This window comes from Dromiciops gliroides, chromosome 1, assembly GCF_019393635.1.
Source record: "Dromiciops gliroides isolate mDroGli1 chromosome 1, mDroGli1.pri, whole genome shotgun sequence".
In the NCBI taxonomy this organism is placed as follows: Eukaryota; Metazoa; Chordata; class Mammalia; order Microbiotheria; family Microbiotheriidae; genus Dromiciops; species Dromiciops gliroides.
Genome location: NC_057861.1, coordinates 161,775,473 through 162,063,830, shown reverse-complemented (window position 1 = coordinate 162,063,830; position 288,358 = coordinate 161,775,473). Strand labels below are relative to the sequence as shown.

The window sequence follows — 288,358 nt, the reverse complement described above, 5'->3', positions numbered from 1 at the left end:
AGGTTCCTAAAAAAGCTCACGAATGGGAGGACTACAAGAAGAGAGGAGGCAGCTGAAGCAAGAAGGATGAAGAATAAGAATGGCAACTCGCAAAACTGTCTATAATGCATGATAGGGCTAAGATCGTCTTCCCTGGAGAGCATCAGCCCCCAACCCCCAGCAAAGTCAGGGATTCTTGAGATGATGGAGTATTGTTTTTAACAGTATGAGATTTCTGTGAGTAAAAGGTGGACAAGATATTGAAATTGAAAAAACAGGAAGCAACATTTTATAGTGTTTCAGAAAAGTTTATATCATTAAACATAGAGATGACTCTGATGAATGTTCTCATGACTTTCATATTAAGCTCTACTTTATAATTACTTTGTTTCTATTACCTACCAGATGGTATCATATAATCTAGTCTATAAATGTCGACTTAAATGAAAAGATGATTTGGAAAGGTGGCTTGGGTCCTAAAACTTCATAGCTGCTTTGTTCTTTTTGTTTTTTCCTTAAACCCAGACCTAATTAAAGGGGAGAAGTGATCACTCAGGGACCCAGAGCAAATAAGGTTTGCAGCTGGTTCACTCCATAGTTACAGGAAGCAACTGTTGCTTCTGGTTTTGCTATTAGTCTTACAGACCACTGGGTACTTGTATTAAATAAAAGCCCTTAATCTCAAATTGGCTTATCTCTTTTTTGACATGCATTTGGGTAATAGTCATTTATAATTTTAAGCACTTTGTCATTTACTAAGTTCCTCTTTACTAAGTTAACTGTAGAATGGAAATAATAATAGTATCCACGTCCCAGGGTTGTTGTGAGGATAAAATGAGATAATATATTTTTTTTCTTTTGCAGGGCAGTGGGGGTTAAGTGACTTGCCCAAGGTCACACAGCTAGTAAGTATCAAGTGTCTGAGGCCGGATTTGAACTCAGGAACTCCTAAATCCAGGGCCAGTGCTTTATCCACTGCGCCACCTAGCCGCCCCTTGAGATAATATTTTTAAAGCTCTTAGTACAGTGCCTGGTATGTTGTAGGTGCTTCATAAATGCTTCTTTCCTTCCTCCTTTCCTTCCCTCTCCCTTCTTTCCTCTCTTCCTTTTTCATTCCCTACTTCTTCCCTTCTTTTTCTCCTTCATTCCCTCTCTTTCCCTCCTTCCCTCCTTCCTTTCTTCCTCTTTCCTTCCTCCATTCCCTCTTTTTTCCCTTCTTGCCTCCTTCCCTCCCCCTTTCCTCCTTTCTCCCTCCCTTCCCTATTTTCCTCTCCCTCCTTCCTATACTCTTTCTTTCCCTCTATCTTTCCCTCCTTCCTCTCTATCTTCCTTTCTCCCTTCCTCCCTTCTTTCCTTCCTTTGTTCCCTCCCTCTTTCCCTCCTTCATTCCCTCCTTTTTCTTCTTCCTTTCCTTTCTCCCTTCCTCCCCTTTCCTTCCCTTCCTTCCTTCTTTTGTTCCCTCCCTTTCCTTCCTTTATTCCCTCCTTATTTTTCTTCTTCCTTTCCTCTCTCCCTCCCTCCCCTCCCTCTTTCCTTCTCTCCTTTCTTTTCTCTTTTCTTCCCTCCATCTTCCCTTCCCTTTTTCTTCCTTCCTTCTTCTTTCTTTCTTTCTTTCTTTCTTTCTTTCTTTCTTTCTTTCTTTCTTTCTTTCTTTCTTTCTTTCTTTCTTTCTTCTTCCTTCCTTCCTTCCTTCCTTCCTTCCTTCCTTCCTTCCTTCCTTCCTTCCTTCCTTCCTTCCTTCCTTCCTTCCTTCCTTCCTTCCTTCCTTCCTTCCTCCCTTTTTCCTTTCCTCCCTCCTTTCCTTCCTTCTTTCCTAACCAGGCTTTCACTTATATTCTCTTATTTAATCCTACTCTGGCACTTCATCAACCAATGAAGACAATCTTGGGCTCTCAAAAATGTGCCAACAGAACACACAACCTCTGACAGCTTGGGCCCACCTGGAAAGACTTCAGTATGGTCCTGGTGACAGATTGTGTCTGCTGTCTGAGGTCCAGCCCAGCTACACAAAGAGAAGCACTCTGCAAAGAAGTTGGCATCCAGGCAATGATTTCTTTAGTCAAGGTGACCCATAAAAGGGTTGTTTTTTTTAAAATCCTTACAGCAACCCTGTGTGATAGGTAGCTAGTACGAATGTTATTTATTGCACCTATTTTACAAATTTCACAGGTGACTTCCAGGGAACCATTTCCACAAAAGGCACTCTGCCTCTGGATTCACATGAATTGGGTTCAATCCAAAGAGAGCCAGTCTCCCAAAAGGTAGAAATAGGACAATAGGACTTTTATTACTCTTTTTGCTCCATTGACAGCATCCTAGAATTCTGGTGAAAAGGTTCCCCCACCACCACCAGGCAATGAGGATTAAGTAACTTGCCCATGGTCACATGGCTAGTAAGTGTCAAGTGTCTGAGGCTGAATTTGAACTCAGGTCTTCCTGTATCCAGGGCTGGTGCTTTATCCACTGTGCCACCTAGCTGCCCCAAGGGAAACACATAATTTAGGAAAATCTATATGCTCAAGGTAACTCACAACTCTGAAGTGCAGGCTTTGATGTTGTTGGTCTACTCAGGAACCTGCACTACATGAAGTAATTTCTCTGCTAACTGCTTCTCTTCTCCTTACCACTCTCCAGCTGGGCAAATTCTCCCCTTTTCTTACTCTTGAACCAATCAAACATTTATAAGCGCTTTCAATTTAAAATCACCAGCCATTTTCACTGTGATCTATTATGCACAGTCAAATAGAGGACATTCTGACTCACAATGTGTGAATGCATCTCAGTCTGTGTGGGACAAGCAAGTATCCAGATGGGCAATGCCTGCTGGGAGTTATGTTTCCTGGAATCCAGCATTCAGATTAATGTGTAGATGCCACTGGGGAAGGAGATGGCTCCTTCATGACCTTCTGTGAATAAGACTGGCAAGCATGTGTCCTGGGTTATCTTTGTGGACCTGGTGCTGTGACCAAGGAGTTCCCAAAAATGGCCCTACTGACAACTCTTCTACCCAGAGTATCTCATCACTAGTAAGGAGGATGCCACTAACAACCATGCTCATGGCCACTACATCATTGGAAGGTGATCATATACCCTCTGCTGGGTCAAATAGCAAAGTGTCCAGACAAATGCATAGGACTCCAAGACTTTCTGCTATTCTATAGATTTGGGGGTGGCACTGGTTTTGGCTTTACATTCCTGATGATGGAACAACTTCCAGTTGACCATGTCAAGAAGTTGAAGGTAAGGAGCAGCTAGGTGGCACAGTGGATAGAGCACTGGCCCTGGAGTCAAGAGGACCTGGGTTCAAATCCAGCCTCAGACACTTAACACTTACTAGCTGTGTGACCCTGGGCAAGTCACTTCACCCCAATTGCCTCACCAAAAAAAAAAAAAAAGTTGAGGCTAGAATGAATCTACCTAGTCCTTTAGATGTCTTCAGCTGTGGTAAAGACCTATGACTCCATCCTGACTACCCATACCACCTTAGAGCATCAGATTATGCTTTCTAGTAGACACTGAGACCATTTGTGATATCTGCCAAGAAATATGGGCATCAAATACCCAACTTAAACCACCTCAGCAGCCAAATTGGCTCTTCTATCACAGCTTCCCTTAATCTAGATGGTGCCCCTAATAGAGACCTAACAGAGTTCCATAACAATATGTTCCCCTACCCTCAAATCTAATTTCCCGTGCTACCTATGAGAACCACATCTTTGCTGAGAAGATCTATTTGAGTGGCTTTCAGCACCAGCAAACGCCAATGCCTGCTTCACGTATGCAAACCAGATAGTAAAGCTCAACCAGCACCACAGCAAGTACATGGTCTTCTGCCTCCTGCACCCTAGAGATGTGGGACCCAAAGATATCAACGCCGTCATCATGACCACCTCGAGCAAGTGCAGTATCTGGTTTGTAAGACTGGTGTCCTATTGACTTCAAGATCAGTGTCAACTACCAGTCACCCAATATGTTACCTGGTGGAGATCTGGCCAAGGAGCAGCAAGCACTGTGCATGCTGAGCAACACTGTGATCACTGTGTTTCCTTGGACCATAGGCTTGACCTGATATATGCTAATACTGAAATAGGTGAGCACATGGAGGAGGGAGAGCTTTCTGAGACTCAGGAGGACACAGCAGCTCTGAGAAAAGATTATGAGAAAGTAGGCATTGACTCCTATGAGGATGGTGGGGGGAGGGGGGCAGAATGACACTGGGATCTACTTAATTGTATTTGTTGTAAAATCCCTTTAAAAGAAAAGACTCTATTTAAAAATAACAACAAAAATCTTACAATGGCCCTTACCAGGGAATTGGAAAACACCAAACTATTGATTTCAGCAGTGATCTGGATTTGTTTGTACCTTGGACTGTGTGTAATCCTACACAGCCCTTCCAGATAGCCAGCATTTATTTTTTAAATGAATAATCGTGCACAGACATGTAGCAGACACGTCTATGTTTTAGTTGAATCAAGTAATTTTCACGAACTGGAAAAACTAAGTGAGGAAAGGAACCCACGAGGCTGGCTTTCCATTTCCGAGCTTTAATCTCTAAAATGCATGCCTTCTCACTTCCTGATGTGGGAAGGAGGGGGTGAACAGCATCTTCAAGGGAGAAAGACAGTTAAGCATTCCAACTGTGACAAGAAAATGCAAGTGATAAGTAACTAATTTTTCTTTATCAGTCTACATACAATTAGAACTCACTAGTCCAAAATATCAGGTTGTTTATATGCGTGTCTTAGTCTACCTTTTAAGGGGACATAAATTCCTTGAAGACAAGCACTATGCTGTTTTTCATCTTCAAATCCCCAGTGTTTAGTAGAGTACCTTGCATATAGTAGGTGCTTAATAAATGTTTGTTGAAATCAATGAAGTATGTTAAATTGGTGTACTTTTGTCAGAGAGAGAGGGAGAGAGAGAGAGAGAGAGAGAGAGAGAGAGAGGGAGAGGTGTCTTTTATTTGCTGTGCCTGTGGAGCACCTTCCAACTCACAGGACAAGCCCTCCAGAAAAAATTACTCCTGTCTTGATGTATTCTGTGCATCTGCACTCACTAAAGCCATAGACATAGACTGTCAACATTTACCTTTTGTGTTTTTTGTGGTTTTTTTGTTTTGTGTTTTGTTTTTTGTTTTTTGGTGAGGCAATTGGGGTTAAGTGACTTGCCCAGGGTCACACAGCTATTAAGTGTTAAGTGTCTGAGGTCAGATTTGAACTCTGGTCCTCCTGAATCCAGGGCCAGTGCTCTGTCCACTGTGCCACCTAGCTGCCCCTCAACGTTTACGTTTTACTCATCTGTCAGAGGACATAATTAGTTCAAGAAAGGTATTGAACAAAATATTGTTACAAGGAAAGTAGTAATAAAACATTTCCCCCCATAAACCTGGCATATACGATTCAAAAATGGACACCATCAGTGGGAAGGATGGACACTCTTAGGGAACATTTGTGGAAAATACAAGAAGGGAACTTGTATGACCATAGAACATGCATAGAGAAACCTTACATGTAGGATATATATTGTCAGGGCACACAAGGATTGGTATCTTACAGCTCTTATATGGCTGAGTCATTGATGTCTTCTGGTGGTATTGTTGTGTCGTTTGAAATTATATGGGGGGGTGTCTCTGTTCTGGGTTTTAGAGAACTTAGCTGGGGTTTCTAATATATTGCTACTTACAAATTAGAGGCTATAGCATCAGGCTTTAGCATTACACATTTATTAAATCATATTAAATGTTAAGAGAGAGAGAGAGAGAGAGAGAGCACATGGCTCTGAAAGTTCAGAATCTCTACATACCTAGTTAGAAAGGAGAGAGAGAGACCTCTTGACTGCCTCCTCAAGCAGCGTGAAAGAGCATAAGCTCCCTGCAGTCAGGAGGAGAGGTGGCCCTTACACACTGCTCAAAGCTAATTGGCTAGCATCATTCAAATTTATTGGTTTACTGGACTTGAGGGTGGTCCATATTAAAATGAGCAGTATGTGCTGAGGTCAGAGGACAGAGGACAGACCCTGGGGGGAGGGGGAGCAGAGAATGCTTTCAGGTAGGTGTGGTTTTAATCTCTATTGTCTCTATCTAGAGTCCAAAGTCCAACTTTACTGACTCTGGGCTGGCCTTAAAAGAGGTCAGACAAGATTCTAGAGTTAGGGCCTTGGGTGTGTAACGATTGGAATAACGCCACCTGCTGGATACTAACTGTAGAAGAGTTCTGCCCATGAAGCGAAGGTCTTTGAGGGCAAGACCAGGAGTCTTTTCTTTGGCGTCACTTCCTGACGCGGGATAGTGGGAGGAGGAAGGAAGAGACTGGCGCTCAGTCTCACTCTCTTTCCTTTGGACTCTGGTGGAGAGCGGAGCTAGAAATGTGCTCTCCCTTTAATAGATAGGAATCTAGGCCTTTCTCTCTCTCTTTACCAAATTCTTGTTTTCCTTAATAAACGCTTAAAGGTCTAACTCTTGCTAAAGCTTATAATTTATTGGCGACCACTCATTAGATATTTTAGACAGACTAGCTAGAATTTTAGCCCTTAACAGGTGGGGGGCCTCTGGGACCCCCAAAACCCATTATTTTCTCACATTGTGCTGTTCTCATTGATTGACTCCTCTTTGTTCTCCAAAGGGAGGGCATGTAGTACCAGAATATGCACTACACATTATTTCTTCAGTACACTACAAATGTAATGGTTGCCAGTTGTTCTTTTAATCATTATGCATGCCTCACTGGAATGAAGTTCTGAGCAAACTTAATTCCTAGCTCTAACACTGATTTGGGGGATCTGGACCAAGTTATTTGAAATTTAATGCCTCATTTTACTTATTTACAAAATGGAAATCCTATAATAAGAATAATCATCTCCCTACCTACTTCATTTCCACCTCTCAACCACAGGAATATCATTAAGAGTAATGATTTGTTGGGGGGGGCGGTGCGAGTCATCAGTTTTATTTAATCACACCCAGATTCCTCTCCCCCCACCCCAACTCACCCTGGTTCCATTATCTGCCAGGAGACATCCTCATGGTCCCTCGGGACAGGGCATGAGGATGGGAGAGCAGCAGGAAGTCTCTGACAACTTCATCTGGAAATGGATTATGGAGACTATGTCTAAGCAGCCTTCAGAAAAGCCCTTCAGGACTCTACCTATTTCCACCTTCTAGCTCTTCCTTCCAGGAGGGGGAAGAGTGAAGGCCAAAAAATGGAGGAAGTGCAACCTGTAGTGCTTGGTCCTCAGCACACAGAAGGTTCAGCACATGCCTCTATTGGTTAGCAAAAGTGGCCACCAAGTTTACATAAGAGAAGCTGTTGCCACCATTTCCTGGGGGCTGTGTGTGGGGACACATAGCATCCATGGGTGTGATAAGTGGGGTACTCATTCATCTGATGGGAAGAATCTTGGGATGGGAAGATGTACAACTTTCCACAGAGTTTCCAGCAGAACTGAGGTATCCCCAGGGTGACAAGGTGGAAATTTACCAATTAATGTTACAGCTAGGCAAAGAAGATTCAGTAGATGAGGCATTTGAATTCCACTCACAGACAATTATATCTGATGGTGAAATAGTCAGGTTGCATATGCAACTTTCCTTCATATTCTCAGCAAACAGATTCTGTGCTTTCACTAGCTGTGATGTTGCCCTCTTGGAAGACCAGTGTATAGTCTGCAGTCATAGGACCCTTTATGAATTAGAGCAAGTGAAAGTCACAAATACCTTGTTTTTGTAGGTCTGCTACAACAGGCCATTAACAGAATTCTTCATTTTGAGGTAGTAGGAAGAGCAGGGATTTTCCAGGGAAGAGAAAAATCCTTGTTGCAGATGTGGAATGAGAGGAAGAACATGGAGTTCTCAACAGTGACACCTGGAAGGTGAGAGGTGCTTTGGCTAATAGTAATAGGCTGGGATGTGAAGCTGTGTTATTGTTGGGGGCAGGCACGGCTATTTGGTGAATGGTTGAAGAAATATTCTTGGGGCTAACAGTTGTTGCTATAGTGATTTGGATGCTTTTTTGTAGCTATGGTACTGTTGTGGCTAGTGGGTGTAGCTGAGGTGTGATGCCCAGTGGGTGTGACTATGGTACTGTGGTGACTAGATGGTGCAGCTGAAGTGTGCTTAATGGGAGCAACTGAGGTGGTGTAATGACTATTGGCTATGGCTGAGGTGTGATGCTCAGTGGGTGTAGATGTCCTGCTGTGGTGACTGGTGGGTGTAGCTAAAGTATGCTACTGTAGTGCTATGGTGACTATTGGCGACAATAACCAGGAAAAGCCTTTTGGAGAAAGTGGTGCTTGACCTGAGTCTTGCAGAAAGCCAGAGATGGAATTCCAAAAGGCAGAGATGAGGAGGAAGAAAATTCTAGGCATGGGGGACAGCCAGTCCTCTATGAAAAAACACAGAGGAGGAAGATAGACAGCCTGTGTCACCAATAGCTAGTGTGCCAGCATGGCTGGAGGGCATTGAAGAGATGAATGAATAAGAAGACCGAAAAGGTAGCAAAGAACTTTAAATGTGAAACAGAGGAATTTCTATTTTATCTAAAGGAAATAGAGAGCTACTAGAGTTCATTGAGGCGTGACATAGTCAAACCTGAATTTTTAAAAAATTGTTTTATTGGCTCTGTGGAGAATGAATTGGAAAGAGGAGCATTTTGAAGCAGGGAGAAATAGAAAGCTATTATTTTTGTCTCTGGGCAGCTAGGTGGCTCAGTGCATTAATCCTGGAATTAGGAAGACTCATATTCCTGAGTTCTAATCTGGCCTCAGATACTTACTAGCTTTGTGACCCTGAGCAAGTCATTTAACCATTTGCTTCAGTTCCTCATCTGTCAAATGAGCGGGGGAAGGAAATGGCAAACCACTTGGGAGAAAATAATAGGTTTTGGAACTCCCAAGGGCCTCCCCCATTCGAGGGGATTATATTGAGATTGATTGAATGGACTTTGCTGATTGACTCACTTGGAGTTAACTTGACTGGAACCACACCTACCTGAAGGCCTGAACTCTGAGCTCAGCATGTTCTGCTCATGGACCACCCTCAAGTACAGTGAACCAATGGATTTGGGTGATGCCAGCCAATTAGCCTGGAGTGGTGTGTAGGGGCCACCTCTCATCTGGATCCAGAGATAGCTTCCGCTCTCATAGACACAGGAAGTTTCTCTTTTTGGCCTGAGACTCTGAGGTAGTGGCAGTGCCTTGTGCTAGGTAAGTAGCTAAGTATGTAGGTTTCTGAACTTTCTGAACTCCACGTGTTCTCTCTTTACTAATATTTAATATACTTTAATAAATGCTTAATGCCCCAAACTGGTCTAGTAGTCTCTAATTTCTAAGTAACAAACATATGATGAACCCCAGCTAATTTTCCCTACACTTGGGACAGAAATAGGGTGACCACATTTAGTTTTACTCGTCATACACTCCAGTATCTTTGCCAAGAAAACCCCAAATGGGGTCACAAAAAGTGGGACATGACTGAAACAACACAAGAACAAAATAATAGTCTACACAAAGTGATAAGGGCCAAATTAGGGTGATGGCTATGTGAGTGGAAGAAGGGGACAATGTGTTAGAGGTGTGGAGATAGACATGACAAGATGTGGCAATTGAATGGATATGGAGTGAGTGAGTGATGAGTCAAGGATGACACCAAGGTTTTGAAACTAAGTAACTAAAAAGTCAATAATGCCCTTCACAGTAACAGGGAAATTCAAAAAAGGTATGGATTTGGAGGGAAAGACGAGTTTTCTTTTGGACAGGTTGAATTTGAGATGCTTGACACATTTAATTCAAAATGTCCAATGGGCAGTTCATGAACTTGAACTGGAACTTGGGAAAAAGAATAAGACTGAATACATAGATCTGGGAGTCATCTGTGTAGAGATGATAACTGAACCCTTTGCAGGAGAACCAGCCAAGATCATAGAGTAGGAGAAAACAATACAGGCAACTTTCCCCACAACTACTCCAAATATCTAAGAATGCTGGACTGAACAGTGATTGGGTAACTGAAGGAGAAAATACTATTTATAGATGACAGGGTCATTTTCCAGTCCAAGAGCACAAAAATCACTAGGGCAAATGACTAAGGCAGAAACTATGAAATATGGATGGGCCAAGATCACTACTGAGTCAATGCTCAGAATTCTATACTAGGCTAGCAGCATGGGGATACCCAGAATGGATCCTGGACTCATTCCTTATCCAGATCAAAGTTATCTGGGAGCACAAACCATGTGCTCAGAGCTCCCAAGTAGGCCAGGAACATGTGGACACCTATAGCTCATCATGGACCCAAGCCTAGGTCCAAGACAACAGCAAGGTATCCCCCAAAGGGCCAAGAGCTTGAACTCAGGAGGCAGAGTTCTAAGCTAGGTCAGCAGTACAGGATGTCCAAAACTGACCTCTCTGACTTACTTCCTCTTCACCGTTTCAGGCCAGCAGCTTGTGGTCTGGTGCATGCAGGGGTTACCCAGAGATCTTTCACTTAGTCAACTGCTTAGGACAGCTGTATGGGGGAAGGGGACATCTCCCAGAGAGGTCCAGATCACAAAACTCAGCCCCCACAGCCCCTAGGTAGGCTCAAAGGGTTGTCCACAGTATATCACTGGAAAAAAAATGAGGGAATGAAAAAAAAAAAGATAAAGACCTATTACAATCCCAGGAATTCTCAAGACACAAATCCAGAAGAGGAGAATAACTCAAAAACTATACAACTAAAGCCTCAAACTAAAACCCAACTTGCCTAGAGGATCAATTAGAATTCCTAGAAGAAATGACGCAAAAGTTTAAAATGAGATTTTAATAAAATATTATGAATTAAATGAGTCTAATAAAGGAAAGAATTGGAAAAGAAATGAGAGCTATGGAGGAGAGACTTAGGAAGAAAATTAACTTCTGAGCACAAGAGATTTACTCATGCACAAGATTTCCCAAAATTAAGAATGGACCAAAAACCAGTTAATGATTTCAAAAGACAAAAATCAATAGTAACATTAAGTCAAAAGATTGGGTATCTTATCTCAAAAACAACTGATGTGGAAAACAGGTCAAAGAAATAATAATTCTAAGAATCACTGAACTACTTGAAAGCTGTGAAAAATAAAAGAGCCTGGATATCATATTTTAAGAAATCATGAAAGAAAACTGCTCATGTGAAAATAAAATCTACAAGTAACCTGAGGGAAACCTCAAAATGAAAACTCCTAGGAACACTATAGCCAAAATCCAGAACTTCAGACAAAGAAAAATACTGTAAGAATCAGAGTTCAATTATTAAGGATCATGGTCAAAATCATACTTCTAAGAACTGTTTGGGGCAGCTTGGTGGTGCAGTGGATAGAGTAGCAGGCCTAGAGTCAGGAAACCTGAGTTCAAATCCAGCCTCAGATACTTATTACCTGTGTGACCCTGAGCAAGTCCCTTAACCCTGTTTGCCTCAGTTTCCTCATCTGTAAAATGAACTGGAGGGGGCAGCTAGGTGGTGCAGTGGATAAAGCACTGGTCCTGGATTCAGGAGGATCTGAGTTCAAATCTGGCCTCAGACACATGACACTTACTAGCTGTGTGACCCTGGGCAAGCCACTTAACTCTCATTGCCCCACAAAAAAACAAACAAAATGAACTGGAGAAATAAATGGCAAACCACTCCACTGTCTTTGCCAAGAAAACCCCAAAAAGTATCACAAGTAAACAACAAGGACAGTTTGATCTTCTCATCTCTTTGAATTGGTGATATGACCCCATCATTCTCCACAGAGAAAGGATTAAGATATCTATCAAATGAAAGAGGTCCTTTTATTCCACGAGTAAGGGGAGTGGTTCAGGAGGAAAAGGGATTGTTACTCAACTAATTCTGTAACATTAACCACAAAGCTATATTTTTACATATTGTGATTTTCTTTGTCAAGGTTCCTACAAATATTACATAAAATTGTTTTGGGGCAGAAATCTGCTGGAATATTGGTGGGCATGGGAAGCTCTTTCTCCAAGCTAGAAATGCTGATAGTAGATTAAAGTTAAATTAAATAAAATTGTTTCTGACAGACTTGAGACTAAAAATACAGAGTATAGTATTAATATTACTATCCTTCCTTTCCACACATACTTTATCTCAGTCCCCACAATACTCGGAGATAGATAACAGACTCTTTTATTTATTTTCAATCTCTCCCTGTCTACTGGCTCATTTCCTGTTGCTTACGAACATGCCCATGTCTCCCCTATCTTGAAAAAAACCAAAAAACCCAACCCTTAATAGAGCCTTCCATCCCCACTAAATATCATCCTACATCTCTTCTGCCTTTTGTAGCTAAATGCTTCAAAAAGGTTACCTATAATTGGTGCCTCCATTTTCTCTCCTCTCACTATCTTCTTAACCTCTTACAATCTGGCTTTCAACCTTAACATTATGATGTAGGAGGTAAAGAAGGGGTTAACAGACAAACCTAAGACCTGAGCTCTGATTTAGATCTGAGCTCTAAGAGGGATTCAGACCCCAGTTCTGAAAGGGATTAATGGATAACTTAAGACTTGGGCCTGATGTGGGATGGAATTTGGGGTCAAATTGATCATGAGTCAGACCAAAAGAATTACAAGACCTAGTGACTCAGTTTCCCAAGTTTTATTGCAATACTGTGGGTGACCACAGGGAGAGAACCAGAATAGTGGAAAGGTATCTCTCAAATAGTAAAAGGAAAGACAGTTATATTTATAGTATGGATAAATTGATTATCAGTATCATTATAATAATCTCCACCTTGGGGAGGTACAGGGGAGGGCTTATCCTAATTTGGAGTTCCTGGGGTTCTAAGCCAACCCCCAAGGTGGGTACTTTTCTCAGTGGAGGTGTGTTTTGGGGGTTTACATGTCATAAAGTGAATCTGGGGACAAATTTGGCCTTTTCTGTGCATGTCTCTTTCTGATTCCCATGACTAGTTTCAAAACGTAATCATTTTTCTTTAGAATTTCTATATCCTGGGGGCAGCTAGGTGGTGCAATAGATAAAGCATAGGCCTTGGATTCAGGAGGACCTGAGTTCAAATCATGCCTCAGACACTTGACACTTACTAGCTGTGTAACCTCAGACAAGTCACTTAATCCTCATTGCCTTGCCAAATTAAAAAAAAAAAAAGATATCTAAGAATTTCTATACCCTTTTCATTTCTTTTAAGGTCATCATGGTCTCTCTCCCTCTGTTCCCGTTATGGGCACTGATTTCTGTGGGTACAAGAACCTAGTATGCTAACTTGTAAGTTATCCATTAACTGGGGTCTAACTCCCTTTTAGAGCTAATATCTGAATTAAAACTTGGGTTTTAGGTTTTTCTATTAACCCCTTTTTGCCTCCTACATCAGGCCTTCATCAAAGTCAGGGCCTAGGTTCTTGTTAACTGGTACCTGGAGATCTGGCTTCTATTAATTACCCCCATTAATCACCACTCATAACAAAAACATAAAGAGGCAGGTCATAGAGACCTTAACTACGACAAAAAACATAGAGACAGGCTATATAAATCGTAATTGACAAATGTTAATATCCAGAAGCTAGGGCTGAGAATGAAAAACACAGGGACACTCTGACCTTGGCAAGTTGAGGTAACATGCACAGAAAAGGCCAAATTTGTCCCCAGTTCACCTTATGATGTGTAAACCCCCAAAACACACCTCCTCGGAAAGAGGTAACTACCTCAGAGGTTGGCTTAGGATCCCAGGAACTCCCAATTAGGATAAACCCTCCCATGTACCTCCCTAAGGTGGAGATTATTATAATGAGACTGATAATCAATTTATCCATATTATAAATACAACTGTCTTTTCTTTCCCTATTGGAGAGACACCTCCATGGTGCTCTCCCTGTGGTCACTCACAGTATTGCAATAAAACTTGGGAAACTGAGTCACTGAGTCTTGTAATTCTTTGGGACCCCTCACAATCAGTCTGATTAATTAAACCCACCCCACATCAATTCCACTGGAAAAGCTCTCTCCAAAGTCATTAATGATCGATCTCCTATTTACTAGATCCACTGGCCTTTTCTCAATGCTCATCTCCTTGAACTCTCTTTAGCCTTTGACACTGTTGATCACTCTGCTCCTTGATACTCTCTTCTCTCAATGTTTTCAGGACACCACTCTTTCCTGGTTCTCCTCCTACCTGAGCACTCCAATTTCCTTTGCTGAATACTCTTCCAGATCATGCCCTCTAACCACAGGCGTCCCTCAGGGTTCTGTCCTTGGCCTTCTCTTTTCCCTCTATACTACTCTGGTTGGTGATCTCATCAGCTCCCATGGATTTAATTACCATCTTTTTTCTGATGGTTCTCAAATCTACATTTCCCCCCAATTTCTCTACTGACCTCCAATTTTGCATCTCCAACTGCCTTTTAGACATCTTGAAATGGATGTCCGGGAAATATCTCAATATGTCCAAAACAGAGCTCACTACCTTTCCTCTTACATCCTCCCCCCTGACTCTCTACTTCCCCTATTACTGCTGAGGGCCAGGCATTCTTCCTGACCCTAAGACTCATAACCTAGGAGTCATCCTGGATTCATCAATATCTCTCACCTCCCACGTCCAAGTTGTTGCCAAGACCTGTCAATTTCACCTTTGCCACATCTCTCAAATACATCCCTTCCTCTCTTTGGACATTGAAACCACTCTGGTACAGGCCCTCGTTAACTCATGTCCTGATGATTGCAATAGCCTGCGGTTGGGTCTTTCTGTTTCATTTCTCTCCCCATTCCAACCCATTTTCCATTCAGCCACTAAAGTAATTTTTCTAAAGGCCAGATCTGGTCATGTCACTTACATGCCATACCTATCACCCACCCGCGTCAATAAACTCCAGTAACTTCCTATCATCTCCAGGATCAAATGCAAAAGGCTTTGTTTGGCATTCAAAGTCTTCATAACCTAGTCCCCTCCTACCTTTCCAGTCTTCTTACATCTCACTCCCCACCACTAGCCTTTTGGCTCTGTCAATCAGCTCCAGGGATATCTTCTGACTGTCTCTCATGCCCGGAATTCTTTCCCTCTTCCACTCTGCCTATTGACCTCCCCAGTTTCCTTTCAGTCCCAAATAAAATCCTACCTCCTTTACGAAGCCTTCCTTTACTCCTCTTAATTTCGTTGCCTTTTCTCTATTAATTATTTCTATTTATCTTATATATAACTTGATTTGTATATATTTGTTTGCATTTTGCCTCATTTTGTATCCCCAGCATTTAGTTCAGTATCTGGCATATAGTAGGTGCTTAATAAATGTTTTTTGATTGATATTGTCCCTAATTTTACAAATAAGAAAACTGAGGTTGAATAAGAAATTGTGACTTGGTTAAAGTCCTCAGGTAGTAAATGACCAGGCTGTGTCTATAACCCACATCTACTGTCTCAAAGTTCAGTGTTCGTTCCATTATATTATATGATTGGAACAGGTAATAAGTACAGAGAAGGGAGAGATAATTTTGTCTGGAATGATTAGAAAAGGCTTAATGGGGGCAGCTAGGTGGCACAGTGGATAAAACACAGGCCTTGGATTCAGGAGGAGCTGAATTCAAATCTGACCTCAGACACTTGACACTTGCTAGCTGTGTGACCCTGGGCAAGTCACTTAACCCCATTGCCCCACCAAAAAAAGAAAGAAAGAAAGAAAGAAAGAAAGAAAGAAAGAAAGAAAGAAAGAAAGAGAAAGAAAGAAAGAAAGAAAGAAAAGGCTTAATGTAATAGTCAGGATTTGATATGAGAATTTAAATGTAAGTAGAACTGTGACAGGCAGAGAGGGAGATGACAAATATTTAGAGTAAAAAAAGCATTTCGTACATTGTCATTTTCAACTGAAAGTGGAATTAATGGAATATAATTCAGAATGAAAAATACCAATATTGACAAGTGACATTTTTAAGCTGTACTTGGTATCTAGGAAAAGAAACTGTATCAATAGCTTGTTCAGTCATTTTTTCAGCGTGTCCAATTCTTTGTGGCCCCATTTGGGTTTTTCTTGGCAAAGATATTGGAGTAGCTTTCTATTATCTTCTCCAGATCATTTTATAAATGAGGAAACTGTGGCAGACAGGGTGAAGTGCCTTGCCCAGGGTAAAACAGCTTGTAAATGTTTGAGGCTAAATTTGAACTCAGGAAGATGAGTCTTCCTGACTCCAAGGTCGGTACTACATCCACTGGGCCACCTACCTGCCCACATCTCTCTATGTGTTGAAACCTAATCAATATTATAATCAAAGAGCAAGCTGCTCATGAAAGCAGAATGCATTTTGCTCCAGGGTGGCACACCCATAACTGAATAATTAATTATTACATATTTTAAACAAATGGTTGCCTTAAACTCTTTAATATTTAAAAATTTAATTTTGATTTTTAAAACAGTCTAAGCTTAGCAAACAACAAAAGCATTAGAATTTCCACATATAAAATAGAATTAGAAATGAAAATGTGAATCTTTATTATGTACAGCTTGTTTTTCCTTTTAAGTATAAGGGTAGGGTTGAAACCCCCCCACCACCACCATTAGTTATAATATATTAACAGTATGAATAGGTTTCAATCAAGCAGAAGACTGAAGTTTGAAAGGTCTTCAAAAACCATCAGATGAGGCAAAATAATTCCAGACAGTAAGTCTGTTCTAATAGGCTGGGAAACTTGGCCACATCTCCAAGTGTTGTCAAGTGAATTAAGAAGGTTGAGGAATTCCATAAATCAATGTATTCCTGAGGGACTCCCTGGGGTTAGCCTTGGCCAGGTTTCTTTTTCCTTTCCCAACTTTCCATTTTCTTTCTTTCTTTCTTTTCTTTTTCTTTTTTTTTTTTTGGTGAGGCAACTGGGGTGAAGTGACTTGCCCAGGGTCATACAGCTAGTAAGTGTCAAGTGTCTGAGGCCAGGTTTGAACTCAGATCCTCCTGAATCTGGGGCTCGTGTTCTATCCACTGTGCCACCTAGCTGGCCCCAGGACCTTCCATTTTCTAAGGATCTGGAAGATTCTGGACTTCTCATCTTCCAATCAGTATTGTAAATGCTTCCTCAGATCAACAGTATCTACATCATAAGTCAAAACCAAACTGGGCACAGATTAATCATGCTTAAGGGGAACTTCTGGAGCATTCAAGAAATGGAACAGAATGGCTTCCAACAACCAGAAGCTGTGACTTACCCCACTGCCACATGTGCTCTCTTTACTTTTACTTGGACTCTGTATGTTCTTGAGGTAAAGGGTGTCAAAGACATTTGAGGGAATGTTTTATACCAATTTTTCTTACTGTACCACCTTAGTAAATTTTGTTGTTTATTTAGTCATTTTTCAGTCATGTCTGACTCTTCATGATCCAACTTGGGGTTTTCTTTCTTTCTTTCTTTCTTTTTTTGGTGAAGCAATTGGGGTTAAGTGACTTGCCCAGGGTCACATGGCTAGTAAGTGTCAAGTGTCTGAGGCCGGATTTGAACTCAGGTTCTCCTGAATCCAAGGCTGGTGCTCTATCCACTGCGCCACCTGGCTGCCCCCAACTTGGGGTTTTCTTGGCAAAGATACTGGAATGGTTTGCCATTTCCTTCTCCAGCTCATTTGACAGATAAGGAAACTGAGGAAAACAGGGCTAGGTGACTTGCCCAGGATCACACAGTAGGTAATTATCTGAAGCTGGATTTGAACTCAGGAGATGAATCTTCCTGACTTCAGATCTGGTGCTCTAATCATATCAACACCTAGCTGTCCACCTTAGTAAATACCCCTTTCTAAAAGCTACTTGAGACTGGCTGATTATTCTGATGGAATATTATTGTGCTATAAGAAATGACAAGCAAGATGATTTCAGAAAGGCCTGGAAAGATTTGTATTAACTGATGTATAGTGAAGTGAGCAGAACCAGGAGAACGTTGTACACAGTGACAGCATTATTGTTTGATGAACTGTGAATGCCTTAACTGTTCTTAGCAATATAATGATCCAAGAAGACCCTGTGTAATTTAAATGTCTAAATTTAGGTTCTAATCTGTCCCCCCCAGTTTTTTGGGGAAACTGACTAAAATCACTGATAACCGAGTTCAGGTTTTTAAGGGTTTATTGAAAGATAGTAAAAGAAAAAGATTGAGAACAGAGTTCCTATAACCTGACGATCCCTAGCTTCCACTTCTGAAGTCCTCTGCCATCACCATGAAGTCTCAAAGCCAAAGAGAGCAAGCTCCCTGCGCAGGCTCTGCTTCCTCCTTCCTGTCCCCTCCCAGAATGGGAAGTTCTTCAAGCCGATTGGTTGACTGGGCCGGAAGGTGGTCAAAGTTCAAAGTTCTTAGCTTCTGAGAACCATGCTTTTTAAAGTACTCTTAAGTACCAGCCAGATGTGCTTACAATCTAGTTAACTAGGAGTCAATAATCCAGTCAGCCGCCTTATCCAATTCAATAAATTTAAATCTCCAGGTGGGTCCCTGAGTATCTGCTAAATCCATTATTTTAACACAATCCCAAAGGACTAATGATAAAGCATCCTATCTGCCTTCAAAGAGAGAACTGATATTGATTGAACATAGACTGAAGCATGCTATTTTTCACTTTCATTTTCTTTTATTCAAGTTTTCATATGACTAATATGGTAATGTTTTACATAATTGCACATGTATAACCTATATCTGATTGCTTACTGCCTCAAGGAGGGAGGAGGGGGAGGAAGAGAAGGAGGGATAAAATTTGAAACTCAAAACCTTTAAATAAAAATGTTTATTATTTAAAAAAAAAAGACTGGCTGACTAAATTCATTCTCAACTGATATTCTTAGCAGAGAGTACATAGGAATGAGGGCTTGGTCTGATAGCATTATAGAAGAAACATCCCAAGCCCTAAAACCTTGAAGGGGGGGGGGGCTATAGGAGTGGGCCTAACTCTGGGAAACTGAGCTCAGAGTATTCACTCCTTAAATTTATAATATTCAACTTGTAACTTTCACTAGTGCCTGCTGGTCTGTGATTCCTTCAGGCCTTTCTTTTATTTGCTTCAGTATATTTTAAAATACTTCAGTTGCCCTCTTTTATTTCTTGGGGAGGAGGACCGTATTACTATCTCCCTTCCTCCAAGAGAAAACAAAACCAAACCTTTAGAACAAACATGTTCCCATTTTCCCCAGTGTTGTTAGTTGATCAGGTTAGCTTGATGATGTTACAGATAGGTGAGTCATTGTTTTCAGACTTGTTTCCCTTTCCTTGTAGAAGGTGGCACATTGTTGATGGGATGGAGGTCTGGATACTTGTTTGCTATTTGATTAAGGCTCAGCATCTGGGGTGAGCTGGGATAGAGTGTTTCATTTGATCAGCTTCAGGCTATTGTGGATTGAAGTTAGCCTATTCTACAATGCCTGTAAAAGGAAACAGGGAATCTTTAGTTAGGGAAAATTTTTTTAAAAATCAGAGAACTGTAGAAAGAGAGCTTAGCATAGACAAGAAACCTAAGATGTGACTTGGTTCCTCTGGGAGGTGGGGAACCTGTGTATTTGCATAGCCTCTCCTCCAGAAGCTTTGAAATCTTTGAAAAGGCTCAGACACAGGCATATTACATTTGTGGGTGCTTTCACTGATGCTGTTAAGGGTGGGGAAAGGGGACCAACAAAAAGCAGTGGTAGGACCTATCAATGACTTAGTCTGGGGGAAAAATGTAGCCACTGGACAAGTCCCCTGCACAGAAAAAGGGGAATTTCCTGGACAGTGCCAAGTTCCTAGAGACATACATTTTCCAGCCTTTTGGAGAATAAAAAGAGGTAATTCCTGAACAGGTTCATGAAGAAAAAATAATCAAACTCTTCTCCCAGAGATAAAGGGACTGAACTACAATATAGTGGAGAAAAAACCTGAATATTGCCCTCTGTTTCTACTCTGTATTATTCAGACAGTGCAGTTCCCATGGTAAAATGAAGCATTGCCTTTCTTTTCTTTTTAAAATAGTATTGTAAAGACAATTTTTTAACTTCCTTTTTTTTTTTTTGCAGGGCAATGAGGGTCAAGTCACTTGCCCAGGGTCACACAGCTAGCAAGTGTCAAGTGTCTGAGGCTGGATTTGAACTCAGGTCCTCCTGAATCCAAGGCCACTGCTTTATCCACTGCGACACCTAGCTGACCCCATAAAGACAATTTTTAACATTCTTTTTTTTTTTTTTTTTGGCAGGGCAATGAGGATTAAGTAACTTACCCAGGGTCACATAGCTAGTTAAGTGTCAAGTGTCTGAGGCTGGCTTTGATCTCAGGTCCTCCTGAATCCAAGGCCAGTGCTTTATCCACTGCACACCTAACTGCCCCCCCCCATTCATTTTTTAATAACATTTTTCGAGTTCCAAATTTTCTCCCTTGTTTCCTTCCTTCTCCTTTCCCTAAGACAGTAAGCAATTTGATATAGGTTACATATGTGCAATCATGTAAAACCTATTTCCATATTAGTCATGTTGTGAAAGAAGAAGCAAAAGAAAAGGAAAAAACCACAAAGAAATAAATTGAAAATAGTATGCTTCAATTTGCATTCAGAAAATTGTTAATTTTCCTTCCAGACTGAAAACAAGCCATTAAGATAGCACTATAAGTCTGAAAGCCCTTATGGGTCCTTGCATTGGAAGATGGGACACAATATAAAAAGAGGAAGAGAATTGTCATGTCTGCTTATTGGCTATATGAGCCCTTTGTGTTTTGCATTTTTCTGCAGAGTGAAATAAAAGTTGCCTTCCACTTGATATATATTTGTAAAGGAGAGGATTCCCTCTTCCCACCTTAATTAATGTAATCACAGAAGCCCCAGTAAATAATCAGTGAAAGGAAGGTCTTCCTTTCTCACCCCGGTTTATGTAGTGACAGAATCAAATAATCAACAGGGGAAAAATAGGTAAGCAATTCTCCTAGAACCCCACTAAAATGTATAAATAAGTACCTAATGGATCTGAGAGAATTGTAGGGTATTGGCCATTGGATAAAGACAAATTACACAAATGAGGAAACATCTTATGAATGACTAAATCTCTTATACTCCATGGGGCCTATGTATGGAAATACTAAGTCATTTTGAGAGTCCCACCAATTCACTAGAATCCATGGAAGGAATCTAGGCAGTTCAGGAATTGAAGATCTTAGGTTCAGGAGTTGGAGCCTGAAGTGGAGGGAAAACCATGCCCAGTGTTATGGGCCTGGGGTACCTCAGAAGTTTTCTGAGGGTAAATTAAAGAACTTTCTCCTTGAGAAATTAAACCAAAGGACAGACACACCTAAAGAGATAAGTGGCACCAGATCAGGACTGAGCTAGCTCCAGGACCACCACCCTTCATTCCAGTCTCCCCCACCCCTCAGGGAGATAAGACTAGGTGTGGCTACTCCCTTTCTGGTGTGAGGGGGAGAGAGATGCCTTGAGAGATCCAGAGCTGCCCCTCACCCAACTTCCCCCAGCCACCACCAGTAGGGGATGGTCCTTCCCCAGTAAGGGAACTTTCCACAGTCAGATGATCACCTCATGGGACCACCATTGGTCCTCTATAAAAGTATCTGCCTGTCTCCTGCTCTGGGAGAAACGTATCTCAGAGAGCCACACTTCTGTGCCATGCCTTCTCCCCATGAGAAGTCCAAGGATTTCTCTCTTGGTTTCCTTTCCCTAGCGCCTAAATAAACTATTATTTTACTCTAATTGGATTTGCGTGCAAAAGGGTGTAATTCTTTAAAGAGGAATTCCTAAGGACCCCCACCCCAAACCCCCATCAATTTCCCCCATAACACCCATGAAAGGGGATTGATGGAGGTGGTGGGGTTGGAGATTTCCCCTCTCCCACCCTTAACCATGTCTTTGGAGATACCAGCCAGTAGATGACCTGCAGCACACAGGACAGATACACATGTAGAAAGACAGTCACTTCAGGAAGTAGGCAGATTCAGGAAGTGACCCCTGCACTCCCCCAGAGTAAAGAGAAATGTTGGCTTTGGACTCAAAAAAAAAAAAATGAGTAGATTCCTGGAGCCCAGCTGAGTGGCCCAAACTAGCAGAAAGCTTCACACAAAGGGAGCTTGAGAATGCATGAAAATGCTGTAAAGGGTAGTCTAAGGATTTACGAGTTATCCCTTTGACACACATGTTCCCTACATGTGTGCCTCATTACCATTCTATTCTAAGTCTGAGCCCACTTTCCCCATGGATACAGTGTATATTTGTGGGAGAGTGTATATGAGGTTTGGGGGCAATGTTTTGTACCAAGTTTTCTTACTATAACATCTTAGTAATGCTGTTGCTAAAAGCTAGTTAATCTACCAGTTTATTATCAACAGGAAACACACTGATAGGGACTCAGGAATTACCATGTTCAAAGAAGTCAATCTGAGATAGCAGCCACCCCTTCTGGGGATCCAACCTGTGAGTGGAAGTATAGATTGTGGAGTAACCCAGAGGGGAGTATTAGACATTGTTGCTTTGACTGTATGCATGGGTACTAACTAGAGGGTCTTCTACCCATATGTGTGGAGAGAAAACTGTGAGTGGGGGGCAGAGGGAAACAAGGAAAAGTGATATGACATATGATGGAAAAGACTCTCCAAATCTAGGAAAAAAAAAAAAAGAACTGTGGAATATGGATACAGTTACATACTATTTCTTTTGTTTCTGGTGCTGTTGTTTTTCTTTTTTGAGGTTTTTCCTTTTTGCTCTGACTCTTCTCTTATAATATGACTAATGCAGAAATATGTTTAATGTTATTGTACATATATAACCTATATCAGATTACTTGCTGTCTTGGGGAGGGGGGAAGGGAGGGAGAAAAATTCAAAACTAGAAATCTTATAAAAACAAATGTTGAAAACCATCTCTACATGTAACTGGAAAATAATAAAATACTTTTATAACAATAATTTAAAAAGTGATATGACATAGGGGAGAGCTGCTCCAATAATGAACCTTTTTTTAAAAACTATTGTGTTTTTATTCATTTTGTTAAATGTTTTCCAATTAAATTTTAAAGTTTCTTGTGTTTGACACCTTTGCTCTCAATCATCATATATCATCTTACTGAACACTATGAGCAGTGTTCTCACTTCTTCAGTTTTTTCCCAATAAAGCGTTAAAACTTCTATTCGCTTTCCTCATTAGCCTCACTTCATTCTGAACCTTTCCAATCCTCACTCTATTGTTTTTTATTTATCTCTTTTTCCCAATAATGAACCTTAGTCATGCAAGTCCAAAAGTCAAATTCTGAGCAGGAGTTATGCTATCATACATTCTTCCCTTCCATGACAATGTAGGAAAAGCAAGCCTTCCCTTTATAGGACCCAGCAGCTATCTACAAAAACATTCCCAAGACTAAAGGAGAATAACCAAACAGATCTCCAACAAAATTAATAGTTTGTGAACATACAGACATTCTTATGGTTGGGCTTCATGACCTCCAAAGTCCCTTCCTGCTTTAAAATCCTGTTTTTGTGTTGTCTCCTCTGGGTAGTCACTTTTAACTCTAGGCGCCATCTTTTCTTAAGGCTAATGAAAGGACCTCTGCAGTGCTCCCTGATCGCAGGGGATGTAGCTCATCATGTCTTTGAAGGGCAGAGTTTCATCTTAATAAGGAGCTCCCCCAACACCTGGGAAAGGAACTTAATGCATGGACTGAGACTAAAGGAAAAGGAAGGGTTGATGGTGAATATAAATATAATCGGACTAAGAGTTATGATGGACAAAATCCTAAATGAGCTGTTATTTGGACTCTGCAAGCAGAATAATTTGAGTTGAAGGACAATCCTAATGCTAAGCCTTTGAGGATTCTGTTGCCACTGCAAAGTCAAAGACCTGCAATGTTATTAATTCAGGAAATTAGGAGAAGAGTGAAAATCTGATAGAATCCCTCCCCCCTCCCCTTTCCTCTTCATGCAGACTCTTCTGCAGGCTATATGGTGGTTGCCTAGGAAACAGCTTGTATGTGAAATCCCAGAAAATGTGCTGTCAGATGGTAAGAGATGTGAAAAGAGGCAGCTTTATGCAGTCGCTATCCTTTGGGAAATCTCTGGGAAAGAAAAAGGCGTATACACAAATAAATGTACTTTGTTTCATAAAAAAACAAAAAAATATCAATTACAACACAGCTCTGCATATCTAATGACACAGAATAAAAAGCTGGACAAACAATTGATAGCCCAATTTCCAGTCCTAGCTCTGTCACTAGCAATCTTAGATGTAGCATTTGTATTGTACCATTTACCCTTCCCCCGCCCCACCATTTTCAGACATCCCAGTGTGTCAAGTGGAATTGACAATAGTTACCTTCTTCACCACCCCACAAGGGTGTGTAAGAGGGACTAGCAAATCTTACACATAATAGACAGTGTTTATTGAGTGATTCATGTTTATGTTTGCCTGGCTAAAAATCATGGAATTTCACAATCTCAGAAGAATGAGAATTGATAGCCATCCAAAGAGCAATAGAAAGGTACATGGTGGGTGGAATAAGCATATAAGTAGGATACCATTGGTGACTTACATGCAGGAATTGTTGTAAAAAAGACAGCAGCATCAAGATTTTGTGCCTGGAATAGGAGGCAGCCCAGATATATAGTGTGAGTGATACATGGATAACTGATAAACTTCTCAATAATTGTACTGGAATTCATAAAATATTGAAAGAACCACTGAAAGGTTTGAATGGAAGCTAGGTGGCACTGAGGATAGAGACTAGACAGAGTTAAGATGATCTGAGTTCAAATTTGACCTCAGATATTTAGTAGCTGCATAACCCTCGGCAAGTCACTTAACCACTGTCTGCCTCAGTTTCTTCAACTGTAAAATGGGGATAATAATAATAGTACCTCTCCCCCAGAGTTGTTGTGAGAATAAAATGAGATAATATTTGTAAAGTGTTTAACAAATCCTAAAGCACTACATAAATATAAATGCATTATGATGATGACTATAAATGACAATTATGAGATCATGTGTATGGGGCAAGATTCCAAATATGGATGGATAACAATCCACTGACAAGTGCTAAATTCGATGCTGCCAGCCAGAAATGGGTAGTGGTACTGGCCAATTATGAGTTCAGTATTCATTACTAGTCATGAAAGAACAATGTCAGCACAGATGCCACAGACAACAGAAACCTTGGTGATCCCCATGGAGAGAATGAAGATAATCTGTGATACACAGTGAACAGAGTCACTAATACAAGAAAACTCCGCTGAAAGTCTTGGATTTCACTCTGGAGAGTATCCTGGGAGCTGAAGTAAATTTTGTATCACTAGATAAGTTATGCAGGCCAAGAGAAATGTGAATTCAAGCTTAGCTAACCATTGAGATCCCTTGGAGAGATTTCTTGTGTTTAAGATAAGACTATTCCTACCATGCCACAGTAGCCATCTCCCTTGGTAGTTTGCTCTGCTCCTCCAACATCCTCAGCCAGAAGTCTATTGCAATAATCTAGGTATGAGGTCTTGAGGGCTTGCACTAGGCAGCAGTGTCAGGAGAGACAAAATGTAAGCGATGTTGTTTAAGCAGAATCAACAGGACTTGGGAACAGATTGGATATGGGAGGGGGAGTGAGAAAGAGAACTGAGAATGACACCTGGGTGACTGGGAGGATAATGATGCCCTTGACAGTAGTAATGGGGAAGCTAGCAAGGGGGGAGGACTTTTTTCAGGGAAAGTAAAGAGTACATTTTGGTGATACTGAATTTAAGATGATTCTGGGACTTCCAGTTCAAGATGTCTAATAGACAGGTAGAGATGTGAGACTAGAGGTCAGGAGAGAGGTTAGGGACAGATAAATAGATGAGAATCATCTGCATAAAGATGAAAATTGAGGGGCAGCTAGGTGGCACAGTGGATAAAGCACCAGCTCTGGAGTCAGTAGGACCTGAGTTCAAATCTGACCCCAGACACTTGACACTTAGCTAGCTGTGTGACCCTGGGCAAGTCACTTAACCCTCATTGCCCTGAAAAGAAAAAAAAAAAGAAGGAAAAAAAAATGAACATTGAGTCTATGGGATCTAATGATCACAAAAAGAAATAGCATAAAGGAAGAATAGACTCCAAGACAGAGCCTTGGGGGATGCTCATGGTTAGAAGCACAAGCTGGATGAAGATCTTACAGAGGAAACAGAGTCAGAGTGTTCAGACAGGTTAGAGGAGAATCAGTATAGAGCAGGGCCATGAAAAACTAGAGAGGAAAAGGTTTCGAGGAGAAGAGGATGACTGACAGTGTCAAAGGGTTCAGAGAGGCAAAGAAGGTCCTGCAAAGGTGAGCCGTTGCAGCTACTTGTTACCTTTAGGAGGTAGTCCGCTTCTGGAGAGATAGGAGTTATGGGGAGTTGAGGAAGTAGGATTTACAAGGTAATTGCCTTGCTCTTGCAAATGGGCAGTGAGTGTCAGATAATGGCACACAGGGAAAGGTCTGGGCCAAGATTCAAAATGAAGAAGAAGCTGCATTGTATAGTGATATTCATTTGAAATTGGAAGAAGCTTGATAGGATTGCCTTTGCCCAAGCATCAGGGAAAGGACCAAATCCACAGGAGGCCCATTTTCTATCTAATACTGTCTCTGTGAGAGCCCCAAAAGAATAGAGACCAACTAGGGAGCCTTATTTATGAGGAACTAGAAACAACACTATTCAGCCAGGGCCAACCACAGGCTCAGGGATGGGCTGCGGCCCATTGGGCCAGTGGATTTCAAGCTACTCACAATGGATATGGAGATTAAGAATGTAGAATTGATAATGGATCATTGCAGAAGTACTAGGAATATCCAGCTAGCAACCAGGCTGAAATAGGATACTGCTCAGCTGGTGGGTAAGGAAATTATGTGTGCAGCCAGATGGTGCTGCAAGAGAGTACACAGAAAAGACAATATGTGCCTCTCCTATGGATGGAGTGTAGCATGTGCTTGTAAGTGACCTATGTATTTGGTCACATGACATAGAATTATATACAACTCCAATATGAACGTTGAGAAGTAACATGATATAATGGATGGCAGGTTAGGCTGGTTGTTAGGAAAACCGAGCTTCATGTCCTGTTTCTGTTGCTACGTGGCCATGAACAAATCATTTAACTTCTCAATAACCTTAGACAATTCTAACACTAGAAATGTGAGGCAAGTTGACCGTCTGAATTAGGGAAGGGAGTTTCCACAATGAGAGAACATACATTGATGAAATCACTGTTCTGACTTCCTCCCCCCAAATGGATGTTTCATACTCTGTACCTATGAACAGTGTAATCAGTGTCTAAGCTAATGGAGACCACATGATATAAGTCTACATCTTGAATGTCATTTAACCAGTATAATTTTCAGGGACTGAAAAAAAAAGAATGTTTTTAAGTGGAGGTTGGATGTAACAGATGTAGGTGACTTGGAAAGAACTGTATACGCCAGGACGCAATAGAAAGGGCAAAGGCAGGGAAGGACTACATTTCCCAGAATGGTTGGGAATTAGAAGGCAAATGCTAATTGGGAGAAAAAGAACTCCAATTCCCATGAGCCAATGGTGCAAACTGATTTTTTTTCAGGGGGATTAAGGGAGGAGAGTAAGAAAAAGGGAGAAAATGGAGGTTGCTGCTAAACTCATGATCACACAGAGCAAAGGAAGCTTCCAAGAATAGACATGTTCAGTAGCAATACTAGTTCTTTGTTGTTGGACTCAACACAATACACACACTATGTATGCATATATGTATGTATGAATGTGTATGTGTATATACATATATTGGGTATATTGTGGTGAGTGGAGATCCAAGTGTAGTGGAGGCCCCCTATGTAAGTAAGTTTGAGAGCTCACTCTTTTAAACCCATAGTGGGTGGGGCATATAAAGGTTGCCATAGGTTAAAGCAAGTAGTGTGGTGTGCCCTCCGGTACAAATCCACAACCAAAAGTAAGTTGGAAAATATGTTAGACCAGGTATACACTCAATGAAAGGTTGCCCTTCTCTCGTCCCATCTGGTTCTCAAAGCTATTCTACTATACCTAGATGCTCTTGATTCACTTTGGGTTATTAGTCTTGCCCTAATTACCACCTCTCCTGATTATCAGCTCTAAGTGACACCAAATCATTTATGATTCTGAGGGAGGAATCACTAACTTTGCTACATCTTTTTGGGATCTATCTCTTGCCTGCTACAAAAATTGCCCATTTAACCAAAATCTCTAGTGGTACTGCTATAATTAACCACACAACGAGAATTAACAGCTACTGGTTTTCTTTCTATAAAAAGGAAGAATAAACAGTAGAAATGAAAGAACAGGGAGCAGAGGGGAAGGTGGAATTTGGGGATATACACAATCAATGCCAAATACTTCTAGCTGCAATACAAAGTTAGCTACTTTGGGTTCTTCTCTCTCGTGGGGAGGATTTAAGGGAAAACTCCAGAAAGGCTAGCAAATAATTGCATTTGCTCTTGTGCCCCTAAACTGCAGGGGACTGACAGATTGCACCAATCATCTTTCTGTTTGAGGTAGTCTTTCTTTTCAGATCTTCCTTTGGTCTGATCAGAAGAGGTAATACCCTTATACCCAGATTTAGCAGTAATGGTCATTAAGCATTTATTTATTTATTTATTCACTCATTCATCTATCTACATACATATACATTTTTTTTGGTGAGGCAATTGGGGTTAAGTGACTTGTCCAAGGTCACAGAGCTAAGTGTCAAGTGTCTGAGGTCGGATTTGAACTCAGGTCCTCCTGACTCCAGGGCCAGTGCTCTATCCACTGTGCCACCTAGCTGCCTCTGCATTAAGCATTTATTTATTTATTTGTTTGTTTATTTAATTATTTCAGCAACAAACATTTATTTTATTTTCCAGTTACATGTGAGGGTAGTCTTCCACATTCATTTCCATAAGATTTAGAGTTCCAAATTTTTCTCCCTCCCTCCCTCTCTTTCCTCCCCCCTCCATAAGATCGCAACCAGGTTATATATGTACAACCCACAAGTGTTCTTTTTATCAGTTCTTTCTCTGGGGGTGCATAGTAAGCTTCCTCATTAGTTCCTTGGGATTGTCTTGGATCATTGCATTGCTGAGAGTAGTTAACTCATTCACAATTGCTCTAAGCACAATGTCCTCCCAGCTCTGCATTAAGCATTTATTAAAGCATATTAGATATTAGTAAAGATCGAGCACATTGCACTGAAAGTTTAGGATCTAGGGAAGAAGAGAGAAAAAGGCACCTTCACGTATGAGTCTTAGGCCAAAAAAGGAAGTCTCTCTCCCTGCGTGACTGCAAGTTTCCAGCAGGTCCCAATGAGAGGTGGTCCTTATACACTGCTTCAAGCTAATTGGCTAGCATCACTCAAATCCATTGGTTCACTGGACTTGAGGGAGGTCCATGAGCAGAACATGCCTGAGGTCAGAATTCATGGATTACTACTTTTTTTGTTTGTTTTTGTTTTTTTGTGGGCCAATCAGGGTTAAGTGACTTGCCCAGGGTCACACAGCTAGTAAGTGTCAAGTGTCTGAGATCAGATTTGAACTCAGGTCCTCCTGAATCCAGGGCCAGTGATTTATCCACTGTACTACCTAGCTGCCCTGAGGTCAGAGTTCAGAGAACACACCCCTTGAGGGCTAGGCTTTCAGGTAGGTGTGGTGTCAATCAAGTCAACTTTAAGTGAGTTAATCAGAAAAGTCGATCCAATCAATCCCAATATTATCTTCTCAAGTGGGGCCTCTGGGTGTCCCAAAACTCATTATTTTCTCACAGGAGGAAAGTAAGATCAGTGGTCTAGGTCCTAACTTCTTAAACTGTGTGTTGTAACCTCATATGGGGTTATGCTACAATGTGGGGGTCAGAAAAAATTTAGCAACAGTAAAAGGTTATGTATACCTATTTTATATACCTATATACCCATATATGTGGAAAAGGTTTAAGAAGCTCTGGTCTAGGTAAGATGTACTGCCACTCCCAGAGTTCTTGTGCATGACTGATTTGAACTAGCAAGTTGTCAAGCTGTAGGTTTTATAATCATCATACTTTAATATAATCTTCATACTTAAATAAAAAATTTTAAATGTTCATATTTATTCTGTGACCCCTTCTTAATCCAAATTTCAGTAAAATTAGATGTTCAAATTTACATGCTATGATTTTTTTTCTAAAGCAAAAAGATAAAATGGAAACCTCAACTGGTTTATGATGTAAGGGAATGAACAATTTATAAGCATGTTTGGAATGGTGGTTTGAAGATAATGTTTTCATGGAAAGCCTTGGCCATTTGTTCTGATTACAAAAACAGCTTTGAACATTTTATATTTCAGAGAATGTATTTAAACTACAAGAAGTTATGTTCTTTTCTTAGTTTACAAAGTCAGAAAATTAACCCTTAATTTGGTGATATACAGCCATGTGAAACTAGAGAGAAATTAATGCCTCTGCTTGACTACAGAGAGATAAGGAAGTTGTGATGGGAAGAGAAACATGTTTTCAAAATAAGCCTATAGAACCATACTGAAACCAGGGCTAATAGTCCTTCCTCTTATTGGCAGGCAGATGGTTTTACAAAGTTATCAGAATATCCTTTACTGACCTTCCCTCCCTGGGTCATGTGACACACTTAAAGCTCTAAGAGGAGCTAAATTCAGGGAAGGGAGAGGGAGTTCTTTGCAAAGGGAGCCCTCTAGCATTAGAATTGAAGTACTTTTAGAAAGGAAGATAAAGAGGTTTCTTCACAAGGAAAAGAGCCTCCTTTTTATGTTTTCTTTTATTTTTTTTGTTATTCTAAAGTTGATAGACATAAGCAAAGCATGAACATTTCTACATACAAAGAGCAGAAAGATATATTTATATATTAAATCATGAATTTGTATTATGTATACATTTTTTAAAGCATATAATAAAATCAATACATCCTTTCCAAAGTTGTCCTTTGTGTCTCCCTCTGAATTTCCTTGTTTTCTTCTATGCATTCAAAAAAGTTTCATTGACATTTCTCCTTCCCTTTTCTTTTTGTATCATCATTACTGCCCTACCAACATGCACACATACTCCAGTCTTCCTTGATTCTGTTTACTATACTCTGCAGCAGTTCATCCAAGGCTTCCCAGGTTTCCCTGAATCTGTCATATTTGCCATTTCTTTCTTTTTTCTTGTTTTTTTTTTTCCTGGCAGGGCAATGGGGGTTAAGTGACTTGTCCAGGGTCACACAGCTAGTAAGTGTCAAGTGTCTGAGGCCAGATTTGAACTCAGGTCCTCATGAATCCAGGGCTGTGCTTTATCCACTGCGCCACTTAGCTGCTCCCTGCCATTTCCTTTGATATAGTATTCCATTAATTCATATAACATCTTTATAGCACATTAGTGTGCCTGTCCTCCTACACACTACCTTTTAAATTTTAGCAATTACATTGAAAGTTTAACATCCAATTAGATACTATTATGGACAGCTAAGTGGTGGATTAAGTGGATAGAATGTTGGGCGTGGGTTCAAGAAGACCCAAATTCAAATGTGGCCTCAGCCACTTACTAGCTGTGTGACCTTTGGCAAGTCACTTAACCCCATTTACCTTAGTTTCCTCAATCTGTAAAATGAGCTGGTGAAGGAAATGGCAAACCACTCCATTATCTTTGCAAATAAAACCCGAAATGGGGTCATGAAGAGTTGGAAATGACTGAAATGTATGAACAACAACAGATTCTATTATAAAATGCAACCAATGTTACAGACACAGGAGAGACTACCCCATACAATCTATTTCTTCCTCCTCTGGGCTTGTATGTTGTTAAAAAAAAAAGGAAGCCAACATTTGAAACATTTGGAACTGGAAGTTTGTTTTTAAAACACACTGAACACTTCATCTTGAAACTATCAAATGCAAACTCTTGCTTTTTCCTTCAAGAAGCAAGGATACGGATGAAGTATTTTGGCAGCTTGGCTTAGAAATATAGTCATTCTGCTGGTTTGATGGAGGGTGGAAATAGGACCTGAGTCACCTAGAAAACATCAGACAGGAAGTATTACTCATGGAATAGCTAGAGGCAGGCTTTACATCAGCAACAGAAGTAAAGTTTTTAGACATTCTGCAAAACATATTCTGACCAGGGAATTAAAATAAGCTTTATGTAAATTCCCTAATTACATGCTTTACAAATTTCTCTCAGCTACCTTCATTGAGCCCCCACTTCCAGGTCTAAGCTACTTCCAGGAAGCCTTTATTTAAAAGTTGAGAGGGAAGTGTTTGATTCATTTCATTCTTGTGACATACCTCTGAACAGTATGCAAATACAGCAGAGAATTCAAAGTTATAGCCTCTATAATTTTTTAAAAACAAATTTTATTGTTTTTTATCCTTTTATGTGCACATCTTACCTATTCCTAACTGTAAACTTCTTGAAGGAAGGAACATTATCTTAAGCTCATATTTCATAGCCCATAGCCACAATCCATTTCTATAGGGTCTTGCCACATAAGTAGAGATCAATAATTACTTACTTACTTATTGAATATCAGTTATCCTGTCCCCTAAATTACAAAACCAATATCTCTTGACTTTCACATTATTCTGTGGTTCTCTTATTCCATCTGTAACCCCCCCCATCTTTTTCCTTTGGCATATCCCCTATACCGCTTTTAGTGAAAGTTTCCATCCATTTGGTAACAATCAATTTCCTTTATTTAGTCCAGAGCTGATCATTCTTATGTCCATGTTTTTCTAATTCCCCATTTCCTCAAAAGGACAGTCAGAACAGTACTTTAAAAAACCCTACTCGGGGGCAGCTAGGTGGAGCAGTGGATAAAGCACTGGCCCTGGATTCAGGAGGACCTGAGTTCAAATCTGACCTCAGACACTTGACACTTACTAGCTGTGTGACCTTGGGCAAGTCACTTAACCCTCATTGCCCTAAAAAAAAAACCCAAAAACAAAAAAACCCTACTCTACTAAAACAAATCGTGCTGTTTCTGACTTCCCAGGAATAGAAAAAACTTTTTCTTCTATGTCTATTTCCCCCCTGCCCCACCTTAGATGACAGAATACTGGAGATAGAGTGGACTTCACATGAATAAAAGGAACAACAAAGGAGAAAAGTAGGAACCTCTAGACAATATAACTGGATAAAGTATATAACACTAACCTTGAGAGAAATTCCAGGGCCAGTGTTATACCCAAAGAGATACTTCTCTGTCCCAACTGATTTTTGAGGCCTCAGGAACCATCTTGGAGAACAAAATCATGAATTGTATTTTCAAGGGGGTCTAGAAAATATGGATGAAGCATCCTAGACAATTGCTATTCTGAACATGATTCTGATCAGTAAAGAGAAATTGGTTGCCCAAGTAGATATGATGTCAAACTTGGAAGAAAGCGACCAAGTCATTTTAGAAATCACATGTGTAACGATTGGAATAACGCCACCTGCTGGATACTAACTGTAGAAGAGTTCTGCCCATGAAGCGAAGGTCTTTGAGGGCAAGACCAGGAGTCTTTGGTATCAGGAAGTGACGCGGACTAGTGGGAGGAGGAAGGAGGAGACGGAGGCTCTCTTTTTTTTGGACTCTGGCAGAGAGCGGAGCTAGAAATGTGCTCTCCCTTTAATAGATAGGAATCTAGGCCTTTCTTTTTCTTTACCAAATTCTTATTCTCCTTAATAAATGCTTAAAAGCCTAACTCTTGCTAAAGCTTATAATTTATTGGCGACCACTCATTAAATAGTTTAGACAGTTTAGCTAGAATTTTAGCCCTTAACAGATGGCTGACCACGAAGAGGAAAGCTAAACTTCAGTCTTCTGATCTTCTGGTTGGGTAAGAAATTTCCCCTCCCTCTCCCTTTAACTGCTAAGTACTGGCGCACTGGCTGTGTTTTCCTTTAAATTTTTTCGAATGGACCTTTTAAACTCCCTAATTACCCTATTTTTGATTTTAGTCTGTTTAACCAGACAAATGGGGGATAAGATCATGTTAATGCTTTGTTTTTGTGGATTTTCTATTTTTCTTTTTATTTTTGTTAAAAGAGCCAGCAACTTACTCACACAAGGAAATATCACTCCCTCTCCCAACCATGCTTTTTCAGAGAAACCTGAAGAGATTCCTGCAGCTTTTCCCAATTCTAACACTAATTGTTGCTCTAATTTTGCATGCCTGGAGGCAATGACCCACCCTCTAGAAGTTTTTAATCCCCTAGCACCTGGAGGCAAAGTGGGGGAAGAGGAATCCAGGCCTGAGTTCAAAATCAAGTCTGATTCAAATTGTGCTGGTCCCTCCCCTCCTCTCCAGACCCCACCCTCTACTCCCCCCATGGCCAAGCCCTTTGCTTCCCCTGCCCGGGAAGTCCAAAGATCTAATGCGCATGCTCAACTTTCTCTAACTACATTTGCAGCTTCAGGCTCAGCCCTTCCCCAGCCTGGCTGTGCTTCTGAGACAACCTTAGAAAACCCTTTAAATTCCAGATATGCTCGTTTTGTTCATAATTTTGCTAACCTGCTTTTGTCTTTAATTAGTAATCTTATAAAGCATTTGTATGGTGAAAAGACTGACAGACAATATAGAGGGGTTAAAGAAGAAAAACTTAAGCTGAATAAGAATGACAATCGTCACCATAGTTCAAGACTCCGCTTCTTTTGCCATGGAAGTATATATATTTTACAGAAATGTAGAAGTAAGAAGCAAGGTATTGATATGAGTATTGGGGATTTTAGATATCGGAATCAAAAGTGTTCTAAATTCACTCAGATTATTAATAGTATCAGTTCAGAGGTTACATAGGATTTCTATACTATTACATATACATTTTGAAATTAATGGTATGGGTTTATTTTCATAGAGATTTTAATGCTTTTGAGATTGTGTCTTATACTTAGTTTCTAAAACAAGGAGAATATTTGTAAAAGCTTTTTATAGTCATGTGATCAAGTTTATATTTTATAATACTCTTATTGATATTAAGTTCATATTCATTTAGATTTCCTTAGTTTGAATTTCACTGTATTTTATTGTTCCATGTGTATTTTCTTCTATTCATTCATCTATCTAATTTTGAAACATCGCAAGATGGTTTTGATTTCATAATACAATGTTAATTCTAGGAGTATTGTGCTCCCATATTCTGAGTTGTTTGTTTTTGTTATTTTTTTTTCTCAACTGATTATTTGATCAAACTCTTTAAAGCATTTCCCTGGCAAATTGTTTGCCATGGCAAGTGTAAATTGATTCTAGAAGTATTATTTTTGATAAGCATATTCCAAAAAAAAAAAAAAAGAGGGGAACATTTGTAAAAGTTGTCTTTGAGATTGTGTTGTGCTTTAACTTTTATTTAAATATGTTCAGATTTTTCAAAAAAGTAATTGTATACTAAGTAAAAAAAAGGGGTATTATTTGAAATTGTTGCATAATTATATATTGTGTTCTGAGTCAAGATGTATTCACATTTTTTGCAATCATTTATTATCCTCAATTTTTAAATCCATATGAGACTTGGATTATGGGAACTTATCATTTAAGACATTAATTGCCTTTATTCTGAGTTATCAGATGCCAGTTGGCCAAGATGCCATCCAATCACAAGAGGAATACATGCAAGAGCAGACACTGAATTGTCACATGAGGGGAGACATGCATGAAGTCAAGGTATGGCCGAGGGAACGGCTTTTGACTAATGTTGAGGTTGGATTCTCTTGGTTTAATATTTTATTTTATTTTTCCCCACAATATTGTACAGATGGCTGGAAGTATTCATCCCACCCATCTCGCTCCTACACCTGGCTTCTATGCTCCCTCCTATATGCCTGATGCCATGGACATCTCAATCCCATGCATCTGATTAAGTCTGACTCAGTTTCTTCCAATATGTTCGGTGGCTTGGACATATATTCCATCCACCTATTTTAAGCCTGGCATACTGTATGGGCAGTACATATTGCTCAAGTGTGGGAATGCTCATATCCCATCATTTCTCTGTTCTTTTATGGTAACCCCCATAATTATCTCAGGTGTCATGATAAATACAGTGTTGAATTTGGCCTTGACACCTGTTACCAATTATATTAGATTTTTAAATTTCTCATAATGGCATGAGGATAATTAGGCAGATGATGCAAAAAGTGATGAAACAAAGATAAAAAATTATTTTTAATAATTAATATTGCAGCAATTGTCTTCTCAATTACCCTCCATAAGGGGGGGACTATAGTAATATTATAATTTTAAAGAATGTTTCAATTTTTGTTTTATTATATGTTTCATGTGTAACAACTAAGATTCTGAATTCCCTTAGACATGTTTTTGAGAACTTTCATTGTTTGATTTGATTATTGACAAAGCTATTTTAAAGTTCTGTTAAGCTCAATTTTGTAGGAAATTTCCTGGCTGATTACCAGTATCCACACATCAACCCCTGAAAAGACTTCCATTCCACGACTACACCTAGAGGACATCTGAGAAAAGACTTTCAGAGACTTTAAATGAACAGTTTTGTTTTGTTTTTTTCTCTTTTCTTTTTCGGTTATAATATACACCATCTGTAATATGTACTCTCTGCAGAGGCCCTCCCTTTGCAAGACCAATGTCAAAGCGTCGGTTCATGAGGACAAAAAAAAAAAAATCGCCCCTCTGGACAAAACTTTCCTCTCTTCCTTTTCTATATTGTTGTTCACATATTATTAGTTAGCAATAGTTATTATATTCTTTTTACTGTTCCGTCAAGGAAACATTTTGTTTCTTGAGGAACAACAGGGGGGACTGTAACGATTGGAATAACGCCACCTGCTGGATACTAACTGTAGAAGAGTTCTGCCCATGAAGCGAAGGTCTTTGAGGGCAAGACCAGGAGTCTTTGGTATCAGGAAGTGACGCGGACTAGTGGGAGGAGGAAGGAGGAGACGGAGGCTCTCTTTTTTTTGGACTCTGGCAGAGAGCGGAGCTAGAAATGTGCTCTCCCTTTAATAGATAGGAATCTAGGCCTTTCTTTTTCTTTACCAAATTCTTATTCTCCTTAATAAATGCTTAAAAGCCTAACTCTTGCTAAAGCTTATAATTTATTGGCGACCACTCATTAAATAGTTTAGACAGTTTAGCTAGAATTTTAGCCCTTAACACATGAAATGGGGATCTTGACAATAAAATTCCAGACTTCATAAGCATGTAGTGTGTTCAGCCTGAAGCAACCTTCCTTGTAGACTTTATAGCATATACTGATTTTTTATGTCTGTCCACCTGCATAAGCACATGATCCTGCTCTTGCTTCCTCCTTGTGTCCATTTTTCCCTGCCTTAGATGACAGAGTATTGGAGATAGAATGGACTAGAAAAGCAGCACTATCAGCTTTGACAGATCAGGAGAACACCAAAGATCCAGGAACTGGAGTACATGACAGAGTTTTCCAACAATTGAATCCAGTGAGATATGATATCTGTTTGACTCTGTGTAGCAGATGGCAGCCAAGAGGAAAAGAATCATTGATTGTCTGTACCACATTTGGCAGTGAGCCTGGTGGGTTAATGCTTTGTAATATCAACTTTAGGGGTAGCTAAGTGGTACAGTAGATAAAGCATTGGGCCTGCATTTAGGAGGACCTGAGTTCAAATTTGACCTCACACACTTGACACTTACTAGCTGTGTGACCCTGGGCAAGTAATTTAACAATCATTGCTCTGTTATTTATGTGTGTGTGTGTGATTTAGGGGGGAGTTCAGAGAGATGTATCTCTGTACAATATTGAAGGATATACCTTTGTAAAATCTAATTGAAATTAATTAGTATCTCAGTATCATTTAGCTAATTACTGGATCAATTAATGATTTGAGGGAGACACTAAAAGTAGCTGGTGAATGATGCCGGGTAGAACATATCGGAAGGGTGGGGGTTGAGCTGATAGTATTAAAAATAATAAACCCAATCCTTTAAAGGATGCCCCTGGGTCCTTGCCTGGTCCTAATGCCTTTGCTTTAATACTACCTTTCACTCACACTGTGTATATCTCATATATACAAAGTAACTTACATGTTGTCTCCTTCATTAGAATGTGAGTTCTTTGGGAGTGGGGAAAGTGCTTTTTTTTCTTTTTCTTTTCGAATGCTGGGCACTTTGAAAATTTGGATGCCTAGGAAGATGGTGACCCTTGACAGTAATAGAGAAACTGGGAAGAGATGAGAAAATTGGGAGGAAAGATAATGAGTTCTGTTTTGAACATGTTGAGTTTCTGATGTCTGTGGGACATCCAGTTTGAAATATCTACTATAGCGGTTGGTGATACAAGACTGGATGTCAGAAGAGAAGTTAGGATGTGATAAAGAAATACAAGAATCATCATAGAGATGATAACTGAACTCTTGGGAGTTCAATGGCAGCTGCTGAGAGAGCAAGAAATGATCTAGCATAGAAGGAGTAGAGAAGAGAGCCCAGGACAAACCCTTTTAGGACACTGGAAGTTAGTGTGCATGTGACCTGGAGGAATATGCAGCAAAGGAGACTGAGAAGTGGTCAGACAGAGAGGAAGTGGCAGCACCAGAATTTGAATGGGGGGGGGTGTCTTTCGACTCCAATTTCAATTCTCTAGTCCAAACTTACTGTTTTACAGATTAGGGAACTGAAGCCTTTTCAGCTTAGAGTAACAGTGAAAAATCTGAAAGCCACTGCATATAAAACATCATTGAAGGAATAAGGGATGTTTAATTGTAATCAGAGAAGACTTAGAGATGACCAAACCATCTAAAGTTCTTGAGAAGGCCCAACCCCAAGGGAATGAACTGAACAGTGGTTGTCCAGATCCATCATGCTGATGGCCCTAAAGGGACAATATTATCTCTGTAAGTCTGACTCCTAGATCTTCAAAGATGAAAATTTTCAGGATGTTATACTGACGGAACCTGAACCTCCTGGCCCCTTTAAGGCCAGGGAAGGCTGTCCTCTTTGGAAGTAGGGCTTCCTGGAATCCCTGAGCCAACCGTTTAAAGGCTGCACTTCACCAGGAGATGCAGTCAGCACAATTTACTCTCCTGTGAGAAATCTTGGCTTTTGCTTCAGTGCTTAGGCAACCTTTTGCCTTCTTACCTCCTTCTCCTCTCCTTGTCATTAAATAACTTACAATTGTATAGTGTCTTTTTTTGTTTTGTTTTGGGTTTTTTGGTGAGGCAATTGGGGTTAAGTGACTTGCCCAGGGTCACACAGCTAGTAATTGTTAAGTGTCTGAGGCCAGATTTGAACTCAGGTCCTCCTGAATCCAGGGCCGGTGCTCTATCCACTGTGCCACCTAGCTGTCCCACAGTTGTATAGTGTCTTATGGTTACAAAGAGCTTTCCTTACAAGAACCCTGAAAAGTATGGAGTGTAATACTATCTCCATATAATGGATCATGAAAGGGCAGCTAGATGACAAAGTGGATAGGGCACTGAGCCTGGAGTCAGGAAGTATCATCTTCCTGAGTTCAAATATAGCCTCAGACATTTATAAGCTGTGTGACCCTGGGCAACTCACTTAACCCTATTTTCTTCAGTTCCTCAATCTGTAAAATGAGCTGGAGAAGGAAATGGCAAAGGGATCTAGCATCTTCACCAAGAAAACCCAAGTCAGCTCACAAAGAATCAGACACAACTGAACCAACTAGCCAATGGATGAGGAAACTAAGGTTTTGAAAAATAAAATTCAAACCCAGGTCCCCTGACTCCAAGTCAGTACTCTTTCCACTCCACCATACATTCGTGCTCACTCTCTCTCTCTCTCTCTCCCCTTTTCCAATTTTTCTGAACCCAACCTAGCTTACTGACTATTCCCTCTTGCTAACAGCTTGGCTTGCACACTTATTTTGGTGAGCCCTGTCTCTCATTCCAGCCTGAGCCCTGATTGGTCCTTCACTTTGAAGTTCTGATGTACCATAATATACCAATGGAGATTCAATATGGGGTTTTTTTTTGGGGGGGGTTCCCAAGTTTATTGCAAAGAACATGGAAGTAAACATTAAATAGATCCTCTTGGTATTTTGAAGGTCATCCCAACCTTGGGCTGGGTAACTTGCAGGTTGGACAAACTGCCAAAGTCCTAGAGTTTCAACATATCTTTGGTATCAGGGTCCACTTCAATGATCTCCTGATCCAAAGCAGAGACCTCAGGAACATAGTTATCCCTCCTTTCTCTTTCTTCCTCCTGCAATTTGATAGAGATACCTCTCACAGGGCCTCTCTGGATGCACTTCATCAAATGAGTAACATATCCTGTGATCTTGTTGCGGAGCTTCTTGCTGGGGATGATGGCAACCTCGCACACGCACTTGTTGGTGTGGAAGTCGTTGCCCAGGCGGGTCTAGTACTTTTCGATGATGACCTGTGCCTCCTTCTTCACGGTCTTGGTCCGAACGTGACCCATGTTGGCTGTTGGGGGTAAAGGGAGCCAGTTCAATATGTTTTTATGGGCTTTAGAGTTGGAGAAAAGCATAATGGCCCAGGCTGCAGAAACTTACATAGTGTCTGCATAATTTCATCAGCTCCCATGCTGGTCAATACACATTTATTGAGTGCCTACTTTGTACCAAGCACTGTGCTAAGTGTTGGAGATAAGAAAGACAAAAAAATCCTTGCTTTCAAGAAGTTCATCATCTAATGGTATAGATTAAAAAGCCATGGTCTTAGAATTAAGAAACCAGGTTCCCTAGTACATCTAACTTTGTAATAACCCAGCTAGTCACTTCCTCTGCCTCAGTCTCTTCCTCTGTAAAACGGGGATAATAAAATTTGTAATACCTACTTCATAGGCTTGTTGTGAGGAAAGGATTTATAAATCTCATATAAAAGTCAATAACTTGTTAACTATGGTAGAGACGCTTCTGCATCAAGGAAAAAGAGAGTCATAAGCTTTTTAGTGAAATTAGACACAGGAGCCAATACTTCTCATATCCTTGAGCCCTCTCAAGAGTATGCACAAATTCCAGTGAAAAGTGGACTGGAAAACTTTGAAAGTTCCTTTCCAGGGGCAGCTAGGTGGCGCAGTGGATAGAGCACCAGCCCTGGAGTCAGGAGTACCTGAGTTCAAATCTGGCCTCAGACACTTAACACTTACTAGCTGTGTGACCCTGGGCAAGTCACTTAACCCCAATTGCCTCACTTTAAAAAAAAAAAAGAAAGTTCCTTTCCAACTCCAAAGTTTTGTGATTCTTCATTATATTAACATTAAACATCCTTTTTGAGTGATCAGTATAATTTCTTATTCATCTATACTCTATACACACACACACATATAAACTCATCCAATTTAGTATTTGTTTTGTTTTTTAATTACTATATTAAAACAAAATTATTATACAAACACAATGGTTTAAAAACATTTTTTCATTGCAAACCTATAGCATTTCAGCTACCTTATGGGCTTAGTAGACTGACCCAGGAGTCTTGCCATAATTTGTAACATTTTCCCCATGCATTCCTACTTCCAGACAACTGGCTTAAAAGCACTCTTGGAATATAACCTGCCTATTTGGGGGAATGCCTAATGCCTGTCTGCTTCCCCAGCTTTTGTAGAGTCTTATAAAGCTCTAAGTCATCTGTGTTTTGGCTGGCCACTACAATCCCACTAACTACTACCACCACAAACCATCTACTAGTAGATAAATCTTTACCCTTCCAGAAAGGTAGGGATGGGGGAATGGGCAGAAAAAGACGAGTCAGTGCTGTGCTGTCTATAGCTAGAAAGTATAGAGTTTGCATAGACTGTTCCCTGGGTGTGGAGAGTAGGGAAGAAGATGAATTAAGAATCAATTAGTAGGGGCAGCTAGGTGGCACAGTGGATAGAGCACCGGCCCTGGAGTCAGGAGTACCTGAGTTCAAATCCGGCCTCAGACACTTAACACTTACTAGCTGTGTGACCCTGGGCAAGTCACTTAACCCCAACTGCCCTGAAAAAAAAAAAAAGAATCAATTAGTGTCCCACCTAGGCTTAAGAGAAAGACACCTTATTAGGGTAGCCATAGTACTAACAGCAATTGGCATAATGGAGGTTCAATATGCCTCTAATGCTGACCTGATCATAAACTACCAGCAGCAGTGTCCTGGCATCTTGCCCAAAGGTCTCCAAGATGAAATAGGAACATATTTCAACCACATTTTAGGAAACATTGATCCTAAAATAAAAGAATCACACTATATGATTGAATTTGGCAAAACCCAGTGGAACAAACAGGTTTTCCTATTTGCCCTGAAGGTAAAATGTACTAAAAAATAAGTTAGAGAGAGACTCTAAGGGAAATGTCCCCATCCTGTCCCTCAGACAACATAACCCTTTGATACCTGGAAACAAATCCCTTGTACAGAAGACATTGAGTCGAAATGCAATCAGAGCTGTTCTCCTCAGGCTCCCCACAAGAATCCTGGAGTTGATTCCCCCTGTAGCCTTTCTGCTATCACTGGGAACTCTGTTCAAACCCCTTTGCAGGGTGTGGAGACAGACAAAACGTGAGTGCTCTCCCTTCTCTGCTCCATCTAATGACCTTCCCGGCTTCCTTTAAGTCTCAACTAAAATCCTGTCTTCTATAGGAAGCCTTCCCCAACCCCTCTAAATCTCACTGTTTTTGCACTTTTAACAATTTCCTATCTATCCTGCATGTTGTTATTGTTGAGTTGCTTTAGCTGTGTCCAACTCTCCATGACCCCATTTGGGGTATTCTTGGCAAAGATACTGGAAAGGTTTGTCTTTTCCTTCTCAAGCTCATTTTACAGATGAGGGAACTGAGGCCAACAGAGTAAATGGACTTGCCCGGGGGTCACACAGCTAATAAGTGTCTAAGGCCTAATTTGGACTTAGTTCCTCCTGACTTCAGACCCTGTGCTCTATCCACTGTGCCACTTAGCTGCCCTGCATGTAGTTTGCTTTACAAATATAACTATCCCTTCTACATCTCAACTTTCCCCGTCATGGTTTCAATGTATCACAAAATTAAGTGGGAATTTTGGGGGAGTTTTGTGGAAGCCACAAAGGACACAGGAAGGCCAGCGGATAAAACAGGAAAAGTTGAGAAACCCAGAAATGTATAAAATATATGTATAGTATTGTATAATATCAACATATTTTATCTTAATAACATAATAATTCAGACTTCTTTCTCTGGTACAAAGGGAAGGCTAAAAAATTTTACTGGGTGACCTCACCCCTAACCTTCTCAATGTAGAAGGGATAACTACTACTTATTTCCCCATTGGTTTGTAAGCTCCTTGAGGGCAGGCACTGTCTTTTGCCTCTTTTTGTATACCCAGTGCCTAGTGCCTGGCACCTAGCAAGTGCATAATAAAAGTTGATTGAATTGAATTGAGTTAGCATACAAAACCAGTGTGCTGTAGTGCAGCAGGGAGTACAAAACATGAAAACTAAAAACTGGGGGGGAGAAAAAGGTCAAGATGGTGGTTTAACTGGGTTATGATGAATAACTCTGCTTTTTAATTTTAAATATATGTACTAAACTGTATCTTTTCTTCCCTACCTTGCCCACAACTATGCTAATTAAGGACATTTTTTCCATACCTATGCCCAACTCTCTTTCATTCCCTGTCTTCACCTCTCAAGAGTTGATCTAGAAATTAAGAGGAAAAAAAGAAGCTGAGAACCTGTAATATCCTGTTTAGCTGAAGTCACTTACAACAAACATAAACAAAAAACCTCTCAGTATCTGGCAGAAAAGCATCACTATCTAAAAGCATCAATTAAACGAAACACTTAAGAGACCAGGGATCAGAGCTATGAATATACTAGAAAATAATACATATTGGGATTTGATATATTCCAGGAAAAGCAATTGAAAAGTAATATGGTATCTGTGGTAAATTATCATTACTTTTAATGCAATTAGAACTGGGGGAGGAGAGAATTCTAAAATTTAAATTAGGCCTATCTTCAAACTCCTTGGCATCCTCATGTGTTGTTTTTTTTTTTTTAGTGAGGCAATTGGGGTTAAGTGACTTGCCCAGGGTCACACAGCTAGTAAGTGTTAAGTGTCTGAGGCCGGATTTGAACTCAGGTACTCCTGAATCCAGAGCCAGTGCTCTATCCACTGCGCCATCTAGCTGCCCCATCCTCATGTGTTTTAAAGATGTTTTAAAATGCCGCTTTAGGGGCAGCTAGATGGTGCAGTGGATAGAGCACTGGCTCTGGATTCAGGAGTACCTGAGTTCAAATCCGGCCTCAGACACTTAACACTTACTAGCTGTGTGACCCTGGGCAAGTCACTTAACCCCAATTGCCTCACTAAAATGCAGCTTTAAAAGCAAAGCAATAGTCCTTTATAATCTATATCATTTTGGCAAAATTATTTTTGATGAGTTTCACAGGGATACAAATGAAACTGGGAGTAACTAATTTTCTGGATCCCCTGTGCAATCAATGTTCTGCCTTTTCCAAGGTCAAAATCAAAAGGAATGAAACTGATTGCTCCTTAACAGGACAATTTTCTTGTTGGAAAAGTTAATTTTTTATTATTATACCAAGAAAACTACCTGAAGAAAAATTCAGGCCTCCATTACCTATATACAACACATAAATTTTGCCAGGCCTATCCTCCTATATGTCCTATAATTCCTTAATACTCAGACAAAAACCATTTCACCTAAATTTCATCTATCACATTTAGAGACAAATTGGATCAGAAAGCAAGGTAGTGTTTGTTCCCTGAATCTCCTCTAGAGGAAATGTAGAAGATGAGAGGTGAAATCAGCTTTGGGATTTTTTTTTTAATTTGCTTGCTTTTTGTTTTTGCTTTTCTTTCAAAACCAGGTCACCCTGAATATTGTATTATGAAAAATGGAGACAGAGAGAAAAAGAGAGAGGTGGAGAGTGACAGAGAGAGAAAAGGAGGTGAAAGGGAGACAAAGACAAACAAAGAGGAGAAAGATGGGGAGAGACAGAGAAACAGAAGAGGCAGGGAGGGAGGGAGAGAGAAAGAGAGGGAGAGAGAATGTCTTTGCTAAAGGTGGAGGAGGGAGAGAAAAGGAAGAGGAGTAACTGGCATACTTCTCTTATTTTTCTAAAGGATTGAACCAGGAAATGACATAGCAGGGAGGGTGGGATCAATAGACTTCTATTTCCTTCCTCCCATCATCCAGAAATCTGGATATTCTTGCAAGAGAAGCTGTTCTTTTAAAAAAAAAAAACAAAGGGAAATACTGGGAAACAAAGGGCTAAACTGGGAAATTTAGGTGACATTAAAAAGCAAAAGATATTAATAAAATTTTGAGAAAAAAGAAACAAAGGAAAAAGGATGATAAGGAAAAAGCTTCAGTGTAGTGTTTTGTTGTGAGGATCAAATGATAGGGCATACATAAAAAGCTTTGCAAACTTCACAGTAATATATGTTATCTACTATTTTTATTTGTCATTTTTGGAGATAATTTACCATTTTAATGAGTATAGATATCTTTTTAAAAAGATTTTATTGGTATTTTCTGTTTCTTACATAACTATAGTTATCCAAAGTATTCCTTCCTCTCTTCCACCAACAGAGCCACCCCTTATGACAATTAGTATTTTTTAAAGAGGGGGAACAAAAGGTCAGCTCAATTGATCAATACATTGAAATAGTCTGAAAACATGTGCGATACCTGTGGACCTCCTACTTCCATGAAGGGATAGGTTGGGAGTATCTTCCCACCTCTCTTCATTTGAACCCTGCTAGGTCTTTATAATTTTGTTACATTTACTTTCTTTTGGTTTTTGTTTGTTTGTTTGTTTGTTTTTGCAGGGCAATGGGAGTTAAGTGACTTGTCCAGGGTCACACGGCTAGTAAGTGTCGCGTGTCTGAGGCTGGATTTGAACTCAGGTCCTCCTGAATCCAGGGCCTGTGCTCTATCTACTGCGCCACCTAGCTGCTCCCTGTTACATTTACTTTCTTTTTTTTTCTTTAGTGAGGCAATTGGGGTTAAGTGACTTGCCCAGGGTCACGCAGCTAGTAAGTGTTAAGTGTCTGAGGCCAGATTTGAACTCAGGTACTCCTGACTCCAGTGCCGGTGCTCTATCCACTGTGGCACCTAGCTGCCCCTACATTTACTTTCAATTTTTTGGTGTGTCATTCTTTCCATTTACATTGCTGTAGTCACTTTGTATATCATTTTTCTGTCTCTAAAGATAATATCTTAAGGTTGTCTTGCTTTGAATTTCTCTGCTTATTAAGAAGCTTGAACATTTTTTCATGTACTACTTAGTCTATTTCCTCATTTGTAAATTGTCTATTCATGACCTTTGGGTACATTGAAATAGGTCATTTTAGCCTCATAAATATGCACCATTTCCTTACAGATTAATTATTTCAAAAATCTATTTCTTCTTGCAAGGCTATGAGGTTTTCCTTCCTGAATTCTGTTGCAGAATTATTAGATGCAAATATACTTAAGATGGATACATTCTCATTTTTATAGAGCCTTTTTTGCATATCTTTATCTACTTCTATTTTGAATTCAGTTTTGTCAGATTAATGCCACTTGTTTTCATGATTTAATGGGAATAAAAACAAGCATAGTGGGAATAAAAACAAACATCTGAGCAGAATTTTAAGGGTTACAAACTGCTTTCCATATAACAACTCCGTGAGGAAATCACCATCGTTCCAATTTCTACAGGTGAGGAACCCTGGGAAACAAAAAGCAAAATGACCTGTTCTGTGTCACATAGCCAGTAAATATCCAAAATTGAGTAGTATGACAAACTTTAGCTTAAACTTTCACTTGTCAATTGCTTTTGTACACCTTAAAATTGCAAACTACGTGTCAATGGCTGCTTTACAATTATAGTTAATATTTTAAAACTTTCTTGTTATTTTCCCGGATCAAATGTTGCCTATATGCTGCATATTGCTGGATTCTGATTTGCAATCCATTCTGTGGAGAAAAGGGGATAGTGGAGTTTAGCTTATTTGTATCTGTCGTTATAATTCTTAGATTTGCATTTTCTTCAGTCATTGTAGTTCAAGGGAATCCATGTTGTCTCAATCTTATTATTTCTATTATTAATCCGTAATTAGCTGAACTCTTCTTGGCAACATTACTTTTTCTTCCACTAATAACCATGCAGGCCACTTTAACACTGTTACTCTTTACTGGAGATTGGGGTTTTACTTTGGGGATCACCTTGTCTCTTCCCCTTTTGTATCTAGTTTTTCCCTTCCCAGTTAATAGTCAATAAAATGCCTCTACACCTCTTTAACAATTGGTTTTTAAAATTGTTTTAAAGTGATCTTTTTTTTACTACAGTCTTGTTATTTGAAGACTTCCTGTAAGTGCTATATCTTTTTGTAAACTTTTAAAAGTCTGTTCCTTTCAAATAGGCATCTCCTATCTTCATGAAACATGTTGAGTTTTGCTAAGTAGATTATTCTGGGTTCATGGCCTATTGGCCTTCCGGTTTATGCTACCTTCCCTAACCTTCCTTGAAAAATCCATTTTGATACTAATTATTGTAGTTTGGTAAGTGAGCTCTTCATTCCTGGCACCACGAAGTCGTTTTTCTTATCTTACAGTTAAGGAATTTATCTATGATGGACTATAGTAATAGCCTCCTAACTTATCTCCCTACTTTAATAAGGATCTCCCATCTCCTTTTCTTTACAGAGCTGCCAAAATGATATTCCTAAATCACATGGCTTCCTGCTCAAAAACCTCCAGTGTAGACTCCCTCTGGCCTCAAGATAAAATATAAATGCCTTTATCTGGAATATAAAGTCCCTTACCATGTTGCTCCAGACTACCTTCCTAGGCTTGTTGTGCATTACTCCCTTTTACTCCCACTATATTCTGGCCAAACTGCCCTTCCTGTTGTTTTTCCCTCTGCATTCTATATCCCATTTGTTTTTGTCCAGCACTGGAATATACACTCCTCTCATCTCCATATCCCTGGATCCCTACCTCTCCTAATTCAAGTTCTACTCATCCAGGAGGCCTATCCTAAGTCCCCGGTTTCTAATGGTCCCCCACCCCCACCCCCTTACTCTATACATTAGAGTATGCATTATGCATGTATTTTTCTTTGCATATAGTTCCCTAACCCTCCAACAGAATATATTTTCCTCCAGGGCAGGGAATTTTTGTTGTTGTTATTGTATCTTCTCCCCAACTCCTCCCTCCCACAACAAATAGTAGAGATTTAATAACTGCTTGACTGACTGATGTGTCTAGACCTGTTTGGTGATTTAAAAAAACAACAACACCAAATGTTGGACTTTACATTTATTTATTTTGTGGGGCAATGGGGGTTAAGTGACTTGCCCAGGGTCACACAGCTGCTAAGTGTCAAGTGTCTGAGGCTGGATTTGAACTCAGTTCCTCCTGAATCCAGAGCCGGTGCTTTATCCACTGCACCACCTAGCTGCCCCCTTTTAAATTTATTTCTATTAAATTTCAACAATAGAATTCAACAAATGTTTATTAAATGGCTATTATTTGTAGTATCACAGAGACAAAGTCAAAATAAAATTGTCCCTGCTTTCATTATGTTGGGTGGATACAACACATAAACAGATTTTTTTAAATGGAGAAAGCAAATGGGGAGAATCTTGGAAAGAACTAGAAAAGGTTTCACAGAGTTAACACCTGAACTGAACCCTGAAGCTAGGAATTCTAGCAGCAGAGGAGAGAAGGGCATGCATTATAGATATGGAGGTCACTGGAGATGAACTACTGAGTCCTGGCAATAGTTTAGGTGAAATACAGCATATGTAAAGGGGAATATGAAACGAATTAATCAAGCTGAGCTTGTTAGAATCATTTTTATCTGTCTAGTGATTTGACTGGACTTGAACAGTCCCTGTTCTAAATAACCCCTTTGGTCTTATGTCATCTGTCAATTTGTTAAGTCTGACATCCATATCTTCATCAGTCATTGAAAAAATGTTACCGGGGCAGCTAGGTGGCGCAGTGGATAGAGCACCGGCCCTGGATTCAGGAGGACCTGAGTTCAGATCCAGCCTCAGACACTTTACACACTTACTAGCTGTGTGACCCTGGGCAAGTCACTTAACCCCAATTGCCTCACCAAAAAAAAAAAAAGAAAAAGAAAAAATGTTACCAAGCATAAATCAAAGAACATACATCTGGGCCATCCCACCAGAGACTTCTCTCTAAATTAATTACTTTTGTTCTGGTCATCAATTCATTTCCAAAGACATTTACATGTACCAAGTCCACCCATGTTAATCCAGCCCACATCTCTCCATCTTGTCAACAAAGACAGATGACAGATGTTGAAATCCAGTTTTAATATGTCTGTAGCATTCCCTTGATCTACCAGACTAGTAACTCTGTAAAAAAAAAATGTTTTTAATTTAAAAAGGAAGTAAGGTTCATTTTGCAGGTCCTGTTCTTATTGAAACCAGGCTGGTCCCTTGTGATCATAATTCCCACTTCTAAATATGCACAAACCATTGTTTTAATATGTTTTATAATTTTACAAGGAATCAAAGTCAAGTTCACCAGCTTGTAATTTGTAGACTCCACCCTTTTCCCAGTTTTGAAAACTGGGACATTTGTACTTCAAAACTGGAGGTCTTTACCCATTTTCCATGATTTATCAAAGACCACTCTGCCAATTGTTTTCACTATCCTAGTATCTGTAATTCACCTAAATCAGAGGTTCTTAAAACAATTGGTCAAGATTTCAGGGCATTTATTAAGTTGGATGGGGAAAAGTATATATTTCTATTTTCACTACCCTCTATTGAAATTTACCATTTCCTTCCACAATAAACGTAGGCAACAAACCACATAAGTATTAGGCTTTTTCATCAGATCACCAAAGGGATCGGTGACACAAAACAAAATGAAAAAATTAAGAACTCATGACGTAGGGGCAGCTAGGTGGTGCAGTGGATAGAGTATTGGCCCTGGATTCAGGAGGACTTGAATTCATATCCAGCCTCAGACACTTAACACTTACTAGCTGTGTGACCCTGGGCAAGTCACTTAACCCCAACTGCCTCACCAAAAAAAAAGAACTCATGACCTATTTAACCTATTGCTTATAGGATAAAATGTCAACTTCTTAGCCTGCATTTAATGCCCTTCAGGTTATTCCCCTTCAATTACTCTATGTTTTGGTCAAAGGAGACACATACCAATTCCCCATTTGCACTCTCTTCTTTTCTGTCTCTGGGCATGGATCATCTCCTTGGCATAAGTGGACTCCTGCCTAACCCCTTCCACTTTAAATCTCTGTCTTCCTTCAGAGCTCAGCTCAGGGATGGCCATTTCTTTCCATGAAGATTTTCTGATTTTTATTCTCCCACTCCCCTTGAAATCTCTCTGATGTTCAGAAAGAACTTTGCCTGGTTCTTTCAACTTTCCTACTCTGTGTTATACTCAAGGAGAAGCAGCCTAGTGCTGTGGATTGAGAGCTCAGAAACCGGAAGCTCTAGGTTCAAGTTTTGCTTCTGATACATACTATATGATCCCCGGCACTGAAATTACTAGTGCTCTCAGATTCTCTCTAAGAATGAAATGCTGGGAAGAGACTGCCCTGCACTGGTAGAGGGAGTTCCCAGGATCAGTGAAGTAACAAATCCATTTCCTATTATACTAATATGAGTACATTAAAGGGATAAGGGGATATAATAGAAAATGGCCTGATTTGGAATCAGGAACCTGTGATATAATAAATAGTGTTAAGATTAAAAAGAGGAAGATGAGGGGCAACTAGGTGGCACAGTAGTAGATAAAGCACTGACCCTGGATTCAGGAGGACTTGAGTTCAAATCTGGCCTCAGACACTTGACACTTACTAGCTGTGTAACTCTGGGCAAGTCACTTAACCCCCATTGCCCCCCCACCCCCAAAAAGAGGAAGATGAAGGTTCAAACCATGAGAAAATCACATTCTTTCTGAACCTCAGTTTCCTCATCTGTAAAATGGTATTAATAACATCCATAGCACTGACTCCATACAGTTTGTAATGAGGATCTAATAAGATAATGTATGAACCTTAAAGTGATATATAAATATTAGTTATCATGTCACATCCCTTCCTGTACTTCTTGAGGACAGATTTTTTTAAAAAAATCTCTGTATACCCTGTGTTTGAGACTTTCTTCTTTTTCAGTAAGAGCATTTTCTTAAGGTATGGAGCTTCAGTGTGGAAACACCTGTTGACTGCAGATTGGCAACTCATCAAAAAACTTACAAGGTTTAAAGATCTGCCTGGGGCACAAGAAGGATGTATCAGAAGCACCACTTGAACCCAGCTCTTCCTTACTCGAAAAAAGCTGTTCCCCACACGATTTCCCTTGTATTCTGTAGTAAAAAAAGTTTGTTGAACGAATAATCAAGTCTGTCAAATAAGCAATTATTAATCACTTACTATGTGCTTGGTACACTTTAAATGAGCATATGGAAATATCATAGCTTTTACAATCACTACCATGCAGTTCAATTTAATAAATGTATTAAGGGCCTAATACTGCTGGGGGATACAAGGCAAAAAATGAAATAGTCTCTCCCTCCATGGAAATTGCATTCTATTTGGATGACACATGTATTCAAGTAAACAAGTACAGAGTTAGAGCAATTTCAAGTCTGAGGGAATGCCAATAACTAGGGGTGGGGTAGGGGGAGAATCAGAATGCCCTTTATATGGCATCTTTTGAACTATAAGCTCGACCTTAAAAGCTGAGTTATTATTTCATACATACCCTCTCATTTTCTACTCACAAAACACTGTTAAGGAGGTAGCTGTCACCCACAGTTTATAGTTATAGACGCAAGGAGAAGAGAGACTAGTTCAGAGTGGTCAATGGTGACTCAGATCAATCGTTAGGTCGTCTTGCTCAGCTGCCCGGGCCCTGTTAAAGAACCCAAGCTGCCCGCCCCCCCCCCTCCAATTGTCGCTGTGGAGTCTCACCTCTTCTCTCCACATTTAAAACATGTACCCTTCACCCCCACCCCCACCCCCACTGATCCAATTTTCCAGACTCTGCCCCTCAGGGTTCTAGAGTTCCAGCTAAGTAAGGCTCCCTTCAGCCTACAAGGTGAAAAGAACACCCCAAGAACCGGGTGTCAAACCCTAGCACCTGCAAAGGCCTCCTTTTCCGCCTCTACTGGGGAAAGCGACACAGACACCCTTTCTCCTTCCAACCCGGAGTCTCTCTTCAGCTCCTCCCCGCAGGCCGCCTGACTTAGACTGGAGGCCGGCGAGGTGGCACCTATGTTTCCCCACCCGCTTCACTGCGGTCTTTTCTTCAAACCCATCTCCTCGCCGTCCCCCCCCCCCCGCTCCCCCCCCCCCACGGGGCAATTCGTGGCCTTCTCGCCCCAATGGCACCAAATCGCGGCTGCCTGCAGCATTCCACCCCTTCTGGGTCCTCGGTGGGGCCCAGAGCCCCGTCTAGGGGCAGGCAGGAGGAAGTGGGAGTGGAGGGGGTGTGGAAGAGGAGGCTTTCGGGGAGACGGGAAGGACCACGTTTCCAGCTAGTCAGGCTGGCTCTGCGGTTCCCGGCCCAGGGGACCAGACTAGTCTCTAGGTTCCGAGGGGACACTGAAGGCACTGGGGTTGGGGGCGGGTGGGGAGGGTCCAGGCTATTTGCGGAGGAAACAGGCCAGGATGAGGTGGGGAACCCCAGGGGGAGGGGCAATCAGGGAAGGCCCTTTACTGCAGTCAGCTGCGGCCCACGCCTAGCTCGAGACCCCTCCCATCAATGCAGCCCATGCTGCACGCAGCTCCACACCCCTCTCCCCAATTCGTGCGCCCTAATGGCTAAAGCGACCCCCCCCCAAATTCTTTATTTCTTTCTCTGCGTCCCCGACTCCCCAATCGGCCCCACCCTCGCCTCTCCCCGGGGCCCGGGACAATGCAGCACCCAGACCCGCCCTGCGCCGAGAGGGGCTCGCGACCGCCTCCCCGGCTAGCGCATTACCTCACCAAGGCAGCCGGGGCGGGCTGCGCGCAGAGGCGGAGAGGAAGAACCGAGGCTGGCTGGCGGCTAGCGTGTGAATGAAGGGGGCGGGGCGCAGGCGCGTTTCCTCCGCCCCCCGTATAAAAGGCTCCACTTGGGGCTCGGCCGCTCTCAGCTGCAGCCTCGGGATCTGGAGAGCAAGTGCATCGGCACGAGCTAGGGCTGCCGGGGAAAACGAACAATCGCCTTCGCAAGCAGGCACCATGCGGGAGATCGTGCACATCCAGGCTGGCCAGTGCGGCAACCAGATAGGAGCCAAGGTGAGGCAGGTGGCGGTCAGGGAGGTGGGTGCCGGGCGGCCACTGCGGGCTGTAGCCCAAGAAGCACTGCCAACCACTTGGGGGTTTGTGCATTCCTTCACGCTGATGGTCTGGCCCGGCTCAACCTGCGCCTTAATTCCCCTGAGGCAGAGCTCGAGCTTAAAAAAAGAATAAAAACCCCAAGCCTATTTAAGCCCTTTGTATTTTCTTCCGCGGCCATCCGATGACGTGCGGACATATGCTTGTGCGTATATCTAAGGGCAAGTTGAGTTGGACTATTTACCCAGTGACATGTTAAGCTCATGTAATTCATATGTGCATATTTTGATATCTATGTTTGCCCATATACGCATGTATAAATTCCGTGAAAAAACTCATGCATTCAGACAGTGGTAAATACGGTTTATGGTTTAAGGTTTAAGATTAAGATTGATTAATTAATATTAAGGATTCACATATTAAAAGAGAAATTTTTAGACAAATTCCCTTACTCAGTTTGGGCACGTTGTCGATATATCTAAAGCTTGGATCATCCTTCTAAGGTAGTGTAATTATTATAATCGTGCCTGTGAATTAACGAGGGGAGTGGTGTTATGGCTTGGCATGAGTGTATGTGTCTGCCAAAGATGTGGTCTCTCAAAACCGCCATATTGCTCACCCTCAGCCTCACCCCTTTCCTGCTGTGAATTTACAATAGATTTAACAACCTTCTTGAAGAAATCACTAAATTGTCTCAGAGTTCCCCTCCTCCCCCCCAGCCTCCTGCCTGCCCTTCCCCCATGCATTTGTTCTATGTGGACAGTGTTTAAACCAGTATGTAGGTCACTGGCATAAAAATTATGTTTCTTGGATGGATTGGGTGGGGTTTGGTGCCAAGATCCATTGATCAATGGAACAGTGGGACCTTGAACCTTGGACATCAGGCTGCTGTAGGTCAAACTAAGGCTGTTTTATCAATAGGGAATGCTGTTGATCCTCTCCATTTCTGACTAAAGTAGCATTAGCCTTCACTGCTGCACAGACAACGTCATTCCTTTCTTCAAAATGGAAATGATGAATTTACTGCTGCTTCGTGCCATATACCTGTTTTGTTTTCTTTTTCAGATATTCAATATAACATGGCTGAAGCTCTGCAGCTCTATAGGGACCTCAATAGCTTTGCTTGCTGGTGGTGGAATAAATGCCCTATTTTGTGCTTACTTGTCTAGTGTCTTTAACTATCTGACCAGAGTGGTCACTGTTCAAGGAAGGTGGTAGGAAAAAGAAAAAAGAAGCCATCTTTAGTGACATTGAAATGTCTTTCATACCGTCTTAACTCACCACTCATTAAAAATCTGTTTCAGTTTTGGGAGGTCATCAGTGATGAACATGGTATCGACCCCACTGGCAGTTACCATGGAGACAGTGATTTGCAGCTAGAGAGAATCAACGTATACTACAATGAAGCGGCTGGTAACTATTTTTGTATCTTTTTCTTTTCTAATTTTTCCATACTGTGGCTAATGAACAATATAGAAATGAAATATGAGAGATGAGTTCCTTGTATCATGATGAGTATTGCTGATAAGGAAGCATTTTAAAATCCTGTAAATGTTATATAGCTGACATGATTATGTAGATTTATTGGGATGATTTTTTTTTAAGCAGAAACAATAATCCTACCAATTTTTTTTTTCTGAGTGCTAGAATTTTCTCTAGTCAGTATTGATGAGGAAATTGCATTAAGCACTCTCCTCTGGTGACTGAAAAATTGACTACAGGTCTAACACTGGCTTTTGTTCCTTTTTCAGGTAACAAATACGTACCTCGGGCAATCCTGGTGGATTTGGAACCTGGCACAATGGACTCTGTCAGATCTGGACCATTTGGCCAGATCTTTAGGCCAGATAACTTCGTTTTTGGTATGTAATCATAAATTGGAACCAGTTAAATGATTCACTGTCTTTCTTACAGCCAAGCTGAGGTGTGACACATAACCTCACAGGCCTAACCACTCCTTCACCAGATTTCATCCAGCCTATGGGGTAACATTGCTTTGGTTACTGTCTCTGTTAATCAAAGAAAAATTTCCACCCCTACCCTCATTAAGCTGCAGAAGCTAACATCAGAGAAAATCTTTAAAGGCTTAGAGACAAAAGATTGCTAAAGGCCAGCAAGCACTGATTAATCAGCTGACATTTCAGAGGCAGTAATATTATAAACCATATAAAACTGATTAGAATTAGTCTTTATAACCTCAGCACCTTGAAAGCTGAATTCTAACCATATAAACCATATCAGTTCTAATTTATATTATATAATCTAATATCTATTAGGCATCCAATATCAGCTGTATTATATAGTTAACCTTTTAAACCCTATAAATGCTTTTTTTTTCTTTTTTTTGTGGGGCAATGGGGGTTAAGTGACTTGCCCAGGGTCACACAGCTAGTAAGTGTCAAGTGTCTGAGGCCGTATTTGAACTCAGGTACTCCTGAATCCAGGGCCAGTGCTTTATCCACTGCGCCACCTAGCCGCCCTCAACCCTATAAATTCTAATTAGCTTTATAACCCCAACACCTTGAAAGCTGAATTCTAATAATATAAACCATATGAATTCTAATTTATATTTTATATCTAATATCTACTCTGCATCCAATATCAGCTCTATTATATAAACCCAATAAATTCTAAAGAGCTTTATAACCCCAGAACCTTGAAAATTGAATTATAATCATATAAACCATAGAAACAGTTGATTTACTTACTGTCTGCCTTTCTCCCTTTCTGGGAATCATGCTCCCCTCTCCATAAAGTTAGATTCCCTATTTTATAATTGACTTAAACCTTTTTCTCTAAAAACAAAATAAAAATCCAATAGATACTTTTTGGGGTATCTCAATTCATACCACCACCACATTCACATAAAACAAAGGATACCCAGCTCTGATCTAAAGAAATGTCAATCAGAGAATCTGTATCTATGAAATTAGTACCGTATTTTTCAATATGGTCAAAATTGAAGAACTGGAAATGCCCCTTTCAAGAATATTTCAACATCTGATTTGGCCTCTTTCTCCTTCCCCTTCCAGGCCAGAGTGGTGCAGGAAATAACTGGGCCAAAGGCCACTACACAGAGGGAGCAGAATTAGTAGACTCTGTCCTGGATGTAGTGAGGAAGGAGTCAGAAAGCTGTGACTGTCTCCAGGGCTTCCAGCTGACCCACTCCCTGGGAGGTGGCACTGGGTCTGGAATGGGAACCCTGCTCATCAGCAAGATCAGGGAAGAGTACCCAGACAGAATCATGAATACCTTCAGTGTGATGCCCTCCCCCAAGGTGTCAGACACTGTGGTTGAGCCCTACAACGCCACCCTCTCTGTCCACCAGTTGGTGGAGAACACAGATGAGACCTATTCCATCGACAATGAAGCTCTCTATGACATTTGCTTCAGAACCCTGAAGCTGACCACACCCACTTATGGTGACCTCAACCACTTGGTGTCTGCCACCATGAGTGGAGTCACCACCTGTCTGAGGTTCCCAGGCCAGCTGAATGCTGATCTGCGCAAACTGGCAGTGAACATGGTGCCCTTCCCCCGCTTGCACTTCTTCATGCCAGGTTTTGCCCCTCTGACCAGCCGTGGTAGCCAGCAGTACCGTGCTCTGACGGTGCCTGAACTCACCCAGCAGATGTTCGATTCTAAAAACATGATGGCTGCCTGTGACCCCCGCCATGGCCGCTACCTGACTGTGGCTGCCATCTTCAGGGGCCGCATGTCTATGAAGGAGGTGGATGAGCAGATGCTCAATGTGCAGAACAAGAACAGCAGCTACTTTGTGGAGTGGATCCCCAACAATGTGAAGACGGCCGTGTGTGACATTCCTCCCCGGGGCCTCAAGATGTCTGCCACCTTCATTGGCAATAGCACGGCTATTCAGGAGCTGTTCAAGCGTATTTCTGAGCAGTTCACGGCCATGTTCCGTCGCAAGGCTTTCTTGCACTGGTACACGGGTGAAGGCATGGATGAGATGGAGTTCACTGAGGCAGAGAGCAACATGAATGACCTGGTGTCTGAGTATCAGCAGTACCAAGATGCCACTGCTGATGAACAAGGGGAATTTGAGGAGGAAGAAGGGGAGGATGAGGCTTAGGAACATCTGAATACATGATACATCTTAAATGGACTGTATACTATTGTGCTTACGCATGGTCTTTCTACTTGTATACTATATGGTGCTCAGTTTTGCCACTGTCAGAAGTGAACTGTTGATGTAATAATGTGGAACACTTTAAAATTATGGTAATATCTATGTTAAAATACCTATACTCATAAAAGGCATGTATCTGAAACCTCATCTTGACTATTCTTTATTATCTCGTAACTCCCTTTTCCTCTATTCACACATTTAAATAAATAATCTCTGGCTTCCTCCAAGCCTCAACTCAGGTATCACCTCTTACAGGAAGTCTTTCCTGAAGCCTCCAGTTGTTAATGTCCTCCCCAGCCCCAATTTACCTTGTGTATATTTTGTGTTTATTTACTCTTCTCTACATCCTTCCCTCTTCCATCAACCCCGGGGAGGGGGGGGGGGGTGTCGAGGAATCCACTTTATAAAACCACTACTTAACCATGGGCAGTGCAATACCAATGGTAGGCTCAGCTCTGTCCTCTGTACAGGCCTGGAATGGGACATATAAACTTGCTGCTGGGCCCTGTGGGTCAGGGTGGAAGCAGGAAGTGAATGTCAGGGTCATTAGCACAGCTCCAGAGCCTGCTTCAACAAAGAGAAAAAAAATCACATTTCCAATGGTGCCTGGGTTTCCCAGAAAAAATTAGGGGCTCAGAAGAAAAGGAGTGGGGTGAATTGTCAGAAGGTTCCTCCCTGTAATTGGTGATGAGACCTACTTAGACATAACAGAGTTTGGCTTGGGAGGAGGATCACAGAATCAAAGATTTTGAGCTGAAAGGGATCTCAGGCCAACAATCCAACCCCTACATTTTACAGATAATGAAACTGAGGCCCAGAGAAGTGACATGCCAGTGATCATTCACAGGTAGCTATTATACTCACCTCTGATCATAAAAGGGTATCTACAGCCTTGCCTTTATACGATTTATCATTTTATGACTCATTTCTCCTTTATTCACACTGGAACTTAATAAGGAAATCCTGGCAGCTGTAAGAGTATACTATGTAACAGGCTTCCTGCCCCCTTTGTAACAAAAATCAGGATTCCCTTTTTAAAATCCATGGGCCTATCAAAATTGGCCTGGAGGAGCAGTAAGTGCTGAATTGGGACAGAGGTAAATGCCTTCATCTCTAGTTATAGTTTGCCTTATTAATAAACTGAATGAGTAACTTTAACTAGTTGCTTATTGTTCCAAACTTTTTCCACTGGAAAGTGGGACAATATATTCCTTTTCTCTCTGTGGGCTCTTGTGAGTGTAAATGAAGCAACAGGAGATACTATCTGCTTTTAGAAGGAAGAGCATAATTTCAAGAATTTTGTTTTATTCAGTAATACACCAGACATGAAAAACAAATGACCTAACCTACAACAGTTTATTTAGAACTAAAGGGATTTTATAGGAAGAAATGGAGGCTTTGCAAGGAATTCACAATTGATTGGTAAGATTTACTTTTTTGGGAGGGGGTAGCTATTGCCACAAAATTAGGGTGTTCTCAAAAACAGGATTGATCTTGATAATTCTTATTTTTTCTAAAAGAAGAGTGATTTGCAATATGATTAAAAGATGGATGTATGTAAAACCCAGAAAGATTTTGGACAATTTTTTTTTTTTTTACTGTAGGAAGTCTTCTACTAGTTTGTTGAATTCATCTGCAAAGCGTAAATGCAGGTTGTGCTTGCCTTCTGGCATCAGATGTAACCTAGAAGAAGAAAACAGGAAATATTTTTTAAAAAATAAAATTTACTTAGCAGTAAAAAATCCATAAATCCAAGTTCTCATAATAACATACTCTGAAAGAACCATGATTTCATTGTTTTGATTAACATGGGTACTTTGCCCATCAGAGCAGACTGTACTTTCAAAAGCCCTCCATGGCTTCTCTCTCTCTCTCTCTCTCTCTCTCTCTCTCTCTCTCTCTCTCTCTTTCTTTCTTTCGCAGGGCAATGAGGGTTAAATGACTTGCCCAGGGTCACAGAGCTAGTGTCAAGTGTCTGAGGCCAGATTTGAACTGAGGTCCTCCTGAATCCAGGGCTGATGCTTTACCCACTGCACCATCTAGATGCCCCATGACTTCATTTTTTGAAATTCTTTTGTTTTCTTAGTCTTCATAAGTTTCCCATAAATATTCTACACAATACATTTCCTCTTATTCTGCTCAGAGACAAATTGGACTAGATGGTTTCTGGCAAGACATATGACATATGATCCTGTTTGTAAACAGTATGTGGGAGTACTGATGTTGACCTCAGCAGGTCCACCTATTGTTTCACTCTGCTGACTGGCCAGTCTCTTCTATCATTCACATTCTTAGAGGCAGCATGGTATAACGGATATACAGTAAAAAAAAAAAATGGGTTTGAATCTCAGCTTTGCCTACTAGTATGACATAACAACGTCTCACTTTGGAGCTCAGCATCCTCATCTATAAAAAGAGGTTGTGCTAATGTGTTCTCAAGACCTTTCCTACTCTTGGTTATATAACAGAAGAGAAAGGATACCAAATCACTTCTTACATGGAAGTCTTGGTTGGTAACATGTTGCAACCGGCTCACACCCATCATATATCTTTTTGTTGCCCTTTGGGTGGTTTGTAATTTTAATTCTTTTGCAACTATCATGAAGTAGCTAATGAGCCCATAAAATGCTGCATTCAAACCCACCAAGTAGAGGAGAAACTGTTATTGTACAATAATAATAAATAGCAGGGGTTCTTAACCATACATTTTTTTTAAACCATACTTTTTAATATCATGAACTCCTCTGTCAGAATGGTGAAGCCTATGGACTCCCAAGAATGGGGTTTGTTTTTGTTTTTGTTTTGCAGGGCAATTGGGGTTAAGTGACTTGCCCAGGTCACACAGCTAGTAAGTGTCAAGTGTCTGAGGCTGGATTTGAACTCAGGTGCTCCTGAATCCAGGGCCGGTGCTTTATCCATTGTGCCACCAAGCTGCCCCCCCCCAGAATGTTTTTAAACATCAAATTCATAGAATTACAAAAGAAACCAGTTATATTTCAATATAGTTATACATTTTCTTTTAAGTTAGTTCACAGACCCCAGGTTAAGAAATCTTGATGTATGGTGAAAAAATCTAATACTTATATTTATACCAGCTTTCCAGTGAATATAGAATAACTTGGTTCATAGAAATATAGAGTAGATAAGATTTTGAGAGTATGCTTAGTAAGATGCCTATTAGTGCTTCCCCCAAGTAAACACTGTATTCGTTAGACATCACTAAGCAAAGGAATTTTTTGGCCATAAAACTGATTAGAAGGAAAGAAATGACTAAAACGGGAACTATGGTGACTTGTCTAAGGCTAGATGAGAGTTTGTGCAGTCAGTCCTTCAAATAAATAGATGTTTATTAAGGTGAGCTAATGAATGGCTTCTGCTGTTGAAGGGTGGGATAGCTAGAATCAGAACTTAGAAGCTTCTTGGACTTCAAAGACTGGAAGATCTAAGTCATCTCATCTTCCTTTGGTCAAAAAATATTTAATATAATTTTAGAATCACAATCCCAGAATTAAATGGAAGGAACATGAGAGACCATCCCATCTTCTGTCTCTCAATCTCACCTTGCTCCTTTTAAAAGATGCCTAGCCATTCTTAAACCATTATTTTTATATTCATTGCCCCTACTTGTTCACATCTCAGTCTTTTAACATGTTTTTCTGGAAACTGCTTTCTCCAGTGTTGCCAGCAATCACTTAAATGTGAAATCCTTTTCTAGATCCTCATTCTATTTTACCTCTCAGAAGTTTAGGACTCTGCCAACTCTTCCTCCTGTTATCCCCCCCTCTTATCCTAGTATCACAGATTGAACTAAATGGCCTATGATCTATGATACTACTCTCTAAAATCTCTTCTCTTCTTACTGTCAGACTCTGTGTGTGTGTGTGTGTGTGCGCGTGCGCGCGCGCGTGCACAGGTGCTGCAATTACATTCTTATTACATTTCTAACTAACAATATGAATCTAGCTGATAAGTCAAATACAAGTAATATAATCATCAATACAAGGTGGATTAATTATTCCTAACTCATAACAAACTTAAACTTAATCCTATTCTGCCTAATATACTAATACAATCACTGATACCCATCAAATCACAATAAACTGAATAAATATTGATTAATTTGAGAAGGTATTAAAATGATCACCACAGAATAATTCTTGAAGCTTCCCACTCCCTCACCTCCCCACAAAATCAATCATCAATTCTCCCTCAACATGTCCCTTTCTCTCTGCTGACAAAGACAGTAACCTAGTTCAGGTCATCAGTTCTTACCTGAACTATTAGAATAGCCTACTTGGTTTCCTTGCATTCAGACTCTCCTCTCTCCAACTCACCCTTCACATAGCTGCCAAATAACTTTCTAAGGCACAGGTCTGACCATTTCGCTCTCCTGCTTAAAATGTTTCAGAAGCGCCCTACTGCTATTTGAAGGAAAGAAAGAAAATTAACTTCTCAGTTTGTCATTTCAAGCCCTTCACAGTCTGGTTCCCACCTACTTTCCAGACTGAATTCATATTACTCCCCCTCACACACTCAGACAAACTGGCCTACTAACAGTTTCCAAAATTTGACCTGAGATTTCCTATCCTTGTGCCTTCGTAGAGGCTGCCTCTTCCCTCATCCCAGGATGCTTGGAATTTACTCCCTCAATTCTATTTCTAAAAATCCCCCGTTTCCCACTCCTCCAAAAAAACTCAACTCATTCCATTTCTCTTCTCCTTGGATGTCCCTCTCAAATGCTAGTTTTTTTCATATTTAGATGTTTACCTTGGTTTCTGGTCATTTACCCTCATTTACTTCTACTTTCCCTCCCAATTATTAATGTTCTTTTCCCAGAAATGATTCTGTATTTACTCACTTGAGTACATATATTTGACACACACACTCTAGTCAATCAGCTAACATTTGTTAAGCTCCTACTATGTGTCAAGCACTGTGCTAAACATTGAGGACAGAAAGAAATAAAGATAAAAAAAAAAACCCAGTCCCTGCTCTTAAGTAGCTTATAGTCTAAAGGGAGAGATGACATTAAACAACTATGAACAAACAAGACTCATAGAATAAATTGGGGGCAGCTTTCTTAGAAGGAAGGCACTAAGATTGAGAATTGGCAAAGACTTTTTGAAGAAAGTGGGACTTGGGTTGAGACATGAAGGAAACCTAGAAAGCCAGGAGGCAAAGATGAGATGAAAAAGGGAGAGTCAGTGAAAATGTTCAGTCTTCCTTAGGCCAGTAACAGCAAAGAGGTCAGTATTTATGAAAACAGAGTGTGTGGAGGGAAGTAAGGTGTAAGAAGATTGGAAAGGTAAGAGGGGTTTGGGTTATGAAGAGCTTTCAAATTCAAACAGAGGATTTTATATCTAATTGTAGAAGTAACTGGGAGCCACTGGAGGTGACTGAATGGGGTGGGGAGTGATATGGTCACACCTGCACTTTAGGAAGATGAATTTGACAGGTGAGTGGAGAATGGATTGGAGTGGGGAGGGATATGGGAGGGAGCGTTTAGTCCAGGCAAGGTGAGGTGATGTGAGGTGATGAGGACCTACATTAAGTTGATGGCACTGTCAGAGGAAAGACAGGGACTTATACAAGAGATGTTATTAAGGGGGAAACAACAGAACTTAACTAACTCGATATGGAGGGTGAGTGAGGAGTAGAGGATGACATCTAGATTGCAAGCCTGGGTGAGTGGGAGGATGATGGTGCCCTCAATAATAGGGAATTTAAGAAGAGGAAATGGTTTGGGGAGAAAGATAATTAATTCAGTTTTCGACATGTTGAATTTAAGATATCAACAGGACACCTAGTTCAAGATGTTTAAAAGGCAGAGATTCAAGATTTGAGGTCAAGAGAGCTGTTAGGGCTGGTCAAATGGATCTGAGAGCCATCTACAGAGAAATGATCACTGAATCTATAGGAGCTCATGAGATCACCAAATAAAATAGGATAGAGGGAAAAGAGAAGAGGACCCAAGACAGAACCTAGGAGGTGGTTAGTGAGGGTGACATGGATGAAGATCCACTAAAGGAGAGGATGGAGTGGTCAGTTAGGTAAGAAAATCAAGAGAGAGAACAGCATCATGAAAACATAGACAGAAGAATTTATCAAGGAGCAAAGGGTGATCAACAATGTCAAGGGCTGAAGAGAAGTCAAGAAGGATGAGGACTGAGAAAAGGTCATTAGATTTGGCAGTTGAGAGATCTTTAGTAGCTTTGGAGAGAGCAATTTAAGTCGAATGACGATATCAGAAATCATTCTATAGAGAGTTAAGAAGAGAGTGAGAAAGGAGGAAATGAAGGCACCTATTATAGACAGAATTCTCAAGTTTAGTCACAAAAGGGAATGGAAATAGAGGTCCAGAATGATCTAGGATGGACAGATCAAGTAGAGGTTTCTTGAGAATCAGGGAGATATGAACATGTTTATAAGCAGCAGTGAAGCAGCCAATAGAGAGGGAACAACTGGATATTAATGAGAGAGTAAGAATAACACAGGGGACAATCTGCTAGAGAAGATGAGATGGAATGGGATCACTTGTGCATGTAGAGAGGTTTGCCTTGACATGGAGAAAGGCTACCTCTTCATATGAAGCAAGGGTGAAGGAAGAAATACTGGAAGATGGCATTGGAGTGATTCAAGATGAGGAACAGAGGAGAAGAGGGGGTCTAGATGGAAAGGGAAGAGGGTATAGTCAGTACAGGGGTGATGGCCTGGGAAAGAACTGAAGGATGAGGGAGGTCAGGGTGAAGATGAAGACTGGGGTTTGGAGTTACAAGGCAGGGGAGAGGTGAAATTGCAACAGATTATGATCAGATTAAGAAATTCCTGGGGGCGGCTAGGTGGCGCAGTGGATAAAGCACCAGCCCTGGATTCAGGAGTACCTGAGTTCAAATCCGGACTCAGACATTTGACACTTACTAGCTGTGTGACCCTGGGCAAGTCACTTAACCCCCATTGCCCTGCCAAAAAAAAAAAAAGAAATTCCCAAGTTCATGAACATGGATGCAGAACACTTGAAGGTGCTATTATGATCAAAGGTATGACCATCTCTCTGTGTAACTGTAGTGGAGTGGAGGGACAGGTCATGGAAAATGAGCAAATTGAAGAGTTGGGAAGTAAGGGCATTTGAAGGAGTATCAATATGTATATTGAAGTCCCCTAGTATGAGGGCAGGAATTAAGGAGAAGAATAAGATTGTGAGCCAGGCACTGACCTTATTAAGGAAGGAAGGAGAGATTCTCAGAGGTCTGTAGACAACAGCTACCAGAATTTTGATAATGAACTGTAATTATGTATTGGATAAACCTCAGAGAAGGAAGGATTACTGAGCGAAAGTGGTAAAGGCAGAATCTGGAGTGGCAATGGGGAGCAAGGAGGAATCCAACACCCCCATGATAACCAAAGGAGTCTGGGTGAATGAGTGAAAGGTCAACCTGTGTTAGGAAGAGCAGCCAGGAAGGCTGTGTCATCAGGAGGGAGCCAGGTTTTAGTGAGTTCAAGGAGAGAACAAGAAAGGAAAAGATTATTTTATTTATTTATTTATTTACATATTATTTATTTATTTATTTATTTATTTATTTTTTGCAGGGCAATGAGGGTTAAATGACTTGCGTAGGGTCACACAGCTAGTAAATTGTAAGGGGCTAAAATTCTAGCTATGATGTCTAAAATCTAATGAGTGGTCACCTTAAATTAGAAAACGTATAGCACCAATCTTTGGGCATTAAGTATTTGTTAAAGTATATTAGGGGTTAGTAAAGAGAAACACATGGATAAAGTATCCCTATTCTGCCTGTCCCCTGCTGCCTCTGCCGCCAAGCCCAAGTCAGGACCCCAAAAGCCCACTCCCTCCTCGGCTTCTCCCTGAAGCCTCCTGTGAAACCAGAAACAGGGCTATCCACACACACACACACAGAGCTCCAAGCTAATTGGCTGGTAACTTTGTTTTTTGTGGGGCAGTGAGGGTTAAGTGACTTGCCCAGGGTCACACAGCTAGTAAGTGTCAAGTGTCTGAAGCCGGATTTGAACTCAGGTCCTCCTGAATCCAGGGCCAGTGCTTTATCCACTGCTCCACCTACCTGCCCTGGCTGGTAACTTTGACTGACACAACTAATAGGCAGTAACTTCTGGACGCTAAAGTCACATGGTTTCCAAGTCACATGCTTTCTCCTCATGGCAGAGCTTCCCTGCAATATCTTTCCCAGCAGGGGGTATCATTCCAATTCTCACAAAATGCCAAGTGTCTGAGGCTGGATTTGAACTCAGGTCCTCCTCAATCCAGGGCTGGTGCTTTATCCACTGTGCTACCTAGCACCCCAGGAAAAGATTCTTAGATGAAATCTAGTTTCCAGTAATGGGGCAGCTAGGTTGTGCAATGGATAGAGTGCTGAGCCTGAAATCAGGAAAACTAATCTTCCTGAGTTCAAATTTGGCCTGACACTAGCTATGTGATCCTGGGCAAGTCACTAAACCCTGTTTGCCTCAATTTCTCAATCTGTAAAATGAGCTGGAGAAGAAAATGGCAAACCACTCCAGTATGTTTGCCAAGAAAACCCCAAATGGGATCATGAAGAGTCAGGCATGACTGAAACAACAACAAAGTTTCTAGTAATATAGAAAATACTTGGGTTCAAAGGAGGATTCTAGTGAACTCTGGGTCTGGGTGTGAAATTATCAAGTGAGAATAAAAATATTAAGAAGCAAATTAAGAAAAGAAAAATGAAGTCCATATGCAGCATTCCCTCTCCTCCTCTGTTTTCACATCATTCAAATGTCTGCCTTCTGTCCCTGGTTTCTCCTTCATCCCTGTTTCATGTGAAGAGGTAATCTTTTTCTATGCCAAGGCAAACCCCTCTAAAGACACATCCAAAGCAACCTGATGCAGGGGTAAGAGCACTGGATTTGGAGCCAAAGATATTACCCAGTTCTGCCACTTCATACTTACTAACTGGAGGACATTAGGCAAGTCACTGCACCTCCATGGGGCCAAGTGTGCTTATCTATAAAATGAGTGGGCTGGATTATATGATGACTCAAATCTTCTTTTTTGTATGGCAGTGTCTAGTTTATTGCAACCTCTTGCTTGTTGAACTGATCCGAATCCAATCCCATACATGAACAGAAATTCCCTCTACAATATCTTTCTAGAAAGTGGACATCCATCTGGCCTCTCCTTGAATACCTTTGATGACAGAGAATTCACTGCCACCTCCTGAGCCAGTCAGGCCACTCTGGTGTTGGACAGACATTGGTTGTGTTATGGTGTTTTTGCTAATATTAAGATGTAATTGGTTTCTTTGCAACTTCAACCCACTATTGCTATTTCTGCCCTCTGGGACCAGGCAAAACAGGTCTGGTCTTGGAGAAACTTAAATCTGCATAAATTGCTATGGCGAATTGCAAAGGACTCCTCTGCAGGATTTTATGTATAATCCTACAAAGTGGTGCAGCCTTAAACAACCCTTTGTTGAGCAAGTAGCTTTTGCAGCTGTCATAACACATTTTTTTGTTCACTAGCTTCACTGCTCTGTTAAGATATGTATTTTCAATTGGATTTTGAGTAGGAAGCCAAATTCAAGTGCAGTCTGAATGAATTACATTTTCTTTAATAAAAGCAGAATGTGGTGAGTTCAAGGTTTTATTTACTATGCATTGCTTTGAAAAGGCCAAGGAAATGATTGAAGACTCCTAAACAAGTGGAAGCTTGAGATGTAAGTTATAATAGCTGGAAGTCAGTCTTGTCTGGTCTATTTATATTGGAAATTGGACATTAGTGAGAATGCATTGGGGCCAACAGTCATTTTATCACACCCACTTACCTACCACCCTCTAGTCCTGGAGGCAGATTTGTTCCAGCTGAACCTTGAGGTAGAGATCAAGGAAAACATGTTGTTCAGTATTTCAGTCATGTCCAACTCCTTGTGACCCCATTTGGGGTTTTTCTGGCAAAGATGCTAGAGTAGTTTGCCATTTCCTTCTCCATCTCATTTTGTAGTTGAGGAAACTGAGGCAAACGGGGTGAAGTGACTTGCCCAGTATCTGAACTAGTATCTGAAGCCAGATTTGAACTCAGGAAGATGAGTCTTCCTGACTCCAGGCCCAGCACTCTATCCACTGCAGCACCTAGCTGTCCTCAAGGAAAACTAGGAAAGGACTTTTTAGGGAATGGGAGGTCTACTTTAGTCTCAGTCAGCTCAAAGTTATTCCTTAGTCCACAAGGTCTAAAATGCATGCCTTTCAGGGGAGAGGAATACACTGGGGAGAGGGGAAAGGGGAAAGGTCGAATGGGGTGAAATCTCCCATGAAAGAAGCAGGAAAGGATTTATGGAGTGGGGGGAGAAATGGGGGAGGAGTGAGGAAGTGAATGAGCCTTATACTCATCAGAATTCACTCAAAGACCTTAATCTCATCAGAGTTGGTTCAAGGAGGGAATAACATACACACTCAATTGGGTGGAATAATTTATCTAACCCTGCAGGAAGGGGATAAGGAGGGAAGGGAGGACAGAAGGGGGAGGAGGGTGCCAGAAGCAAAACACTTTTGAGGACGGATAGGATAAAAGAAGTTAGAAAATAGAGTAAATATCATGGGATGGGAATAGGATGGAGGGAAACAGTTAACAAAAGTAATGGTGAAAAAACCTTGAAGCAGAGGCAAGAGTAATGTAAGATGATGGTTGATGATAATGATGATAATGATGATCGATTGATTGATTTATTGATGCAGACTGGAGGGAGATGATGATTGATTGACAATGATGAGGCTTGACTGAGGATGATGATAAAGACTGATGGAGATTGATGATTGATGATGGCAAAATGTATGGTACTTTGCTAGGCTATTGTGAAGAAAATTCTTTGTCAAGTTTAAGGTACTACATAAAAGTTATCTATTACTGGTTTTTGTTTGTTTGAGTGAGGCAATTGGGGTTAAGTGACTTGCCCAGGGTCATATAGCTAGTAAGTGTTAAGTGTCTGAGGCCGGATTTGAACTCAGGTCCTCCTGAATCCAGGGCCGGTGCTTTATCCACTGTGCCATCTAGCTGCCCCTCTATTACTGTTGTTGCAATAATCAACCTCATGGGTTTATTGTAAGGAAATCTCTCTTTAAAGTACTATATAAATTTAGTTTACTATAAAAAAAATGATGAGCAGGATACTATCAGAAAGACCTGGAGGGACCTGCATGAGCTGATGCAAAGTGAAATCTACTGTATACAAAATAACAGTAACATTGTGAGATCATCTGCTGTGAATGACTTGGTTATCTTCAGCAATGCAAGGATCCAAGATCCAAAGGTCTTATGAAAAAATGCAATCCATCTACCGAGAGAGAATTGATGGTATTTGAATATACATCGAAACATAATTTCTTTTGTTAGTTACTTTATCAGAAACAAACAAACAAACAAAAAAATGATGAGCAGGATGCTATCAGAAAAACCTGGAAAGACATACATGAACTGATGCAGAGTGAAATGTACTGTAGTTCTTAAAATTTTACCTGGTAGTTCTCCAAGCCTGTTGCAAATATTACTATCTTGCTCCCCACTCTTTCTACTGTTTTCCAGGATTCCTAGCAAAGAAGGAAGCAAAACCAGGACAGCTTTCCCTCTTTTGTAAACAATAAACATTTTATTGTTTACATTTTCCACAATTTCCCACCTCAAAGATCTCTTTGGGGAGGAAAGAGTAACTCTTCTTAAAAAAAGGATGGAAAGCACTCCTCTAAGGCAAGTGGTCCTCAAAGTATGATCTGGGGACCTCTGGAGGGGTCCCTTTTCCTTTTAGGAAGTCTTTAAGGTTAAATTATTTTTATAATAATTCTAAGATGCCTTCATTTCAAATGCAGTAAATGTCTATAGATATAACCCATATAAATAAAAGCATTGTGGGGGTCCTGAATAAATTTAAGAGTATAAGGGGGGGCAGCTAGGTGGCACAGTGGATAAAACACCAGCCCTGGATTCAGGAGGACCTGAGTTCAAATCCGGTCTCAGACACTTGACACTTACTAGCTGTGTGACCTTGGTCAAGTCACTTAACCCTCATTGCCCTGCCAAAAAGAAAAAAGAAAGAAAAGAAAAGAATGTAAAGGGGTCCTAACATTTTAAAAAATTAAGAATTCCTTTTCTAAGGCATCATTATGAGTACAATTAACTTCTGGAATGAAATGATGAGAAGATGATCAGAAGACGATCAGAGTTATTGTTCTTAACACTTTTTTTCTTTTTCATTATTTGAAGGCCCTTCTTGTGCTACAATCATGCTTAGACACAAGCCTGAATGACTTTAAAATATCCTGTTATTTTGTATTTGTTTGAAGGCATAAAGGAATATATTTGGAATTATATAGTTGTCAAAAGGTTGGCAAAGTCCATCTGGGAACTATGTTCACATTATAATGCTAAAGGCATCTAACTAGATCTCATAGCTTCTCAGAGGTGACGATGATGTCACAATGGAATGAGGGAAGGAGGGACTTGGAACCAAGAGAATCCTAGATTCAAATCTCACCCAACTATGTGATATAGTTGTAAAATACTTGACCTTTCCACACCCCAGTTTCCTCAAATGTAAAGTGGAGATGATAATGTTTGTACACTCTACCTCACAAAGCTGTTGGGAAGGTTAAGTGAGAGAGTATATTTAAAGCAGTTTGCTAAGCTCAGAGTCCTATGTAGATGCCAGTTAATTAATTTGTCCTTTCCTCGAGTTTTGCAAGAAAGTACACTCTCTCTCTCTCTCTCTCTCTCTCTCTCTCTCTCTCTCTCTCTCTCTCTCTCTCTCTCTCTCTCACACACACACACACACACACACACACACACACACACACACACACCCCTAAGAACATATTGCTTAATCCAACACACCTCTGAGGGATTGTCTGAAAATGGCCTGGGTTCTGAGAGGAAATAGAAGAAGGCTTTTGTTTGATAGGACACAAGAAAATAAACTAGGAGATACTGAAGGACAACTCATTCTGCCAAGAAAATACAATGGTTACTTTGCTTCTGCATAAATACCACAATTATTCCAAGACATTCATCTTGAAAGTAGGAGAAACAAGCTGTATAATGCCATCTTTCCTTTCTCATTCTAAAGTTTTCTAAGGCAAATAATTGCAAACTGGGCAAAGGAATAAAAAATTGATGAGGGCAAATAGTCCAAAGGGACCATATCAAACAATCTCTTCACTGCTCATTAAAACAATGACAATAACAAACTTTATATTATTTATTACCTATTGCTGTTGTTTAATACTTTTAGCCACATCTGATGCTTGGTGACCTTATTTTGTTGTGTTTTGGGGGGGCATGGGGCAAATATACTGGAGTCATTTGCCATTTCCTAATCCAGATCATTTTATAGATGAGGAACTTAGACAAGCAATGTTAAGTGACTTGCCCAGGGTCACACAGCTTGTAAGTGTCTGAGGCCTAATATGAATTCATGAAAATAAGTCACCCTGATTCTAAGCCCAATGCTTAGACACCTATTCATTACCTATGTATACATTTAAATGATATCTGCTTTGTAATTTTAACTAATCAATGTGTTTAAAAATATTAATAGCCAAAACAGCATACTAGACAGAGTGTTAGAGTTGGGAGTCAGGAAGACCTGAGTTCAAATACCATGTCAGACTACTAGTTGTGAAATCCTGAGAAAGTCACAACTCTTCTCAGCCTCATTTTCCTCGTGGGCAAAAATGGATATAATAGCACTTATCTCACAGTTATTGTGAAGATCAAATAACAGATGTAAAGCACTTCACAAACCTTAAAGTGCTATATAAACACTAATTAGAATTAACAACCATTAACAAAAAGATAATCGAATAAGCACACAAAGAAGAAATAAAAAACTTATACAAAATATTAAAAATTAACAAGGCAGAACTGAATGAGCTAAGAAACAATGCCTCTGTTCTGTTTCCTTTCCAGGGCTGTCTGAAGCCCCACAGCTTAGGCTTTGTTTTCCTTCTTCTTCCCATAGTTGTAGTCAATGTGTACAGAGAAGCAGTTCTGCAGATCTGCCTTGCAATCACTTAGGGACATCACTTAGGATCAAAAAGTCTGCCTCCCAAAGAATTGGAAATTGAGGGAATGTCCATCAATTGGGGAATGGCTATCCAAGTTGTAGTATATGAATGTAATAGAATACTATTGTGTTGAAACAATGAGCAAGAGGAGTTCAAAGAAACCTGGAAGGACTTACATGAACTGATGCTGACTGAGAGGAGCAGAACCAGGAGGACATTGTACACAGTAACAGCAACATTGTGTGATTAACAATGGGGATAGACTTGGCTGTTCTCAGCAGTGCAGTGGTCCGAAACAATTTCAAAGAACTCATGATAGAAAATGTTCTCAACAGCCAGAAAAAAGAACTGTGGATTATGAATGCAGATTGAACCATACTGTTTCTACTTTTGGACTGTTTTTTCCCCTTCTTTTTTGAGGTTTTTCCTTTGTGGTCTGATTCTTCTTTCACTATATGACTAATGAAAAAATATATTTAATGTGATTGTACATATATAACCTATATTAGATTGCTTTCTGTCTTGGGGAGGAGGGAGGGAACGAAGGGTAGGAGAAAAATTTGGAACTAAAAATACTATGAAAACAAATGTTAAAAACTATCCTTACATGTAACTGGAAAATAATAAAATACTTTTATTTAAAAAAAAAAAGTCTGCCTCCACAGGTGAGAAGACAGAAGCCCAGAGTACTTAAACAACTTATCCAAAGTCATGCAGATAACAGGTGGAAGAAATGGGATTCATACACAGGTCTTCTGGGTTTCCCAAATCTAGCCCTCTTTCCATATTTGATTACATGAACCAGATTTATAAATTTTTATAGTATCATGATGTTCTATAATCTTATCCTATCACTCTGGAAAATAATTTGGAACCATGCTTTTTTGTTTTGTTTTGTTTTGTCTTTTTGGGCGGGACAATGAAGGTTAATTGACTTGCCCAGGGTCACACAGCTAGTAAGTGTCAAATGTCTGTGGCTGGATTTGAACTCAGGTCCTCCTGAATCCGGGGCCAGTGCTTTATCCACTGCGCCACCTAGCTGCCCCAACTATGCTTTAAAAAGGACTAAATTGTTTATACCCTTTGACCCAAATGATAGAGGGAATGGTCTCCTGAATAACAACATGTTTATAGCATGACTTTATGTAGCAGCAAAAAAATGGAAACAAAATGAGTACCCATAATTGTGTAACAATGACTACAACAATGTAAAAGGATCAAGCACTAAAAATATCAGAACTAAGAGTGATACAATCATTAATCTTGTCCCCAGAGAACTGAAGATGAACCATACTGCTCTCTTTGTAAAGAGGTGAGTATGGAATGAGGCATAGGATGTCAGATATTGTAAACATGTTTTTCTTTGCTTAACTGTACCTTGTAACTAGGGAGGGTTCTACTGGAAAAGGATTATTAGGAAATAACAATAATGTTAAGAAGCATCAATGAACCATCAAAAATGTCATTACAATAGCATAAAATAATTTATCCAGCCATTCCCCAATCATAAGATCTATAAGTTGTTTCAGATCTTTTAACAAATACATCTAATGGGTTTGTGTGAATCATTTGGCTACTTGTTTTGCTAAATGTTAAAATAGTCTTATGGTTCTTTCCTAATAGAGCATAAATGCTCATTTATATTCAGCCCTTTCAACTTTTCTTCTCCATCCCGTTCAGTTGTAACTCAAAACTAGAGATGTGATTGGTTGGTATATGGGGCTGAAAACTGCCATTCTATAACTTCTACCCATTGCTTCTCATTCTATGACCTGGGAAGGGCAATTAGGTGGATAGAGCACTGGCCCTAGAGTCAAGAGGACCCTGAGTTCAAATCCCACCTCAGACACTTACTAACTGTGTGACCCTCTGTAAGTCACTTAACCCCAACTTCTTTAAACATCTAGGGCCCTCTCCAGTCATCCTGATCTATATCTTGCCACTTGACCCAGATGGCTCTGGAGGAGAGAGTGAGACTGGTGACTGCACAGCCCTGTCTCACTTAAATCCAATTCACTGCAAGTCATGACATCACCTCCAATGTCCTCTTCAAGAACAAAGGACAAACAACAACAACAATGTCCTGGGACCAAGTTTAATCTTTCTTCTAATCTTTCTTTAATCTTTAATAGCCCTTCAAATACTTGAAGCCAGCTATTATGTTATCCCTAAATCTTAAAATTGATGCTCTCTACCATACCTTCAATAAACCTTGTATCTTTTCATTTCCTGTTTCTAGGGGAGACAATCTAGCACTATCCACCCATGACCCCAGCACTGCCCCCCCATACCACCAGCTCTGACTCTTTCAGCCATGATTGAAGGGAAGAATCCTTGAGGATATGTGCAGCAAATACAGCTTCTGAATGCTCAGAAATGAAAGTTCTTACCACCAAAGTCCTTGGCACTGTCAGAAAAGGATATGGTTTTTGCTGATGGAAAGAAGATGCATTACCATTTGCAGTGTGCCAGTGTACTCTAGGGAATCACTGGGATTCTTTATCTGAATTGCAGATGAAATCTGTTTTATGGGTTGTCTCTTCCTATTAAAGTATGAACTCCTTAAGAGCAGACACTGTCTTGCTTTTCCATTCATATCACCAGAGCTTAGCCCAGTGTTTTATACACAGAAAGCACAAAATTATGCTTTTTCATTCTTCCATCTATTCATTCATTCATTCATTCATTCAATTGATCCTTATGTGACATGTTCTGTAATGCCCTTGATTATCCTGGTCACTTCCCTCCGGACACTCTGGATTATCAATGTACTCTTTAAAATATGGTGCTTAGAACTGGATGCAATTCAATTAAAAAAACATTTATTAAATATTATGTACAAGGCACTATGCTAAGCTGAGGATACAAAAAGAAGTACAATGATGACCCCCCCCCAAAAAAGCTAGCACTTATATAAGGGATTTGAGCATTATATATATATGCATATGTGTATGAATATATGTGTGTGTATATATATATATATATATATAAAACTTCTTTTGATCCTCACAACAACCTTGTACAGTAGATGCTATTATTATTCCCATTTCACAGATGAGGAAACTGAGGTTGAGAGAGGTTAAGAGACTTGCCCAAGGTCACACAGCTAAGGAAATATTTGAGGCAGAATTTGTGCACACTCTGCTACCAGGCTGCCACTCAGTACTATGAATGTAGTTTCCCTTCCGTTCTATTCCCACTGCTGTCTCTAGTTCAGTCAGTCATTACCTCTCACTTGGATGGACTACTGTAATAACCTATTAATGGCTCTCCTTGCCTCTAGTCTTCCTCGCCTCCAATCTTTCCTACACATCATACCTAAACCTAGATGGATTTTCCTAATGTATCCCTACCAGAAACGTTATCTTGCTCAAAAGTCTTAATGGTTCTCTGTCACTTCATATATAGAATAAGTCCTGATATTGAGAGCCTTCAGTCAGTCAGTCAATAAACATTTATTAAGTGCCAATCTTTCCAATGGGACAGACAACAAGCAAACAAGCTGTAGACAGGTTAAGTAGAAAATAACACACAGAGAGAAGGCACTAGAATTAAGAATTAGGAAAAGCTTCCTGTGGGAGGTCAGATTTGAGCTGGAACCTGAAGGAAGCCAGGGAGCAGAGATAAGGAAAGAGAGTATTCCAAGGATGAGGGACAGGCAGAGAAAGTACCCAGACCAAGATGGAGTCTTGTTCATCAAACAGCATGGAGGCCAGTGTCACTACACAGAAGAGTATGTGGGGGCATATAAGGTGAAGAAGACTAGAAAGGCAGGAGGCGTGGCTAGCCTATGAAGGGCTTTGAACTCCACAAGGAGGATTTCCACAGCTGGATTCCAGTCTATCTCATCAAACTTATCTCATACTATTACTCTTCACTTAACAGCAATAATAACAAGGATAGCCAGCAATTACATATAGGACTTTCAGGTTTACAAGGATGGTCTACAATTATTATCTCATTTGATCTTCACAATTACCTTGGGAAGTAGGTGCTATTATTATCCCCATTTTACAGTTGAAGAAACTGGATCAAATAGAAGTTAAGTGACTTGTTCAAGGTCTCACAGCTAATACATGTCTGAGGCTGGATTTGAACTCTGGTCATCCTGACTCCAGACCCAGTGCTCTGTTGTGCCACTTTTTAAGGTTAGATGCCATTATCCCCATTTACAAATGGGGAATGAGAGGTGGCTTGTCCAGGATCACACAGCTAGGTGTCTGAATAAGGATGTGAACAGGTCTTCCTGACTCCAAGCTTAGGGCTCTATCCACTGTACCACCCAGCTGCCTCTCCACCTTGATGCCTGTCTAACCTACAGACACATATCCTATACAATGTATAGTCAAACTGGACCACTTCCTGATCACCCCCTAAGATTTTCAACCTTTGTGTTTTTGCTCCCACATTTCCTCATAAATGAAATTCTTTTCTTATAGGGTGGAGTGGCTGGGTTAGGACATTGCCAGTATAATATAGTAGAAATGGAACAAAACCACTCTGTCTGACCAAAGGTAGTAGCCAGGGGTTCAAAGGAGGAGATTCTTTCTAAAGACTAAGTCAAGGTCATAAGGGAGGTAAACAATCTAGGGTAAAATAGGCCCAAGAGCAGGAGTTATGAATTAAACAAGATTGAAGGTAGGTGTCATCTTTTTTGGTTTTTTTTGCAGGGCAATGGGGGTTAAGTGACTTGCCCAGGGTCACACAGCTAGTAAGTGTCAAGTGTCTGAGGCCAGATTTGAACTTAGGTCCTCCTGAATCCAGGGCCGGTGCTCTATCCACTGCGCCACCTAGCCGCCCCTAGGTGTCATCTTTTATGACTGGGCAGTGTATGGACCATGATACACCTTCTCTCCTTCCCCACCTTGGTTTCATTCAGAGCTAAGAATGGCTTCTCAATTGTTGACTACTGAAAGCCTGCCCTTCAATGTATAATTCAAATGCAGTAGTAGTGGTGGTGGTAATAGTAACTAGCATTTATGTAGTGCCTACTATTTAAACACCCTTCCTGGATCACTGCCTTGTTATGGAGGAGGAAACTTCATACATGAATCAAACTATGAGTTATGCTGTGCAGGGTTACCCAAGATGGACAGATCATAGTGGAGAGCTCTGACAAAAGGAGATCCATTGGAGAAGGAAATGGAAAACCACTCCAGTATCTTTGCCAAGAAAATTCCATGGACAGTATTAAAATGTATGACATCAGAAGATGAACCCCCCACATCAAGGGACTGGTGTGCTATGGTTTATGGGTTCACGAAGAGTCAGACACAACTGAACAATTGATCAACGACTATATAAACAGGAACTACTTTATACCAGGTACAGTGCTTATTTTTTTACAAATATTATCTTATTTGATCCTCACAACAGCCCTGGGATGTAGGTGCTATTATCACCCCCATTTTCAGTTGAGGAAATTAAGGCAAACAGAGGATAAGTGAGTTTCAAGGGTCACACAGTTATTGTCTGAGGCTGAATTTGAAATAAAGTTTTCCTGACTTGAAGCCCAGAGTTCTATCCACTGGGCCACCCTCTCTTAAGTCTTCTTTGATTTCTCTAGCTGAAAATATCTCCCTCCTTTGAACTCTCATATCACTTGTATTCAATTTTTTATTTAATTTGTGTATGTTTGATTTCCCCTACTAAATTGTAAGTTTTTTGAAGGTAGAGACGTTGACTTTTCAATGTTGTATTCCTCTTAGCACTGTAAGGGCCAAATTTAATATGGGGAGAGTTAGTTGGGTGGCTTGCTGTAATATTGGGGTTTAGAAAATAATGAGGGACATCTAGGTCCAAAGTTTCCTTCCTTCCAAACTGCCTTTTTTAGTTATTTCTCCCAGGCCAGTAAGAAAGGAGATTAACAGCCTCTTTTCCACAAACAAATCAGGTTTTATTAATGGGAATAAAATATACAACAAAGGTGAAGTAAATAAAGCCAGGGATAAGGGAATAGGGGAAGAGAAAAAATGGATAAGCTCTCTGGCTCTAGCAAAGACTGACTTAATCCCCAAACTTGCTTCCAGCTCAGCTAATTCAAAGAGCTGGCCTCATTTCTATTAACTCACCACCTGGGGTCCATAGTTTCTATGGGAGTCAGCTGTGCAGTCCCTCTCCAGTCGGCTCTCGGAAGCCGACCAACAGGAAAGAGCAAGCCTAATAATTTCCAAGTAGGTACTTAGTTTCTCATTCTCACCCAATTCAAACAATACTAAATCAATCAGGTGGGACCCCTGGGCGTCTGCCAAATTCCATTATTTTATCACAGCACCTGTTATTTTGTTCAGTCACTTCAGTTGTGCCTGACCCTTCGTGATACCATTTAGGGTTTTCTTGGTAGAGACACTGGAGTGGTTTGCCATTTCCTCCTCCAGTTCATTTCATAAATGAGGAAACTGAGGTGAACAGGGTTAAGTGACTTGTCCTGGGTGACACAGCCAGTAAGTATATGAGGTCAGATTTGAACTCAGGAAGATGAGTCTTCTTGACTCCAGGCCCAGCACTCTATCCACTGTGCCACCTAGCTGCCCATGTCTCTCAGCACCCAGCACAATATTTTATAAAGGAAACATTTATTAAATGAATGAACAGCAAATAATTGTTTTAAATTAACTCACTTGGGAAAAATATCAATATTCCTTATTTTCACCAACTAAATAGTAGCCATTTCTAGAATTTTAGTCTTAGTAGGGAAGGAGGAAGATTTTTACTAAAGTGACAATAAACACTTTAAGTTCAAGACAAATTTTGTCATCTTCATACAAGATGTTCACTAACAATTCAAACTATTCACAATTAAATAATTGCCATTGCAAGTACATGCAATAGTAATAATTATCAGACTTATAAACTATAAATGACTTTTCAGTTTTTTGTCTTACAACTGGGAAAGATTTTTGCTAAATATGAAGCTACTAGATTGGAGAGGAGATCGATTTTTTTTTTAAGCAAAAGGCTCCTGTTCTTAAGGCCTTTGCTTGTTTCTGTTTCATGTCTACCTTGTAACATGACCATAAGTGGAATTTTGAGCTGTTTTACTTCAGCCATAGAAGCAAACAGTTGAATATAGACAGCTAAAAATAGTACAGGGAAGGGAGGGTGTGGTGGTGGTGGGGAGTGGTGGGGTGTATTCAGAGGGGCAGCTGGAGTAGGATCACCCATCACCCACTGTCTTAAAGATGATCTGAAATGGTAGAGGTAAGGGAAACCATACTTTCTTCAGTGTCTCTACCACTACTGGTACACTGGACCCCATTATTCTTCAGAGTCAGGTGGTTTAATATAAAATATGTGCAATTTGGTCCTGGGTTAGTAGGCTACTGGCAGCTCAGCTCAGTACTGTCTGGGGTAGGGTACACAATGGGTTCTCACTGACTTGCCTTTGCTTCTACCCACTAGCTGGAAGCCATTCAGAGAATTCCTAGGATGCCACAGGAAGTGGCTCTTCTCCAGATTCTGAGGTTGTTAGGATAGGATCCAGACCATGTCCACAAGATACCCAGCTCATCTTTACTCTAGCCATGTCAGAACTCCCTGAAGAACCTAGGCTTACATGATCTGTAATCACTTCTCACAAGCACCTGTGGAATTTGTGATGTGCACTGTCTACCATCTGCCAGCTCTCATATATCTGAACTAAGGAGGAGAGAAAGGAACCAGATCCTGTCTGAGGATCAAGAATTGTAACACTGTTAGGTGAATTCCTTCATTTGTACCAGTCTCCCTGTGTGTACTCAGTTCCCTCATACTCAGGTTAATCCTGGGTGCTGACTCCTGCCCTTGATCCCTGGCATTTTTCTCATATCTAGCTATATATTATCTGGAACCATCTAGACTTCTGGACTCTGACTTTGTCTTGCATATTGGATGCCACACCTTGACCTAGTTGGCTTGAGTCTTTGGACCCCAACTCCAGCCCATCTATCAGAACTCACCTTGCTTTTCCTGTTCTCTCCACTATCTCTGGAAGATATACAATGACCTCAGATTAACTGTCTGCATTCAAGTGAACCACAAGTTTCCTGCTTTCTTTACTATCTGGTCTCCCATTTTTCTTTTCTGACAAAATATAGTATCTTCTGTGACAAATTGACTAAGCCTGGTGTGTGTGTGTGTGTGTGTGTGTGTGTGTGTGTGTGTGTGTGTGTGTGTGTGTGAGAGAGAGAGAGAGAGAGGGAGAGAGAGAGAGACAGACAGACAGACAGACAGAGAGACACAGAGATGAAGACAGAAAGAGGAGAGAGAGAGAGAGAGAGAGAAGGAAGCAGGCTATTTAGTTCATTCAGTCAGCGTTCTATCAAGAATGTTTGCTCATTAGAGATCCAAGAGTCCACATATTCCACAAAAGTCTTTTTATATTAATACAGCCATCACTCTAGTTCAGGTCCTCATCACCTATTGACTAAATCAGAGTTGTTAAAAATATGAATCTGGAACTCTCATAGGTGAACTAAACCAGATTAAAATATCAGATTTTAATATGTTGGTATATTAACAATATATGTATATATACATACACACACACATATATAAACATTTGTGGTTTTCTAAGTCAATATGGGGCCTACAGAGACCTTTATGTACAGTTAGTGACTCATACTTCTATTTGAACTTGATACCACTGGAGTAGACTTTTGCCAGAACTATCTAATTGGGCTCCTTTCATCCAGTCTCTTCCCTAGCTAATCCATCCTACACACAGCTGCCAAATTGCTAGTTCCAAAGCACAGGTCCCATCATGGTGCTCACCTACTCAAATTTTAGTGGCTCTCTCATGCCTCTAGGATAAAACCAAGCTCCTCTGTTTGGCATTTGAAGCCCTTCACTGTCTGGCTCCAACCCATCTTTCCAGACCGATAAGGCACTACTACATTCCAGCCAAACTGGCTGGTTTGCTGTTACCCTTATATAACATCCCATCTCTCACCTCTGTTTCTCTATATAGACTGTCCTTTGTGTCTGGAATGTTCTCTCCTTATCTCTGCCTATTTGCCTTTGAAAATAGAGACCATCTCCCACAGGAAGCCTTTACTGATCAGTCAAGTTGTTTGTGCCTCCCCATCCTTTATCACCTACTGAAATTACTTTGCATTTACTCTGTATATGTTTTGTACCTGATTATCTTTATACACTTCCTTTGACGATGGAATGTATGGGGCCTGGCACATAGTATGTACTCAATAAATACCTGTTAAATGGACCTGAAGTAGTGATCCATGGTACTTAATGTTCATTTTAGCTGGATTTCTCAGATTTCCAAAGTGTGTCACAGAGGAGCTGGCTTTAGATGCTGGTTCTGCCACGGATCTTGTCTGTACATGGTTGTTTTCATTTTGTCTCCCCACCTTTTGCCTTTCTTTGTTTTTGTTTTTTTTTTTTAATTTTTTTTTTTTGCGGGGCAATGGGGGTTAAGTGACTTGCCCAGGGTCACACAGCTAGTACGTGTTAAGTGTCTGAGGCAGGATTTGAACTCAGGTATTCCTGAATCCAGGGCCGGTGCTTTAACCACTGTGCCATCTAGCTGCCCCCTTTTGCCTTTCTTTGTATCCCCAGCACTTCGCATAGTGCCTGACACATAAATAGGTGCTTTTAAAAAATGCTTGTTGACTGACTTGAAGAACTCAAATGAGGAGGAACCCTTTACCTACTTGAGTAGCCCATTGTATTTTTGGATAGCTCTAATTATCTTTCCCTACTTTGAGCTGAAATCTGCCTCTCAGCAGCTTTCACCCATTGCTTCTTATTCAAATACTTAGAATCATGGAATCAGCATTTGGGGGTTGAAAGGGATCTCAGTAATCGTCCAGTCCAACCCATACCTGAAAAAGAAATTTCTCTATGAACATATCAAAAAGAGATAGACTAGGTTTGATGTGAACATTTCCATTTAGGGGAAGGGGCAGGAAATCCAATACCTCCCATGGCAGTCCATTCTACTTCTGGATAGAGCTAATTGTTAGGAAGCTTTTCTTTACATCAAGCGGACATAGGGCTCTTTGCAGCTTTCAGCTGTTCCTAATTACATCCTCCGCAGGCACAGTTTAATAATCCCTTTTCCACAAGACAACCCTGCAGATACTTGAAGATAGCTAGCATGCTCTCCCCAAGTCTTCTCTTTTTCCAGACTAAACAAACAGCCTAGACTTTTCTGAATTTCTAATACAAATCCAATTTCTAGAAAAAAAAAGTTTCTTTTTGCAGAGGCCATACCTATTGAATGAAATAATACTTTTTATACCTGAAGTGCCTCCTCTGTAAGGGTAGGGAAGGTATGAGAAATGTCCTAGATCTGCATAGAGGTTTGGAATTATATGACACATCCAAAGCTAGGATGTGTCATAGACCTTTGAGGACAGGATGGAGTTGGAAAAGAGCCCACAAGAAGAGAGGGAAAATATCAACAAGGGAGGAAAGGAGGCCTGGAAATGGTGGTAGTATCAGTACTGGAGCAAATGAAAACAGCTAAGAACAGCAGTTTCCCCTTCTCAAATTCAGAGGGAGAAGTGAAAGCTAAAGGGGCCACTGGCTGGAGCTTGCCTTAAAAAACTGGATGTGTGGGAAGCAAAAGGGAGAGTGGTATGTGGAGGACCTACCAGTCCTGCCTTTTCACTAGGTGAAGGGATCTGCAATAATTTGTTTAATTTGCCAAAGGCTGGATTTACAGATTTAATATTACTTCTCAATTTTTTTGGAGGGAGGGCAGGGCAATGAGGGTTAAGTGACTTGCCCAAGGTCACACAGCTAGTAAGTGTCAAGTGTCTGAGGTCGGATTTGAACTCAGGTCCTCCTGAATCCAGGGCCGGCGCTTTATCCACTGTGCCACCTAGCTGCTCCACATCTCAAAATTCTGTGATAGACTTAGACATGTATTCCTCATATCACTAGTTCCCAGCATGACCATGCACGTGAGTCTAGTAGCAATACAGCAATCCAAAAGATAGTTAATTTTCCTTAGTCCAGGGATTTCCCAGCCTATAGTTAGAAAATATCTGTCTCAATTTCAGCACAATCACAAGCTATTTATATGTTTCACAACCAAAGGCAGCATAGAAACCTAATTGTTGCATTGACACATCTGACTCTTCATAACCCCAAAGTTTTCTTGGCAAAGATACTAGAGTGGCTTGCTATTTCCTTCTCCAGCTCATTTTACAGATGAGGGAACTGAGGCAAATAGGGTTAAGTGACTTGCTTAGCACCACACAGCTAGTAAGTGTCTGGGGCTGGATTTGAACTCAGGAAAATGAGTTTTCCTGACTTTAACCCCTGGCACTGGATCCACTGCGCCACCTAGCTGCCTCATCTGATAGTAGGGTGCACTGAAGACTATTCATCTCCCTTATTCTGGAAACTACTCCTTTCTTAATGCTGCCTAAGATTGCATGAGGTTCCCTCCTCCCCTTTTTGATTCAATATGGTCCTGTTGCTATATATTGAACTTGCAGTCCACTAAAACCCCAGATATTTTTCACAAACTTTTCTTGTCACACCTCCTCCCTCTTGGATTTCTGAAACCATCTTTTGAAGTCACGTGTAAAACTATATTAAATTAATTTTATTAGATTAAACTCAATGTTCTAGACTGTTAGGATTATTCTGGATCCTGACTCCATCATCCAGCATGTGAGCTATTCCTTTCAGGTTTGTACATTCGACATATTTTGTGAGTATACCGTCTATGATTTTATCCAAGTCCCTGATAAAATGTTAAACAAGATTTCTTTTTGTTGTCTATTATAAAGTTTTTGAGAATAAGAGCCATAATATCTCACACCTGTAGAGTAGTTTATAGTTTTTACTATAGGTTTTTTTTTGGTGAGGCAATTGAGGTTAATGACTTGCCCAGGGTCACACAGCTAGCAACTGTCAAATGTCTGAGGTTGGATTTGAACTCAGGTACTCCTGACTCCAGGGCCAGTGCTCTATCCACTGCGCCACCTAGCTGCCCCCTATAGTTTTTTTTTTTTTAAATCATTTGACTCTCATTACAACCCTCTAAAATGACAAGGTAGGTAAGTTTCCTCATTTTATAGATGAAGAAACTGAGGCTCTGTTCACTTAAGATTTGCCTGAGATCAAAAGGCCAGTAAATGGAAGCGATAGGACCAGAATCTATACTTTATGATTCCTAGTCTACTTTATTATACCACATTTCAAATTGTGACTGTGAATAGACTGGTGAATGAAGTTTTATCCATCCATCTATCCATCCATCCATCCATCTATCTAGATATTTATTGATTTATTCATTCATTTATTTATTTTTGGTGGGGAAATGAGGGTTAAGTGACTTGCCCAAGGTCACATAGTTAGTAAGTGTCAAGTGTCTGAGGTCGGATTTGAACTCAGGTCCTCCTGAATCCAGGGTTGGTTCTTTATCCACTGTGCCACCTAGCTGCCCATGAAGTTTTGTTGTTTTTTTTTGTTGTTTTTTTGCGGGGCAATGGGGACTAAGTGATTTGCCCAGGGTCACACAGCTAGTAAGCGTCAAGTGTCTGAGCCCGGATTTGAACTCAGGTACTCTGGAATCCAGGGCCGACCGACGCTTTATCCACTGCGCCACTTAGCTGCCCCCTGCCCATGAAATTTTAATAAATACACTGGAACCTTGCTATGCTTCAGGTACTTGACACCCATGCTTCCATCTTGGTGGGTGAAACTGACTTCTGAATATGCCTTTTATCTGGCCCCATTTTCCTAAAATGCAAGTCTAACCATATCACCTCTTCCCCTCCCCACATTCGATCAATTATAGTGGCTCCCTATTTCCTCCAGGATCAAATGCAAAATCTCATTTAGGTTTTAATGCCCTTCATAACCTGGCCCCTTCCTGCCTTTCCAGTCTTCCTTATACCTTATTCTCCTCCTTCCTATCACAAAGCATGCTTTGTGTACCAGTGACACTGGTTCTTCTCACATGGATGCTCCATCTCCCATCTCTAAACATTTTTAGTGGCTGTCTTCCATGCTTGGAATGCTCTCTCTCCTCATCTCTTTCTTCTAGTTTCCCTCAAGTCTCAGCTAAAGTCTCACCTTCTCCAGAAGCTATTCTCTGTCCTTAGTCTTAGTGCTTGCCCTCTGAGACTATTGTTGTTTAGTTGTTTTTCAATCGTGTCTGAATGTTTGCAGCTCCATATGGGGTTTTCTTGGCAAAGATACTGGGGTGATTCGCCATTTCCTTTTCCAGCTCATTTTATGGATGAGGAAATTGAGGCAAACAGGGTGAAGTGACTTGCCCGGGGTTACACAGCTAGTGTTTATGGCCAGATTTGAACTCTGGAAGATGTCTTCCTGATTCCAGGCCTGGCACTTTATCTACTGTGCCACCTAGCCATGCCAAGACAACCACCAAGTTATCCTGTATATATCCTGTTTAGATGCTGTCTTTCCCATTAGACTGTAAACTCCTTGAGAGGAAGGACTTCCCCCCCCACTTCTTTGTATCCCTATTGCTTAACACAGTGCCTGGCATATAGTAGGCACTTAATAAATGCTTATTGAGTGAATGTTATGTTCTGCGATATGATATAGAAGGCATAATTATGGGAGTGGGTGGCCAACACATTAAAAAATATTTTAAAAAAAGGCAAGACAACTCTTGACTTTTAATGGTATATGTTCATAGGTTATCTTATAGGATATTTCAGTCTGAGTATTATCTTCTAAAAATAACCTCTTATTTAAAAAAATTAACATCTGAATTTTGAGCACAGTATACCACTTTATTCTACTGGTAGGAATTAAACAGTCAAGAACAGAATTGCTACATTAGATTTATTTTGCAAGTTGATTCCTATTGAACCTAGAAATTTAAGAGACTACATTGAATTTATTGTGGGAGTTAAAAGTACCAAGACATGTAATTTTGAAGCTCAAGAACACCTAGTTGTCAGTAAGAAAGGATATTTTAATATGCTATTAAAAAGGGAGAAAATGTTAAAGAGAGGTTTACAGTAGTGGAATTTTACTGTAGAAATAAAATACATGACAAGCATTTTTTTCTTACTTAAAAGTTTTTATTTCTTAGACAAATTAGCTTTCAATGTCCATATGTATTTTTCCCCCAATACCTTTTAAACATGCATTGCTAGTTACTGCAGATAATGGACAATTATTGAAGTCAACATAGAGCTGATACCATGAAGAAGATGACGTTAGTCAGCAAAAGATTGTGGCTGTTGTCCATGCATATCATAGGTTAGGCCTCCAAAGGAATGACATTCTCTTCCAATTAGTTCTCACTTTGAAGGCCAGTTAGATCCTATCTGTTGCTGTTGTTTTTATTTGTTTTGGCTTGGACCTGCATGAGCTCATTGGTGTAGGGACTCCCAACCAGGAAAGTCCCTTAACCAATGTAGGTCAGTTCCTGCTCTGTAACTTGTGGACTTAGAAAGAGTTACTTTGGGCCACTGAAAAGTTAAAAGACTTCCCCAAGGTCACATATTTTTCCCTAAGGTTGACCAATATTTTTTCAGAGGTGGTACTTGAATGCAGTCTTCCAGACTCTGAGACCAAGACTCACAAAGAAGAAGACATTTTTTTTTTTGGTCACCATATTACCAGAGCCCACTAAATAATGCTATTGGCTGATACATGGTAAAAATGTAAAGAGAGCAGAGCTGGCAATACTAATTGTTTTCACTGTGCTTTTTCCTCATCATGGTTTCTTCAACTTTTCTTCTTATACATTTAGCAATGGAGTATTAAAGTCATGAACAATGACTTACCGTGAACCTTTAACATGCTTATGGATAAAATCTGCATGAAAACGTGGAACCAAAGGATCTTTCTCGCCATGTATTATTAAAGTAGGACATTTTATAAGGGGCAACAAATGTCGACAAATGTTACCTGAAAAACAAACGAAATGAAAATTATGCTCTAACTATAACCAATACCAATTATTTAGATGCTAGTTATTTCAGGAGATTGATTTGGGAGCACATTTTTTGGTCTCTGGTTAAGGGAACAGCTGCAATGCTCACAACTTGGCTAAACATTTTATCTCTTCAATCCCTGGGTCTCATGCAGTTAGTGCTTTAAAAATTGCTTAACTGAGTACCAAACCTTTATACCTTAGCTTTAGTACTGTTGTCATAGCTCAATTATTAAGGTCTTCCTTTACAGAAAGATTCAGTTTTGTTTTTCAAATTAAAGACTGAATTTTCTATTTCACAAATAGCAAAACAAACAAACCAAGTAAATAGATAGCCAAAGATGACTCCAAAAATATACCACATAATTATGTAATGATAAAAGTAGATAAATTGAGTGTTGATCTTCCTGAGAACAAGATATTCTCTCTGATTTACTTTTACAGTTCCTGACTGAGCAAAGTATATTCTCCTCATTGTTACTACTGGTGACGGATAGATTAGTTAGGGTTGTAGCGTGTTTTGGTTGCAAGGTGACTGGGGAAAGGAAACTTTTGTATCCTTGGTTGTGTTTCACAGAAAAAGGTTAGTTCCCCATGACTCTATGACCTTCCACGTCAAGATTTTTATTTGGGCACCATCCACTTTTACCACTCAATCCAAATCCTTGTTGTAATCACCTAATGAGCTTTGGGGGTCATTCTCTATCCTTTTCTATGACAATGTTATAAACATAATATAATTCATCTAATTATAGGATGGAGGGGTTGGAAGATGATAGGGAAGCAGAAAAATCAAGAGTAGCAGTGGTCAGAAAGCTGTGAGGTAAACCATGAGTATGGTATGTCACAGATGCCAAATGAAAAGGTGTCATTTGCTGCAGAGAGATCAAGAAGAAAGAAAAAAGTCACTGACTTTTTAGTCAAGATAGCAGAATGAAAGGTCACAAACCCCACAAAAGATAGAGAAATACAAAAGGGAAGGAAAAGAAACTCACACACACACACACACAATTTTACACACGCACACACACACACAAAACCAACAATAACAGAAAATGAGCAGTCAAGAAAAACACAAACAAAACAAAAATGTCAAAATACCACAGAACAACCAAAGTACTAGAAGCAATGTAGGTAAGGAGCTAGAGAAGATATGTTCAAATGGATAATATTAGGCAAGAATATAGATGAGAAAAATCACAGGTCTAAAGAAAGAGCAAGCTTGTAGAGAGAGAAAAAAGTCACAAAAGTCAAGTTAGAATTAAAAGATGCTAAAAAATGGGGGAGGAAATAATGGGGGGAAATGGCTGATATAAAGAGCATAACAGAAAACCTGAATCAATAGAATAAAACAACAGATTTGGCACAGACCGAACTATATATAACACAGAGCAACTTCATGTGCAGACATAGAACATCAATGAATTAGAAACCATGCCAATTCACATGACAGACCTGCAGTGTCCTCCCATTTAGCTCTAAGCTCTTTATGTTGCTTCATTTATATGGTGAGAATGCTAATACGGACATAGTTCAGTTCTTTCAATAGTGTATCAACTCAATTGTTAGATATGTATCTCCTACTAAGGTAAAATTAAAGGCTAAAGTAATGTTTTAGTTGTTCTCAAAATTGTGATCCTTACCACCTTCTGTTCCCCTTTCTATCACTGCCATCAAGGCAGAAGGGGGCCTCACAGAACTGATAGTCATTAAAAATTCATAGAGGGGGCAGCTAGGTGGCACAGTGGATAGAACACCGGCCCTGGATTCAGGAGGACCTGAGTTCAAATCCGGTTTCAGACACTTGGCACTTACTAGCTATGTGACCCTGGGCAAAGTCACTTAACCCCAATTGCCTCACTAAAAAACAAAAAACAAAAAACAAAAAACAAAAAATCAAATCATAGAGATGTAAAGCTTCCTACAACCAAGAGCCACCTTCATGTTTTGATGAGTCATTATAATAGTATTTTTGTGGAGGAATAGTAACAACAATTCATATTTATATAGCACTTTACAATTTTGTTTACACAATACTATGAAGAAGGCAGTGCACATATTATTATCTCAGTTCAGGACAGGTAATAACCAGGTCTTTGACTCCATATCCAGTGTTTTCTCCTACCATAAGTACATGTTGTCTACCAATGAAAACAATGTATACTCAAGAAGAGCACTCACTGATTCGGGAGTCAGAGGTTCTGGGTTTAAATCTAGGCTTTTCCTCTTACTACCTGTGGGATCTTAGGCAAATCACTTAACCTCTCTTGATTTTAATTTCCTTATTTGTAAAATGAGAGGGTTGTACTAGGTGACCTCTAAAGTATCTTCCAGTGATGAATCAATGATCCTACTATTAAACATACATATATATGTATATTTGTGTGTATACACACATACACAACACAAATGTGCATATATATGCATAAACATGTATGTTTTGTTGTTGTTGAGTCATTTCAGTCATGTCCAACTCTTTATGACACCAATTTTAGAGTTTTCTTGCCAAAGAGTGGTTTGCTATTTCCTTCTCCACCTCATTTTGTACATGAAGAACAGAAGCAAATAGGGTTAAGTGACTTGCTCAAGGTCACATAGCTAGTGAGAGAAAGAGAAAGAGAGAGAGAGAGAGAGAGAGAGAGAGAGAGAGAGAGAGAGAGAGAGAGAGAGAGAAAGAGAAAGAGAGAGAAAGTCAGCCCTCTGCAAGCTTTTGTGGAGTAACTGGATCGTTCCCTGGGAGAAAGGAGTTCAAGATTATAGCTATGGGGGGTTTGAGATGAGAAAGTACAAGATCTGAGAGAATGTAGAGGAATATGGTCCAAAGATGATGTGGTTGTTGCTGTGGAGAATGGGAAGCAGAGAGATTATTTAATATGGTAGAAAAACAATCAGGCTCTGCCTGGGGCACCCAGCAGCATCTTCCATGACAGAGAGATAGTTCTGTAGTTAATGTAATTGGAGAAAGGGTCTGAGCAGCAGTAGACTATTTGCTGGTAACACAAGGTCTTCTTTCTCCTCCCCTCTGACTACCTTCCTTCCATATGTTTAAAACTGAAAAAACCCCAACTGTGTTCTATTTTGCCATCTACCACTGCTGCTAGTATTCTCTAAGCCTAATACTTTTTTTCTAAATTATTTCTTTACTGTCATCTGTGGGCACATTATTACTTGAGGTCAGAACATATACTGGGATGGGCCTTAAAGATTTTGTATTTCATAGAATATCCTAGGACTTGGCAATCCCAGCACGAGAGGTTAAATATCCCTCCTGGAGCTATGAAGTTATAGTTAAGGGTTTTTTTTTGTTTGTTTTTTTGTTTTTGTTTTTTTGCGAGGGGCAATGGGGGTTAAGTGACTTGCCCAGGGTCACACAGCTAGTTACAGTTAAGTTTTACAAAAAACCTTTCTCTCTGTGTGTCTCTCAGAACAACTTGAACTCAGGGCTAAATTCAATTTCCCTTAGAAGAATGAGCAACATGGTGCTGCTGACGATGTTAAATCAGGGGCCACACAAGGCAAATTCTCCCCCTGTTCCCTAAACAGTTAGTATGAAATACTTCTTAAAATAATGTGCATTACCCTGAGTACAAGACAGGGAGGTATAATTAGAGAATAGTCAGTATGAAAAAGATCTGAGGTTGTTTTGGACCAAAAGTTTAGTGAATTAATAGTATGATATGACAGACAAACAAATAATCATAAATCTTGGGATTCATTAAGAGAAGCATGATGTTCCAAGATTAGGGAGGTGACCATCCACTCTGCTCAGTCCACTCAGACAATATCTGCACTGTTATGTTTAGTTCTGGGTAACAACCCAAGTGGCAAGAGAACAGTTAGCAAGAAGACAGTATCCAAATCCAGGTTTTAGATTTCTGGACTATAGCTTAAAATATGATAGAGTTCTTGGCCAGAAATGGAGTGTATTGAGCAAGGATTAGTAAAATGTATTTGCCTAGCTTCTTGCAGATATAATAAAAGACTTTAGATGAAAATGAAGGGAGAGAGAGAAAACTGCCTATGTATATCTACCAAGCTAGATATGATACAAAGTAGCTGCAATGTAGAAAGAATAGGAGAAATTCACACCGAAAGAGCTATCAACAAAATCAATGGCTCAGAATTCTACATACAAATGTATAAACTGTAAGTAACGACCAAGGTGAACTAAAACTTCTAATATAAGAGAGCAAATACGACCTCATTAGCAAGGTTGAATAATGAGAACAAAAATTAGAAAATGGTTCTTTAAGGCATATCTTATTAAAAGGAAGATGAGGTACAGAGTAGCATTTAATATTTGGAAGTAATTCTCACTTGAGGAAATCCAGAGGGTGGGGGTGAAACATATAGGATAGCATTTTTTTGTGACAATCAGGGGTAAAAACAGAATTTATAGTGTTACAGGCATATACTATAAAACGCCCAGGCTAGTAGGGGAAAGATGAGAGGTACAGGTAAAAGATCACGATGCTGGCAGAGAGGTATGCCTTAATGATAATTCTATCCTTCAGGAGGTAGAACGCACAAGAGAGAAATTCTCTTCTAGCTCAGATTCTCACCAATAGAGAAGAATTAGTTGGTGAGTTGAAGATGACATGGACCTTTTCTTAAAATGGAGGGGGGGACTACCTTTCCTAGTCACCCAGCTTCATACCTCTTTGACATATCAACTTTATTTCTCCATTTCTTCTATCTGTCCCTTTTTTCCCCACTCATGGCTACTATCCTATTTCAGGATTTCATCCTTTCTCACCTGTCCTACCCCAACAGTCTCCAAATTGTTCTTAATGCCTTTAGTCTCTCTCTTCTCAAAACCACTCTCCAAACAGTTGTGAAAATAATCTTCCTGAAATACAGGTCAGATGATCAAGTCACTTCTCTGCACAAAATCTTTTAATGGATGCTCCCTATTACCTCTAGGATAAAACGCGTACTCTTTAGCCTTGTATTTAATCTTTCTACAATTCACCTCTAATCTTATTTCCAATCCAATCCAATCCAATCAATATTTGTTAAGTGCCTACTATTTGCTAGGTTCTGTGCTGAGCACTAGGCATATAATACATGAGAGAAAGTCCCTGCCCTCAATGAGCTTACAATCTTGGGGGGGGAGTACACATAAAAGAAAAAAGGAGAGGTCAAGGAGAACCTAAGGATATCATGTTGATGACAGATCAGCAGATTCAAAGTGGAATGAGTAGAAAAGTCTAGTTTCTGCCTTCAATGAAGGAAGGCACTGGGAAGAGTTTGGTACCCTACCCTCCCAACTCGCCAAACAGGCTGAAGAAGGTGTTATCAAGGCTTGAGTTAGCAGCATGGTGGTGAGTTTAGAGGTGATGAGCTTATTCCAGGAGGGGCATTTTGTTCCATGTACCCAGGCAGAGCAGCAGATACAGGATTCAGTGGGCTGAAAAGTCCAGCTTCTGCCCTCTATATTATTCCTCTTCTTATATACTAAGTCCAGCCAAACCGGCCAATTACTTGTATTCCAATCTTGACATTTTATCTCCCAAATTTCACGCATCTATAAGCTCTCCGTCAGCCTGGAATGTGCTGCCTTCCTCATTCCTATCTTCAGAAATTTTCTTTTTCTCAAGGCTCAGCTCAGGGGCCACTCCCTCATGAAGCCTTGTCTGTTACTGCTCATTGTTAATACTCTTTCCCTCCTCAAACTACCATGTATTACAATTACCCCATAGTAAATGTTACCTCCAATTAATGTACATTCCTTTAGAACAGAGGCTGTTTCATTTCTGTCTTTGTATGCTCAGTACATGGCATAGAACTCTGCCAGATACATAGCAGGCATTTTGTAATCACTTATGCAATTAAATTGAATTTATACCAAACTCATGTGACTAATTTTTTTTTTTCAACTGTAATTCTGCCAGAGTTTCTGTTAGGCTGAGGTGTTATTTACCTTCATTGGATAACCAGGAACAGTGAAAACAATAAAAGGTCTAATCTCAATTCTACATAAATGGACATTTTATAAAGCAGCAAACAATTCTTGTGTTCATGCCCTATTGTGCTTATTACTTCATACTGTTGATTTGTTTCTAAGATTATGAGTTCTGAAATTGGAACAAAGGCATATTAAAAACTGTCAAGGAAATTATTTTGCCACTAAATGAAAGAAGTGATATCAAAAGAAGGGGAAAAAAATCTAAGTAAAATACATTTTATGGGACATTAAGCTACACACTTTGGGGCCTTGGAAAATGTAAAGTTAGCACATTTGTGACTTGTAACTTATGGGAAAAACCATTTTGGAATAGCACTGAAATTATGTTTTTTTTCCCCATTTTAAAATTTATTATCCTCTTTCCAGTTAAATTTTTTTTCTAAATCAAAACATTCACAAAACTTCATGAAATTTTGTTTTAAAAAGACTCCTACAAATTATTATTAGATAATAATGGCACCTTTTCATCTCCTACTTCCAAGGGTTTAATGGGATATTTAATTCATGGTAATGACACCTTTTCTATTTTGTCATTTTTTTCTACCAGGCATTTCATGTAACTTACCATCTGGTAGGTCTTTAAACTGCAATATTCCATCCACCCATTTCTCACAGGTTTTGGCTAAGTATTCACGTCCATACAGTGCTTCCAGAGGTTTTCTTGTTCTCTCACTCCACTTTGAAACATCTCGGATGCCTGGAAAAAACCCAACAAACAACAAAATTGTAATATATATCTTGCAGTAAGAAGCATTAACCTAAAACCTTTGGGTCTTTGGGATAGATTTATAGTTCGTTTTATATATCTGAATATACCACACAGGAAAATTGTCTTTTAAGTATCCTCAATTGAGTAAAAGGGATATTTTTTTTAAAGACTGGGTATACTACAGGTGATTGCATACTGTCTCAGGGAAGGTAGAATTTGGAATGCAAAACTTAAAAAAAATTTTTTTTTAATTTCTTTTAACAAGTAATTGGGGCGGGGTAGCTAGGTGGCACAGTGGATAAAGCACCAGCCCTGGATTCAGGAGGACCTGAGTTGAAATCTGGCCTCAGACACTTGACACTTACTAGTTGTGTGAACCTGGGCAAGTCAGTTAACCCTCATTGCCCTGCACAAAACAAAACAAAAAACCCCAAAACAAAGCAAAGCAAAACAAAACCCCCAAGTAATTGGGGGAGGGGGGATATAAAATCTTTTTTAAACCCTAAAAAATTTTAAAACAAAGGTGGAGTGAGTGGCCTCAGTAGTGGCAGGTTGCCCATTACTGGATGTCTTCAAATAGAAACTGGAGAAGTACTCGTTGGGGAGATGGGTTGTTGCAGGGATTCTTGTGCTGGCAAGGGTTGTCTGCAATGGCCTAGGAGGCAGGGTTCTTGACTATTTTGGGGTAATGAGCCCCATCAATAGTGTGGTGAAGCCTAGAACCCTTTCTCAGAATAAGGATTTTACAAGAATAAAACAAAATATATAGGAGAAAAAGATGTAATATTTATAGTTTCTGAAATGATAACATTTAATCTCAATTCTGAAATAAAGTTTTAATTCAATTAAAAAAAAGGGTTGGTTTAAAGACCTGGTTATTTTTATATAAAATCTATACAGAAAAAAGGATAAAAACTATACTTTTAAAAATATAATAAACATTTTTATTTATAATTTTAAGTTCCAAATTTGATTTCTCCTTCCCTTCCTTCCCTCCCCACTCCCTGAGGCAGTAAGTAATCAGATGTGGGCTATACATGTACAATTATGTAGAACATTACCACATTAGTCATTTTGTATAAGAAAAATTGAATAAAGGAAAGAAAGGAAAGAAAGTGAAAAATAGCATGCTTCAGACTGTGTTCAAATCGATATCAGTTCTTTCTTGGGGGGTGGATAGTATGCTTCATCATTAGTCCTTTGGGATTGTCTTGTATCATTGTATTGCTGAGAATAGTTAAGTCTTTCACAGTTCTTCATCAAACAATATTGCTGTCTCTGTGCACAACTTTTTCTTGGTTCTACTCACTTCATTATATACCAGAAAAATTATACTTCTTACTGCCAAAGAAATACTATGGGTATAAAGCACTACAACTGTTCACAAGAGAGTGTGTAACATAAGTAGGCTAAATTCATAATTGAGTTACATTTAAAAAAAAAAGAAAGCAAATTTGGTTGCTTCTTTTGGTCTTCACAAAAAGCTATGACACCAAATTTAAGCAAGAATTAAGATACTGAAGAGCCAGAATACACTGAATACTGTTAACACAAAGGTTTGAAAAAGTAATTCATCTCTACCATCTGATAGTGGACAATGTCTATATGGATTCTCCATGTCACTCTGACAAAAATGTGTAAATACACAGCACAGTGTTAATCATATAGTAGGTATTCAATAAATACTTAAATAGAATTTAATGTACATATCTAAACACATCTTAAGTCATTTTGTCCAAAAGTGCAATTTGAAATTTTATTTCAGAAAAAAAGGACTAGAAGATAATTCAAAATTAAATCGTCAATGCCTAGCACAGTGATTTGCACTTAGAATGACTGATTTAGAGCTGAAAGGAACTCTGAACATCATCTTATTCAATTTTTTTTTTTGGATGGAGAAATTGAGTTTCAGAAAGGTTAAGTGACTTTATAAGCTTGCTAGTAGTAAGTGGCAGAGCCAAGATTTGAACCTCTATCTTCTGACTCCTGGGTACTTAATAAATACTGTTAAATGGATGAATAAATTAGGAAATCTTTTAATTAATAATTGAGTCACTGGTTTTTAGAATTTATGCTATCACAAACATCTAGTTAATTTATTTGTATAATGCTGTTGATTTTGATGGTTGCTTTTCATTTAAGGATCTCGAAGCCCTTTCCTTTGGATTTGGAGTGAAATTACCTGAGTTTGAATTCTAGCATCCTGGCTCTGCTTTTAGCCTTTGTATGAATTTAGGAAAATCACTTAACCTTTTTACGTATTGTTTCTTGACTGATAAAACCAGGAGATGATCCTGGGTGACTTCTTAAGGTATCCTCAGTAACTCATTTGTAATTTGTAATTTATAGTTGAAGAGAGCATATAGTTTAATGGAACATCAAGAGGTTAAGTGACCCATACACAACTTCTATGTGTTAGAGGTAGAGCTTGAATCCAGATCTTCCTGCCTTCAAAATAAAAAAGGGAAAAATTTCAAACTCTAACCTAGTTAAACTACCTTTTAGCTATTATTTCTACTTTAAAACTAGAGAACTATATGGATAGGTATTAAATGATTAATTCCTATATGTGAAAATGAAATGGAAAGGGGAGAAGAATAGCTTCAATTGTTATATAATTTTTTTCTTTACAAAACCTACCATGATAAATCATTTCATCCTCATCAGTAACATAGGCATTTGCTCCCCAAATTACCAACTTGTTGATATAAGATGGGTACTTTGCAGCTGCAATGAGTGCAGTTATCCCACCATCACTCCATCCCAGCAAAGAAACTGTTTTAAATTTCAGTGTCTGTGGTTGGTAAAACAAAATGCACAGTACAAGTTATTGGTCTTTCTGTGGTATCAGCGAAGAATAAAAATCTACTAATTTCCAGTTACTTTAGTGTATTTAAGTGCTTGGCTATGTCATAAATAATCCTGTGCTTAGAGCAAAAAGAATTTTTAAAAGGAAAGAGAAGGGCTTAGTTGAAAAATTGTCCACCTTACCTAAAGAAGGAATTTGGAGTTTACTGAAATAGTTCTCAGACAAAAAAGCAATTTAAATCCTTGCTCATACAAACACAAATCTTTGTGAGGTAGAGTAAGATGGTATTTTGGGGTTTTAGTGAATTACAAAGTTTGAAAATTAGGCCCATATGTGTACAATGTAGGAGCTACCAGTTACTTTCTTGAAAGAGGAACATTACATAGAATTAAATCCCAAGAAAAGATTATCTAAGTAGAAGAAGCGGTTTTAAGCATCAATCAAAATAGCGTTTGTTCAACATTAACTTGGACTTGATACAACTGAGTAGATTATAGCTTTCTTTACAATCAGCTACATTCCAGTCATTCCTTTCTGAGGAATTTCTGGGACAAATTCTAGTTTCCTTGAGTTCCAGGATTCTTGAATGACCTTAGTTTGTACTTCTGATTGGTTGTTTTTGAGGGATTATCCTGGGTTAGTCTATTTTCATCAAAATTACATTCCACATATCTAACATAGGCTATTTCTGTAGCTGAAAAATTCATTCTATATAATATCTATATGAACACTGTTTGCTCTTTTTAAAAACTTAAATTCAGAGGACAGCTAGGTGGCACAGTGCATAAAGAACCAGTCCTGGACTGAGGAGGACCTGTGTTCAAATCTGACCTCAGACACTTGACACTTACCCACAGCAAGTCACTTAACCCCTCATTGCCCACCCCCCAAAAAAACCCATTAAATTCAAATAGTCCTAGAACCCCATGTAATAATGTAAGTAATGTATATTTGTATAAGTGAAATTCTAATCTGTTTTAACTCTGATTTAACAGGCAACTTTATATACTGCAAAATCATTCTCTTCAGACTCTTTTTATGATATTACAAAGCAAAAGGCTAAACTCTCCCCTAGATACTAAGGCTATATGTAAAAGTCAAAGGTTAGGGGACATGGTAAGGTCATAAAAAGTAGCTCTACAGGAAACTAATTTCTTTTGATTTATGTAGTAAGGTTATTGGAAATAGCCTTAATATCAAATGTGAGGCGGGAGGGAAAGGAGGGAAAAACAAACAAGAATTTTTATTGAGTCAAATTTTCTTTGGACAAGGAGTTTGATATCTTACAATGTCAGGTTTATGAGTAGCTCCTACTGGTAAAGAGCAAGCTTTGGGAAGTTTCAATTTGCCCCAGTAAAAGGATACATATTAACACTACTTTGGGTCTGGACCTAGATGCCTGTTTACAAAAAAAAACTGCCCGGGGGATATTACCTAATCATTACGAGGTTCAATGTTTTACAAGAAATCTTTCCTTATCTAGGGAGAAGTAGAAAAACGAGCAAGCTGGGTCTCTGGAGGGCAGACTATAATTATAAGGGCAAAAGAAAATGGTTCAATCACCACATACCACTTACTGCCCAAAGAGAAGAGGAATTTAGATCAAAACAGAAGTTACTAAAAATAGGTTAACATCTGTAAACTGAATAGGGAAGTTGCCCTTTAAATGAAATCAGTGGGTACACCTACCTTGTGCTTCAATCAACTGAAATATTGGGGGGGGTGATGGACTTTGGGAGTCAGGAAAGACCTGGACCCAAAACCCACGTCAGATCCTTATTAACTGTTCACTGTGAACAAGTCACTTAGGACTTTTCCAAGTTCACCTGGAGAATCTACCTCTGAGAATTGTGGTAAGGCTCATATGCAATAATGTATAGAAAAGGCTTGTAGAACAAGTGTTATGTAAATGTCATCAGTATTTATTTCTACATTTTTCCTCCTACATAAATAGGAAAGAATGGCAATACTATAGGGAACTTACTTGGGGCACAGAAAAAATAACAAACTGATTCCCTATCAACAGGTAAAGTGACTGCTCAGCAAGTAAAACCATCCACTTGCTTTTACTAAACATCTACTACTTAGTGTCAGGCACTGACACTAAGTAATTGTGATACAAAGAAAGGCAAAATACCCTCCCGACTCTCAAGGAGTTCACAAACTAATGGGGAAGACCCAACTAGACATATACAAGATAAATTGGGCATATTCTTAATCACTAAGATTTAGGAGGACTGAGAAAGGTTTTTGGTAGAAGGTAGAACTTTTCCTGAGAGATTTCAGGAGGGAGAGTGTTAAAGGAATGGGGAACAGCTAGTGAAAAACACTGAGTTAAGAGATGGAATGTCCTAAACCAGTAATAGCAAGGAGACCAAGGTTAACTTGAACAGAGAGTACTGGGAAGGGAATTAGCCTGGAAAGATAGGAAGGGGCCAGGTTATAAAAGGCTTTGAAGGGCAAACAGAGGATTTTATATTTGATCCTGGAGGTAAAAGGGAATCGTTGGAGTTGAATGGAAAAGGGGATGATATGATCATATCTGCATTTTCGGAAGATCAATTTAACAGCTGACTGGAGGATGGCTTGGAGGGGGGAAGGGAGCCCACCCAGCAGGCTATTCCAATAGTCCAGTCATGAGGGGATGAGGGTCTGCACCAGAGTGATGGCAATGTTAGAGGAAAAAAGAGGGCACATATGAGACGTGTTATGAAGGTGAAAACGACAGGACTTGACCACTGACTGGATATGGTGGCTAAGAGTGAGGATTCAAAGATGACAGCTAGGCTTTGAGCCTGGGAGACTAGGAGGACCCTTGACTGTAATAGGGAAGTTAGGAAGAGCAGGGGTCTTGGGGAGGAGGGGAAGATAAGGAGTGGGAGATAAGGAGGGGGCAGCTAGGTGGCGCAGTGGATAAAGCACCGGCCCTGGATTCAGGAGTACCTGAATTCAAATCTGGCCTCAGACACTTGACACTTACTAGCTGTGTGACCCTGGGCAAGTCACTTAACCCCAATTGCCTCACTAAAAAAAAAAAAGTTTACTGGACATCCATTTCAAGATGTCTAAAAGGCAATTATAGATATGAGACTAGATAGGAAAAAGGATAGAGCTGGATAAGTGGATGTGAGTGATCAGCACAGAGATAGTCATTGAAACCGTGGAAGCTGGTGGGATGACCATGTGAAATAGTATAAAGAGAGAAGAGGGGGCAGCTAGGTGGCACAGTGGATAAAGCACCAGCCCGGGATTCAGGAGGACCTGAGTTCAAATCTGGCCTTAGACTAACTGTGTGACCCTGGGCAGGTCACTTAACCCTCACTGCCCCACAGAGAGAGAGAGAGAGAGAGAGAGAGAGAGAGAAGAGGGCACAAGATAGACCCTCAGGGAGTCCCTAAAGTTAGCATGCATGGTGTAGATAAAGATGCAGCAAAGGAGACAAAGAAGGGACTGGTCAGATAGGTAGAAGGAGAAGGAGGAGAGAACAGTCATGAAAAACTAGAGAGAAGGAAGTAACGAGAAGAGTGACCAACAGTTTTGAAGGCTGAAGAGAGTTCAGGGAATAAGGAAGAATAACTAATTTTTATAGTACTTACAAGGCATCAGACACCATGCTCAATGCATTTTACAAATATTATCATACTATTCCCATTTTACAGTTGAAGAAATTGAGACAATCAGTAGTTAAGTGAGTTGTCCAGTATCACACAGTTACAAAGTGTCTGAGGCTGGATCTGAACTCAGGTCTTCCTTCCTGTTTTCAGGCCCCGAGCTCTGTCCAGTGAGGCACCAGTGACTTCCCAAGGTCATAAAGGATCAGTTAAGAGATCATTACTAATTGTGGAATGAGCAGTTTCTGTTGAAACATGAGGTTAGAAACCAGACAGCAAAGAGTTAAGAGGAGAGTACAAGGAAAGAAGTAGGAGCACCTACTGCAGATGGCCTTGTGTAGAAACAAGGAAAATGCTCTAAAATAAGCAGAGTAAGGGATTCAAATAAGAGGAAAACATTAAAAACTAAAAATCTTACACTTGGTCATACTGGGGCTGAGGAAAGCTTCACCGTAATACCAATTATTGGAATGAAGCTTATTTTATTTAAAAGGCGGGTTTCTTTTTTGGGATAGATATCAACCATTCCTGTTTATTATATTCTTTAAATATTTTTAATAATGTTCTGGGACCCAGAAAAATACATAGATATTTTATAGCATCTTTGAATATATGAAGCCAGACGACAATTTTTTTTTTTTTTGGTGAGGCAATTGGGGTTAAGTGACTTGCCCAGGATCACACAGCTAGTAAGTGTTGTGTCTGAGGCTGAACTTGAACTCAGGTCCTCCTGACTCCAGGGCCGGTGCTCTCTATCCACTCACTGCACCACCTAGCTGCCCCGCTACTTTCTATCTTTAAAGGACAGAACTAGAGGAAATGGGTTTACCTTGTGACCAAAGGTTCCTACTGTAAGGTCATTACAATAATTGTGATTAAACCGCCCACCACTAGAGGTTGTGGAATATGTCTTCCTGCTCATATCTTCCAGTGTGACAATTCCCTATCCTGCATGCTTTGAGTATGGGCAGCTGGCTGTTCTTAAGACAGAGTCAAATGAAGAAAAAGTCTTTCACCCCTCCTCCCCCAACCCCATTACCTTCATCAGATCAACAGCATCTTTTGCATCCCTTTCAAAGAAGTCCACGGGGAAATCACGATTTGGGGGGATGGAATGACCATATCCCCGAGGATCCCAGGCTACGACTGTGAACAGCTGCTTATTCAAGTTCTTGAGCTGGGGTCCAAAATCACTTTCTCCACTTCCTAAAAATAGCCATTTTGTTACTCACCATTTAACACTTTAATCACATATAAGGCATCATTTCATTAAGTCTTTAAAAGATAGGATCAGAAACATCTTTAAAATAAGGATCTAGTTGCAATTTAGTGTCATAAACAGCCCTTCCCTGACTTTTCTGTTTCCTCTCCAGTCCCGTCTAGGGCTCCCTCCAATGGCTATTTTGGGCAAGGCAGTTCTTCAGACACAGGGACTTGGTTCCTTAATGGCTTCTTTTGCCTTTTCAAGACCCTTTATACTCACTAATCCCGATTGACTTATGTTTAGAATTATTGAAACAGAATGAAAGCAGACCTGGAGTTATGACACTGACATAATTTTGCCCTGAAAGATTTAAAAAATGGCTACCACATAGAGGCTCTTCAATAATATGATATGCAAAATTATATGATTAAAAATTTGACAAATAAGAGGTTTTCTTCAAAACAAGAAGGGCCTCTTTTCTGAAATTTTGGACAATTTTACTATGCAAATTAGGTTAGCCTTACATCATCTTTTTTTTTCTGGTAGCGATTGGCTAAAATATTAAAAAGGAAAAGCTCTAAGAAACTAAAGCAGATAACATTTTCAGACCTTCTTAAATTAGAAAGCTAAGCAAATTCATATATGCTAATAGGCAGAACTCCACCTAGATATTCTTGAGACTACAGCAGGGTGAACTCAACATTCCCAACCTATTTACTCAGCTTTTGTCACCAATCGTCAATGCTTAATAAATTAATACCTGCGTACTCTTTTCATAGATCTGTGCAAAAGTACAGACTGGAAGAACTCAAACTGATGTCAAATGAGAATTAAAACTCTATTTCATTTCTGTGTGAGCCTTCACAGGCCATTCCATAAACAGGCACCAATCTTCGGATTTGGATATTCTACCGAAATGTCCTATCCAAGATGCTGGCTATCATAGGTATCATGATCTATCTCATTCTACCTTGTTAATCTTATCTATCCTAATTTTAGATAATATATCTTTAGACCATGCCTGATGCCACAATCAAAGACAGATACTATCCGACTCTGCTACCTCAGCAAACCTATGCCAGTGGAACCTATGATCTAATTCTGTCCTATGGGATATTCTATTATTTTTTTTTCATTCTGAGCTTAGGGATATTCCACATCTTTTACTCTGAGAATTATATTTCATTATGTTACATATGTGTTATTGTCCTATGTGAAACCATGCCAAAAATTTCTCAAGGTAATTTTAACTGGCATTTACTGAAAATCAATTCCAAAAAGAAAGGTAAGTTAGTTACTACCTGACACAAATATTTGTGGAGCTTTGTAGTCTTTTTCTTTCACATTGGAAGCTTTGAAAACTGGTGTTAAAGCTGCTCAAAATACTATTTAAAATCAATATGGTCACATGTTGATCTGATGATTACTTTTGTGGAATGTCCTATAAAACTATAACTTCATACTGTACATTGACCAAAAGCAACGAAATCGAATCTTTAAAAATGGTCAGTGCTGGCAATAATCACAGAACTTTAGTTTGGAAGAACCCTTAATTTAATACTTTTACACCATGTAGGAATACCCTATATATCCTATATTCCAGTGACAAGGGACTTACTACCTCAAAAGGTAGTCTATTCCTTTTGTTCACAGGACGTAGAGCTGGAAGGTACCTTAGAAGCCACCTAATCTGGGGTGTAGCTAGTTGGCACAGTGGAAAAGCACCAGCCCTGGATTCAGAAGGACCTGAGTTCAAATCTGACCTCAGACACTTGACATTTACTAGCTGTGTGCCCCTGGGCAAGTCACTTAACCCTCATTGCCCTGCCCCCCCCCAAAGTCACCTAATCCAACATCCCTCCTTTTATAACTGAGGAAACTGAGGCTTAGAAATGAAGTGATTAATTTGCACTAGAATAGTGTTAGAGTGGATATGAATACAGGCTCTCTGGCTACAGAGCCAGAGCTATTTCCCCTGTCCCCTGGAGAGTTAAGATCTGAACCCATCTTCTGATTACAAATCTAAAGCTTTTTCCCACCATACTAAAAAGTCTAATTGTCAGAAGGCTCTGCCTCATATGCACCAAATTCTAGTTTCCCCTCATTTCTCCCCAGTGGTTTGTCTACTTTCTAGAGCTACAGAGGTTCAAGCCTGACCCTCAGTCCAAGTTACAGTCTTTTAAACACTTGAAGATAATGAACATGTCTCTTCTCCAACCTAAATATCCCAGTTCCTTCAGCTAGTCTTCACATGACAAAGTTGAGTCCATCCTGACCTTCTTTTGTCACAGCTCCTCTGAAAACATAGTGCCCAGAATCAAACCACACAATGAGAAGAAACTCAGGGTCATGAAGAACTGGGCCCGAATCTTTCATCATGAGACAAGGTACTTAACCTCCGAGTTCACTTTCTTCATCCATAAAACAGGGATAACATATACTTGTAGGATCTACTTTAAAGGACTTTTATGAGGACAATGCTTAGCAAATCTTAAAGCACTACATAAAAGTGATTTTTTCCAAATGTGTTCTTCCCCTCCCCCTTTGTATGCTAGTTTATTCTAAAAAAATTTGGAAAATGGTATACTGAGATAAAGGATTAAAAAATAATTTGTAATGCAAATTTTAATTTTAATTTGTTGGCAAATTTTGCTGGGATCTAGAAATAAGTTCCAAAATTTAGAAGCCAGAAAACTCCACCTTACCCCTTCCAACTTCAAGGGGAAAAATTCAGCAATGTTGCTATAGAGAGATTGGTTCTTAAACTTAAGGAGTCAAATAAGAGCCTCCAAGGACCATAATGGTCTTAAAGGGATCCTCAAAGAGGGAGTTCCCTTCATTGGTCAGGATACTTTCAAGGTCATTTGGGAAAACAGCCCCACTGGACAGTAATGTCTCACCAATAGCCAAGCTCAAGCTATTATTCTAGAATGGGAGCAGGACAAGCTCAGGGGTGGCTGTTCACCAAGTGGTACTGCCTGGTACTACTGCCAAGTTTGTTCAAGTCATAAAATGTGAACCAACGTGAGGGATGGAGAAGAATGAAGTCTTCTTTTATAGTTTCAGATAACTTTGTGCCCAAAATACTAGGGAGTCTGGTAAAAATGCTAGGCAGCAAGATTTGTTGACCCGTTTTAAGGTCCATCATGGGTTTAGTACATACTTCAATCTATTCTAACTTCTGAATAGAAAACATTCCCATGAAAAACAACGTGTGAAGTTATATTATCCTGAGGTATTATCTTTTTTTAATTTAATTTTATGTTTGGAAAAATTTTATATTTTTTCCAATTACATGTATAAAAACAATTTTTGATATTCTTTACAAAATGTTTTTAGTTTGGACGTATTATCTTTAACAAAAGAAATATGCATTAATCCCATTCCTTTTCTGGAAAGGGTAAAGTCTAATATTTTAGATTTTGTAATGATTAGAATGATGCCACCTACTGGAGACTTGCTGTGGGAAAGCTCCGGCACGAGGAAAATGCCTCAGAGGCATTGTGGCTTTTCCTTGGCGTCACGTTTACTCATGGGTGCTGTCTATCAAGGCTACCGGCCAATCAACTTGAGGAGCCTCCTATTTTCTGGGAGGAGACAGGAAGGAGGAAAGAGAGCCTGTCCAGAGAGCGCTCGCTCTTTTGGTTTCCTAACTTGATGGTGGTGGTGGTGGCAGAGGACTTCACAGGAAATTTGAGGAAAGATAGGAATGCCAGGCTGTTGGAATTCTGTTCTCAATCTTTTTCTTTCTATTTTCCAATAAACCCTTAAAAACCTAAACTCGTTTTATCAGTGATTTTAGTCAGTTTCCCCCCAAACTGGGGGAACAGATTAGAATCCACATTTAGAATCTTAAATTACAGTTTTCAACAAAGGTTGAAACTGAAAGGGTTTGGAGTTTAACCATCATTTAAATATCATATTTAATTAATTCTATTTTTCTATTCCCTTTCCCAGAAAACATTCTAGACAGTTAATGTTTTACTGCATTTCCAAAGGTAGAATCAAGTGTTCAAAAATTTTAAAACGCTGTAGAAAGTCACCTATTTTTTTCTAAAATACCAATTTCATGGCTGAGAGCATTACCAAAAAATTCTGTAACATGCTAAAAGGAATAACCAATTTTTGGCAAACAGCACTGTAACTATATTGTGTTTTAAAACATGCAAGCAGAAGAGTTCTAATGAAAGTCCAAATTCCACACCTAACATTCCAGGAAGTAGCAGAACTCCATGCTTTCCTTCTCCAGTTTGTTGATAATGCAGGTGAACACCATTCACTTCCACTTTAGCAGAGGTTATTGAGGTACTGAAAGAATAATCCCCATCCCGAAAAAGAAAACGATTCATTAATGTAAATTTAATATGGTAAAATTGTCATTTTATAGACTATAGTAATCACCATTCCTTATTTTTCTTAGCAAGGATTAATCCTTACCTTCTGAATCTATTCCCTTCTCTTAATAAAAGAATGACAGGGAGTTGGGGACCAGTGACAGACTTCCACTGGAATAAGAAACTTTCAAACCATTGCTTTATTCACTCAACAAGCATTTCCTAACCATCTACTACTTGTCAGGGCCTATCTTAGGCACTGAGAATACAGGGATAAAATAGTCCCTGCCCTCAGGGTGCTTAAATTCTATTGAGGAGAAACCTGTACATAGAAAATTAAATACAAGGGGCAGCTAGATGGCGCAGTGGATAAAGTACCCGCCCTGGATTCAGGAGTACCTGAGTTCAAATCCGGCCTCAGACACTTAACACTTACTAGCTGTGTGACCCTGAGCAAGTCACTTAACCCCAATTGCCTCACCAAAAAAAATAAAAATAAAAAAAAATTAAATACAACAGAGATAAATTTCTGACAACTAGGGGCAGGGTGGAATAGGGAGGTTAGCTTTGAAGGAAGCTAAGGATCCTAGTCCACCTAAGGAAGAAGGGCATTCCAGTAAATTTGAAAAGCTAGCTTGAAGCCTAATTGAGTTTATTTAACCTAGAGGCAAGAGGGAACTTCTGGAGCTTCTTAATCCAGGAGGTGATAGTCAGCCTTTGCTTTATTACTATTAACCTGGCAGCTGTAAGGAGTATAGATAGAGGGGGGCAGACTGGAGGCTGGGGGACCAATTAGGCTATTGCAGCTTTCTTGGTGACAGGTGATAAGGGACTGAACCAGGGTTAAAATGAAAAGGGTCATCGGTGGTCATCTAATTCAACTCAAAGCACTGGTCCCATTGTACATAAGCTAGATGTGTATCTCCCAGGCAGAAACCTTGAGGTGGTTCTTGGCAGACAAGAATACTTGGGATGAGTTTGAACTTTGATAGGTCCTATGAAAACAGTGCAATAATAATTCTCTGCTGACAAGTCAGTCCAAACAATCTGGAGATTAGGGATCCCTGAAAGGTTACAGAGTATCTGTAAGGTCCCAAAATGAATTGGGGTCCAGCTCCAAAGCAATGATATGCTTATGGTAAATTCCAGAGTGACTACTTAATGAGACTATCAATGATACATTGGGGTCAGTTTCAGTGAAAAGTACATTACTGATGAATTCACCCAAAGGATACAAATGTAGCTGCCTTAAATGGAAAGGATATGATCATTTTATCATTCTAATCTTTATTCCTGTTGCAAATGGAATTGAACAAAAGGGTAAACTGAGATAGATCTCCACATTTATTAGTAGGCACGTGATACCCATCAATAAATGGGTCAATGGCTTGCCTCCATTTATGCCAAAGACCCTGAGCAAAAGGACAATTCCTCTTTTATAGATTTTGGGGAATAGAGAACAAAGAGTAGAGCAGGGTAGATGATATCATGGGATTAAGGGTAACATGACTGGTTGGAAGTTTGGTGATGGGGGCTAGCAATGACACCCCCCCCCCTTTCATGAGATTAAGAAGTGTTCATTGTTTGAATTCAAGTGCAAGATAGTGGCCCAAACTTTTAGACAGCAAACCAGACAATGTAGGATAGCTTGGTGGAGTAGAGATATCATGCCTGATTCCCTTGCTTTCTCAAACATTCCCCAATTAGCAAAATTCATCCATTATAGATCAGCCGAATTCTGAATTAAGTTCAGAGACAAAGAACCATGACTTAAGTGGTTACAGTACAAAATCAAGTAATTAGATCAATCAATTGGATCAATAAGAAAATCAAACAGGATCAGTCTTTTTTTTTTTTTTAACAATTTCTTTTTTTTTTTTTTAGTGAGGCAATTGGGGTTAAGTGACTTGCCCAGGGTCACACAGCTAGTAAGTGTTAAGGGTCTGAGGCTGGATTTGAACTCAGGTACTCCTGACTCCAGGGCTGGTGCTCTATCCACTGCGCCACCTAGCTGCCCCCAAACAGGATCAGTCTTAATCTTTTCATTCCCTATTTCTCCTGTTCATCGTTCCTAGTTCTCTCATGCTTTCCCCCCTCTTATTTGCTCTCAGTTATTGAAATAAAACATATTTTAAAATATGAAATATTTCTCCTAATTTTAACTAATTCATTAATAGAGTAATAACAGGTATATTATTCACAGAAAGTTTTTTTATTAAGTAATAGTTTCAGGAAAATTACAAAAAAAGATGATGAGAATGGAGTTGAATAAATGATTGAGTTAATTTTCTACAAAAAGCCTAAGAAAAAGGTTTTTTAAATGACAGTAATTAAATTAAACTACCAAGTCACTAATTATCTAGTCCACTGATCCATTCATTCTATGTGTTTTGAAACGTGTTCTAAAAGTAATATTAATGTTTGTTGAATGGAATTGTTTTGAGAGCTTCAAAGTCAATATAAATGACATACTTCACAATAAACACATAAGGATTTTAAAGGCATCTACAACTAAGTGCAATGGATTAGATACAGAAAATTATGACAGGAAAAATGACTATGTTAAAATTTTATTACATTTATTTTTAAAGTGACATAAAACTGTAAAATAGAAATATGGCACCTTTCCAATACCTAATTCAAGATATTTTAGAGCAGAGGTTCTTAGCCTGGGGTCTATGAGCTTAACTGTATTTCAACATGATTGGTATCCTTTTTAATTCTACATACTTTATTTTATGCACGAAAAATATTCTGAGAAGGGATCCATTTCTTACCAGATTGTCAAAGGGGTCCATGACACAACATGGTTAAGAATTCCTGGTTTAGAAATGATTTCCTTGCTGAAATGGTTATTGAGACCCTGGGAAATGTTACATGTGGTTAAAATTGTTAAATGAATATATGGATCACCTGGATTTGATGGTGGTACCTTATTATCCAAAAGTATATATATATATATTTTTTTTAGTGAGGCAATTGGGGTTAAATGACTTGCCCAGGGTCACACAGCTAATAGGTCTTAAGTGTCTGAGGCTGGATTTGAACTCAGGTACTCCTGACTCCAGGGCCAGTGCTCTATCCACTGTGCCACCTAGCTGCCCCCAAAAGTATTTTTCATGAAACCCTGGGTTAATAGGAGCAAAATGTCCTTCAACTGAACTCCAAACCTGAACCCAGATAGCTAGCAGATAAGACCCTCCCTAGTGACTTCTTTTCCCTCAGGATAATAAGTCCCAATCTTATGGTAACATCTGGGCATCCTCATCCTTGCCAAACCCTTTTTTGGAATCCTGTAGTCTTATTATGATGCTTCTGTATTCCCTCCATACTTGTTATAACTAAAATTGTTATGAACCTGTAGAAAACTGTGCCAGGCCACTGTAGTAGGGAGGTTAAAATTTTCAAGCACACAAAGGTTGGATGAGATTCCTTTTCTTCACAGAAATTACAATGGTATGTATGGAAACACAAAACATATACTTATAATGCAGATTATAAATAAGTGCATTATAGAGGTGTAAACAAAATGCTATGTGAAGTCTGAGGAGGCCATGACATAATGAAAGAATGGGAGTAGAGAATCGAAGAAGACAAGCTATAAGTGGTAGACAGTATATAAAGGAGGGTGAGAGGGGGGCAGCTAGGTGATACAGTGGATAAGGCACTGCCCTGGATTCAGGAGGACCTGAGTTCAAATCCGGCCTCAGACACTTGACACTTACTAGCTATGTGACCCTGGGCAAGTCACAACCCTCATTGCCCCACCAAAAAACAAAACAAAACAAAACAAAAAAGAGGCTGGGAGAGATCCTCCAAAACTAGGAAACAGATAAAGGCAGGAGGCCACAGGGAGCTTGCTATTACATAGAAGGAATAGTATGCAGTAAGACCACAAAGGTGATGAAGGACAATGAATGCATAGAAAAGAATTTCTATTTTCACTGAAGGTAAAATCAGTGTTTATTACTTTAACACATGATGTAGCACAGAAAGCACTAGTTCATAAGATTTAGGAAATGAGACAGCCCCAGCCTCATTAATTTATTGACTATGGGAGCTTGGGCAAGATGCTTAATCTCTATGCCTCGATTTCTTGGTTTGTAAAACGAGGGGGTTAGACTAGATGGCCTCTAAAGTCCCGTCCGATTCTCTATCTATGAGATCACAAATGAGTCAATGAATTTTCTAAATAGGACAAAAGAAGGGAAGGAACATATAACAAAATGTGATTTACCCCTTTCCCTTTTTCTCCTTCTGTCTCTTCCTTTTTTCCTTCCTATTACTCTATATTCCAGACCCCATCAGTTTCATCCTGCCCTAATTCTCCCAAGCTGGGTCATCCACAACCCCTGCCATCTCATACTAATTATACTTCCCTAACAGAGTTTTGGGAATAAGGGGAATAGCCTACAGATAGATTACAGAAAGGCATATTCAGTCCTGAAAAACTACTTCTTACCTCTCCTCCACTCCCAGTTTCTATAGTAGATAAGGGTAGAAAGGTAAGGTGTTTTGTGACTAAAAGAGGGAAGTGAGCTACAATAGAAGCTGCTGTTTATCAGCTTGTTGGGTAACTGAGTTGAAAAGACAATGTTAACAGAAGTGGAAATGGGGAAGAATACTGATAATCCGAGAAAGATGATTGCAAAACAATTCCCACAGCTGAGATTTACATTGTTTTTCAGAGTTCTAAAAAAAGAATGTTATGTAACATTACAATAAATAGAAGTGAACATCCATGAATTCAACAAATATTTATTAAGGGTCTACTAAGTGGAAGGCAAAGTGAGTTATTTGTATTCCCTCACCATTTAATAGTCATTAAAATGCTTGCCGGTAACAAGATTTCTTTTAGGTTTAGGCTAATTTACTTCAGACTTTTAAACCTATCTTAGAGAAAGTGAAAGAGCACCAGACTTGGAATTTATTTAAATGTTCATTAATTATTTACACACAAGACAGTTAATGAATGCTAGGGGGATAGAGCTGGTCTCTGGAAGACATGTGTTCAAGTGCTGTCTCTAACATATACTGGTTGTGGGACTCTAGGCAAGTTGTGTTAAAATTCTCTCTTGTTCTGGTCACCTTTACCAGCACTCCCCTTTCAGTTAGTAAGGTAAGTTTATAAGTAGCCAGTATAAAATAACAATAGCAAAAAATTAATGTTGCAAAGGGGAACCTAGAATTTACAGACAGTCCCATAGATTAAGGGAACATAACAGTCAAACTGTTTTCATAAATTAACTAAGACTGGGTGCTAAATCAGGGGAAGCTCACTGTAAGGGTCCTTTTGACCCTGCTAACTGCCCTTGGTCTGTAGGCCTCAGATAAGCTCCAGACATCTGAACTAAAACCAGGAGAATACCAGGTGTTGCTAACTCTGAAATGATGTGAAAATGATAATGAACTAACCCTAAAGTGGCACAAGTAAGAGCTAGTCTGTCCTCCACCCCAAATCCTATAAACCCCCTCAAACTCTCCCCCCTCACCCTCAGCATTCCCTCATCTCCTAAGTGCTCCCAACTTTGATCCTGTTACATGACTCTCCATGCCCCTTCTCTTTCCTGTTCTCTTTCCCAGGCTGCCAGTCTACCTCCCTCTATCGCCCCATCTCCTGTCCCCACATTTTACATCCCGTGCTTTATTAAAGTGTAACTGAAGTATTATTTCCACTTTGCTGCCATTGTGGTCTTTTCTGATGAGCATCCAAAGAACAGAGCCTGCCTCTCCCTCTCCGCGCCACCCCCCAACCCACATAAGCCAAAGGGACCCCCTTGTGGTCCTATTCCCTTAGTCACAATTAATAACTCCATCAAGTCACAAGTCACAAGTCACTTAACCTTTGGTACCTCCAGGAAATTCTCTTAAAGACAATAAACTGTATTACAAATGCCAATCCCAAAACATAGCAAGGGTACTCATTTTCCTCACCTGTGAAATGAGGGAGTTGTACTAGATGATTTCAGAGATTCCTTTTTTAGCACTCTGTGATCCTAAAACATCCCCTAATTTACTTCTATCTATGGGCCTAATCTGTAAAATGAGAGGGCTACTAGACAAGATTCACAGTCCTTAAACCTGAGTTCTCCACAGTAAAACTAAATGGATCTATTCATCAGTTAACGAGCCACAAACTGAGAACAAAGATTACTTTGGCTGAGATATAAAATTTTATTTTGAAACCCCAACAATTTATAATTATGAAAAAAAAAACTTTGGGGAATACTTAGGAAGTATTATGGTCAGTTCTTTTTCTTTAGTGTACAGTAAGTCTTGGAAGTTTTTTCTATCTTTCTAATTTCTTTTCTTTTTTTTTTGGTGAGGCAAGTGGGGTTGTGACTTGCCCAGGGTCACACAACTAGTCAGTGTCAAGTGTCTGAGGCCAGATTTGAACTCAGGTCCTCCTGAATCCAGTTCAGGTGCTCTATCCACTGTGCCACCTAGCTGCCCCTCTAATTTCTTTTTTCTATCTTTCTGTTTTGTTTTTTTTTTGAGGGGCAATTGGGGTTAAGTGACTTGCCCAGGGTCACACAGCTAGTAAGTGTTAAGTGTCTGAGGCTGGATTTGAACTCAGGTACTCCTGACTCCAGGGCCAGTGCTCTATCCACTGCGCCACCTAGCTGCCCCTTTTCTATCTTTCTAAATGGTATTAGAGGAAAGGTTTTCTAAGCAGAATATGAGCCAAGATAACTGCAAAAATGTTAATGAAGAGTAAGAACAGTAGCTAATTTTGTTCCCAGGAAAAATTCTCTTCATGCAGGTAAATCCCGACTATTCTTTGGTAAGATTGCAGTGTTAACAAAATTATTTTAGAATTGAAAATGGCCTTAGAAATACTTTGTTCCCCACTTCCCACCCTTCCTGCACAGTTTTATGGATCATGAAAACTGAGGTCCATAAAGCATAATTTACTCAAGGCCACACAGCCAATCAGTTGCATAGCTAACCCTCCAAGGCAAGTCACATTTCAGAGCTTTTTTTTCCCTTCACCTGTAAAATGGGGATAATAATACTTATACAAGTCACTTCTGTGCAATTTGCGAAGAGAGTAGCTGCATAAGCCTTAAAGGGTTATATAAATGAAACTTCAGCCCCCATGAGTTCCTTTGAGCTCATGACAATGGCTGTCACTCAATCATTTGGCAATATAGAATATCTTTTCATATGCTTTGCTATTAACTTCTCAAGTTTCATGTCTTACCTCCCCAACTAAACTGTAAACTTCTCCAGTTTGGGACCAGTTTTTCTATTCCCCATAAGCATCTTACATGAAGCTGGCATTCAATAAGCATTTGATACTTAGTGGAATGAATGATGGATTAATTTAGGAAAGACATCCATTCCTGATACTCGTGTGATTATTCAAAGACTTATTTTCTTTAGTAATAGTCATCTATTATTACAGAAAGCCTATCCTGATCCTCCAAACCAGCTTCTAGTGCCCTTTCCATTAACCTAGAAATTACTTTGTATCTATTTTAACGTATGTGTACATATTGTTTCCCCCAACAGAATGTAAATTCCTAACAGTGGGGATTTTCCACTTTCCAGCCTAGCACTGAGGGGCCCGTAAAAGATGCTTGATAAATCTTTGTAGGGATTTTGGTTGTCTGTTCCAAGGGTTTTGTTAAATCAAGGATTCACTACAAGCCAATGAATCTCAGTAATGTATCTGTGGACAGCGGAAAGTTCAAAACCAACCCAGTTCACTCAGGTCCACAAACACTTCAAAAAACCATCAGCTAATACATTCATTGAACTAAGAGACAGCTAGTGATAGAATTAATAGTCAGGATTGGACTTCTTTAAAATTCTGGGTCAGATACTCCCTGGTAGTTTAATCTCTCCTAATCTCAATTTCCTCATCTGTAAAATGGGGAGCTGCTTTACATACCTTAAAAATAAACTGATGTTGGAAAAGATTGAAAGAAAAAGGAAAAGGGGACAGCAGAGGATGAGATGGATGGATAGTAAGTACCATAGAAGCAATTAAGCTTGGACAAACTTCGGGAGACAGTGGAGGAAAGGCCAGGAAGTAAGGAATGAAAAACAACAAAAGCTATTACTATAGTATCATTACTTGCAAAAAGTTAAAAACCACAACAATTCCTCTAAGAAGAAACTCAAGACCTCTCACTCTCTTTTTTAGGTTTAAATGCCCATCACACTAGACTCTTAAATTCCATCTTTCTCCCCCAGAGTCTGATACATGTGATGCTCTACACATTACAGGTGCTTAATGTAGAAAAACAAAAACAAAAAAATTATCTGCTTCTCTTTCTCCTCGCGTGTCTTGGACGACAACACAAGGCTGAGGCAAATTGCACAAGACGTCGTCTCTTTTCCTAAATCATAGATCTGGAGCTAGCCAGGCCCTCAGAAGCCATCTAGTACAACCCCCTCATTTTACAGGCAAAGAAAGTGAGGTCCAGGTTACGTGTCCTGCCTAAGGTTACAGTCCGTCAACAAGCATTTTATTAAGCCCCTACCTAGGCTAAGGGCTGAGAATACAAAGAGAAAACGGTCCCTGTTCTTAAGGAGTTCAGTTTAACATACAAACAAAATCGAGAGCAGTCAGCATCTGAACTCAGGTCCTCCGGCTTCAATTCCAGCCGCTTCCACCCCGCTCTGCACCAGACCTCAGATGGTGCAAACTAAAATGAACATTAAGTACACACACACAACACAACACACATAGAAACACAGAGAGCTAGATCGCAGACAGGATGCACGCGCACCCGGAAGGGACACCGCCCCCGGATGTCTTCCAAGATTGGCTGGCTCTCCCTTTTCCTTCCCACAGCTGCGCGAATTGGAGCAAGCGGGCTAGTGGGTCAGTTCCATCGCCTCGGCCCACATGCGTAAGGTCCCGCGCCCCGGAGGCTGCGCGTGATTGCGGCCGCGAGGTTGGACTAGGGGGGAGGGGTAGAATGCAGGGAAAGAGGGAACTGAACCCCACTAATCCTGAGTAGAACACGACCCTCCCCCAAACCCAAGACTTCCCCACCCCCACTCTGGAGGAGGCAGGCGTGTTTACCCGTAGGCGGCAGCAGCCACGGCTCTGGGCTTTAACCAGGAGACTAGGAGCTGCAGCCGGAGAGAAGCCCGGGGAGCCAGTGCTGCCATGTCTGCGTTAGGCTTTGCCTAGAACGCATGCGCATTGCACCTCCTCTCACCCGTCCCCGCCCCGCCCCCAGCTGACTGCCATGCCAGCTATCAAGGCCGGAAGCGTCCATTATTCCTCTCCGCTTTCTCTACAAAACGAGTCTGAACTTAACCACCACCACCCCGAATTAGACAAGCTGCTGTCAAGCTGGCCTATCTTCGAAATTTTGGCCTTTACGATCGTGCTTTTTTTGCACCCCCCTTTCCCCCCCTCACTTCCTGCACAGCCACCATCTCCAATCCGGGACCTTTTAAAGGTGTTTTTTTTTTTCTTTTTTCTCGCCCAATAACATCTTTTCTCTTTATTAAGAGCTGCTGAAAGGGAAGGAGTGCTGGAAACGGAGGGTCACGTGACAGGCGCTTCCGCCGACCTCATGCCCTATCCCCCTCCCAAAAGGAGAAGTAGAAGTTTCTCAAAGTATCCCTGCACTGTTAAATAGATTAATCCCGAAAGGAATGTTACAGTCTGCTAAAGGGACTATGATGCTAGTGTGATACAAAGCCATAAATGAGTACGCCATAAATGAGGAGCTGATAAAGAGTTAAAGTGTAGCTGCCTTTTTTTTTTTTTTTGTAAAGGCTTTTCTGGCTAGCAGATGTTTAGTAGGCTGGAGTTGAAGCCAGAGAACCTGAATTCAGATGCTGACTGCTCTAGATCTTGTTTGCATGTTTATCAGAGTTAAGTAATCAAACCCAAGCTTAATTCTGTGCAGTTCAATGGTTAGAGACTTAAAAAATATTTTTCTTTGCAACTTTTGCAAATTCCAAATAATTCCTGATTTTAAACTATTTTACTACAAAAGATTTCTATGCAGTGAACTAAGAGCCCAAAAGCTAGGAATTTCTCACTGAGCTTGCTTTTTCTTGACATCATGCCCCAATAAGGGCCAAGGTGAAGATGGTAAAACCAGGAAGGGATGATGCAATTTGTGATCCTCATGCATACACATTAAAGGCAGTGTCAGCCTACATTTAAGGGGTCTTCCCCCTCTCCCCACAACCTGCTGCTTTGATAGAATAGTGGGACCTGAATGAGGAGTAAGACAGAGGTCACCCCTGTGTCTATTAAGGAATTCATAGATTTACCTCCTACATGCAGTGTGACCCTGGGCTTGGCCATAGAGATGTCAGTAATGGGGCTGGCCAGTCTCTGGTCCCCTGAATTCTGAGTCCACAGGGGTTCTGAGTACTACAGGGAGCTGGGTTTTCACTCAGCCAACTTCTTGGGGGCTGCACTGGGGACAAGGAGTAGGGGAGGTGGCCTCACCTTTGAGGAACATCCCCCTCTTCTGTGTCCCAGTTTACCACAGCTGCCAGCATCTTGGCCACCCAGAGATCTGCTGATGGCAGAATTTATGCCTGCTGCTATTAGTGAGGCTTGTTCTACAGATCCAGCACGATCCTTCTTTTCTCTCTCTGTGGCTACTGCAAGGTCCCTGTTGTAAAAAATCTTAAAAGCAATATCAAGGAGTTGTCAAGGGTGGGGTTTGGGGACCCCAGTCTAATTTCTGGAGTTTTCTCCTAATGTCAGGAGCAGATTGGCTAATAAAATGTATATTGAGGACTGTTATTCCTACATCCCTTTCTGGATCTAGATCAGTATATTTTTTCAGAGAGTCCACGAGGCAACTCATGAAGAAAGCTGGGTTCTCATCAAGGCCCTGGGTGATCTCTTTCACTTTCTCATAATTAACATGTTTCTTAATCCTCTTTCTCAATCCTTCAACAAAGCAAGTGATCATGTGGTTTCTACAGACCCTGTCTACTCTATCTTTTTTTTTTGCAGGGCAGTAGGGGTTAAGTGACTTGCCCAAGGTCACACAGCTAGTAAGTGTCAAGTGTCTGAGACAGGATTTGAACTCAGGAACTCCTGAATCCAGGGCCGGTGCTTTATCCACTGTGCCACCTAGCTGCCCCCTGTCTACTCTGTCTTGATAGTCCCATCTTGGGTCCACAATTGGAACTGCTATAGTTCCAGGGACCCCAGCCCAATTTCCAACCTATGAGTATTCATCACCCACTTGTACAGCCAGGTCCCAAATCTGTTTGTTTTTTTTTCATCGGGGGTACAATAGCTGACAAGAAGAATTTATAAGTCGGCCAAGGAAAGGTCAAACTGCATTGTCACAGACTGAAAGCCATCTATGAACTTTATGGGGTTCTCTGAGTAATGCCCTAATTTCTCTTTAATCTGAAACAAATCACTTAGGGAAAAAGGAGCATGTAGTCAGGTTGTACCCTCCCCAGTGGGAAATTCCTATAATGGAAGCAGGAGAGCAGTAGAAGATGCTGGTAAGGACTGGGGTGAAGCAGGTTGGGGAGGGGACAAGGGGGCTGATAGGATAGGTATAGTCACATGCAGAGGGTCAGGTGGAGGCAGAGCCAGAGGATCTAGTGGAGGAGCCAGGATAATCTGTGGAGTGGGTGGGGGAGGGCTAAAGGGGATTGGGCAAATGGGTGTAGGCAACTGCAGATCAGGTAAAGTAGATGGGAATGGCTGCTGAATATAAAAAATAGAATAGGGAACATATTGGAGTTCCCCTCCCCCCGCCCCCCGCCCCAGATTGTGACAGGAGCACAGTTGTGAGGGGTACAGATGGATGGATTGTGGAGACAGCTGTTGGGTGGGGCAAATAGAAGAGTACTGAAGTCCACTCCAAGTGTGTCAGGAACTTGGCTGTGGAGGGCACAGGATATTGGTTCTGAGATCAGTTGGTGGGCAAAGAGGAGTCCCAGTCATAGAGTGATATGACAGTGGTTGACCCATAGGGATGGAAGCAGTCAGGGAAGAAGGGGTGAAGGGAGGAACAGGCGGGGAATGAGGCTGAGGGGCAAGAGGGGATGGGGCCCTAGAGGAGGAGGGTGTGCCAGAAAGGTTAGCTAATCACATGGACTTGTCATGATTTCCTACCAATAGGAGGAAGTCATCTAAGAAATCACTGAATTCCTGTGAGGAAGGAGGCATTTTAGGGTTATCAAGAGCCTCCTTAGGCTTGGTTAGTTTTGCCTGGTGGCGACTTCTGTCTATTTCCCTTCATGCCTGTAAAATTGGTCCAAGTGCAAAATGGTATTATAGTTAAAAGTTCCATGTAAAGGCCAATTTTCTTGGGATTCCAAGTGATATTTTGGCCAAACAGTGTTATAATAATAGATCGTACATTTCTTTTTCAAATTTGTAAATTCTAATTTAGTCCAATCTCTTAGGATGCACCCCAGAGTTGAACCTTTTAGAACACTCCCTTTCTGCCTCATGGGTGTACCCAGATATCATCCTGTTTAAGGAGATATTAAATCTGATGGTCTGAACTTGGTTCAGGCATTAAGTTGAGCTTTCTCAAGGAAGGGAGAAGCTGACTGCCCATCTCATGGAAAAGCTGAGTGCTGGCAAGGGATAGATACACAAATACAAAAGTTCTTACCCAGACCCAGAAACATGGAGTCCAAGGGTCCAAGAGTGGTTTGGATGTCTGGCCAAGCTTTTGGCGAGGGAGGGAGACCCAGGCTGCCTGTTGCTGTCATGTGCAAAAGCTGACCACCTCTACCTCTCTGTGACTCAGATGAGAAGTCAAATCAGGTGGGAGAGAGAGGAGAAAAAACACCCCAAAAGGGAGGTTCCTATTTCCAGGTTTTGTGTGGGAAGAGGAAAGAGGAATTTCCTGTACCCTGCAACATTGGGTGCCAATTATGTTATGGGGGAAATAGATAGGGGTTTGGGGTAGGGATTCTTAGAAATTCCTATTTAAAGAATCACACCCTCTTGCACACAAATCCAATTAGAATAAAATAATAGTTTGTTTAGGTGCTAGGGAAAGAAAACCAAGAGAGAAATCCTTGGACTTCTCTTGGGGAGAAGGCATGGCACAGAGGCTTGGCTGTCTGAGATCCCTTTCTCCTCGAGCAGGAGACAGGCAGATACCTTTATAGAGGACTGATTGTGGTCTGATGGAGTGATCATCTGACTGTGGAAAAGTTCCCTTATTGGGTGGTGGGTTGGAAGCAGTCTGGTGAGGGGTGGTTGTTCTATCCCCTCCTGCCACTTTGGCAGCAGCCACACCTGATAGGATTATCTCCTCAAGGGGTGGGAGAATCTAGAATGAAGGGTGGTGGTCCTGGAGCTAATTTAGTCCTGATCTCTTTAGGTGTATCTGTCCTTTGGTTTAGTTTCAAGGAGAAGGTTCCTTGATTTTCCCAGAAAACTTCTGAGGTACCCCAGACCCATAACACTTCTATAAGATGTGTATTTCCCTCATAGGGTATATTTATGTCAAACATGGATTTGTCTAAATTTGGAAACTATGGAAGATATCTCAGAATCTCACCCATCATCAAGGATGAATTCAATTCATGGCTGGACAGCACCAGGGGATTGCCGCACATGGGCCGGCCACTCTATATTGTTAGTTTAGGGGGGGATGTTTTTTAGGCTCAAGCTATTTTGCTGGTTGTTACCTCTTAAGGGGATGGAGTACCCCAGGCTTATAGCCAAGATTTTGACCCTTGTCTCTAAATGCTAGTTTTACCATCATAGAACTTATCCAAGCAGATAATAAACAAAAATCAGAAGTTCTATAGATAAGAACATATCAGACAATAAAAAGAGTGAATTAGCTCTCCCCTTGGAAGCAAGGTATCCCAGCTGAGCCTATCTCATCTATGGGGAAATTCCCCAGAGTCTAGGAAAATTGGAAATAGAGAGTTTGTTGTATCATTGGCTCCTTATTGTGTCTATTATTTCCTGAAGTCTTTTCTTTCTCTTTTCACTTTTCTTCCCCATAGAATTTGGAGCCATGTATTCTATAAGCAAGAAAGGTCATTCTTTTCCTGATATCTGAACAAATTGAGCTTCTTATAGAAGTATTCATCATCTGAATAATCATTCTCTTCACCACTTAGAAGATGGAGATGTACTAACCTTGAACCCTTGATTACATTTCTATGGGTCTGTTATCTCATCAATATGGGTATTTTCTCCAGTAATTCAGATTGTACATCCTGTTCAGTTGAACATCCTGTTCAACTCCTGTCCATACTCAATGTAGATCCTAAATACTATATAGCTACTTATGCTTGGCCATGTCCTCCCATATTTACTTTATAGGAGATTCCCTTAACATGTTAGGGCTCCCCTTTAGATCCCTAAATATTGTGTTGTTACCTAATGAACATAGCAATTCTACAAAGTTATCCCTCTTGCTACGTGATTTGCCCATCTTTTTTTCTGATCATATAGTCATGTGACAAAATTTTTTATATCTCTTCTGTAACAGTTTTTCCTTGACAACGTGATGTAAGCTTGATCATGGTTATGTAAACTGACACGGACACTTTCTTTTTTTTTAATCATAAAAGCATTTTATTATTTCTAATTAAATATAAAGATAGTTTTCAACATTTGTTTTTATAAGATTTTTAGTTCCAAATTTTTCTCCCTCCCTCCCTTCCCTCCCCAAGACAGAGAGCAATCAGATATATGTCATATATGTACATTCACATTAAACATATTTCTGCATTAGTAATGTTGTGAAAGAAGAATCAGAACAAAAGGGGGAAACTTCAAAAAAGAAAAAAAAACCAAAAAGTAGAAACATTATGGTTCAATCTGTATTCAGAACCCACAGGTTTTTTTTCTTTTTTTCTGGATGTGCAGAACATTTTCCATCATGAGTCCTTTGGACTTGTCTTGGATCATTGTATTGCTGAAAAGAGCTGAGTCTATCATAGTTGATCATCACAAAAATGTTGCTGTTACTATGTACACTCTTCTCCTGGTTCTGCTCACTTCACTCAGCATCAGTCCACTTAAGTCTTTCCAGGTTTTTCTGAAATCTGCCTTCTCATCATTTCTTATAGCACAATCGTATTCCATTACATTCATATACCACAACTTGTTCAGTCATTCCCCAATTGATGGGCATTCCCCTGATTTCCAATTATTTGCCACTACAAAGAGAGCTGCTATAAATATTTTTGTACATGTGGGTCCTTTTCCCTTTTCTATGATCTCTTTGGGCTATACACCTAGTAGTAGTACTAGGTCAAAGGGCAGACACATTCTTAAGGGAAATTAGATCTCTCCTCTAAAGGGGGAATATACCTGAAGGATGCAAAGGCCAGTTCTTGAGATCTAAATCCACTTTTCCCTAAAGAGAAGAAAACCAGAGGAAGACAATCCCTATGAAATTAAAGAATGTTTTTATATTCTTTAAAAGCAGTAGAACATGTTCATAGGCACTGTCAACCTATGCTGAACAGCCCACTAGGTAGTGAATGGGGAGAGTATATACACTTTTCAAACAAAGGAAGGCAGGGAAATAGGGAGAAAACATGGGAAATCCTAGAAAGGAATGAGTCAGGGTGCCCTATTCCCAAGGGGAGGGGGAGATCCAGAAGGAATTACAGGTTTCTGAGCTGTGGCCCTTTGATCCACAAATTAGAATGTATTCTTGGCAATAAGCAGTCCACAGTTCCAGGCTTGAGCACAGACAGTAAGATAAGAGGATGTAAAACAGGATGTGTCTGAGAGCTGCATAACCAACAATTAGATAAGTCCCTGAAAATAAGGATGTCTCTTGAGGGTCCATAAACTACCAAATGGCTCAGGGTCTGCTTCAGAGCTGGTATGAACTTTCAGCTGGGTTTACTCTCAGTCACCCCAAAGGATTGTTGATATGTCAAGCCACTCTGTATCTCAGCTAATACAGCCAGTCCTCTTATAGTCCTTCTCACTTACCTGGATATTTGGCCAGCTCCTGCACAAATTCACTTGTAGAGTTACCATGGACCTCTCCACTGCCCATTGGGTGACCCTCAACTTTAATTATTTAATGAATATTGTATTTGCTTTCTTTATAGACATATAGCATCACTGGAAATATGTTATTAAGAAGAGAGGCCTTTGCTGTTGTGTCATGACTTGCACTGAATTAGATTTAAGTGAGGGAGGGCTGTGCAAGGTCACCAACCTCACTCTCTCCTCTAGAGCCATCATAGGCCTTTGCTGGAGAGTACTGAAACACTCTGACCTGGACCCTCCTCTCTCTATATTCTGTCTTAGTCATCTCAGTATCATTACTCTGCTATAATACTCCTTAACCTAAGCCTTCCTCCTCCAAAAGAAAAACAAAAGCACTATCTTTAAAAAAAAAAACCAAAAAACCCCCAAACCCCACCAAAAACAAGGTGTGGTAAAATATGAAAGTTTTTAACAGTCGGTTAGGATAACTGAAAGACGCCAGTTTTTCAAGGACCACCCTTTTGGGGAGGAGATGAACAGTCCGCCTGCTGCGCATGTCAGACTGCCTGCCAGGCTCTTGACTTCCGGGGTGGAGAGAACAGGAGTAGGCCTTTTTGCCTGCTTGGCGGGACTCCTGACAGCGCGGCACAGACGGTCTCCCTCTCTCCAAAGGTGGCCTTTTCAGTTTGGTGAGTTTTTATATGGAATATAGACTAAGCCTAGATTTAAGACGATTTGTATTGTATTTCTATTTTCCTATCCTTCTAATCAACATCACCTTGTGACTATCATACAATAAAGGCTTTATCTAGAAAACCAGAAGCTTCTTCCATTTACTAGTCTGGGAGATAAATTAGGGAAAAGTTAAGTAGGGGAGATTTATGATCTAATATCCAATTTTAAATCTCATAAAGGTATAGTCACACAAAACAAATTCATACATTGTGTCTCAAAATGCATCTGTCATTCTCTAGTCCATCACTTTTGTGTCAAGAGATGGGTTCAACACTGGTCTTTTGAAGTCTCCAATGGTGATTGCATTGGTCATAGTTCTTTAGTCTTTTTGTTTTATTCTTTAGTCTTATTTTTCTTTACGATGTTATAGTTATTATATGAATTATTTTCCCTGTTCTCACTTTATTCTGAATTAGTTCATACAAATCTTCCCAGGTTTCTTTAAATTCATCACATTTTTTTTCATTTCTTATATTACAATAATATCCCATTACATTTTTATACTATAGTTTGTTCATATCTCAAACCATATGAACCCACTTTGTTTCCAACAAAAAGTGGTTGTTGTGAATATCTTTATACATAGGAATCTTTTGCCTGTACTCTTTCAATAGCTTAATTGTTTTCTCTGCTTCCAATCTCTCCTACCCTACCACCTAGAATTGATGCCTTTTACAACCTGCAAAATAATCTTCATGAACAAAGGAGTTAAACCAAGAGCAGGATAGCCAAACAGAATGGCTGAGTCTCTCTGGCCTCTAGTTTCTTTCTTTTTTTTTCTTTTGCGGGGCAGTGGGGGTTAAGTGACTTGCCTAGGGTCACACAACTAGTAAGTGTCAAGTGTCTGAGGCTAGATTTGAACTCAGGTACTCCTGAATCCAGAGCTGATGCTTTATTCACTGCGCCACCTAGTTGCCCCCTCTAGTTTCTTTTTAAACCTTCCCTCCCTTTAACTCTCATACTGTAATTCAAGCTACCCAACCAATCCAAATGATTTCTCCTCACAATGTAGCTAGCAATTGGTACTAGTTAAAGAATGTGTACTCATGTTGAAGTTTTCCCAAGAGATTTCCTTTACACATCACCACAACTTTAGTTGAAACAGGCTCTCCCACATGGCAAAATTATATCAGTAGAGCATAGTGGTATATTCTGTGTATGTGCCAGTTTCTCTTAATTTATATATTTTGTAATTGCAGTCATGCGGTTACTGTGTGTATCTTGTTAGGTGTAGTCCCAAAGAGCCCATAGGTTTTATGTTTCTTTGCTTGATTTTTATTTTTGAAATGACTTCTTTTAAACAAAATTAAATATCAATACAAATTGAACTTGCTTTGCAACTATTGATATTTAAGTACATGAATCCCTACTTATAAGATGTGTGGAAATTTATTTTGATTTGGTGACCCTACCTTTAGGCTGAGATTAGAAAGCCTTAGGCCCTCAGGGTCTCTTCTGTGTGGGAGGTTCTGGTGCCCCTCCCCCTCAGTTTCAGCCAAGCCAAAAAGCCCTGTGGGCTGTATGAGACCCCAGGTCAGACAGCTGGGGGGGAAAAGCCCCCAGCTCCCTCCACCCTGAGCGGAGCTATCTGAGAGATCCCGGCCCATCCAGGCTGAGCTCTGGGGTAGCCTGTGCTGAGGCATGTGATGCTCAAGAGGCACCCCCAGCCCCAGCCCCAGCTCTGGCTGGTGGATTAGCTTGGTCTGTGGGGGTGCAGGAAGCCCCAAGATTTGAGTGGAGAGAAGAAAAGGTATATATATACCTGGGAGTTAGACAGAGGGAGGCTGCTGATGAGATTAGAAGGGTTGGAGAAGCGGCAGACTAGAGATGGGGCTACAAGGATGCAGGAGAAGGCTAAAGGACTAGGAGCAGAGAAAAGAGAGGCAGAAGGGCAGACTGACAGAACAGACAGACAGAAGGTCAGTGAGAGAGAAACACAGGGGTTCAGCGGTGGCAGTAAGGAGAGGAAAGTTAGAAGCAGGGGGATTTACAAAGTGAAAGGGGCTCAGAGTTAGAATAAAGGACCTGAGCGGCCTAAGGCAAGAGGCAGCTAAGGGCCTTATTGTATTAAAGAAGTTCCAGGCCCAGCAGGTGGGAAAGAGATGCAGTGGAGCACTCGCAATGCAGTCAGGTTGTACATTTTATTTCCTTGTATTCTTAATTTTAAATAGTATCTCATAAATAAACTCTGCTTTGATTGTTTAGTTAAGAGTCTCCTTAATCCTTTGCTTATCAATTTTGGGAGTGGAGCAGTGTGGTAGATCTTTATAAATGGCCCATATTAAGGTAATAGCAGTCAGATAGCCAAATAGTCAACAGTCCCAGATTAAGTACCCCAATCAAATTAGTACCCCCAAATTAGGCAAGCTAGCTAAAATATTTTTACACATTTGAATGGTGACTGCAGCAGGACTTACGGCCCAATTAGAATTTCTCTAAACTTATAATTTTTCATATAATCATAACTTTTATAAGTCCAAAATTATGAATTTTTCCAGATTAGATTAGCTAGTTAATAATTATTTTTTTTACAGATGTCATAACAAATTTTCATTCCTTCCAAGTTTTACTAATAGATTTATGCCTCTTTTTTGTATTTATTCATTCCATTAGACTAAAAAAACGCTTTCTGTGCATTATCTCATTTGATTTAATTGTACTATTTTACATTTTTATGGTGCCTTAGTTTTAAAAAATTATCTCTCCCTCTTGCTATCCTCTTAACTGAACAATTCAAACAGAAGTCCTTACCTCCTGACTAGGAATAATTTAAAAAATCCAGATACCTACATTTAGCACAAGTGGTTTTCAGTGGGATTTCATTCAGCTGAATTCCCAAGCCTTTGAAAAATATTTATCCCCATCTCTTAAATAAATATCATAATCTTTCATGACATATAGGATGGTGGAAGGCCTTATTACAATATTTAAGCTCTATTTGGGAACTTTTATAATCTTGGAACAATTCTACTCAGCATATTAATGTATTTATCATTCCATCATTTTTTAAAGAGACAAGTTTTCCAGGTCCACTAGAAGTAAAAAAATCCCCCAAACATTTTTTTGGGGGGTGATGTTTTATAATGTGATAAAGATTCCTGTATCTTATAGGTTCATGAGGACTTTTTCCCGACAATGGTTTTCATGTAACCTTCAATGATTTTCTTCAGTAAAAATTTCCCCGGGGGGGGGGGGGGTGGGTGGGTGGGGGGAGGAGTGGGGGTGGGGGGAGGAGAGGATCACCTAGGTTTCCTAGTGGATAAAAGACTGGCCCTGGATTCAGGAGGACCTGAGTTCAAATACAGCCTCAGACACTGGACACTTACTAGCTGTGTCACCCTGAGCAAGTCACTTAACCCTCATTGCCCCGGGGGAAAAACAAACAAACAAAAAACCCTATTGCAGTCTCCAGTACTTTTGTCTTTGTTTTGTCTTGGTCATGACAAGCATACCTTCCCCTCCCCCCCACCCCAAGCCACCCAGCCATGATTGTAATTCTTTTTATTGTTCTTATAGCTAGTCTTCCAGCTTCACTGTGGAGGAAATAATAACAACCCTTCCAACTACCAGGTCCTTCTGGAAGTCTTTAATTGTTTTCTGATGGCTAACTAGACTGTTTTGTAACAAGAGTTTGTCAGTTCCTATTATTGTTTTTCATTTTTGACCACACTTTACTTTGTACTTTAGTACAACTAATCCTGTTTCATTATGGGTTTGAAAACATGGAAATGCTGTAGTTCCCCATACTAGCAGCTGCTGCAACATGTCATAGTATCGAAGTATACTTTTTAAGAACTATAACTTTTCCATGTTTCCTTTAATTGATACCCATTCTTTAAAATTACATTTAAAAATAGCAAAATAGAACAATTTGTTTATGGCACAAAATCTAGCTTTAGGATGACAAAGGACCAGCTAAATGTGGGTAAACCAGCTCAATTTAGTTTCATCTAGTTATGGGCAGCCTTTCTGAATTAGCCTGGTCTGAGCAGAAGCAAATAGGTATAACCATTGCTAGCACAAAATGGAACCATTGGAAAATTATTGCTTGTCCCAAATAATTCACACGTGATTAGTAAGCAACTTGACAACAGGTACTGTTTCATTTATGTCCTAGCACATAGTAAGTGCCCGATACATGTTTATATGTTGACCTTCCTGTACTCTGTATTTACTAATCTGATTATTGTCCTCTTCTTTAACCCACTCTAGTCTTATACAGAGGAAGAGTGCCCCCAAGGCACCAAGCTCATTCTTGTTTTTTACCTTTTTATAAATAAACCTTCAAAAACAATACATCTGTATTGTGGGGACATTAATACTAGTATCAGTTAATTCACACTATTAACTACATCATGATACAATATATATCAAGTGCTTTGCAACCTTAAAGTGCTAATAATTATGACTTATTGTTTTATTATTAGTGTTTCCCTTTTATGAACATTTATTTAACTCTTCTGGGGATGTAACAGTATCAAAGCATGAAAGAAAAAAATATGTAGTTAACTTAATTCATTTTACATTTTGTCTTCTCTTTTTGAGGGGATGAAGCATAGATGCATATTGGAATGTGCTTGTAATTTGGTCAAAATTCTGTCCCAGGGGCCTTTGTGTAAAATCATAAGCAGTGGGGCAGCTAGGTGGCACAGTGGATAGAGCACCAGCCCTGGAGTCAAGAGGACCTGAGTTCAAATTTGGCCTCAGACACTTAACACTTACTAGCTGTGTGACCCTGGGCAAGTCACTTAACCCCCATTGCCTCACTAAAAAAAAAAGAGAAAAAAAAATCATAAGCAGTTCTTACAGCTGCCTTTGCCAGGAAGCTGTACCAAAGGAAACACGTAGCCCTGTGGGCCACTGATGTTGCCTTCCTGATATTTTAATCATTGACACTAATTCTGACTTGCTCTTGTGCTAAAAAAAAAAAAAAAGGAACTTTAAATAACATCTTTTTTTTTTTTTAGGTCAGGGATGCTTAATCTTTAGTGAAAATGAACTACTTTTTCATTTCCCTGAAATCTTGAGATTAATGGCCATGGGGGATGGGGTTGAGGGAGAATGAAGAAGCATTGTTGTCAGGAAAGTTGCTGAGTAGATTGGAGGTCAGTTGCTATTGCCTACCTTATTCCAGAGCATACTGGCAAATCTTGGTTGGGGCAGAGCAGATCGTGGTAGAGCTAGGTGATAGTAACCAGTATGGAGCTCTACCAGGTAAGATTTCTAGATCTAGTGGTAGATCCTGTTAAAGTGATAAGGGTTTTAAGGTCTTCAGTTTGATCAAGTAAAGTTTTCAATTGCTGCAGCTGCCAAGGAAGTACCATGCCACTGTGGTTTCTATTCCTGTCTAAAATTAAAAATATCTAGGAGTGAACTTAGTTCCTACAATAGTTTGGGTATCCAGTGCTAGAGGAAAAATTGCTATCTAAATAGTATCTAAAGCATGGAGGTACTGGGGACTGGGCGGTTAGGTGGTGTGGTAGATAGAGTGTCAGGCTTGGAGTCAGGAGGACTAGTCTGAGTTCAGATCTGGCCTCAGACACTTACTAGCCATGTGATCCTGGGCAACTCACTTAACCCAATTTGCCTCAATTTCCCCATCTATAAAAAATGAGCTGGGGGGCAGCTAGGTGGCGCAGTGGATAGAGCACCGGCCCTGGAGTTAGGAGTACCTGAGTTCAAATCCGGCCTCAGACACTTAGCACTTACTAGCTGTGTGACCCTGGGCAAGTCACTTAACCCCAATTGCCTCACTAAAAATATATATATAAAATGAGCTGGAGGGGGAAGCTAGGTGGTGAAGTGGATAAAGCACTGGCCCTCGATTCAGGAGTACCTGAGTTCAAATCTGGTCTCAGACACTTGACACTTACTAGCTGTGTGACCCTGGGCCACACTTAACCCTCATTGCCTCCCCCCCCCCCAGATGAACTGGAAAAGGAAATGGCAAACCACTCCAGTATCTCTGCCAAGAAAACCCCAAATGGGGTCATGAAGAGTCAGACACTACTGAAAAACAATTGGGGACTAGTTAGATATCTTGTTGTTAGGCTGGCACTTAATTCCTGCCCACCTAGCTATCTAGTATGAATCAAAAGGGTGGGAGAGTATGTGGATTTCTGACACTCACTAAAGGGTCATTCATTCTATCCCCGCTGTCCCTGGTGGTCCTATGAAATAACAAGAGCCCTCAAAGTGTGCAACAGAATGAATACCACATAACAGTCTCATTTATGCAAACACAGACTTCACTAGTTTTAAAGAATGATATTTTAAGGTTTAAAGTTTAAAATTCTATTAAATTGTATTCCCATTTCTGAAGATTTTGTTCATAATCAGGAGCCTTAAGGAGAGCATTCAGTGAAAAACTTAAGTCCTTATAGGGTAGAGTGAAAAGAACACAGGCTCTGGAGTCAGAATGCCTGGATTAAAATTCCATCTCTTATACATGCTTCTCCTGTCACCCTGATTCCTCATCTGTAAAATGGGGGAGTTTGACTAGGTGGCCTCTTTACATTCCTTATAGTTACTTATAGATCTAGATATCTATGATTTTGTGTATTTGTATTGGGTAACTTTTTCAACACTTGAACTCACTCACTCATTTAAATTTTCTTGCTCACTTCTTTGTGATCATTCTCAGAAATGATGCTACACCTTCTTGTAGGTAGTTGGATGAATCTTCAGGTTTCTTCATTTTAACCTGAGATTTCAAAGTGAAGTCTTAAAAGCAGAAGGCGAATGTCAGCAGGTAGCACGGTATAGTAGAAAGAGTACTAGCTTAGGTACCAGGAGACCTAGGCTAAACTCCCAATTCTCCTACTTTACAAATCCTGAAATCTTGAGAAAGTGGATCTTAATTTCCCTATCTGCAAAATGAAACAAGTGGACAAGTTCCTTCTTTTTCTAAAGTTTCTAAACTTTTTCGAAAGTTTTATAAGTTTATGATAGCTGCTAAATGGCAAGAAGAAATTTATAGGGAAAAAACTTTTTTAATCAAAAAGGAAAAAAAATTAAAAGTATTAAAATATGTAAAACAATAGAAAATATTTTTAAATCATTATGACTAATTTTGGCACAATAACAGCATGAAAAGTTGAATTCTTTAATCTCATTTCAATAGTTAACAAACATATGACAACAAGTGTGGTGTAGTGGTTAGAGGACAATCTTAATCAGACTGCTGGATTCAAGTCCTGCCTCAGACATATTTGGGTAGAGTAACGGCACAATTCATTTTCCCTCTCAATGCCCCAGGCAACTCTTTCAGACAATAAATGACTACAGGTCAGTTGCTGATCTGCATTAATAGTAATAAATCCATACACTAATGAAATCCACAAACCTAGATTCCTTGCAATTCCACTCTGTTCCCAATCAAACTGGGTAATAACAAAATGAAGCTTTGAAACTTCTAGTCTGTTACCTTGTCTCCCCTTGTAGAATAGTTGAATCAGGTCAAGCTGTATAGTAGAAAATTTCCTCAGACTTCACCTTTTTTTCCCCTTTAAACTACACTCTCTCTGTGACAAAATATGGAGATGAGGAGAGCACAAAACCAGAGGTTTGATTTATATTCTCCAGACGTCTTCAGTGAGCTTTGCGATTATATTTACTTGAGCAAAACATCAAGCTTTTAGGTAAATGACATATTTGAACATACACGTTTTGTGAAGTTGTAAAGTCATTTCTTCCTCTCCTAATCCTCTTTCCTCCCCTAAATAAACTTTTATTATTCATAACTTCACTTTTTTTTAAACTGTAGCCTTTTTCTTATTGGTTGGTTCTAAGGAATTTATGCATGTTCTTTCTAGAAGACAGACTCTCCTTTTTTCAATTCTACGTATGTCAAATGACTTGAGACAAATGTTAAAAGAAATTTTCCTTCAGGCCATGCCATGACTGATAAAGCAAACTCGGGAAATAAGACAAAAGGAGTTTATTGTAGCACACCAAGGCAGCAATATTGGGTGGGTCCAGGCCCTGATTTCAAAGTGCCCAGTGCATTTAAAGACAGGAGTAAAAAACTTCCATATATAGGAAAGAAAATAGTGGTACACATTTCAAATGAGATGGTGCTAGTGCCATCTCAGCTCCTGTCCTATTAAAGCATCATAGAGAGATCAAATTAGTACTAAGGAGTTGGGATTATTACACATGCAGGCTGTCCTTTCCTGCAGGCTGGCTGGCACTCACCCTAAAGATTAGGCAAAGTGGAAAGATGGGGTCACTCTGACTAACTCTGATCTCAGAAAGATGTCATTCAAGACAGCATACTTTACAATGAAATGCACAATTAAAAAAGGGTATTTACATCCATTTCTTTCAATTTACCCCCATCAGGCTAGTCCTGGCTCACAGATATCAAAATATTGAGAAGGTCTATTCTCTGGCACTCATAGAGGGCTCTGGCTAGCTTTCCAACAGTGGCACCTTTGTTGCCTTCCCTCATCAGCCACTTCTGGAACATCTGGTAAACCTTTTCTCTAAGTCCATCTCGATCATAGTCATGGTCGATTTCATCAATCTGGGATTCAGTGAAGCCCAACCTCCGGGCAAGATTTTTCCAAATCCTTCCAAGATTATCTCTCACTGGGTCCAGATGTTTATCAAGTAGGCTAGTAGTATCTCCTACCAAAGGAAAAGAGAAGCATCTATATATAATATTCCAAAAAACAAATTCCCATGCCTCCTTAAACTGATAATCATTCTCAGGTCCAGGAAGGGGGCTGAACTAGTTGATTTCTGAAGTCCCTTACACCTTACATTTACTATGATGCTAAGCATACTAAGGGTATAGAGTTTTATGTTGGGAGAAAAGAAATGCATTTTATTTCCAAATTCTCCTTCTTTGAACCCAGAAAGATTCTTGAAATGTACCCTTTCCTGGAAGGGAAAGAAAAATGCTTTTACTCATCTCTGAGTTATGCTGTACATATCTTGTTTGTATCTTTTTTTTTTTTCTTTTTGGTGAGGCAATTGGGGTTAAGTGACTTGCCCAGGGTCACACAGCTAGTAAGTGTTAAATGTCTGAGGCCGGATTTGAACTCAGGTCCTCCTGACTCCACAGCCGGTGCTCTATCCACTGCGCCACCTAGCTGCCCCTCTTTGTATCTTGACTTCTCCATTAGACTGGGGGTTCCTTGAGAGGAGGGACTGTTTTTTGCCTTTCTTTGTCTCCCCAGTGCTTAGCACAACGCTTAGCACAGAGTAGGTGCTTCATAAATTCTAGCTGACTTGACTTCCTGATTTTTTCTTTTTTTTACCTAACTGAATCAGAGAACCCTTGATCATTATTGTCATCTGTATTCTTTCCCTCTTTATTCCTATCTTGGCTACTCTCGTATTCAAAAGATGCATAATGTAATCAAGCAAAGTTAGGAAAAAGCATCTGTGTGCCCTAGGGAAGTTAAAAATCATATTTCCTATGCAGGTATACCCTGTTTTATTGCATTTTGTCAAATTCATCTAATCCATGATGAGCCAAGAAATAGCATTTTGAATGTCAAAGCATTGAATGCTATAAATCAACCAGCACCCTATTTCTGTACTCCTAGAAGCTGGTCTGAATCTGAACAGATGTCTGAAGGTGTCCTCTGCAAGCCAACTTGAATTAAAAAAAACAACCTAGAAAATCAGGTTAGTTTGGGGATTATCTTACGGTTTGGGCACTACTTGGTGAAGGTCAAGTTTTTGGAAATTTTGGGGTTAATAACTCAGTAAGCTGTTGTGTAGGGAGAAGAAAGGAGACAGGAAAATAAGGTGATTATAAGAATTCTATCCCTCTTGAAAGAGAAAATCATAACGAATTGAGAAAAGGTTTCTTCAAAGAGATATTACCAAATATATGTAGATACTTGGATTCTGGCTCTTGAATGTTTGTAAATGTGTTTTCAGAAGGCAGACTGTTGTTGTCAACCATCATGTAATTGTTTCTTCCAACCTGAATGCCAGTACTGTTGACAAACTTGCATTTTATTGAGTCTTCTAAAGAGATACCAAAATAGGGAGAAGAGGGAGGGGAAAATAAACATAGTCGAATGAGTATAATTTCAAAGAAATTGGAAAAGCACAGCACGTTTAGGGTTAAGTCTAATCAAGTTAATTTCTCATTCTGTATAACTCTCTCAAAATACAAATACCTATAGGTTAGTATTATGGAGCCAAGTTTCTCAGCCTAGGTTTACATCATCACCTTACTAAACATATCATTTTAAAAACAGGTGAAGTAGAGATGGGAAGGCAAAAGTTTGAAAAGGTCACTGAAAACTTAGCTTTAGATATTTTTGGTATGCTTACCCTGTGAATTTGAGTGAGCATCTAGTGAATTATCAACATTTATCCTTGGTGTCCCAACTGAAAATAATGACAGTCAACACAATAGGATTATTATTCAAAGTATATTATGTTGTACTGTCTTTTTAGAACATAAACTATGAAAAGTTATGTGATAGTGACTAGGCATTTTGAAAAAGGTGAAACATAAGAAGTCTTCCACTCCTGTTATTTACAAATTTTAAAAAATATGAAGGAGGCCATCTTCTTAAATTTCTAAAGTCCTCTTAGAAAGCAAAATATCTGATTTTCAAATTGTTATATCATAAGTCACTTTTAAGGATGGCATAGTATTAAAGACAAAGAAAAAGAGATGTTTGAGTTCTGAAGCAGGATGGAAAATTGTTTCCAATAGGCCAAGTTCAAAATTGATGCAACTTGGTAGGATTCAGAAAATTGTATAGCAAATGAAATCTAAGGCAATGTCTTACAGGAAAAAGTACTCAACATATGCATTTAGCACATGAACAAATTAGAACTTGGAGCCAATTGTGATAGATCTTTGATTGAAACTTTTTATCTTATAGAGTTATTTGCAATCGTCAATGTCTTTTCTATATGGCTTTCTTTTAAACCCCCTTATTGCTACCATTTAAAAATAAAAAATACTTAATTGTGGCTCTGAGAAAATCTGCAATGGTTCTGAGATGGACAAATGAATGTTAATAGTGCTCTATTTATTTGCTTTGTCTATCTATCTACATATCTATCAATCTATCATCCATCCATCTCTCTCTATCTTGCAGGGCAACGAGGGTTAAGTGACTTGCCCAGAGTCACACAGCTAGTAAGTGTCAAGTCTCTGAGGCCAGATTTGAACTCAGGACCTCCTGAATCCAGGGCGGGTGCTTTATCCACTGGGCCACCTAGCTGCCCCCATATTGTTCTTTCAAAGATTACAGGAAGCAGAATATAAGAGAGGTACAATTGGGTGCCACTTAATGGAAGCCATCAAAATTTCTAAGGAAAAACTGGCAAATACTTGATGACAAATGAATATTAAATTAGAATTAAATCACTTCCCCTTAAGACAGTCAGGATCTGTTGTCAACTCCATAACTGTTACCTAGGCTTGCTGGATGTACAGGAAACTGAGGAGCAAAGGAGAAATTCTTCATCATACTTGACATGTCTGTAATGTGACCTGTATAATGACAAAAAAAGAGAAAATCTAAGTCTTGCTACCTTACCCTCAATAAACAAAAATAAAACAGAAAAGCATAGAAAATCCTTTCCTATTTGTTATAGTTATATTTTAAAAATAACACTAATGCATACTTCAAACTATAGAAAAAGAGAAAAATATAAAGCTAGCTAGCAAGAATTAGATGGCTGCCAAGGTTCCTTCCAGAGCTAACTATACAGTCCCATAAGAATATGGGATCAAGCATTTATAAGCCAAAGCCTCTTACAGGCCAAAGAAAAGTCTAGTCTGGAGAAAAAATAAAAACAATATTTAGGAAGTATCTGCAGCTATCCTCTATACGGGGGACAATTTTCAACAACCTGAATTATTATTTATTTTTTTTTTGTGGGGCAATGAGGGTTAGGTGACTTGCCTAGGGTCACACAGCTAGTAAGTGTCAAGTGTCCGAGGCCAGCTTTGAACTCAGGTCCTCCTGTATCCAGGGCCAGTGTTCCATCCACTGCACCACCTAGCTGCCCCTGAATTACTTTTAAATTTTGTTAAAGTCTCATAGAGTATCAATAGGAAAAATGCTCATACCTCTTATGCTAATGAACCCAACTAGAACATGAAGTACTCCAAGGGAAGATCAAATGAGGGAAAATGGACACATTTAGGCTTTCCTGTGTTTATATATGACTCAAAGAACTGGTTTTGGAAGAATAATCTTTTGAAATATATCACACTTATTTATAATATTGTGGATTGTATTATCTCTAGGACAGTGATTCTTGGTTCTTGCAACATGGAAGTACAAAGTGCACCACATACAAAGATGTGCTTTTCTTTTTTTTTTTTAAAGCATTTTTCCATTGTCGAATTGAAGTTACCAAATAAAAGAGATCTTTTTTTAAAAAAAAAAAACCCTTAAATTTAATAGTTGTTTTTATCCTAGTAAAAGTTCTACAAGCTATTTTGAAAGAGAGATTACATGTGGGAGCTGGTGGAGGAGGTAATAATTGCTAGTCTTTTATTGTAGGAATATGACCCAGTGCTTTAGTGTATCCTTTTTGATAATTGCCATTTGTAAATTCTCTCCACTTAAAAAAATGTGCTTAGAACCATTGGAAATTGTTACTCATCTTTGTCTACAAACTATGAAGTAACAAAATGTTAAATTTTCTAAAGAAGAGATTCTTAACCTTTTTTTGTATGTGATTATGGACCCCTCTGACAGTCCAGTGGAGCCTATGGACCTTTTAACAGAATAATTCTATTAAACGCATAAAATAAAATACATAGAATTGGGGCGGCTAGGTGGCGCAGTGGATAAAGCACCGGCCCTGGATTCAGGAGTTCCTGAGTTCAAATCCGGCCTCAGATACTTGATACTTACTAGCTGTGTGACCTTGGGCAAGTCACTTAACCCCTACTGCCCCGCAAAAAAAAAAAATACATAGAATTACAAAGGAAACCAATTATATTGAAATTGTTCTTGTTATTGTTCAGTCATTTTTTGTCCTGACTCTTCGTGACCCCATCTGAAGTTTTCTTGACAAACATAGTGAAGTGGTTTGCCATTTCCTTCTTCAGCTCATTTTACAGATGAGGAATGAAGGAAAACAGGGTGAAGTGACTTGCCTAGGGTCACACAGCTATTATGTGTCTGAGGCCAGATTTGAACTCCTGATTTCAGGTTTGTCACTCTATCCACTGTGCCATCTAACTGTCCTGTACTGAAATACAGTTATCAAAATATATTTTAAAAACTAAACAAATTGGGGCAGCTAGATGGCGCAGTGGTTAAAGCACCGGCCCTGAATTCAGGAGTACCTGAGTTCAAATCTGGCCTCAGACACTTGACACTTACTAGCTGTGTGACCCTGGGCAAGTCACTTAACCCCCATTGCCTGCAAAAAAACAAAAAACAAAAAAACCAAAACAGTAAAAACTAAACAAATTAATGGACCAGAGGTTAAGAACACCTACTTAACAAATGTTTCTTGGACCAAAATCCAACTTTCCTCACCCTAAGTAGCCTGTTCATGGTTCCATGAACTTGCCATTTGCCAAATGTTAAAATGACAACTGCTCACCCATATGTACAAACTACAATAGAGTTAGTTTCAACTTTCCTTTCAGGAAGCTACTAGATATAGGAAAGAAGCAGATAAAAAAATCAGAGTCAAAAAGCTGGATTGATTACCTAGCGTATTGAATGGGAGAGTCGGCATGTTTGCTCCTGTGGTAGACTCAGGCACAGGTATTTTAAAGGGGCTAGGTACATTGCTTAGGGTTAGTCCATAGATATTGTTTGTTCTTGGCTCTATTGAACTTGATCCAAAAATTTGGTTATTCAACAGTGGTCCTGGTAGTGGGGTAGATGGTTCTGCTGGTTGCTGTATTAGATTTCTGTGACTGTTTGCATTAGGAGAACAGGAGCCCCTCCCAGGAATGAAAGTATTCTGATAAAACCCAGGCTTCTGAGGTTGAGCAGGTCCTACTGTGAAAGGGTCATGGGAGACTCTTCGTCTCCTTTCTTCTTCTCTTTGTCTCCTTTCTTCTTCTCTTTGTCTCTTTTCTTCTTCTCTTTTAGCTGCAATAGATTTAGCCTGACTGTTTGTCAGCTTATCCATTCGGCTGCCAAAGAGATGGTAGTTTGCTTCTTCCTGTAACTTGCTTTGTAGGCTCTGGTCCTCAGGAAAGGCCTCATTCTCCACCGGCTGGTTTTCAGGGTAGGGAGCAAACATGGACTCATCAATATAACCAGTCCTGAGTTCCTGGGAGCTATGGAGTGAATTGGGTTGTTCTGTAGCATGGAAAGAAGAAGTAAAAGTATTAAATGAAAGCATCTCTCAACACATGAAAAAAAAGTATGGCATATCTTAACGCTGGTATGTATAATAACTGATATTTACATAAAACTTTAAAGTTTGTTTGCAAATTGCTTTGTAGACATTATCTCAGACAAATCTCACCATCATTATGTCAGTGAACCTTACCAGAGCACCATGGAAAAATTTGAAAACAATTAAAAGAAATCTGTAAGCCTCTTCTTTCCCTTGGGTGGTTAGAGAGATAATAAATGATAATTCATATGTAGGAAGAATGGTACAATATAAAGAGAGATCCAGAAATAAAGGCACCCTAGTTAAAGGAGGAATGTCTAGGAATTACTTTGGCCAATTGTGACAAAAGAAAGGAGGAAGCTTACCTCAATTATTGAAAAAGGAAATGTTGAAAGGAGAGAGAGGAAAAAGTTGTGCTAAACTTCAAATTGTCATGGTAAAGCTAGAACTTCTTATGATAAAATTCAATTATTTATATTAAAAGTCCCTTTTTATCACCATCAGGTAATTTATAATGAAAAAGCATCTTTTTATCTGTTGTTCTAAATAAATATTATAGGGGGCCGCTAGGTGGCGCAGTAGATAAAGCACCAGCCCTGGATTCAGGAGGACCTGAGTTCAAACCCAGCCTCAGACACTTGACACTTACTAGCTGTGTGACCTTGGGTAAGTCACTTAACCTTCATTGCCCTGTGCAAAAAAATAAAGATAAAAAATAATAAAAAAATATTATAATGTCGTACCTAGATCACTTATCCTCCTTCACAACCACTTCACAAGCATTTCTATGACCAGAAATAGCCCACATTCTGCATATAATATGTATCTTTTCAATTGTGTTAGCATTTAGTTATAGAGTGGTTTAAAAATAAGAAAATATGGTGCAGTGGATAAAGCACTGGCCCTGGATTCAGGAGGACCTGAGTTCAAATCCAGCCTCAGATACTTGACGTTTACTAGTTGTGTGACCCTGGGCAAGTCACTTAACTCTTATTGCCCTGCAAAAAAAATAAATAAAAATAAGAAAATAAACATGAAAATATCCACAATCTCAGTATTTTGTGCAGGCAAAGTAAGGATCAACCAGGGCCTGTCCACCTTCCACAGGAAGCACAGCAAGAAAGAAGTATGGCATGGCATAGTGGTTGAGAGAGCAGGTGGGGGACATGCAGCCCCATAAGATGGATTTGGGAGGATTCTATAAGGCCAGCAGCTTTGACATAGCTCTTTTGGCTGAGGTTCTTATGATCAACATTTTTAGGAAAGTAGACAAGGGTAGAACTGCTACCATATTCTTGGTGAAGTGGCAACAATTTTTGTGAATTGCAGAGTTCAGGTATAAGAATAGGAAGAGAGAAGCATATCATTCCCAATGGTCATTTCTGTGCCTTCCCTTTGGGAACAGGGTCAGGGGAATTATCCTGTCTGCATTCCTGAGGAGTAGGGAGTCCATGTTTCCTGTCACCTAGCAGTCAAGCATGTTGGAAAAAGGGCTGTGATGAAACATGTGGCCAAGATCTGTGGAGACTATGCTATGGGGACACTCTCTTGCAGTCAGTCCCCCACTATGAGAGTGTTTATTCCGCTGGTTCCATTACCCTGATTGTCAGAAGTCGGGGGGCCTCTGACAAGTAGGAAGATGACCAGCCAGTTCCACTACCTAATACCACAGTCCTGAGAAGCAGCAGGGATGATAGGAAGGAGATAGGAAGTTTAAATACTTATTGTCTGTGCCATATATTTGGCATTCAATCACATTCTGCATCTGATAAATCATGTTTTTACTTAAAGTTTTGTGTATATATTTAGAATCCCCAAGAAGATTACAAAGTTTTTGAGGGCAAGAGAACTATTACATTTCTTTGGTTTTTTGTTTGTTTGTGGGGTTTTTTTTTTGGCAGGGCAATGAGGGTTAAGTGACTTGCCCAGGGTCACACAGCTAGTGTCAAGTGTCTGAAGCCGGATTTGAACTCAGGTACTCCTGAATCTAGGGCTGGTGCTTTACCACTGCGCCATCTAGCTGTCCCCTATTACATTTCTTTGTATCCAGCTTTGTGTCTGGAGGTATTTTAAAAAGGGTAAACCCACAGTAGAAGTATATTAAATAAATGAAAGTACAAGTGAAGTCACTTGCAGGTATCCTGGAAGTTACCTGAATTTGTTCTGCTTGGGGGCACGGGGGTTGAATCAATCTGGAGAGACTGCATCCTTTTCACTACTTCATTTGGAGCAGGATATGCTTCCTATAGAAAAAGTCAAAAACAAGAAGCAAAGCTTTTGCAAGCAGCAAACACAATACAGTTATGGAAAACACAAAATCATATGAATAATCACATTCAAAGTCTGAGATGGGAGAGACCTTTGCCACCATCTAGTCCAACCCATTTCTGAGTAAGAATGCCTTTTACAACATCTCCAACAAATTTATTATGCAGCCTTTGCTTAAAGGCTTCTAGTGACAGACAGGCCATGACCTCCTAAGGCAGCCTGTTATACCCCTGGACATTACTAATTATCAGGAGGCTTTTCTTTACATTATGACTAAATTTGCCTTTCAGAAACTTCCACCTATTGCTCTTGGCTCAACTGTTTGTGACCAAGCAGAACAAATCTAATCATCTCTTCACTGCAACAGCTCTTCAAATACAGAGGATCATAAAATGATAGATTTAGAGATAGAAAGTACACGAAAGGTCATCTCGTCCAACTCCCTAATTTTACAAATGAGGAAATTGAGACCCAGAGATGTTAGGGTTTGACACAAAGTCTCACACAGGTTGTAAGTGGCAGAGTCAGCTCTTTGGACTCCAAATTAAGAAATCTTAAAGATATCTAACGTGTCACTCCTAAGTCTTCCCTTCCCTAGGCTAAGCATCCTCATTTCTTTTTTTTTTTTTTAGTGAGGCAATTGGGGTTAAGTGACTTGCCCAGGGTCACACAGCTAGTAAGTGTTAAGTGTCTGAGGCCGGATTTGAACGCAGGTACTCCTGACTCCAGGGCCGGTGCTTTATCCACTGTGCCACCTAGCTGCCCCCATCCTCATTTCTTTTGACCATTTATTTCTCACATAATATGATCTCTAAGACCTTGACCATCCTCTGGATATCCTTCCACTTATCAGTCTCTTTCTTAAAATGTGGCACCCAGAAATGAGCACAATACTCCAGGGTGTGGTTAGACCAGGACAGAATACAGCAGGGCTATTTCCTGCCTCATTCTGGACTATTTATTTTTTCACATAGCCTAAGACCTGATTTGTTGGTTTTTTTCCCCTGCTACTACCATTGCAATACTGATTTATGATACAGATTAATTTTTTTTGTTTTGGTGAGGCAATTGGGATTAAGTGACTTACCCAAGGTCACACAGCTAGTAAGTGTCAAGTGTCTGAGGTCAGATTTGAACTCAGGTCCTCCTGACTCCAGGGTCGGTGCTCTATCCACTGCGCCACCTAGCTGCCCCAATACTGATTTATATTAAGCACACAGTCCATTACCCACACCCATGCCCCTAATCTTTTTTAGTCACATGATGCCTAACTACTACTTATAAAATTGATTTTTTAAAAAAATCTCAGGGTAAGACTTTACATTCATCACTATTAAATTTCACCATAATCAATTTAGTTTATTGTTTTAAACTGTCAAGATGCTTTTTCATCTTGATTTGGTTATTCAGTGTGTTAGCTATGCCTTCCATTTCGGTGTTATCTACAGACATTGTAAGTGTGTCATCTATGCCTTCCTCAAAGTCACTGATAAAAATGTTAAATAGTATGGGGGCCAAGGACCCATCCCTTGAATATTCTAGTAAAGATTTCCAAGTTGACACTGAACCTTGAATAATAATAATGACAACAGCTCACATTTACATGTCATTTTAGGGTTTGCAAAATGTTTTCCTGACAACAACTTTGTGAGATAAGTAAGGAAATATTATCTCCATTTTACAGTGAGAAAACTGGCACAGAGAGGGCTAAGTGACTTACCCAGGTTCACCTGGCTAGTAAATGTCAAAGTAGTAAGTTTCACCCAAGTACCCTAACTCTGAGTTCAGTCCTCTCTCCACTACATCATATAACCTCTTCTTACAGTACTTTTTGGCAATTCAGCATGTTCTGAATCCAGTTAACTATGCTATCATATTCTCCATAAAGACAGAATGAGAAATTTTGTAAATACTTTGCTGACATCTAGAGAAATGTATCCATAGCATGCTTCTGACCTTAGAAATCTTGTCAAAAAGATAAAGGTTTGTCTGGCATGACTCTCGCCTTTTTGTTTGTTTGTTTTGCGGGGCAATGGGGGCTAAGTGACTTGCCCAGGGTCACACAGCTAGTAAGTGTCAAGTGTCTGAGGCTGGATTTGAACTCAGGAACTCCTGAATCCAGGGCCGGTGCTTTATCCACTGTGCCACCTAGCTGTCCCATGACTCTAGTCTTGATGAAGCCATACTCATAATTATCTGTGAACATCACTGCTTCCTTTTCTAGATGTTCACTCATTGTAACTTCAGTAAAATGTTCTAGAATTTTGTCAAGAATTGAAGCCAAGCTCTTTGATTTATAATTTGCAGACTCAACCTCTCTTCCCTATTTTGAAAATTGGGACAACATTTGTCCTTCTTTGGGCCTGAGTATCTCTTCTGTTCTCTACCATATTTCAAAGATCACTAACAATGGCTCAGGCATTACACCTACCAGTTCTTTCAGTACCCAAGGATCTAGTTCACCTTGGTCTAGTGACGAATTCATCAAGGGCAGCTAGACAATCTCTTATCATCTCTATACTTATCTTGAGTTTCAATTCCCTATTAGCCATTTTTTGTTCTATACTTTTCAGTCCAAAGATCATTCTCTGTGATAGAGAGAAAGCAGAGTGAACAGAATAAAACTGTATAATTCTTCCTACTCTTAGCTTCCCCCTTCCATTTTAATTTTTCCATCCACCCTGAGTTAAGGGCACCTCATCCTTCTTTGATCCTCTTTTCCCCAGATAGCAAAAGTCTTTTGCTTTTTAGCATAAAAAGATTAATCTGTCTATAAAAGAAAAACAAATGAAAACTCAGCAGCTAATGTTCATTTTTTGTGGTCACCAAGATGAAGTTCTTGGAAAAACCACAGAAGCAGTAGCTATACCTCCTTGTTATGTTTAAGCATACAAATATGTGAAATAAATGTTAATTTCTAAGCATCCACTACTGTACTTACTTTTAATTTCTTCACATCTTCTTCTACCTTTTCTTCAAATCGTTCAAGGTATAAAGGTCTGAATTCTTGTTCGATTTCTGTGAAAAATTTTTTTTTAAAGTTTTAACGTTTTTTAGCAAAAAAGTAAAAATATTGATTTGTCATATCTTTATAAAGTGAAATGACCCTGGAGTGCTTTTAGAGATTACTGGAAATAGCAAAAGAAAAACCAAAAGTCCCTTGATTAAAAAAAATAAGAAAGTTGATAATAGGTCAGGCAGGAAGTACAGCATGCTAAGAGACTATAGGAAGCAAAGGGCCTTGGGTTGTTATTGTCTTTCCCAGCTTCCCCTTTACAGAGCAGAGCAGACTGATTCAGCACTTCTTATTTTGATCTACCACTTGAATGGTTTCCACGGATCCTTGAGGGCAAAGCACCACCCATGGCATAAATTTGAGTCTGGAATGCACAAGATGATGATATTCAATATACAAGAACAAAGAGTGTGAGAATTCAGAGTCCTATGTGGACAGGTGAAAAGGGAAGTCACTCAGGCTCAGGGTATCTTTGATTCTTCCGTATTCTTCATCAATTAATTGCAAATTCTTATAAATACATCCCTTTCCCTCCATTTTTTTTTGATCCATTCTCTCCTTTTTATTCCCCCTGAAACTACTTTCCCTTCCATAAGGGCTCTTCCTGCTTCAATCTCTCTCTTCTCCAACTCATCTTTCTTTCTTTCTTTTAAAAAATCTTAATAGTATTTTTTTCCAGTTACATGTAAAGATAGTTTTCGACACTCGTTTTTCATAAAATTTTGAGTTCCAAATTTTTCTCCATCTCTCCCTTCCTTCCCCCCCCCAAGATGGCAAACAATCTTTTATATATATATATATATGTATATATATATATATATATGCACAATCACATTAAACACATTTCAACATTAGATGTTGTGAAAGAAGAATCAGAACAAAAGGGGAAAACCTCAAGAAATAAAAAAAAGTAAAAATAGTGTGGTCCAATCTGCATTCAGATTCTACAGTTCTTTTTCTGGATGGGGAGTTCTTTGAAATTGTCTTGTATCATTGTATTACTGAAAAGAGCCGAATCTATCACAGCTGATCGTCACACATGTTGCTGTTATATGTACAACATTCTCCTGGTTTTGCTCACTTCACTCAGCATCAGTCCACTTACGTCTTTCCAGGTTTTTCTGAAATCTTCCTGCTCATCATTTCTTACAGTAAATAGTATTCCATTTTATTCATATCCCACAACTTGTTCAGCCATTCCCCAAATGATGGGCATCCCCTCGATTTCTAATTCTTTGCTACCACAAAAAGAGCAGCTATAAATATTTTTGTACATGTAATTTTGTATCCTTAGGGAAAGAACAATCATTTCAGCTCCTTCCTGGCTCCTCTCTCTTATGCATATACTTGTTCTAAACTAAACACATAAATACACACATACACACACATAATGCAAATATAATGGGATTGGCCAACAAATATGGTCTTATAAAGTCTGCACAGAGTACATCAACTTGTTCAGGACACTTTCGTTTTTTGTTTTTTTTTTTGGTTTTTGTTTTTGTTTTTGTTTTTGGTGGGGCAATGGGGGTTAAGTGACTTGCCCAGGGTCACACAGCTATTAAGTGTCAAGTGTCTGAGACCAGATTTGAACTCAGGTCCTCCTGAATCCAGAGCCAGTACCTTATTCACTGCTCCACCTAGCTGCCCCCTCAGGACACTTTCAAAGAAACTTAATTGGCCTTGGCCTCTTGCTTTCTTTGTAGGACCTATACTCATGAACTGACTTCTTTGTTGATGGTGTTGGGTAAGAGATAGTACGATAAAGGGGAGAGGCCTTGGTCTGGGAGTCCTGCAACCTAGTCTAATGCCAAGCTTTACAGCTAGCCTATCACTGATGCCCTGAGAAGCAGGAAGTTGGAAGGCTACTATCTTTGGTGTTTCAAAAAGTCAGGAAAGGAAGTCTCCTGAACTCCCAGACCTTGGGTATCTCACTCTCTTGACCTTCTGAAACTCACAAAGATCACAACCCCCAACTTTCTTCACCTAATGCCACAGCAGGCAAAGAATTCAAACCTGTATTCCTAGGTCACAGGAGAGAGAGAGGGAGCCTAAAGGCCTCTCCTCTTATAGCATTTGTGCTAAAAATTATTTGTGGTAAAAATTAATATCGGAAGTTTTAGCTGAGTTGTTCGAGAGATTGTGCATGCTACTGAAGCAGCTTTTGAAGGACCTCCCCTTTTGGGAGGAAAACTCAAGAATGTGAGGAACACAAACTTAAAAGTGAAGGCAGGAACAGAAGTTGGCATTCTCTGGCTGTTAAACTTAACCGTGGCACCACAAGAGGAATTTGGAAACATGTGGTTGGTGTTCGGTTTTGGGTGTGCTGGTTCGTGGCCTGGCAGGCAGTTTGGGATTCGGTGAGTTTTATAAAGGAAAATAGACTAAGTTTAGATCTAAGGCCATTCATCTGTATTTCTACTTCCCTATTTCCCTAATTGGTATCACCTTTTGTTGTCTAATTAATTCCCAAGCAATAAAAACTAATCCCTCACAGATTAAAGCTCAGAGGCTCCTTTTTCTTATTGGTCTGGGAGATATATATAAAAGGGAAAAGTTAAAGGAGGAGTTTAATGCTCCGTATATCCAATTTTGAATCTCACACATTGTCTCTCACCCAATGCCATCAGTCAAGGAAGCAAACCAAGATTAGAACTCCAACTGAGAGACAATGAGGCCATCTGAGGCTTTTAAAAAAAAGGGCCCCTAGGGGCAGCTAGGTGGCGCAGTGGATAGAGTCCTGGCCCTGGAGTCAGGAGTACCTGAGTTCAAATCCAGCCTCAGACACTTAACACTTACTAGCTGTGTGACCCTGGGCAAGTCACTTAACCCCAATTGCCTCACTAAAAAAAAAAAAAAAAAAAGGGCCCCTGTTCCACAACTGCAGCCAATTAAATAAGCTACTGCCCCCCATGTAGTTAGCACATCACAATCAGTCACAGAATGTTTATGTATGCTCCACAGTATCTCCAAGTAACTTCCATCATATGTCATTGTGACTTTCTAGGCCCTTCCATGGTCAACTGTATCAGCTGAGGGAGCACACTGATGCATCCATATATGCTGATTTATAAGGACTATACTTGTTGAAGGAATGTTAAACTAGGGGAGTAAAGAGTGACAAAAGATAGAAACAAGATATTGTTTTTGTTTTTGTAATGCTTTAAAAAACCCTATTTGAGAAGATCTGGAAAATCAAAATCAATTGAAACTATCTAGAATTTAGGAATTGATTTTCTAAGATCCTATCAGCAGCATCCTTGAAAATATATAGGGTAGGGGGTAGCTAGGTGGCGCAGTGGATAAAGCACCAGCCCTGGATTCAGGAGGACCTGAGTTCAAATCCGACCTCAGACACTTGACACTTACTAGCTGTGTGACCCTGGGCAAGTCACTTAACCCCCATCGCCCCGCGCAAAAAAAAAAAAAAAAAGATAAAAAAGAAAATATATAGGGTATGGGGAAGCTAGGTGGTACAGTGGATAAAGCACGGGCCCTGGATTCAGGAGGACCTGAGTTCAAATTTGGCCTTAGACATTTGACACTTACTAGGTGTGTGATCCTGGGCAAGTTACTTAACCCCAATTACCTCACAAAAAAGAAAAAGAAAATATATAGGGTATAGTCCAGGCTTAGAAATATCTTACCAGTAAAGGTTGGTCGAGCTTCTGGTTTTTCATTCCAGCAGCGTACCATGAGGTTAATAATCTCCTCTGGACATTTTCCAGCAATGTCTTCCACATTTGGTCTGTCTCCCTTTCCAACACATGCTATTATCTGCCCTTCACAAATAGCATCTGAAAAGTAAAGACAGTTTTCATCAGTGCCTTTCTTCTTTCTCCAATTTCCTTTCATAAAATTGCTCTACAGTAAAAGGAAAATATGTAAACAAAGTTTTTACCTTTATCTGCACCAGGAATTGCTTTTTATTTCTATAGTGGATATAAATGTTAAGAGAGGCAGAAGAGACAAGTATCCCTTAGTTGGAAGGGACTTCATAGGTCATCTATTCAGGGGATGAGATCTCTGAAGGCTTCCAGCTCCCAGCTCCATTATTATCACTTGTCTTTCCTTCTAAGTCCTCAGAATTTAACTGGGAGTGATGGTTTGTGAGATGTCTATAACGCCAACATTTTATTTCACGTCCCAATCTTACTCAATTTTCAGGGGACTTTTTCATTTTCCTGGCTTACCAGTCAACTCCTAAACTTAAATCTTCCTTCTTGCTAACTTCAATATTTAGACTAATGACCCTTCTAACACCCTGTCTTCTTGAAATACATCAATTTCTTATGACCTCTATCTCCACTCTACTTTATTCACCCAATGGAGCAGTCATAACCTTAAACCTCACCATCATGTCATACTGCTCTATCTCCAAGATCTTGAACACTGATATTCTCTTCTCTAAAGACAACAGACTGTCTTCTTCTCAATTCACTTCTTCTAAAACTAGTCTTTACTTTCATTATGACCCCACCTCTCTTAAGTTCTCTTGGGCCACTCCCATAGTCATTCCTGTTCTAGTTTCACTTTCCTTCCCCTCCACAATCTTGATCCTATAGTTTTGTCATCTCAATCAACAATACATTTCCCGGGGCAGCTAGATGACACAGTGGATAGAGCACTGGCCCTGGATTCAGGAGTACCTGAGTTCAAATCTGACCTCAGACACTTAACACTTACTAGCTGTGTGACCCTGGGCAAGTCGCTTAACCCCAATTGCCTCACTAAAAAAATAAATAAATAAATAAACAAAGCAAAACAAAACAAAAACAATACATTTTCCTCTGTCCCAAAGTCCTTATCCTGGGTCCACTTTTAAAAACAAATAGGGATAGTCTCAGAAGGTATTGTTGAGATGCAGCTGTAGCTGCAGCTGATTTTGTGACAGGGTCAGCTTTGTTCAGCTCTCTGGTGTACTCTGTGGCTAATGCCTCAAGCAACTTTCTGAACAGCCTGATGCTGTCACTTTTTATGTATGTCACTTCCATACATAAATCCTTGAATCGGGATTACAAGGCAAAACAACCCAGGTAATCAGATCTTACAGACCCACACTGCTCTGCCACAATGAAGTTCCATCTAGCTCTTTCATCTTTCTTCCTGCCAACACTCAGATCTGTTGTCATAGTATAATGGTTATGTTAGAAATAAGCAGGGCGGCTAGATGGCGCAGTGGATAGAGCACTGGCCCTGGAGTCAGGAGGACCGGAGTTCAAATCCGGCCTCAGACACTTAACACTTACTAGCTGTGTGACCCTGGGCAAGTCACTTAACCCCAATTGCCTCATTAAAAAAAAAAAAAGAAAGAAAAAAGAAATAAGCAGCCCAGAGTCCTAGGCTGATCCTGTTTTATACGGTATCTATAGGCAGCCTCAGACTGAGAGAGAGGAAGATGCTTTTTTTTGTTTTGTTTTGTTTTGCTTTTTTAGTGAGGCAATTGGGGTTAAGTGACTTGCCCAGGGTCACACAGCTAGTAAGTGTTAAGTGTCTGAGGCCAGATTTGAACTCAGGTACTCCTGACTCCAGGGCCAGTGCTCTATCCATTGCGCCACCTAGCTGCCCCAAGATGCTTTTTTTTTTTAAGTGGATATTGGCAGTGGCTACTATCTTCTTGTTTTCACAGTTCATTTGCCGTACTTTTCTGGTTGTGGTAGCACCTTGCACCTTTGCCTTTTTGCTAATGTCTAATCAATATCACTCTTATTTGCCTTCTCTGCTCTCATTGACAAGTTTCCTGAACTCTATTAGTGTCAGGAACAAAACCGTGGGTTCACTTGGTTCATACCCCTTCAGGGCAGTCTTTCTATTCATCTGTGATTGATTCCCTTATCTCCAATTCATGTGCAAGTCAAGACATTACCCAGTGATGTCACTGGTCCTCTTTGAAAACAGAGATGAACAATCATATTTCCCACAGACATTGTTCTGAACCTTTTCATATCTCCTCAAACCTCCAATTATGCTTTGCCTTAACATATGACCTTGCTTTTTATTTTATTGATGAGCTCCCTCCCATGCACTCTTTCACACCTCTCTGACTTTACCCCTTCTGCCTTCCTTTCCTTCAGTCTTAGAGGATGAAGTGGCTCTCCTCTAGCCAAGGCGTATCTCTTCCTATTTATCCTTGATACTGTCCCCTCAAGTACTTTGTTCTGTCAGTCATTCCCTTCTCTAGATCTCCCTCTCTACTGCCTCCTTCTCTTCTGCCTATCTAAGTATTTTCTATTCTAAAAGACTCTTTCCTTAATCATCTACTACTGTTTCAAGCCACCATACTATTTTTTTCCTCCCCTTTCCAAGCAAACTCTAGAAAGAATAGTCCATACTCACTCATTCCTCATCACTCATTCACTTTTCAACCTTCTGTAATATGACTTTTATCCCCTATCACTCTACTGAAAGTGTTCTCAAAGATACTAGTGATCTCTTAATTACTTGCCTGGTGTCACACAGCTAGTAAATGTCTGAGGTTAGATTTGAATTCTGGGAGATGAATCTTCCTGACTCCAGCCCCAGCTCTCTATGCACTGAGCCATCTAACAGCCATGGAAAAACCATAACTATGCCTACATGGACCTTTGCTGACAAGGTGATGTCTCTTTTTTGTCTGTTGTCCAGATTTGCCATAGCTTTTTCCAAGGAGTGAGTGTTCTTTAATTTCATGGCTGTAGTTGCTGTCTACAATGATCTTTGAGCCTGAGGATAAAAAATCTGATGCTGCTTCCATTTCTCTTCCTTCTGTTTGCCAGGAAGTGATGGGACCAGTTGCTAAGATTTTAGGGTTGTTTTTTTTTTTTATGTTAAGCTTCAAACCATCTTTTACATTCTCCTCTTTCACCCTTATCTAGGGGCTTCTTAATTCTTCTACCTAGTAATATAGATGCGTGCATATGCATATATATATATGTATACATATATATGTATATCTTTACCTCCCAATTATATTGTAAGCTTTTCAAATCATGGAACCATCCCCATCCCATCTCCCACCACCAACATTACAAATTCATTGAAAAAATATTACGTGGGAGTCTGTGAAATAGTCATTGTGCCTCTATTCAGTCTTCCAGTAATGGTGAAATCTTTACTCCCTATGTTAAATATGCCTGCTAACCAACTCAGTGTTTTTCACTAGGGATGGGACATTGAGAGCAAGCTCAGCCAGTACAATCCAAAGAGGACAGGCTAGATTTAACCACAACTTTATTGTTTTCATATCTATTATGTGTGGGCTTTGGAGCAGCATGAGTCAAAAACCTAAACATAGATAGATATCTATGAGCATCCACCTGCATCCCAATGATGACTCAAAGGATAGAGACTCAAGCTCAAACACCACAGATGCCACAGGTACACCACACCTTCTTTTCACACTCTCACCACTGTGTCCAGACCAGTTCAATCCAAAAGCTCAATCATCCCCTTTCTACTATGTGATACCCTTAATGAGTCAATCTGAAGTTCCAAACTATCAATTTCCATTAACTTTACTATTTTCCTGCAATAGTAGGAACTTCTAATGGGAAGCTGTTCTGTGGTACACCAGTTTTCCCTTCTACCTCTCCTTTACCTAGACGGTAAATTCTTTGAGGGCAGGAACTATGTCTTATACAATTTGTTGTCCTTCAGAGACTAGCAAAGCAGTTTACTCAAACTGTATTAAATAAATACACGATTTCCCTTTTGTTGAGGACTTTAAAGAGCCCATCCGAGCTTTGGATGAAGTATTAGGATTTCTTATCACTCCTATGGATCTTTTATTTTTAGATCAAGTTTCCTTTAAATTGTAACTAATTTTCTAAAGACACATGGGTCTTAATTTCATGGGACAATTTCAGTTAATCATATGATGTTCTCCCACGTCTTACTTTCATATGGTTCCTTGTTCGCAAAAATTGCCCAGAGCACGATGGCAAAGCTGTACACATCCGACTTGTCGGTGGGCTTTGCATTGACATCGTTCAAGTGTTCTGGGGCCATGTACGACAGGGTGCCAGCGTTCACCTTAGCAGCGGAATTTCTTTTCCTCTGCCTGTTGTTTTCCTCAGTAGTCAGTTTGCTCCAGGTCTTGAAGGAGGCAACACCAAGATCTGCTATCTGTAAAAGGTGGCAAAACCAGAGATCAGACTACAGGCTACAAGTGAGGTAATCTTGGAAAGTGATCGCTCCTACTTCAAGTTTTCTTGTAATCTTTTGTTTGGCTATTTCTTTTGTTCCTACTACATTCTACCTAATATTTGGCCCACAAATGGATATGTTGTATCCCCTACTAGACTGTAAGCTCCTCAAGAACAGAGATTAGATCATTTTTCATCTCTGTATCTCCACTGCCTAGTATAATGCCTTGACCACAGTAGGGGATTAATAAAGGTTTTTTGAATTGGCTTAAAATGGAAGGCACTATGAAATCTTGCAGAAACCATTGGTTTTATCCAAGTCATTACAGACAAATATGGCATACATGATATAGGGGAAAGAGCACCAGATTTAGAGTCAGAAGTTGTTGTTTAGTTGTTTTTCAGTCATGTCTGACTATTTGTGACTGCATTTTGAGGGTTTCTTGGCAAAAAATACTGAAGTGGTTTGCCATTTCCTTCTCCAGCTCATTCTACAGATGAGGGAAGTGGGGCAAACAGGGTGAAGTGACTTGTCCAGGGTCACACAGCTAGGAAGTGCCTGAGGCTGGATTCGAACTCAGAATAGGAATTTCCCTGATTCTAGGCTGTGCATTCTATCTACTTCACCACCTAGCTACTTTGGTGTATGGGGTATTCAGGGAGCCCTCTGGTGTGAGGGCTAGCTGAGCCTTTTTCTGGGCTGCTCATCCACCTTTGGTGTCTACCTTCACCCAAGTCTCACCTGTGGCTCCAAGAACCTATAGTATGTGCAGTGGCCACAGCCTGGTAAACTGCCTCATTAGATGGGCTAAACCAGGTTAAGGGTAATTGACAGGCCTCAAACTTGTCAATGAGTTAGGAGGCTATCTACTCCAAACATGTGAAAACTGTCTCCAAAGGAATGGGTGGATGAGAAACAATTTTTTTTCCAATGGCCATGAAGATAGCTGAGGCAGGTGCTATGGAGAGCCTAGAACTTGGTAGGATATCGAAGACGCCATGGTCATCAATTGCATTCTTGGGCATTACCAGTCATCTTGACTGTTGTCCTGGCACTCAATTGCAATTTGTACAGCTCTGCCTCACTTAAATCCAATTCATGAGCAAGTCAAGATGTCACCCTGTGATGTCATTGGTCCTCTTTAAAAATAAAGGACAAGGGGCAGCTAGATGGTGCAGTGGTTAAAGCACCGGCCCTGGATTCAGGAGTACCTGAGTTCAAATCCGGCCTCAGACACTTGACACTTACTAGCTGTGTGACCATGGGCAAGTCACTTAACCCCCATTGCCTAAAAAAAAAAAAAAAAAAAAAAAGGACAAAGGGAGCAGCTAGGTGCTGCAGTTGTTAAAACACTGGCCTTGGATTCAGGAGGACCTGAGTTCAAATCCAGCCTCAGACACTTGACACAACTAGCTGTGTGACCCTGGGCAAGTCACTTGACCCTCAGTGCCCTGCCAAAAAATAAAAATAAAGGACAAACAACATGAATTTTTAAAAAAAAATGATAGCATTCAGATGAAGGTTCATGGTTTAGGTAAATTTTACTAGCAAAATTACCCGAAAAAAGTTCTAATTGCTTTACCTAAATAAAAGATGTTTGCCAATAATACATTAAGTTTTACATCATACATTTAGAGCTGGGAGGGATCTGGGAAGACATCTAGCCTCATCTTCTCATTTTAAATATAAAGAAATTGAGGCACAAAGAGATTAACTGACTTGCCTAAAGTCATACAGGTAGTAAGTGGCAGAGCTGGGATCTGAACCAAACTCCTTTGGCTCTGCCCTTAGATCTCTTTATCACTGTACCACACTGCTCCACTGATTTCTCAGAAATCTAACAATTCCTCTGGAAATGTCCCATGGAAATTTATTTCCTCCTTTTGGTTTGCTTTTATTTTAATTTTTATGAAAAATTCCAAAGGAGCTGTAAAAAAGCTAAAGGCAGTTTTTGATAGGATCAAAGAAGGGATCCAACCCCCCTCCCCCCAAAAAACCAAACCCCAACCGAAAAAAGGGATCCAAAAAAACACCAAAAAACAAAACAAAACAAAAAACCCCAAACCAACCTGGTAAAATTACTTATTTTTTCCTTTTGTGTTTATTCAATATCTATGAATATGAATATGAATAATTTCCTTTTCATTAGACCTCCTATTTTAGTAGCAAGCAGACAGTGACCTGGGGTAAGTGTGTGTGCGTGTGTGTGCTTGCACACACGCGCTTTATATTTTCCCCAAGTAATGCCCACTGGTCAATGCAAACTGCTCCACATACCCAGAAGTTTCATTCAGCAAGAGACACCCTGAGCAGAGAGGCGTGATACTACTTGTTGTGGAATCACTAGCCAGAACCTAAGGGAAGGAATGACCAGGAGGCAGGAAAGAAAATTCAGATATCAGACAAAACACACAAAAAAGGGAAGGGAGGAGACAAAGACAAAAAATGGACAAATGAGACTAAGTCAAAGGGAACAACTTTATCTCTGCTTGGGGGAATTCTGGTGTGAATAGAATAAGACTACTAAATGTTGCTCCTAACCTGGAATCGGTATAGGAAATAGGAGTGAACATTTCATCCTCCAACTCCACAATGTTGATCTTTTCCCCCTTTATTTTTACTATAACCAGCACTGGTAAAGGGCTGAGCTGGTTGTTACCCAACATCCTGTGTACTGGCATCATTCTGTGACACAGAGAAGACACAAGCAGATCAGAGTGGATGGAAGGCAGGCAGTATAGAGGGTGATCCCAGAACTCTGTGAGCGCCATCATCACCTTAACGTGAAAGTCGTCATCCACGAGGATGTTTTCCGGCTTTAGGTCTTTGTGAATGACACCTTCTCTGTGTAAGTAGCACATTCCTTCAATGACCTCTAGAATGATTCTTCCTTTCACAGACAAGGGGATACTAGTCTAAAACAAAAATGATAAGTTCTAATGAATAAAGGAACAAAAAGACAAGACAGGGTGATAACTGTCTCATGAATCAGCTCTTTGGAGAGCAGACTACTAAAAAATAAGGTCATATTTTAGCAGCATCCTGGAAATTTTAATTCTTTTTGCAACATTCTTATGACTATGGTAACAATAAAACATTTCTACTTTCCTTGAAAATTTTTTCTAAAGTTCAGGAGGTGACACAAACAAGACAATTTTATTACTACCATATTAAAATGACTATTTTTAAAAACCTACACATGGGTTTTATATATAATTTAAGGCATTTTGATGCTTCAACATCTTTTTGATGGTTTTTAATATAATCTTCTTATTCTTTATATATTGAAATTTTCATGTTTATTGAAAACTTTTAAAAGTTTCTCTATAGATTTTCAGGGCATATATATCACATTAATGTATTACTGGAAGTTAATGCTATGTCTAAGTTGTTTCATGGGAACAGCAACGGGCAAGAAATAGATTTAAACCTTTAAAATAATAATAAAAGTTGACATTTATATAATATGTTCTACATTAATGCATTGTTGGTGGAGCTGTGAACTGATCCAACCATTCTGGAGAGCAATTTGGAACTATGCCAAAGGGCTATGGGACTGTTCATACCCTTTGACCCAGTGGTACCACTGTTAGGTCTGTATCCCAAAGAGACCATAGAAAAGGGAAAAGGACCCACATGTACAAAAATAGTTATAGCAGCCCTCTTTGTGGTGGCAAAGAATTGGAAATTGAGGGAATGCCCATCAATAGGGGAATGGTTAAACAAGTTGTAGTATATGTAATGTAATGGAATACTATTGTGCTGTAAGAAACGATGAGCAGGAGGAGCTCAGAGAAACATTTAAGGACTTACATGAACTGATGCTGAATGAGAGGAGCATAACCAGGAGAACATTGTGCATAGTAGCAGCAACATTGTGTGATGAACAATGGGGATAGACTTGGCTCTTCTCAGCAGTGCAACGATCCAAAACAGTTTCAAAGAACTCATGATAGAAAATGTTCTCAACATCCAGAAAAAAGAACTATGAATTATGACTGCAGATTGAACCATACTGTTTCTACTTTTGGACTGTTTTTTTCTTTCTTTTTTGAAGTTTTCCCTTGTGCTCTGATTCTTCTTTCACAAGATGACTAATGTAGAAATATGTTTAATGTGATTGTACATATACAACCTATATCAGACTGCTTTCCATCTTGGGGAGGAGGGAGGGAAGGGAGGGTGAGAGAGAAAAAAAAATTGGAACTAAAAATCCTGTGAAAACAAATGTTGAAAACTATCCTTATATATAATTGGAAAATAATAAAATACTTTTTAAAAAAGAAAAAATATAGATAATATGTTCCACATGGCCTTATTTAAACCTCCCAATAACCTTGTGCAGTAGGGGCTACCATTATCTCATTTTACTGCTGAAGACACTAAAACTAAAAGAGATTATATCACCTTCTCATGGCCACCCAGCTAATAAGTATCAGACAGAACTTGGATCCAGATCCTCCCAATTTGAAGTTGAGTGTACTACACTATGCTACCCATAGGAAAAGTGCATATGTAGTGTAGAAGAGGTCTGATCTATAAAAGGAATTTACCATATAGGTATGATTATGGAGGTATGCAACTCTTTCCTTGACAAATATGTAAAAATTTTGAATTCCTTTTGGTGCATTCTTATAGTAACAGCAATGAAACATTTCTACTTCCTTGAAAAAGTTCTTTAAAGTTCATTCAAGTCACTGTTGTCCCTTTCAAAGCAGTTATTTTGGGAGGCTATACACGTACAGTATTCCACACTCCAAACATTATTGGAATTTCTATTTTGGGATGAGAGTCTGTTGCAAATTCTTTTGCCTATCCTTGTGTGTAGGGTGTCATTTGAAAATGGATTTGTTTTTTGGGGGAACAGCTAAAAGTCCTCCAGAGCTAATTTTAGTGAATGAGGTGGGTAATCAGTAACTTTTTTGTTTAATGTTTGTTTTTGTCAAAGGTGTAACCTTAAAGAAATGGGGCTGGCCTTCTTGTATAACTGCTAAAGTGGATCTGAAGGAATTCTGAAAGCAGAGTTCTAAAGCAGTGTTGGAAGGGGGCAATATCAATGAAACAAGTTAGTGTAGAACCCCCCTCTTCCCAAAGTGATGACTTTGGAGGACAACACTCATCAGTTACTAAGTCTTGGCAGTTCCACTTCTATATCTCTTGGATATATCTGCCCCTCTTTCATCTCACTGCTATCAACCAGGTGCAGACAATGATTTCCACATAGTATTGGAATAGCATCCAAATAAGACATGCTATTTCCACTTCTCCCTTCTCCTATTCCCATATCCTATTATATCCTTTACACAACTTCCAAAATAATGGAAAATATCTAGTCTTGTCACTCTTTGACCAAAAACCATCTTCAATAGTTTCTTTTTTTTTGTATGGAATAAAGTTCCAGCTCCTTTGGTTGGTATTTAAGGTCCTATCTGCACCAACCCATTCAGATTTCTCTCATACTTCCCCTTCCCACACTATGAGTTGGGCCCAAATACATTCTTTCCCCCAAAATACACACTGCATTTCCACTGTACCTCAGTTTACACTGTTTCCTAGTCTTGAAATGTCTCTCCCTTATGTACCTCTCAACTGAATTTCTACATATCTTTTAATGTCCACCTCAAAGGCCATCTCCTCTATGAAGATTCCTGATTGCCCTCTCCTCTGTTAGTAATGACCATCTCTTGGATCTCACTTTATTTTACACCTCAAAAATGTGTGTATCATGCATTATTGGGTATTATAGTTATCTGGATATGTCTTATCTCCTTTCTAGACTGTCAGTTCCATGAGGGATGGAACCATGTCAGCTAAACTCTGTCACTCCTCCAGCACCTGAGATAGTACTATACACACAGTGAGTGTTTTCTAAATGGTGCTTGAATTGAAATATTTGCTAAAAGTCAATCTAGTTTCTTTATGGTTACATTTCCTGCACCATACATACCAATATATACCAATTTTCAAAGAATTATATGTGATATTCTTATTCAACTTTAAGGAATGTATAAGTTAGGGGGAAAAGATAGACAAAAACATTAAAAATAATTTAAAAACATAAACCAGAGAGGGCTAATAATGACTTAGATTTGTCAACTCTTTACCTATACTGCTCTCATCCAATTAGGTTTCCAGGAACAAGTTAGGTTGTATACTTGGAATAAAAGCAGTGGTCTTCACTTGATTTATGGCATGACACTTATCATGCTACTATGTATTTTACCCAGTTCATCTACAATTCATCACCATAAGGTTAGCCAACAGACAACGAAATGTTTGGCCATGGTATCCCATAAGATATTAAGGTGGGTTTATTTACTCTATGGAGAGAAAACCAACACTAAGAAATAATAGTTCAAAGAATCAGAGTATGGGTTTCCATTATTAATAGATGAACAAATATTTACTGAGCCCTTATTTTGTGTAGGGCCTTGTACGTAGAGAGACACTGTGCGTCTGGTTAGGCAGGTAGACATATGTCCATTAAAAAAACAACAGATAACACAATTTAGTACCAAATGAATAATATGGGTAATACATGATATGGAAGTTTCAAAGAGAGAAAGATCAGATGTCTGGGACTGTCAGAAAAGGTTCCAGGGGGGTTTCCATATGTGAATCCTCAATATTTGTATTTTTAAAAGGCACTTATAGCTCTAAAATCTTTATTGTTAAGGGGGAGGTACAAACTTAAGAAATTTCTAAGTGAACCAGTATCCAAAAAGACATCAGAAGGACCATAATGGAAAATCAGCTACAAAAGCTCAACCACAATGTCTACGAAGTGTGTGGCAAGAAGCTCTTTACTTACTGTCTTCAGCACCTTCATTAGATTCCCCTTTTCCATATACTCCATTACAAGAGAGTAATTTCCATCTTCTAAAATAAAGCCTAGGAATTTCACTACCCGATTATGCTTCAGTTTGTGCATGATCTTCCCTTCTTCAAGGAGAGCAACATTATACCTGTTGGAAGGGAACATGCCGATAAAAGTAAGTGCTAGGTTAGTGTCCCAGAACAGCACCCCACCATCCACGGGAACTTGATATTGTTCTAGGCAAAGTGGCAAAGAAAACATCTTCTGTAACCACTGTGGAAAAAGAAAAGATACTGTTATTCCTTTGGGTTAAACAATTCTTCTCCTGTGGCTCCTATAAATAAGATAAGGAATATTAAAAAGGAGAGAATATTAACACATCATATATTAACTTATTTGAGGGACTGTATCAAATCCCAAAATAAAACCTTACTAACACACATACACAACTCCTGTGAACCTTTCCTGTTAGACCAGGGTTTCCTAATCTAAGGTCTATGGATCCCAGGGGTCTGTGCATAGCTTTCAAGAGGTTCATGAACTTGAATGGGAAAAAATACATCTTTATTTTCACTAGTCTCTAACTAAAATTGGGTATTTCCTTCAATTACAATTTAAAAAATATTCCAAAAAAGAAATCAGGCTAGATGCTGGATTTCCTAGACTTCCAAAGGGGTCAGTGACACAAGAATGGTTCAGAAGCCCTGTGTTAGACCGTCAAACCTCTTGTCGATAAATTCAAAAGAAGGAATTACTCCTCCAGAGGGGTGTTTTTGGTACTTTAAGAGAGAGTTTTCTTGCACCCCTTGACTACACTTCACTGATTCTCAAGTTCAAGGCTGGTCCTTGGCAAAATCGTGAAAAGTGAGTGGCTTTTCTTTAATAACCACCACTTCCTCTTCTCCCCTTTCCTTCCTTGATTTACATCTCCTCTGTCTCAGTGCTTCTGTAGGCCTTGCTATTAGACAGTAAATCCTCTTGTCAATGAGTTCACATTATGATGTTATTCCTGGGGCAGCTAGGTGGTGCAGTGAATAGAGCACCAGCCCTGGATTCAGGGGGACCTGAGTTCAAATCTGGCCTCAGACACTTGACACTTACTAGCTGTGTGACCCTGGGCCAGTCAATTAACCCCAATTGCCTCAAAAAAAAAAAAAAAAGATGTTATTTCTCATTTCTCCAAAAGTTGCCTGCAATTTTAAAAGAGACTCACAGGAGAACTGTTGAACCAAAAGGAAAGAATCTGTAATGGAGAAATTTCAGGCAACGTTAACTAGCTAGTAAGGAGACACATTTGAAGAGAAAAATTTTCCAAGTGTCTTCCAATCACACTACATAGGAAACTGGCTGCTCTAGCTATAGGAAAGGCTGGCCCTGCATATATTTGTCTATCTTATGAATATTCTTCTACCTTCTGCTATCTTCCAACAAAACTTCATTTATGAATGAGATATGAGGCAGAGAAGAAGAGAATCTATGCATGAACTCTTTTGGGAGACCTTATCATGGCCCAATATGAGTCACCTGAACTCCTATCTGTCTGAGGCTGGATTTGGACTCAGGTCCTCTTGAATCCAAGGCCAGTGCTTTATCCACTGCGCCACCTTGCTGCCCCAAACCACTTTCTCTAATATGGTAACTATGCTCTATGCACAGTAGGACTTGACAGTATCTCTTGACCTCTCTGCACCTGGTTCCTCATCTGTAAAATGAGGGGGTTAGATTAGATAGCCTCTGAGGTCCCATTCAGCTCCAAATCTGTGATCCTATCATGTAGGCAGGCAGCTAGGCAGCCCAGTGGATAGAGTTTGGGGCCTGGAGTCAGGAGGTGCTGAGTTCAAATCTGGCCTCAGACACTTCCTTGAGCTGAAATCTTCCTCCCTTCTATCTACTGGTCTATCTGTCCCTAAGGCTCATTTCCTTATTCTTCTTTCTCACCATGACTTGCCATCTCACCACTCTCAAACAACCCTGCTGTAGCTGTATTCACTTTCCTTCCCAATAGTGACCCCTTAGTGAACCAGTTCAACTCTTCATTCCCCTATATTCCTGAATACCTTATCTCTTGTCCTATCACCCATGACTCATGTGTGACCAAATCCCAAACTCCTACTAACCATTTCCTCCACTCCTATTCATGGGCTGTTGAACAGAGATAGACTCTTGAAAATTGTGTAGATCTCCTACAAATTTATTTTATCTAATTTCAATTAGAGATCACTGCTACAAGGCAATCTTTTAATCCCTGCATACTTGATTCTCCATCTGACTCTCCACAACTAAGTGATCCACAGGCACATGAAATTCAATATACCCCTACCAAAATTCATTACCTTCCTCTTTCAATCTACCCCTTTTCAATCTTCTCTATGTTAAAGGCACCACTATAGTTCTAGTTCCTCACATGTATAACCTTGAGTATTCACTCTCACTCATTCCCCATATACCATCAGTTGCTAAGTCTTGTCAATTCTTTCTCCACATTTTTAGCATCTGTACCATGCACACACATGGCTACCTAATTTAAGGCCCTTATCACCTGTAGCCTGTAGCACACAATAGCCTCTTAAGTGGATTACTGATTTCAATCACCTCTCCAATGAATCCTTGACACAGCTGGCAAAATAGTCTTTCTAAAGCATAGGTTCACATGTCACTCCCCTGCTCAAGAACATTCTCTGCCTCCCTATTGCTACTTCTTCTTCTTCTTCTTTTTGAGGGGCAATGAGGGTTAAGTGACTTGCTCAGGGTCACAGAGCTAGTAAATGTCAAACCCTATTGGCTTCTTCAAAAAAATTGAATATTCTTCATAATCTCATTCCAAATTCCCTCTTCAGGTTTAATTAATGTTACTCCACTTTGTGGACTTTACATTTCAAAATGGTCTATCTATAGTACCCCAAATTCAATATCTCATCTTCCATCTCCATAGCTTTGAAGAAGCTGTTCCTCATTTCTTGAATGAACCTTTCTCACCACTGACTCTTAGAATTCTTGGCCTTTTTTAAGGCTTAGCTCATAAGATGCTACTTATGGAGTCTTTGCTGATTTCCCCTGGTATTCTTTCTCACTAAAAGATCTCAAATATACTGATCTATTTCCAAATTTTATCCCTCTAGCAAAAGGTAAGCTTCTCAAGAGCAGGGACAATTTTAAATTATGTCTTTGTAGGAACCTAATGTGTGCTTTTCTCTTCTCAAGCTTCTCACCATGTTCCCTACCTCCACTCTCTCAGCTAAGGACTTTTCTTCATACCTCACAAAAAAAATGAAGTCATTCACCTCATGCTCCTTCTCCCCTTCTCATCTCACATCTTCCTAACATCATCCCCCACTATCTCTTTTTCACTCCAATCTCTAATGAAGAAGCTGCCCTTCTTATCAAGGCCAGTCCTTCTATATGTGCCCTTGATTCTATTCCTTCCTGTCTTCTTTAGTAGATTGTCCCAATTATCATTCCCTCTCTTTAATTTTCAACTACTCTCTAGGTGATGGCTCCTTCCCTTCTGCCAACAAACAAAACCCATGTCTCCTCAGTCTTTATGTAGTGTCCAGTCCCTCCTCTCCTTCTCAGCTAAACTCCTTGAGAAATTCATGTGGACATGATCCCATTGCTTCCCCTCCTGTCACTTTTTCCTAATCTCTTTGCAATCCAGTTTCTGACCTCATTATAATTCAACTGAAATGCCAAGGTTGCCAGTGATTCCTTAATTGCCAGATCAATGGTCTTTTGTCAGCCCTCATTTTTTTATCTCTCTCCTGAATGTGACACTGTTGACCACTTTCTCCTTCTAGATGCATTTGTTTCTTTACTACCTGTTTAGATCCTTCTCAGCCTCCTTTACTGGATCTTCATCTATGTCACTCCCAATAACTGTAGCTATCCCCAATACTCTGTCCTGTCTCCTCCTCCTCCTTCTTCTCTTCTCTTCCTCTCCTCCTCCTTCTTCTTCTCTCTCTCTTTCTCTCTCTCCCCCTTCCCTCTCTCTTTGTCATTTGGTGATGTCATCAGCTCCCATTAGTTCAATTATCTCTATGCAGATGACTACCAGATTTATATCTCTATCCCTATGTCCTGTACGCATCACAAACTCAATATATCCCCAAGAGATCTAATTATGTCTTCTCTTTCCTCCAAGCCCACCTATATTCTGAACTTCCCTAATACTGCCATGTATTCCTTTGTCCTTCCTGTTACCCAGGTCCATTACCACAGTGTTGTCCTCAAATGGTCACTCTCCTTCACCCCATGTATCTAGTCAGTTACCAGATCCTGCCATCTCTATGTCTATAGACTACTCTTGAAATTGTTCCCTTCTCTTCACTTATACTACTGGTCCTCATCACCTCTACAGCCTCTTCATTGGCCTCCCTACCTCAAGTCTCCTCCTGCTATAATGTATCCCCCACATAGTTGTCAGGGCGATTTTCCTAAAGCATAGGTCTGACCATGTAACCCTTACCCCCACGTGCAAGTCAAAACACTACCCTGTGATGTCTTTGGTTCTCTTCCAAAACAAAGGATGAACAACAACAAGAGCCGGCGACTTTCTGCTGCTTCTGGGCTCAAATATCAGTGAATCATTCAAAAAGCATTTACTAAGTACCTGTTATGTGTCAGACAAATTATAAGGCTTTGGAAGCTCTGGCTTCTTCCCATCTTCTCTGCTTTCTTAAATACGAGACCCATCCTTGCATGCTGCAGTCTAGCCATACTGGCCTACGTGCTGTTCCTCATATGAAATGCTCCATCTACCCGTCTCTGTGTCTTTGTCGTGCTGTTCTCATGCCTGGAATGTTCTCTCTCTTCATCTCTGATTCTTAGAATCCCTGGCTTCCTTTGAGGCTCAGACTCAAAGCACTATATTCTTCAAGAGACCTTTCTCAAACTCAACAGCCATGGTGCCTTTTCTTCTAAGGTTACCTTGTGTTTACTTTATATATATCACATATACACATATAGAGACACATATACTTTGCGTATATACACACACATACACACATATATTCATGCATATACATACACACACATACACATATATGTATATATATATATGCAAACACGCATGCACATATTGTCTTCCTTATGTAAGCTCCTTGAAGGCAAGGACTGTTTTTCTTTGTATACCTAGAACTTAATACAATGCCTGGCATATAGTAGGTTTTTATTAAATGCTTACTGTTTGATGGATTGTTGGACTGGATGGAGTAATACTCCTAAGGACTAATAAAAATTCTTCATTTAAGGTGCAGATATTAAAGAGATATCAGCCTGTCAATTCTGGATTGTCAGGGCCTGACATATATTAATTATTAATTCCTTTCATTTAGAATTCTAATGGAAGAAATTTGGCTCAGAAGAGCTAGCCTTTTGAGATTGTGAAGATGTTAAAGGAGGAACCCAAGAAGCAGTGTGGCATACTGGCAAAGAGTATGGGCAGCTAGGTAGAACAGTGGATAAAGCACCAGCCCTGGATTCAGGAGGACTTGAGTTCAAATCCAGCCTGAGACACTTGACACTTACTAGCTGTGTGACCCTGGGCAAGTAACTTAACCCTCATTGCCCTGCAAAAAAAAAAAAAAAAAGAGTTTGGGCTTGGAGTCGGGAGATTTGGTTTTGAGGTCTGGTTCTGTCACTTCCTAGTATGTGTAATCTTGGTAGAGTCATATAGCCTTAGGTTACTCATCAATAAAATGGGGGAACGTTATTATATATACACTACCTACTTAACAGAGTTGTAAGGTTCAAATATTTACAAAAGGATTTTGAAAAACTTTAAACAGTATAGGAATATTGGGTATACTTTATTGGGGGAAAGAAAGGAAAAGGAAAAGGAAGGGCAGCTGGGTGGTGCAGTGGATAAAGCATTGGCCCTGGATTCAGGAGGACCTGAATTCAAATCTGGCCTCAGACACTTGACACTTACTAGCTGTGTGACCCTGGGCAAGTCACTTAACCCTCACTGCCCCACAAAAATAAACTAACAAACAAACAAACAACTAAATAAAAAAAGAAAAGGAAAGGAAAAAGAAAAAAAGTGTCTTTAAAGAAAATAGCTCTGTTGATACCAGAAATATTATTGGAAGCCACAGGTGACTTTACCAATAGATAACATGGATGCCACAGGGGTGGCTATATGGCACAGAGTGCTGGCCTCAGTTCATATCTGTCCTTAGACACTTGCTAGCTGTGTGATCTTGGACAAGATGCCTGTTTGCCTCAGTTCCTCATTTGTAAAATGAACTGGAGAAGGAAATGGCAAACCACTCTAGTAACTTTGCCAAGAAAATTCCAATTGGGATCCTAAAGACTTGGACACAACTGAACAACAACAATGACATAGGTACATCTATATGTATACATAGTGTAGATAGCAAGATTAGCAGGACTATATCCTGACTCTGGCTAGGCTTGGCCATGATGTTTGGCTTATAGTCCTACTCTAATAACATCTGAGTAGATTCCTCAAGTCCCCCATAGCATGAATGCAATAGGTGCAATAAAGCATATGAATACAGGCTATGGAAATATTAGAAAACTCCTCCATCCTCAGTCATTCTTGAAGAAGTTGGCTTACCATCTATAGTATTAGGTTTCTTAATGCCAGTCATGTTACAAAGATGCTTGTCAAGGTACTGCCTGTGAGAAACAGTGTGATATATAAAAAAAAGTGGTATGTACTAAGAGTCAGAAGACTTGGGTGGTCTAGTCTCACATCTTCTACTTAATAGCTATGTGACCATGGGCAAGTAACTTCCCTGGGCCTCTAGCTTCTCATCTCTGATTTCCTACTGCATAGAACTGTTGTGAGGATAAGGTGAGATAATATATGTAAAGGCACTATAAAATGTATTATATGTACTTTTTATTAGCAGTCACTGATTGATTTTTGTCACCTTTTTCGTGTAGGCCAGTTAGATAAGGCCCCTCACCCAAAGAATAAGGGGGAATATGCAAAAAGAGAGAGCTAGAGTAATTGCTGGATATTCACAAATGCATTTCTGTATTCTAAAGAATTTTATCAATACCTGATGACTGTTAAAATTATTATGTAGCTGGGGTGTGCTTGCCCTAATCTCTGTGCCCAGCACATAGTAAGCACTTAGTACATTCTCAATCTCTCCCCCTACTATCTCTCTCTCTCTGTTTCCCTTTCACTCTCACTCTCTCTCATTTCCTCTCTCCTTCCCCTACTCTAATATAAAACTGTCCAGTCTCTAACAGCTGTGGGCTATCTAGTGGTTGGGCTATTGATGGATGAGACTTCCTGGAAGCAGTTAAATGTGTGGCTTCATTTTCATTGGCCAGACAAATATGGAAATCTAAGTGGACCAGAATATGTCTTGTATCCTTGTTGTAGGATTAAGTTTATGTGTGTTGCTTATACATCTTTCAATAAACCCTAAAATTAGATGAACTGAATGATACTTTTTTCTTTGTTCTTTAAAACCCTGATTTGACTAACACACCTTCTCTCTTTCCACTGAATCTGATCATGCCAACTTACTCAGTGCGCTTGGGTCCAGTGTATACATTTTTCAGGATCACAAGTCCATGATTTCTATGAAAACACAAGGATACCATCCCAAAACCTCCACTGTCTATCTGCTCCTTTTCTAATAGGTCGTCAGTTTTCATCTCCATGTCATCCAAAGACATGTCTGCTTCTCTTCTAGATGTACAATCCTTGGGAAAATGCAGTTCTTTCTCTAACATAATTCCAACCTGAAAAGAAAGCAAAGAAAACCACTATGTTTACAAGGCATATTTAATAAGCATTTTCAAAACTGCATATTTTGTGCTCCATACTGCTCATACTGTCTTAAGCCATGGGAGACTAGTTTCATTCTTTTTTTAGAAATTAAATTAAATTTATTTTCTTTATGAGTAGGGTGGCCATTGGAAACTGTCCTTCAACTGCTTCAGGTTAAGGAAAGTCAACTCCTCCTAGATGAGGAACTCTAAAGAGAGCTCCAATAAGGTTCTGATTTGTTTGAGTCTCTTGAAAGGGAAGTTGATGGGAGGCTTCCCAGAATGATCATAAGCTGACAGGAAACTGGAGAGGTTATTTGGTCTACATTAAAAGTAGTTTACAAGTCTGCACCCAGAGTGATCAACTTTTATTCCCAGATCAAAGGATATTCATTGGACAGGCCCTACTTACTTAAAGAGCTCTATGAAGGCTGGCTATTCTTTCTCTTCCTTGCTCCTTATCAAACTAAGTTCAGGAAACATAAATATTTTCATGAATTTGTTCTTTGCAGAGAGATTTTTGCAAGAATAAAGAGGGAAGAAAAGATGACCAAGTGCTTTTAGGCCTATTGCCACATTTTTAGGTTACGCTCATATAAGTTTATCCTTATTTTCATTGTTGATGATATAAATAACAACAAAAACGGCTGACATCCCCCCCAAAATTTTAAAGTTTGTAAAAACCCTTTATGTATACTATCTCATTGTGAGGTGAATGGTATTATTATTCTCATTTTACAGATGAGAAAATTGGAGGTCAGAAATATTAAGGGGCTTACCCAGCATCACACACCAATTAACAAAGGATTTGAACAACCTGAGTCTGGCTGTCAACCTCGGTCTTTCTGACTCTAAGCATAGCCCTCTGGCTACTAGGATGAAACAATGAAAGGCACACTGGAAAAATAAGACTCTAAGAACATTTCCAAAGAGAAAGAAGTTCCCCAATTCTTGTGGTAAGAAAATTCTTTTTGATGTCCAACTTAAATGTTCCATTCTGTGGTTTGTGCCAATTTCCTCTTAGACAGTTCTCTTCTCAGTAACCATTCACATATTTAAGACCACTATCTAGTTCAAATGATCAGTTCTAACAACCTTCAGAGATCAAAAGTATGCTTATTTATTATTTAGATTTATACTCTGGATGCTTTCCATGTTCTCCGTATCTAAAAACAGATTGGGCTATTAAGTACTTTACAAATCTTGTCTCGTTAAGACATATTCCCTATGCCCACCTCAGAGGCCACTTTGTCTAACCCATGTTTTAATAAGAATCTCCTCTACCATGTAAGACCCCAAACAAGTGGCATCCAATTTTTGCCTACATTGAGGGGAAACTCACTGCTTCCCAAGGCAGCCCAATCTATTTGGGGATAGATTTAAGAGTTAGGAAGGTTTTTCTTAAATCACTCTGAAATCTTTCTCTCTGCGACCTCCATCCCTGGATCCTAGTTCTGCCTTCTGGAACCAAGAACAAGCCGTCTTTCACCTGTTAGCTCTTCTAGTTCCTAAGGACTGCTATTACAGTTCCCTTAAGTTTTTTCTTTTCCAGGTTAAACATTCCCATTTCCTTCAACAAATACTCAAGCCCATGATCTTGATGTCCTGTACTATGCTGGCTGCCATTCTCTGGAAACCTTCTAGTTTATTAATATTCTTCCTAAACGGGCAGCTAGGTGGCACAATGGATAAAGAATTAACCTTGGATTCAGGAGGACCTGAGTTCAAATCCAGCCTCACACACTTGACACTTACTAGCTGTGTGACCCTGGACAAGTCACTTAACCCTCGTTGCCCTGAAAAAAAATTCTTCCTAAAATGAGGTTCCACAGATCTGAACACAATACCCCAAATCTGTCCTAAACATAATGGCAGATTATCTGATGTTACTTACATTCCAAACTCTTAATCGTACAGAACAGCCGAGTCAAAGTTTTCTTTTTGTACTTCCAGACCTGTGTGAATGAAAATAACAACACAAATGGAATCTGTATCATTGTGCTTTTTTTAAAAAAAATTATTTTATTTTTAATTTATGAAATAAAACAAGCATTTCCATAACACAGTAGAATAAATAAACTGCACAAGAAACTGCAAATCTATTAAGTACAAATTGCTATTCCTTTTAAATATATAATAAAGTTATCAGGTAACTTTCTTTTTTTTCCCCTTTTTTTCTTCCCTCCCCCCCACCCATGGCTACCATTAGACACAAGTATGTGTATATCTATATATCTATATATATCTATATAATCATTCTATACACGCTTCTGTTTATCAGTTCTTTCTCTGGATGAAGTTAGCGTCTTCCTTCATATGTCATTTGTAGTTAATTTGGCTATTTATAATAGTCGAAATGACTTAGTCATTTAAAGTTGTTCTTAAAACAATATTGCTATTACTAGATACAACACTCTCTTGGTTCTGCTCATTTCTTTGAACTTTTGCTTAATTTACTCTGAAAGTCATAAAAATTCTTCAAAATCCAGATTCATGAAGGAATTGCCAGGGTCACTTGTGAATGTTCTTGCTTTGAGGGCAGGGACATTTTCTTGTATTGTTTTTTTTATTCCTAGCACTTGCTACAGTGCTCGGCAAATAGTAGGAGCTTAATAATTGCTTCTTGAATCAAACTGAATTAGACTTTAATAGATCACTTCTGCACAAGGATGTGGCTAAGTCACATCTTCACTGAGGTCCTTTCCCTCTTTCGAATAATATTTTTTTCTAGTGAAGACCAAACATAGCAGAAGATACAAGACGTAATCAGGAAAGAGAAACTTGCCAGAGAGCTGAGCAGTAAAAAGCAAGGGCTCCCTTCACAGATTTGGAAGTGCTGTCCACTTCTCCCTATCCACAAAAAGAGAGAGAGAGAGAGAGAGAGAGAGAGAGAGAGAGAGAGAGAGAGAGAGAGAGAGAGAGAGAGAGAGAGAAAGGGAAGGGAAAAAAATAGAGGAAGAAGTCAGAAACATGTTTTTAAAGATTATTTGGAGAAGGGGGAGAAATTGGTGCTTTATTGACTGAAAAGCCTACTAACCTTCCTCCTGCCCTGTTGCCCTAGAATCCTAGAGCCTACCCACACTTTGCTATCATTAGGTTAGAATTGTGACCACTCCTAGATGAGCACCACCTACCACCATTCCTGCGATATGAATGAGAGTGTCAGAGTTATTAAGGTCTTCTCTCACCAACTCTGGCCTAGGCCCACCTGCCTGGAGCCTTGCCCCTTAAAAGAGATCCAGTTGAGGGGCAGCTAGGTGGCACAGTGGATAAAGCACCGGCCCTGGATTCAGAAGGACCTGAGTTCAAATCTGGCCTCAGACCCTTGACACTTACTAGCTGTGTGACACTGGGCAAGTCACTTAACCCCCATTGCCCTGCAAACCCCCCCCCCCCAAACCCCAAACAACAACAACAAAAAGCAAACAAACAAAAAACAAAACAAAACAAAAGAGATGCAGTCAGGTTCTCTTTAAGCCCAGAATCTGATTCCTATTCCAGCAGCCTGAACCTAGGGAGGTCAGTTTACCTCAGGCCATCTGATTTCTCCAAAAGGCATCAGAGTTCCAGCTGTTCAGCTTTGTCCCAGTTCCTTCTCCTTTCCTCCCAGCTTGAATTAGGAGGACCTGGGGCAGAACAATTCAGAACAAAACCACAGCTCCACCCCCTTCCGGAATAGTACCCAGCAAAGATTTGAAGCCTCTTGACTTTCATAACTTCCAAATCCCCTCTGTACTCATCTAAGCCTGAAAGTTTCCCATCATTTTGCTCCCTTTTTGTTCCTCGTCTCTCCCCCTCCTCCACCTCAATCCTTGGGAAAGAAGATGTCTTTTTCATTCGGTTGTCTTCTGAGTGCTCGGCCAGGATCCAAAGGCTTCACTCTAACCTGATCAGTCCTCTCACCAGGTTAGGAACAGAAGGCTCCATCCCTAGGCCTGTCTCTGCCTCCCCTGCCTAACCAGTATCCTTCCAGGTGGCCATGTACAGTAGGCATCGTCACCCTTCATCCTCCCACCTCCATCTGTGGGGTCCAGGCACTAAAGGACTCTCTCCTACTTCAGCATATCGGAAGGGGAAGGTCCTTTCTTCTCTTGGGCCCCTGACCCACCTCGGTTCCAACTGTGCCGACTGAAGGCTAAAGAGCTTACCACCATCTTAGCCTATTAGAAGGGACCTTCATTCCTGGGCTTCCTCCAAGCTTGGTCAGAGGAAGAAGGGCCTTTCTCCCTTCATTCCTCCCCTGTCTCTTCACTTGGCCAGGGTCTGACAGAACTACTCCACTTCTGGACAGCATCATCCCTTCCTTCTTTCAGCTCTGCCCTGCCTCTTGTAGCAGCAGGAGGGCTCCTGGTTCCTTCAGTCCCACAAGTCCCTTGGGCCCTACCGGTACCTGCTCAGGGCTTGAAGACCTCTCTCTCCTTCCGCCTCTTCTATACCAGCCAGGGGCAGAAGCCTTCGTCCTTCTTTGACCCCATCCACACTGGCCAGCTAGTGCCAAGAGGCTTTTTTCTTATTTCAATCCCATCAACCTCAGCTCCATCCATAATGTCTATTATAGAAGGAAAAAAGAACCCCTTTAGCCTTTCAGCCTTCTCACTTTAACCCTATCACTGCTAAGTCAGGGGAGGGGCTCGCCCTCCTATCCAAACCCCTCCACCTAGTACACTATTCCTGTACTTGCAGCTTCAGCTTACAATGAGATTAGACTAGTCTGTTATCCCTGCACAAAACATACTGAGTAATAAGTTTTTAAAATAATTTTTTTTTAAGTGAAGCAATTGGGGTTAAGTGACTTGCCCAGGGTCACACAGCTAGTAAGTGTTAAGTGTCTGAGGTCGGATTTGAACTCAGGTCCTCCTGAATCCAAGGCCAGTGCTTTATCCACTGTGCCATCTAGCTGCCCTAAAATAATTTTAATACAGTAAAGAAATTCCCCAACATAAAAGGCCTAAGGGATCAAATTCTTCCAGAAATATAAGATGAAACATTTGTGGATGGGATGGGAAATTTCCATATGATAAATTAAATTAGATAATACTATACTGAATTAGAGGATTTTCAACTAATTAAAAAAAACACAAGAAAAAAAAAGAACAATTAGGAAAAATGTAAAAATTCCATCTAAGGAAAAACAACATCAATAGGATGGGGAGAGAGATCAGACCTTTGCTTTTGATTTCGTTGAGCAGGGAATTCCCAGATGAGGAAACTCCCTCTACCAAAAGAGGGTCTCCATAATTTGTAGTCCTAGGGTCACTAGAGCACTGAAATGTTAAGTGACTTGTCCTAGATCACAAAATAAAGGAGAACCTAAATGAGTGAAAGGACATTCAATGTTCTTAGATAAGTCAGGTTAGTATAGTAAAAATGACAACATATAAATTAATGTATGTTTAATTCAGTATTAAAATACAAACTGATTTCTTTATGGAACTAGACAAAATCACCAAATTTATAGAAAAAAAGACAGTTACACAAGAATATTATGGATTACACTGAAGAAAAAAGCTGATGAAGGAGGTCTGGGATTTACTTGCTAAATCATAAAGCATTTTTTTTTTTAATCCATCTACCATGTGTCAGGCTCTATGTTAACTGGCAGGGATACAAATAGAAAATATGTAACAATTCCTAGCCTCGTGGAGTTTACATTCTATTGAGGAAAATAATCAATACATGTATAAGTAAATATAAAATAGAGTAATTTCAAGGGTAGGAAAGGGAGACATGCAGCTGGGAGGGCAGTGACTAGGAAACACCTCATGGAGTTTGCCACTTGAGTTTTACAGGAAGCTAGGGAGTCTGAGAGGTTGAAGTAAGGAAGGAATATATTTTAGGTATGCTGAACAGCCTGTGAAAACTAAAAGACTAGAGATGGAATGTGATATTTAAAGAACAGCAAGTATAGGACAATTGGCTAGACTGTAGAGTGTAAGGGAGGAAGGAAGGAAGAAATGAAGTAAGTGGGAAAGAGGGAAGGAAGGAAGTAAAGATAGGAGGATGGAGAGGAGGGAAAAAAATAAAAGAAATGTGTTTATTTAGTGCCTACAATGTACCAGGCACTGTGCTAAGTGCTTTACAAATATCTCATTTGATCCTCAAAAGAACCCTGGGAGAAAGGTGTCATTATGATCCCCATTTTACAGTGGAGGAAACTGAGGCAGACACAGGTTAAGTGACTTGTTCAGGGTCACAGCAAGGTAAGTGTCTGAGGCTAGATTTGAACTCAGGTCTTCCTGACTCCAGGCCTATAGTTCTATGTACTGTGTCTCCTAGCTGAAAGAGATTAATTTGTAATAAGTCTGGAAAGGCAGGCTGGAGCCAGATTATGAAAGGCTTAAATGCCACACAGAGGAGTGTGTATTTATTCTAAAGGCAGTAAAGAATCACAAATTTTTGATCAAGGGTCAGGTCTTTCTTTAGGAATATCGTTTTGGCAACTATGTGCACATGGCTGGAGTGGGCAGAGTCTTGAGGCTTGCTGATTCAGTTAAGTGAAGCCCCCTGCCTCTGAGCTGCCCATCATGGTCTAACAGCCAAGTATCAGAGAACCTAGAGCTCCCAGGGCAACCAAGAAGTGATGTCAAAAGTCAGAGCCTTTATTTTCCTGGGCCAATCAAGTCTTAAGGATGGTTGTTCTCATTATAGCTGTCAAATATGCCAAGTATGCAGGGAAACAATTCCTTCAAGGAATGTATCAACTATCCCCACCAACTGCCACCCATAGAGCAGGTAAGCCAGCCTAGATGAAGTCATAAGGATCCCTGAGGGAAAGACAGGAAGCAGCATTCACCAGGCATGCCAGACCATCATCACTATGACTACTATCTTCCTAAGGACCCTGATATCATTCCAGGACCCTGAAACTAAGAGCCTTTGGAATAGAAATGCTTCCAGCCAAGTGCCCACAGCCATCATCCTGGAAAGTTATGTCTGTGTAGATGCAGCCTGGCCACTGATACTGCAGGTACTGTGGTCACAGTTACCTAAGATTCAGAAAAGAAAGTTTTTGCCACCAAAAGCCCTTGGCAAAATTACATCAGGAAATGAATGAATGAATGAATGAACCAATGAATGAATGAATACAGTATTTGTTAAATGCTTACTCCATGCAAAGCACTGGAAATACAATTAGAAAAGGAAGACAGTCCCAGCTCGCAAGGAGCTCACATTGTAATGGGGGAGAGAGATAATCTATATTGAACATTTCAGCTGTAAGTCAGAGGGAAAGATACCACAGTTCTTAAAGTTCAGGGGCAAAGCAGATGGTGATGCCTCTTCTTTAATATTATTTTCCCTGATAAAATTTTAATTTGCACTTCTCTAGTCAATAGTGATTTAGACAACTCTGAGTTAAAGTCATTCTCAGCAATATAATGATCCGAGATAATCCCAAAGAACTAATAATGAAACATACTATCCACAGCCAGAGAAAGAACTGATATTGATCATATACAGGCTGAAGTATACTATTTTATTATTAAAAATATAATGATTTAGAGCATTTTTTCATATCATTATAGATCAGCTTTTAGTTTTTTAAAGGAAAGACATATCATTAAAACTACTGTCAGGGGCAGCTAGGTGGTGCAGTGGATAGAGCACCGGCCCTAGAGTCAGGAGGACCTGAATTCAAATACGGCCTTAGACACTTAACACTTGCTAGCTGTGTGACCCTGGGAAAGTCACTTATCCCCAATTGCCTCACCAAAAAAAAAAAATACTGTCAATTAAGAATTAAAAATCAATAAGAATTTAGTAAGCATTTGCTTTCTCCAGCCCCCTGATCTCAACTTCTGTCTTTTTTTTTTTTGGTGAGGTAATTGGGGTTAAGTGACTTGCCTAGGGTCACACAGCTAGAAAGTCTTAAGTATCTGAGGCCGAATTTGAACTCAGGTCCTCCTGACTCCAGGGCCAGTGCTCTATCCACTGCACCACCTAGCTGCCCCAACTTATGTCTTTTAAGGACTTTGAAGAATTCCGCAGAATTCTGGGAAATGGTGAATTCTCAGATTACTAAAGAAGGATCTTCTGATATACTAACTTTATGATTTAAATTAATGAAGTAGCATGGTATAACAAAGAGCACAGGACATTACAGTGAAATGATCAGGGTTCTTCTGAATAATAAGTGCCTTCTGCCACTTATCAGCTAACTGACCTTGAGCCAGTCACCTAACCACTCTGAGTATTGTTTTCCTCATCATATAAAATGAGGCTAATAATATTTGTACTACCTGTTTCCCAGGGTTGTTGTAAGAATCAAATGAGATAAAGTAAATAAAATGTTACATATATGGATATGAGTCTTGGAATAATGGAAGGTTGAAAATGGAAAAAGTGCTCCCTTCCTCATGAATAGGAATAATTAAAGAAAGAATGGAAGGAGGGAAGAAAGAAGGAAAGGGATGGAAGAAAGGGAGAAGAAGAGGGAGGGAGGCAAGGAGGGAAGAAGGGGAAAAGGAAGTGAAGGAAGGAAAGAAGGAAGGAAGGAAGGAAGGAAGGAAGGAAGGAAGGAAGGAAGGAAGGGAGGGAGGGAGGGAGGGAGGGAGGGAGGGAGAGCATTTATAAGCATTTATTATATGCATGGCCTGTCCAAAATACAAACAAGGAAGGCCCTCTCTGTCTTTAATGAGTTTATGTTCTTTTTTTTTTTTTTTAGTGAGGCAATTGGGGTTAAGTGACTTGCCCAGGGTCACACAGCTAGTAAGTGTTAAGTGTCTGAGGCTGGATTTGAACTCAGGTACTCCTGACTCCAGGGCCGGTGCTCTATCCACTGTGCCATCTAGCTGCCCCTAATGAGCTTATGTTCTAATGGGAAAAGACAACAGATCTAGAAGAGTGGTGATTGGGAAAGGTGTTTCTGTGTGGGAAGTCACCGGAATGGTAAATGGAGTAGTAAATGAACATGCCTTTTCCAGTAATAATATTGTTGAATTGATTACTGTTCTCCGCCTTGTTATAAATTAGATTAGACTGCTCTTCTTTACATGATAACTTCAAACTCCAAAGTTCAGTAGCATATCTCTCTAGAAATAGCTGTTCTCTTGTTAGTACAATATGAGTTGCCAACTTCAGAGGGCTTAAGACCTACCGCTTTTCTTTTTCTTTTCTTTTCTTTTTTTCAGTGAGGCAATTGGGGTTAAGTGACTTGCCCAGGGTCACACAGCTAGTAAGTGTTAAGTGTCTGAGGCCGGATTTGAATTCAGGTACTCCTGACTCCGGGGCTGGTGCTCTATCCACTGTGCCACCTAGCTGCCCCAAGACCTACCACTTTTGCAAAGATGTCTGCCCCTATGAATATAATGCTCCACTGGGGTTTAGTAGCTACCACACCAAAAATAGAATAAACGTGCTCTGAGATTTCTAAGTCATATGACATATACAAATAGAGGCTTTTCTTCTATCCTTGAGAATCTAATGGGGAGAAACAGGAAGGCAGACTTTGATGTCATTACTATGAAGGAAACTTAAGATAGAGATTGCATCTGTGCTTTCACTGGTCTTAGGAACTGCAAGATGAGGGAATCTTCCTCTATCAGTACAAGTAAGTTTATAATCTCTGAGAATTGCCTGGAGCACTGAGAAGTTTGTGATGTGACCAGTCATACAGATAGTCTGTATATACACATCAGAGATAGGGCTTGAACTTGGGTTTCCCTGGCTCCAAGGCCATTTCTCTGCCCACTATTCCAAGGTGCCTCTCTTAGCAATGAAATAAGAATATAAATATCGATTGTTTTCTTAATTGCTGACAGAAAAAAAGAGATGGAGGTTCAAGAAGCACAACAGTTGAGAAGCACTTGTACCTGAAAACCACATGATCTTTTTTTTTTTTACAATGATAAATTTTTATTTTTCAGCCTTTAAAAGTTATTTTAGACAGATTCTTGAACTGGTGGTTCATAGCCATCAGCCCTTTCTACTTTTGTGCCTGTTTCATCTCCTGAAGGTTTTCCAGAGCTACCACCTTCACCATGCAGTTCCATTAGCTTTCCCAATTCAAATTTGGGCTTCTTGAGCATCTTGACTTTTCGAACAAATACATCACAGAGAGGGTAAATGGACTGGCAAGCCTTTTCTATGTCTTTTCAAATGATGTCTGGAATTAGTTTGTGGACAACTTCTTTCAAGTCATTTGTCTGCATCTCCTGGGTCATGATTTCCATCATTTTCTTACGAATTTGATGGACCTGTTGGTGCTGGGCATAAGAGGTCTTACAGATCTGGTTGTTGCATTTTTGGTAAAACCAACATAAAAGAGGTGGAGCAAGTAGCCATCAGTAGTTTTGACATCAACATGGGCTTCAATCATGGTCTGCCACTTTTTGACCATGGTACACATCTTGTACTGGGTTAGATCCATTCCGTGGAAAATAGTCAGATAATTTTTACCCTGAACATCTTCAGTAATTAACTTGAACTTACGAAAACCAGCTTCATCATTCTGCAGATCAGCAAGGCTCACTTCAAAAACTCGACCCTTGAGACCATCAGAGGCAATTTTTGTTCCTTGAGTCCTTGTAACCAGTGTCTTGCCAATATTGCTAACGTTGAACATAGCTGGTGCTTTTACATCATACCAATCCTTCTTTGAAAATGTATCAAAGGGGCAGCTAGATGGCACAGTGGATAGAGCACCAGCCCTGGATTCAGGAGTACCTGAGTTCAAATCCGGCCTCAGACACTTAACACTTACTAGCTGTGTGACCCTGGGCAAGTCACTTAACCCCAATTGCCTCACCAAAAAAAAAAAAAAAATGGATCAACCACTTTCTTTTTGGCTCCTTTTTTGCCGCCTTTGGTGAGTCACTTGTTCTTGCCCACCACCATGATCCCTCTCTGAAAGCCAAAAGCCCATATGATCTTTTTTTTTTTTTCCCATATGATCTTAAAACAGATTGGAAATGCTGGCCAAACTTCTGAATGCCAATGAAATTAATTCAAAGCCACTCCTTCAGGACTGCATGCCAACATGACATGACATGAATCCCATATATGTATGGCAGGAAATTGACAGTTGTATATGGCCCTGTAGAAAAGACTTAGGAAAACAGTGGTTCTACAGCTTAACATTTTAATTTGCCACTTGTCTAAACACATTATTCCACCAAAAAATACTTTATCTCATGTATAGCTGTGATCTTTAAAAAGGCCAACATGGGATACACAGTATTCACCTTCTGAAGGACCACACCAAACAGTCGTGCACCAGTTTGGAAGTGTTTCTCCTTGACAGCTAGCTCAGACAGTAGAAGATATGTTTATTGAGAGCAGGACTTTTTTTCTTTCAATTTTTGACCTTCCATAATTCTCAAGCATTATGAAGACACAATCATGAGTAAGATACAGTTTCTGCCCTCTAGTGGTATATTAGAATCGTACTATCTGGTAGCCAGAAACTACCCTAGCAAAGCATTTTTGTAATTGCTTGCCATTGGTCACAAAGGGAGACCGTCCACAGAAGTGTGTATCTATTTCTGTAAATGTCCACGTTTGCCTGAAAGGCAATTAAAACAAATGCTTTATAGAACTTAGGAAAATGGTATACACAGACTGCAAGGATGGAAATGGAAAAAAAAAAACAAAAACCACAAAACAACCAAAATGGAATGATGTGAAATTATAAAGACCAAGCTTGGCACCAGAGAGAAAATATATGAGAAAATATCCACTCCCTGCCCCACTTCTTTGAAGAGGTGGGGGTTCACAGTTGTGGAACATTATATATAATGCCAGATTTCTCTCCCCTCCCCAATGTATTGATTGATTTTGCTAATTTTTTTCCTCTTTCAAAAATTCTTTCTTTCTTTCTTTCTTTTTTTGCGGGGCAATGACAGTTAAGTGACTTGCCCAGGGTCACACAGCTAGTAAGTGTCAAGTGTCTGAGGCTGGATTTGAACTCAGATCCTCCTGAATCTAGGGCCAGTGCTCTATCCACTGCACCACCTAGCTGCCCCTCAAAAATTATTTCTTGTAAGGGAGCTTTCTAAGAAGGGGAAGGGAGATGCAGAAGGAAACAGGCAATATAAAAACACAAAAGAGAGCAATAAAACATTTAAGAACAAAAAGGAAAATAAAGAAAAGATGCATGCTTTACTCATGGGAGGTGAGTAATGTCATTTCTGCATACCAAAAATGCAACTGTTTGATTATGGAGAAAGGAAATCAAGAAAGAGGGGGAGACAGAGAGACAGAAAAGGGAAAAGATAAGGAAAGAAGAGAACAGGAAAAAAGAACCACAGACCACTTGGTATAGAAAAATAATTGAAAGACTTTGTATGTCCAATCTTTTAGAACTCCTCATTTCCTTACACTTTCAATTTCAATCTTATATTTGTATAACAGGCAACAGTCCCTTCTTAATACATCATGAAAAATATCTATAACCATAGCTGTTAATAAGCCCTTGCCCAGAATATCTAGTCAGTGTCAAGCTGGTATGAACTTGGAACAAAGTTTTTATTAGTATGTATCCAAGACACTTGTTTAAATTCTAAGACACAAAGAAAAACTTTGAAAACAAGTTTTTCTCCAGGCCACCATTCTAAGAAAAATTCTTCTCTTGTATTCTTCATGGACCTCTTTTTGTTCAGACCCCTAACTCTACAGAGACTGCTTGATCAGTACTTATACTTGACAAATAACTGCCTTCTGATAAGTTTTAAAAAACATTTTATTCGGGGCAGCTAGGTGGCACAGTGGATAGAGCACTGGCCCTGGAGTCAGGAGTACCTGAGTTCAAATCCGGCCTCAGACACTTAACACTTACTAGCTGTGTGACCCTGGGCAAGTCACTTAACCCCAATTGCCTCACTAAAAAAAACACACACACAACAACAACAAGCCATTTTATTCCCTTTGAGCACTTTAGCCAATACATTATTATTTTAGTGTTTAGAACCACATGGTAAAGTTGTTACTATGTGGTATTCAGAATTTTACCAACACGTTTAATTTTACCATCTCAGGTAATTTTACCACCCTGCTTCCATTTTTTTCCATCAACTGGGGAATAATAAACATGAACTACACATCTAAATTCAATTACATTTTGGTATTGGCTATGATCATCGTACGCAGGGCCATCTCTAGAAAAGATTTCAGAGATAAATCATATCCCTCCATACTTAGCATTTCCATACATGTAAAATTGGATTTAAATGATCACAGAAAGTTTTACAGGTTGATGAACCACCCTGGAAATACAAAGCTTTGATAGACAAAGGGAAGTCTATTATGTTTTATTTAGATCATATCTGAGTATTGAGTTGAATTGTAGATAACATTTTTTTTCCAGGGCGATGAGGGTGAAGTGACTTGCCCAGGGTCACACAGCTAGTAAGTGTCAAGTGTCTGAGGCTGGATTTGAACTCAGCTCCTCCTGACTCTAGGGCCTGTGATTTATCCACTTCGCCACCTAGCTGCCCCTTGTAGATAACATTTTAAAGAGACTGACAAGCTAGAAAAGGAGGCCAACTAGGATGGCTAAGGGGTGATAATGTTATATGAGTATTGATTAAAGAAGCTGTTGGAGAAGAGAAAATTTAGTGGGGGTGGGCATGATAGCTGTTATCAAATATTTGAAGGGCAGTGATGGAGAAGAGAAATTAAATTTGGTTTGTTGGGTGCCAGAAGGCAAAAGTAAGAGCAATGGATAAAAGTTCTAAAGAGAAAGAATGAAAAGAGACAAAGAGGAAGGAAGGAAGGAAAGAAAGAAAGAAAGAAAGAAAGAAAGAAAGAAAGAAAGAAAGAAAGAAAGAAAGAAAGAAAGAAAGAAAGAAAGAAAGAAAGAAAGAAAGAAAGAAAGAAAAAAAGAAAGAAAGAAAGAAAGAAAGAAAGAAAGAAAGAAAGAAAGAAAGAAAGAAAGAAAGAAAGAGAAAATATATTAGAGTTATTCCGAAGTAGCAGAGGCTGCCTTGGCAGCTGACAAAGTAAGCCCTCACTAGACATCTTCAAGTGACAACCTGTTAGGAATGTTATAAGAAAGGATTCTTATTTGTAGTATGGGGGCTATAATAGCATCAAGGACAATAATCTAGGACCCCAAATTTATACTCTGAAAGGACCTCAGAGGATATCTCATCTAATTTAAAAAATTTTACAGATGGAAACAATGAAGCCCAGGAGGGTTACGAGAAGGTACCACAGTTAGTGTCAGAAGACATGGGCTGGACTAGATGCCATCTGAGTTTTCTTCCAATCTGAATTCTGTGATTCTGCCAATTATTTAATTTGTTCTTGTTCAGTCCTTTTTCAGTTGTCTCTGACTCTGTGTCCCCATTTGGGGTTTTCTTGGCAAAGATACTGGAGTAGTTTGTCTTTTCCTTCTCCAGTTCGTTTTACAGATGAGGAAACTCAGGCAAATAGGGGTAAGTGACTTACCCAGGGTCACACAGCTAGGAAGTATCTGAGGCCAAAGTTGAATTCAGAAAGATGAGTCTTTCTGACTCCAGGCCTGACACTCTACCTATTGTGCCACCCAATTGTCCAAAATTATTTAATATAACATAATTAGATAGTTTATATTTAAAGGTGTTTTTACACACATTATCTCATTTGAGACTCCCATGGAGTAGTTATGATTTCCATTTTACAGACACCAAAATAAAGACCAGAAAAATTAAGCAAATTGCCCAGAGTCACATAGCCAGTAAGTGCTAAAGCCTGGATATAAGAGTTCAGGTGTTCTGACTTCCAAGTTCTTTGCTCTTTCCACTTGGTGGTCTAGTAAATAGAGTACTGAGTCTGGAGTCAGGAAGCCCTGAGTTCAAATCCAGCCTCAGACTCATACTAGTTTTATGACCCTACATAAATCACTTAATCTATATTTGTCTGTTTCCTCATCTGTTGAAATGGGGTCAATAATAATGCTCATCTCCCAGAGTTGTGAGGATCAAATAAGATCATAACTGTAAAGTACCTAGCATGGTGCCTGTCACATAATAGTGCTATATAATTGTCAGCTATCATCATCACCACCACCACCATTGCCATATCATTATTATTATAATGCCACACTGCCTGTCTCAATACTTTCCATTCGAGGAATACATCTTCAAGGACACTCTTTTTTATTTTAACATTTTTATTTAAAGTTTTGAGTTCCGAATTCTCTCTCTCCCTCTCCTCCCCCCTCTCTGAGACAGTAAGCAATCAGATATAGGTTATGTATGTGCAATTATGTAAAACATTTCCATAGTAGTCATTTTGTACAAGAAGACTCAAAAGAAAAAGAATGAAAGAGAGAAATAGCATGCTTCAGTCTGTGTTCAATCAATATTGGTTCTTTCTCTGGAGGGAGATAGCATGCTTCATCAATAATCCTTTGGGATTGTCTCGAATCATTGTATTGCTGAGAATAGTTAAGTAATTCACAGTTCTTCATCACCAAATGTTGCTGTTATTGTGTACAACATTCTCCTGGTTCTGCTTACTTCGTTATGCATCACTTCATGTAAGTCTTACCATGTAAGACATCCTGCTTCTCATTTCTTTTAGCACAATAATATTCCATCACCATCATCTACCACAGCTTGTTTAGCCATTCCCCAATTCATGGGCATCCCTTTGATTTCCAATTCATAGCCACCACAAAAAGAGCTGATATAAATATTTTTGCACAAATTGGTCCTTCCCCCCTCCCCCTTTTGTATCTTTGGGACATAAACCTAATAGCAGTATTGCTGGAGCAAAGGTTATATGCAGTTTTATAGCCCCTTGGGCATAAAGAATGCTCCTTTCTTAAAATCCTTCATTGATATTTTTTGTTTATAAATATTGTTACTTATATTTTTGAAAGTACAAGCTCCATGGGATTATTTCATTTATTGTATTTATATCCCCATTACCTGGCACATAGTAGGCACTTATTAAATGCTTGTTGACTGCATCTTAATGTGGACATAGGGATAGGGATAAGGATCAGACCTATTATTTCACTGGTATCCCATGAAACTTCAGGGTGAGAAAGCTGCATCTATCAATGCAGGTCAGCACCTTCTTTCCAACTTAGAATCTTGGAATGACTTGTACAGGGTCACACAGTCAGTATGTGTCAGAGGAGGAACCTGAACTCAGGGCTTTCTTTGGCTTCTTTTTGTTTGTGATTTTTTTTTTGGTGGGGCAATGAGGGTTAAGTGACTTGCCCAGGGTCACACAGCTAGTAAGTAGCAAGTGTCTGAGGCTGGATTTGAACTCAGGTCTTTCTGAATCCAGGGCAGGTGCTTTATCCATTGCACCACCTAGCTGCCCCCCTTTCTTTGACTTCAAAGACAAATATTTATCCACTCTGCCAGGGTGGGAAAAATACAAATAATAGTAGCTCACATTCATATGGCACTTAACAGTTTACCAAGCACTTTCCCTGACGCAATCCTATTTTCCTCAGCATCTCCATTTTGCAGATGAGAAAACTGAGGTGGAAAGGGGCTAAGTGACTTGCCCATGGTCACCCCAGGTATTCAGAAGTTCATTTGATAGATCTGTGTCCTAGTTTCTCCAACTGGCAAACAGAGAATAATAATAAATGGGAAAGAACAGTGCTCATGATCCTATGAGCCAAATAGGGCCAACGATTCTAATTTGACTCATAAAAACTTGCCATAACTTTGATTGTTGAGTAAAACACTAAGTGAAAACTGCGGTGGAAATTCTATTGCTAAGGCCACGATTTATTAAAATGGCCAATAGAACTTTAAACAATTATGCATCTCTCAAATGTAAACGGTGCAAAATAAGGCCAAGATAGTACACAAAGATAAAACAGCAATAGCTCACTTTCCAAAAGCAAAATGTAGTTATATGGAAAAGAAGAAAAGGTCGGTTATATCAGATCATCTATCTGATTTTTGCCTTAAAGCCTAGACAGACGCTAGCGGGATTGTGACCTAAAGCAAATAGGAACCAGTTTGGACCACGCCTCCTCTCCTTTCCCTCCCCACTCCACCCCAACCTTCCTCAGAAGATCTGTACTGTCAAAGAAACACGAATCCTCTACCCTTCCCGCCCCACACCCATCTCTACACCCACACATAGTTTCTCCTCTCTGCAGATTCCCCTAATCAACAGTAAATGTCTTGGGACAAGTGTGTCGCACAGTGGCATTCAGTTGTTTTCTTCCCAAAGTCAACTAGGATACCTCGCTCAGTCGACCCCGGGAGACATATATTCTCATATATGTCGAGGAAGAAACCGAAACAGGCGGACAGAATTGCAAGCCATTCCTGTATATAAGTATTGACTCTCGAAAGAGAGAATTTGGCATTCTCAGACCAAGTCCTTCAGGTAAGGTCAAGTCCACGGCCCGAACGCACAACCAAAGCCTTTCCACCCGGACCAGATCAGACCAGGGGCTGCCTCTCCTACCCACCCGACCCAGACACAGCCTGCCCCTTGAATCTTGTTTCACTCTGGCTTCTAGGAAAGAGGCAGGAAGCCTTCTAGGCAGAAGGACGGGGACGCACCTCGAGGGCCGTCGGGTTTTGTCCTTCTCTTTGCTGACAGCAGTCTCTGAAGAGTCCGGGTCCTGACCAAGAAGGCAACAACGCCTCGGGACTTTGCAGACAAATTCGCCATTAATGAATCAATCTGGCTGGATGACACCGCGCAGTCGCAACTTGGGGAAAAGTTAGTTTCTTTTTCGCGGAAGCCCAGAGCTAGAAGGAAGTGCTCGGGGGCGCCCCCCCCCCCCCGAGCCCCGCCCGTAATAAGATCAGGGGTTGCAAGGGTGGGAAAGGAGGGGGTCAAAAGAAAGAGGAAGGGTCCCCGTAAAGGCCGACTCTGGTACACTCTCGTACCCGGGGCTGCCGTCCTCCCGCCCCGCTCACCTGGTTCTTCCAAGGGTCCCCCGACTCGATAACAGCTGGGGGGCGCGTGGTGAGGGAAGACTGGCCGGCCGGCAGAGCCCTCTCCAAGTCCGGGAGCCACCGACTATCAGCAGGGGCAGCGATAGGCAACAGAATGGAGGAAAGGGAGCAGGGAAACCCGTGGGATGCAACGCTCTTCCGTGAGTCTGACCGACAATGTACAGAGCCCCGCTCCGGCCTTTATATTCCCTCCCTTCTGTTCTCTGCGCTAATAGCACCGTCATAGGGATCTCATTTACATATCGGAAACACTTTTTGCTAAAGCCGCGGCTGACACTACATTAATTTTGTTTGTAGTCCATGCCACTGAAAGCAACACTGTATCACCGCACGGATAAGCAGTATAAAATAAAGACCAAGAAGCTGGTAGTACACAGAAGTTTAAATAAATATTAAATAAAGGAGTAGGATTCTTTTACAAAAGTAAAATCCCCTTAACACGTAAAAGAAAAAGAATTTCTATCACAACATCCAGTTGATTTTTTGTCCAAATTAGATGTTCTAAATCTTTGTGTCATGTGCTCCTTGGACAGTTTAATGAAGAATATGCACCCCTTCTCAGAATACTGTTTTTAAATAATAGAAGGAAATGCTGTTTCCATTAGAAGTTAGTGAAAATCAAGATGCATTCTTCCCCTATCCATGTTTGTGGACCCTTTCAAAACTATTTGGTGGACCCCTTCAAGGTCCATGAAAAATCTCTGCTCTATATGCCACTGGTGATTTCTTTACAGACCTCACAAATGAAGTGAACAGAACCAGGAGAACATTGTGCGCAGTGTCAGCAACATTGTTCGATGAAAAACCATGAATGATTTAATAACTCTCAGCAATACAGTGATCCAACCAGAGAAAGAAATGATATTGAATGAAAACAGACTGAAGCATGCTATTTTTCACTTTTTCTTATTTTTTCTTTTCTTTTGGTTTTCTTATACAAAATGACCAATATGGTCATTTTTTACATAATTACACATGTATAACCTATCTCTGATTGCTTACCTCCTCAGGGAGTGGTGGAGAGGAGACAGTTAAAGAGGGATAGAATTTGGAACTCAAAACTTTAAATAAAAATGTTTATTATCCAAAAAAGAGGAGGAGGAAGAGAAGAAGGAGGCAGAGGCGGAGGAGGAGGCGGAGGAGGAGGAGGAGGAGGAGGAGGAGGAGGAGGAGGAGGAGGAGGAGGAGGAGGAGGAGGAGGAGGAGGAGAAGGAGGAGGAGGAGGAGAAGGAGGAGGAGAAGGAGAAGGAGAAGAAGAAGAAGAAGAAGAAGAAGAAGAAGAAGAAGAAGAAGAGAAGAAGAAGAAGAAGAAGAAGAAGAAGAAGAAATCTAGACCAGAGGTGTCAAACTCTGAGCCCACTGACCACAAGAATCAGAATTCCTGACTGTGGCCTAAGCAAGATTAAAATGTAATTGGGAAATGTTTAACAAAATAAAAATGCAATGCAAGATAGAGATATTAATTTGTGGTTTTCTTAGACAATATTCAGCTTGTGGGCAGCTAGGTGGCACAGTGGATAGTGCCAGACTTGGAGTCAGGAAGATTCATCTTCCTGAATTCAAATGTGACCTCAAACACTTACTGGCTGTGTGACCCTGGCCAAGTCACTTAACCCTGTTTGCCTCAGTTTCCTAATCTATATAATGAGCTGGAGAAGGATATGGCAAACCACTCCAATATCTTTGCCAAGAAAACCCCAGATGGAGTGACAAAGAATCAGACATGACTGGAAAAACTCAACCACAAAAATGCAGCCCTCAGCTTGATATCACTACAGGCAACTCTCTAAAGCTTTAAATTGCAAGAAGGTGGTGATCTGTTTTACTGGGAGGAATTTATCACCTAGGGTTTTCTAAACCCTAGCTTCTTAAACTGTGGGTCAGGACGCCATTTGGGGTCTTGTAACTGAATGTGGGGGTTGTGAAAAATTTGGCAACAGTAAATGGTTATGTGTACCTATTTTATATGCCTATATACCCAGGGGTATATTTTTCAGGTGAAAGGGGGTCTCGAGTGGAAAAAGTTTAAGAAGCCCTGTCCTAAAACAAAGAAGTCCAATCTCTATCCTTATCTCGGAAAAAAGTTACAGACCTCCAGATATACAGTTTACAAAACAAACAAAGAAACAAAAAACCCTCACAAATTCTGGCACAAACATTTAAACTAACTTTACTCATTGCTGCAACAATAACAACAACAACAAAGAAGGATTTGGGAACTATGTTGGACCATGTATGTCTTTTCCTCACTTGTTCCTGCTTTGGACTGTCAAAGCCCCACCCCACCCACCTCCCTACCCCAGTTTCTATTTTCCCCAAATGCCCCAGATCAATGGACTTTGGATCTGCTACTTAAATACAGTGGAACTCACTTGTTTTTTCCCCAAAATTGTCAGAAGCAGAAGGAAAATATTACAGAAATATTAATTTCTTAATACTGTAAGAATAATGTATGAGTCACAGCTATTTCACATAGTGGTGAGAATATTAGCATTATAGTTCAATCTCTGTTTCAAGGAGAAGTTTTCTGTCATTAAAATCACTGCAATTTGGGCGGCTAGGTGGTGCAGTGGATAAAGCACCAGCCCTGGACTCAGGAGTTCCTGAGTTCAAATGCAGCCTCAGACACTTGACACTTACTAGCTGTGTGACCTTGGGCAAGTCACTTAACCCCAATTGCCCTGCAAAAAACAAACAAAACCGGAAACAAACAAATAAAAAAAACTTAAAAAAAAATTACTGCAATTTCTCATTATCAATCTAGCCTACTCTCTTCTCTTGTTCAATCCTGGGCCTAGCTCAAGGTCCATTTGTAGTGTCTGTTCAAGATTTATGTCTATATATGTGTATGTATGTGTTCTCCACTGAGATTTATCTTTGCCTAATAATGGAATACAGTCGAACTCTAAATATCTGGTGTATACAATAAAAAGAGTGGTGTGAGAAAAAAATGCAAAGATTCTTTTTTGTTTTTATGGAAATTTAAACTTTTTTTTTTTACTCTATTATAGTATAGCTTCACTACCCTCTCAGGTAAAATTAAACCCATAATAAGGATTTAAAAACAAGCACTATGTGCTTTCCTTTCTTAAATATTACCCACTAAGCTGAAAACTTAGGACTTATTGTTCCCTTAAACTATTTTAAAAATAATCAAAACCCTATCCATTTGTCATAGATGCCCATATTGCTTGATTCGGCTCCTACTTCATAAATGAGTCATGTGATAATTCTTGTAGTTGAGAAAACCTACATCCTAAAGCTGAGCTGTCTATCCTTGACCCTGTGTAAAGTTCTTGAGGGTACACCTCTCTGCTTTCTGCAGACCAACAGTTCAGACTTTAGTGTTGCAGTATTTAAGAGCAATTCACAGCATATCACGTTATTTCATTCTTATTGGAGGTGGCCACACTGCTCTGTTATGGGATAATAATGTGGGCCCAATCCTGCCTTACTAGCACTTAGAATCAGTTTTGAATATGTGGACAGATTTGGGGACTATTACTAATTTGGGGATTCTATTACTACAGAGAATGAATGGAGGGTCTTTATATACCATCTTTCCAATTGGATAGTGTGCCAGCATGTGGTATAGATCAAATTGCTTTTAAATACCGCAAAACGAAACTGTCTATGTGCAGAAAGCAGAAGTAGGACCTTAAGAACTTTGCCCAGTGTGAGGCATAGACTGCTCAGCATTAGGGAAGTGACTTTTCTCAACTGTAAGAATCTCATGGCTCATTTGCCAAGTAGGTGCTCAGCCCACTGTTTTTATTGTATCTACTGGATATTTAGAGTTTAACTAGATTCCACTTCCAGATAAATGTTATCAATAGCACATAGAATAACAGCATATCTTGGTATATATTCTTTTCCAGTAATGTGTTTTTGTTATTTTGTTTGTTTTTTGTTTTTGTTTTTTTGTGGGGCAATAAGGATTCAGTGACTTGCCCAAGGTCACACAGCCAGTAAGGGTCAAGTGTCTGAAGCCAGATTCGACCTCAGGTCTTCCTGAATCCAGGTCCAGTGCTTTATCCACTGCTCCACCTAGCTGCCCCCCAGTAATGTTTTAAAAATCATCTTGCCTCTGTAAAAGCCTTAATGCATAGGATTTAAAATTACTCTGCAAATATAAATATTAATTTTTTTCCAAGGCTCTTTCAAAAGTGCCTCACTTAGTGATGACTATTAAGAACTTGAAAACTGGGGCAGCTAGGTGGCGCAGTGGAGAAAGCACTGGACCTGGATTCAGGAGAACCTGAGTTCAAATCTGGCCTCAGACACTTGACACTTGCTGTGTGACCCTGGGCAAGTCACTTAACCCTCATTGCCCTGCAAAGAAAGAAAGAAAACTGGTTTTATCTTAATGCTACTCAAGGACATGGAAAGTGTGCTGGATTTGGACTCAGAGGCCCTGGCTTCAAATCCTTGACCTGCTTCTCACTACTTTTGTGACCTTGGACACTTATCCTTTTTGGGTATCAGTTTCCTCAATAATAAAATGAGATGGCTGCAACGGTTGGCCTCTTATTGAGATCTCCCCCACCTCTAAATATGGAGTTTTTTTTTGTCTTTGTTTTGTTTTTGTGGGGCAATGAGGTAAGTGACTTGCCCAGGGTCACACAGCTAGTAAGTGTCTAAGGCTGGATTTGAACTCAGGCCCTCCTGAATCCAGGGCTGGGCACTCTATCTACTGAGCCACCTAGCCGCCTCAATAACAGTAGCTAGCTTTAATATTGTGTGCTAAGATTTTGCAAGACACTTTGCAAACATCTCATTTTATTCTCCTAACAACTCTGGGAGATCAGCATTATTATTATCCCCATTTGACAAATGGTGACACTGAGTCAGAGAGGGAGATTAAGTGATTTATTTGCTCAGGGTTTCACAGCTAATAAGTGTCTGAGGCTACAAATGAACTTAGGTCTTTCTGACTCCAGGTCTAATACTCTCTTGTTTCAGCACTGCTGAGAGAATGTCACTTCTCTGAGAAACAGACCATCATAGCGACCCTTAGCTTCATAAATCAGTGTCAGAGAGGACAAATGGTATGGATCATCATAGAGCAACAAACGTCTAGTCACTGGTCCTATGATTGTTCATAGGTTAAAATTAAATAAATCGGGGCAGCTAGGTGGTGCAGTGGATAGAGCACCATCCCTGGATTCACAAGGACCTGAGTTCAAAACCAGCCTGACACTTGACACTTACTAGCTGTGTGACCCTGGGCAAGTCACTTAACCATCATTGCCCCCCCCCCCAAAAGATAAATAAATCAGAGGCAAAGAGACATAAAACAACCTGACCAGGATCTCACAACCAATCAGTGTGATTCCTGAGAATACAACCAGATTATAGGTAGACCCCAGAAAAATGCTGGTTTGGTTCTAGACCATTGCAATACAGCCAATATTACAACAAAGCCAGTCACATGATATTTTGGTTTCCCAGTAAAGTTATATAAAAGTTATGTTGTAAGCTACTAAGTGTATAATAGTACAATGTCTAAAAATGTCTAAAAAACAATGTACATAGCTTAATTTAAAAACACTTTATTTCTAAAAAATGCTGACCATCATTTGAGCCTTCAACAAGTCACGTAATCATTTTGTTGGTGGAGGGTCTTGCTTAGATGTTGATGGCCACTGAATGATCAGGGAGGTGATTGATAAAGGTGGGGTGGCTGTGGCAACTTCTTAAAATGAGATAATGATATTTGCTGCATCGATTGACTCTTCTTTTCACGCAAGATTTCTCTGAGGCATGCAATACTGTTTGGTAGAATTTCACCCATAGAAGAACTTTTTTTTTTTATTTATTTAAATCAGGCACAATGGATAAAGCACTGGCTCTGAATTCAGGAGTACCTGAGTTCAAATGTGACCTCAGACACTTGACACTTACTAGCTGCGTGACCCTGGGCAAGTCACTTAACCCTCATTGCCCTGGAAAAAAAATTGAAGTCAGATCTTCTCAAACCCTGCCGCTGCTTTGTCAATGAAGTTCTTCTGTGGGCAAAATGTAAGAAGGAGAAGGGGGGCGGGGGATGGTAGGTAGGTGGAGCAATTGGAGCACACACAACATTTATTGATTAATTTTGCAGTCTTATATGGGTATGGTTTGTGGCACCCCAAAACAATTACAATAGTAACATCAAAAATCACTGATCATCATAATGAAGATAATAATAATGAAAAAGTTAAAAATATTGCAAGAATTACCAAAATGTGACACAGAGACACGATGTCAGAACATGCTGTTGAAAAAAAAAATGGTGCCAATAGACTTGTTCAATGCACGGTTGCTATAAACCTTCAATTTATTAAATTGTTTTTAAAAATTCAATTGTTAAAAAAACCCCAAACCACACAATATTTACTAAGTGCAATAAAACCAGATAGGCCTGTATGTGACTTCCAAGACCTATGCTCTCTGTTGTCTGAAATTATATGGGGGTGCCTATCTCTGTCCCAAATTTTAGGGAACTTAGCTGGGGTTTCTAATATATTGTTACTTAGAAATTAGAGGCTATAGCACCAGTTTGGGGGCATTAAGCATTTATTAAAGCATACCAAATATTAATAAAGAGAGAACATGTGGAATTTGGTAAGTTAAGAAACCTATCTACACTAGAGGAGAGATAAGAGTTCAGCCTGGCCTGCTTCTTCCAAGAGTCCTCTGCCACCAAGAGCCTGTTCCCGGGATGAACTGAAAGTAGTTCCTCTCCATCCCAAGGAGAGGTGGTCCTTCCACCCTGCTTGAAGCTCATTGGCTAGCATCACCCAAATTCACTGGTTTCCTGGACTTGAGGGTGGTCTCCTGTTGAGGTCAGAGTCCACAGCTTCTGAGACAATACTCTCTTGAGGGCCAAGTAGGTGTGGTTTCAATTGAATTAACTTTAAGTCATCAATCCAGTCGAGCTGGGGCCTTTGGACATTGGCAAAGCCTATTATTTTCTCACAAAAGAGAGAGAGAGAGAGCACATTGCTCAGAAAGTTCAGAAGCCCTACATACCTAGATAGAAAAGAGAGAGAGTGGGGCCCCCATGGATACCTCCTCAGGATCCCAGGCCCAGCATAAAATCCCAGGGTGGGGAGAGGCGCAGTGAGAAGAGCAGGGCAGAGAAGAGAGTGAGGAAGAGTGAAGAGAGTGACCTCCCCCCCCCTCCCCCCCCCTCCCCGCCCCCGCCCCGCTTGCCCCAAGGGTTTTTATCCTCTCTCAGGTAGAGGTGGGTCACAGCACATTGATCCAAGCTAATTGGCCAGTAACATGCAAGTCCATTGATTGGCATGACTTGAGGGTGGTCTCCTAGGTGAGTCAGGAAGGTCAATCTGCATTTCCTTTGCAATTCTCCTGACTGGGCTGACCTTAAAAGGGGTCAGGCAGGGCTCCCTGATTAGGCCCTTGAGTGGGGGGGGGCTCTGGGTCTCCCCCAAAACCCATTATTTTCTCACAGCTCAGTCTAAATAGTTTTATGCCTCTCTTTCCTGAGCCTGAACCCATTGATGGGAGAGTGCTTTGTGTGTATATGCCTGTGTGGGGAGAGGGACTGAAACTAAAATTTGGGTTGTTTCCACCCCGGGGCTTCATGAGTTCACAGGTGCATTGTGAACACCTGTATCCCCAAGACCTTCTCCTTGATATTCACAGGTTATTTGAGACCCAGGTCTCACAGCACATCTCACCATTCATCCAACTCACAAGAGCCAGTTAAAAATGAGAACTGGAAGTTTCTCAACCAAAGTCAAACTGCTATGTCTAAATATAGTGTGCACAGGCTCCATTTTCTAGCTAGATGGGGAGTCGGGACTGGACCAGACAATGGTGGCAGCTAGGGAGTCCTTTGCTCCTTCCCAAGCCCCCTTCCTATGTCCTCTCTTACATTCCCATACTCCCTAAGTGCATGCTACCCAAATAATAATAATAATAATAATAATAATAATAATAATAATAAAAAATACCTAATTCTTATTTGCACTTACTAGGTGCCAAGTGCTTTGCACATATACCCAATCCTCACAACAACCCTGGGAGTTTTAAGCCCCACTCTATAGATGGCAAACGGAGGTGAAGTGACTTGCCCAGAGCATCACACAAAGCAAGTAAGGTATTCTACTTGGCTCCCTCTTTGCCGCCCATAACTCTATTTGCAACTGACCTGCCATTCCCCTGTTATATCTCAGTAGGGCTGGCCAATGGGAGCCCCATCCTCAGGGTGTGTGCAGCCTACTGCACTTGCTGCCAGCTCCCTGACGTTGTGGTGGTGGTGGAGGGTATTGGTGAGCTGCTTCTGGAAGGCTGCAAATGATGGGGAATGGAAGGGTCCTGCCCCAATTCACACCATGTGATTGTTTCCTGTCCACTTACTATACTGCTGTTGGAAGATAAGACTTTTTATTTGGCTGCTGAGCTGAAATTGGGTGTGCACACAAAAGCCTCCAAAGGAAGAACTTGATCCCATCAGGAGGCAGCCCCATCCCAGACACAGGCTTTCCTGGGAGGCATTTCCTCCCCATTCCCCCTCCCCTTTACTAGTTTAAGGAGGTCATCTCCCATGTCTACTTAAAGAATGACCTAACCTGGGATGCTAGTACCCACACAGTCTATCCAGGCTCTCTACCCTGGTTACATGGCTGCTCTGTGTGAGGCCTGCCTTTCCTCTTTCTTTCTTTCTTTCTTTCTTTCTTTCTTTCTTTCTTTCTTTCTTTCTTTCTTTCTTTCTTTCTTTCTTTCTTTCTTTCCTTCCTTCCTTCCTTCCTTCCTTCCTTCCTTCCTTCCTTCCTTCCTTCCTTCCTTCCTTCCTTCCTTCCTTCCTTTCTTTCTCTTTTTGTGGGGCAATGAGGGTTAAGTGACTTGCCCAGAGTCACATAGCTAGTAAGCGTCAAGTGTCTGAGGCTGGATTTGAACTCAGATCCTCCTGAATCTAGGGCTGGTGCTTTATTCACTGTGCCACCAAGCTGCCCCCAAGGCCTGCCTTACTTGAAGGGAACTCTGCTCATTTCTCCTTTCACCTTCCAAAAGTTGTTCCTAGAACTTCTAGGTTTACCTATTTGAAAGGATTATCAATTGCAGACTCATATTAACCATTCATTCTTTTTTGTGTTGTTTTCCAGTCATGTCTGACTGTCACCCCATTTGGGGTTTTCTTGGCAGAGATATTGGAGTGGTTTACCATTTCTTTCTCCAGCTCAGTTTACAGATCGAGGAAACTGAGGCAAACAAGATTAGGTGACTTGTCCAGGGTAACACAGGTATCAAGTACCTGAGGCCAAATTTGAACTCAGTAAGATGAGTCTTCCTGACTCCAGGCCTGGCACTCTATCCACTTGGCTGCACCTAACTAAAATATTATAACATTAAAATATATTAACTAAAACATTATTAAATAATATGATTAAATATTAAAATATGTTAACAATACAATAGCAACAAAACACAAAAGGCCTCAGATTCACTTTGTAGCTTTATTGATTTTAACAGATTGTCTTCAGAACACCAGCTACTGATAACTTCAAAAAGGGAAAGAGCATCATACATAACATAAGATGTTATCATTCAAAGTACCAGGAGGGAGTGCAGTTTATTGGCTTCTCTTTCCAGATGCTCTCCAGTCTCCTAGACCAAGATGCTACCATCTCCTTTCTCTTTTCTTCTGATGTGTATTCAGGAGCAAAGCTGACCTGAGGGGCGAGGACTTTGAAACCACAGAAATGCAACACACCATGCTAGACTCAGAAAGGGAGAAAGGATTTGTTCAGAAATAAGTCCCTAAATATATTTCAACCCAGGTAAACACCATTCCCCCCCCCCCCCATAGTAGTAAGAGGGAGACATCAAGCTTTGAGAAATCAGTTGAAGCAACAGCAACAACAAAAGCCTCTTTAAAACTATAAATTCACAGAAAACAAATACATAGCCTTTTAATCTATGAATACAGAGAAAGTCTTGTCAGCAATTAATATTTACAAGTTGTACTTTTATAATTCAAATACCTATCAAATACTTTGGGTGGGGCAAAGTAGATTAAGACACTCTTGTGGTATCTGTGAGAACAAGACTGGAATCTGTGGTATGCTAGACCAGGGCTTCTTAAACTTTCCACTCGTGACCCATTTTCACCCAAGAAATGTTTACAGGACCCCAGATATGTAAAACAGGCATACATAACCTTTTACTGTTGCCAAATTTTTCACAACCTCTAAAGTTTAAGAAGCTTTGTGCTAGACCAATAGTATCTAACTCAAATTGAAACAGATGTTATTAAACTCTATATGAGTCCCTGTGAACTGCTTATTGATTTAGAAAAACACATATTAACATTAACTGATTTCTTGAATTTCTTATTTATTTTGTTAAATATTTCTCAATTACAGCTTAATTTGTTTGGGGCGGCATTCAGTCTAGGCAATGCTACAGTTGGGTAGCTTTGGAAACTGGTCCTTTACAGGCCCCCCAAAATAGCCATTAATGGGGGGCAGATAGGTGGCACAGGGGATAAAGCACCAGCCCTGGATTCAGGAGGACCTGAGTTCAAATCCAGCCTCAGACCCTTGACACTTACTAGCTGTGTGACCCTGGGTAAGTCACTTAACCCTCATTGCCTGCCCCTCCCCCCCCAAAAAAAGAATAGCCATTAATGGATGGATGTGGACTTGGAAGGAACGCCCCAGGGATCCATCCATAGCTCTCTACTAAGATTTTTACCAATGACTTGGACAAAGGCAGGATTTTATTAAGGATTTCCTGCAGGATACCATATCCCTCCCCCCCTCCTTTTTTAAAGAAAGGAATAAACATTTATTTATTCCTTTATTTTTATTTTTATAGACAAATACTGTGCTGAAAATTGCCTAGAATATGAAATCCTGGGGCAGCTAGGTGGCGCAGTGGATAGAGCACCAGCCCTGGAGTCAGGAGTACCTGAGTTCAAATCTGACCTCAGACACTTAACACTTACTAGCTGTGTGACCCTGGGCAAGTCACTTAACCCCAACTGCCTCACTTTAAAAAAAAGAAAAAGAATATGAAATTCTACTTGGTTTATTGTTTGCCAGTGACCAAAAAGCATTTGACCCTGTAGGGTAAAACTCACCTTAAAATACTCAAGGAATCTGTCATATATATATATATATATGTGTGTGTGTGTGTGTGTGTGTGTGTGTGTGTATATATATACACATATATATACATATATATATATAAAATCCTTTTTTTTCTCTTTACCCCTCCTCTCTTTCTCTCTGTCTGTCCTTATCTTTAGATTGATTAAATTATTCATCAAATATTTATTAGGCATCTAATTTACTTTGTGCAGGGCTCATTTCCAGAGCTGGTACTCAGTGTAAATGTTCAATAAGTCCTTAGCTGATTGATGCATTCAGAATTTTCTAGTCCTGTTTTCCTTGAAGAAATGACTCTACTCAAGATGTAGCAAGAGGTGAAGTGAGATAAGGAGGCAGTGATATACAGCAGTAATATTATGTTTACCTGTAGGGGCCACAAGATGTATTTAATATCTCCACTGAGCCCTGTTTTGGAGTACAACTCAGCATCACCCCCCGTGGTTAATGAAATGAGGGCTAATTTGTTCTGGAATTGAATACAAGAAAAAATATGAAAGACTGATTTTTTAAAAAAACATAGAAATATTAATGAGAAAGGTTAGCAGCAATTCAAGGTAGGAAGTAGGTCAAATGGTTTTCTAGAGTTTAGTTTGAGATTCCCCCTCCTCCCACCTCCAAGGCTCCCATAAGAAAAAAGGATAAAAATGAAAATTCTACCATCGAGGATTTTTCATGAGGGAGAACCAGTAGTAGACACAAGGATGACAGCCCACACCAGGTATATGTAATAATACAGAAAGGGTAAGTTCAAGCTAAGCTCACTTTAGTAAAAATGCAAATGTGACATTCAAAACTCCAGCGTACATACAAGCTGGGGCAAAAGGTAGCCAACAACATACTTCTACATTCAATTTGCACCATTGACATTTTCTTTGTCACTTTCTTGAATCTTGACAATCAACAAAATAATAAATCATGCCCTGATTTGTAGTGTTTGCTGATATCTCTGAGGTAGGTGCTGACACTAAAATTTAACAACCAGCTCTCTCAAACGAGTATGATCTGACTCCAGTACTGCTCTGCTCCAAGTACACATAAATATAGTGCCTCTTACTAGATGTCCCAACACAAAGCAATGATAGAATGTAAGGAAATTCTATGACAAGCATCCAGGCTTCCAACAGAAACATTGAACAGGGGGTACAGTACATCTGACTACAATTGACAATGAGGACTTGGTATAGTTTTTTTTCTACAGAAATTTCAAGGGCTTTTATAATAAAACACAGTTTAGGTAACAAGTACATAGATTTATTTTGATGGCAGAACTTTGTTAAATATTCAGAGTAACACCCTCATTTCTTTTAAATTTTTAAAATTTTTTATTTTTATTTATTTATTTTTAATTTTTTTTTTAGTGAGGCAATTGGGGTTAATTGACTTGCCCAGGGTCACACAGCTAGTAAGTGTTAAGGTCTGAGACCGGATTTGAACTCAGGTACTCCTGAATCCAGGGCCGGTGCTCTATCCACTGCACCACCTAGCTGCCCCAATTTTTAATTTTTTTTAAGCGAGGCAATTGGGGTTAAGTGACTTGCCCAGGGTCACACAGCTAGTAAGTGTTAAGTGTCTGAGGCCGGATTTGAACTCAGGTCCTCCTGAACTTGAAACTGGATCAGATGAGGGTGGGTCAACTCCATGACCCAACTGATCCTATCTACCATCCAAGGTCCCATGGGGGCAGGGCTACAGGAAGAAAGTGGCCTCAGGATTGGTGGTATTCCATTCTGGAAGTTGGAAGCTAGTCTGGATGTAGTGAGGGAAGGAGAATTAGCTAGAGAGCTAGCACTTGTGTCCAGTTCTGTGGACCTCTTGAGGGAGGACCCAGAGAAAGGAGTGACTAGGCATATACACAAAGTTTGACCTTTTGAGATTGGAAAGAATGAGTTGAAAATGAGTGAGGAGAGGATCCAGGGAGTGTGTCCAGCAGAGAGTGGTTGAAATGATCAATGTTGGTGAATTCTACAGCAACTGTACATGGGGGGGGTGGTAGATTTCCATCAACACAGTGAGGAGGGGAGAAGGTGACCTGGGTCCTCACTTTCCTCCTCCCTTCATCAATGAGATGATCAGTAGATTAAGAGGAGGGATGAGAGGCTGTCAGGTAAATTTCTGTCTCCTATAACTTCCTGAGTTCCATTTAGTCAACTCTGGGAAGAGCACCTGGGTGAGAGAAGGTGATTGAAGGACAGTGACAGTTCATTAGAAAAAATAAAAGAAAGACCTAGCCTACATCTTCAAGAAGTTTATTATTAAAAGGAGAAGAGATATGAGAATGTAGTTCAAGATGGTAGGGGTTGGGGGTGGGAAGGAGAGGTCTTCCCTTTCTGAAACAGGAGGGAAGGAGAAGTTAATAAAGATTGAGAAAAGTTCTGATGCATAGAAAAAAGTAATTCAGGGAACTCATGTTGTATGACCTCAATCTTTTCAGTAACATGGTGGGTAAGACCCTTTAGGAGAGTGGTAGAGTTTAAAAAAAAAAAAAAGGATTACCAAGCAAAAGAGAAGGCCCAGGAATGAAAATAACAGGTCTTTGTTTGAAAATTCATGTTTGGAGGGGGCAGCTAGGTGGCGCAGTGGATAAAGCACCAGCCCTGGATTCAGGAGGACCTGAGTTCAAATCCAGCCTCAGACACTTGACACTTACTAGCTGTGTGACCCTGGGCAAGTCACTTAACCCTCATTGCCCCGCAAAAAAACAAAAAACACAAACGAAAACAGAGAGAGAGAGAGAGAGAAATCATAATCAGTTTGGGAAACCTATAGTCTCAGGCCTTGCTTTAAGAGATTGTGATGATAACAACTCGTGTTGAACATACCTGGAGGAAGCCACGATCAAAGCATTCTGGAAAATCAAAAGCGAATCCTTGGCAAAGTACTCTGTCCATCCAGCCTTTCATGATGGCAGGCACGCTGAACCAATACAAGGGAAACTAGGGAAGGAGGACAGGAAAAACTTCAGTCACAAGACAGAAGTAAATGCTTCAACCTGGTGGGAAATTTGTATAGGACTTATTTTATTTTTTAAAATATATTTTTATTTATTTCATTCACTGTTTTCCAATGTCATGTAAAAAAATTTAACATTCATTTAAAAAATACTTTTAATTCCAAATTCTCTCCCTTCTGCCCTCCCCTGCCTCTTGAGAAGGCAAGCAATATGATATTGATGATGCATATAAAGTCAGGCAAAACATATTCCCACATTAGCCATGTTGAAACACACAAGCTAAGAAAAATAAATTTGAAAAGTATACTTCAACTTGCAGTAGTAAGTATGACCCTGATGGAGGAGGAAGAAGGCTGAGGGTGTGGAGATGGACAAGACTTTGAGGTCTCACTTTTATAGGGTTTTTTTTGGGGGGGAGAATAGACCAACTCTTATCTGTGTCACCTTGTTCATGAACATATCTAAATCATCTCGAAGTTATTGGTAAAACTTCAAGGTCATCGGTATCTCTTTTGATATTCTGCTGGTCCAGAGCTGTGAATGTCAGGATTTTGACAGGAACTCACATATCACATGACCAGAATGTTGACAAGAAGTCCCTAGATGGTTTTCCTTTATTTGGCATGTTATTGGAATGTGAATTTTTTAACACCAACATTTTATATTCTTGGGGGGGGGGGCAGGGCAATGAGGGCTAAGTGACTTGCCCAGGGTCACACAGCTAGTGTCAAGTGTATGAGGCTGGATTTGAACTCAGGTCCTCCTGAATCCAGAGCTGGTGTTTTATCCTCTACGCCACCTAGCTTCCCTGAGGATGTGAATTTTTAAGAATATATGATGTAGTTCATAAATTATGTTCCTTGGATATTTGGGACAATTTGTACGTGACTTCAGGTTCCCTTTTGCAATCGTATTTCCTGCTAAAATGTATTTACTATATCAACTAGAGGCAATCAGGAGGACTAGAGCAAGGTTTTAACACATGGATTTTGGGGAAAGCATTACAAACAGGCTTTCCTTCCACACTAATGGTACAGTGTTCTACAATATCCACAAGAGGGAAGCACTTCTACATTCCTTTCCAGGCCCAGGACCCAGCCCCCTTGCTCTTAATACACGCAAGGTTTGCAAGGGATTTTTGGTGTCCAACTCTGACTGTTACTTGTAAGTTAACAAAAAGTTTGATGAGTCTACCCTGTCTTTTCAATCATAGCACATGAGTCTGCCTCTCTTGATCTCAGAACATTACTGTAATTTGTTTGAAATGGGCTAAAGAATGTGGCGCTTCTCAATTGATAAGTGGTCAAAAGATATGAACAGGCAGTTTTCTATTTTTTTCCCCAAATACATGTAAAAATTTTTAACAATTGGTTTTTGTGAAAAATTTGAAACCAGAAATCTTTTTTTTGGGTGGGGCGGGCAATGAGGATTAAGTGACTTGCCCAAGGTCACACAGCTATAGAAATCTTATAAGAACAAATGTTGAAAACTATCTCTGCATGTAACTGGAAAATAATAAAATACTTTTATGGAAAAAACCCAACAATTGGTTTTTGTTTGTTTTTGGAAGGGCAATGAGGATTAAGTGACTTGCCCAGGGTCACACAGCTAGTAAGTGTCAAGTGTCTGAGTCTGTATTTGAACTCATTTCCTCCTGAATCCAGAGCTGGTGCTTTATCCACCTCGCTGCCCCCAACTTTTTAAAATTGAGTTCCAAATTTTCTTTCTCCCTTCCTTTCTCCCCTTTCCCTGAGACGGCAAGTAATTTGATATAGACCATACATGTACAGTCATGCAGAAAATATTTCCATATTAGTTGTATTGTGAAAGAGGACACAGAACACAAGAAAAAAACAAGAAAAATAAAGTTTTTAAAAAGTACATTTTGATCTTCATTCCAACTCCATACGTTCTTTCTCTGGAGGTGGATAGCATTTTTCATTATAAGTTCTTCAAAATTATTGTGGCTTATTGTATTGCTGAGAACTAAGTTATTGGTCATAGTAATTTCTGTTACTGTGCACTGTGTTTTTTCCTGGTTCTGTTCACTTCACTTTGCATAAGTTCATTTAAGTCTTTCCAAGTTTTTCTTAAAGCATCCTGCTAATCGTTTCTTATAGCAAATGGCATTATATCACAATCATATACCAGTACTTGTTTAGCCATTCCACAATTAATGGATATCCCCTCAATTTCCAATTCTTTTTCACCACTAAAAGAGCTGCTATAAATATTTTTAATACATAGGTTGTTTTCCTTTTCTTTTGATCTCTTTGGGATACTGATACATCAGTACTAGTATTTCTGGTCAAAGGATACGCCCAATTTTATAGTCCTTTAGGCATAATTCCAAATTGCTCTCCAAGATGGTAGGATCAGTTCATAACTCTACCAACAGTACATTAGTGTCCTAATTTTCCTATATCCCCTCCAACATTTATTTTCCTTTTCTATCATATCAGACAATCTGATAGTTATGAGGTAGTACCTCAGAGTTGTTTTTTTTTGCATTTCTCTAATCAATAGTGATTTAGAGCATTGTTTCATATGACTATAACTAGCTTGGATTTTGTCCTCTGAAAGCTACCAGTTTTCTAAGGAAGAAATCTAAGCTATCAATAACAGCTTGGGAAAAAAAAATGATCCAAATCACTGTTAGAGAACATCCCACTTCACACCCATCATTGGGTTGGAAGTTTGGAAAAATTGACAAAAAATGGAAATGAAAAAAAGCCAGAGGGGCTATAGGAAAGAAGGCACCTTAATGCACTTTTGGTAGAAGTATGGATTGGTCCAGACATTCTGGGAAACAATTTGGGACTACGCTCTTGAAGTGACCCAATTAGGTATACAAGTCTATACCCCAAAGATATCAAAGAGGGAAAGGATCCATATATTCAAGTAGATTCATGGTGGCTCTTTTTGTGATGGCAAAGAATTGGGAACTAAGGGAGTGTCTATCAATTGAGGCACACCTGAATCAATTATAGTATATGAATGTGATGGAATATTATCATGCTGCAAGAAATTATGAAAAGGATTATTTCAGAGAAAAGTCATCTGAACTGATGCAGAGTGAAGTCAACAGAACCGGGAGATCAATTTCTATAGTAACAATACTCTAAACATAATTTAGAAAGACTTAAGGACTCTGATGCAATGACTAACAAGGATTCCAGAGGAACAATGATGGAAGCATGCTAGCTACCTCCTAACAGAGAAGGGATGGACCCAGGGTGCGGATGGAAACAATTTTTTCTTTGGACATGGCCAATGCAGGAATTTATTTTGCTGAATTTAGGCATATTTGTGACAAGGGATTTTTTTTCTTCTTTTTCAACAAGGTAAAAAGGCAAGAAGATGAGAAAATACGATTTTTATTCATTGATAAAATAAAATTAAAAAAGTAAAACATGTTGGTTCAGGATTCAGAAGCAGCTATCAGTCCCTTAGGACTGCTAATATTAGGGCTGGGCTTGTGGTCCAGTATGGAAAGAGAATTGGTTCTTATCTCAGAGGACCTGGATTCAAACCCTGCTTCTATCACTTGCTACCAGAATAATCTCTGAACCATAATTTCATAGGATCATGGAATTTAGAGTTGGAAGGAACCATGGAGGGAGCCCCCTCATTAGTCAATAAACAATAAACATTTATTAAGTGTCTCCTATGATACAGGTACTGTGCTAAGAGTTGGGGATACAAATAAGAAAAAAACCAAAGACAGACTTTGCCCTCTAGGAGCTTACAATCTAAGGGCAGAAGACAATACACAAAAGGAGGTTGAAAGGTGAGGGGAGAAGGAAACTGCAGCACACAGAAGTAAGTGACTTGCACAAGGTCACACAACTAGTCTAAGGTAGGATTTGAAATCAGATCATCCAGTGTCCTATCTGCCACATTATATTTCCCTGTTTCTTCAACTAGAAAATGATGGCATTTGACTAGAAGACCTCCTTTATTTGTGTCTCTAATGCTATGATTCAGATTTAAGAAAACGCTACAATTGTTTGGTTATTTTTGGTGAAATCATTTTTCAAACTCAATTGTCCAGATAGACTTTTGTTTGTTGTTGTTCAGTTGTTTTTCAGCCATATCCAACTCTTTGTGACTTCATTTAAAGTTTTCTTGGCAAAGATACTGGAGTGGTTTGCCATTTCCTTCTCAAGCTCATTTGACAGATGAGGAACTGAGGCAAACAGGGTTAAGTGACTTACCCAGGGTCACATAGCTGCTAAGTGTCTGAGGCCATATTTAACTCAGGTTTTCTTGACTCCAGGCCTGGTGCTCTACCTAATACCCAGTTGCCCCAGATAGACTTAATTATACTCAAACTGCCATCCTACAGACTCAAAAAAGGATGGGACACCCTAAAATATATGGACAGTGCATTTCTTATATAGACAGGTTATGGGTGACACCTTTCATTAACATTTTGCCTTGGTCTCAGAATTTAAGCTTATGATATTGACTACCCTAATCTCAATTTACCTTTGAAGACATAGCCTTTGAGGCAGTGAATTATTAGGTAGTGCCCTGATTTATGACATAAACCCATGCCTTGGTTTATGGGTGAGTGGGCCAGTGGAATTTCCAATACCTATATATGGTACCTAAAAGTATTTATTCACTGGAAGAATCCAGTTCAACGTATTTTATCAAAGGAAACACTGACCTGAAAGATGATTAAATCGGCTTCTTGTACCTTCTTTTGCTCTTCAATCACATCACTGGACAGAAATCCTTTCTTATAAGCCATATGTGCCTCTACCCCATAATTGAAGAAGTCCGAATTATTCAAAGGACCTGCAGCAGAATACACCAAATAATAGTTATTCAAAGAATTCTAATTCCAATAATTCCCCCCAAATATGTCACAGACCCTTCTTAACAGACTGGAATCTAATTTTCTACCTCTTGGATGGCGGTCCAATGAGATACAAAATTAACAGCATTACAGTGAGTCTAAAGACCATTTATTGTGGCCAATTCATCTAATTTATAATTAATGTCCTTGAGAATTAGAGGTTCATGGTGATGGCTTGTCTTGAGCAGGAGGGCCTAATTAAGGATTGGTCAGCAGACATAATTTGAAATTGAGTGTGATTTATGACCTCTTTTTACCTTCTTTTACTTGAATGAAGGAATGAAAAATTTCGTTTTTTTGCTGCTCATTTGTTTTTATTTTTTTTTAACATTCTATTTTATATAAAATTTTGAATTCCAAATTTTCTCCCTCCCTCCATCCTCTCCCCCTTCCCTAAGATGGTAAGCAATTTGATAAAGGTTACATATGAGGAATGAAAATTTTCAAAAGGCTGTGTGATAAGTATATCTGGTGGAAAGAATGCAGTTTAGAGTCTGCACTGGGTTTGAATTCTGACCCATTTACTGGCCCTGTGATGCTGGACAAATTAATTTACCTCTCTGGGCCAAAATCATCTCTATACATGGAATTTTCGGATCAGTTTATCCAGTTCTAACCTCTCTCCTAATGGACATCTCAAGTTGGATGTCCCATAGCCATCACAATCTCCACATGTCCAAAAAGAACTCATTATCTTTACTCTCTAAATCCACCCTCTTCCAAACTTCCCAGTCATTGCCCAGGACACCACCATCCTCCTAGTCACCCAGGGCATCCCACAAATCCAAATGTGTTGCCAAGTCTAGCCTATATACTTCAATGGCTCCTTATTACTTCCAAGATCAAATGTAAAAAGCTTTTTGGCCTCCAAAACCCCTTATAATCTGGTCCCTTCCTACCCTTCCAGTCCTCTTATACGTTATTCCGTTCTACGTGTACTGGGACCCAGGGACTCTGGCCTCCTTGCTATTCTTGCTTCTCCTGACTATGGGCATTTTCACTAGCTGGCCCCCATTTTTAGAATGTTCACTTCCACCTCCTTGCTCCACTGGCTTTCTTCAAGACTAAGCTCAAATCTAACCTTCTTCAGGAGGCCTTTTCTGGTCCTCCTAGCTGCTAAGGCCTTCCTTCTGAGATTATACCTCCATGTATATATTTGATATATAAATAGTTGTTTTCACACTATCTCTATTAAAAACATGGGGTTCTTGATGGAAAGGGCAGTGTTTTTGCTGTTCTTTGAACCCCAGGGCTTAGCACAGTAATTGGAACACAGCAAGTGCTTAATAAATGCTTGTTGATTGGTTGATTAATAGTTTACTCATTTGCAATATGAAGATAATAACAGGGCTGCTATTTAAGTCAGAGGTTTCTAACTTGTGGGGCAGCTAGCTGGCTCAGTGGACAGAGTGGGGGATCTGAAGTCAGGAACACTCATTTTAGATGCTTACTAGCTGTTTGACCCTGGGTAAGTCACTTAACCCCATTTATCTCAGTTTCCTTATCTATAAAATGAGCTGGAATTATTGTGCTATAAGAAATGACAAGCAGGATGATTTCAGAAAATCCTGGGAAGACTCATATGAACTGATGTATAGTGAAGTGAGCAGAACCAGGAGAATGTCGTACACAGTGACGGCATTGTTGCTTTATGAGTAATTGTGAATGACTTAACTACTCTCAGCAATACAATGATCCAAGACAATTCCAAAGGACTAATGATGAAGCATACTATCCACCTCCAGAGAAAGAACTGATATTGATTGCACACAGACTGAAGCATGCTATTTTGTGCTTTTTTTTTTACTTGAGTCTTTTTATGTAAAATGACTAATATGGTGTTTTACATAATTACACATGTATAACCTATATCTGATTACTTACCACCTCAGGGAGGAGGGAAGGTAGGTAGGTAGGGAATGAGAGAGGGATAGAATTTGGAACTCAAAACTTTAAATAAATAAATATACCTTAAAATGAGCTGGAGAAGGAAATGGCAAACCACTCCAGTATCTTTGTCAAGAACAACAAAATCTAACTCATAGCCTAACAAGCAGTAAACTGTCTGACCCAGATTAAAATGTAATTGAAAAATGCTTAACAGAATAAATAAAAATACAATACAACATGGATAATTTATGGCTTGCTAAGTCAATAAGGATCAGACAATGATCTGTTTCTATTTGTCTGATCTAAGTCACAGGAATGTTTTGAATAAAGTGCTATTCCTATTCAGATGTAAGCTAGTATAATATTGATTCAATCCCTGATTATGAAAAAGGCCTAACATGAACTTGTGGGGAAACCTCTGAAAAACATGACTAGAGGTTGGTGTTTCCTCAGACTAGGGCAAGGATTTAGAAACATGGTCCCATGAGGCCTATGAATCCCTTCTCCAAGTAAGGTTTTTAAATGCATTAAAGTACAAAGGATTAGAAATAAAATTATATACAATTATGTAGACATGCAATTATAAAATGCACAAAAATTTATACATTGTTTATGTATAACATAAAATATACAAATATTTATTTACATATAATATATAATAAACTACATTATAGAATATGCAAATGCCTATATGTAATATCTATTTGATAATTGTTTATACAATATATAGTAATGAATATATACAAATTTAAATAAATATGTTGATATATAATATATAGATCTATATCTATATAAAATATCTACTTATTTATATCTAGGGGCAGCTAGGTGGCACAGTAGATAGCATGCCAGGCCTGAAGTCAGGAAGACCTGAATTCAAATCTTTTTTTTGTTGTTGTTGTTGTTGAAGCAATTGGGGTTAAGTGACTTGCCCAAAGTCATATAGCTAGTAAGTGTCTGAAGCAGGATTTGAATTCAGGTTTTCTTGACTCCAGGGCTGGTGCTCTATCCACTGTTCCACCTAGCTACCCTCTGAATTCAAATCTTGCCTCAGACACTACCTGGGGCAAGTCACTTAACCCTATCTGCCTCAGTTCCCTCATCTGTAAAATGAGCTGGAGAAGGAAATGGCAAACCACTCCAGTATTTTTGCCAAGAAAAAAGCAAAAAACAAAAAACAAATGGGTCACAAAGAGTCAGATAAGCCTGAAATAACTGAAAAACAATATGTATGTATATATGTGTGTGTATCCATTATGTGTGTATATGTTTCTGTCTATCTATCTGTCTGTCTGTCTGTCTATCTCTAGGTAGAGGTTTGTGGACATGAGATTAAGAATTTCTGGTCTATGCATCAGCATACTTTGGCCAGGGCCTTAGAGTAGCTCTCTGCCCTAATCCTTCCCTTTCTTTTCCTCTCTCAAGCCACCCTGGAGAAACATTCTCTAAATGCTGGTTCTTCTGAAGTGCTAGCCTCTACCCACTTCCTTTGTACTTCTGGAGCTGGGGCTATGATTCACCAGGTGACCATGGCCCCAGTCCTCTACTTTACTTTCTGCCCACAAAAGTAAACTCTATCTTCCAAGCCATCCCTGGGGAGTGAGTGGCTGGCTCCACCAGCTGGTAGCTGACCCATTCCCTAAACCATTAACTCACATGTTTACATCTACCTACTTTTGATGGAGTTGTTGCTCCTGGAAACTGGTTATTTCCTGACAACTTAAATCCTACCCCTCAAACAGAGAGAATGTTGGGGGCACCTTTTATCACAATGACCTTCTTCCAAAGCCTGGCATATCAATCTACATGGCTACCTTTGGATATGCAGAGAGAGAGACAAAACTGCCACCTTAAAATGCAAGCTATGTATCGATTGATGACTCACCTGTAAAATCTTTCCTTGTCGCTCTTGGCTCAAAGTTCATCTCATACAGATCAGACACAGTGACTTGGCAGCCCTGACTGCTCAGTTCGGTCACGGCTGCATCCTTCAAGGATCCATTCATAGACTTGGGCTCCTGATGTGCGTAGACTATGAGGACTCGTTTCCCTGGATCAGAGAGTGAAAAGAAAATCTCCCTTGAGGAATGGTCCTAGTTCTTAACAGCAACTATGAGATATAAAGGGAGTGTTCACAAAAGCATTGAACAGATGAGTAATATATAAAACAACAAGGCTTTTATTATAGTATACCTTTATTCACTTAAGGGAAGCTTTAAGACATGAAGCAAAACATCCAAGGTTGTTCAGTGATGCAGTCAGTAGAGCACAGAACTTGGGAGCCAGGAAGACCTGAGTTCAAATCCTGCCTCATACACATAATAACAAAGTGACCCTGGGCAAGTCATTTAACCTCTCTCTGCCTCACTCTCCTCATCAATAAAATGGTGATAATGACAGCACACAACCCACTGGGTTGTTGTGAGGATAACTTCAGGATAGGACTTTGCAAACCTTCAAGTGTCATATAAATGCTGGCTATTATTAATGGCCTATCAGTGGGAGTATTATCCAGTTGCACTCAAAGCACAAAAGAAGTACATTAGATCCTCATTATTACATGGATGATTAACATAAAGAGTGGAAAATACAATGGATTAAAACCCATCTAAGGTTCATTTTTCTCATCTGATGAGTACTTGATAATTTCTAAGGTGGTGTCTTTGACTCTTGACCTAGAAATTATGCAAATTAACCCAAGCATTTATTACATGCCTACTGTTTAACTTGCTATGCTAGGTCCTATCCTATTCATGAGAAGACAAAATGTTGTCTCAAAATATAACTATGCACCATAATAACTTGATATTTGTATGTTTAGACCTTTTATTCCCATTGTCTAATCCCTGAAAAAAGGGGGGCTCTACTATAATCACCAATTTGTGAAATTGCGAGTCAGGAGTCACAGAAATAGTAACTATAATAGTTAAAGTTTATATGATGCCTATTGTATACTAGGCACTGTTCTAAGTGCTTTACAATGACTTCCTTTTAGCCTTAAAACAACTTCCCCTTCCCAAGTTCACTGCTCATTGCAGTCCACCAAGCTGCCCAGGGCCCCGGATTATAGAATCCAGTTGGCATCTGCAAAACCATAGCTTGGCACATCCATTGGACATCCACGGGAGAGCTGCTTTGGGCTGACAGAGCACTCTTCTTAGAAAGCCTTATCCAATTATCCTTCCCTACAAAAGGATGAAGTAGTTGGGTGACATGGGATTTTCTGTCACCTCCAGGAAGCCTGTGGTTTAGGGGATGGTTAACAGAGGATAATTGCTCGATTTAGAGCCAGGGGCTTCTGAGGCTAAAAATATGAAATCCTTGGTTTGTTTGGGCTGAGCTCTTGATAAGAAAACACAAAATTAAGCTGCTTTAGGCCATGGAGCTAATGTATATTTTTGGCGTAGGATGGGGGCGGGGGGCGCATCTGAAAAATAGGAGTTACTCTAATTCCTGATATTTTTTTCACCCTGACTGAAAAAAGGCACCTCTTCTTACCTGTCATTCCCCAGGGCCGTGGAGTCTCCATCGCCAATGATATTGTCCCACTCATTGCACAGAAAAGGACCCTGTCGCGATGGCTGCAGGTCGGGCTGAGGATACCCTGCCCACACCTCCACTCTGCACAGTTTGGGGGAAGATAATGATCTGGAAGGGGGAAAAAGCATGTGCTCATGGAGGAGGAACCAACAGCAGTGGAGGGTGGGGATGAGGAGATGCTCCTCAGGGGCTACCATGGGGCTGGTGGGCTGCTGTGGGGATCCCCTTGCTGAGAGAAGTTTTAGAAGATGAGGGGGAAGAGGGGGAGGGGGGAGAGAGAGTGAGCCAGAGAAAGCCAGAGCAGTTCCTCACCCCAACCACCGCCACCCCAGTCTGGAACAGCTTCCAAATTGAGCAATGGAAAGAAAGGCTTGCAAGGTCTCTTGGACTCTACATAGGGCGACAGAGTGGATATGAGGGCTGCTAGCTCCTCCTCTCTGGATTCACCCTGATCATCAGTTCTCAGATTTAGATCAAGAAGGGACCTCAGGGGCAGCTAGATGGCAAAGTGGATAAAAGCACCAGCCCTGGATTCAGGAGGACCTGAGTTCAAATCCGGCCTCAGACACTTAACAATTACTAGCTGTGTGACCTTGGGCAAGCACTTAACCCTCACTGCCCCCCCCACACAAAAAAGGGACCTCAGACACCATCTGATTCTCCCATTTTATAGATGAGGAAATCAAGGCCCAGAAAAGGAAAGAGGTCACAAGTGGAAAAAAACAGGTGAAATCTGAATCCAGATCTCTTGATTCCAATCTAGTGATCTTTCCATAGTATGGAAATTTCAGGTCCTCATTGAATAATAGATGAGTCTCAAAATGGAACAAAATGAAATTTAATTTAAAAACTTAAAATTTTAATTAAAAAATTAAACGGATTCAAATCCAGCCTCAGACACTTGACACTAGCTGTGTGATCCTGGGCAAGTCACTTAACCCCAATTGCCTTAAAAAAAAACCTAAAAATTAAAAGGAAAAAAAGTAGCTAGGAGATTGTATGTTTTGGGGTATTTGTATGCCCAGTAGCTTAACCTATGACCCAGCACACAGTAGGCACTTAATAAAGGCTCTTGAGCTCTGATGACTGAAGATTTCAGCCAACCAGTCCAGCATGGAAGCTGGGAGAAGCCAGGGGTCTTGGGACTTGACTTGGGGGACTCTGAGCTTGAAATTGATGACTGTGCTTTCTTTACAGAACTGAGATAAACTGTGAACCTCATCCCCTTCCACTCTTCAGAGACTGAGGTAGTGTAAGAAGGGAGGGGGATTATCCCTCCCAAGTGTTGGGGGAGTACTTTGCATATTTATGCTTATATCTTTTGATGCAAATATTTCTTTGTAAAAGCTAAAAATATTTGAACAAAAACCAAACAGGCGAACAGATAAACAGATAAACATAGACAGACAGACAGACAGAGATAAAGGCTTGATGAATCCATTGAAGAATGGGAGAGGCCACAAGGTAGACTGAAAACTGAAGCCTAAGAAGGTCCAGGCAAAATAGAGTCAGTCAATCAGTGAACAAGCTTTTTATTAAGTGTTTGTTCGACCTCAGACACTTGACACTTACTAGCCCTGTGACCCTGGGTAAGTCACTTAACCCCAATTGCCTCACCAAAAAAAAAAAGTGTTGTGTGCCATGTACTGTGCTAAATGCCAGGGATACAAAGAAAAACAAAAACAGACCTCTGCTCTCGAGGAACTTACATTCTAATGGATGAGACAAACATGAAAATAACCAGGTACATATAGGACACCTGTAGTAATATGGGGGGTAGCTGGGTGGCGCCACAGGGCACAAAGTGTTGAGTCTGGAGTCAGAAGGGCTCAACTGCCTGAGTTCAAATCTGCCCTCAGGCATTTACTAGCTGTGTGACCCTGGGCGTCACTTAACCCTGTTTGTTTCATTTCTATGGGCCCCTGTCCTCATCTGGAAAATGAAAGGATTGGCTTCTTTAATGTTTAAAGTTCCTTCTCACTCTAATATTTTATGAACCCCATGCGGTTAACTTTCTCATGTTCTCCAGGATGTCTACCCTTTTCTCTCCTTCACAAACTATATCAAAAAATAATTAAAAAATAAAAAATCATGACTGGCTGAACAAATTATGATGTATGAATGTGATAGAATACTACTGCATTATAAGAAATGGCAAAGGGGACAGATTCAGAGAAACCTGGGAGGACTTGTATGACATGATGCAAAGTGAAGGGGGCAGAACCAGAAGAATAATTTCTACAATAATAAAGACAATCCACTTGACGGACATAAGAACTCTGACCAGTGCAATGATGAGTGGTCAGAAGTCTCTCTTATTTCTGGTGTGATTCCTCTGAGTTTATCTCCAGTTTATCTTGTCTGTCCATAGTTCTTTGTACATGATCTTTCCCTTTATATCATGGGGTCCTTGAGGGCAGAGGTGTTTTTTTTCCTTTCTTTGTAGCTCCTTGGCAGAATGCCAGGCACATAGTAAACACTTAGTAAATGTGGGTTGATTTGACTTGACTGATGAACTACGCTACCCATCTCCTGACAGAGAGGTGATGGATCCAGGAGACAGAATGAAACATGTTTTTGGACGTGAACCAAAGGGGAATTTGTTTTGCTTGACTATGCATATTTATAACAAAAGTTTTTCCCCCTTTGTCTTTTAAATTGGGAGGGGGGGAAGAAGAGAGAATAAGTTTAATTATAAAATTAGCAAGTTTAATTATAAAATAAAATGGAAGATAATCGAATAAGTGGTCTATAGATTGGCATAGACAATACATACATGATGACCATTCAGCCTTATTTCTTTGGGGTAGTGGAAAGAAGGTTAGATGTGAAATCATAGGAACTGGTTTCAAAACCCAGCCATTACCACCTCTGTAAACTTGTATAAGTCACTTAATTTTTCTGGGCTTCATTTATAAAATGTGAAGGATTGGACTGAATGATCTATCATGTCTCTTCTAGCTCTAAATTAATAAGGAACATGATTCCTATACAGAAACCAATCCTTCCCCTACTGGAAAAATAACCCAAGGCCCATGCCTCCTAGAATATGTCAGAATCATCTTCATTGATGAAATTCAGCATCTGGCTCATGATAAAAAATTAGTCTTTTTTTATTATGAAGGGCCACTTTTGGGGAGAGGGTTGGGAAGGTAATATTAAAAAGGATATAAAAATTAAAATAAAATATTTATTAAATATTTTAATATTTATTTTTATTTTATTTTAAATAATATTTATTAAAATAAAATATTGACAGCTAATCATGAACTAATACAACTAAATAACCATTTCCAAAGGATATTCAAACATAGTTTCCATTCCAATAAGCAAACACCACTCTGAGGGCAAAGACGTATTCTTTTTTTTTTTTTTTATGGGGCAATGGGGTTAAGTGACTTGCCCAGGGTCACACAGCCAGTAAGTGTCAAGTGTCTGAGGCCGGATTTGAACTCAGGAACTCCTGAATCCAGGGCCGGTGCTTTATCCACTGCGCCACCCAGCCGCCCCCCAAAGATGTATTCTTACAACCTGGAATGAAGAGTAGCACCTGGAGTAGCTCTCACACTGATAGAGGGTCACACCCACAGGCAGGGACATGGGCATCTTCCAGCTAGTTAGGTGCCTAAGAAGTTTGGACCTGTACTACAAAATCCTTACGGCCACTGAGGAGAAGGGTTGAAAACTCAGGGAAGCTGAAATATATCTGGGGCATGACCTTAACTGTAACTCAGAGATTAGCACAGTGCCTGGCACAGAGTAGTCAGTTAATACATGTTGATTGATTGACTCAAGCATGGTCAGTGTAGGCTGGGTCCCCTGGATTCTGGTTGGGGAGGGGACAGCTATAGCCACTTTAAAAAGTGTTAGTTGGGGGCAGCTAGGTGGCGCAGTGGATAAAGCACTGGCCTTGGATTCAGGAGGACCTGAGTTCAAATCCAGCCTCAGACACTTGACACTTAACTAGCTGTGTGACCTTGAGCAAGTCACTTAACCCTCATTGCCCTGCCAAAAAAATAAAGTGTTAGTTGGAGGGGCAGCTAGGTGTCTTACTGGATAAAGCATGGACCCTGGATTCAGGAGGACCTGAGTTCAAATCTAAACTCAGACACTTGACACTTACTGGCTGTGTGACCCTGGGCAAGTCACTTAACCCTCATTACCCTGCAAAATAATAATAATAATAATAATAATAATAATAATAAGTATTGCTTGGAGTTGAAGAACTGGGAAGCGCAAAGGCATGTAGGATGCTAAAATCAAGAACTTGAAGTGAGCTAAAGACCATTTGGGACAAGGGTTCTTAACTTCAAGTCTACAGAGCCCCAAGGAGCCGATGGATACATTTCAAGGGGTCTGTGACCTTAGATGGGGGGAAAATTAAACTTTTTATTTTAATATTACCAACTTCCTTCATAATACTACTTTTTTTATCTCCATTTTACAGATAAGGAAACAGGCAGTAGGAGCAGGGGCAAAATGTTCAATCAATCCAGCCAAGCGTTTGTCAAAGCCTTCTCCAGGCTCAATACAGTGTAAACTCCCCAAGGGTGGAGAGTACTTTTCATTTTTTGTCTGTGTGTCCTTAACCTTCAATGGTATGCCTTACAGGTAGGTGGTAAACAGAGCCAGGAAAACAGTACGAACTATGATTACAACAATTTAAAGAGAAAGAACAATCAGCACAACACAAGTGAAAATGAGGAGTGGCTAGGTGGCATAGTGGATACAACACAGGCCCTCCATTCAGGAGGACCTAAGTTCAAATCCAAACTCAGACACCAACTGGCTATCAGACCCTGGGAAAGTCACATAACCCTGATTTGCCTTAAAGAAAAAGAAAATGAAAACTGACATGATGGATAGAGATGATCACAGAGGATAAAATGGACAATTTCAATTATGTAAAGTTAAAAATATTTTGTTCAAACAAAACCAATGCAGTTAGCAAAGCATTTGAAAAACAGTTCCCTTTTTTCTTTTTATTTAATTCTGACCCTAACAAACAACAAAAAAGGGCATTGCCATATACATAATAGAAAAAAGAAGATTGCTGTTAAACTCTAGATCTGTTATCTACAGCTTGCTTTTCTTTTAAATTATATGATCAGTTCATCTTGTAGCTTTCAAAGCTGTACTGCATGTCCGTGCTTCTTTCTGGTCTTCTGTTCTCTTGTCTGCATTTCAAAAAAAGAAATGATAGAACAGGTAGTTTCTTGGTAGAAAAAAATGCAAGATATCAGCAACCATATGAAAAATTCCCAACCACTGATAATTGGAGAAATGCAAATGAAGCTATGAGATTCCAGCTGATAACCAACCACTGGTGGTTATAATGATGTGAAGCTGTTAGGTGGTGAATATGGTAAAAGATTGGAGAAGATGTCAAAAAAAGGAAAATGCCAATCGTCAGAAGGGCTGAAGGAAAACAGGCAGGTTAATGCCCAGCTTTCTTAAACTGTGGGTCATAATTGAATGGGGGGGGGAGGGGTTCACAAAAAAAATTGGAAGTAAATGTATATCAATTTTATATACCTATATAACCGGGGGTCATGTAAAAATTTCTCAGGAGAAAAGGGATCATGAGTGGAAAAAGTTTATGAAGCCCCGCACTCATGCACTGTTGGTTGACCTGTGAATATTCTAATGATTCTGGAAAGTAATTTGGAACTGTGTCCCCTAAATCACTAAGCTGTTCATACCCTTTGATCCAGCCATTATTAGATCTATACTTCAAAGAAATCAAAGAAAGAAGAAATGATATGGGTATATGATAATAATAATAATAACAACAACAACAATAATAGTTAACATTCAGAGGAGACGGAGGAGAGGAGGCAGGAAGAGGAGATGGTGATGGAGGAAAAGGAAGTGGTAATGGAAGGAGGAGGGAGAATTGGAAGAGGAGGGGGAGGAGGAGAAGGAGGGAGAGGAGGGGAGGAAGGGAGGAGGGGAGGGGGGAGGAGGAGGAGGATACAGGGGAAATACAGGTAATATAGAAACAAAAGATTGCAACAGAAATCCATGTTTAAAAAAATAAAGAGCTAAGCCCTTTCTGAAGTGGTTTAAGCAATCTTCTGCCTGCTTTGAGGCATGCTCTGTGTGTGTGTGTGTGTGTGTGTGTGTGTGTGTGTGTGTGTGTGTGTGTTGGGAGGAGAATGAGCATTACACAAACACAAAGCACTAGACTTACCAGCACACAAGCCACAGCAAAAACTGTAACAGGAAAATCTGCTTCCCACTGTGAAGACCTCCACCCTCACGAATCCTGGTATCCCCCCAACCAGGCATTGGCAATAAGGGGGAGGATTTCTACAGCTTCCTGTGTCAGGGTTGCACCACGGCCCTCTACACCAAGGCACCACCAACCTTGCTTGTCGTAACTGGCTGAGAAAAGCTGCTGAGGCTTCCGTCTGTTGCAACTAGTACTGTCTGAAAATTGATCCCAACTTTCAGACACTACTGCTTTCTTAGCTTGCTCCCCCGATCACCCCTTTGGCCACAGGAGAGCACAGCTAACTGTCCTTGCCTCTTTGGATCACCAGCTGAGCACTATTTGAAGGAGACAGGAATTCAAGGCTGCCTCTCCATAGTCTCGCTGTTTGCAGTTTGTTAATTTCATCTACTTTTCTTTTAAATGCCTCCTAAATTTACTGACCAAATATTTGCTGGCTAAATAACTGAAACGAGAAAATGAGAAAAAAGATAAAGGAATTAAAGAAATCTAAATACAGTTTTCTTTGGTCAAAATAACCTGCTTTTAGTCTATGCCCCGGGATCATAGAGTTCAACATTTAGAAATCCTAACCAGGGCTGATCTCTGGTATCTAGCAAAGTTGGAAAGTCCAGTAAATAAGTAAGGTACCCAGATCATGATGATCATGGGACCCTGGTAGAGGGGCAGTTTGAGTCTGATGAAGTGCTTAATGCTTGTTGTCTGACTGACCTGTCAATACAAATACTTATAGAAGCATGCTTATATGCTTACTCACCACACTCTCTATATTAGGATGGCAAGTCTAAACTGGAACTGAGCAAATCATACCAACTTCTACTTGTAGCAGCTGGTTCTTCCCTTACCCAATAAGGGTTTTCCCTATAAAAGTAACTGTGGGTACTCTGGGTCTTCTCAAACTGATAGCTTATCCCTACCTCCTCAGCCCTCCACCATTTACTTTTATTTGTTCAGCCAAAGGACGCAATTTGTTAAAGCAAAGACATTTAATGGACTTGCCTAGTAAAATGTAACCTGTAGCTAAGGGCCCCACAAGGCTCTAGGCTTTCACAGATTAGTTTCAGTGATGGGGGCCTACTCTTAGAAGGTAAATTTTTCTGATTAACTCATTGTTCCTACCTGCTCTAGGAAAATCTCTAAAATAACGTAATATTCTTTGCAAAAATAAAGACCTAATAGTCAGAGAAATATTAATTACTCATGGTTAGATTGTGCCAATATAATAAAAATGACAATACTACCTAAACTGAATTTATGTATTCGGTGTCACGGCAATCTAACTACCAAAGAAATACTTTATAGAACTAGAAAAAATAATGATGAAATTTATCTGGAAGAACAAAAGGTCAATAATCTAAAGGGAAATAATCATTCAACAAGTATTTATTAAAGACCTACTATGTGCTGGGTGCAGGGGAAAGAAACAATTCCTACTTGAAAAGAGTTAACATTTTATAAAAATATATGCAGCATAAATATAAACTGGATAAATATGAACATATGCAAGGCAATTGCGAACAAGGTAGTTTTAGAGAAAGGGCACTAACAGTTAGAGGGATCAAAAAAAGCAGAAAATGTTGTTTGGGATTCATCTTAAAATGAAGACGCATAATGAAAAAAGTAGGAAGAAAGGTGTCAAACTATGCTACAAAGTAGGAATCAACAAAATTATTTGGTACTTATTGAAAAATAGTATAACCTGGATATCAAGCACATTTGAATAAGACTTTTTTCAATGATGAAGATTGGTTACTTGACCCTCTGATGCTCCATGCCTATATGAGGGGTGAGAAATCCTTGTCCTTCCAGCTTCTAGTTTTAAGACAGAAGGACCAATAGTTCCAGATTCTCTTCAAGGAAAGGTTCTTGAAACAAAGAAAGATTCTAGGAAAAAGCTGACATAGGAGAGTCAGCACCCGTGTTCTTATTCCCAGCTTACTATGCTAGAGACTTTAGAGAATTTCTCCTTGGTGAAATAAAGGAATCTTTCTTTCTCTTATGGTTGAGCAGGGATATTTTGTTCTCAGTGGGGAGAGCTCATTCACTGTGTATACTGTCTGATATATTCTAAACCATATAACTTTGCTTGTATCTGTTTGCTATTGGCCTGGATAAATGAGTTTATTTGCTATTCACTATGTGTCTTAGTGTAATTGACATCTGGTGGTAAGGGTGTCAAGTCTAAGGTGTCAAGCCTGGGACACTCCTTCCTCATTAAGGGATAGTGATCAGCTTGGACCTTAACATTTTTTTCCCTATGCTATAGTTATTTTGGAGGGATGGGAAGTTAGATATAATTGTAGCCAAATGTCCTTTCTTTCTGAAGAGAGCAGAGTGGCCAGCCTTGCGTCCTCAGTCTCCTGTTTCCCTCATGGCAGGGATTAAAGTGGCTCTTGGAGAGGGATTCGAGAGACATCTATTCACAATAATCTAGATAGATCTATGTGGACACACACATACCTTAAAGTAGAAAGGTTGATCGGTGGACCATATTAGGTATACGACACATAGAAGCAAATGGATATGGTATCATGGCATTCTATAAACCCAAAGACCCCAGGTGCTGTTGTTGAAGTGCATCCTTTTTTGAAGTGTTTAGTCATTTCAGTTGTGTCTGACTCTTTGTCACCCTATTTGGGGTTTTCTTGGCAAAGATACTAGAGTGGTTTGCCATTTCCTTCTCCAGTTTATTTTTTTACTGGTGAGGAAACTGGGGCAAACAGGGTTAAGTGACTTGCCTAGCTAGGGTCACAAAGTTGGTAAATCTCTGAGCTGGTAATTTGAACTCAGGTTTTCCTGACATGGGCCCAGTGCTCTATCGTGCTACCTAGCAATTAGAGCTACTCAAAATGGAATGGCTTGTCTCAAAAGGTAACACACCCTGGGGGCGGCTAGGTGGTGCAGTGGATAAAGCGCCGGCCCAGGATTCAGGAGTACCTGAGTTCAAATCCAGCCTCAGACACTTGACACTTACTAGCTGTGTGACCCTGGGCAAGTCACTTAACCCCCATTGCCTCACACACACACACAAAAAAGGTAACACACCCTCATTGGAGATTTTTGAGGAGGTGGACAAACCACCTGTCAGGAATGTGGTAGTCAGGGTTCATTTTCAGGTATAGAACAGTCTAGGTGGGCACTGAGGCTCTGTGATTTTGTAATCAAATTATCAGGTGACTTACAGGGCAATGGAGAGGTATAGGTTGAGTGTAATAATAGGCTGCAGAATATTACCAATGAAAACTGGCATACACAAAGTGGAATGAGGGACATAGTCAACGATGCACTTGATCTCAAAAGGAAATGGATCACTTATGGATCACTAACACTTCTCACTCTCTCTCTCTCTCTTTTTTTTTTGGTAAGGCAATTGGGGTTAAGTGATTTGCTCAGGGTCACACAGCTAGTACGTGTCAAGTGTCTGAGGTCGGATTTGAACTCAGGTCCTCCTGACTCTAGGGCCAGTGCTCTATCCACTGCACCACCTAGCTGCCCCCACTTCTCACTCTTAGTGAAAAATAAGATGGGTAACCCAAGTGTTGCAGTAGTATCCATGTGGTTTGGACTAGGCCTGATTGAGGCCAGTTCCCTAATAGGTTTGATAGGTTTAATATTGGAACTAAATGAGATACTTTTGCAGTCAATCAATCAATAAAATAAATAAAGTGCCTACTGTGTACCAGGTACTAGGCTAAGTGCTGGAGATACAAAAAGAGACCAAAGACAGTCCTTTGCCCTCAAAGAATTTACAATTATAAGGGAGACAACAATCAAATATATGCAAAGCTAGTGACACACAGGATAAATAAGAAATAATTAACAGAGGGAAGGCACTGGTTTTAAAAGGGGTCAGGGAAGTCTTCCTGTAGAAGATGGGAGTTTAGTTGAAACTTGCAGGTTATTCAACAGATTTGTTTAGTCTCAACAGGAGAAGACTATTCAATAATAATATGCACCAAGGGCACTGCAAATGCAACACAAATATACACATACATATATACATACACACCAATATACATACACACATACATATACATACATACACACATACATATACATACATACACACATACATATACATACACACATACATACACACATGCCCATATACAAACACACATATACACATGCACATACATATATACATACACACATATACACATGCCCATACACAAACACACATATACACATACCTGTATATACATATGCACATACATATATACATACCCACATATACACACGTACATACACAAACACAAATATACACATACACCAATATACATATACACATACATATATACATACACATCAATATACATATACACATACATACATACACATACACATGCATGCACATACCCATATATACACATGCACATGCATATATACATACCCACACATACCCACGCACATGCACAAACACAAATATACCCACACATAGATATATACATACACATCGATATACATATAGACATATATACATACATATAAACATAGATACATATACACATAGATACACATACACACATATATGTAGATATACCTTTAAATTTTTAAATAATACTGAATTTTTCCAATTACATGTAAAAACAGTTGTTAACATTTATTTTAAAAATTATTTTGAGTTTCAAATTTTCTCTCTCCCTCCCTCCCTCCCTCCCTCTCTCCCCACCACCCTCCTAAAGACAGTAAGCAATCTGGTACAGATTATATCACACACACGCACATATCTTAAAAACAAATTGCATATAACAGAAGTTCACAATACTTTATGTAAGCCTCTTACTTTTTAGTGTTTAAATGACTAATAGGGTAATGTTTTACATAATTGCACATGTATAACCCAAATCTGATTGCTTACTGCTTCAGGGAGGAGGGAGGGGAGGGAGGAATAAAAATTTGGAACTCAAAACTATAAATAAAAATGTTTATTATTTTTTTAAATGTTAGTATTTATTAATGATTAAATTCACACACACACAAAAGAAAATTTAATTTTGGAGTATAAACCAAGAGATACTGTAGCCCCCTAGTGGCTCCATGACTGTATTGCACCTAGATGTTGCTCAATACAAAATTGTGGATAATTTGCTAAATTCATAGGAGAACTAGCTGGTATGTGGATTAAATCTTTCCTGTGAGATGTCTTTAAGGGATATTCAGGGAATGAAAGGATATATGTACTCTCTAGTCTCACTCACCTTATGCTGGAGAAGGAAGAATGGGTGATCTTGGTTCTTGAGCCACAGAGGGTAGAATGGGGTAAGCCTGGGTGGGCACTTCAGTGTAGGATGCAGAGGCTTTGGGAGTCAGAAGGCAGCACTAGATTTTAGCCCTTTGGGGGAAAGTGGGTCCCGAAAGGGAAACAGGAAGGTCCCAAAGGCAAAATATCTTTACTCTGAAATTTTCTTTAGGCCTGCCCCTTTTCATAGTTTCTACAACTACTAGTGGTTCCTACTAGGAAATTTCTACTTTTTCCCCCCTGACAATTCATTCGCATCAATTCAACAAGTATTTGTTGAGCACCCACTATGTATAATACATTATTCAGGGCTCAAGAAAGGTTTATTTTGGTTGTTGTTCTTTTTTGGGGGGCTGGGTTAAGTGACTTGCCCAGGGTCACACAGCTAGTAAGCGTCAAGTGTCTGAGGTCGGATTTGAACTCAGGTCCTCCTGAATTCAGGGCTGGTACTTTATCCAGTGGGCCACCTAGCTGTCCCCTTGGTTGTTGGTCTTAAAGGAACAGTCTAATGGGGGAAATGATGGATTGGGGAATGAGGAACAATGAACTCTTCTCTAAATAAAAATGCGAAAAATGCAACTGACCACAATACTTTAACTCTACAAATAGAGATTAATTTCTTTGAGTTTTCAGCTTTGTCAGTGGTGAAAATCTCTTACTGAAATGCAAATCTCCCTGGGAAGAGATGTAATAAAGTTAAATCAATAGTAACCCAGAGCTATCCAGCTGAAATGATTACCATCATATCAGAAGATAATCCAGTGATGTCTCAGCCTTACCTAACACCTATATAACAAGTTAAAAGCCTTGATGGATATTTTGGGCTATTTTTCAGCCCAGTTCGGCAGTTGTCCTTCAGAATGAGATGGCCCTTGGAGTCTGCATTCTAAGACTGCTCTTAATAGTCTCCAGTTGCATTGGATGGTTAGAACTTCCCTTTTTGTTGTCATTGACTACGGATCCTTTCTGACTCAGAAGAGACATTCCTTTTCTATTTGTGTCTCCAGGGATGGAGTTTCTTTGGGGTTGTTCACTTTCTAGTTTCATGCTAAAATTTTCCAAGTCCAGTTTTGAAGCTACACCCATCTCCACCACTAGATGTCACTGTCTGCACACCCTGTAGTCAAGCAAATACAGCTTTCTAATACGGAGATTGGCCGCTGAATCTTTCCTATAGAGGTACGGGGGCTCTGCATCTGGACAGGAAAGACCCTCTATCGTTGCTTGTCAGCACTTTCTCTGTCTAGCCATGGAGAGTTACTTTGAGTTCTAAGAGCCTAAGTGACTTGTCCAGTTTATATATACCCAATCTATTGCCAAGCTCTATTGATTTTAACTTCCCAATAACTCTTGCATAGGTCCCCTTCTCTCTGATACTGTCACCGGCCTGGTAGAAGCCCCCAAGGCCTCAAACCTGCACTATTTCTTTCTTTATTTCTTTTTTTTGGTGAGGCAATTGGGGTTAAGTGATTTGCCCAGGGTCACACAGCTAGTATGTGTCAAGTGTCTGGGGCTGGATTTGAACTCAGGTCTTCCTGACTCCAGGGCTGGTGCTCTATCCACTGCACCACCTAGCTGCCCTATACCTGCACTATTTCAATAGCCTGCTGGTTGGTATACCTGCCAAAAGTCTATCCCCACTACTTCCACTCAGTTGCCAAAATAATTTTCCTAAAATATTTGCAGTTCAGTCATGTCCAACTTCTTGAGACTATATGGAATTTTCTTGGCAAGATAACTGGAGTGGCTTGCCATTTCCTTCTCCAGATGAGAAAACTGAGACAAAGAGGATTAAGTAATTGTCCTAGGATCACATAGCTAGTAAATGTCTGAGGCTGGATTTGAACTCCTGTCCTCTTGACTCCAAGCCCAGCTACCCTATGATGTAGGTCTGACCAGGGCAGCTAGGTGGCACAGTGGATAGAGCACTGGCCTCTGAAGTTGGGAGGACCTGAGTTCAAATCTCCCTTCAGACACTTACTAGCTGTGTGACCCTAGGCAAGTCACTTAACCCCAATTGCCTTGCACATTCAGGGCCATCTCCAATCATGCCAATGTATATCTTGCCACTGGACCCAGATGGCTCTTGAGGAAAGACTGAATTTGGTGGCCTTGCACAGACCTCCTTCACTTAGATCCAATTCAGTGCAAGTCATGACACTTGTGGCCCTCTTCGAGAATAAAGGACGAACAACAGCAAGGTCTGACCATTTCACCTTCTCTACCCTTACATCCCCCACTCAAACTCCATTGGCTCCCTATTACCTTCAAGATCACATATAAAATACTGTTTGGCTTTCTAAACCCTTCATAAATTTCTCCTCTCTCCCCTCCCCTACTCCCTTCCAGTCTCTTAGACCTTATTTCCCCTCTTATATGTACTCTGAGATCTAGTGACACCGGCCTCCTTTTTTTTTTTTTTTTGGGTGAGGCAATTGGGGTTAAGTGACTTGTCCAGGGTCACACAGCTAGTAAGTGATAAGTGTCTGAGGCCATATTTGAACTCAGGTCCTCCTGAATCCAGGGCCAGTGCTCAATTCACTGCGCTACCTAGCTGCCCCTACCGGCCTCCTTCTTGAACAGAGACACTACATCTCCATTTTCCAACTCTGGGCATTTTTCACTGGCCCTACCCCATTCCAAGAATGCTTTCCTTCAGGGCAGGAAAAGTCTTTTGCCTTTCTTTGTATCCCACTGCTTAGCACAATGCTTGGCACATAGTATGCACTTAATAAATGTTAATAAACTGATAAAGTCAGTATATGTCAGAAGCAAAATGGGAATGGAGGTCTTCTTGGCTCTTAGACCAGTTCTCAGCTGAAGTCTTCTTCCTCTTATAGCTGGACAAACCCAGTCCAAATCCTTATGGTAAATTACATTTTTGCACATGGGTTCCATTTAAAAACAAAACAAGGGGTGGCTAGGTGGTGTAGTGGATAAAGCACCGGCCCTGGATTCAGGAGTACCTGAGTTCAAATCCGCCCTCAGACACTTGACACTTACTAGCTGTGTGACCGTGGGCAAGTCACTTTACCTTCGTTGCCTGCAAAAAAAAAAAAAAAAAAAAAAAAAAAGAGATGCTACCTCTGTGATCTGTTCTTATTTAAGTTCTAAAAATGTTGTAAAGAGAAAAAGCAACAGCGTTGTTTGGAAATAAAAGATTGCAGTATCTGAACTAGAGCTGGTTTTTGTTTTGTTTTGTTTTGTATGTTCCTCTTCTTATGCTTTACATGTGTCGGGTAACATCTGTTTAGTATCAGACCAGCCTCATCAACAGCTTCAACGCAATGGGAGAAAAATTGTTCCAAGGGCTAAGTACTAAGAGGAACCAGTGAAAGCTGCCTGGAAAGAAAAATTATATGCATTCTACTGGTTTCTTCCACCCAGGTGGGTCTCCAGAGGCAGCAGCTTTTGAAGTTATTATAAGTTACTAAAAAAAAAAGTGAATTAGGGAAAGTACCATTGATTCTCCCACCTATCTTTCTACCACCTACTCCCAAGTCTAATAATCTCTAATCATCTTTTTTTTTTTAAAGATTTTTTTTTTTTAGTGAGGCAATTGGGGTTAAGTGACTTGCCCAGGGTCACACAGCTAGTAAGTGTTAAGTGTCTGAGGCCGGATTTGAACTCAGGGAGTCCTGAATCCAGGGCCGGTGCTCTATCCACTGTGCCACCTAGCTGCCCCCTCTAATCATCTTTTACAAACCCAGTGTTTCTTTGAGTCAATCCTTCTTTCTTATTATTCATTCTTCTCTTTGTAGGCCATCTGGGATAGTGCTTCCAATCCAACATTCCCATTTCTGCCTATTTTTTTTATTTGTTCCTGTTTCTGTCCAGTCTTTGGATAGCTTTTTTTTTTTTTCCTCCTTATAGCATCATAGAATTAGAGCTGGGAGAGAACTTGGAGAGCATTCAACTAAACCCTCCCATTTCACAGATGAGGAAATTGAGGCCAAAGAGATTAAGTGATTGACTCAAGGTCATTTAGTACACAGTTGGACTAGCGTTCAGACCTAGGACCTTTGACTTCAAATGCATTGTTCTTTCTACTTTATAAAGCTACCTCTTGTCCTCTGGGGAGTGTGTGTGTGTGTGTGTGTGTGTGTGTGTGTGTGTGTGTGTTCTTGTTCTCACAGATCAACAAGAATGCTAAGGGAGACCTTCGGATGAGTGGAATTTGTGACAAGTAATTTTCTTTTCAAGAACGTGATGAAAGCCGGCGTGATATATAGCAGGAAAATGAGCTGGAGAAGAAAATGGCAAACCGTAGTGGGATCGGCAGGTAGGAGACCTTGGATTTTAGCACTATTTATGTATCACTAAACTCACTTGGGGCAAATCCCATCAGTTCTCTGGGTCTCAGTCTCCTCCTTGGGGAAACGGGTAAAATGATGGGGTTGGACCACATGACTGTCATCCTCATTTAGTGAAGTCAGGAGAGGCAGAAGCAGAGCTGGGAGAGGAGGGAAGGATGGCTGGCCTAGGCTTGCGATTTTATTGGTGAGGAAACTCCCTTTACTAATACAGATTGGCAACTATAATATACCTTACAGTCTTAGAGGCCCACGGCTGGGGGTGGTGGTGGTGGTGGTGGTACTGAAAAAGTTAAGCGACTTTTCCCAGGTCACACAGCCATGTATTAAAGATAGGACTTGAATCTAGTTTTTTTTTTTTTTTTTGGCGAGTCAATGAGGGTTAAGTGACTCACCCAGGGTCACACAGCTAGTGTCTGAGGGGAGATTTGAACTCAGGTCCTCCTGAATCTAGGGTCAGTGCTTTTATCCACTGCACCACCTAGCTGCCCTTTTTTTGGGCATGGTCTAGGTTTTTCTGATGCCAAGATTGATTTTATATCCATAATACCAAGCTGCTTATACTAGCCACAACCCTCATCTCCGAAATGGGCTTCTTCTTCACCTCTGCCTCATTGAATCTGTCTCTTTTTTCACAACACAAGTCAAGTGTGACCTTTTCATGAAACCATTCCTGATTCTCCTAAATACTAATAGCCTTCCTCTCAAACTACCTAGTGTAACAGAGAGAATAAATACAAAGAAGTTTGGGAAGGAGGGCTCAAGTTGAGGGTAGCACACGTGGCAAAGGGGTAACTCACAGTTCCTAGTTACTAGAAGTCCCTTTCTGTCCTTCATGATGGACCCAAGGAGTTCTCCTTGTGAATGATATAGCTCATTTGCTGGGCTTCTTGTGCAGTCAGAAATCTATGTCTCTTTTTGACTTCCAGTGGTCTCTCAACATCTAGACCCATTTGAAGCTTAAAAGCTCTTCTGGACCAAAGGGATGAGGGGATGGGGCAAGGAGAGAGAGAGAGGGGGGGGGGGAGAGAGAGAGGGAGAGAGAGAGAGAGAGGGAGAGAGAGAGAGAGAGAGAGAGAGAGAGAGAGAGAGAGAGAGAGAGAGAGAGGGAGAGAGAGAGAGAGAGAGAGAGAGAGAGAGAGGGAGGGAGAGAGAGAAAGAGACAGAGAGAGGAAGAAGAGAGAGAGACAGAGAGAGAGACAGAGAGACAGAGAGAGGGGAGAGAGAGGAGAGAGAGAGGGAGAGAGAGAGAGAGAGAGAGAGAGAGAGAGAGAGAGAGAGAGAGAGAGAGAGAGAGAGAGAGAGAGGAAGGCCTAGGCTGAAGCCAAAATCGAGGCCTTTCCCTTTCTCCAAACAGTTTCTCCTCATGGTTTGTTGTGGTGCTTTGTTGGATCATTTTTTAGTTGTGTCTGACTCTCAGTGACGCCATTTGGGGTCTTCTTGGCAAAAATACTTGAGTAGTTTGCCATTTCCTTCTCAAGCTCATTTGACAGGTGAAGAAACTGAGGCAAGCAGGGTTAAGTGACTTTTCCAAGGTCACAACTAGTAAATGTCTGAGTCTAGATTTGAACTCAGGGAGATGAGCCTTCTTGACTCTAGGTCATGTACCCTATCCACGGCACCACCTGGCTAACCTCAGGGATTTTACTGGAACAGCAAACCAACTCTTATCTCTAGAATAATTTTGGTTCTCAACTAGCTGTATTTTATAGACAACTTATAAGTCATGACTATGTTTCCTCAGACACCTGGGACATGATTATTTTTCAAATGAACTGCAAGGACTTTTCACATTTAATCTAAAAACAATGATTGAAAATAAAGCCTATGATTGAGACTGATTGTTTTCACCTAGTTAAGGTGCTAGGCCATCTTGTCACTTACTTAAGTGGAGTTGGATGACTATTGAAATATTGAATAATTACATGCATGTCCTTGTTATCTCTTCCATTAGATTATAAACTGTTCTGGGGTGGCTAGGTGGTGCAGTGGATATAGTACCGGCCCTGGAGTCAGTAGTACCTGAGTTCAAATCCAGCCTCAGACACTTAACACTTACTAGCTGTGTGATCTTGGGCAAGTCACTTAACCCCAATTGCCTCACTATAAAAAAAAAAAAAGAATATAAGCTCTTCTAATGTGGAGATGTCTCATTCTTTCTATTTATATCTCTACAACTAGTACTATGCCTAGGACATAGTAGACAGTAATAGGTGCTCGTTGATCACTTCATTGATTGCTTTTCCTATTTCCATTTTATAGAAGGGGAAACAGGTTCCAAGATCACAAATCATAAATCACATAGTTCATAAGTGAGGTAGGTAGTATTTTTAAAATTACCAACCTTTAAAAAATTTTTAATTTAATTTTTAAAATAATAAACATTTTTATTTATAGTTTTGAATCCAATTTTTATCCCTCCTTCTCTCCCTCCTCTCCCCTCTCCCTGAGGTGGCAAGCAATCAAATATGGGTCATACATGTATGATTATGTAAAACATTACTATATTTGTCATTTTGTACAAGAAAGTTTGATTAAAAGAAAAAATGAAAGAAAGTGAAAAATAGCATGCTTCATTCTGTTCCATCAATATCAGTTCTTTCTTTGGAGGTGGATAGTATGTTTCATAAATAGTCCTTTGGATCATTGTATTGTTGTGAATATTCAAGTCATTCCCAGTTCTTCATCAAACAATATTGCTATCTCTGTATACAATGTTCTCTTGGTTCTGCTCACTTCACAATACATCATTTCATACATGTCTTTCCAAGCCTTTCTGAAGTCATCCTGCTTGTCATTTCTTATAGCACAATAATATTCCATCACCATCATATACCACAGTTTGTTTAGCCATTCCCCAATTGATGGGCATTCCTTTGATTTCCAATCCTTAGCCACCACAAAAAAATCTGCTATAAATATTTTTGTATAAATAAGTCTTTTTATCTTTTTGGGGATGCCTTTGGGATATAAACCTAACAGTTGTATCCCTGGGTCACAGTTCTATAGCCCTTTGGGCATAGTTCCAAACTGCTCTCCAGAATGGTTGGATCTTTTTACAACTCCACCAGCAGTGGATTAGCATCCCAACTTTCCCACATTCCCTCCAATATCTAATATTTTCTGTTTTTGTTATATTTGCCACTCTTATAGGTATGAGCTGAGACCTCAGAGTTGTTTTAATTTGCATTTCTCTGATCAATAATGATCTCAAGCATTTTTTCATATGATTATAGATAGCTTTGATTCTTTGTCTGAAAACTGCCTGTTCGTATACTTTAACCATTTATCAATTGGGGAATGACTTGTATTTTTATAAATTTGACTTAGTTCTTTATATATTTGAAAAATGAGCCCTTTATCAGAAATATTTGTTTCAAAAACTCTTCCCCAGTTTTCTACTTCCCTTGTAATCTTGGTTACATTAGTTTTGTTTGTGCAAAGGATTTTTAATTTTATATAATCAAAATGATCTATTTTACATTTAATTTTATTCTCTATATTTTCTTTGGTCTTAAATTCTTCCCCTGCCCATAAATCTGATAGATAAATGATTCCATACTCCCTTAATTTGCTTATGGTATCATTTTTTATGTGTAAATCATGTACCCATTTTGACCTTATTTTAGTATACAGTGTGAGATGTTGGTCTATACTTAGTTTCTGCCATCCTGTTTTCCAGTTTTCCCAGAAGTTTTTGTCAAATAATGAGTTTTTGTTCCAAAAGCTTGGATCTTTGGGTTTATCATATACTAGATTACTCTAGTTATTTACTATAGTGTAATTTCTATCTATTCTATTCCACTGATCTACCTCTCTATTTCTTAGCCAGTAGTAGATTGTTTTGATAATTATTACTTTATAATGCAGTTTGAGATCTGGTACTGATAGACCACCTTCTTTTGTATTTTTTCCATTCATTCCTATGATATCCTTGAACATTTTTTTTGTTTTTTGTTTTTTTGTTTTTTAGTGAGGCAATTGGGGATAAGTGATTTGCCCAGGGTCATGCAGCTAGTGTTAAGTGTCTGAGGCCGGATTTGAACTCAGGTACTCCTGACTCCAGGGCCAGTGCTCTATCCACTGCGCCACCTAGCTGCCCCTCTTTTGTTTTTCTGGATGAATTTTGTTATTATTTTTTCTAGCTCTATAAAATTTTTTTTTGATAATTTGATTGGTATAGAACTAAATAAATTAATTAACTTAGGTAGGATTGTAATTTTTATTATATTGGCTCTGACTACCCATGAGCATTTACTATTTTCTAATTGTTTAGATCTGATTTTATTTCTTTGAAAAGTGTTTTGTACTTCTGGTCATATAGTTGCTGTGTTTGTTTTGGGAGGTAGACTCCCAAGTATTTTATAATGGTCACAGTTATTTTAAATGGAATTTTTTTCTATCTGTTGTTGTTGGACTTTATTGTAATATATAGAAATGTTGATGATTTATGTGGGTTTATTTTGTACCCTGCAACTTTTCTAAAGTTGTTAATAATTTAAAGTAGCTTTTTAGTTGATTCTCTAGGATTTTCTAAGTATAACATCATGTCATCTACAAAGAGTGTTAGTTTAGTTTCCTCATTACCTATTGTAATTCCTTTAATTTCTTTTTCTTCTCTTATTGCTATAGCTGACATTTTTTTATAGCTAAAATTTCTAACACAATATTAAATAATAGAGGTGATAATGGGCATCCTTCCTTCACCCCTGATTGTATTAGGAAGGCTTTTAGGTTATCCCCATTACAGATATTGCTTGCTGATGGCTTTAGATAAATGATACCTATCATTTTAAGGTAAGCTCCTTTTATTTCTATGCTCTCTAGTGTTTTTATTTATTTATTTTTATTTTAAGTGAGGCAATTGGAGTTAAGTGACTTGCCCAGGCTCACACAGCTAGTAAGTGTTAAGTGTCTGAGGTTGGATTTGAACTCAGGTCCTCCTGACTCCAGGGCCGGTGCTCTATCCACTGCACCACCTAGCTGCCCCTCTATGCTCTCTAGTGTTTTTAATAGGAATGGGTGCTGTATTTTGTCAAAGGCTTTTTCTGAATCTATTGAAATAATTGTATGATTTCTGTTGGTTTTGTTATTGATACGGTCAATTATGATGATAGTTTTCCTAATATTGAATCAGCCTTGAATTCCTGTTATAAATCCCACGTGGTCATAGTGTATGATCCTTGTGATATATTGCTGTAATCTTTTTGCTAGTATTTTATTTAAAATTTTTGCATTAATATTCATTAGTGAGATGGTACAACCTTAAGTATAATTTTAAATGAATGTTGAAATAGGAAAAGTCATGAAATAGAGGCATGGAATCACAAACTTTTGGAGCTAGAAGAGATGTTAGGGACGATGCAGTGATTTTTCTAATAGCAATTTATATGTTCTTTTAAAATTTGGGGGAAAAAGTTTGACCCAGCAGTTGTATCTTCCAGTGAAGGATGTGTCTGCACTTGTGCTTTGTTTTAATGTACATGACCTCATTTCCCAACAAAATTGATTAAAAATGAAAATTATTGAGTGCAGAAGGATTTACTGGCAGAAGTGGTTCTTATGTCCTTCCTTAATTGGTAGAGAGGAAAATTATCCCAATTCTGGAGTTCAAGGACCCAAATTTGAATTCTGGCTTTGCTATTTAGTAGCATGACCCTGAGTAAGTCACTCTTTCTGTAGAGGTCTCAGTTTCCTAATCTGTAAAGTGAGGGGGGTGGAATGTATGACCTCTGGGTAGCTAGGGGACACAGTAGAGGGCCAGGCCTAGAATCAGGAAGACTCATCTTCCTGAGTTCAAATCTGGCCTCAGACACTTACAAGCTATGTGACCTTGGATAAGTCATTTAACCCTGCTTACCTCAGTTTCCTCTTCTATAAAACGAGCTGAAGAGGGAAATGGCAAACCATTCCAATATCTCTGTCAAGAAAATTCCAAATGGGGTCACAAAGAGTCAGATACAACTGAAAAAAATAACAGAAAGTTCCCATCTTAAAAAAAATAATAATAAACATTTTTATTTAAAGTTTTGAATCCCAAATTTTATCCCTCCTTCCCCTCCCTGAGATGGTAAGCAATCAAATATAGGTTACACATGTGAAATTATGTAAAATATTTCCATATTAGAAATTTTGTACAAAAAAACTTGAATAAAAAAAAATGAAAGAAAGTGAAAAATGGCATGCTTCAGTCTGTGTTCAATATCAGTTCTTTCTTTGGAGGTAGATAGTATGTGTCATCATTAGTCCTTTGGAATTGTCTTGTATCATTATATTGCTGAGAATAGTTGTCTTTTACAGTTCTTCATCAAACAGTATTGTTGTCTCTGTGCACAATGTTCTCTTGGTTCTGCTTATTTCACTATACATCAGTTCACATAAGTCTTTCCAGGCCTTTCAGAAATCATCCTGCTTGTCATTTCTTATAGTACAATGATATTTCATCACCATCATATACCACAGCTTGTTTAGCCATTCCTCAGTTGATGGGCATCCCTTTGATTTCCAATCCTTAGCCACCACAAAAAGACCTGCTATAAATATTTTTGTACAAATAGGCCTTTTTCTCTTTTTAGGGATCTCTTTGGAATGTATGAAAGGCCTCTTCTAACTCTAATCCTATTACCATTAACTAGTCCATTGTTATATCCACCAAGAACTAAAAGAAAAAGAGATCAATCAATCAACAAACATTTATTAAGTTTTTAATGATGACTAGGTACTGTGCTAAAAGTGCTAAAAGGAAAAAGCAAAACAGTACCTGCCCTCAAGGAATTTACATTCTATTGGGTGAGAAAACACATACAAAAATAAGTATACTCAGATTATATGCTATATAAATTCCAAGTAGTTTGCAGAAGACAGGCATGAGGTCAGGAAAAGCTCTTGTGTAATAGGGGGCCATTGAAATCTTTAGGGAAATTAAGGATTCCAAGAAATAGAGCTGATGAGGGGGTGCATTCTAGATATGGAAAATTGTCATTTCAGAGGTGCAGAGATGGGAGATGGAATATCATGTGTTTATGTGTGTTTAACAGTGGTATGTATCTTGTTGTACATTGGTGAGAAGGTTGCCTGAACAGTTACTCTCCTTTTTGCCTGAGCTATCAGTCCTTCTCCTTTTTATGAGCCAGGCTATATAGTTGAGTTGTTGAAGTTGTGTCCAACTCTTCATGACTCCATTTTCTTTTGGCAAAGATACTAGAGCAATTCGCCATTTCCTTTTTTTTTTTTTTTAACAGATGAAGGAACTGAGGCAAACAGGGTTAAATGACTTGCATAGGGTCACACAGCTAGGAAGTGTCTGAAGTCAGATTTGAACTCAGGAAAATGTGAATCTTTTTGACTCCAGGCCCAGCACTCTGTGTACTATGGTGCCACCTAACTGCCCTCCTCCAGAGTTTATAACTTCGTTTTTATTTACCTTCATGGCATTTATCCTATTGGGGAGTGATTTTCCTTTTAAGGGAGCTAGATGCCTCAAGACACAGTAGCTCCTTGCTGTCCAGCTACTGTTGCTACTTATTTCAGCTTAATGGTTCATGTATTCTCTCTACTCTGAGAAGATAATGAAATAAGAAAATGAATCGTGGGTTATTTCCAATAATTGTGAGCCTCAGCCAGAAATCTCACTCTGAAAAGTAGAACAGTTTTAGACTCTCTTCCTGCTGTTCCCAATACATTCAAGCAAATATGCTGTTTAGTCATTCATTGATCAATAGTTTTATCTTGCTTAAGAAAGCAAAGTAAAATTTTAAGTACAAAAGAGTAAACAAACTTTTTTTTTGGGGGGGGGGACAGGGCAATGAGGGTTAAGTGACTTGCCCAGGGTCACACAGCTAGTGTCAAGTGTCTGAGGCTGGATTTGAACTCAATTCCTCCTGAATCCAGAGTCGGTGCTTTATCCACTGCACCACCTAGCTGTCCCCTAAACAAACTTTTCTTTTCTTTTCTTTTCTTTCTTTCTTTTTTTTTTTTTTGCGGGGCAATGGGGGTTAAGTGACTTGCCCAGGGTCACACAGCTAGTAAGTGTCAAGTGTCTGAGGCCGGATTTGAACTCAGGTACTCCTGAATCCAGGGCCGGTGCTTTATCCACTGCGCCACCTAGCCGCCCCTCTTTTCTTTTTTTTTAAGCGAGGCAATTGGGGTTAAGTGACTTGCCCAGGGTCACACAGCTAGTAAGTGTTAAGTGTCTGAGGCTGAATTTGAACTCAGGTCCTCCTGAATCCAGGGCCGGTGCTCTATCCACTGCGCCACCTAGCTGCCACCCCTAAACAAACTTTTAAGAAAAAAGTATAATGCCTCTCAACACCCTGGGGAAACACGAGGTTCCAAAGTGGGCACTTGTCTTCTTAGAAGAGAGAGGGAAAGAGAAGGGGAGAAAAATAAAGACTCCTGGTCTTAGTTGCCAGTTTGAATAGATTTCAGAAGCATAATATGAGCAGGAGGCTATCTGCTTGATTCCTCCACGATGCCTTGGCTCCAGAGTCCCTACTTCCACACCTCACTGTGGCAACCCTTCTACCTCTTCCACCTCTCTGGCTCCTTGGGTCTTCTCCTTGGTTTCTTCTTCCAAGTTCAGAGATGAGAGAGACCAGCTTGCAAGTCAAAGTGAATTTTCCCACCCATCCCAAAAGCAGGATAAAACTTCTTTAAGGTTGAGTTGGGAGTGGAGTTGGGAAAGAAGATGCTAGAGAATTTCTGCCCAAACTAGCAGCATCCATATCTAGCATCCCTATCTCCTTGGTGATTTCTGCAAAAGATGTGGCCAGACAAGGCTGGTATGGCCTATTCACCTCTCTCAACCCCCAGCACCTACTCATTGTTTACTCTTTAAAAGTATGGGTGGTGGTTTCTTGTTTTTCCTACACCTTTTCACAGAATCTAGTATAAAATCTAGTACACACTGGGCACCGACCTAACAGATATGAACTGCCATGTAAGAGGCACTGGCCCTTTTCAGATGGTAGTGTGGTGCAATGGAAAGGTCACTGTTATTAGAATCAAACAAACTGGATTTGAATACGGGTACCACCACTTACTAACTGTGTGACTTTGGGCTGTGGGCAAGTCCCATAATCTTTGTCAGTCTCAATTTCTTCATCTGTAAATTGAAAGGGGTTGGATTAGTGTAACCTCTGAGGTTCCTTACAGCTCTAAATCTTTGATCTAGTTAGGATTTTGTTTTTCTCCCAATGTCACTTTACAAAATTTTTTCTTAAAAATGCTTGTTGATATCTTAGGTTTTAAATTAGCTATTCCGTATCCCATTACCTGCATCCCTTATTAATTTAGGAAATCCAACACCATATCTAGAACTGATGTTTCTCTAGGGTGTGATACATCTTTTTTTTAATTTTTTTTTTTTTTGGTGAGGCATTGGGGGTTAAGTGACTTGCCCAGGGTCACACAGCTAATACGTGTCAAGTGTCTGAGGCCAGATTTGAACTACAGGTCCTCCTGACTCCAGGGCCAGTGCTCTATCCACTGCACCACCTAGCTGCCCCAAGGGTGTGATACATCACATAAAGGTCAAGAAATGTGGTGTTTTACCTTATCAGTGTATTTATCTACACAGGGAGTTGACAAGCTAAAGGGAGTAAATAGCAAGACTATAGCAAAGTATCAGACAGGGCAGTGTAATATAGCAGTTTTGTTTCAAAATGCTGTTCTTACTCCAAGTGCCATATTTTAGCACACACTCTAAACTGGAGTTGATAGCTGTCATAGCTCTCTGCTGATAATACGTGGAAATAATTGTTCATCCTTTGTTTTCGAAGAGGACCAAAGACATCATGGGGGTAAATCCCAAGTGAATTGGATTTAAGTGAGGCAGAGTTGTACCAAGTCATCAGACTCATCCTCTCTTCCAGAGTCATTGAAGTCCAGTGGAAAGATAAAAGTCAAGACTATATCTTTAGTTAAATTTGTGACTATGACTAGTGTGACATATGAAAAGTTTGAGTGATATAATTTCTGGGTAACTAATGATTAATTGTATTAATTGTGGCTAGAAGATAATTAATAAAATGATGATTATTTGGTTTTCTCTTATAAAATAAAGATCAATCATGGAAGCTCATCAGTGCTTTTATGTCCCTAGAAGAGTGGGTGTTCCTGGCAGGCAGAAATCAACTCTTATTGGTTAAAAAGTAATGAAGAATAATATTATAATGAGAGGTGGGTTTATTGTAATGAACAGCTGGGAGTGATTTTGATAGTGTAACGATTGGAATGACGCCACCTGCTGGAGACTCACTGTAGAAGAGTTCCGCCCATGAAGAGAAGGTCTTTGAGGGCAAGACCAGGAGTCTTTTCTTTGGCATCAGGAAGTGACCTTGGCTAGTGGGAGGAAGAAGGAAGAGACTGGCGCTCTGTCTCGCGCTCTTTCCTTTGGATTCTGGTGGAGAGCAGCAATAGATAGATGAATGTAGGCCCCTCTCTCTCTTTACCAAATTCTTATTCTCCTTAATAAATGCTTAAAAGCCTAACTCTTGCTAAAGCTTATAAATTATTGGCGACCACTCATTAGATATTTTAGACAGACTAGCTAGAATTTTAGCCCTTAACAATAGCTCGGAGTCACTTTGATCATGTCACTCATGGACAAAGAGAGACTTATTTCAAGCCAGATCATTCCTGCCTTGGAAATCTATACAAAAGGATCCATCATCCACCCAAGTTGATGAACAATAGTGGGATAAGAATTCCACCTAGATAAGATGGTCTGGGTGGTGTAAAATTTGGGGCAAGGTCAGAAATATCCTTGAGAGACTGGGCTTTGAATGATGAAATAGAAAGGCAACCCCCCTCACCCCTACTTTAATCCTAATTTAATAATTGGTTATTTTAAATATGAGAGAAATGATCATTTTTCTCACTGAAAAGCCCAGGGTCAGTGGTCCTGCTATATCTGGATCATAGAGCAAATTCCTAGATCATCATAAGCAGAATCTCAGAGCCAGGCTTTTTCTATACTGCTGGGAAAGCAGTTATTTTTTTGAGAAGAGAATCATTATGCTGACCCTTAGCTTCATAGACCAGCATCAGAGAGGACTGACATGCTGGTGGGTTTAGCCAAGGTGGTCCTACACTGAAGACTTGGAGTCCCCTAAAAGGAAATGAGCATGTGGTTGCTAAAGAGGCAGCATTTTTCCTGTACTCTCAACTCATAGTATTAATGAAGAGCAAGGTGTAGATCTTTTACATCTGGAGCTAAATGTATCATCTCCTCTCTCCAAGAAATTACATAGGATTCATTGGGAACTTGCCTCAGCTCTCTAGAAGACCAAGTCCCACAATTCTAGAACTTGGTGTGCTCAAGAAATCCTCTTTTTCTTGTTAGAAAGCTAGATTCTGGGATCACACTGCTGAGGACATTCCCTTTTTTCTGACAAGGAGGCTGGGGTTCAGAAACTCTTGACATGTCCCCCAAAAATAGGGGGTCAGGAAGGACCACAATTTAAACCATATAGTTCTCCTCTCCATGGCAGCCATGTGGCTAAGAGCATGTATATTTTTGCTACTGCCTAAGTGTGATTGGATTCAGGCACTCCAAGTCCACTAATTCTCCTCTCAGGCTGTGTTGGGTAAGAACCCATGGAAATCCCATATGTTTCTTCCCCAAGGAAGCCATCAGTAGGGCCCATATTTTCTCTTGGCTCAGCTGTTTTCTCAGGGTCCAGCAGATCAGGATAAAAGAACAAAAAGGCCCACTACAAAGGGATAGCTTCAAGACAATTAGAGCAACTAGTTCATGCACAGGAGCCCGGAATGGATCAGGTGTTATGTCCAATCCTTCATAGAGAGATGCAACCAAAGTCCCAAAGTTTTACCTCCCTATAAGCACTTTAAATTTAATCAAATAAATTTGATCAGTTGATCAGTGAACTTCCCCCATGATCCTCCTATATACATATACATATATATATATATATATTTTTTTTGTGGTGTCTTATTGTATGTGCTAAATTATTGGGGGATTAGGCTGGGTTTTCTAAATTATTTACTATTTATATATTAATTACTATTTATATGATAATGGCTATTGCACCATTTTTGGCAGTAAGTATTTATTATTAATTAACATTATATATTATTATTATTTGGGGGGGGGGCAATTGGATTTCAGTGACTTGCCCAGGGTCACACAGCTAATAAGTGTCAAGTGTCTAAGGCCAGATTTGAACTTAGGTACTCCTGACTCCAGGGCTGATGCTCTATCCACTGCGCCACCTAGCTGCCCCAACATTACATATTATTAAAGTATTGACCATGTGGCATTTAACACAAGCTGACAAGCCCCAGCACCATATTGTCTCTAAGAGAGAACATGGGCTCAAACAGAGTTCTGAAGTCCTACATTACCTACTCAGGCCTAAGAGAAGAGTGAGCACCAAGAGCAGCAAGTCCAGGTCCAGAGCTCGAGCCTCAGATCAAGTTGGCCTCCTGGTTGAGGCGTTTATCCCCTTTTGATAGAAGTGGGCCATTAGGGCAGCAAGGTGGTGCAGTAGATAGAGCACTGGCCCTGGATTCAGGAGAACTTGAGTTCAAATCCGGCCTCAGACACTTAACAATTACTAGCTGTGTGACCCTAGGCAAGTCACTTAACCCCAATTGCCTCACAAAAAAAAACAAAAAACAAAACAAAACAAAAAAAAGAAGTGGGTCACTATACATTGATCAAAAGTAATTGGTTAATGTCATTCAATTCCATTGGTTGACGTGACTTGCGGGTGGTCCATATTAAAATGAGCTCTACAAGGGGCAGCTAGGTGGCGCAGTGGATAAAGCACCAGCCCTGGATTCAGGAGGACCTGAGTTCAAATCCATCATCAGACACTTGACACTTACTAGCTTTGTGACCCTGAGCAAGTCACTTAACCCCTGTTGCCCCGCAAAGAAAAAAAAAGAGCTCTACCATGACCTGATGGTCTAATGGGAGAGACAACCTGAGGGGCCCATCAATTCATTGAGCTAGTCAAAAGAGTCTATTCTCCATTTCTATTGTACACCCCGAACAGGATTAGGACTTCCTTCTAAAAACTGAACCTTCTGAAGTGGGGGGATTTTGGGGGGCAGAAGCCAAACTAAAACTGGGTCCCTGGGTCCCCAAGAAATACATTATTAATAATTATTTTCTCACAATATATAATTCTTTTTAATATTTATGACTGTACCTGAACACACCTTTGGTTCCCAGTTATAATTAATATAAATGAGTCTATTTTCTACAAATTATCCCAAAGTCTTTGACCATTTCATGATGAAGTCAACCCATAGTAGGTGAGCTAGAAAAAAAGGGGATTAGAAGTTTCTCAAACAAGATCAGGTGGTCTGTATTAGAGGTCATAAGATCTATGTTACTAGCTTGGAGATAGGGAGGTGAGGAATGAAAAATGGGGTATGAAGTGCCTATTCTGGGAATAGAGAATAATTTTTTATTCCTTTCTTTTCTTTCTTTCCTTTCTTATTTCCTTTTCCTTCTTTCTTTCTCTCTCCTTTCTTCCTTTCTTCCTTCCTTGTTTGTTTGTTTGTGTCTTTCCTCATAGGACAATGATGGTAGTTAGGGTCCTGACCAGAGTTCTATGCCCCTTCCTAAGCTCTCTTCCAGTGTCTTCTTTCCTACATTCCCCAAGTATTTGCTCCCTGCTGCTACCCAAAGATTCAACTGAATACTCTACCCAAACAGAACACAAGTCCCCCAGACTTCACCTCAGCAGAACTGTCACTCGCTTGGCACTTCGTGGTTTAGAATAGTTTAATTTGCTTATTTTCCTAACCTACCTAAAGTCCTCCTATTCCTAATCTACTCCTCAGCCTGACAAGGGTTTCTTTTTTTGTTAACCCGAATGAACTCTAACTAATGGAATTTCAGGAAGTGTGTGGGAAAAATTTTCTGAACAGGAGTACTTTTCCTTAAACTGTACCACTCAATCAGCTCCCTTACATACCACTGAACTAAGGAGATGGAAGGATAAAGAGAGGCACAGTGGGTACTGAGGTCTCCTCAAGAGTCTTCTTTCAGAAGCTTTAGGCTCACCCTGTCCTATTTAAAAGCAATTCCTCAGGGGGCAGCTAGATGGCGCAGTGGTTAAAGCACCGGCCCTGAATTCAGGAGTACCTGAGTTCAAATCCGACCTCAGACACTTGACACTTACTAGCTGTGTGACCCTGGGCAAGTCACTTAACCCCCATTGCCTGGGGAAAAAAAAAAGCAATTCCTCAGTAAAAAGGAGATAACCCCCACTGCAAAAAAGAAAAGGTTGACTTCTATAAAATTAAATGAAAGTTGGGTCTCCATTTACTCTTTTGTGTGTGTGTGTGTGTGTGTGTGTGTGTGTGTGTGTGTGAGGCAATTGGGGTTAAGTGACTTGCCCAGGGTCACGCAGTTAGTAAGTGTTAAGTGTCTGAGGCTGGATTTGAATTCAGGTCCTACTAAATCCAGGGCCAGTGCTTTATCCACTGCGCAACCTAGCTGCCCCTCTATTTACTCTTTTTTTTTTTTTAGTGAGGCAATTGGGGTTAAGTGACTTGCCCAAGGTCACACAGCTAGTAAGTGTTAAGTGTCTGAGGCCGGATTTGAACTCAGGTACTCCTGACTCCAGGGCCAGTGCTCTATCCACTGAGCCACCTAGCTGCCCCCCCCCCCTCTGTTTACTCTTAGTCCTGACTGTCCATACCTGGGACCTGGGGCCACAGTTATTTCCTGAGGGAGAAAGGAAGAGGCCCAATCATTATGGATGTCCTTTCCCCCAAAAGTTGACTCTGGAAATACTTGGTCTGCCTGTGTAAGGTATCAATTTAAATAATGTACATTTAATTGATGTCTATGCCTAATTACTAGGTAGGCTGTTATACAAAGTATTACATACATATGATTAATTTTGTTATAATTTTTATTGGGTTCTTAACAGTAGATTCTGTATACAAATGTTCATGTACCCTGAGAATTTCCAAAGATTAGAATTAGCATGCAATGCAAGTTGTAATTACTCAAAGTACCAGGAAAGACTGCAGTCTATTGGCTTTTCATCCCAAATGGTCTCCAGTCTCCTTGACCAAGATGTCACCATCTCCTTTCTTTTATCTTCTGATGCACGTTCAGGAGCATAGTTGATCTGTGGTGTGAGGACTTTGAAACCACAGAAGTGTAACACACCATGCTAGATTCAGAAAGGGAGAAAGGAAGTAATCAGAAATGGTACCCATTGCATTAATACTCAGCTAAAAAGTCAAAAGGAAGTAATAAAAGGGAAGCCTCACTCTTTGAAAATAATTTATAAAACCCAAATCTTTAAAAATTATCAATTCACAGGAAACAAATGAACTGTTCATTAATCAAAGATATTGGATGTTGTAGATCAGAGGAAGTCCTTTGGACTACTGGGCCTTACAAATCCTATTCCTATAATTCAGATAGCTTGAGTCCTTTCCAAACCTTTCCAAACAAAATGATCTGAACCCAAATGCATCACTGAGATATGGTGGTCAGGGCACTGGCTCTGAGTCAGAGGATTAGTGCTCAAATTCCATTCTTAATCACACTTAAATTAAGTTCACACACTTCATTTCCCTGGGCCTCAGTTTCCTCATCTATCAAATGAGAGGGATGGGCCTTTGAGGTCCCTTCGAACTCTTGACCTATGGTTCTATGAAATTAGTTTGGTTAATTATGCAGATTAGTCAGTGAACAGATTGAGGAGAAAGCACATGTCCACTCTTCACTTTGTCTTTCAAAGAAAGCTTTTATTTTGGCACCTCTCTGAGAAGGCACAACTGACCTCAACATCCTTTCTGTTTTGAACTGACCATTTGCCTTTGTTGAAAATATGATCGTTCTAACAATTCATGTCTATTCCTTTACCTCCTTCAACAAGCTTTTCACTCCATTTGTCTCTCATCATACTTTAAGTGTGGGTGTCCTTCAAGGATCTGTCTTCCCCACCCCAATAAGAAAGCTGATCTCATTTATTCTTGTGAACTCAATTATCTGCCTTTAAAGCAGACATTTAAAAATCAACATATTTACTCCCCCCCCCCCCCCCCCCCCCCCCCCGCCAAGTTCCACATTGCTAACTGCTTCAACACGTCCAAAACTGATATCAGCTTCTAGGTCTCACCCACTTTCAGATTTCCATTGAGGGAAACATCCAGGTTAAAAAATTTCAGTCATTTCTGAGTCTCTCTTCCCTCCCCTCCCCTCCCCTCCCCTTCCCTTCCCTTCCTTCTCTTCCTTCTCTTCCTTCTCTTCCCCTCTCTCTCTCTCTCTCTCTCTCTCTCTCTCTCTCTCTCTCTCTCTCTCTCTCTCTCTCTCTCTCTCTCTCCTCATTTTTAATCATTTGCCAAGTCCTTAGTTCTTGAGGGCAGGGACTGTGTTTTTGTCTTTCTTTGTCTCTTCAGTCCTCACTTAACACAATGCCTGGATCATAGTACGCAAATGTTTGTTGACTGATAAAATCTTCTGTATCTCTTCCTATTTCTCCATGAACATGGCCACCCCCCTCGTTCAGGCCCCCATGTCTTCTGATTTTCCTGATTTCAGTCCCTCTCCACTCCAATCCATCCTTCATATCTTGTTAAAGAATCGTCCTTTCTCCAGGCCTGGCACTCCATCCACTTTGCCACCCAGCTCCCCCTCAAAATCAGCTATTCTGACTCAAAAGCCTCCCTCTAACTGCAAAAAACTACCTCCCTGTAGACATAGAGGCAATTTTGTCACCTCACTTTTCAGTATTTCCGCCCTTTTCAAGATACTTAGTAAACTTTTGTTGAATGAATGAAAAAGAAAAAAAGAGAGACACTCTGGGTCCAAAGTGTTTTGAAATTTTACCAAAATGTAAAAATGATAAATTGGTGAACCAGATCATACATGCAAGGAAATGGTCCCTCCCTTTGCCTCTCACCATGACCCACTACCATCCTGAACAACAAACTAATTTTCTATCACTGACTTATCTCCTCTTCTATCCAGCCACTCTTCAGTATAATCAAAGAACTGAGATAATAAATGACTGAGAATAACTAATTAGGAGCCTTTGAACCCATAGAGATTTGTACAACATATGTGTTTAATACATGTGTTGAATTGAACTGGATTGGATTAGATGAATGCACTTGCTATCTAGTATAGAAATCATCACTTTATGGAGTTCGCACTGTGGACAGATCAATGTTTTAAGCAATTAAGTAAAGAGCAGCAATAAAATTTAAAATATAGAAGATATGATCCCTGCCCTCCCTTTAAAGAATCTATGGATGGATAAGAAAGGATGCAACTATAAGAAAACAAATAACAACAATAATACACAGTTATGAACTATATGAGTTCATAATATTTCTAAGTATATAGTTCATATAGTTCATAACATTTCATGTAGTTCATAACATCATATAGTTCATAACATTTCTAAATTCTCCCTGGGGTTTATACTCTTACTATTCTATTCTAATGAGGTCCATCAACTGCTTGAATAAATGAACCTCCCTGGAAAGGGACCCAAGACAGAATACTAAGGTTCCAATTTAAATACCTAAGTGCTGAGAGAAAGATTAATTAAATATAATTCAACATTTATCAAGTGTTTGCATGAGATTCTGTGCTGAGTATTAAAGATACAAAATTTTTTTTAAACCACAGTCCTTCCTTCAAGGAATTTATATTTTACTGGGTAAAATACAATGTGTACAACAAAAGTATAATATAAGGTAGGAAATGATGTGGGCAAAAAAGAAGAGACAGAAAAAATGTTCTGGGAAAAACTAAAGAAATAAAGAACATTTTCATCTAGAGATCAGGGAAGGAAACATAACAGAAGTGGCACTTTAACTGGATCTTGAAGGAACATAAGAATTATGAAAGGCAGAGATGAAGAGAGTATATTCTGTGCATAGGAGACAGCCTGAGTGAATGGTCATGGATGACACATTACATTCAGTCATACAATTTGAGTAGAACATAGGATTTGCGAAGGTGGGTAATGTGAGGTAAGACTGGAAAGGTAGGTTGGAACCAAATTAAGGAGATTCTTAAATGTCAATCTAAGGGGTTTCTAGTTTATTCTAGAGACAATATAGTACCTCCAAAGGTTTTTGAGGAGGAGAGGACGACTGAAAGGATTGAATGATGATGACTACGACAACAACAACAAGGGAATGATCGGGAAAGACTTCTAGTAAGAGGTGACTTGAGTTGAGCTTAAATAGAACCAGGAATGTCAACAGACAGAAGGGGAAAAGGATGAAGAATTCACGAGGCAGAAGATGGAATGTTGTATTTAGGGCACAGCAAGTTAGGCCAATTTGCCTGGCATTTGCAGATGGTGGAGCAATGTGAAATTAGTCTGGAAGGATTGGTTGAAGCTAGACTATGAAGGGCTTTAAATTCAAAACAGTGGAGTTTGCATTTTATCCCATAGGAAATTAGGAGCCAGTGAAGTTTTCTGAGCAGGGAGGTGGCCTGTTCAGAACTGTTTCATGGATATCAATTTGGTAGCTTGAAGAATAGGCAGATATGATTGCTGAGGTTTTGTCAGTCAAAGATAATGGAAAGGGAGGCAGCTAGGCAGCGCAGTGGATAAAGCACCATCCCTGGATTCAGGAGGACCTGAGTTCAAACCCAGCCTCAGACACTTGACACTTATTAGCTGTGTGACCCTGGGCAAGTCACTTAAACTTCATTGCCTGCCCCCAACCCCCCAAAAAAGATAATGGAGAATGTTCTGTTGTTGTTATTTTCAGTTGTGTCTGACTCTTCATGACCCCATTTAGGGTTTTCTTGGCATAGATACTAGATATTTCTTTCTCCAGTTCATTTTGGGTTTTTTTGTTTTGTTTTGTTTTGTTTTGGGTTTTTGCAGGGCAATGAGGGTTAAGTGACTTGCCCAGGGTCACACAGCTAGTAACTGTCAAGTATCTGAGGTCATATTTGAACTCAGGTCCTCCTGAATCTAGGACCTGTGCTTTATCCACTGAGCCACCTAGCTGCCCCCTCCAGTTCATTTTACAGATGAGGAAACTGAGGCAAACAAGGTGAAGTGACTTGTCCAGGGTCACACAGCTAGTAAGTGTCTGAAGCCAGATTTGAACTCAGGAAGATAAGTCTTGCACATAGTAAGTGCTTAATATATGCTTGTTGAAGGAAATGGAAGTCCTCCTGCCCTCAGGGAGAGTTTATTCTACTGGTGCAAACAACACATACACAGATGAAGCAAATACAATCTGAAGTCATGATAAAGAATACTGGACACCTGAGGTATCAGGGAAGGTTTCACAAAAACAGTGACAATTCAGCTGAAGGAAGGAAGCAATTTAGAGAGCTTGAAGGAAGTGAGGATGTTTAACCTGGAGAAAGGAAGACCTGGAGGGATGGGGGGACATGAGAGTTGTGGCTCAGCATTTGAGGGGCAGCCACAGGCAAGAGGAATTAGGTAGATTTTTGCCACTTGGCTCCACAGAACATGGCTCAGAGCAAGGGGTGGAAACTGGAAAGAGGTAGATTTTGATTTTGATTTTGGAATTAGGACTATCCAAATGTAGAATGGGGCTACCTCAGAAGGTATTTTGTTCTCCCTTATTTCAGGCCTTCGATTTTCTTATTCAATGGCATGGATCATAGATCTAGACCCAGAAGATACCTCATGGGTCATTTTAGTCCAACTGCTTTATTTTACAGCTGAGGAAACTGAGGCCCAAGGAGGTTAGGTGACTTATCTGAGGTTATACAGGTAATGTCAGAGTCAGGACTTGAACCCAGGTCCTCTGACCTCCAGGTCAGTACTCTCTCCTATCAACTCTGCTGGATCAGTGATGTTATAGAAAAAACTTCAGGTCAAACCATAGATCATATTAGATGGCCTTTTAAGGACCTTCCAACTCTCTAAATCTGTGATTCTGTGACTTAAGTAGGTGCAAGGTACAATTCTAGTTCTGCAGGGAGCATGGAGTTTCTGGCCCAGCTGCTGAGCCAGCAACCAGTGGTTTTCATCCAGCAGCAGGTGCAAAGAAGCGAGGGAACAGCGACATTGGATGCTAGCCAAGTATTTGTGCTTTACCTGCAGAGGCCATAAGATGTACCTAATATCTCCAGCATATTCCTTTTTAAAATACATTTCGGCAGTCCCAGCAGTAGTGAATGAAAGCAGGGCTGATTTATTCTGTAATTAAAGAAAAGAAAGATTTGTAATTTTTTAAAAAGAAATTCTGGTTAGAAACAATACGATAAATTTAGACTTGGAAGTGGACAGTTGTATGGGCTCCTGAGCTCTCAGCTAGCTTGGGATCTTTCTGCCTATTCTCTTCCAACCACCTAAAGAAAATTTAAAAAAAAAAAAAAGGACGTTCTAAAGTAAAGTTATGTTCTTTTGGGGGAAAACCATAAATTGAGGCATTGGCAACATGTTGCCCAGGGTTTATGTACTAATACAGCAAGGGCAAGTTCATGTTTAGCTCACTTTCTATCTCTCTGTTTGTCTGTGACTGTTTCTTGGCAGCTAAGTGGCACAGTGGATAGAGCACTAGCCCTGAAGTCAGGAGGACCTGAATTCAAATCTCACTTTACACTTAACTGTGTGACCCTGGACAAGTCATTTAACCCCAATTGCCTTAAACATCCAGGGCCATCTCCAGTCATCCTGATGTATATCTTGCCACTGGACCCATATGGCTCTGAAGGAGAGAGAGAGAGGCTGGTGATCTTACATAGTCCTCCCTCATTTAAATCCAATTCACTGCAAGTCATGACATCACCCTGATGTCATTGTTCTCTTTGAGAATGAAGGACCAATGGGGGCAGCTAGGTGGTGCAGTGGATAGAGCACCAGCCCTGGAGTCAGGAGTATCTGAGTTCAAATCTGGCCTCAGACACTTGATACTTAGTAGCTGTGTGACCCTGGGCAAGTCACTTAACCCCCATTGCCTCACTAAAAAAAAAAAGAAAAAGAAAAAAAAAAAGAGAATGAAGGACCAGCAACAACAATCTGCCTATCTGTCAGTGTACCTGTCTGTCTGTCTGTCTATCTATCTATCTAATCTATCACTATCTATGTCTATCTACCTGTCTATTTATTAGTCTGTCTGTCACTATCTGCCTGTCTATATATCTATATGTCCGTTCATCCATCCATCTATGTATCTATCTAAGTATCTCTATATCTATCTATGTATCTATGTATCTATGTATCTATCTATGTATCTATCTATCATTTGAGACTAGAAATGCCTGATTGCATTACTAATTGACATGGGAGCTTCCTTTGATCTCTTCTCCTTTCTATCCTGGGCTGGTTGGCACTTCCTGTTTTCTTTTTTTGTTTTTTGCAGGGCAATGAGGGTTAAGTGACTTGCCCAGAGTCACACAGCTCAAGTGTCTGAGGTCATATTTGAACTCAGGTCCTCCTGAATCCAGGGCTGGTGCTTTATCCACTGTGCCACCTAGTTGCCCCCTGGTTTGCACTTCCTGAGGCAGCTTGGCGCCTCCTCATCTCGATGTTGGAATCCACCATTTTGATGCCAGACTTCACAATTAGGGATAGAGGAGTTTGAGACTAGCTGCCAAGTAAGCTCTCGACAAATGCTTTTGATCAATGGATTGCAGAATTGCCCAGCTCATGTAAGCCCAGAACTCCTTAGCTAAATTCATTCACCAGCCTCAGCCTCTCTAGTGACAAAGGTTACAGAAGTGTAGCACTCCATTGGCCTTTAGCTCACTTTAGTAAAAATCTGAATGTGAAGTTTAGATCTCCAGTGTACATACACAGACCACAGTCCCTGGATAAGTTAGTCTACTTATTTTTGGAGTCCTTGCCTAAGGGCCTAATTCCGTTGATTGGTGACAGAGTATGTGCAAGCTAGACCACTTAACCCACTCACACGTATACAGAAATATTCTAGATATATGTATGTCTGTGTATATCTTGACAAATACAGATACAATAAGACCAAACAGTGATGATATATAAAGAAATATCACATGTGCCCATGCTTTGAACAGGAATTCTGAACACAGGGAGCCATGTAGTCTGGTTAAAATTTACATTGGATGCTCAGTCTATTTCAAAGTAAAATTCAATTTATCTAACTGAAGTAGTTTTATTTGGTAATAGAAATTTGTTAAATATGTATTGTATCTCTTTCCTTTCCACTATATGTATGAATTGATTCAAAAGATAGAACCAGCATACCAAAATTATAATGTGTGTGTGTGTGTGTGTGTGTGTGTGTGTGTGTGTGTGTGTGTATGCTGGACATATGATTGAATTTCAAGAATGTTCCAAGTATCTCCTTCATTAAAAGCTATCTAGTATCTTTATCAAGAAAAACCAGAAAAAACTGGGATGCTAATCCGATGTTGGTGGAGTTGTGAAAAGATCCAACCATTTTGGAGAGCAGTTTGGAACTATGCCCAAAGGGCTATAGAACTGTGCATACCCTTTGATCCAGGATTACCACTGCTAGGTTTATATCCCAAAGACATCCCAAAAAAGAGAAAAAGACCTATTTGTACAAAAATATTTATAGAAGCTCTTTTTGTGGTGGCTAAGAATTAGAAATCAAAGGAAGGCCCATCAATTGGGGAATGGCTAAACAAGCTGTGGTATATGATGGTGATGTTATATTATTGTGCTATAAGATATGACAACAAGGATGATTTCAAAAAGGCCTGGAAAGACTTGTATGAACTGATATATAGTGAAGTGAGCAGAACCAAGAGAACATTGTGCAGAGACAGCAATATTATTTAATGAAGACCTGTGAATGACTTGCCTATTCGCAACAATACAGTGATCCAAGACAATTCCAAAGGACTATTGATGAAACATACTATCCACCTCCAAAGAAAGAACTGATATTGGTTGAAAACAGATGCTATTTTTCACTTTCTTTCATTTTTTTCTTTTATTCAAGTTTTCTTGTACAAAATGGCTACTATGATAATGTTTTACATACTTATACATGTATAACCTAGTCTGCTCACTGCCTCAGAGAAGAGGGAGGGAAGGGAGAGAAGGAGGAATAGAATATGAAATTCAAAACATTAAGTAAAAACATTTATTGTTAAAAAACAAAAAGAAATCCCAAATGGGTTCACAAAGAGTCGAACATAACTGAACAACAACAAAAATGTTGCCAGACTAGGTAGGGCAGTATTGGGATACAGTAACTGGAATGTTGGATGAGAAGAAGGGGGTCTCTAGTTTAAAAACTGGAGATCAAGATGATGGTAAAGAGAAAGTTCAATAGGAGAGAAAGAATGGGAGAAGTTGAAGGAGAAGGTTATGGTCTAACAGAGAAATCTCAGAATTCAACATATTGGACTTGAATGGTTCTTAGGGGTAGTAAGTCCTGTCACTCTTGCCCTGATGTGAAGCAGAGCTGGAGGGGAGCAGAGTTGGAGAACACTGGGATCAAGGAGGAACAGGAAGAGCAGGTGTTATAAATGAAAGTTAAAAAAAAAAGTTGGGGAGGGAAGAGTACGAATGTGGCATAGATGTCACTGAGGAAATAAATGTCTTGGAGAGGTAGCATGGTGTATTGGATAAAACAGTGCCCTTACATCTTGGATTCAAATCCTTCCTCAGACATACCAGTTGTGTGACCCTGGGAGGAACATTTATTGTCTCTGAACTTCAATTTCCTCATCAGTGAAATAGGGATAATTATGATAACCCACAGAACTGTTTTTAGGACCAAATGAGATAAAGCACTTTTGCAGACCTTAAAATGCTATGCTGAATGTGAGCTGTCATCATCACCATCATTTTAAAATTTATTTTTGTCGTTGTTGTTGTTGATGGTGATGGTAGATGATGATGACCTTAGGGAGATAAGAAAAAGACAGTGTTGGGGCAGCTAGGTGGCTCAGTGGATAGAGCACCAGCCCTGGATTCAGGAGGACCTGAGTTCAAATCCGGCCTCAGACACTTAACACTTACTAGCTGTGTGACCCTGGGCAAGTCACTTAACCCCAGTTGCCTCACCAAAAAAAAAAAAGAAAAGAAAAAGAAAAAAAAGAAAAAGGCAGTGTCATTAATTACTTTGAACATGTAGGCAGCCTTGCTCTTTAAGAAATACCTCAGGGGCAGCTAGATGGCACAGTGGATAAAGCACTGGCCCTGGATTCAGGAGGACCTGAGTTCAAATCCAGCCTCAGACACTTAACACTTACTAGCTGTGTGGCCCTGGGCAAGTCACTTAACCCCAGTTGCCTCACCAAAAAAAAAAAATTAAAAAAAAAAAGAAATACCTCAAAATATGTGGTTTATCTTGGTCCAAGCTGGGTTTATATCATGAAAAAGAAGCCAAAGCTCCTTCTCTCTAAGTGAGAAAACCAATCAAATAGGAAAGAAGACTGCAGACTTTTGATTCTAAGATGGTTTTAGAAACTGGCATACGCTATATGAAACCTTTCTTCCACAAATGATGAATCCAACATATTCCACAGCACATACCTGAAAGAAACCATTTTTGAAGTATTTCGGGATTTCATAGGCAAATCCTTGGCAGAGCACTCGGTCTATCCAGCCCTTCAGGATGGCCGGCACACTGTACCAATACAGAGGGAACTACAGAAAAGAAAGAACACCCTCAGTCACAAGTCAGAGGTAAATACCTCACCCTGGTGGGGAAATGCATTCAAGATATCTGGCCTCAGACACTCACTGGTTGTGTGACCTGGGGCAAGTCACTTTACCCTGTTTGCCTCAGTTTCTTCATCTGTAAAATGAGCTGGAGAAGGAAATGGCAAACCACCCCAGTACCTCTGCCAAGAAAACCCCAAATAGGGTCATGAAGAGCCTGATATGAATGAAAAAACGACTGAACAACAAAAAAATATAAATGGATATTTAAAAATTACTGTCATTCTCCTTCTCAGCTGGCTTTTAAAAAAATTCAACATACCTCTTAAATAATTTTGTTTAATTATATAAAAAGTATTCTATTAAATGTTTCCAAACCTATTCCTTAGGAGCAGTAAACAAAATATTAATCAGTAAAAAACTACTTCAGTAAAGCACATGGTATATAGGTAGCTTCATTATGAATTTTTCATTTCACAAAGATAGTCTTTGTCTAAAAAGATATTCTGTCTAAAATCTTGGTAGATAAAATGATAATGGATTTAATTTTAGAATTATTGAATTAATATACACACATGCACACACACACACACACACACACACACACACACACACACACACACACACACACACTTTTTTTGAGACCATCTCATCCAACCTTCCACCCAGTGAAGGATTGGAGATGTTTAAGTTAGAAAAAAGAATGCTTAGGGACAAATATGATGGCTATCTCCAATAGAGGAATTAAACTGTTTTTTGTTTCATTCCAGAAGGTAGAACTAGGAGCCATAGGTAGAAGTTACAAAGAGGCAGATTTAGGTCTGATTTCAGGAAGAGCTTCCTATTAATTAGAGCTAGCCAACAATGGGGCAGCTAGGTGGTGCAGTGGATAGAGCACTGAACTTGGAATCAGGAAGACTCTTCTTCCTGAGTTCAAACCCACCCTCAGACACTTACTATCTCTGTGACCCTGGGGAAGTCATTTAATCTGTTTTACCTCAGTTTCCTCATCTATAAAACGGGCTGGAGAAGGAAATAGCAAATTACTCCAGTATCTTTGCCAAGAAACCCCCCAAGTAGGGTGATGGAAGAGTTGAACATAACTAAAAACAACTGAAAAACAATAATAAAAACAATAGATAAGTCTCAGAAGGTTCCCCTTCATTCTGTAGTGAGTGAGGCATAAACCTTAAGTATAAGCAAGATGATTGATCACCTATTGGAAAATAGAGGCGACCCTTTCCAAGTATGAGTTGGACTAGATGGTTACTGAAATTCTGTTACTCTTTTATATGACCCAAACCCTTTGGATTAATTCATTTGTTTTAATGTAGGTCTGAAATTTGGTCTATGATGGCATTTATTAAAAAATAAATTAAAAAACACACACAAAAAAACCAAACAAGAAAACAAAACCAAACAAAAAAACCCCAAACAAAAATAAATCAAGCTTCATATTTTCAGAGTCTATAGAAATTTCTATTGGCTAAATGACCACATTGCAAATATTCCTTTGAATAAGGAGAATTTAGTGAAACTGGATTTTTAAAAATGCTTTTCCAATCCTCTAGAGAAACTGGTAATATAACATGGGTTTGATCTACTTCTCCCAGGTCTTACTATATGTTAGTTGTTTCAGTCATGTATGACTCTCAGTAACATCATTTGGGGTTTTCTTGGCAGAGATACTGGGGTGATTTGCTATTTCCTTCAGTCCATTTTACAGATGAAGAAACTGAAGCAAACAGGGTGAAGTGACTTGCTCAGGGTCACACAGCTAGTGTCTGAGGCTAGATTTGAACTCAATGTATTACCAAGGAAAGAGATTTGTACTTTTGCATTGACATAAACAAAAATTTTACTGATATATTTATTTTTTCATTACCTTCATTTCCAAACATCTTTCCCACCTCCCACCCTCAATCCCTGATAACAAGTCAGTTTAGCAAAACTAACTGAGACATATCAGTCAAGGCTGAAGGTATTAGCCATGTTCTCATATTTAGTCTTTTGCATTAATTTTTAATATATATGTCAAATTCTCACTTGGTGCAAAATGGCAAAAAACATCAGGTACTTGGCAGATCTTTTCAGTTAGGTTTTCATAAGAGCTAGGTGAGACATTGATGACGCAGAGCTCCACAATGTCCACGAGAGGGCAGCATTTCCACATGCTTTGCCAGGCCCAGGCCCTTGGGCCCCTAACTCTTCACACAGCCAAGGCATGAAAAGGTATCTACTGACACCCCACTCTGACCCACTTGGATTTAGTTAGCAGACAGGTTTATGAGGCCCTCTAACTTTTTCCACCAAGGCCACAATTACAGCTCAGGAGATGGCCTCTCCTCCGCTCACAGTTTTATTCGAGATGGTTTTAAATAGGTTAAAACACATGGGGCTGAGTTCTTTATTCAGGATTCTGGGAAGCAGCTATACAGGCATACCTTGAAGAAATTGAGGGTTTGATTTCTGATCACCACAATAAAGAGACTATCACAATAAAGCAAGATACACAAATTTCTTGGTTTCCCAAGAAATATATATATTTAAAGCTGTTATTGTTGGTTTTCTTGACAGAGATACTGGGGTGGTTTGCCATTTCCTTCTCCAGTTCATTTTACATGTGAGGAAACTGAGGCAGACAGGGTGAAGTGACTTGCCCAGCATCATACAACTAACTAGTAGTTTCTGAGGTCAGATCTGAATTCAGGTCTTCTTGACTCCAAGCCCAATGCTCTTTCTACTGTATCTCCAAGCTGCCCATATAAAATTTAGGTCTACACTATACTGTAGTCTATTACATGTGCAATAGTATCGTGTCTAGGGGCAGGTAGGTGGCGCAGTGGGTAAAGTACCGGCCCTGGGACCTGAGTTCAAATCTGGCCTCAGACACTAGCTGTGTGACCCTGGGCAAGTCACTTAACTCCCATTGCCCTGCAAAAAATTAAAATAAAATAAAATAGTATCATGTCTAAAAATGTACATAACTTAATTTAAAAATAATTTATTGCTAAAAAATGCTACCTATCATCTGACCGTTCAGGGAGTCACAGTCTTTTTTTTTTTTTTTTTGGTGAGAGGCAATTGAGGTTAAGTGACTTGCCCAGGGTCATACAACTAGTAAGTGTTAAGTGTCTGAGGCTGGATTTGAACTCAGGTCCTCTTGAATCCAGGGCCGGTGCTCTATCCACTGCGCTACCTAGCTCCCCCGAGTCACAGTCTTTTTGGTGGAGAAGGGCCTTGCCTCAGTGTTGATGGCTGCTGACTGATCAGGGTGGTGGTTGCTTAAGGCTGGGGTGGTTGTAGCAATTTCTTAAAATAGGTCAACAATAAAGTTTGCCACACAGATTGACTCTTCCTTTCACTTGAACACTTAGGAGTCACTGTAGGGTTATTAATTGGCCTCATTTCAATATTATTGTGTCTCAGGGAAGAGGGAGGTCCAAGGAGAGGGAGGGAGATTGGGACCACCTGTTGGTGGAGGAGTCAGAATGTGCACAACATTTAGGGATTAAGTTGGCCATCTTTATGGGCCTCCTTGTGAGGTCTCAAAACAATTATAACAGTAATATCAAATATCCCTGATCACAGATCGCCATAATCAATATAATAAAAAATAATCATGGGGCAGCTAGGTGGCACAGTGGATAGAGCACCGGCCCTGGAGTCAGGAGTACCTGAGTTCAAAACCGGCCTCAGACACTTAACACTTACTAGCTGTGTGACCCTGGGCAAGTCACTTAATCCCAATTGCCTCACTAAAAAAAAATAATAATAATAATCATGAAAAAGTTTGAAATATTGCGAAAACTACCAAAATGCGACACAGAGACATGATTTGAACGCATGACGTTGGAAAAATGGCCCAGGTGGAATTGATCAAGGTAGGGTTGCCATAGATCTTTACTTTGTAAAAAAAACCAAAACAACAACAGCACAATACATGTGAACCCTCAATAAATCGAAGTGTAATAAAATGAGGTAGCCCATATATATATATAACCCTCAGATTAGAAGTTACTGGTCAAAAGGACAAGTCACTGAAGCGAAAGGAAGAGCTGAGCTAATTAATAACCAGAAATGTGGAACAAAGGAAGAATTTTGCTTTCAGGATCTGGCTAATTCAGGTGAAAGTATTTTTTCGACCTGAACTGTCTGAATAATTTCTTGTTTGGACCTAACTAGTAGTTGCTGCAGTCTTGGGGACCCATAAGATGAAAGGAAGCTTCCGGGTGTGTGGACAGGGCATTTCTTGGACTAGTGAGCAGAGTACAGGACCCTTTATTAATATTTTGCTTGGGATCCCAAGATTTAGATTTATAACAAAGAAGACAGGTATTGTGCTAAGCTAATAAGGTTATACCTCACTAAATGGTGCTATGATATATCATGCTTTGGTGACCAGGATAATGAGATTTCTAATACTAAGAAGCATCACCTAAAAGTATTTACTCCCAACATATTTGATCAAAGGGAAAACTCACCTGAAATATTACTAGATCAGCTTCTTGCAGTTTCTTCTGCTCCTCAACCACATCACTGGACAGAGATTGTTTCTTATAAGCCTCATATGTTTCTACAGCATAATTGAAGGATTTTGGGTTGCTTAGAGCACCTGAAGAGAAAATCACTGGGCTCAATTATTCTTATTCCCAGTATTTTAAAGAAATCTGGTTCCAATAATCCCCTTAAAATGTCACAGGTGCTCCCCCAAAAGACTGAGAACTAATATCCTTCCTCTAGGAGATAGATATGATAGGTCACAAAATTAATTGTGCTACATTCCATCAAATACCATTTATTTGATCAAAGGCCAATCCACTTATTTGGTATTAGCTGATCTCAGCTAGGTGACAGAAGGAAAGAATTCTGATTTATTTACACCAGAGGTATCAAACTTGGGACCTACCTGTTGGGCAAAACCCAACCTAAGCTAAATTAAAATGTAATTGGGAAATGTTTAACAAAATAAATAAAAATACAACAGAGATGATGTTAATTTGTGTTTTTCTGAGTTAATGTGCATCTTGCTACAAGGATCTGTTTCTGACACTACTGATTTACATTAAGGTTTGAATGACTGAAAGCTCCCTATGCAAGGACCTCTCCCCCCAAGCTCCTTGCCCCACACCCAACACACCTATCCAGTATCCCCAAAGATTTATATTTTCAAAGAGAGGCTTATGAACATAAATAAAATTTAAATTCCTTGAATTTTACTCATTGTGACTATGTGAAATATCTCTGACACCTTAGTGGAGATATTTTTAGGCAAGAAGGTGTAAAACCAGCTCCCTTTGAGAGAACTGATCATCTGCGTGTCCTGTTGCTTTCTCTCTTTCTCTCTTCTCTTTTTCCAAGATGACTAGGAGAAAGCTTCTCCAGATAGAGATCCTTTAGCTCCTCTGCTTTCTTTTTTCTTTTCTTTTTTTTAGGGCAATGAGGATTAAGTGACTTGCCCAGGGTCACACAGCTAGTAAGTGTCAAGTGTCCGAGGCTGGATTTGAACTCAGGTACTCCTGAATCCAGGGCCGGTGCTCTATCCACTGCGCCACCTAGCTGCCCCCTGATCCATTCATTCTTTAGGATGAGATTATTTAATTTCTAATTAATTTTTGGTCTATCTTTCCATGGCCCTTTATTACACATAATTTTTATTGCATCATGATCTGAAAAAGATGCGTTTATTATTTCTGCCTTTCTGCATTTGACTGTGAGGGTGTGTGTGTTTTTGAGGGGCAATGAGGGTTAAGTGACTTGCCCAGGGTCACACAGCTAGTAAGTGTCAAGTGTCTGAGGCTGGATTTGAACTCAGGTCTTCCTGAATCCAGGGCTGGTGTTTTATCCACTGCGCCAACTAGCTGCCCCCAGCTGTGAAGTTTTTATGCCCTAATACATGGTCAATTTTTGTGTAGGTACCATGTACTGCTGAGAAAAAGGTATATTCCTTTCTATCCCCATTCAGTTTTCTCCAGAGGCCAATCATATTTAATTTTTCTAAAATTATATTTACATCCTTAACTTCTTTCTTATTTATTTTGTAGTTAGATTTATCCAGCTCTGAGAAGAGGAGTTTGAGGTCCTGCAGTAGTATAGTTTTGCTGTCTATTTCTTCCTGTAACTCACTTAACTTCTCTAAGAATTTGGATGCTGTACTACTTGGTGCATATATATTGAGTATTGATATTACTTCATTGTCTATGGTACCTTTTATCGAGATGTAGTTTCCTTCCTTATCTCTTTTAATTAGGTCTACTTTTGCTTTTGCTTTGTCTGAGAGGATTACTACCTGTGTTTTTTTTACTTCAACTGAAGCATAATATATTCTGCTCCAGCCTTTTACCTTTACTCTGTGTGTATTTCTCTGCTTCAAATGTGTTTCTTGTAAACAACATAATGTAGGATTCTAGTTTTTCATCCACTCTGCTGATATTTTTTAAAAAAGAGAAAATTTAGGGGCAGCTAGGTGGCACAGTGGATAGAGCACTGGCCCTGGAGTCAGGAGGACCTGAGTTCAAATCCAGCCTCAGACACTTAACACTTACTAGCTGTGTGACCCTGGGCAAGTCACTTAACCCCAATTGCCTCACTAAAAAAAAAAAAGAGAGAGAGAGAGAGAAAAAAAAAATTTGGACTGTGATTCCCCAAGGTGATCTCCTGGCTACTGCCCCGTAAAGTAGTCTCCCCAACCCAGTAGAAGAGAAATGCTGCCTCTGGGGAACAAGGTAGGATTGTAGGAGCTAGACTGTCAGTAGTCTTGATTCCTCCCCCAAATTAATAACTAAACCGTTTACAAAGGCTCAGTGTCCAGGAGTGCTTCTGTTCATGGTATAGGATTCATTTAGAACTTGTAAAATCTTTTATTAATATCCAGAAAGAAAATTGGTTGCCCCTTGTTATACATTCACTTGAGACAAAGGTTGGTGGATCTCTTGAGAGAAAGGAAACAAGTACTTTTTTTTTTTTTTGGTGAAGCAACTGGGGTTAAGTGACTTGCCTAGAGTCACTGAGCCACCTAGCTGCCCCAACAAGTACTTTTAAGAAAAGTAATTGGCTTATGGGTTTAACCTACCACTCACCCACAATATCATTCTTTGTTGCTCTTGGCTCAAAGTTCATTGCATACAGATCAGACACAGTGACTTGGCAGCCCTGGCGGCTCAGTTCAGTCACAGCTGCATCCTTCAAGGATCCATTCATAGACTTGGGCTCCTGATGTGCATAGACTATGAGGACTCGTTTCCCTGGATCAGAGAATGAAAAAATTAAAAATCTCAAAAAAAACCCCCAACTCCCTTGAAGAACAATTTCTCTGCATCACAATTCAATGAAGAAGAAGAAAATCGTGGCATTTCTATACACATTAGGCATGTGAAGCAAAGTGATTAAAATACTTCTTCCTGCATGAATGGTTGGGACAGTTTGATTTGTAGTCAGTCCTCATACCGAAGAACTTCCTTCCCTTCCCCTCTTCCCTCCCTGCATTTCCCCTTCCCCACTTCCCCTTCTCCCTTTCTCCTTTCTTTCCTTTTCCCATCCTTCCATGTCCTTCCCTTCTTCTCTTCCTCTCTCTTTTCCTTCCTTCCTTCCTTCCTTCCTTCCTTCCTTCCTTCCTTCCTTCCTTCCTTCCTTCCTTCCTTCCTTCCTTCCTTCCTTCCTTCCTTCCTTCCTTCCTTCCTTTTCCCCATCTGTAATTTACTATATATCTATCCTATCTCTCTTATTCAAATATGAGTTCCTTGAGTGGAGACCACACTTTTTTTTTTTTTTTTTGCCTTTCTTCTAATTTCCGACACTTAGCACAGTACCTGGAACATAATAAAGGCTTAACTTAATAAATCCTTGTCAATTGTTGGATTGAATTGGTTTTGGGAAGTCCCACTATGATGAGGAAACTCCTTCTACTGATGCAGGTTATAAAAAAATTTATAATTTTACAGAGTTGCTTGAGGCCATGAGAAGTTGAGACTCGCTCAGTCTCACAGCCAGAATATGTTAAAGTGAGGACACAAAACCAGGTTTGCTGACTCAGAGGCTCCTTCTCCCTCCACTTTCCCAACCTGCCTCTCTCATTCTGTTTTGACGTTCCTTCAAACATTAATCTACTTGTTGTAAAACCTTGACCTGACATGGTTTGCCTATTGGGTGGGTTTTTTTTTTTCTCTATGACCCAACATCTGTGGCAACTGAGGTTAAGTTGTTCCATTCATGGTTTTGAGCTTCCTGTTAAGAGTACAAAAGACAAGAGAACAAACACCATGCAGCCGAAAAAGTAGAGTTGTGGCTCACTCCACTAAGTACACAGGTTAAGACACGTGAGTTATACTAATGATTAATATTTAACCTTAACTTAAAAAAAAAGCTAATATTTCTTACCTGCCATTTCCCAGAAGGATAAAGCCTTTTTTCCTTTCAGAAAATGTTATTTCACCTATATGGATGTTAATATAGAAGAGATTTGCCTCTGACAATGGATGTTGAAATGGTCAGCACTCAGCCTCCACCTTGATTCCCACAATTTTCAATTTTAGGAATACACCACTTTATGGAAGAGAAAAGTCACATGTTCACAGAAGAGGCACCAATAGGAATGGGGTGGCGGGGTGGGGAAAGCCGTAGATTATGAAGTGGCACACTGCCTGCCTAGTCTTCCCTGCTGTTTGAAGGCAGAGGAGGAGCCTGGGAGAAACTTCTAGAAAATCAGAGAAATCTTGCTCAGGTATTAGCCACAGCTAGATCGAAAGTCAACTAATCAATTGTTGTTGTTTGTCCTTCACACTCCAAAAAGGAGCAATGACACCACTATGTTGGGGTCAAGGTACAGTATGTCTGATTGTGGCTGATCAGACCAGTATGAGCACAGACGGCTCTACCGCAGGTCAGGCACAAATAGTCCAGTTGAACATTTGGGATGGAGTTGTCTCTAAATTTGTACATCTCACTTTTCTTTTTAGTTACTGCAATTCTGTTTTACTCACAGAGCACAGAGCCTTCTTTGATGTGGGCACACCATGCTGGGCACTCCTGCGCCAGTGTGTCCCATGACTTATAAGCATTGAGGTCTCCACAATTTTATGTAGGATGGGAAAAGAGTGATAACTGAAATATCTTCATATACATTGTGTCTTTGGAGTTTTGTGAGGTAGGCTATTATCTTCCTTTTACAGGTTAGGAACCTGAGATTGTGAAGTCAAGTAGTTACCTAGGCTCACGATGTAGTAGTAGTAATAGTAGTAACAACAACTAGAATTTATATAGCACTTTAGGGTTTGTGAAGTGCTTTATGAATATTATAACATTTTATCCTCACCCTGGGAGGAAGGTGCTATTGTTGTCCCTGTTTTACAGATGAGGAAATTGAGGTAGAAGAAGTTAAGTGACTTGCCCAGGGTCAAGTGTCTAAGGCCAGATTCAAACTTAGATTTTTCTGACTCTAGGTCCAGACCTCTAACCACTGCACTATCTATGTGCCACAAGATAGGATTGAACCCAGGTCTTCTTGATCCTAATTCCAACCCTCTAACCACTTTCCTAAAACACTGTCTCCCAAAGGTCTTTTAACTGCTAATCTGGAGGCATTTTCTCAGTGCTCGTTCTTCTTGGCCTTTCTTTAGCATTTGATCCAGTTGACCATCTGTTCCTTTTGGATATGATGGTGTCCATGAAGTTTTGTGACTTTCCCATCTCTTGGGCAGCTTCCTACCTGTCTGACCATTCCTTTTCATGTCTCCTTTGCAGGATCATCATCATGTTCCACACCCTCTGAGAATCTTTAGATCCCTTCCAGCTCCAAATGCTATCATCGCCCTCAGCGTTCACAAGACATCTCTCTAATAATTAAGTCTAGAGCAGCTAGGTGGCGAAGTGGATAAAGCACTGGCTCTGGATTTAGGAGGACCCGAGTTCAAATTCCATCTCAGACACTTGACACTAGCTGTGTTACCCTGGGCATTGTCCTGCAAAAAAAATTAATAAATTTACCTAGAGCTCAAGGAGAAGCAGTATAGAATGTCAAAAAACCAAAAGGGCATTTAAAGCTATGTCCATACAAAGAAAAACAAGGAATGCCCATCTTCCTTGTATAATGTTTTTTTTAATTTAATTTTTATTTTTTCAAAGCATAGAGACTTTTTTAAATCCTTTTTTTCTAGTTTCAAATTCTCTCTCTCTCTCTCTCTCTCTCTCTCTACTCCATCCCTTACCCAAAGAGAAAGGAAGAAAAAGCAAAATCCATTACAAATATGTATTATCAGGCAAAACAAATTCCCCCATTAGCCCCTTCCCAGGACCCCTAAAAGGAAGAAAAAGAAATAAAGTAAAGAAAATGCACTTTAATCAGTACTCTGAATCCATTCCTTCATTGTCCGCAGGTGGATAACACGTTTCATCTTGAGTTCTTTGGAATTGTGCAATGTTAATATAATGTTAGGAACTAGAGCAATGATTTCACTCTTATAGGGAACTCTTAGGTAATGAAATTCCCTCTACACATGCACAACAGCATCCTGTCTGGGCTGACTTGAGCACAGAGAGGTTTGGTGAATTGCCCAGGGTTACATAGTCAGTATGTGTGAGAGGTAGGACTTGACCTAACTGCAGGGTCAGTATTCTATCCACTATGACAGCCCCTCTCCATCTTGACATAAGACAAAGAAAAGAAATAGAATTTGTTTAATCTGTCTACTTGTTCAATTTATATTTGGCTTCTATAGTATGATCAAAAGGAGAAATTTAAAGGAATAAAACAAAAACCATAAAAACAGTAAAATCTGGGTGTAAAATCACTGCTGCTGGGAGAGGTAGAGGCTGGTGGATTGCTTGTGTTCAGGAGTTCTGAAGCCAGAAGATTTCTCACTAAGTCTGATACCAATGTGATGAGTTACCAGCCTGCCTAAGGAGAGGTGAACTAGCCCAGGTCAGAAAAACAGACCAGGTTAAAGCTTTGTGGCTGATAAGTATTGTAATGGTTCTGGGGATAACAGGGAAACCTAGTCTTTAAAAAAATTTTTTTTTTTAAGAGAGTAGAGTCCCAAGGTGAATGAAGCCATTTTAAATGATTATTTTAAATGAGTTCAGCTCTCCAGATTGCACTCCATAGTATGTGAAGAATTTAGAGATGTGACCCGGAACCATTGTCGGTAATCTGCGATATGTTCTAGAAAATTAGAGATTGGAGTTGGAGCAAAGTCCTGATCTTCAGTGAGTAGAAATGCTCATCTAACAAATTGGCCACAACCAAGATGTATCATTAAACCATGATTACAAAGTTCATAAGGAAAACACCATTCAGAATGCATAAATGCTGAGGAAAGAGGGAGAACTCAGGTAACTCCAGGCCCTAAATAAACAAAGTCTAAAGGGGAAAATAAAAGGGCAATTAAGGTAATAGGTAAGATAAGCATGATTGCAGTTTTATTTATGTCAGAGTTGATACTTATCCTGTACAGAGAAATGAGCATTTCTAGGTGCTACTTGGTAGTATGCATATGGGTGGAGAAACCAATATAGTTTGAGTATCTGATATTTTACATAACAGACCTAATTACTAGACACTTCCTTCCCTCCCTCACCCCACCCCCCAACTCACTTTTATCTCTGTGAACAATTTACCTCTTAACCTGGAGTCAGGATGACTTGACTTCAAATCCAACTTCAGCTGCTTACTAAGTTGTGGGATCCTGGAAAAGTCACTTAATCTCATTTGGTAAAATGGGGATAATCAGAGTACTTGCCTCTTAGAGTTGTTGTGAAAATAAAATGAGATAATATTTGTAAAGCATTTTGTAAACCTGAAAGGAATATATAAATTCTATTCATTATTATCATTATTGTTATTGTTATTATTATTATTAATTACAACCATAAGTGAAGGTAGAATAAATTACCTATGTAATTTATTTCATTTTACTAGTACCTACCAGGACAGCTTTTTATAATTTATGAGTGTGGGAAGAAAACAGAAAGTGCTCTTGTGGTGGGTGTCCTCCCCTTTAGTAGTATGCTCACTCACCATTCCTGAAGACCATATAGAAGTTTGAAGATGGGGAGAGTTTTCAGCTATGTATGATTCATTGATAGGTTGAGTCCTCATGATTAGCTAAATAATTAAACAAGTAAAACAGCAAAAAAAAGAAAGACCAACAATGAATGTGACATGCAATCCTATGCTTTAATAGGTTATTATAAAAAAAAGGTTATTGTTCATTAAGAGAAAGACCATCCCTAGCACAGTACCTGGCAAAACAGTAGGTGCTTAATAAATATTTTTTGATTGCTTGATTGCATACTTACCAAATTTTCAGGTTGGAGGAAGGGAATAGCTAGCTTACCAGCTAGCATACCAAAGCCAGGGGACAAAATTATCTTGATAGGCTAAAGTATGTGTCTGAATCCAATATAAGAGAAAAGCCATATGTGTCTTTTCAAGTTAATACTGATGCTCTGGTGTCAGCAAATGAAGAGATGCTTATTATTTAAAAACTGAGCTTTAGATTGGTGAAATGACTTGCCCGTGGTCACACAGTGGCTGAGGTGGGATTGAAACCACATCATCTGAGTTGGAACTCTATGAATATTCTCCTTAGGCCTTTCATTTCCTTCTGGCTACTGAGTGTAAGTTTAACTCAGCTGTCAGGAGGGCTGGGTGGGACAGTGGCCCCTACCCAGCAACAAGCCTTGAGCACATTTTCTGCTTATACCTGGGATGGGACCACCTCTCTCTTTTTTTGTCTCCTCTGACAAGATGACTGAGTGGCAATGTCAAAATGGATGAGTCCAGAGAACCTTGTGGATTTTCAAAAGTCAGGAAGTCTTAAGAGACCGGCAAGGCAGAAGCTTCACAGTCAACCAGAGTGATCAGTTAGAGTTGAAATCACCTAAAGGAAGAGGCAGGAGAGAGAACACCAGAAAGATGATCAGATTTGGCTATTTGGGCAGTGCCCAGTGGTGAGGCAAACTAGGAAATTAGCATTTAACAGTGTTGCCCAACTGTTAACTGTTCTGGTAAAACTTAAAATATTAGCCTCTGTGATAAAATAATGGAATTTGGCAGATGCCCAGGGGTCCTACCTGATTGATTTAATATTGTTTGAATTGGGTGAGAATGAGAAACTGACTAAGTACCTACTTAAGGGTGATTGGATGTAGACCACACCTGGCCAGCCCTGATTGCCATGTTGGTGTACTACTGATGTCAGCAAGAGACTACTCTCAACCAATCCACTTGAAGGACCTCCCCTTTCGGGGAGGGAGAGAGGAACTAGGAAGTGGAGTTTAACAGGCTGCCTGAGCTTTTTCTGGGGGGAGGAAAAGGAATGTGGCAGAAGATGGAGAACAGAAGGGCCTCTCTTAGTCATTCAGACACTGGCTTCATGGTGAGAGATTTCACATGGGCTGCTAGGAAAGGAAAGGCTTCCCTCTCTCTGGCTATACAGAATAGATCCAAGCTTTAATAAATCTTTAAAAGCCTAAACTCTTGCTGAATTTATCAGTGATTTTAGCCAGCTTCCCCCCTGCCCCAAGACTGGGGTGGGGGGCAGATTAGGACCCACATTTAGATTTTAAACCACACACCTCCCAAATTTATTTCAACTCAATAAACACTTATTAGGGGCGGCTAGGTGGCGCAGTGGATAAAGCACCGGCCCTGGATTCAGGAGTACCTGAGTTCAAATCCGGCCTCAAACACTTAACACTTACTAGCTGTGTGACCCTGGGCAAGTCACTTAATCCCAAATGCCTCACTAAAAAACAAAACAAAACAAAAACAAAACAAAAAACAAACAAACAAAAAATAAACACTTATTAAATGTCTACTATGTACCATGTACCGTGCTAAATTCTGGGGATACAAAAAGATGAAAAAGACAGTCTTTATCCTCATAAATGAAGATACAGGATCCTATTGAAATTATTCTGTTAATTAATGAAAGCTGCAATCCATTTTTATATTTCTGTATGGAAATAAAATAACCAGTTCTGTGTCTGATTCATGTGGGCACTGGGTACCTCTTATATGCCACTCTTTTCAGGACACTTTGGTTTAGAATTAAGAATAGAATTCTCTGGAGTAGCTAGGGGCAGAGATTTGTAAGAACATAATGGGCTTTGGGCAGCTAGGTGGCGCAGTGGATAAAGCACCGGCCCTGGATTCAGGCGTACCTGAGTTCAAATCCAGCCTCAGACACTTGACACTTAACTAGCTGTGTGACCCTGGGCAAGTCACTTAACCCTCACTGCCCCAGGGGAAAAAAAAAGAAAATAATGGGCTTTGCCAACCCCCAAATCCCCAGCTGGAGGGGATTGATTTGGACTGATTGAATTGACTGAGATTGACTGACTTTGCTGATTAACTCCCTTAAAGTTAATTCAATTGAAGCCATACCTGCCTTGCCCTCAAGAAGGTGTGTTCTCAGAGAATGTGGACTCAGTAAAAAGGGCTTGGATTGCCCCTGGGGTTACTAATGTAGCCTCTAGGGTGTGTGCCTCTTGCCTTGCCTGTCAGATTTATAATCAGGGAAGTCAGTCAATCTCAGTCAATTCAATCAGTCCAAATCAATCCCCTCCAGCTGGGGATTTGGGGCATTGGCAAAGCCCATTATTTTCTTACAGATTAATGAGTCAACATAGATGAGAATTGGGGAGATTATTTCCCCTACTGTGCAGTCCGGCTTCCCCAGCAATGAGCATGGTACCTGGTTGCATGGGTCCCTAGTAGGGTGAAGAGAGTATCTGAGCCCCTGTGAGTCCCAGCATTAGGCACCTCTAGCATCTATGCTAGAGTCTCCTCACAAGTGCATGCTAAGGTGGGTTGTGTGGGGATTATTGTTATTCTCGTTTTACTGATGAGGAAATTGAGGGTCAGAGAGATAAGTGACTTCCTCAGTCACGACGCAAGTTAAGTATCAGAAAAAAAAAAAGAATTCATGTCTTCTAACCCAGTCTACATTACTCCTCTAGGCTAGGGAAGAAAGTAAAAGATGTGGAACCCTATGCTATCTTTATATAATTGCTGGTAAAATAAGATACTGATATATTTTTTTAGTTGCTAGAGGCAACTAGGTGGTACAGTTGATAAAGTCAGGAAGATCTGATTTCAAATGTGGGGACTCAGACATTTACTGGCTGTGTGACCCTGGGAAAGTCACTTAACCTCTGGTTGCCTCAGTTTCCTTAGCTGTGAAATAGGGATAATAATAGTACCTATTTCACAGGATTGTTGTGAGGATCAAATGAGATCATATTTGTAAAGCATTTAGCACAGTGGCTGGCAACTAATAGATGCTTAAATGCTTGTCTGCTTCCTTCCTCTCTTAATGGTCCATTGAAAAAGTCATTGGCTCTGTGCCAAAAGAAAGAACTTTGGGGAAAAACGGGAATTCCTATTTACCAAGTATGTTTTTTTTTTTTAGAGGAATTCAGCTGTTACCCTTCATAGGTGCTATATTACAAAGAACTATCTAATTTTCTTATAAAGTAATACTGCAACCCTTCTGTTTCTAGGCAGAGAAACAGAGGCTCTATAATGTTAAATGATTGCCACAGGGGTTCCTTTCCTGACATGTTTACAATCATTCCAGCAGACTGTGTGTTGACAAGTGTTTAGGAAAGATTACAGTATACTGAGATTGTAGAATCATGGGGAGTGGTGTTTACCATGATTTAGCAATGTAGTCCAAGTCTCCCTCAAATGTGAGACCTTTGAAAGTTGTCTTAGCTTCAAGTTCAAAATTCATACTGGAAAGAAGCCTTAAGATTGTGGGAAAGCTTATTGGAGGACAGTACTTAAGTGCTCATCAGAGAATTCATACTGATGAGAAACATCTTTTTTTTTTTTTTGGTGGGGCAATGAGGGTTGAGTGACTTGTCCAGGGTCACACAGCTGGTAAGTGTCAAGTGTCTGAGGCTGGATTTGAACTCAGGTCCTCCTGAATTCAAGGCTGGTGCTTTATCCACTGTGCCACCTAGCTGCCCCTTAGAGAAGCATTTTGAATCTAATAAATGTGGGAAGATTTCTTCAATGGAAATAGGATTTATTAAACATCAGGGAGTTCATACAGGAGATAGCCTTATCACTGTAAGGAATGTGGGAAGGCCTTCCATGATACACAGATCATCTATATTACACAGAAAACTTATCATTGCTATGAATGTGGAAAGTCTTTCCAGTAGAGCATAAAACTTAGTCAATATGAGATATTTCATTCTGGAGAGGAACCTTATCAAGGTAATGAATGCAGAAAGGCTTTTCATCTATACAGACAATTTATTCAACATCAGAGAGCTCATACTGGAATGAAACCTTACAAAAGCAGTAAATGTAAGAAATCTTTCTTTTGAAGATCACAACTGATTCACCATTATAAAATTCATTCTGGAAAGAAATCTTAGATACATAATAAAAATGGGAAAGCTTTCCATTAGAAAATATAGCTTATGGGACATTAGACAAATCATACTTGAGAAAAATTTTAGGAATGAAATATATTTGGGAAAACCTTCTTCTAGAAAACTTCATTCATGTACCATAGTACAGTTTATACTGGAGAAAAATCTTATTAATGTAGTGATTCTTACAGCTTTCTTTAAGAATAATAAACCTTCTCAACTTCAGAGAATTCATATTGGAGAAAAACTTTATAAAATCATGTGAAGATAAAGTTCAGCAATAAAATTTCAGTCAGAAAACATACTTTCCTGAAAATAATAGTACTTAAATAAAAAAGAAACTTTATAAATGAATCCAAATCCACATTTCCCAGATGGTAAATTTCAAATGTTTACATCTCTCCTCAAGTCTCCAAGTAACACCTTTTCTTCCCAATACCCAAGTTTCCAGTTGATGATTTAGACCAGGGATATAAAACTTGCAACCCACTGTTTGGTTGAACCAGATTAAATGTTCAATGAAATAAATTTAAAAACCTATACAAAAAACAACAAATGGGTTTATAAAATTAAAAAAATTTGCATTAGAAAGTTGCATCTAGTCTTTATATAGCACAAAGCCAGAAGTTTTCGGCAAACTAGCACTGAGGAATATTCATATATCTTTATAAATTTAAAAGTCATTACTCAGAGGATTACGTAGTTTTTAAATCACTTGCCCTACTGTGTTGTTTGTTACACTATAATAAGTATCTTAGATTAGAAGGAAAGTAACTTTTTCTGAGTATGTTCCATTTGAATTAAACAGATTGATCAATCTTTAATTTGAAATCTCCTCAACTTTTTTTTTTTTTTGGTGGGGCAATGAGGATCCACACAGCTAGTAAGTGTCAAGTGTCTGATGCTGGATGTGAACTCAGGTGAGGAAAAAAAAAATCGCCCCTCTGGACAAAACTTTCCTCTCTTCCTTTTCTATATCATTGTTCACATATTATTAGTTAGCAATAGTTATTATATTCTTTTTACTGTTCCATCAAGGAAACATTCCGTTTCTTGAGGAAGCAAAGGGGGGAAATGTGGTAAAATATGAAAGTTTTTACCAGTTGGTTAGGATAACTGAAAGACGCCAGTTTTTGAAGGACCACCCTTTTGGGGAGGAGACAAACAGTTCGCCTGCTGCGCACGTCAGACTGCCTGCGGGGACTCGACTTCTGGGGTGGAGAGAACGGAAGTGGTGCTTTTGCCTGCTTGGCGGGACTCCTGACGGCGCAGCACAGACGGTCTCTCTCCAAAGGTGGCCTTTTCGGTTTGGTGAGTTTTTATAAGGAATATAGACTAAGCTTAGACTTAAGACAATTTGTATTGTGTTTCTACTTTCCTATCCTTCTAATCAACATCACCTTGTGACTACCATAACAATAAATAAAAGGTCTATCTAGAAAACCAAAAGCTTTTTCCATTTACTAGTTTGGGAGATAAATTAAGGGAAAGGTTAAGTAGGGGAGATTTATGATCTAATATCCAATTTTAAATCTCACACAGGTCCTCCTGAATCTAGGACCAGTGCTTTATCCACTGTGTCACCTAGTTGCCCTATCCCCAACTTTTATTAATGTTTATGGTCATTAAATAAAGGATCTGAAATTGAAAAAGAAATGGGTTAGATGAGTTATCATCTAATAAAAACTATAACTCACAAGCTCCTATCGAATTTTCTCTTTTACCAGACCAAAGAGAGGATGTATTAATTCAGAGATAAAAGTAGGTAAAACAACATGGCAAGATAAATAAGGAAAATCCCTCCATCCACATGAGGTACATTTCCCCACCAATGCCCACATCAAGGAGCAAGTGTGGCCAGGGAACATGTGAGGAAGAGGGTACATGCATGGTGGATATGGAGCCAAGGCAATTCTTGCTCTTAGGGCATGTTCTCTCTTCTACATAGCCTCATTCTGCATTGTTTGCTGTTCTTTAAGCTTCTTGGATCCCCTGTTGGTCTGTGTCTTTTGCTTTACTGTTTATAAGCTACTGTTCTGGTCCTGTCCCCTTCCCCGATCTGAGCTGTCCTCCGCCAGTTATTCCATTATGCTCTTTTCTGCTGCTGCCTGCTGGTACACCCCTGAATTTCCGGGGCTGTGTTGACAAGGGGGTCTTCCCTCTTCTTTAACTCATAGCCTCAGGAATCATTTCAGTTCTTTTGTGAGTTAGACCCTGTCACTGTACTCAGTCATCAAGCCAAAGCCCCAGATGAAGTCTATGTTTTGAACTCTTTTGTTGGACTTGCAATGAGTAAATGAGTACATATATTTTATCTCCCCCTGCTCACTGGATTGCTTATTTGAGTTCATACAAATTACCTTAGAAGCAGCAGTCTTTGTTCTACTTTACTAAGAGCACCAGAATTGTTGGTCTCCCTATTTAAATATGCTTATAGGCTGAGATAGTATACACACACACACACACACACACACACACACACACACGCACATGCACACGCACATGCACACACACTGTATATAGTATAGCGTGTCATTTAAATTACATTGGGGTAGGGGGCAGGTAGATGGTACAGTGGATAAAGCACCAGCCCTGGATTCAGGAAGACCTGAGTTCAAATCCAGCCTCAGACACTTGACACTTACTAGCTGTGTGACCCTGGGCAAGTCACTTAACCCCTGTTGCCCCACCCAAAAATATATTGGGGTGCCTTATCTCTGTCCCAATTTTTAGGGAATTTAGCTGGGGTTTCCAACATATTGTTACTTAGAAGTTAGAGGCTATAGCACCAGTTTGGGGCATTTAGCATTTATTAAAGCATATTAAATATTAGTAAAGAGGTAGCATGTGTTTCAGAAAGTTCAGAAAGGAGGCATAGAGCTCAGCATGGCTACCTCCTCTGAGTCCCAGGCAAAGAAAGAGAGTGAGAGAGTGTAAGTTCCATGCAGTCTGGAGCACTTACTAGCTATGTGACCCTGGGCAAGTCACTTAACCTTCATTGCCCAGCAAAATAAAAGGGGGGGGGGGAGAGGAAGAAAGGGGGAAAATCATTTTCAGTAAGATGATTTTGAAAATTCTAACATTAAATGCAATGTTTCATACTCATGGAACCTGGACCTCTGTATAGGAGCAGGGAAAATTATCTCCTCATAGCTTGTCTATGGGGCTAAGTTTGATATTTATAATCTTGGCAACATTTGGTTTGACCATTTTTTGGTTTTAGCAAACATTTATTGAGTGTCTATTATAATACAGGTTCTGTGCTATATGCTTGAGGTACAAATAAATAAAAGTAGAAACAATACCATTCTCAAGAAGCTTACATTGTACTGGAATATAATGGGGTGTTTGTATATTATATGCATATACATATATACATGCATATATATGTATATATAGTTGTTGTTGAGTCTTTGTGTCTGACTCTTCATGAACCCATTTCTTGGCAAAGATATTGGAGTAGTTTGTCATTTTCTTCTCTAGCTCATTTTACAGATCAGAAACTAAGGCAAACAGGGTTAAGTGACTTGCCCAGGGTCACACAGCTAGTAAGTGTCTGAGGCCAGATTTGAACTCAAGTCTTCCTGACTCTAGGCCCAACACTCCACTTTGCAACAGAATAAATACAAAATAAATACAAATCAATTAGGGAGGGTGGGCACTAGCAGTGGAGGAGAACTTAGAAATACTTCATGTAGAAGATTGTTCTTGGACCTTTGAAGGAAGAGGGATTTTGCAGAAATTAATAGGGACTGCATTCCAGATCTGGGGAGGCAGAAATGAATGGAGACTGCATTCCAGATATGTGGAAGAGCTCATGCAAAGACACAGAGATGAGAGATTATGTTTTGTATGTGAGGAACAGAGAAAAAGCCCATTCAGGTAGACCACAGAGTGAAAAGGCATTAATGGATAATGAGGGTTGAAGGATAGGATAGATCAGGTTATGAAGGGCATTAAAAATCAAACACTAGGGAATTTCTTTGGACAGCGAGGTGGTGCAACAGAGAGTATGATTAAATAGACAAAACTGAAAAAAAAAAACCCCAACTAAAATGAGGGAGTAGAGAGTGACACTTGAAGAAATTCACTTTGGCAGCAAAAGTCAATCATTTGTTTACTCTTTCTCTTTTCTTATTCTCCTACTTTTTTTTTCTTGTTTTATTTGCTCAGTTATCAGGTGCAACAGAAAGAGCGGACAGACATAAGGTATGCATGTAACCAGAGAACACATAGAAAAAGGTACTTGCGTAGAGAACACGTTTTCAGGGTATGTGTAGAAGGGTAACACACATCTCTGATGCTGCAGGGTCACTGACATCTTCCAGAAATGTAGCGTCAGCCAGGCCTGCTCCCCTTAGGTCTTGTTGGATAATATTCTTCCTCTCTACCAGATGTTGCTCAGCCAGAGACATGGTCTCTTCCAGATGTGGAATCTGGAGCTTTTAGCTCAGCTGAAATCCTTGTCTGTCGCTTAAAGGGAAGAACAGGTGCTGTCATGCTCTTCAGCATAAAATAAAAATTAAATAAATAATAAACCCACAGGCTCTCCATAGCTCTTTAAGAAGCCTCCCTTGTCTTATTCCCTCAGACTCTCAACAAGGGAAGTATCTCCTTTCCCCAGAATCAGATGCTTAGGCCCAGGTGCCAAGTTCTTAGGCTTACTACTCTTATTTGTTTACTGTTTGAACTCTCTCTGTGAATTGGGACTTTGTCCTCCCTGTCAGAGAACTCACCCTAGCTTATGATGAATCTCTCAATTTTCTCTCTCAGAATCTTAGTCTAGAAGCCAAGTAACATTAATTTGCCCAACAACCAAACAGCCCTGGGTTTGGGGATTCACTTGTTTTCAAGGTGAATGTGAGAAGAGATGCAAAGGTAAGTTAAACCCAGAGGACAAGATAATAATTTTGGTTACCTGCCTGTCTTTATTCCTAGAATTTTCATGCACAGATTAAAGCTAGTTCAAAATTCAAAGGAACTTTGGGGCACTTTCCTCCAGTTCAATCACTCTAGAACACTGGGGAAGGATAAGCATTTCTAAAGCATATACTATGTGCTATGCATTATGCCAAGTGCTTTTACAAATATTCTCTCATTTATATCATTATATCATCAAATACTATATTAACCCTGTAAGGAAAGTGCTATTATTTGTAATCCCCATCTCACAATTGAGGAAACTGAAATTAAGTGACTTGTCCAGGGTCATATAGCCAGTAAGTGTCTGAGGCCATATATGAACTTATCTTTTTTTATTCTAAGCCCAGTATTCTTTCTATGACACCACCAGCAGTCTCTAGGTAGACTGGAACCAGATTGTGAAAGGCTTTGAATACCAGACAGAGGATTTTGTATTTTATCCTGGGAGTAAGAGGGAGCCACGGAAGTGCTTTGTAAAGGGGAGTGAAATGGTTAGACCTGTGATTTAGGAATATGATTTTGGCAAATGTAGAGGATGGATATTACAGAGAAGAGATGAGGCAGGGAGACCACCTAAGAGGCTCCTGCAGTAGAACAAAATGATAGATGAGGGTCTGAACTAGGATGGTGATTCTGAGTAGAAAGAAGGGGATGGCTAGTGAGAGAACTTAGAGGTGAGAGAACTCCAGCCTTCATGAATCCCCTTTTGGGGGACAGAGTCCCCTTTGTTTCCCTTTCAGCACTCTCCATTTGAGAATCTTCTTCAAGAATAGTATTGTCAGGGGCAGCTAGATGGTGCAGTGGATAGATAACTGGCCCTGGAGTCAGGAGTACCTGAGTTCAAATCCAGCCTCAGACACTTAACACTTACTAGCTGTGTGACCCTGGGCAAGTTACTTAACCCCAATTGCCTCACTAAAAAAAAAATAGTGTTGTCAGCTTCCAGCTTCTATAGAGAAGATGGAAGAGGACAACCCCACTTCAGGTTGTTGAAAAAAAGGACTCTGGGAAGAAATAAGAGGAACTGGCAGTCTCCATCAAGTCATTATTCCCAGTTTGCTACACTAGAGATTTTAGGGAATTTCCCTATAGAGAAAAGATGGGATTGAACCAAGATGGCAGAGGTAATTGAATATTTCTGATGAGATCTCCCAGCCCAAGCTTCTAAACAACTTTTTGAAAAATGCCACAAATCAAATTCTTAATGGAATAACCAAAAAAGAAGAAGACGAAGAAGACGAAGAAGATGATGATGATGATGATGATGAAGAAGAAGAAGAAGATGAAGAAGATGAAGAAGAAGAAGAAGAAGTTACAATATCTCATTTTTCTAGCCAAGGATGGCTTAGGAGGACTGAAAGAGAGAAATGTCTGTGGACACTGGGGTGGGAGCTGTCTGGGAGCATGTGTGGAGGAAGAAGAACTAGCTGTGGGGCCTGAAGGAGGCCAGAGTACCCACTGAGGTGGAGGCAGAGGCAGTGATAGCACCAAGAGCACTCAGCACCTAAGGATGGTAAGGGGATTAAACATCTGATCAGAAAGATATTACAGAAGACACCTTTGGTAGTACTGGGCACAAGATCAAGCTTTTCTACACATTACCTTGTTTCCAATTGCAGTTCCAGGGAGCAAGGAGAGGTTATAGTCTACAGTCGTGAGGGTGCAGAGGCCCTACCTGGGTAAGGACCAGAGCATAGACAAGGATGATGATGACCAGAACCCTCCCTGGATCATCCCACCTTGGAAGCACTGAAAATCTATAGACCCCCAGATCTAGCCATAGAAATACAGGCTAGCCATCCCCTTCTCTTCCCTGCCTACCCCCCAAAGGTCAGCAGAGCTCAATTCTAACAGTCAAGGAATAACTCAAGAAATAAACTGGAAAAAGGTGAAAAAAAATGATCATAAAAACCTTCTATGGAGGCAGGGAAGCTCAAGACAAACTCAAAAAGAAGACAATTTATTAATCAAAGCCTCAAAGTTTAAAAAATTCATATTGGACACAAGCCCAACAAGAATTCTTAGAAGAGCTAAAGAAAGAGAATTTTTTAAAAAAGACTGAAGAATGATTTAAAAAATCAAATAAGAGCAGTTGAGGAAAAATTAGGGAAAGAAATGAGAATGATGCAAGAAAATTATGATAAAGAATGAACAGTTTGGTAAAAGAGGTACAAAACCCCTTTGAAGAAAATAACTTCTTAAAAATTACAATTGGTCAAGTGGAAGCTTATGACTTTTTGAGACATCAAGAAATAATAAAACAAAGTCAAAATAGAAAGAATGAAGCATGGAAGAAAATTTGAAATATCTTATTGGAAAAAATAATTGATCTGAAAAATAGATTGAAGAGGGATAATTTAAGAGTAGCTGGAATATCTGAAACCCATGATCAAAAAAAGGGTGTAGACATCATATTTCAAGAAAGCATAAAGGGAAACTGCCGAGATATCATAGGGTAAAGTAGGAAAGGAAAGACTTAACTGATCACTTCCTGAAAGAGATCCCCCAAATGAAAATTCCCAGGAATATTATAGTCAAATTCTAGAGCTCTCAAGTCAAGGAGAAAATACTTCAAGTAGCCAGAAAGAAATAACTCAAATATTGTGAAGCCACAATGAGGATCACACAAGATTCTGTCATCTACCATTATAAAGGAGTTGAAGGGCAGCTAGGTGGTGCAGGGGATAGAGCACTGGCCCTGGGGTCAGGAGTACCTGAGTTCAAATCTGACCTTAGACACTTCACACTTACTAGCTGTGTGACCCTGGGCAAGTCACTTAACTCCAATTGCCTCACAAAAAAAAGAAAAATAAAGGAGTTGAGAACTTAGAAAATTATATTTTGGAAGACAAAGGAGCTTGAAATATAATTAAAAAAATAACCTTCTCAGAAAAACTGAGTATAATCCTTCAGAGGAAAACAATGGCTATTTAATTAAATAAAGGATGCTCAAGCATACCTGATGAAAAAAACTCAGCTGCTGAATAGACATTGACATTGAATTGACATTCAAACACAAGACTCAAGAGAAGCATAAGCTCAATTGCCTCTGTCACTCAGTGCTCAGGAATATCACGGTTCCTACTGTCAAGAAGGAAAATTATCTAATTGGTTCAATTGTACTAAGTGGTTAGAACCCAGGAGTGTGCTGAAGTAGGCTCACAGCAGCTTGTGAGTGAGAGCAGATTGTTGAAGTTTCCATGTAAGCATTGCTACCTTGGATCAGTGGACTGGCAAATTCTACAAATCAAGGCTTGTTCTATTGTTTTGATGATTGCCTAGACTTAAGAAAGCGATGGAGACCATATTAATAATGTAAACTAAATTTAAAAGTATGTCATATACATTCCTACCCCCACCCCACCCCCTACCCCAAGAGAGCTGGTTGTTAAACATCTACCAGCATTCCCCCATCAGAGGCTATTATGTATTTCCCCTTCCGTGGGAGTATACATTTAAAACAAGTCTACAAGGACTTCATACAAAGGAATGACTAAGGGTAGGATTTTAGTCATAGTGATGGCTACCTTTGTACAAGCCCAATGTTCTGTTGCTTTAACCACTCCAGGTTGTAACTGGCCACATTTTTGCTGATTATTTGGTTCTTTTAAAGATGGGCATGATTGCAAGAGATACTGTGAAGTTAGAAACGACAAGCCTTAGTAACTGTTTGCATATAAGGGGAGACTGAGGAATCATGTATAACTTATTTTGAATTGCTTGAGTTCTTGTGGGTGGGAGGTGGGAATGGAGGGGAGAAGAGAAATTGGAACACAATTTTTAAAAAAATTTATGTTAAAATTTTGTTTTTACCTATATTTTGGAAAATAAAATTCTATTCACGAAAAAAAACCCGAATGACACCAACATTACAAACCTGGGTAACTAGAAGGATGGTGGTAACCTTGATGGAAACAGTGAAATTAGAAAGAAGGTTGACTTTCTTGTGAAAGATAACGGGTTCTATTTAGAATATGTTAACTTTGAAATGCCTACTGAACATCCAGTTGAAAATGTACAATAAACAGATGATCATAAGGGCCTGGAGCTCAGGATAGAGACCAGTGCTGGATATATAGATCTGGGAGTTATTAGCATAGAAATGATAAATTGTACCTATAGGAGATAAGAGGATCACCAAGAGAGTATAGAATGAGAAGACGTGACAGAGAGAGGCATATGGAACATGAAAAGGATAAGAAGAGCAGCCAGTTACTTCGAAGCATAGATTTTTTAAAAAGTACGGTGGAAAGTTACACCAGAGGGAGCCAGAGAATCATGGAAGAGATAAGTTCTTTACTATGAAGGCTAATAATAGCACCTTAACATCATCCATTCTAGGGGCAGTGGAGGGTAGTGGTGGGGGAAGTCAGGGCATAGAGTGATTTGAGTATATTTTAGGTATTATTGCTTTTAGTAATCAAATTATCATATGAATCATTGGTGATTCTGACATTCTGGGCTGTTTCTTTTCTTTTCTTTAATCTTCAGTGCTTATTCAACATACTTTTGTTTCATATGACAGTTGCTTTTGAGCCTGTTAATGCCACCTAATTGAACTAACTTCTCCATGCCCTTCCATAAAGTTGGATAGTGACAGTTCTGTGATTTAGTTTTCTTGCCCCATGTCTCTAACCCCCTTTAAGACCCTTTCCTCATTTGAATTCTGTTTCTCAGACTGCCTTACACATATTCTCACAGGTATTTCTTGAAGTACAAAATGAGCCTTTCTTGCTAACTCTGCCCCTTATTATCCATTAGGACCCCAAGTTTTACCCCTTTTCATGGACTCGTACTTACTAACATTTATGGAAAATTATTTGAAAGGAAACTAATTGCCCCTAGAGAAGGGTGGATGGTAATTGTGTGCACTAGCCCAGAACTTCAAATTCACCCATGACAAACACCTTAAGTGGTCCAGCCTCCCATGGAGGCCCCCCAGGCTGTTAGGGCTGTGACTATACAAATGAGTAATAATGTAAATGTTTCACTGAAATTCCTTCGTGGTCCATAGATGCTGTGACCCAAATGAGTGGGGCCTGGTTAATTTTCTATGAAATTTGAAGAGTGAGAAAGAACATTTTGTTCTTTGCTTCTTGAGAAGAACTGAGAAAACAGATTCTTATTGCCATGGAAATTTACCCCATAAATTAAGCTCCACTGCTTGTGAAATTAATCTCCAAATTCTTTTCACTTAAAAGTTTTATTGATTTAAAAAAAAATTTTACTTCAATCAATGAGTGTTCCTCCCTTTTCAATGACCACTCTATAGTAACAAAGAAAAACACTGCGGTAAAACCAACTAACAAATTGACCACACTTGTATAACTTCCCACCCTTAATTAATCCCCTACCTTTCCAAGAACAGGTGGGAAGCATGTTTCTTTACCGGCTCTCCAGGACCACAACGGGTCACTGCAATTAGGGAGTACTCTGTCTCACGGTCAAAGCCTTCCATGTCTATACCACCTTCTTATCACTACTCCTCAAAATGTAGTGGATTTTTTTGTTCCAGTCACAATGATTTTTTTCATTATGTTTTACTTTTTCATCTTTCTCAACTATTGTTGTTGTTGTTTGTCCTTCAAACTAGAAGAGGACCATGATATCAAGATGATGTCATGACTTGCATTTAAGTGAGGGAGGGCTGTGCAAGATCACCAGCCTCACTTTCTCCTCCAGAGCCATTTGGGTCCAGTGGCAAGATATAGATCAGGACGACTGGAGATGGCCCTGAATGTTTAAGGCAATTGGTGTTAAATGACTTGCACAGGGTCACACAGCTAGTAAGTGTCTGGGGTGAGATTTGAACTCAGGTCCTCTTGATTCCAGGGCCAGTGCTCTATCCACTGGGCCACCCTATATGCCTAGAATACCTTCCTGCCTGTCTAAATGCTACTTCTGCTTCAAGGACCAACTCATTTTTATATCACTTTTACAAAGACTTCTCTAAAAACTCCAGTATTTTGTGACTTCCAATGACATTTAAGAGTTTGTACCAACAATTAACATATTTGTTCCTTTACTATTTCATGTATGATAGGTTTAATTTTTCATCCAGACTGTAATATTGTCTTCCTTGAGGGTAAAGACCTGATATTAGGCTTTTCTTGCATTCCTCTTCTTCCCTATCCCACCCCCAACTTCCTACCACATTGGACACTGAATAAGTACTCATTAAATATTGTTTTGTTTGCCAAAATATCATGCCAGGCATTCTCTTGGATAGCCATTCTCTAAATGATTGCTCACAAAGATGAAGTAGTTGGGAGATTTTCTGTCTCTTGACAGGTGTGGTGGTTCCATTTCTCCTGGGACTGACTGCTAACCCTGTTTTCTTCCTTACTTGGCCAACTAGGAAGAAGAAGTAGATTCATTGAACAGCCTACCTCCTGAATGAAGAAACAAGGCAGGGCCATCATCCTTCTGGCTCAACCCTCTCCCTCCGCCCTCCCCAGAATACTTGTCTCATTGATTTCTACCATCACAGAATCAGAGTTGAAAAGGGACTTTGAAGGTCCTCTCATCCAATCACTTAATTTTACAGATGAGAAAATTAGGTTTCACCCAGAGAGATTGAGTATCTTGTTCAAAGTCATGTGATGTCACTACCATGATGATCTCCAGACTGAGATTAAGAAGACTTGGTTTTGAGTCCTGGCTGTGCAACATACTAGCTATGTGATCTTGGGCAAATTGTTTAATTTCGCAGTTAAATTTCATTCAGTAAAGTGATGGTATTATATTCTCTAAGTATCACAGGTAGGGGGTGGGGCTGAACAGGAGCCAGCTCAAACCAGCATGAACCAGCTCCTGAGAACCAATTATTAAATTTTCGGTGTGAGTATTTACAATCATGGACACTGGAAAATGCTAGAGGTCAGAGCTTGATTTATTGTTTTGTTGATTTCTAGACTTAAGAAAGTGATGGAGAAAATATTTATTTATTTATTTATTTATTTATTTATTTTTTTGCAGGGCAATGAGGGTTAAGTGACTTGCCCAGGGTCACACAGCTAATAAGTGTCAAGTGTCTGAGTTCGGATTTGAACTCAGGTACTCCTGAATCCAGGGCCGGTGCTTTACCACTGCACCATCTAGCTGCCTCGAGAAAATATTTATGATAGAAATCAAACTTAAAAGCATGTCATGTCTACATTTTTTTTCCTGGAGTGTTGGTTGTTCAGCATTTACCAGCACATACCCGCTTGTTTTGGACATGCCTTGTTAACTATATAAAACACTATAAATATAAACTGTTATTAGGTATTGTAGTGGTAGAGGAGGAAGAGGAGGAGAAGAAAGAAGCAGGAGGAGAAAAGAGAAGAGTTAGAATACTATATAATTCAACTATTCCCTCGTCCAGTCCTTTCTTTGTTCTATTACCACATTCTTCTCACACTAAAGGGTTTGATCCTTAAGGGAAAGACCAATGTGTTAACATTTAAAGTTACGATTTAAGTTTGCCCCGAACATGGTTAATACTTTGGCTATCTCATGGGTTGTCCCACCATCACCCCAAACACAACACTTCTCTCTACTCTCTCAAGCAGACCCTTACTTCTATCTTACATCTGTCTGCACATCAGTCACACCTTAAGAACATTCAAACTTACATATCTATCTCTTGGGCACCTTTAGTAACAGAAGAGGTGGCTTCCCCTTGCTAGAGCAGAGGGCACTGGAAAGAGAGGGTTCTGAAAGGGGAAATCCCAGTAGGACCATGTGTGTTGCTGAGGGTGGAGTAAAGGGAACTGAGGGGTGATGTAGAGCTGGCCTTAACTCTGAATTTCCCACTACTGCACTGAAGTATGCTGAGCACTTAGGGAGGTTTGTCAGTGTGGATGTAGGACCAAAATGAACATTAGGCCAAGTCATTTTATACTGTGGCTTCTAAACTTCTTGTGTTAAGAAGAACCTCACTTTATTTTTATCTTTAATATTTTAATTTTCCCCAAACATTTATTGTTTGTTTGATTTTAAGTTTTGAGTTACAAATTCTATCCCTCCCTCTCCCCTCCCCCCTCCCCAGATGGTAAGTAACTACTATCCGTTATGCACGTGCAATCATGTAAAACATTTCTATATTAGTCAATTTGTGCAAGAAGACAAGAAAAGGGAAGGAATGAAGGTAGGAAAGAAAGGAAGAAAGAAAGAGAGAAAGAAAAATGAAAGAAAGAAAGAAAGAAGGAAGGAAGGAAAGAGAGAGAAAGAAAGAAAGAGAGAAAGAAAGAAAGAAAGAAAACATGCTTCCATCTGTATTCAGATAGTATTGGTTCTTTCTCTGGAATCAGATAGCATTTTTCATCACGAGTCCTTTGGCATTATCTTGGATCATTGTATTGCTGAGAATAGTTGTCATTCATAGTTATTCTTTGTATAATATTGGGTTAATGTGTACAATGTTCTCCTGGTTCAGTCTTCATAGGTTTTTCTGAAATCATCTTGCTTGTCATTTCTTATAACACAATAATATTCCATTACAATCATATACTACAATTTGTTCAGCCATTCCTCAATTGATAGACATTCCATCAATTTCCATTTCTTTGCCACTACAAAAAGAGCTGCTATAAATATTTTTGTATAAATAGGTTCTCCCCCCACCCCACACACTTAAAAAAAAATCTCTTTGAGATACATACCTAGTAGTGGTATTGCTGGATCAAAGGGTATGCATAGTTTGATAGCTCTTTGGGCATAGTTCTAAATTGCTCTCCAGAATGGTTGGATCAGTTAATAACTCTACCAGTTTTCCCACATCTCTTTCAACATTTATCATTTTCCATTTTTGTCACATTAGCCAATCTGATAGGTATGAGGTGCTATCTCAGAGTTGTTTTAATTTGCATTTCTATAATCAATTGTGATTTAGAGCATTTTTCTCATGACTCTAAAAACTGTGATTTCTTTGTTTGAAAACTGCCTGTTTATATCCTTTGACCATTTATCAATTGGGGAATGATTTGTATTCTTATAAATTTGACTCATTTCTTGATATATTTGAGAAATGAAGCCTTTATTAGAGATACTTGTAAAATTTCCCCCACCACAGTTTTCTGCTTTCCTTTTACCCACTTTATTTTTTAAATTAAATTGCCTTTTTTTTCAGTCAACAAGCATTTATTCTCCCTCCCACATTCTCCCATCATCACCAATGAAAAAATGAAAAACAAAACTCTTTGAGACAAATACTTATGGTCAAGCACAACAAAGTCCCACATTGGCAGTGTCTAGAAAATATATATTCATTCTGTGTCTTGTATCTATCACTTGCCAGTGAGAAGGTAGGTAAAATTCTTCAGTATCAGCTCTTTGGAATCATGATTGGTCATTGTATTGATCAGAGTTCTTATATCTCTCCTGGTTCTGCTCACTTCACTCGGCATCAGTTCGTATAGTTATGGGCAGCTAGGTAGCACAGTGGATAGAGCACTGACCCTGAAGTTGGGAGGACCTGAATTGAAATCTCACCTCAGACACTAGCTGTGTGATCCTGGGCAAGTCACATAACTCCAATTGCCTTAAATATCCAGGGCCATCTCCAGTCATCCTGATAGCTATTCTTGCCACTGGACCCAGATGGCTCTGGAGAAGAGTGAGGTTGGTGGCTTCCAATAGTCCTGCCTCACTCAAATCCAATTCACTGTAAGTCATGACATTACCTCCAGATGTCATGGTCCTTCTTGAGAATGAAGGACAAACAACATAGCTCTAACCAGGTATCTCTAAAGTCATCAGAGCTCACAATAGATACCCTGAATATTGTCCAGAATGCAGGGAGGGACTAGAGAGAGTGAGAGGGCCTAAGTAGATATCATCAAGCCACCCACCCTACTGTGGGGCAGCTACTGCTGAGTGGTGGTGTCAGAATGGAAGCAACAGTAGGAGGAAGTGTCCCCGCAGGTGCATAGGTGGCTCCTTTCAGTGCAGTATAAGGGATAAATTTGATGGAAATGCAATAATACTATCAACCAGAAGGTTTGGATCAGTTAGTCCTTAAGACCTCTTGCACCTGTAACATTCAGATCACTTAACCCTATGACTGAAAGAGAGTTCTGTTCACACTCCAGCTTCCACTTGCCAAAAAGAAAAAGAATTCTTTGGGGTCCTGCCAGCTTCAAACTAATGAGCTATTGCAGCTCACAAAGACCCCTACATAGAATTATATTTATGTGCATTTGATTGACTGCACAGTTCTAAGACTTGCCCTTAAATTCACAAAATCAATGAGCCAGCATTATTTCCCTTATATTTCTCATGCTCCACAGTGTTTAAAACAACAACAACAACAAACTACCTCTGAAAGAACCATTGGAATGAAGATTTATATTACCAGTGCTTGGAGGCCAAATTTTCAATTTCTTTCAATGCTTTGAGAGTCTCTGACCATGGGTAAGCTTGCATTAATGGGGATGCCTGGTGGCTTGGTGCATTCATATAACTTGGACTATTTTAGAAGCAATGACTATAGCCGCAACTTCCATGACCCCCATGCCAATTTCATTCTGCTGGTTTGCCTGATATTGGTATAGCCATGTTCCAGTTTACAAGTACTTTTCTATGTATTCTCTTATCTGATCTCCCACAATGAGCCTGTGACCCACGTAGAATAGGCATCATTGAACCCATTTTACAAAGAAGGAAGCAGGGGGAGTTTTGAAGAAGTTACAATGTTAGTCCAGGGTCACCTATTGTTCTTTCCAAGAACAAACTAGGTTCAAAGGGAAGAGAAGAGAGATAATACTGGAATTAAGATTAATTACAAAACCCAGAGGAAGTTTGATAGAGGGCAGAGGGTTGAGATGAGCACCTTGCCAAGTCATATGCTAGAAAATAGGCAATTGGTTCTGCTAAAGTTTAGAGCAGATAGATAATTAAGTGAAGGTCATTGAAGGATGGTTACATACTAATACAAAGACCTATAGTACCTCAGGTTATAAAGAAATATTCATTCTTTAGGGAAAAAAAACAACAAAATCCTTGATGCTGAGGGGTGGCTGATATGACCTACTTACGTAGCCAAAGGAGATTTCATTGCCACCTTTGATTGAATTCTCTCATGTTGAGGTTTGCATCTAAGATCCATATACTTCTTGATCAACTATTGGGCAGAAAATACAGTGTGAGGGGCTTGCTGGGAATGGAGTGACCACTCCATACTATGAAATCACTAGGTGGTGAATGGTAAAGGACAAAGTTTATTGAATAAATCAAGGCATCAAGTTAGAGATGGAATGTTCTTCCCATGTGGGGCCATTTAATCAAATTTCACAATTCAGCTTGTCAAAAATTTATTAAATGCCTTAAAGACATAAGATAAACATTTGTTGAGTGAATAAATGAATAGATGAATGAATATCTCCCTGGAGAAATTTCAATTCAATATGCATTTGTTGAACCAACTATGTGGCCAACAATGTGTTCATTGCTGTGGAGGAAGTTAACACCTGTATACTATGGCATCATCCTTGTCCTCTAGGACAAGAGTCACCATTGAGGAGAGATAATACATACACATGAAACAATGAGGACTATATGGATAAGTACTGAGAGCATCTTGCAGTTATAACCATTGCAATTTACAGAACACTTTCACAGATGATAGTTTACTGAATCCTCACAAATAACCCTGTGAGATGGGTTGGGCAAGCATGAGTCTCTTTACTTTTCAGATGAGAAAATGCTGTTTTTCTTTTCTTTTCTTTTCTTTCTTTTTGCAGGGCAATTGGGGTTAAGTGACTTGCCCAGGGTCATACAGCTAGTAAGTGTCAAGTGTCTGAGGCTGGATTTTGAACTCAGGTACTCCTGAATCCAGGGTCGGTGCTTTATCCACTGTGCCACCTAGCTGCCCCGAAAACACTGTTTTTCAAAGTTGTAGTGACTTGCTCAAGGTGATTCATTCACACAAGTAGTAAATAGTAGTGCCAGGATTTGAATCCAGGCTTTCTGACTCCAAATCCAGTTCTCTTTCCATTATATTAATTAATCAACAAGTATATATTGAGTAGCTATGATGTTCCCTGAATGAGCTAGGTTGCTGGGGATACCACAAATGACACAATCCCCTCCCTTCACGGAGTTTGTATTCCATAGGTCTCAAGGGTTTTCTGGAATACCTAAAGAGATAGATTTCCATGAACTAACATATCTACACCTACTTTCTGCAGTTTTCAAAACTATAGCGCCTTGGGGGTATCCCCACTTCACCAAATCCCTCCTACACATAGATAGCACCAACTTCCCTGAAACGATGTGACCATTCTCCCAGATCCACCACCACTGAAAGAAACACCTTGCTTGTTACTTCCTTAATGTACATCTGCAGGGTTCTCCTTCCTCTCCCTCCCCTTGTTTCCTTTATAGCTGATCTTTAAACCTTTTTCATGCACACTGACGAAGTTGAGAAATTCCCTCCTCCCCCAGCCCCTTTTAAAATTGTGGCATGATTCAGCATTCTTCTGATCTTTTATTATTATTCTAGATCTGGAGATTTTCTTGACCTTTTTTTGGTTCCAATCTTGACGGACCTCTTCTGCATGGCTTACTGTGTCACAGGAAGTTGCCAGTGTGATTAACTGCAGTGGGGTTTCAAGCCTTCGTTCTTTAAAGAGGGCATTTATTGGCTAAGCCTTTGGGGCTCTTTGCTGTCATTTATTCACTCTGGTCTCAGCTTTGCCCTATCTTCCCTGTCCATCTAGGTAGGCCAGACTCCTCATGGAAAGCCTTTGCTCAACCTCCTGTTGTGATTGTGCAGGAGAGAGCCTAGGAGAGAGCTGTCAGCTTTCTGTAGTGGGTAGGAGCCCCGTGACAAAAAGAGAGAGCTTAGCACTGATCAGCACAGGAGCACGGGCTTCATGGAGTCACTTGTCCCTGGTGTTGGAGGCCTGCCAAGGGAGCCAGCTGAAGAGCCCTCGCTATCATCCAAGCTGATTGTCCTTCACCAACAGCTGGGGCTGCACAGGACTTCTGACATGGAGATACCAAGTGACGTCTCTGTGTCTATCAAAGCCATTGTTGTTCTAGAAAACCTCAAACCACACAAAGCTCAATGAACAAAGGCTAGTTTAAATTCCATCCTGTAGGCTCCTTATCTCATGTAAAAATCAGCTACTATGTGTAAGCTGCCTGTCTCATGCCCTTGAGTTCTGTAGGGTTAAAGGCTCCCTCTCAAGTGGAAGGAATCCAGGGCACAAGGTCGGATTTAGGCATTTGAATATGTAGATGAGTCTTGAAGGATGGGACAAATTTGGGCGGGATAGGGTGGAGAGGAGGGGAGAAGCTGGAGGAAGACTGAATTGATTGAATGCATTGTAACATTTTCCCTTTTAAATTTGTGAGGTCATGGAGGTACTCTCTTAGGATCCAGAAATACCTTCCTCTGCCTCTCTTTGTGATTCTCCAGGGTATCTTGTTCACTCTCAGCTAGAGAAACAGCTGTTTACAGAATTAAGATAAAATGAAGTAACATGTAAAACACTCTATAAACCTTAAATTGTGGAGGAACGTGTGTGTGTGTGTGTGTGTGTGTGTGTGTGTGTGTGTGTGTGAAAGGATGGGCAGGGTGAGGGGATAACTTAGGCTCAATTTCTGTGTAAACCCAACTGGGCTCCCTTGGAAGAAAAGTGACTGGTATGTCAGCTGCTATTAACAAATCAAATTACACAACTGGCTGGATAACGCTTGTACCAACTACTACTACCTGGAGCATTGTTCAAGATTTTAAAACAGACAAAAAAGGTCTCTGAAGGGCTAAAATGGATGTCAAAGACTTGGCACGAAAGCCTATAGATTTTACTCTCAGGAGAGTATATATATATATATGTACCCTTTCAGACCATGGTTAGTCTTATTTTCCACACACTTCTGACAGGCTGGCTGATAATAAAAACTTCAAGTCCACTTCACTCTCAACTACATGACCCAGGTGCTTACACCTTGCTGTCCATTTACAAAGTGTTAATAAGTTCTTTAATTAAGTTCAATGGTGGCCCTTAAAAAAAATAAAGAAGACACTCTCAAGGGAATGAGTCAAAGCAATTAGAAGCAACAAATTAGAAGTGAGGGGGGGTGAGAAATGAGGGTAAGAACTGCTAGTGGGAGGCACACACAGAAGCCAGAAGTAACATTGAATAGCAAGGGAGGCAACCCAAAACCAACCACTATAAAAAGCAGACATTACAATGGCAACCTGGGGCTAACTCTTAAGAGTTGGAGTTCATAGGTACACATACCTTTGTATCTCCAGAAGAAGGCATCACTTTATGACCATTCTATACAATGCCTCATTTCCTAATGAGAGGGACATAGGGATATGACCCTCCACTGAGATGGAAAGTGCCCCCCCCTTCGGCCTAGTGATCTGATCTCAAAGTCTTAAAGCCCCTTAGAGCCCCCTATTTCTCTCTCTCTCTGTTTTTTTTTTTCTCTAGAGAGAGGCAATAACGGGAAGCTACTATCCTCCTTTCTAAATATAGGCATATCAATTTAAAAATTGCTTCATAGGGTCTGCACCAAGATATTATGTAGATATGATAGATTGTTGCTGAAACAGGAAATTTTGCAAAATAACCTACAACTGAACCCCTGAGGTTGGGGCACTCTGACCCAGGAGAGAGACTTATCACTGAACAACCCAGGAGAGAGAGTCTTATCATTGAACATCCCCAGGAGAAAGATTTATTGCTGAACATATAGTATTAACCCAATTACCGCATTTTGTTCAAATTAGATGTCTGTAAAGAGTATAAAAACTGCTTGGTTTCCTAATCTCGGTGTGTCACACCTCCTGGTTGTCCTAGTGAGTGTGGTACACCTTTCTTTCGAAAGAAATAAAATCAGTGCTTTGGCCTTCTTTCTCCTCGAGTCTCTATTACAGGGGTCAGTGGGTGTACTTCCCATCCCACTCACTAATAATGAATTTGAGTCACCAAAATAAGTTGACTTTTTTTTTAAAAGAAGGTATGGAAGTATAGAATAGATTTTAAAAATATTTCTATCCCAAATGTTATATACATACATAGATACATATATAGACACACGTACATGTATGTATTATATATGTTTTTAAAGTTTTGATGCTTACAGGGATATATTTCAATTATCTATAAAATTCACTTTGCTGGGTTGAAAAAAGAGAGCTAAGAACAGATGGGGGGAGAGGAAATGGTATTCAATTCTATAATTTGTCTAAGTTGGCTTTTGACAAACTTTCTTAATTTTGCGTTCAACAGTGAAAACAATTTTCAGCTACACCCACCACAGGAAAACAGCTGTAACAACCAAAAATCAGTAATACTACACAGAAACCAAAGTGAATACAGCTGAAACTAGGTTATGCTTTTTAGGATCATCTCATCTTTGGATAAATTGTTGAGTAAACAGTAATGAGTAGATAAATCAATAGCAAATGTAAAATCAATCCATTCAGGAATAATACATTCAATGCCTGGGGCATGGTCTATTCATTGGTCTCTGTTGGCTGCAGCTACTGAGAATTAATCTTTCTAAAAGTTATGAGAATTTTGTGGGGAAAGGAGAAGGAAGAAAGGGTTGGAATGGCAATTTCTCAGTATATAAACACACACACACACACACACACACACATATGCACACATCACTTAATTTCTTGATTAATACCTTCCTTTCCCAAACCGAGTTAAGGAGTGATTGCTATACTATGTAATAGTTACATTTAAGATAACACTTTCCTGTCAAATTGTGATCAGTAAGATGCCATATGCAACCACTGGTGTGCGCCCGACACTGGATAAGAGTAGGAGAGAGTATAAAGTGCAGGAAGGCCCTCATCACCTCATGGCCGGACTGTTACAATAGCCTTTTGGTGGAGTCTAGTACACAGTAAGCACTTAATAAATGTTAGTTGACTTGACTGAGAGAGACACAGAGACTTATATGGTTGGATACTAGGAACTAAGAAAGGCTCCATTCCTTCTCCTGTATCCAAGCCCTCTCCCACTTGTTGGGTGGGGCATGAAATTCCAAGGGTTAGCATGGCTGGCATAGAAATACTTTCATGGGCTCTCTTCTCTCATTCACCTGTCACAGAAGCATCACAGCACTGGTGCCTGAGCATGGAGCTGGGAGCACATCCCTTTTCTACTGCTTACCCATGGTAGCAGGTGGCCATGATGTTAGTATGGGAGTTTGGTTAGGTGGGACCTTCAAAATAAGGGGATAGTCAGGAATGGGCTTGGGGAATGGAAGAAGTTTGCTAAGGTATTCCACTTTGGGCAAAGGGCCAATGAACTCCCTAGAGTTCATCAACCATCTTATCATAGCTATAAGGGTCCTCAGAAGCCTCTATTCCAACTGTCTCTTTTTACAGAGTATAATGAGGCTCAAGAAAGTTAAGTGACCTGTTCAAGGCCACACAGGTCCCTAACTAGCAGAGCTGGGACTTAGCTCCTATAATTCCCAGTTCATTCTTTTCACAACCCCACCCTGCTTCCTCGAAAAGGATTGAATGCCTTTCACAACTATGAAATCAGATATCCTTGAACTAGAACAATAAATAAGGGAAACCTCACAATTAGTCTCTCCTAATTGTGCTCTAATTAAACCCAAATAATTTGATTTTGCTAGAGGCATCTGAAATTTTCAGTAGTAATTCCATAAAGCACAGGGGCATTTAGGGAGCATCATTTGAAGTTAAGGGGAAAGAAATTCTATCTTCCACAAAAGTCCCATGATCTGACTCATCTTAATGGTGTCAAAAGCTATAATCAATAGGGCATTTGGACTTTCTATTTCTTTTCCTATTCTCTTCCAGCGAACTAGAACTGATTAAATGAAGAAGTAAAACTCCTCTTTCCTCTCTGAATTTTTTTGACGTTCAACATTTACATCCAGACTATTCATCCTTCTGGTCTCTGCCTTCACCTAAGTTGTGAACAGCTTCCTCTCTTTGAATGATCTGGCTCACACTTGAGAAGCAGTGCAATGTAGGGACCACACCATTAGACCTGTGGTCAGGAGAGACCTAGATTCAAAATCCTACCTCTGACATTTACTAGTGCTTCCACAATTACACACTGAATCAATGGGAAGTGGGGGCACACACAGAGAATATGCTAGTAGAAAGGCAGACTCTCACATGTGGTCAAAGTGAATCATGTACCTGAAGATGCAGGGCTCTGATATTTTTTCCTTTCTCAGGATGTTCTCATACCATGGGAACAATGTCTTCTACTGGGTGAATAACTCTGCTGCAAAGTTGACATTGCCAACAAGGATGGGGGATGGGGAGGAGAGAGAAATCCCCATTCAACAGAGTCAAGAATATTCCCTCTCATCATCTGAATTCTTTTACCATTGATGGTTCTTCTGTGCTATGAGAGGTCATACTGCTCAGAGATGTCTTCTGCCTTGTCTTACTGCTTGAGACTCTCTTGGTTTTTTATTGATTTATTTTATTATTATTGTTTTTTCCCCCGCAGGGCAATGGGGGCTAAGTGACTTGCCCAGGGTCACACAGCTAGTAAGTATCAAGTGTCAGATTTGAACTCAGGTCCTCCTGAATTCAAGGCCAGTGCTTTATCTACTGTACCACCTAGCTGCCCCTGTCTTGGTTTTTTTAAAGGGTCACTATCAAGCTTAACTAAAGAACTCATTAATACCTTGTAAATGGGTAGCAAGGTGTAGATACCTAGGTTGTGTAGTGGAAAGTGAAGCGGACTTGGAGTCCAGAAGACCTAAGTTTAAAACCTGTCTCACATACATACCAATTGTGTGACCACGGGCAAGGTAACCTCTGGTTACCTCAGTTTCCTCACCTGTAAAACAGGAATCAGAGGGTTGTTGTGAAAATCTAATAAGATACCAGGTGGAAAGCACTTTGGAAATGATAACGTGAGGAGGTTCAAGTATGGTGTGTGTGTGTGTGTGTGTGTGTTTGTGGGGCAATGAGGGTTAAGTGACTTGCCCAGGGTCAAGTGCTTGAGGCTGGATTTGAACTCAGGTCCTCCTGAATCCAGGGCCACTGCTTTATCCACTGCACCACCTAGCTACCCCTAAATCACAATTTTTTAAGTTTTATCTTTAGGAATTCCATTTCGTTTTTTGCATCTGAACTTTTCTATGACAAAACTGTTATATTGATATCTTCTAGTCTACTTTCACTCTGCCTCCTCTGGCTCAGACAAGATTTAAGTTTTTCAGTGGCTTCTACATAACACTGTGTGCCTGACTTTTTTGTTTTTAAGGGTTCCTTCTTATTTCTTTCACAGCATATTCTTGAATGAAAGCATAGGTGTAAACATTTTGGCTCAGGTCCCTTCTTCCATTAAAATACAAGCAGACATTTAAATTGTTCCATTTCACACAAAAATAATCAATCAAGGGAAAAACACTGAAAAGGGAAAAAACTCAAATCCCCATCTAAAAAAAGTCATTTTCACATACACAACAGAACACAAAAAGAGGATTGTACATGAAACTGTGGATCTCCATTTTAACCATTTGCTTTAATATGACAAATTCCACACATTGCTTTCCTTTTTATTTTTAAGTTAATTTCATTGATATATTTTGGTTTTTACATCTTCAAAAATTCTCCCAGTAACTTTCTCACTTACTCTCCCATAGAGCTATCCCATATAACTTGGTTTTTTTTTTTTTTTTTAGAGAAAAAGAATAAGAGGCAGCCAAGTGGCCCAGTGGATAAAGCACCAGCCCTGGATTCAGGAGGACCTGAGTTTAAATCCAGACTCAGACACTTGACACTTACTAGCTGTGTTGACCCTGGGCAAGTCACTTAACCCTCATTGCCCTGCCAAAAAAAAAAAAGACTAAGAAAAGAGTAAAAGAGCAAAAAGATTATCAAAACTAATCAATTACATATGTAGAAAAAAATCTGGAAATATGTCCATCCCTTGTGGACTTCCAACCTTTGCAAAAGAATGGGGTGAGGGTGTCTTCTCATATATCCATGAATTACTTTCAAAACTTTCCTACTCCTTTGTGCTTCCTTCTGGAATTCCTCTTGTTCTCTTCTGTACCTTTAAAAAAAGTTTCAAAATTATTCTTCTTCTCCTTCTCCTCCTTCCCCTCCTCCTTCTTCTCCTCTTTCCCCTTCTCCTTTCATCTTTTTCCTCTCAGAGAAAAAACAAAACAAAACATGACAAATGAGCATAGTCAAGCAAAACAAGTCCACATAATGGCCATATCCAAAAATGCAACTTGAGTCCATTCTATCTTTGTGAGAAGGTTAACATCTGGAGACAAAGCTGGTCATTGATTTGATCAGTTCTTTCAAAGTGTTTTCTCTTTGCATTGTTGTTGTCCTTGTATAATTTCTCTTGGTTCTGCCTATGTCTATTCATCAATTCATACTCCTCAGGATTCACTGAAGTCATCTCTTTAGCTTTTTACTGCAGCACAATAATATTCCATTTCCTATATCACATTAATGCATGATAGATGAAAAACCCTGAGAGACAGACTTTCTGGGCAATTAATAATCAATTTATCAATTAGGCTAGCCAGAAATCAATAGATTGATATTCAGTGGGTAACCAAAGCCAAAAACATGGAAAGCCTGAAAGCCTTAAAATTTTTTTAAAAGGGAATGGCCCTGACAAGTGAAGACCAATCCTCACTGGTGGACATTTAATGAGGAGGTGGGCTAGAAGTCTTCAGCTCCTCCTGCTGAGAACTTGGCTTGATCATGAGACTCAACTGCCTCCAGCGATCTGGACAGGGGAATCCATCTCCATCCAAGCTGCTCTGGTTGGCTTTTTTCCTTCATGAGCTGAGTCACCCTAAACTCTAAGGAGGGGTACAAGGACAGGGGTTCTTTCCCCTGGGGTAAGAATGTGCATAAACTGCATTCTGTTTCTACTCTAAACAGAAGTAAGTTCTCCTAGTTGGGTGGGGACCCACCCAAGATTGAAGAGCATATACCTTGAGGGCTAGGATCAGCTCATCAATAAGTCATGTCTTTCAGGAACTGGATCTTAAATGAGAAAATAAAGGGGGAAAAAATCCTGGATCCCAAATTAATAATTGGTTCTTAATATAATAGTAAAATAATTTTTCATATGTTTACATCAATATACCACAATTTGTTCAGTAATTCCCCAGTGGATGGGCTCCCTCAACTTTCCACATGGTCTCAGACTAAAATAGCTAGGAAATATCTGCATATCCTCAAAGGACTAGCTTTCACCCTTGTGGGAATTTATTTTGATTTGGGGACCCTGCCTTTGGGCTGAGATGAAAAAGCCTTAGGCCTTCAGGGGTTTTTTCTGTGTAAGAGGGGCTGGTGCTCCTCCCCCTCCCTCTGCTTCAGCTGAGCCAAAAAGCCCTGTGGGCTTTACAGGATGCCAGGTCAGACGGCTGGGGGAAAAATCCCCAGCTCCCTCTGTCCTGGAGGGATCTACCCCCAGAGATCCCAGGCTCATCCAGGCTGGCCTCTGGCGCAGCCTGTGCGGAGGGCCCTGGGCGCACAGCAGGGGGCACGGCCCCTGGAGCCCTGGGTGTGGTACCCATGGGACACTGGAGCTCCCCCGGCTGCAGCCCTAGTGCGGTCAGCGGATTAGCTTGGTGTGTGTCGGGTCGCAGGGAACCCAAGGTTTGAGGGGAGAGAAGGAAGATATATACCGGGGATGGTACAAAGAGGTTGGAGAAAGCGAAGTTGGAGAAAGAGAGGTTGGAGAAGACAGACAGGGAGGCTGCTACAAGGATGCTAAAGAGAGGGGCTGACAGAGACAGAGAAAAAGCTA

The 288,358-nt window shown here is 39.9% G+C and overlaps 5 protein-coding genes and 3 pseudogenes across 8 annotated transcripts; 2 read left to right on the top strand and 6 right to left on the bottom strand.

The window, feature by feature from the left end:
* Positions 1-2,743: 2,743 nt before the first annotated feature.
* LOC122746773 lies at positions 2,744-4,191 on the top strand (annotated as a pseudogene).
* Positions 4,192-7,247: 3,056 nt separating this feature from the next.
* Positions 7,248-41,263, bottom strand: LOC122746768 (annotated as a pseudogene).
* An 11,599-nt stretch (positions 41,264-52,862) lies between these two features.
* Positions 52,863-57,371, top strand: LOC122725459 (tubulin beta-2A chain). The gene is made up of 4 exons (XM_043962582.1): positions 52,863-53,035; positions 54,379-54,487; positions 54,826-54,936; positions 56,107-57,371. The coding sequence occupies exons 1-4, from the start codon at positions 52,979-52,981 to the stop codon at positions 57,165-57,167; spliced, it is 1,338 nt and encodes a 445-aa protein (XP_043818517.1). The 5' UTR covers positions 52,863-52,978; the 3' UTR covers positions 57,168-57,371.
* A 1,190-nt stretch (positions 57,372-58,561) lies between these two features.
* Positions 58,562-113,944, bottom strand: BPHL (biphenyl hydrolase like). 2 transcript variants are annotated; one of them, XM_043962600.1, is made up of 8 exons: positions 113,821-113,944; positions 104,651-104,754; positions 100,282-100,448; positions 95,463-95,616; positions 92,679-92,810; positions 85,997-86,120; positions 67,043-67,085; positions 58,562-58,907 (listed from the first exon to the last, which is right to left on the bottom strand). In XM_043962600.1, the coding sequence occupies exons 1-7, from the start codon at positions 113,907-113,909 to the stop codon at positions 67,043-67,045; spliced, it is 813 nt and encodes a 270-aa protein (XP_043818535.1). In that variant the 5' UTR covers positions 113,910-113,944; the 3' UTR covers positions 58,562-58,907. The 2 variants fall into 2 exon arrangements, with proteins under 2 accessions (XP_043818535.1, XP_043818528.1); XM_043962593.1 differs by lacking the exon at positions 67,043-67,085.
* A 13,421-nt stretch (positions 113,945-127,365) lies between these two features.
* On the bottom strand, positions 127,366-181,639 carry RIPK1 (receptor interacting serine/threonine kinase 1). Its single transcript, XM_043962573.1, has 17 exons — positions 181,532-181,639; positions 181,169-181,320; positions 168,868-168,989; positions 168,094-168,252; positions 165,598-165,658; positions 163,459-163,676; positions 155,946-156,099; positions 151,912-152,049; positions 148,885-149,113; positions 144,658-144,807; positions 140,936-141,012; positions 137,879-137,969; positions 135,084-135,686; positions 132,818-132,895; positions 131,716-131,772; positions 131,257-131,403; positions 127,366-130,047 (listed from the first exon to the last, which is right to left on the bottom strand). The coding sequence occupies exons 6-17, from the start codon at positions 163,665-163,667 to the stop codon at positions 129,761-129,763; spliced, it is 2,220 nt and encodes a 739-aa protein (XP_043818508.1). The 5' UTR covers positions 163,668-163,676; positions 165,598-165,658; positions 168,094-168,252; positions 168,868-168,989; positions 181,169-181,320; positions 181,532-181,639; the 3' UTR covers positions 127,366-129,760.
* On the bottom strand, positions 173,530-174,536 carry LOC122725484 (annotated as a pseudogene).
* A 9,376-nt stretch (positions 181,640-191,015) lies between the features above and the next one.
* Positions 191,016-212,511, bottom strand: LOC122734334 (ribosyldihydronicotinamide dehydrogenase [quinone]-like). 3 transcript variants are annotated; one of them, XM_043975084.1, is made up of 7 exons: positions 212,310-212,510; positions 205,899-206,048; positions 204,286-204,450; positions 200,319-200,449; positions 195,513-195,626; positions 193,058-193,159; positions 191,016-191,295 (listed from the first exon to the last, which is right to left on the bottom strand). In XM_043975084.1, exons 2-7 carry the CDS (start codon positions 205,951-205,953, stop codon positions 191,122-191,124), a joined length of 741 nt encoding a protein of 246 aa, XP_043831019.1. In that variant the 5' UTR covers positions 205,954-206,048; positions 212,310-212,510; the 3' UTR covers positions 191,016-191,121. The 3 variants fall into 3 exon arrangements, with proteins under 3 accessions (XP_043831019.1, XP_043831018.1, XP_043831020.1); XM_043975083.1 differs by having other exon boundaries at positions 212,134-212,508; XM_043975085.1 differs by lacking the exon at positions 205,899-206,048 and having other exon boundaries at positions 212,134-212,511.
* Positions 212,512-236,613: 24,102 nt separating this feature from the next.
* LOC122734995 (ribosyldihydronicotinamide dehydrogenase [quinone]-like) lies at positions 236,614-254,962 on the bottom strand. Its single transcript, XM_043976231.1, has 6 exons — positions 254,682-254,962; positions 253,385-253,549; positions 250,790-250,920; positions 246,177-246,290; positions 241,782-241,883; positions 236,614-236,894 (listed from the first exon to the last, which is right to left on the bottom strand). The coding sequence occupies exons 1-6, from the start codon at positions 254,686-254,688 to the stop codon at positions 236,721-236,723; spliced, it is 693 nt and encodes a 230-aa protein (XP_043832166.1). The 5' UTR covers positions 254,689-254,962; the 3' UTR covers positions 236,614-236,720.
* Between the last annotated feature and the right edge of the window lie 33,396 nt (positions 254,963-288,358).

Bases quoted from the DNA above. Each gene is read 5' to 3' on its own strand.
- LOC122734995 (XM_043976231.1), bottom strand. The intron at 241,884-246,176 runs GTATGTGCTGTG...CTTTAATTACAG, and splicing joins TCAAAAATGGTTTCTTTCAG to AATAAATCAGCCCTGCTTTC. The intron at 236,895-241,781 runs GTAAAGCACAAA...TTCTGAATCTAG, and splicing joins ACATCTTATGGCCTCTGCAG to CATGGTGTGTTACACTTCTG.
- LOC122734334 (XM_043975084.1), bottom strand. From the start codon at position 205,953: ATGAGTGGGACAATATCATTGGCGATGGAGACTCCACGGCCCTGGGGA. The intron at 200,450-204,285 runs GTGAGTCATCAA...ATTCTGCTGCAG, and splicing joins GACAAGGAAAGATTTTACAG to GTCCTTTGAATAATTCGGAC. The intron at 193,160-195,512 runs GTATGTTCAACA...ATTCAATTCCAG, and splicing joins TTGATCGTGGCTTCCTCCAG to AACAAATTAGCCCTCATTTC.
- BPHL (XM_043962593.1), bottom strand. From the start codon at position 113,909: ATGGCAGCACTGGCTCCCCGGGCTTCTCTCCGGCTGCAGCTCCTAGTC. The intron at 86,121-92,678 runs GTAAGTTACATG...TTTGTTTTTCAG, and splicing joins GTTTAAAGACCTACCAGATG to GTAACATTTGTCGACATTTG. The intron at 58,908-85,996 runs GTAAGTCATTGT...TTCTTCTTCTAG, and splicing joins AAGCATGTTAAAGGTTCACG to GTTACATCTGATGCCAGAAG.
- RIPK1 (XM_043962573.1), bottom strand. From the start codon at position 163,667: ATGTTAGAGAAAGAACTGCATTTTCCCAAGGATTGTACATCTAGAAGA. The intron at 149,114-151,911 runs GTGATGATGGCG...CACCTTTTACAG, and splicing joins ATGACGACTTTCACGTTAAG to ATAGCAGATCTTGGTGTTGC. The intron at 141,013-144,657 runs GTAAGATATTTC...AATTTTTCACAG, and splicing joins AGCTCGACCAACCTTTACTG to AAATCGAACAAGAATTCAGA.
- LOC122725459 (XM_043962582.1), top strand. From the start codon at position 52,979: ATGCGGGAGATCGTGCACATCCAGGCTGGCCAGTGCGGCAACCAGATA. The intron at 54,488-54,825 runs GTAACTATTTTT...TTCCTTTTTCAG, and splicing joins ATACTACAATGAAGCGGCTG to GTAACAAATACGTACCTCGG. The intron at 54,937-56,106 runs GTATGTAATCAT...TTCCCCTTCCAG, and splicing joins GCCAGATAACTTCGTTTTTG to GCCAGAGTGGTGCAGGAAAT.